Source organism: Ictidomys tridecemlineatus, chromosome 12 (assembly GCF_052094955.1).
Source record: "Ictidomys tridecemlineatus isolate mIctTri1 chromosome 12, mIctTri1.hap1, whole genome shotgun sequence".
NCBI lineage: Eukaryota > Metazoa > Chordata > Mammalia > Rodentia > Sciuridae > Ictidomys > Ictidomys tridecemlineatus.
This window is the reverse complement of record NC_135488.1, coordinates 58565663-58854020: the sequence shown is the minus strand read 5'-3', so window position 1 is coordinate 58854020 and position 288358 is coordinate 58565663. Positions and strand designations below refer to the sequence as shown.

The following is a 288358-nucleotide window of genomic DNA, read 5'->3' as shown; positions in this document are numbered from 1 at the left end:
AGCGACAGGTGTGTAATCCCCTAGCCATCCATCTCCACACAGTGGGGAAACCTTAAGGGCCCCTCTCAGCTCTCCCGTGAGCGCGATAGCCAGATGGAGGGAATCAGGAGTGGCGCAGGACTCGCAGTGCGGAACTCCCAGCTACCGCTCCCACCAGTGCTGACAACTGAGGTCTCTTGCACCAGCTACCAGGGGCGTGGCTACCAGAGGGCCAGCAAATTTGCTGGGAGTTCTCAGCCCCAAGCTCTACAAACTTAGGGTCTGAGGGAGGCAAACAGGGAGAGTGTGCCCAGGCGTTCATGAAAACAGGGCTCCCAGGGGCAGCAGACCTGGCGGGTAGCCAGTATTGTGGTGAGCGGCACCCATGAGAGGGGCCTGGCTTGAGGAAACACAAGAGAAGGCCCTAGACACTCAGGATTGGAGACCCGCCCAGTCTAGGAGGAAGAGCTGCTGCACAGTGATTGGTTCCCACCTATTGAGAGGAGAAGCTTGGCCCAGTGGGCACAGCTCCACCTACTGGAAGAGAAGTTAATCCAACTCTATGACTGCATTTATTATTATTATTATTATTTTTTAATTTGTTTTTTTTTCTTTCATTTTCATTTTTTTGTTGTTGTTCTTTAACTTTTTAAAATGTTTTTAATTTTTTTATTTTATTATTATTATTTTTAAATTTTAATTTTCATTTTTTATTATTATTTTTTAAATTTTTTCTTTCTTTCTTTCTTTTCTATTTTTTTTCTTTTGTCTTTTCATTTCTTTTCAATTTTCTTATTCCCCCTTCCTTGAATTCTACCTGCCTACTCTCATTCTCTTTAGTGACTTCTTCCCTTCCCTCTAATACCTTTCCTCCCAAGCATCAAATAAATTTATAGGAGTACACAGTAACTCAGCAGTCAAACAGAACAAGAATATGAGCAGCATAAAAAAGCAAGGAAGAAAAGGAGTACAAACAATGAAGACAGCCTAAATATTCAGGAGGACCTAGAGTCATCAGAAAAATGGTCATATAAAGAACTCAAGGAATACCTTAGACAGATGGAATGGAACCTTAAAGAGGATACGAGGCAGCAAATCCAAACAGTGAAAGAATACATTGAAAATGAATTACATAAACAGATAAAAGAAGAAGTTAAGCATCTTTATCAGGAGATAGAGATTATAAAAAAATCAAACAATAATTCTAGAAATGAAGGAAACAATAAACCAAATTAAGAGTATCACTAACAGAGTGGAGCAAGTAGAAGCCAGAACGTCAGATAATGAAGACAAAATATATCATCTTGAAAAGAGTCTAGCCAACTCAGAAAGGCTGGTAAAACATCATGAGAAAAACATTCTAGAGTTATGGGATAACATAAAAAAACCAAACTTACAAGTCATCGGGATAGAAGAAGGTACAGAGATTTAAATGAAGGGAATGAGTAACCTGCTGAATGAAATAATTACAGAAAACTTTCCAGAAATAAAAAAGAAAATGGATATACAAATTGTAGATGCATACAGGACACCGAGCACACAAAATTACAGTAGACCAACGCCAAGACACATGGTAATGAAGATAGCCAATATACAGAACAAAGAGAAAATATTAAAAGCTACAAGAGAAAGGAGGCAGATTACATTCAGGGGTAAACCAATAAGGTTAACAACGGATTTTTTATCACAGACGCTGAAAGCGAGAAGATCCTGGAACAACGTATTTCAAACACTGAAAGACAATGGATGCCAACCAAGAATTCTGTATCCAGCAAAATTAAGCTTCAGGTATGACAACGAAATAAAAATCTTTCATGATAAACAAAAGCTAAAAGATTTTGCAGCCAGAAAACCGGCATTGCAAAGCATCTTGAGCAAAACACTACATGAGGAAGAAATGAAAAACAACAACCAAAACCATCAGTGGGAAGTGCCTTGGTAATGACAGAGGGCGGGGGTAAAGCTAATCATGGAGAAACAAACTAAATTAAAAAAAAAAGATAAATAATCAAACATGGCTGGCAGTACAAACCATATATCAATAGTAACTCTAAACGTTAATGGCTTAAAGTCTCCAATAAAGCGACATAGGCTGGTAACATGGATTAAAAAAACAAATCCAACAATATGTTGCCTCCAGGAGACACATCTGATTGGAAAAGACATACACAGGCTGAAGGTGAAAGGTTGGGAAAAAATATACCATGCACGCGGTCCTCGTAAGCAAGCAGGGGTGGCCATCCTCATATCGAATAAAATCGACTTCAAGACTAAGTTAATCAAAAGGGATAGGGTACTGGTACCAAAACAGGTGGGTGGACCAATGGTACAGAATAGAGAACACAGAGACTAATCCACAAAGCTACAAGTATCTTATATTTGATAAAGGAGCTAAAAGCATGCAATGGAGGAAGGATAGCATCTTCAACGAATGGTGTTGGGAAAACTGGAAATCCATATGCAACAAAATGAAACTGAATCCCTTTCTCTCGCCATGCACAAAAGTTAACTCAAAGTGGATCAAGGAGCTAGATATCAAATCAGAGACACGGCGTCTGATAGAAGAAAAAGTTGGCTACGACCTACATACTGTGGGGTTGGGCTCCAAATTCCTTAATAGGACACCCATAGCACAAGAGTTAATAACTAGAATCAACAAATGGGACTCACTCAAACTAAAAAGATTTTTTTTTCAGCAAGAGAAACAATAAGAAAGGTAAATAGGGAGCTTACATCATGGGAACAAGTTTTTACTCCTCACACTTCAGATAGAGCCCTAATATCCAGAGTATACAAAGAACTCAAAAATTTAGACAATAAGATAACAAATAACCCAATCAACAAATGGGCCAAGGACCTGAACAGACACTTCTCAGAGGAGGACATACAATCAATCAACAAGTACATGAAAAAATGCTCACCATCTCTAGCAGTCAGAGAAGTGCAAATCAAAACCACCCTAAGATACCATCTCACTCCAGTAAGATTGGCAGCCATTCTGAAGTCAAACAACAACAAGTGCTGGCGAGGATGTGGAGAAAAGGGTACTCTTGTACATTGCTGGTGGGACTGCAAATTGGTGCAGCCAATTTGGAAAGCAGTATGGAGATTCCTGGGAAAGCTGGGAATGGAACCACCATTTGATCCAGCTATTGCCCTTCTCAGACTATTCCCTGAAGACCTTAAAAGAGCGTACTACAGGGATACTGCCACATCGATGTTCATAGCAGCACAATTCACAATTGCTAGACTGTGGAACCAACCCAGATGCCCTTCAATAGATGAATGGATAAAAAAAATGAGGCATTTATACACCATGGAGTATTATGCAGCACTAAAAAATGACAAAATCATGGAATTTGCAGGGAAATGGATGGCATTAGAGCAGATTATGTTTAGTGAAGCTAGCCAATCCCTAAAAAACAAATACCAAATGTCTTCTTTGATATAATGAGAGCAACTAAGAACAGAGCAGGGAGGAAGAGCAGGAAGAAAAGATTAACATTAAACAGAGACATGAGGTGGGAGGGAAAGGGAGAGAAAAGGGAAATTGCATGGAAATGGAGGGAGACCCTCATTGTTATACAAAATTACATATAAGAGGTTGTGAGGGGAATGGGATAATAAACAAGGAGGGAAATGAAATACAGCAGATGGGGTAGAGAGAGAAGATGGAAGGGGAGGGGAGGGGGGATAGTAGAGGATAGGAAAGGTAGCAGAATACAACAGTTACTAATAGGGCATTATGTAAACATGTGGATGTGTAACCGATGTGATTCTGCAATCTGTATTTGGGGTAAAAATGGGAGTTCATAACCCACTTGAATCTCATGTATGAAATATGATATGTCAAAAGCTTTGTAATGTTTTGAACAACCAATAAAAAAAAAGAAAAAAAAAGTCTGGCTTGTCCCCTCTCTCTGGGTTCCCATTGTGCCTTTCAGTCTCTCCTTAGAGGTACTCTCTCTCACCAGTGGATGCCATCCATTATGAAGCCCTCTCCAGAGCGGAACAGATGCTGGTCCCATGCCCTAGGACCTCCAGGACCATGGGCTAAATAAACTTCTCTTCTTTACACAGGTATTTTGTTTTGGGACTAAGCAACATATAAAACAGAAGCATCAAACAGAAGAATCTCTGAGGATAAAGCCACTTGTCCTAAGGTGCATGAGGTGATTTTCCAGGCATTTCTGGTTTTTATCTTGACTGCCATTAAGCAGAAATAATAGTTGGAATAATAACAATAATATGCGCAAAACAACCAGGCTGGCTGGGCAGATACAAAGAGATATATGGGTGAAATCATTTTTTGTTGAGAGCCACAGTTTAGTCAGAATGATGCCTGGCATTTTTGCCAGAGGGAATGGTTGAAAGGTGACCCTGCTCCAGGATTAGGGCGGATCCTGCTGAGATTAGGGCACCCGCTACTTTGGGTTCCTGGAGAATTGGCACAAGGCTCGGAGCCCGGTGGAGGGAGTGTGTTCCCGGGAAGTGTGTGTAGAGTGCTGGTGAGAGTTCTGGAATAAAGAGTTGCTGTTTGAACCTACAAGGCTTTGTGGCGGCTCGGTTATTTGTGCCCAGCCAGACTGCTGCAATTTTGCACAGTTAGAAATGTTATGCAGGATGTCATAGCCATCAAATTCTTATTTTTATAGTAGGAAGACCAACCATAAATGTTATTCATTTTATTCAGACCTTATTGCTTTTAATTTTCTTTCTTCTAGGATAAGTAAATGTAGCTGATCAAAACACTCTTTGGACTAAATAAACTTCCTTCTCATAGCTTCCCTGTTGTATTTTTTTTTTGTCTGAATCATATTTAGAAACAGTCAGCCTTCTCCTAGGAACTGAACAGACACTTCTCAGAAGATGATGTACAATTAATCAACATCTCTAGCAATTAGAGAAATGCAAATCAGAACTACTCTATGACTTCATCTCACTCAGTCAGAATGGCAGCTATTAAGAACACAAACAACAGTAAGTGTTAATGAGGATGTGGGGAAAAGACACACTCATACAATTGTTGGTGAGACTGCAAATTGGTGCAGCCAATATGGAAAGCAGTATGGAGATTCCTTGGAAATCTGGGAATGGAACCACTATTTGACCCAGCTATCCCACTCCTCAGTCTATACCCAAAGGACTAAAAATCAACATACTACAGGGACACAGCCACATCAATGTTTATAGCAGCACAATTCACAATAGGTAAACTGTGGAACCAACCTAGATGTCCTTCAGTGGATGAATGGATAAAAAAAGTGGCATATATACACAATGGAATTTTACTCAGCAATAAAAGAGAATAAAATCATGCCATTTGCAGGTAAATGGATGGAGTTGGAGAATATAATGCTAAATGAAGTGAGCCAATCCCAAAAAAACAAATGCTGAATGTTTTCTCTGATATAAGGAGGCTGATTCACAATGGGGTTGGAAGGAGGAGCATGGGAAGATTAGGTGAACTCTAGATAGGGTAAAGGGGTGGAAGGGAAAAGGAGGGGGCATGAGGGTAAAAAAAGATGGTAGAATGAGATGGATATCATTACCCTAAGTACATATATGAAGACATGAATGGTGTGAATATACTTTGTATATAACCAGAGTTATGAAAAATTGTGCTCTATATGTGTAATATGTATTGTAATGCATTTTGCTGTCATATATAACAAATTAGAATTAAAAAAAAATACAAACAGCAATAAGTGTTGGTGAGGATATGGGGAAGGGGCACACTCATACACTGCTGGTGGGACTGCAAATTGGTGCAACCAATGTGGAAAGCAGTATGGAGATTCCTTTGAAAACTTGGAATGGAACCACCATTTGACCCAGCTATCCATCTCCTTGGTTTATACCCAAAGGACTTAAAACCAGCATATTATAATAATGCAGCCATATCAATGTTCAGAACAGCACAATTCACAATAGCTAAATTGTGGAACCAACCTAGATGCCCTTCAATAGATGAATGAATAAAGAAACTGTGGTGTATATACACAACGGAATATTAGTCAGCATTAAAAGAGAATAAAATCATTGCATTTTCAGGTAAATAGACAGAGTTGGGAAATATTATGCTAAGTGAAGTAAGCCATTTCCCCCGAACCAAATGCTGAATCTTTTCTCTGATACGAGGATGATGATCCATAGTGGGGATGAGTGGCCCGGCCAGGTGGTATGGGAGGAATGGAGGAACTTTAGGTAGGATAAAGGGGATGGTGAGGAAGGGAGGAGGCATGGGAGTAAGAAAGACAGTGGAATGAGATGGACATCATTACCTGAAGTACATGTATGAAGACACAAATGGTGTGACTCTACTTTGTGTACAACTAGAGACGTGAAAAATCATGTTCTATGTGTGTACTAAGAACACATATAGAACATAATTGAATTGCATTTTGCTGTCATGTATAACAAATTAGAATAAGTAAGTAAGTAAATAAATAGAAATAATCAACCTTCTAACTGGTTTGAAGAAACCACCTCAAAATGGTAGAATAAAAAAATCAAGATTTTGAAAAGTCACAAAGCTTTGTGCACTCTGTTGGCTGTTTACTTAAGTAACCTCTGAGGGACAGTTATGAATCTGATGACAAGAATGGCTGCAGCAAACTGTCCATCCACCACAGTGATTAAGGACTTGGCGCCCTCAGGCTGATTTTAAACATCATTCAGGGCTCCAGCCAAGAAATTCTGGAAGGAGAATCTTATAGAGATTTTATACTGAACATCAGCAGGAATGCCCTTTAAAGTGCAGACAATTTTCTTTCTTCATATTTTGTAGCACAGAGCAAGAATTATTTTAGGCAAGTCAACACTGAGGGTGCAGAACATAAATACAGAGAATTTTCCAAAACCCATTCATTTTGGTGGACTTAGAAGTGCAGAGTGACAGTTAAAAATGAAAGCCCTTCTCGGCCTTTTATTTCCTGTGGTATGTTAAGTGAATATCTTTCTGGGAATATGTACACAACTACTACTATGGTTTAGATATTAGGTGTCTGCCAAAAGCTCATGTATGAGACAATGCAAGAGAGTTTAGAAGTGGAAGATTGGGTTAAGAGAGTCTTAACCTAATCAGTACATTAGGGATTAACTGGGTGGAATCTGGAGGCAGAGAGGTTGTGGCTAGAGGCTGTGGGTCCCCCAGGGCATTCCTTTCAGGTATATATTCTGTCCTTGTTGAGAGAGAGCTCTCTCTTTCCTTCCTGGAACCATGTCCAGGGCGGTATTCCTCTGCCACACCCTTCCACCATGATTTCCTGCCTCATCTTGGGCCCAGAACATTGGCATTGATCATCTATGTACTGAGCCCTCTAGAACTCAAGCCCCAAATAAACTTTTCTTCTAAAATTGTTCTTGTCAGCTCTTTTGGTCACAGGAATGAAAAAACTACATTAAGCCACAATAAAGTGGTCTTCCTCTTCAGATGTCGAAAACCCTCAAATGATTAAAATATTCTCAAAATGTAAATTGTATTGGAAAGTTTTATTTGAATAATTTTTCTCTATATTGTCATTCTCTATAAATTGGATCTTAAATGTCTCCCCCCAAAGGCCCATGTATTAAAGGTTTAGTCCTCAGCTTGGTGTTTTTGGGGTGGTGGTGGCACCTTTAAGAGCTGGGCCTGTTGGGAGGTTTTCTGGTCATTGAGGGCATGCCCTTGAAGGAGTTATTGGGATCCCCACCCCTATTCTTCAACTCTCTTTCTTTGTTTCCTACCCACCATGAGGTAAGCAGTGTGCTCCACCATGCAGTCCTGACAAGATGAACAGCCTTGCTGCAGGCCCCAAGGCCAAAGGTCAAGCAACCATGGACTGAGACCTTAAAAACTTATGACCCAAATAAACCTTTTCTTTTTTTAAAGCTGCTTAGCTCAAGAATTTGTTATAGTAATGGAAAGCTGATTGCCGCAACATTCAAGAGGACAGAGGTTGGGGTGAGAGGAAGGAAGAAATCTAGGTTAGGGTCCCAGAAGTCCATCATGACTGTGGTGGGGTCTTTGCTTTGTGTGCCATAAATTCAGAGGAGATAAACAAACAAACAAACAACAACACAAAACACAAAACAAACAAACAAACAAAAACCCCAAATTCATAGGAGATTGTGGATATAGATATTTCATATCCCTGCAGGAGGGGTACCTGGGCTATAGCCTATTCATGGTGAGTTGGGCCACAGAGATGAACAGTAGGTGCAGTCTGTTTCCTACTGCTGGGGTCCTTGGTTTACCCCCTCCTCTGCCTCCATTTATCCATGGCTTCCTCTGGCTAGTGGTTTGTGACTGGGTCATCTTGTATTTCATTTCAAGTTTCTGTAACCAGTGTCACCTAAGTTTCCCATCAGAATCTACCCTCAGCACCCCATGCCCATGACTCCAGATAAACATGCTGCCTAGAGGGAAATAGGGTTTCAGATTATATATGGCATATATACACAACGGAATATTACCCAGCAATAAAAGATAATAAAATCATGGCATTTGCAGGTAAATGGATAGTGTTGGAGAAGATGCTAAGTGAAGCTAGCCAATCCCAAAAACCCAAATGCTGAATGTCAAACCCAAATTTCAGATTCATAGTGGGGTAGGGAGGGAGAGCATGGGAGGAATAGATGAACTCTAGATAGGGCAGAGGGGTGGGAGGGGAAGGGAGGGGGCATGAAGTAATTAATGATGGTGGATGTGATGGACATTATTATCCAAAGTGCATGTATAAAGACACGAATTGGTGTGAGTATACTATGTATACAACCAGAGATATGAAAAATTGTGTTCTATATGTGTAATAAGAATTGTAATGCATTCTGCTGTCATATATAAATTAAAAAAATAATTAAAATATCATGTCTGGTAGGGAACTACAAAGAGATACTGCATGTGAAATTACTTGGAAAATTTAGAAATGCTAAGTAAAATTTCATAGCTATAAAATTCTTGTTTTTCTCTTGGAAAGACCAATAATGAATCTTATTCAAATTATCCATCTCACTTTTTATTTTCTCTTCTTTCTTATCTATAATCTACCTACCTACCTACTTACCTACCTATCAAGGTGATCCCCATTATGTCTAGTCTGCACGATTGATCCTGTGCTAGGCTTGAGTTGTAGCCAAGTGGATGATCCCTTCTGAGCTTGAGGATAAGACCCTTGCTAAATCATCTACATTCACTCTGGGAGGGGCCCATCAGGCTTTCCCTCTGTGCCAGCCAAGATGCCAACAAGATGTGGGAGCTTTATGATTAGTCAAAACCATCCAGTGATCCCCAGATGGGATTTGTGAAAACGCTGATGTTTGCTCCTCAATCTCCTGTCTTCTAGTCAACATTCTAGTCAACATTCAAAAAGAAAGTGGGTGGAGTGGGTTCTGAAGCTGCAGAATTATGGTAGTGAAGGTGGCTGAAAATATCATGTGGATCCTGATATTCTTACAGCTTTGGGAGCTATATTATCAGAAGGGATCTCAATTCTGGCAATCTGTGTTCTGCACTGAGAGCTGGTTCTGGTAGACGTCAACCATCTAGTTTGGGGATAGGAATTACTCACTAACAAGGCTATCTCAAGAGCACTGGCAGGCAAGGGGAGAGTCTTGCTGGATCTAGAAAACCATCTCAGGCCAGCCATTTGGGCCAGGATTTTTAGTTTCTTGAGTTCATTTTTCATTGTGTGTGTGTGTGTGTGTGTATATACACACACATATATATGTATGTGTATGTATACAAAACAGTGATATATTAATTTCAATGTTATATGGATAGATGATGAGTCACATGGGAGAATGCCAATAGTAACATGTTTATGATATCATTTAGAAGACAGGGATATATAATCTTAATTTTCTAATTTATTTATTCATTAATTTAGACCTAAGTACATAACACTGTGCTAAGAAGATGGAGCATGGGGCATAGGAAGGTTAAAAAAAGTGAAGACATATATCCTGTTTTCAAGAAGGTCAGAATCTTTGGGGAGAGATAGGCACATACCTTATCACATCTTATATCTGACGAAAATTAAATGTCAAGATAGAATATAAACTAGGAAATGTGGAACTTCTGAAGAGAAAAGGACCAATTTTGTCTATAGAATTAGGGACCAAATCCCCTAGAGAGGAAGTAACCTCTGAGGTGCCCTTGAGGGAGGAATACTTTCTTTTTTTTTTAATTTAATTTTCTGGTAGTTACAACAGTGGGGGAGGATGCAATAGTGGCTTCTAGAGGGTAGTGGCCACAGATGCTGGCAATGGGGCCCAAGATCCTATGATGCACAGAAGAGCTCTTGAGGGAGGAATACTTTCAACAGTTGTAAAAATAATTAGTCTTGACTATAACATTCATAATCACTTATGTTTGTTGCTGTTTTCTGGATGAATGAGTGGCCTCACTCTTTGTTTCTCTCCCTCTGTCTCTCTCTCTTTTTGGTTCTGGGGAGGAAACCCAGGGCCTTGAGCATGCTAGGCCTATGTTCTACCACTGAGCCACATCCCCAATCCACACACTGTATTCTACTTATTTGGAACAATAACAGCACAGTTATTATTATTATTATTAACATTATTATTATATTATTATGACTTTTTCAGGTAAAATTGATGCCTAGAGAATTTGATGATTGGAAGGTGACCTAGTAATTTGGTTAGTTGGGGGTTGGGGAGAGGGATATAGATGTAGATGTGAGACCAGTATTTTCTATCTCCAGATACTGTGAGAGCCCTTTCCTGTCTCTTTCTTTGAACAAGCTAACCAAAAGTACATTTAAGGAGTTTGCAAAAATAATTGGCTCAGTAAGCATCAGTGGTTTTCAAAATGTGCTGCCTAGACCAGCAGCATCAACATCACCTGGGAACTTGTTAGATACATAAATGCTCAAACCTGGTTCCAGATCTGCTAAGTCAGAAATGCTGCTGGAGGTATGGGTTGGGGAGCAGCCCCCCTCAACCCTTTTTTAATCAGACTGCAGGAATTCTGATGTAATTTTAAGTGTGAGAACCACTGGCGTTCATAATATAAATGACACAATTTTGGGATTTTTTAAAAAACTAAATAAATAATAAAAAAAATATGAATTGACTCTTTAAAAAACCCTCACCTGATCTTTACAGTGTCTGATGAATGATAATTATGCTTTTCTTTTCATTGTCTGAGGACTTTTATTGAACAAGCCAGCCTAGGGCTAGAGCAAATCTGATATGAAAGCTTCACATACTTTCTCGTGGAGAAAACACAAAAATCATCCAAAGTCACAGGGAACAGGGGACCCCGTGTGCCAAAGTCAAGTTCTTTTAGAACTGAAATGTGAATACCTGGCTTCAAAACACAAAACGATAAATTTCTGTGAAGGGTTATCCAAGAATGGGTCCAACCTCAAGAACTTCTGATCAACTCCTGAGAACATGCAGTTTCCAAAAAAAATTGAGTTTAAAATGGGAGAGATCCTAGTGCCACGGCACTTTATTCTTTTGACTAGTATGTGAGAAGAAACAAGAAGTATGAGGGTATTCTGTTACCATGACAACTTGGCCCTGGAAGGTTGAAGATACCTTGGAGCTGACAAAGCTTGGCATCCTAATTTCTAGATGAGAAAAAAATGGGGCTGTTGATTGGGTAGAAATAAGTATTCTCTTATTCTCTTACAGTTCTTCCATGCTGCCTCATTAAAAAAAAATAACCTATTAAATTAAATGCATGCACAGTGACTACTACCTACAGCACATCTATTCTAGGGCTTCCTCCACCTGGAAGGCACTCCCCCTTTCCAAGTCGAGTTTCTACTCATTCTTCTCTGGATAGCTCCAAACCTACTTCCTCAGGGAGCGAGCGCTCATTGACTGGCCCTGGGCAAACTGCAGCATTGTAAGGTTCAGGCCAAGCATTCTCTTCTACTTTGCAACCTTATGCACATACACTGTCTCCTTTGAGTGGAAAAAGTCAATAATTTTTATTTCCTTATGCTTTCAGGGTCTAAATAGAAAATCTGCCCATAATCTTCTTTTATCCTCTTTTAAAATAAAAACAGCTGATTTTTTAAATTGAGTACTTATTGTGTACTACACCAGTGCTTTTTAAAGGTGGAAGACCAGCAACATCAGCATCACCTGGGAACTTGTTACAAATGCAATATCTGGGACCTCACCCTTGATCTGCTCAATCAGAAACTCTACGTGGTGGGGCCTATGAATGTCTTTGTAACAAGTGTTAGGTGCAGGACAGGCTGAATGAAGTTTTCTGCAGGGCAGGCTGAATAAAGATTAGCTGCAGGATAACCCACGCAATCAAACCCTCCTCTGGTCCTTTACCACCTTTTGCGTCAAACTTGAACACTCAACCGCACTCAAGGCTGAACGCTCGATCCCCACCCGTCTTGTGAAATGGAAACCCCCATCGGATCCCTGCCCCATCTGCCTGAAGGCAGAAGATGACGCTACTGTATGATCCAATCACTGTACGCCAACAAGGCAGTTTGCAGACCCAGAGACCCCATTAGATTTGGGCTATAAAAACTCCCTCCTGCCGGGCCCCTCTCTCTTGCTCTTGCTCTCTCTCTCTTGCTCTTGCTTTCACTCTCTCTTGCTCTCTCTTTCTTCTCTCGCCCCCTCCTCTTTTTTCTCCTCTTTTGCACTGCTGCAATAAAGATCTCTTGGTCGTTCTGAGTGTTGTGGTCACTTCCCTTTCAACAAACCTTTCAGATGATCTTCACACAGCAGATTTGAGAATCTCTGTACTATACATATGTCAATGCTTCATGTTATTTTCTTATTTAATTTTCTTAACTACTTTTAATCTAAGAAGTATCGATCCCCTGAATAGAGGGGAAACTGAGGCACAGAGAGTGTGAGTAAAGTGCTCAAGGTCTCTGTGGTGTATTGTTTCCAAAGTGCTGGCAATAATTCTTTCTGATTTTCAATGTGACTGTCACGTCTATTAAATGAGATAGAGCTTATTTCTCTCCTTGAACTGAACTAGTCTGTCATCTGCTTTGACTAATAGAATACAAGGAAAGGGGATAGTTCAATTTCTGATGCCAGCTTTAAAGGGCCTTCCAGATTGGGTTTCCACTCTCTGAGTACCTTCACTCTGCATAGAGAAGTCCAGGCTCACCTTCTAGAGGTAGGCTGTGTTAATAGGGATCTCGGACAATGAGCAAGTGAGCCCCATGGAGAAAGAGGACATGAGGAAGGGGGAACTGAGATGTGCCAGTGACAACACCAAGACCTAGTTGTGTGATTGTTACTGCAAGCTCAGTCCTTGTCCCCGATGCCAATCCAATCAGGAGGACACAGTTTTGAGAAAAAAGGAAAAAGAAGTTTTATTGTTTTCCTTGAAAAGGAGAAACACAGGGTACTCTTGTCCCAGAGGCTGTGATTCTGCCTATCACTGGGAACAAGGACTTTTTTAAAAGAGGTGATTTAAAGGCTGTATTCCGGGCGTTTTCTGTCAGGAGTTGCAGTTCACTTATTTATTTGGGAGACAGCCACTTCTCAGATCTTCTGGTGCCTTCTCCAAGTCTGAATCACTTTGTTCCTGGGGTGGTCATGTGAGCAAGGATAGATAACTTAGAGATAAGACTTAGAGATAAGATAGAGATAAAACTGCCTAGGATGGGGAAGGAAGGTAATCCTTTTTCTGAGATGAGGGAGGGGGAGAGATTAGGGAGGAGGAAGGAGAGAAAGAAAAAGAAACACGTCCACTTAAAATCTAAGTCACAGCGGCAGAACAGGAGGACTATACTCAAAGCATGAAGTGTACCACTGTTACATTTTCTCCCTTTTGAAGTCTACATTCCATTTGTATGAAAAATGGATAATGACATCTCCAAGCTGCTTCCTGCTGAGAGAGGGCAAAGTTGGAAGAAGTAGCTCAAAGTCCTCGTTCTCTATCAGTTGGGAAATGAACAGTTAAGCATATTTAGCATCAGGACAGTCCAGAGGTCCATGGTGGCAGTTGGCAGATGACTAAACAAGGCAGGGATCATGCTAGGACAACAATATACAAGACAGCAAAGCATTGCTTTTTTTTTTTTGTAAACAATTAGCACAAAAGCAATTAGTATTTCAGCCAGTCTCTGAGAACCATAAAGACAATAATTCATTAAAACTTAAGATGGGATTCAATATGCCATTGATTTGTGGGTGGAGGCCATTTAAGACTTTAGTAGAGTTGTCAGGAACACACACAGCATTTAGTTTTTATAATGGCATTTGTGTCACCTTGATAAGTAGGTAAGATATCTAATGTCATCTGATTTTTGTGTGCCACATTGCATCTTTCAGACCAATATGAGGGATAAATATCAGGCTAGATAATCATACTAGTGACAGACAGAGTTTATCTATATAGGAGATTAGGATGATTTGTAGTCTATGATATCAGGCTCAAATTGACTCTGGACAAACTTATGACTCTAGAGTCCTTTGGGATAGTTATTATTAGGCACTCCCATACAATGACTCTTCTTTTATAGCCTCTAGCTTTACATACTTTTTGGTAGGGCTAACACAAGCATACATCTTAAGTTATAGTAAAAAAAAAAATTGTCTTTCCTTTTAAATATCCAGGTATGACTGCACTTTGTTTGGTTATACTTTCTTGCCAGGTGTTTAAGACCAAGTTGATCAAAATTGACCTTGTTCTTATCTACTATTAGGGTCAGCTGAGATTCTTCTCTTGGGAATGTGTGAGAAGCCTCTTGGCTTCTTTAGCTTTCCTCTATCAGTTGTGTCATCTGCCAGGATGGGTCAGAGTCTTGTTGACCATACGTGGCTTCCTTTTGAAGTATTAGGAATATTTCCCTTTCCAATGACTCTCCTCTTTGCAGAATGTGCATTGGTTGGCTTCCTGTTCTCTAGGGTCCTCTCTATCTCCGTAATTAGGAGATTGGGTAACTCACTGGAGCTGCAGGGCTCTAAGTGGGGGTCCTGCCATTCTCTGAGTCCTGGCTGACCTTAGAGGGTCAGGGCCAAAATGTTGACTGTTTTTTTTCTTTGGCTCTTTTACTTCCTTGACTTTACTCTCCAAGTTTTTGATTTTAAACACCCAGTAGTTCAGTTTCATCAGTGGGAGCAACAGGTTATAATTTGAGTATCCATAATTTCATAGTTACCCATTTCATTTAATTGGGGTCAGTATTTGCATTGGGAGTCAGCATTAGACCCTATCTGTCTTGTAGGTGATGACATTGTCTTAAATTACCTCATGTTGTTCTGTTGGAAGTCGTACTTCTGCAAAATGGGCAACAGTTACAAAGTTGTATAAGGAAAATACAAAATGCACATTAATGAATCTTCAGTATCTATTTAGCGCCTACAGAGGCCTATATATTTATCAACTCAACTACATATAAGTTTTACAATCTTTAAAAACATTTTTACAAACCCTAAGTACCTTTTACAATTTGTCCAAACCTTTACTTAAGTTTGATATTATATTCCCTGTTTATTTTGAAATCATAGTAATCTTTATGACAAAAAATAGATCTTTTGAACACAACTTTAAATAAGCTTGATTCTAGACAACTTTGGAGTCATCCTAACATGGAAAAGGATCATAGGCGGAGGCGAAACTCAAGTGAGGCTGGCCTCTTGACAAATCTGTTTTATTTCTGAAGCTGATCTTTGCCTTTCTTTTTTTTTCCTTTTATATATATATATATTTAAATCTTTTATTTTTATCCTAATTTGTTATATCTGACAGCAGAATGCATTACAATTCATATTACACATAGAGAGCACAATTTTTCATATCTCTAGTTGTATACAAAGTAGAGCCACACCATGTGTGTCTTCATACATGTTGTCTTTCCTACCCCCATGCACCCTCCCTATCGATCCCTCCCCTTTGCTCTCTCTAGGGTTCATCTAATCCGCTCATGCTCCCCTCGACAACCCCATTATGAATCAGCATCCTTATATCCTAGAAAACATTTGGCATTTGGTTTTTTGGGATTGGTTAACTTCACTTAGCATTATAGTCTCTAACTCCATCCAATTACCTGCAAATGTCCTGATTTTATTCTCTTTTAATGCTGAATCTGCTTTCTAAGTTAGGACGTTTGCTTTTGCACCTGGGCACACTTGTCTCCTTGCTTCCATAAGGACTTCAGAGAAGTTTTTTGGTGAGTGTTCAATGAGACATTATAAGGAAATTGATCAACAGCAGGGCTGGCCAGCGGTGGGCACGCAGCACCTGTAATTCCCCAAATCCCCTTTCCAGTCTCAGTCTTTTTTTTTTTATGCCCTATTAGTAACTGTTGTATTCTGCTACCTTTCCTATCCTCTACTATCCCCCCTCCCCTCCCCTCCCATCTTCTCTCTCTACCCCATCTACTGTAATTCATTTCTCTCCTTGTTTATTTTCCCATTCCCCTCACAACCTCTTATATGTAATTTTGTATAATAATGAGGGTCTCCCTCCATTTCTATGCAATTTCCCTTTTCTCTCCCTTTCCCTCCCACCTCATGTCTCTGTTTAATGTTAATCTTTTCTTCCTGCTCTTTCTCCCAGCTCTATTCTTAGTTGCTCTCATTATATCAAAGAAGACATTTGATATTTGTTTTTTAGGGATTGGCTAGCTTCACTAAGCATAATCTGCTCTAGTGCCATCCATTTCCCTGCAAATTCCATGATTTTGTCATTTTTTAGTGCTGCATAATACTCCATAGTGTATAAATGCCACATTTTTTTTTATCCATTCATCTATTGAAGGGCATCTGGGTTGATTCCACAGTCTAGCTATTGTGAATTGTGCTGCTATGAACATCGATGTGGCAGTGTCCCTGTAGTATGCTCTTTTAAGGTCTTCAGGGAATAGTCCAAGAAGGGCAATAGCTGGGTCAAATGGTGGTTCCATTCCCAGCTTTCCCAGGAATCTCCATACTGCTTTCCAAATTGGCTGCACCAATTGGCAGTCCCACCAGCAATGTACAAGAGTACCCTTTTCCCCACATCCTCGCCAGCACTTGTTGTTTGACTTCATAGTGGCTGCCAATCTTACTGGAGTGAGATGGTATCTTAGTGTGGTTTTGATTTGCATTTCTCTGACTGCTAGAGATGGTGAGCATTTTTTCATGTACTTGTTGATTGATTGTATGTCCTCCTCTGAGAAGTGTCTGTTCAGTTCCTTGGCCCATTTGTTGATTGGGTTATTTGTTATCTTATTGTCTAATTTTTTGAGTTCTTTGTATACTCTGGATATTAAGGCTCTATCTGAAGTGTGAGGAGTAAAAATTTGTTCCCATGATGTAGGCTCCCTATTTACCTCTCTTATTGTTTCTTTTGCTGAGAAAAAATTTTTTAGTTTGAGTAAGTCCCATTTGTTGATTCTAGTTATTAACTCTTGTGCTATGGGTGTCCTATTAAGGAATTTGGAGCCCAACCCCACAATATGTAGATCGGAGCTAACTTTTTCTTCTATCAGACGCATATTTATTTATTTATATTTTTTAATTAGTTACACATTACAGTACAATGATCTTGACATATCATACATTTGAATCAAATGGGGTATAATTACTCCTTTTTCTGAGTGTACAGGTTGCTGAATCACATTGGTTGTATAGTCACGTATATACATACAGCAATAATAGTGTCTATTTTATTCTGCTGTCCCTTTCTTAAGAATAATATTACAAGTATTGTTCTCATGTGTTGTTTTGAGTCTATATGAGTATCAGTTAACATGATACAAGATTACATCTGAAACATGATTCAAAGAGAAAAACTAAGACAGTTCTTCCTTTTTGTAAAAAAAGTGGCAAAATGTTTTCATGTTCTACATTGTCAGCCTTTGAATACTTCAGACTTTCATTATTATCTTTCAAGAATACATTTAATTTGGGATGGGGATGTGGTTTAAGCAGTAACGTGTTCGCCTGGCAAGCGCGGGGCGCTGGGTTTGATCCTCAACACCACATTAAAATAAAAAAAATAAAGATGTTGTATCCGCCGAAAACCAAAAAAAAAAAAAAAAAAAAAAAGAAATTAAAAAATTCTCTTTCTCTTCTTTTAAAAAAGAATACATTTAATTTACCATCCCAGTGTAAAGAGTAACATAAAAAATTACATATAACTTATTGACAACAGGTTACCTTTATCCCGTTACAAAAAATTGAATGACATAAATACCAACCGAATTTGTTATTTTCATGTAAATCTGAAGAAGACTTGCTACAGACGATTTTAGTTTGGAGAACACCAATTTGGTAAAGTGCTTTCTGAAGCCTTACATTTTAAAAGGCTTATATATGTAAGGAGCATGAATACATCTCATACACAAAGAAGCAAGTAATGATTAGCATCACAGTTACACAGTTTTCCTTATATTAACTAAGTTTAACTTTTAAAGTAAAATTTAGAATGCAGAGTGTATTGAAACAATAATCACAGGTCTGCATGGGTTAGCAGTACTAGAATAATCAAAGGATACCCTTAAATTTTTTATACATTTAGGAAACAGTATTAGTGATCAGAAATAAACTTAGTCAAGCAAACAAATATAAGCCAGGTCTTCAAATGGCAGTGTGGTTCTTCTATGTGAGATACATTGTATCTTATTGGTTACCTTGCCAGTAAACCTACATACATTTGTATTTATGCACTTTTACTTAACACTCAGAGAAAGCTCAGACCAAAATAGTTCTCAGTTACATACATATTTCTAGTCACATTTACTTAGGATGTCATCTATATTGTAATAATCTAAAATAACAGTTATTTAACCAGATATAAAGTAATGATTTAAAAGACTTAAAACAGTTACAAACACTAATTTCTTTAAGACTTAGTTTCCCTAAGTAATAAAACCGAACAGACACAAGAAAATTATCTTGATAGATAAGAGCGGATCCATGTTTCAGACTTTGCTTTATATTAATACATTAAAATTTGAATGACTTTGACTGTACTAATTACAGTCAATTTAACCATACACACAAACTTTTTGAGATTTACCTTCCATGAACCTTCTACAACTTACTTGGCCATTCTACAACTTGATTATGTCCTTAGTTTGTCATCTCTTTCTTCTTGGACTTTAGTAATAGAATATGACTTGACCATATAAAGTGCTTTCTCACCCAGAAATATTTCTTTTACCTTCTAATTTTCCATACTAAAATATTTTTCCATACCTAGAGCTTACTTACATTTCTTTTCTGGTTTCAAACCCTTTCTTAAATCCATATTCTGAAACAATCCTTATGAACATTATCTGTGCATTTAATTTACACAACAAATTTCATCTCAGGAAAAATATTGAACAGTCTGGCATATACAAAAACTGTGCCTTAATCTTTTTTTCTCCCAGGTTGCATTCAAAGGGTTGAAGCACAGGATATTTTTGATCCTGATCCATCTCCCTTATCATTGTCACTATGCCATCAAATGTGAGTTCCCCACTGTCAATTGTAACCAGACATATTTTTATTAAACGGAAGAGGCCGTTTACATCCTTTTCTTTAGGCTTCCTTGAAGATCCCTTTGCAGAGGCTTCCAACAAAACACGAATTGGTTTTAGTTTCTGTTTTTTTTTTCTTTTTCTGTATACAGTTGTTTATCCTGCCAGTCTCCTAATGTATTTAGTTTGATGGGATACTGTTATAGCAAGAATTTCTCTGCCCAGGTGATGGATATCCTCTGGCCAACTAGGGTGTCTTATCAGCTCTTAGGAGGGGAGAAGAGCTGGGTGTAGTGATGCATGTCTGTAATCCCAGTGGCTTGGGAGGCTGAGGCAGGAGAACCACAAGTTCAAAGCCAGCCTCTGCAACTTAGTGAGGCTCTAAGCCACTTAGTGAGTCTGTCTCAAAATAAAAAATAAAGTGGGTTGGGATGTGATTAAGCAATTCTGGGTCCTATCTCTGGTACCAATATAAAAGGGGTGGGAGTGGAGACCATTCTTGCCCCCAGGTCATGAACTAAATGCTGGAGACTGCTGCCACATCCCTTGTCACCAGCAGTCTCCATTGGACTAAGGGAGCTGGTAGGCAGGGCAGAGGCCAGGTCCTTTTGCCCATTTCCTTGGATTTTTTTTTCTTTTAGCCCAGGGCTGGTGTTTCTGACCCATATTGAGAAGATCTGCATCTGTCTGGGGCCAAGCTAACTACTGGGTGGGAGGGCTGGTTTTAAAGGCTTTAAATATCTTAAAAATCTTTCTTCTGGTGTCCTGCTATCCTTGCACACCAGGGGCAGTGTTGTTTTGCACCCTCAACTTAATTTCTGACTGTTTGGACTCCTTATCATGCAATTGCACAAATGCCTCTGCATATCGAATGTCTTCTGTTTACTTTGTCTCTGACAGTCCAACTTCAACTGCAAGATTGTATAATAATCCAGAAAACCATTCAAAGGCCGGATTGTGTTACAGTAAAACATCTTATCTTAGATAGGCTTACACCTATAGGTGTATTGGTCTATTGGCTCATGTCTTAAAGGACCAGTAACAGATACAAATAAAGAAACACAGAGACAGAAAACCAGAGAGAACCCACAAAACCATGGTTGACATATAAATAAACACACCTATGCATGCAGAATTTCTTCCACTGACTTTATCTCTGACAGACCAACTCCAACTATGAGATTGTACAATAATTCAGAAAGCCATTCGAAGGCCAGATCATTTCAGTAAAATATCATGTTTTTCTTAAAGAAGAGTTCTTTAAAGCAAAAAAACTCTTCTGTAGCTGCTGGGACAGTCCCTCAGTCCCTCCCTTTACTCACAGGGATAGCTCCTCCGATTCACCTGTCTCCTAACTCTCCAGTAGTTGGCTCTTGGCAAGTTCATCTTGCATCCTTAGGATAAAAGTAGGGTTGCTTGAGGGAGCCAGAACTTCCCAAGAAAACTGGAGTCAGGGCTCCTCTCAAGTCCCAACTGGGCCACCAACTTGTTACTGAACTCTTGGTCCTTGTCCCCAATACCAATCTAATAATAAAGACATGGTTTTGAGAAAAACATAAAAAGAAGTTTTATTGCTTTGCTAGCAAAGGAGAAACACAGGGGACTCTTTCCCATTATGTGTAAAAGGTTTTTTTTTTAGAGGCAATTCTCTGTCCAGAGTTGTAATTCACTTGTTAATTTGGGAGACAGTTATTTCTTAGATCTTCTGGTGCCATCACCAAGTCTGAATTACTTTGTTCCTATGGTGGTTATATGTACAAGGACAGATAACTCTGATGGGGAAGAAATAAAATCCTGTTTCTGAGATGAGGGAGGGGGAGGGATTAGAGAGGAGGAAGAAGGAAGGAAGAGGAAGAAACATGTCCATTTAAAAAGTAAGTCACAGTGGCAGAACAGGGAGGGCTACATTCAAAGTGTTAAGTGGACCAATGTTACATGATGAAGCCATCTTGGACCTTCAGCCCAGCTTGATCAAGAGCTGACTGCATCTCCATGAGTCTTGTTCACACCATATAAAGTGGAGACGCACTTGTTTAACATCAATTCTGAATGGAGCAGAATTCCCAAATCACAAAATTCAGTGCAATAAAACTGTCGTTTTAAGCCACTGAGTGTTGGGATAGTTTGTTATGAAGCACTAGAAGCTGAAACAGTCATGTATTTGTCTGTAGTGGATTCTAGAGTCCGACGCAAATAGTTCAGTTTGGAGCTTTCCATCATAACCATTGCTCTTTGCTTATTTTTATATCAAAACAAAACAACAACAATGAAACAAAAGAAAACAAACCAACCCTACTCTTCTCAAAAAGAAAGCTACAGATTAATATCATTCTGACCATATCCACAAAAGTCTTGGCAATTAGCTAATAAAAATCAAACTACATAGAGAAGGGTGTAACACATGCAAGAGAATTTAATCCTAGGAAGGCAAGTTCATTTAACATTACAAAAATCTATCACATTAACAGAATAAGAGAAAAAAATCAAATGAGAGTCTCAGAGGATGTAGAAAAGGATGTAGAAAAATGATTCAACAAAATTCAACACTGATTTGTGATAAAGTTTTTCATCAAACTAGAAATAGAATAAAACTTCTTTAACTTGTTGAAAGTCATCTTCAACAAACCAATTGTATGAAATCTCCTTACTCTTTGCTCACAGATATAGGGTACTAATACCAGTATCTAATAGCTATTGAATGTTTACTCTGTGCCAGACTAGAATCTAAATTCTATACAAGTGTCATTTCATTTGGTCCTTTTTATTTTATTTTTTTTTAGTTCTAGGGATTGAACCCAGGATCACTCAATCACTGAGTCACATCTACAGCTTGTCTGTCTGTCTATCTTTTTTAAAAATTTGAGACAGGGTCTCACTGAGTTTCTTAGGACCTTGCTAAGTTATTGTGGCTGACTTTGAACTTGAATCCTCCTGCCTCAGTCTCCCAAACTGCTGGGATTACAGTCATGGGCCACTGCTCCAGGCTTCATATAACCCTATAAGATATGTACCATGATTATTCCATTTGGAGGTAAGAAAAGATACACAAAGACATCAAATAATTTAAAATTAGCCTGCCAGTAAGGGGAGGAGCTAAGACAGTCTGACTCCAAGTCCCATACCTTAACCACTACTTCAGATGCTCATCTTTTCAATCTGAGGTTTGACTTTATGGCATAGCGCAAAAAGCAAAAGTCTAGCAGAGGTTGAACCCTGGCTTGTATTAGAAAAGCTTTAGAGTTTTCAAAAGTCACACATGTCTGCAGGGTCAAGCCACATGGTATCAGTTACAGCTGTGTGTAGTGGACCTATATTTTAGGTCCCCAACCTCTGGGATTTCATGTCATGCCCCTCCCTGCATGACTATTAATTCAGAAAACTGGCAAGGGGTGATGGAGGATTAGAAAAGACAAATAGACACATAGAGAGAAAGCTGAAAGGAGGTGGGATATTATTTTTTGGTGGAGAGTAATGATCCAGAGCTACTTGGCAAGTTTATTATACAGGTTTTAACTTCAAATGGATTTTTTGTGGGAAAGTTTCTTCAAAGCATACAGGATGACAGATGAAGTTCTGGGCAGCCCAATTATAATTATCAACTTGCACTTGTAATTCTTTACCCCCGGCAGCTGGTGTCTGAATTCAGGGTCAAGACTGATAGTGCAAAGCCATGCACAGAACCTCCTTTGAACAGGGTGTCACCATAGCAACTGTGCAGTTCCAACTTGCGCCTTTGCACGAGGAGTTCCCAGCGCAAGCGTGCTCCTGTCATTGGACAGAGACCATGTTCCAATAACCACTCTCGACAATGGCATGAAGGTGGGCCTGGGCATATGCATTGTTAAAAAGCTCCACAATTGAGAGGAGAACAACTAGAGCAAAGTTATTTGTGCTTGATCCTGGACTGGGCACCTTGACCTTCAAAAGCATTATTTCTGAACATACCTTTGTCAAAAGTATTGCTAAGTTAAATGCCTTGTTAGGCCTCAATTTCTCGTACACATGTTCCATGTTCAATGCATACCTAATGTTCCTGAGCAAGCTCAGACTGGAGAAGCAGATAGACGGTACCTGAGGTATTGATGCCACCATCGAATTAATGCATCAGCCTTCAACTTCCAACCTCTGGACTTCTAAGTATGTGAGAAAAATTAATTCCCATGGATTTATGTTGGGTTCTCTGTTATAGGCAGCCACAACACAACTTCCAATAGATTTGTTTTCAATAGACATTTATTGAGTACCTGACTGTCATGGCTTCCAGGGATTTAATAGTGCATAACTACAATATTTTCTCTAGAAATCTCACAGTGTGGTTGGGGAGGCAGGTGTATGAAAAATGAAAGTAAAACAGTATGACAACAGCTAAAGTAGAGTTAAGCACTGGTGGTCAGGGAAGATCAAATGAGTGGGCTGAGAAGACCACCAAGAAAGAGATGTTTGTAGCTGGAGTTTGCTAGGTGGATTTAGGGTGGAGTGGGTGAGAGGGAATTCCACAGAGATGGAAGATTATGTGTGAATGCAGAAGACAACAATGTATGCTTGGTCAGCTCAATATGGTCGACCTGTAGGCTGAAGGTAAGGGCAGTGTGCAAATCAGACTAAGATCAGCTCTACTAGTGATATGTATGTATGTATATATAAATATATGTTTTTTAATTAATTAATTAATTATTTTTTTATTCCTACCAGGTGCTTTGTGTTAGGAGTTAGAATTTTGTTTTTTAAGCATGGAAATGATTTGATAAGGTTTATGTTTTTTAAATTCACTCTGGCATCAGCATGGAAAATAATCTAGAAAATGATGCAGAAGAGAGATAGCTGGTAAAATTTGTTTTAGTATCCAGCAAGAGATGCTGAGAACCCATTAAGGCAGTGGCAGCAGCGCTGGGCAGGAAGGGATGGAGAGGAGGTGAAAGGTTTTGCTAGGTCTTTAAATCTCATAAAATGACCATTGTGTTCATTGGAATTATGTACTTCTTTGCATTAGCACTTTTAAAAGTTTTATTTAAATGTCCCCTTTTAGTTTATCTCACCTTCTTTTAAGTTTGTGCTATAGTAATGATTTTTTCCCCCCATGAGATGGTGGTTGGATGCCTTTTTATCACTGAGTTTTCTTCCTGAGTCCTATAAAAGGCATTCTCAGCACCTCTTGATCTTCCTGTCTGATCACAACCGAAGGCTAAGACTGATTTGATTTAGTGTGTAGTGGGCAAGGCACATGTCAGAATCTTTCTCCAGAGATAGATTATGTCCAGCACCAGCAGCAGCTCTTGAGAATTGCTGGGAAATAGTTGTTTCTATATTTCTCTAAGAAGACTTCTATAAAGTCATGCTCTCTACTCAGTACAGTTGATGATGAACAGTTCAGAGAGAACCTAAGTATAACTCCTCTGATTGTGTTTCAGAGAATACTTAGGAAACACTACAACTCTCTTTTATGTCTCTTTGGAGGGAAGAAGAAGAGAAATATAAAAATATTTCAGCAATTTATTTTATGTCACCTACCCTTAAAGTTTTAAGTGGTTGAGATTGGCCCTTGCCCTAAGTTCCCAGGTGAGATGCATCCTCTGGTTTTCTTCTGCAGGTACTTATAGGTGAGCACAGATGTGATGAATTCAAACTGGGACGCACCTGGTGTGACCTCACTTCCTATTGCTGCTGCAACAAATTACCACAAACATAATGGCTTAAAACAGCACTAACTTATTATCTTATGGTTCTGGAAGCCAGAAATCTGAAATGGGTTTTATAGGGTTGAAATAAAACCCGCTTCTTCAGAACCATATTCCTTCTAGAGGCTCTGGGGGAAAATTTGTTCCTAGTCTTTTCCAGCTTCTGGATGCTGCCCACTTTCTGTGGGTGCAGCTGTGTCACCCTGACCTCTGCTTCTATTACAACATCTCTGCCTCATTGACCCTCCTGCCTTCCTCTTACAGAGACTCTTATGATTACATTGGGCTCACCTGGATAATCAGCTCACTCAAAATACTGAATCACATCTGCAAAATCCATTTTGGAATGTGAAGTAACAGGTTCTAGAAACTAGGGAGTGGACATTTTTTTTTTTTGCAGAGGGAGGGGTAAGGGAAACAACATTATGCTGCCACACAATGAAAGCTGGGTTCATGGATGGAGGTTACCTAGCTGCTGCTATGGCTTGGATAATGTTTGAGTGTCCCTTAAAGTTTCTTGTGTTGGAAGCTAGGTCCCCATAGTAGTGGTACTAGAAGGTTCTGTGGAATCTCTAAGAGGTGGGGCCAGTGGGAGGTCCTCAGGGCAATTGGGGACATACCCTTGCAAGGGATTAAGGTATTTATCATGGGACTCCAGTTAGTTCTTATAGAGGTTTGTTACAAATGCCTGAGCCTGGCCTCAATCAACCTCTATCTGACTTCCTGTTAGGAGAAGTGACTACTGACTCCCATACAAGCTCCTCCCATTGACATATGACACAACACAGAGGCCCTTGCAAAAACTGGGCAAGTGCCATGCCTGTGAACTTCCAAAACTGTGAGTTATATAATTGTTTTAAATAAGTAGCCTGCCTTAAGTACTTCATTACAGAAAAAAAAAAAAAAAAGCTAACGCACTTACCTTCCAAATCTCAGCGAGGCTTTGTCTCATAAACCCTAGCTGTTCATTCATAGTGATCAATGCAATTTGAGATCATATACTTAGTGTCTAATTTGCTTGCTGTCTCATTTACAGAACGGTAAGATCCACAAGGACAGAGCTCATGTCTATCTTGCTCATCACTGTATCTCTTGTGCCTGGCTGAGGCAAACAATGGGGGTAGCCTCCCATTGATTATATCTACTTCTTCCTTAATGAATGAATCACATTTTTTTTTTTTGTTGTTGTTCCTACGGTATAGAACTCATCTCCAAAGCATGAACCATAACTGTCGAAGGAGGTAATCCTGTTCTCCTTTGCCAGTGATTGATATATAAATAGCCATGTGATCTAGCCCTGGGTTTTCTGGGTACCTTCAGTGAAAAGAGAAATCTGTATGAGGCAAAAAAACTCTTTTGTCTCAGATCTTTTCCTTCCTCCTTAGGAGGTAGTTGTTTCAGGTTCTGTGTCTTGGGGCTGTGGAAGTCATCCTGGAATCCATGAGGGCAGCAGAGGTGGGAGATGGCAAGATCCTGTGTTCCTGCTTGCACAGTTGAGCTGCTGCACCAATCCTGGTACTGCCTATATCCATATTCTAGTTCTACGGAATAATTAAAATGTCTTCGTTATCTAAGACATTTAGGCAGGGATTTTGTTACTTGCAGCCAAACACACTTTAACTGATGATATATTATCACAGTGTCTGGGACACAATGGGCATGTCAAAAGAATCATCCTTCAGTTGACAGAGAGACCATCAGCACAACCTCAAAATTTACTTAAAAAAAAAAAAAGGAGCTCTTTGAAACAACAACCACGCTAAGCCCCTACATTTCAGAAAGAAGCCCAAAGGACTGGGAATAGCTGAGAAAATTCTCTGTTGTTTTGACTTTCACCACAAGGAGGTGAATGACTGCATTATGGGTGACTTGAGTGTTTCAAAGAAAATTATCCTATTTAAACGCTAAGTGCTTCTTCCCAGTTGATTAGCTTTCTCTGTCCAATTCCCACTGGAGTGATCACCAGCTGGGAACCAGACACCATCTGCGAATTTCAGGCAGGATGAACCAACAGGCAGATGCTTTACCTAGGAAAGAGACAGTGGGTTAACTTATCTCTGGGAAATTGCTCAACCCTCAACTGAAGACCCTGGAGGATATCTAAGCACCGAAGAACCAACCAAGGAGGTTCCAGAATTCCCAGGAGCTTCAGGAAATACAGAATGCCCGCCTGAAGCATGAGTACAGACTCCATGTTATGGCCATCAAGGTTCAAGTCTATATGCTCAACTTGGGTCTCCACAAAAGGTCACTGAGTGGGATGACTCTTCTCTGACACTCTCAGGAGTTGCTTTCTTTGATTTCTGCCTCCAAGTTGAGATCAGGCCCAGACAATGCAGGGGATGGCTGTATTCATGAATCTTCCAGAACTCCCCAGGAACAATGAGTTTCCAAAACATGATTGTCATCCTTTTGTCTTCACACAGGTATATAGGCATGTGGCTCTACTCCTATCTTTTTGGGATGATGCCTCTGAAGAGATCTTACTAACTTTCACATGCTCACCCTAAAGGGAAAGTGACCACAACACTCAGAGTGGCCGAGAGATCTTTACTGCAGCAGTGCAAAAGAGAGAAAGAGAGGCAAGGGAAGAGAGAGGAAGGGGAGGGTAAGCGTCTCTCTAGCGGCGGAGTCTTAAAGGTGAGAGGACTAGGACTTTATGAGAGCTGCCAAGACGGTGAAGGTCTGGGTGGGGTGTGATGTTCAGTTCTCTGTCATGTGTTCCTGGAGGTTACACAGTCCTTTGAGGGAGACCTACAAAACCTATGCTGGTAAACTACCAGCTGAGAAGGGGAAGGGAAATAATCTTTTTTTTTTTTTTTTTTTTTTTTAGAGAGAGTGAGAGAGGAGAGAGAGAGAGAGAGAGAGAGAGAGAGAGAGAGAGAGAGAGAGAGAGAGAGAATTTTTTTAATATTTATTTTTTAGTTCTCGGCGGACACAACATCTTTGTTGGTATATGGTGCTGAGGATCGAACCCGGGCCGCACGCATGCCAGGCAAGCGCGTTACCGCTTGAGCCACATCCCCAGCCCGGGAAATAATCTTGAACCCAAGAGTCAAATCTGCCCGAGGAAGGAGTCCTTGAGGATCACTGTGGCCTTGAAGGCTATGGTGGGTGTTTTCCTCTCCGAAGGTGGGCAAAGAGGTTTGCCAGAAGATCAAGGATCAAATCCTCCTGACACCACCATTGGGTTTAGGACTCCAGGAAGGGGAAACTCACCGATTGAAGGCCGGTGGTGGTGGATGTATGTAGTTCTGGGATTAAGAAAATGAGTTCAGGTCGTCTGGTGAGTGGCACTTCTGAAGGAAGAAGGACCCCAAAGTGGGTTTTAACCCTCTTCCTGGGTTTCGGCACTAATGAAAGAAAAGCGACTACAACACTTGGAGCCACCAAGAGATCTTTATTGCAGCAGTGCAAAAAACGGGGGGGGGGGGGGGAGAGAGAGAGAGAGAGAGAAGAAAGAGAGAGCAAGGGAGAGCAAAAGCAGGAGAGGGAGACAGAGCAAGAGCAATACAACAATTACATAATAGGGCATTATGTAAAATTGTGGATGTGTAACTGACGTGATTCTGCAATCTGCATTTGGGGTAAAATTGGGAGTTCATAACCCACTTCAATCTAATGTATGAAATATGATATGTCAAGAGCTTTGTAATGTTGTGAATAACCAATAAAATAAAATAAAATAAAACTGAAAAAAAAAGAGAGAGAGGGGCCCGGCAGGAGGGAGTTTTTATAGCCCAAATCTAATGGGGTCTCTGGGTCTGCAAGCTGCCTTTTTGGCATACAGTGATTGGATCATACAGTAGTGTCATCTTCTGTCTTCAGGCAGACGGGGCAGGGGCTAGATGTGGGTTTCCATTGCACCAGACGGGTAGGGGTCGAGTGTTCAGCCTTGAGTGGGGTTGAGTGTTTAGACTTGACGCAAACAGATGGTAAAGGAGCAGACAGAGAGGGGCTTGAGTGCATGGTTTATCCTGCAGCTAATATTTGTTTAGCATGCCCTGCAGACAGCAGAGTTCAGCCTGCCCTGCACCTAACACACCCCATTCTACCCATCCACACCAGCTGCAGCTAGAGCTCTCTGGCCTCCATGTGTTCCCATGGTTTGAATTTTAATTGGGCTTTGATTCATACTCTGCACACCTGCACCCGCCTTTCACCTGCCTGTGAACTGAAGCCAGAGGAAGCACACAACTCAGGCACTAGAGGGAAGCTGCTACTGTTTCCAATTCCCCCTGCATCTTCAGCCTGAGTGTCCTTTTCACTGATTTTCCAATTCTACTACATTCCCCTGCACCCGGGTCAACACTCACCCAGCATGCCTGCCACCCATTGTGCAAACTCCTCACCTCTTCCCTCCCTTTCCCACATACTCATGTTCCTATTCCTCAGTATTTAGCTCTCTTGTTTTCTCCATCTTATTAACATATCCAATGAACAACTGCTACTTTCTCTCCTTATCTCCAGATGGAATGACCTAGTGATGAAATGTACCCCCTCCCTTGCTGAGATCCTCTGTGGAACATAATTTCTCAAGTTTGTGTATTATCTCCATGCTCTGATAATGAACCAGAGCCATCAGTTTGTCTAAATTTCATTTGGGCAAATTTATCCTTTTTTTTTTTTTTTTTTTTTTTTTTGGTATTCCGCTAGGATAGGAAATTAGGCAAAATGGATGGACTTTTGGGATCTACAAAGTTAAGAACCTTTTCCTGGATTCTGAGGACCCCCACAAAATTGACACTGTGTAAGGAGTCCTATCCACTTGCTCCCTTTGATGTCTTTCTTCTCCTGGAATTTAGCCCAGCAGAAATCAGCCTGTTTTATGAGTAACCTGAACATCCATAAAATTGAAGTAATGTCTGAAAGTTGTCATGTTCACATGATTAACAAAAGTCTGTGCCCCCATAGGATTAGAGTGCATGACTGACATGCAAAAGAAAGCTCTAGCATTAAAGAGAAGCAAAAGGGTGGTATATCTCTGGAGAATAAGGATTTTAAAGAAATGAAAGCATAGTTACATACTCACTCCCTTCAAATCAAGTGTCTGAGGGAGTTGGCCATTCTTGGTATAAATTCTTTAGATAACTAAAGACTCACAACTGGAGAATAACAAATATTCTCCACAAATTGTGTAAAGTGTTCTTTACTACACCCACTCCGGCATTACTAGTGGCAGTGGAGACTACTAGAAGTGCTTCAGGAGGTAACATGGTAGAACATATCAGTGAAAGGGTAAAGTTTCTAAGCTGCAAAGCCTGAATTAAAATGTAAAATACCGGGCATTGTAAAGTTTCTAAGCTGCAAAGCCTGAATTAAAAAGTGAAAGACCAGGTATCCTTAAGTTCCTCTGCTACACCCAGAACCTGAAATTCCTGAGATAGTTAAGACAACGCCCTACTGGCCATTTAGCCTAGGGCCCTGTGCAGTTTGTTACAGGGCCCGAACCAATCAGTTTGAATGTGTACCCCACTTAGGAGTGACCAATCACCCCTGCCCGACCTGTTCCCACCAATGAATGTGCTAATCATGTCTCAGAGTTGTTGTTCAATTTTCCCGCGCCTCATGATGATTTGTTCTGATGTATGCAAAGCCCCCACCCACCCCGCCCTCCCCAAAAAGTGTACTTAAGCTCTGCTTGACCTCTGCTCTGGGCTCTGGGCCGCTCTCCCTTCCTGAGTGAGCCTTGGGCCTCAGCGTGCTGAATTAGGATCCTATTCAATAAACTCTCTCCTGCTCATTGCATGAAGCTGGTCTCTTGTGGTCTCTTCCTCCGACGTTTCACCGGACCCTTACAATCAGAAGCTCTAAAAATATTTAGTTTTTGACACAGAGATTCCACCTCTGGGAATGAGTCAGAAGGAAATAATCCTAAATAAGGAAAAAAAAGTAATAAACACAAAAGTGTTCATTTCAACTCCTTTCTATAATAGGGAAACATTAGAACCAAATTAATTATTCAATAATAAGATGATGATTAATTAAATCCTACTACATTCCCTTGTTGAAATATTATATAGTCATGAGAATTTTAATTATGGAGATCATGGCAACATAGGAACAGAATGATATGAAATTTTATGCGCACTCTCGATTGCAGCGTCCTAAAACATATATACTTGTGTAATCAAAGAATGTAAGGAAATGCATAAAATGGGAAATAGCTGTGTTAAGGTGGTGGAATTACTGGTGATAGTTTTGGAAACTATCCAAAATAATGTTACTATACATTCTTTATAATACATAATATATAAAAATAAATACACAAAATGCAAATACTCTAAAAAATGGTCAAGAAATGGGGCAAGAACTACCGTTCATTAAGGAACTATTATGTTTCAGCTACAGGGCTAGATATGTTATCTAAAATAATTTTCATTTGTCTCCTAAGTGCTTTTAATTTTTATCATGTGGAAATGGAGGATGAGAGAGGCTCATTGAGAATGAACAGGAGGTGAACAGAGGACAGATAAACATTTAGTGTGATTCCAAATTTGTCAGGCAGTAAGACAACTAATAAGTCTCTGGAGTTAGACAGTCCATTCTGTTCCTTGGCTTTGAGATGACGAGGTGAGTTTCCTCTTCCGCTTACTTTCTCGTGCTGCTGTCCTGGTTGAGAATGGAAGGATGAGCTCCTGGTGGTATCCATGGACTCTAGATTAATGCACACCTCTGAGTATCCTATAGGCCTCCCTCAAGAGTGGGTGACATCTTTCTGGGTATCATCTCAACACCTGGGGGAGACAGGATGTGGCCATGATGTCCACCTGAGGGTTCTCAAACACCTGTTTCTTGGGGATGGTCTCATGGTAGTGATGCAATGGGGCTTTAAAAGGCTCCAGCTGTGGAGTTAGAGTTATGTGGTCTAGGATAAGAGGGGACAAAGAGTAAGACAGGTAGGGAGCTGAGGAGGTGATGATAGAGAGAAAAATGGAGGAACTCAGGGAAGTCAGAGGGCAGATACAGTGAGTGAGGGCATTGTCGAGCTTGAAGGACAGGAAGTCGTGGCTAGGGTTAAACTTTCCAGACAATGGTAAGTTCTAGGTTGCAGCTCTGTGGGTGTGTGCCTGTGATGAACTGAATTGTGTCTCCCCCAGCCCCACGGTCAAATTCTTACATTGAAGCCTTACAGCCAATGTGACTGCATTTGGAGACAGGGGCTTTAAGGAGTTAACTAAAGTTAAATGAGGCCATGAAGGAGGGTGTGGCCCTGACCAATAGGCCTCTCATAAGAGTTCTTAAAAGAAAAATATAGGTCAGGGCCAAGATGGCTATAGTTAGGGTCCCCCGCCAAAGCTTCTGGAGGGCTATGTTTTTAGCATGCAGCCAAGGTCATGAACACCCTGACTCAGGTATATATTCAAGGTCATACACATTTGCTGGTGAGCATGCTCCCTCTTATGTAACCTGCTGGCAGAATGTCTCCTTCGTCTGGTCTGCATATAAAAAAGTCCTGTGGAAATGGCTCAGGGGGCAAAATGAGGCTGATGCTGAAAACGGGGTGCTGGCTCTGGGCCACGGCTGCCTCAGAATAAAAATCTTCTACTGGCCTAGTGTGTCTTGCATCTTCCTTCAACTTCCAGAATTCTGAATCTGTTTCTTGGGTCTGAGCCTCCACCTGACGAGGAAGAAACACCAGAGAGCTCTCTCTTTCCACAAGTGCACAGGGAGTAGGCCCATGAGGGCCTGCTGAGATGGCAGCTGACCACAAGCAGGGAAGAGAGTGCTCACCAGAAGCCAAATTTTCTGGCACCTTTGTCATGGACTTCTAGCCTCCCAAACTTGAGAATGTGAGTGTCTATTGTTTAAGCTCCCCAGTCCAAGGTGTTATATGATAACAGCCTGATTACAGTGGGATGAAATATCAAAGTAACTAACATGGCCAACTGTGTAAGGCCAATATGTGATACGGTTCATCTCTAGGACAGTAAAAATTACCAGGAAGATAATCATAAACTCAATCATAGTGTTAACTAAACTTACTGGGCACTTATGGGCCAATGCATTAATCCACTTAATCCTTTATCAGTCCTAAGACATAAGTGATACAGTCTCATTGAACCTGTGAAAGTACTGAGGCACAGAGTGAAGTGCCATTTTTAATGTCACAGAGTTAGTTGAAGAGGTGGGGCTTTAACTATCTACTTGGGATGTAGGTCCCACACTCTTAGCTTCTGTTCTGTACTGGGGTATGGATAATGTTATGAGCCATGGTCCCAGAGAGGTGAAAGAAGAAAGTTTGTCAGATTGATCAGCCAGCCAAGCTGGGCAAACCAGGCAGTCAGTGGGTGACAGATGTGAGAAGATGGTCTCATGGCTTTTCATCTAGAGGCGAAGGGAGACCAACAGTGTGAATTTCAGGGGATTCAGAGTTTTTGATGAAGCATCATCCTCAGTTCCTCACTGGCTGTGGGGAGACTCAGATTCTTGCTATACAGACCTTTCCATAGACTTATTGACTATCCCCACAATATGGCTTCTCTAGAAGGAGCAGCCCAAGATACTGACCTAGATGGAAGCCACAATGTCTTTCATGGCTCAGAAATCATACATCATTACCATCTTATTGTGTTAGTTAGAAGTGAATCAGTAAATCTAGTCCACACCCAAGAGGAACAGAATTAAGCTTTACCTTATCAGAGGAATGCCCCCCCCAAAAAAAAAAATTGTGTAGACATATTTTGAAACCACTGTAGCAAAGAATTGTGAATTTTGCCATTGTTCAAGTCAGCATCATGGATGTTATCTGGTCTTGCATTGTCTACCTAGTGCAAGAAACTACTTCCAACAGGAGTTTCAGAGGCAAAATGCCACAGGTTATACTACCAGTTGTGAGAGGTAATGTAGGAAGGAAGAGATAGGTGAAACCAGACTTGTCTCATTAGGGTACCAAGTGCATGAATGCCCCTCAGGGCTCTCTGGAGAATTTGGATGTTGTCCCATGTTTGACATTTGTATACTTGCTACTCAGAGGGCTTCTCTGGCTATGGCTACCTATCTATATAGGTGGAAGAATGAAGACAGCCAATAGATAGACAGAGAACTCCAGCCATACCAGGATGCAGTTAAAGAATGGGAAGGAGCATGGTAGAAATCAGTGACGGGGAAAAAAGTGGATCCTCCAAAAAGTGGCTATAAAATATTGAAAGACATGGCTCCATGTATGTTTAAAATTTGTGTGGGTTCAAATATTTTGTGAATGAATTGAAAGGCAAATGACAAATTAGGGAAGCATTTACAACATATAGGTTAAAAAACAAATTAGTTTTCTTAATATTTTAATTTCTTAAGAAGCAAAAGGTGATTATTCTCAGGAAAGTGGAAAGGGATACGTTTAGGGATGTTTTAGAAGAGGGTACTCAAAATACAATTGGACTGACCCATAATCACTCAAATAAGTGATGGATGTTTATAGACAGTTCCCTTGACCAAGATTCTTTTATGTCTCTCTAGACAAGACTTTAGCAGCCCTTAATACCCTACATTTACTTATTTATGGAGGAAATAATGGCCTAGGATATTGAAAGGATAGAATTTAGCCTTTTTATTATTCCCCTATCATTCTGAATCCTAAATATTTTTATCATTATTCTCATCTCATTATCTTCTGAGGGTAGACATAGTGGAATTCACATGAATATCTTAGTGATATTTTGTGATACAAGTGTGAGAATCACACAGGCATAAAAATAGACACCTAGACCAATGGGGCAAGATAGAAATCCCAGAAATAAACCACATATTTAGGGTCAATTGATATTCAATAAAAGTGCCAAGAACCTTCGATGGAGAAAGGATAGTTTCTTTAATACATGGCATTGGGAAAACACGGAGAAGAATGAAATTGGACCCTTCTCTCATATCACACTTAAAATTCAACTCAAAATGGATTAAAGACTCAAAAACAAGATAGTAAACCATCAAACTATTGAAAGAAAACTTAAGGAAAAAAAGCTTCTTGACAATAGTCTTGGAAAAATTTTTTTTTTTAATATGACCCTGTGTTAGTTTTCTGTTGCTGAGACAAAATACTTGAGAAAATCAATTTTAAAAGAGGAAAGGTTTATTTTGGCTCATAAGTTTGGAAGTTTCAATCCATGATCATTTGGCCCTGTTGCCTTTGGGCCTGTTGCAGGGCCATACATGATTGCTAAGAGTTCATGGTGGAGGAAATGATCCATCTCATGGTGACTGGGAAGCAAAGACAGAGAGAGAGAATAAGGAAGGGCCTGACCCAATATTCCCTCCAAGGGCACACTCTCAATGGGCTAATTCCTTCTGCTAGACCCTACCTTCTAAAGGTTCCACCCCTAAGCACCACAAACTTGTGACCAAGCTTTCAACACATGGTCTTTGAGGGACATTCAAGAGCCAAACTCTTCATAGACTTCAAAAGTAAAAATAGGCAAATGGTATGGTCAAACTAAAAAGTGTCTGCATGGAAATAATACAATCCAAAGAACAAAGAGACAACATACAGAATGGGGAAATATTTGTAACCCATGCATCTGATAAGGGGTACATCCAAAATATGTAAGGATCACATACAACTCAATAGCAAAGAAAAAGCCCAATTTAAAAATGGGCAAAAGACTCAAATAGATCATCGTGAGTTATCACCAAAAGTGTTCAAGGGTTCCCTTTCCTTCACAACCTTACCAACACTTGTTTCATTTTTTCTTTTTTTTTTAGACATAATAAGTTTATCAAAGGTGCAAGAAAAGATTAACCTATAAAACCAATTGCATTTCTATATGCTTTGCAATGAGTGATGAAAAAGATCAACTAGCATCAAAAAGAATAATGTTTAGAATTAGTTTAACTCTTATTCACTTCTATTGAAGTGATCATCTTTTCTTAAAAAAAAAAATTGGGGTCTGGGGATATGGCTCAAGTGGTAGCACGTCCTCCTGGCATGCGTGAGGCACTAGGTTCGATCCTCAGCACCACATAAAAATAAAATAAAGATATTGTGTCTGCCTAAAGCTAAAAAATAAATATTAAAAAAATTTTCCAATGAGTTATACACAACAGTAGAATGTCTTTTGACACATTGTACACAAATGGAGCACAACTGCTCCTTCCTCTGACTGAACATGGTGCAGAGTCACACGGATTGTGTACAAATTAGACGTGTATCTAGGGTAATAATGTCTGTCTCATTCCACTGTTCTTCCCATCCTCATACTCCTTGCCCTCCCCTCACTCCCATCTTGTTTCCTCTTTTTTGATAACAGTCTTTCTAATGGGTTTGTGAAGCTTTGAGTTTCATTTCTCTGATGATTAGTGACATGGTCAATATTACATATTTTAGAAAATATACAAGAGTCTCCTAATAGTTCATGTGGCAGAAAAAAGGGAAAGAAGTTATCTTCAAGCTCCAACCCCCACTCTCTCCCCTTGGTCAAATCATCCCATGGGGTGTAACTCCTCTCTACTTCTGGCTGTGACACCTGGCCTTTCCAAACAGCAGGAAGGTTTGGAGGTGCAACAATCTTTCTTAGGCTGTCTTGTGCATGGGGCTTCTCAACATATGGCAGTAGAGATAGCAGCAATGACCAGTGACAATGACCTATGTTAATTTTTTTTAAAACAGATGAAAAGCATTTGATAGCATCTAGTTGGAGTTCCATACAGCAAAATAAAGGCCAGTACTAATGGTGACTATTGTACTGCGGATGTACTAAGTAGTTTATAAATTCCAGCAAATGAATGGAAGAGAATTACATTTATTAAAAGGGCATGCTACCAATGAGACCATATTTTAATTTTCAAATATCACCTTGGAGAGCAAATTCATCAGTGTAAAAAAGCAGACTGGAACCTAGATTTTATTATTCCCCACTCAATGGAAGTTGGCAATGAAAAATAGGGTCAAATCCCTTTTATTTATATTGCATTTCCACTGTGCTGTGGAGAACAGATTGCTGCACTAATTAAGCTGAGCAAGTTCTGGTGAGAACTGCTTACTTTTATTAGCAAGCCCTTATTAATCAAAAGGTTTTCTGTGTATTTAATCAGTTGTTACAAGCAGTCTCTGTATGAAGCACTTTTTATTTCCCCTCCCTATTCAGAGGTGAAGGAATTTACTCAAGGTCTTCTACACAGAACTAGGCATAGGAGAGATGTCATTTTTCTTCACTATGGTTTAGGATTTTATAACATGAGGAGCCGGTAAAAAGAGAAAATGATTATTAAGTCAATAAAATTGTCATAAAGATACAATTAGCCCCCTCTGTCTTTTTATTCCCTTGTCCATTCTCAACCCCCTGAAGTTTGAGTCCCTTTAGCAACAACCCCAGTGACCTCTGATGCTTTCTCTTTTTGAAGAGGGACCATCCCCACCCCTGGCTCCCACGCAGCTTTTACATCCCTGGAAGACATCCACGGACTCAATCTTGGCTTCTCTGCTGCATTTCCTGAGGATGCAACTCTGATCATAAAAATGGAGTAGGTCATAGGCTGACCCTATAAACACATCTCTTTTAAAGTTTTATGTCTCCCAGAAAGCAATTTCGCCCAGAAGTAACTCCAAGTAACTCTGGCCTGTGTGATACGCATAGGGCTGGTTGAAGGGCAGGAAATTTAATGTCCTTCTGGCCGCTGTCAGGGCACTTCCCAGCTCTCACCTTCCACTGCCATCTTATTCCCTCATCTTTATTACTTCCTGCGGGTTGGTCTGACTCGTGATTGCTAGCGCCAGCCTTTCCTAAAATGATCTTTTTCTGGCAAGCATCAGGCAAGAAGTACCCTGGAGGTCCGCAGCCCCCAACCAACTAGTAGGCGTGGCTGCACACATGGATGCTCCATCTCTGGGCCCTTGGGCGGGGCAGGCCTGACGTGGGGGCCAGCACTGGCACCCAAGTACCACAGCTGGGGTTGCTTGGAGCGGCATCTTTTTTTTTTTTTTTAAATTGATTTTATTTTTTTAAATACATGACAGTGGAATGCATTATAATTCTTATTACACATATAGAGCACTATTTTTTCATATCTCTGTTTGTATATAAACTATGTTCACACCAATTCTTGTCTTCATACATGTACTTTGGATAATGATGTCCATCATGTTCCACTATCCTTGCTAACCCTCTGTCCCCTGCCTTCTCCTCCCACCCCTCTGCCCTATCTAGAGTTTCCCTATTCCTCCCATGCTCCCCTTCCCTACCCCACTGTGAGTCAGTCACCTTATATCAGAGAAAACATTGGGCATTTGTTTTTTTGGGATTGGCTAACTTCACTTAGCATTGTCTTCTCCAACCCCATCCATGGATCTGCAAATGCACTGGAGTCCTCCCTTCCTCACCTCACTCCCCTCCCTCCTCATGGTTCTTCCTGGGATTGCCTCCCCAATAAACTCCATGCTTGTCATTTTTCACCTTAGGATTGGCTTCTGGAGGAACTTAAGACAGCCTCTAAAATTATAAAATAAAACTGAGGTGAACGTAAGGCCAACTTTCATTTTCAGAAGAGCCCAGGAAGAATGTTAGTTTTAGTTGAGCTCTTTCTATGCTGTCACATGACTTGATTTGCCCAGAGCTGAAGGGAATCTGCTGCTCACGTCCTTCTCACCTCATTAGTCTTCAAAGTCATTTCAAAAAGTTGGTGGTTCTCTATTCTTACATTAGTTCCTTTAGAGATACAGTTTAATTAATGTATTGGATTCTATAAGAGAAGCAATGAGCCTGAAATTTAATGAGTTAATCTTTCCCCGATTTCTTTTCTCTATTAGTAGGAGCATTTTAGCATTTGGCCAAACCCCATACATTTTGATATATAGTTGAAAATATGAAAATAGATGAACTAAGCATCTTGCTCTCCAAATGAGAAAATATGATGGCAAAGTAGACTCAAGAAAAGTGTGTGTGTGTGTGTGTGGGGGGGTATTAAAGCAGATTCATTGAAAGAAGACCCACAAAAATTATAGAATTGATAAATGAAAGAGAAACTCTTAATAATATAATAAATTATATAAATCTCTGGTAACTCTATTCAAGGGAAAAAAAAGAACACAAACATAGTTAACTATGACTATACATCATATGAACGTGCCGCAGTCTGGCTGGGCACATTTCACGAGCCACTTGTCAAGCAGAAACAAACTTTATTTTTAGAACACACACCCCGCACCACTTCAGGAATTCCCTCAGAGCCCAACTGCCACCACTGGCTTCCCAAGAGGCTCTCAACCCCCCATTCCTCCTGCTCTTGAGGCCGATTGGCTGGGTCTCGTGGGCGGAGCCAAAAGAGTCCCCCAATGAGCAGCTCTGTGGTCTGAAAGGGCGGGAAAACAGCCCAATGAGCATCACTGCAGAGGAGCCAATCAGCTGTCAGCTGGAAGTTTGTTGGTGTCCCTTTGGCTGTGGCTCTCAACACGAGTGGCTCACAGGGTGCCATTTATCACAAACATTTTTCAACATTGTCTTGGAAGTTGTCCAGAATTACTCAAACTTTGGTCCATGAACACAGGTTTTCTAAGCAGTGGTTGCTATTAAGAGAAAAATTTAAGAGGACATAAACTTGTTGGATAAGGTGTTTCAGATAGGCTTTCCATGGTTCTGAGATATAATAGTGGATGTTTTGCTGGGATTCTAAGATGCTAGGGATACAATGCTAAATAAGTTTAATAGGTTTATTTACTACCTGACTTTCAAAAACCCTCAACACTCATGTGTTAAGTTATTAACCTATGAGAGAAAGACAAAGTACCCAGAGTTTTCCAAATTCATGGGATAGGAGGCTTCTATGGGTCATGGACTCACCAACGCTGTTGTAGGGAATGCAGTAGGCAAGAATCAAAAAGCAACCCAAATGTGAGGTGCTGTATACATTGATTTATGAAGATGAAGCATTATTTTTGCTTAGTAAGGTATATGGTTGTTTCTCAAGAAAATTTAAGAAAATAAATTGAAAACATATGGGGAGACACTAAATAATTTTATGCCAATTAAGAGTAGCATAACATGTCATTGAAAACATACTAATAATAAAATAGGGAAAATCTCATATTTTAATTCCACTGAAATAGAAAATACTTAAGAATATAATTGATAAGAAATGTATTGGATTTACATAATGATAACCAATTAGTGTTTCTGAAGAACATAAAAGAGCAAATGAGGAACATTTTCTAGGTTTTGAAGATGTCAATTTTCCAAATTCATATGTGGATATAAAATAGACTTAATTAGAATATTAATATGAATTAAAAAGAAATTTAATACAATAATTGCAAAAGTTCACTAAAATTTTCTATGGTTTTATGTGTTCCACAAAGTTCATGTGCTGGAAACGTATTCTCTAATGCAACAGTGTTGGAGCGTGGAGCCTATGAAGGTTTTAGAACATGAGGGCTCTCACCTCACATTGCTTTCTCACCATGTGATGCCTTCCTCCATGTTATGATGCAGCAGGGAAGCCCTCACTAGATACAGCCTCTCCACTGTGGACTTTCCAACCTCCTGAACTGTAAAAAAATACATCTAAGACCTTTATAAATTATCCAGGCTGTGGCATTCTGTTATAGCCCCACAAAAGGAACCAAGCAAAATATATATTTTCACACATATTTGTTATTTGTTATTTTGAAATTATATATGAGCAGATATTAAATAAAATTATGCCAATTAAGAGTGGCATAACATGTCATTGAAAACATATTAAAAATAAAATAGGGAAAATCTCATATCATAGTTAGCCTTCAATACCTAATACAGTATCCCAGGAGGTTTTGGATCTTTCCCATTCCAAGAGACTGTATGCTATAAACACAAGGGCCTTGGTGGGCCATATTGTCTCTGTTGCAACTACTAAACTCTGCTATTGTGGAGTGAAAGCAGCCATAGATAAAGCATAAATGAATGCTCATAGCTGTGTTTCAATAAAACTTTATTTATAGAAATAGGTAGCTGGCACGATTTGGCTCAGGGAGCTGCTGGACCCCTGTTCTATCCCTTTGTTCTACTTTATTTTCCCTCACAGTACTTATTACTATAAGACATATCCAATATCGAAGCTCCTTAAGAAAATACATTTTCTGTCTTATTTCCTACTGTATCTCTTGCATAATAGAATAATGACTACCTTATAATAGACCTGTGATAAGTATTTGTTGAATTAATGATCATAAGATCTTGGTAAAATTGGATCATTAACCTACTGCTGCTGTAATTGTTATTTTTAGGATCGTTTTTCTGCAAAACAATGTGGCAGCACTTATCAAGAACCCTGATATATTCATTAATTTTGACTTTTACATTTCTAGCAAACATAAATGCGAAGATTTTATCACCTCATTATTTATAATAATGAAAATTAGAAAATAAATTATGTTAACAATTAAGCAAATCAGAGTACAACTCTCTAGATATAAATATTTTAAAAATATAAAATTCGTTACAGAGAATTTTTAATGACAATAGAAAAAATTGCTTTATTTATTGAAAAAGGGATAGGGCATGTTTTTTAAGTATATCTTTAAAAAAATGTAGTAACCTCTGAAAGTAAAAAATGGTGGCCCCTTATTTTGCCTCATTTGATTGAGTCTTCTCAGTGAGCCTGTTACCACCAAGGTAGTGGATAGCAACTTAGCATTTAGTTTTATCTGGCTTGTGAGGGTGCTGAATGGGGGTATTCCTTCCTCCTCTGGTTGAATCTTTGGAAAGATAAAATCAGAACATATCTCTCAATTTTTTACTTTTTCTTTCCCTTCCCATAATGTGTATGGCCTGGAGAAAGGCAGGTGCCTTCCTCCATCCTCATATGCAAAGTTACCTTATGGTCCAGTGAGTCAAGTCTAGACCCTGATCTACAAAAGAAGAAGATTAAGAATTGCAGACTACCCTTTCACAATAGCTTCCCAATGGACTCCTTTGGTTGCATAATCACATTTTATGTGTTGTAAATATTAACTCCTTTCTCTCCCTTTTAGCTCATACATATACCCAAATTGGAAAGACTAGTCTTGCACTCAGAAAGAGAAAAGAGAAAAAAACCTATTAATAATTTTGTAAACATTGCTTCTTTAATAAATACTTATGTTGGAAAAGGAACCTGAAAGAAAATACTCAGATGTGTCAGTAGGGTTATTGCTCAATGTTGAGATCACGGTGCTTTAAATTTTCTTCTTTATGTCTTTCATGTTTTTATTTTTATATAATGAACATGTATACTTTCATATTAAACAAATAAAATTATTTAAAGTATAGGTTAGAAAGTAATAAACTATTTGATATTTTCACTGCAGTAGTTTACAATTATTGTGGGTTCCTTTTGATTCTATAATCTCTTTATAGGTGTCCTAAACCTTTATAAAAGAAAATTCTCCTGCTTGAGTAAATGATTTTTATTCTTTTGAAATTCATAGACACTCCCTCTCTTATCATAAAAAAAAACCACAAAAAACAACAACGACAACAAAAAAAAACCTAAGAACTAACTCTTTGTAATCAACATTTGTTTTCTTCAAGGACACAGTTGAAAAAAACAAAAATAGCAATAAAACTCACCATTCCAAACTAACTGTTTATTTAAAAATAATAGAAAAGGCACCATGACCTTATAACAAGCAACAGTTTAAAAATTCAATGTTTAGGAAAAAACAGCTATACTTAAAAATATCTTGCTCATTTAATCTGTTAGGAGAGCTTGGTTAGGGGTCATGTTAGTCAGCATTCTATTGCTGTGACAAGATACTTGAGATAATCAACTGAAAAGCAAGAAAGGTTTATTTTGGGCTTTTTCTTTTTTCTTTTTTGATACTAGGTGTTGAACTCAGGGACACTTAACCACTGAGTCACATCCCTTGCCCCTTTTAAAAAAATTATTATTTTGAAATGGGATCTTGATAAGTTGCTGAGGCTGGCCTCAAAGTTGCAATCTTCCTGCCTCAGCCTCCTGAATCCCTGGGATTACAGATATGTGCTACCATGCCCGGCTGGTTTATGGTTGTTGAAGATTTGGTATGGTTGACCCATTTCTTTTGAGCTTGTGGCAAGTCAACACAGCATGGTGGAGGGGGGCTGCTTACCTTGTGGCGGCCAGGAAACCAAGATGGAGTGGGGAGGGCCAGGGTCTGAATGTCTCCTTCAAGGGCATTCCCCCATTGACCTACCTTCTTCCCACCAGGCCCCTCATCTCCTGAAGTTTCTACCACCTCTAAAGGCTTGGGGAATAAGCCTTCCATGCACAAGCCTTGGGGGGACATTTAAGCCTTTGGGGACCCAAATCTCAACAAGAGTAATGGTGGCATTTGGGAACCATGACTTTATAAGACAGCTGCAGGCAGAAGGGGTCAGGAGTGAAGGGAGCCAATATTTTGGTGTCCAGGGAAATGGACCTCCAAGTGACCACATACCTGGGGAGAGCAGGCACCACTGGGAAGACACATTTCTTTCTTTCTTTTAAATACCTTTTTTTGTTTATGTATTTTTATGTGGTGCTGAGGATCGAACCCAGGGCCTTGCACGTGCTAGGTGAGCGCTCTACCTCTGAGCCACAACACATTTCTGGTTTGTTCTTTTTGCTCCACAATTTATCTCTCTCTCTTTAACAATATGTTTGCAACTTTTCTTCTTTCTCTTTGTTCTTCTTACCTTATTGATATATGTTATGGTTTGAATGTGTCTTCCAAACTTCATGTATTGGAAATGTGGTCCCCAAGGCAGCAGCATTGAGAGCTGGGATGCCTGGGCAGGCTCTACCCTCATGAAGGGATTAGTTCATTCATGGATTGGTGGATTACTGGCTTGTCACAGGAGTGGTTTTGTTATAAAGGCAGCTGTCTGGCCATGTGCCATCTTCCACTGGATGTCAGGTAAATTTCAGTGTCATGCTCTTGGACTTCCTAGTCTCCAGAACTGTGAGCTAAATAACCCTCCTCCTTTTTTTTTAAATAAATTACCACATCTCAGGTGGTTGGTTATAGCAATAAGACATGGACAAAAACAATTTAACCTACATGTATGTCTGAACCTATACAAGAGCCGCACATCTTAGCATTCTCTCTGTAAAATAATACATTCACCAAAATTATGACCAATCAAAGGCATCTTTACTGAACTGAACACTTTGGTATAGGGATTTGGTCCTGAAGGGGATATCACAATTATTCTGCAAAACTTCAGTTTTTGTAGAGTGATAGTCTCAGGCAACAAGGACAAAATGACAACATTTGAAATAAGCAAAACAACATTGACAACAAAATTCTTTTTGCAATGATTTTATTATCTGTATTGCAGGCAGGATCATCCCAATGCTCATGTGGTTTGTGTCTGTTTATTTTGGAGACAGTGAATTTGACTTTCCTTGTCCTCTTTACACTGTTAAACACATCTCTCAGGCTATCAGAATTTTTATATTTTAGGTTCTGAAAGATCAGAGAATCTAGAGTTACAGAATCCCAGCTTTACTAATAAAATAAGACATTTATTTTAGCTGAGGACAATCTCCTTCAACTCAAGTCAACTAATTGTAGATATAGGTCACATCTACAAAATACTCTCATGGTGACACCTAGATTAGTGTTTGGCTGAATAATTGTAGCCTGTAGCATAGCCAAGCTGACACATAAAACTGACCATCATTGTCCAGTTTTTCCTCTAGAAAGTCAGGTGTAAGGTGTCTGAACAGGTGAGGAGCAGTGGAGCATGGGTCTGAGTAGATGGGAGTCAACTTATTCAAAACACCTGACAATAGCTTCTAACTAGTGTCAAGAGGTAAGTTAGAAGAAAGGTCTACTCGTTTTCCTAGTTAGAATCCCTTGGCTTCCTCCAGGAGAATAGCCTATGCCAATCTAGCTTTCAGGTCACACAGGTAGATCTGGAGATTTAAGGTCATAGTTTATAGCGATGTTGTGGGCACAAAGTAAAATAATCTTTGTATGAAAACACTAGCTATTTTACTAATACAGTGACTTTACCTTTTACCTTTTCTGTCTGTAAGGGGAAGAAATCTCCTATCACCATGACTACTGAATTCCTAGAAATTTACTTTGAATAAGAGGGGAGGATGTTTTCTTGATTCTTTTTATTTACAAAGATACTGACATATTGGAGGCTCTACCTGAGAGTTTACACTGGCACAGGTGAAAAATATTCTCTATATCCTGTAATTTTTAAGCTTCTTTCTACTGGTTCTTTGAGTAGGTAAGGGTGATGACCATGATGGAAGGCTTTTTTGTTAGGGGGACTAAAAAAAAAAAATCAATCCCATTTATTGATTCTTGGCTTTAATTATTGCACTATAGAGGTCTTATTAAGGAAGTTGGGACCTAATCCCACACGATGAAAATTAGGGCCTACTTTTTTTTCTTCTATTAGATGCAGTGTCTCTGGTTTAATTCCTAGGTCCTTGATCCACTTTGAGTTGAGTTTTGTGCATGGTGAGAGATAGGGATTTAATTTCTTCTTCTTTTTTTTTCATATGGATTTCCAGTTTTTACAGCACCATTTGTTGAAGATGTTATCTTTTCTTCAATGCATGTTTTTGGCACCTTTGTCTAATATAAGAAAATTGTAATCTTGTGAGTTAGTCAAACTAAAAAGTTTCTTCTCAGCAACAGAAACAATCTGTGAGGTGATTGTCAGGTCGGTGGCGGTGATTTAGGAACAAAGCACCAAGCAGCCTGCAGTGCATCAATCAGGCACCTATGGAACTGCCTGTCAATCAGCGGGATGTCTTGGCCAATCCTGGATTTCAGCCAGTTCCCCAGACCCACTCCAGGGGACAAGGGAGTCTAAAACATCCACCACCCCCACCCCACCCCCACCCTATCCTAAGCCCTTCCCTTCCATAAAATTTCAGTCAGGTGGAGCCCCCATGTGGTTTCTCCTCAGACCCTCTTCCTGCCCACCTGTCCGTCTGATAGAATTCTGCCCAGGAGTGATATCTCAATAAAGCTTTGTTCAAAAAGGTAAATCTAACTCCTTTTGGACGTCTTGCCTGACCTTACAGTTAACAGAGAGCCTACATCCTAGGAGCAAATTTTTACCCCTCACACATCAGATAGAGCACTTAATCTCTAGGGTATATAAAAAACTCAAAAAGCTAAGCACCAAAATAATAATAATAATAATAATAATAATAATAATAATAATAATAACCCAATCAACAAATGGGCCAAGAACCTGAACAGTCACTTCTTAGAAGAGGATATACAGTCAATCAACAAATATATGGAAAAATGTTTATTATCTCTAGCAATTAGAGAAATGCAAATCAAAACTACTCTAAGATTTCATCTCACTCCAGTCAGAATGGCAGTTATTATGAAGACAAACAACAATAAGAGTTGGTGAGGATGTGGGGAAAAAGGTACATTTATACATTCCTGGTAGGACTGCAAATTGGTGCAGCCAATATGGAAAGCAGTATGGAGATTCCTTGGAAATCTGGGAATGGAACCACCATTTGACCCAGCTATCCCTCTCCTTGGTCTATACCCCAAAGAATTTAAAAACAGCATACTACAAGGACACAGCCACATCAATGTTTATAGCAGCCCAATTCACAATAGCTAAACTGTGGAGCCAATCTAGATGCCCTTCAGTTGATAAATGGATAAAAAAAATGTGGCATATTACTTAGCAATAAAAGAGAATAAAATCATGGCATTTTCGGGTAAATGGATGGCATAGGAGAAGATAATGCTAAGTAATGTTAGCCAATCCCAAAAAAAACAAATGCTGAATGTTTTTTTCTGATATAAGGAGGCTGACTCCTAGTGGGGAAGGGAGGGGGAGCATGGGAGGAATAGATTGAATTCTAGATAGGACAGAGGGGTGGGAGGGGAAGGAAGGGGGCAGGGGGTTAGCAAGGATGGTGGAATGTGATGGACATCATTATCCAAAGTACATGTATGAAGACACAAATTGGTGTCAACATACTTTATATACAAACAGAGATATGAAAGTTGTGTTGTATATGTGTAATAAGAATAGTAATGCATTCTGCTGTCATTTATTTATATATTTATTTTTTAAAAATCAACATTTAAAGGGACCCCCTATAGACTAGGTGGGAAATATTTGGTTTCATAAACTTTGTATTTTAAATAATAATAATAATAATAATCACCTTTTATATCTAAGATCTTCTTTTAGTCCTCCCACATTCCTGTCCTTTGTTTCCCTCTGTCCTGCAGGTGGACTGGTGGGGCAGGGAGGAATAATCTATGCAGGAAGGGCCTGGGGTGGTTTGATTAGCACCTCCTTGTTTGCTGGGAGCTGCTTCATTAACAGTTCTTTAGGATGGGTTCTGGGCCTTGGGGACATTAACATTTCAATTTCTCCAGGTGTTTTTCTGGTTTCCTGGACTCCATTCTGGACAATGGTCTCCATTTTCTTTATCTTACTGGATATTAGACCTGATTTACCTAACTACACTAACCATCTATCTTTAAATCTGGCTTCAATTATATAGGCTAGTGCTCTGGTCATATTAATTTGATATTTCAGGAGGACATTGGACTTCACATTTGTTCATCTTGTTAGTGCTAGCTGCACTGTCCAGGGACAGGTGGTATTGTAAGGGTCCGGCGAAGCATTGGAGAAAGAGACCACACAAGAGACTGGCTTCATGCAATAAGCAGGAGGGAGTTTTATTGAACCAGCATGCTGGGGCTCTGTGCCCACTCAAGAAAGGAGAGCAGCCCAGAGCCCCGAGCAGAGGTCAAGCAGAGCTTAAGTACACTTTTTGGGGAGGGGGGGGGACTTTGCATACATCAGAACAAATCATCATGAGGCACGGGAAAATTGAACAACAACTCTGAGACATGATTAGTACATTCATTGGTGGGAACAGGCTGGACAGGGGTGATTGGTCACTTCTAAGCGGGGTACACATTCAAACTGATTGGTTTTGGGGCCTAAAGGACTACGTGACATACTACACAGAATCCCAGGTTATTAGACAACCAGTAGAAACAGTGGAAATATTTACTGGGCAGTTCCAGTATTGTCCTAACAGCTACAGGGATTACAGGTTTTGGGGGTAGTGATAAACCCAACCTGATCTTTTATTAAATTGGGAGCCATCTTGCCACAAAGCCATAAAAAGCTAATTTCGGCTTTACTATAAATTACTGCAAACTCTGAACCTGCTTGGAATGCCTGCCCGTGCCTTGAACTCACCCATGCCTGGCTCTCTGACCAGATAGCAGCCCTCTCTGAAACTTTAGTGACACCTCATAAATATTGGCCTTCCCTGGCCAGACAACGACCCTCTCTGAGGCTCTAATGGTCTTCATAAATTCTGATGTTGGGGCCAGCAAAAAAATGTAAACTACCATTAGTGTGATGCTTGTCAGAGTTCTGTTATCTGTAACCCCCCCCCCCTTTGTGTAACTTTCTGGGCTATAAAGCTGGGCTGTAGGAAAGGTGGGGCTGCTGTCTTGTTTCTACCGTTTTGGGAGGAAAAGGCAGTCCGGCCGGTCGAAATAATAAGCTTGCTTTAATTTGATTTTAATTGGAGTCAGTGGTCTTTTCTTGCATCCTGGTCTAACAGTAGCAGAGGAATTTTAACAATACTTGATCCTTTACTTTTTAACTCAGGTCCTGCAGCTTGGAAACTTTACAATGCCCGGTCTTTTACACTTTAACTCAGGCTTTGCAGTTTAGAATCAGCTTAGAAATTTTACCTTTACAGTATAGAATAGTACTTAGGCTCCAGGGCTTAGAACCAGAGCAACTGAACTCAGGGTCCAGCACCATTTATAGAACTTGAACAAATCTGACTCTCCTAAGTCTTAGGGGTCCCATCTGTAATATAGGGATGGAAAATAGTGCTTTCCCCAGACAGTTGTTGTGGGGGCTAATGCAATGACAGGGCATGCGTGGTGTGGGACCAGAAGCAGTGTAGGTGTTCAATAAGTGCCATCGGACTGCTAGTTTCTCTTTCTCTCCTCCTTTTCTACTTACGAGACCCTCCCCATTCTCTAGGATCCACTCATATGCTTGAGTTTTTCTTCTTTTTTGATTCTTCCTTTGTGATCTCACATAGTCCTTAGCTTTAAATGCCCCTTATAATCTGATGCTTTTCAAATTGGTACCTTCTTTATGCCCTCTCACTTGAACCTTCAGTTCCTATAACCAGCTGCCTACATGATGTTTCCACTTGGATGACTACTGGACATCTCGAATTTGATGTGCCTTTGATTCCTTGAACCATATATGCTCCTTCTGTACCTTCCTCCTCTCAGAGGATTATCTCTCTCTTTTTAACAATATGTTTGCTACTTTTCTTTCTTGCTTTATTCTCCAGTTACTCAGGCCAAAAACCTTGCACTTATTATTGTCTTCTTTCTCTCTTTCACTTGGACATCCAATCTACTGGCAAATCTACCTGGCTCTATATTTAAAATATTTATGGAAACATACACTTCTCCCACACTGGCCAAAGCCCCCATCACTCTGAGCAGGTTACTGCAGGGGCCTCCTTTATGCTCTTCCTGCTTCTACCATGGCGCCCCCTACCAGTTAGTCTCAATATTGCAGCAAGAAAGAGCATCTAGAAGCACAAATTGAAGTGTGTCACACTCTGCTCAAAAAATATACTGGCATACAGAATCTTAAAAAGAATATTTCATACAAGTTGAGAGTAGAATTCACACTAGAGAGTGAGGTTAATAGGGGAGATGAGGGATAGGAAGGGTTTGGTCAATGGGTAGCCTTCTGGTCCATGTACTATTTTGGCGGGCAGGGAGGTACCAGGGATTGAACTCAGGGGTGCTCAGACACTGAGCCACTTCCCCGGCCCTATTTTGAATTTTATTTTGAGACAGGGTCTCACTGAATTGCTTAGCACCCCACTTTTGCTGAGGCTGCTTCAAACTCGCAATCCTCTTGCTTCAGCCTCCTGAGCCACTGGGATTACAGGCGTGCACCACCAAACCCTGCTAGTTCATGTACTTTTCTGTATGTTTGTTCTGCTTCAAGAAAAAAACAAAGCTGGGCATGGTGGCACATGTCTGTAATTTCAGTGGCTGGGAAGCTGAGGCAGGAGGATGACAAGTTCAAAGCCAACCTTAGCAACTTAGTGAGACCCTGCCTCAAAATAAAAAACAAAAAGGGCTGGGGAAGTGGCTCAGTGGTCAAGTGTTCCTGAGTTCAATCCTTGGTACCAAAAAAACAGAAACAAAACAAACAAATAAACAAACAAAAACAAAACTTAAAATCACGCATTGGGTTTTGTAAATCACAGATAGAGTCCACTTTTCCTAAATTCTTAACCAGGGACACAAACCTGCCCAGGTGAGTTTTGTGCATCAGTCTGGAGGCCAGGATTGGTAACATATGTCATATGCCAACTCCAATCAGTTAGTGACTGCCTGTGGCACTGTGTTGAGGGAATTTTGGACAGTTTCTGGACTCTGCAGCTGCAGGATACTATGACTGAGAAGAGTTATCTCTCATGATGGAGGGAAAGAGAACTGGCTACACTGGGCCTAGTGCTAGTGGTGCTGTTGATGGTATGGTCATGTGCTGGTCGATTTCTTGTACCAACACAAGATTTCAGAAGTTACACTAGGAGCCATAGATGCTCCCTTGAACCTTTCTATGATTTCCTTAATGATCACTTTCTAAACCTGATCCATAGCCCCCTCAAGCTGCACCCCCATTCTGATGGCCATCTGGCCAGCTCATCATCCCTGTGAGAAACTAATGTGACTCCATTTTTAAAAATAAATAAATAACAGCAGCTTCTACCTTAAGGCCTGTCCTAAGGAAGGGGGCATGACCCTTGTCCTTGGAAAAACCCACAGAGCACTCCTAGGCACATACCCACCCTGCTGAGTTTTTGTCTGTAAATAACAGGAGAGGTCTGAGACGCCAGGTGTCCCTGACTCAGTTAGGCTAGGTGGGGACCCATAGCAACCCCCCTAGCAACCTCCAATCAGCATGAGACAGGGAAAATACCTGGAATGCCAGATGACCCCCAAGTAGTTTATGGTGGTTGATAACATGTTGGGAAACCATGTAGTTCAGCATGTACTCCCCTCATGGCCTAAACGAATCCCCCTCTTGTACTAGCCAATCACCCCTACCCAACTTGTTCCAGCAACTGAATGTGCTAATCAATGTTAAGAGTTGTTGTTTGATTTTCCCGTGGTATGGAATGATTTGCTGTATGATGTTGTGACGCATAGAGTATCCCCCCCAAACCTATAAAATCTCACTGAACAAAGGATCAAGACTTACTCCCTGGGAAGCTTCATTGGGAATGGTTGTGAGTCCAGGCTCGAGCTTGCAATAAAGACTCTTGTGTTGTTGCATTGGATTCGGCTCCTGGAGGTCTATTGGGGTCCCATGAATCTGGCATAACACCTGAATACAGCTGCCTCCACCTGCCACCCCAGCCCGGCACCAAGGAGGCTCTGACAGTGCCATCAGGGACAGTGGTAGTGGCCATGTGTTGGGCTCAGATAGCAGTGGGCTATCTACCCAGTGGCCTGATCTACCATAGTTGACCTCAAGCCCTTCTTCACCTGGAGTCAGGTGAAATGAGTGCCCACATTGTCCTTTCTTCTTTCAAATACAAGAAACTTGTTTCCCTCTGTGTTTTTACACTTGCTGCTGCCTTTACCCAGAACATTTTCCACTTGGCCATCTCCTTCTTCTCATTTATGTTTCAGCCTTAAAATTTTTTCCTCAGAGAGGCCTCTGATCACTCCTAGTCATTCATTGTCAAACATTTATTGAGCACCCACTTAATGTCACAGGCTGTCCTCAGTGCAATGGGATGGCCATGAACAGACAGAACCCCTGTTCTACTTGGAGCACACGTCTGACCGGGGAAAGTGAGATAATTCCTAAGTAAACAAAGAAATATAGGATGTATGATGTGGTAATGAATGCTATGAAGGAAATAAAGGCAGAATAAGGGGAGAGGAAATGAGAGCAGGAATGCTACCCGTGCCACTTTAGGTAGGGCATTTGGGGAGGTTGCTAAAAGGTGACAGTTGAATAGGAAGGTGAACACAGGGAACATGGAAGAAATGGTGTTATGGGCAGAAGGAACATGAGTGCAACAGCCCCCAGTAGGGAGCGCTCCTCTCCCTAGTACCTTGTATTCTATTGATCCTCATTGTTTATCTTGCACTTTTAGAAATTACTGATTTATTCATTGAATTACAGTTTATGTTATGTTGAGCAGGCTCCATGAAAGCAGAGATCTCACTGCTTCATCCCTTATACTTAGAATTGAGCCTGGTATAAAAGTGTGCCCTGTATCCAGCCATCCATGGACACTGTGTGTGAGCTTTGTGCATTTGAGCGAATGAGAGGACTGGCCTGATGTTACTGCCTGATTGGGCTGTGTGATATATGTGCCTTTCTCTCACTCGGCCTGTGATCCCACACAGCACCTGAGATGGGAGTGGCTTTTCAAGATGTCAATCAACCTGCTGACCCCAAAGATACCACCAAGCAAGACTCCACCCTTCAAAACCCAATCCCTTTAAGGGTGGAATATTATATGAATGGCTTTCCCCCAGTAAATAGAGGGGTTTCAGGTGGGCTCTCTCTCTTGCCTGCCTCTTTTGCTCCCCATATCCTCTTTGTAGTGTGGGAGCTAATCTTTGAGGTTGCAGAGCCATCTGACCCCCACAATTGAGAAAAAAGTATTTTCGTGTTTGTGTGTTTTTTTTATCGTTGCCAGCCCAATTCACCGGGAGTGGCCTTATTTCCAGTGCCCAGTAAATGAGAATCACTTGCTAACTTCCAGGGCCAATTAGGATCTCCTGGTGCAAGCCAAAGAAACTTATAAGGGAAACCAAACCAAATCAAACCAAAAAGGAATTTTTGGAAGGAAGTGATAACCCATAGAATCCTAGGCAAAGCTGGAGGGTGGAATCACCACACCTTGGAAAGAAACAGAACCCAGGGTGGTCCTGTGATGCACAGGTGACCCTGCAGAGATCTGCTGAGGACAGGGTTCAGCTTTCCTATTTCTCTCCCCGTGAGTCTTCTCCAAAAGTCAATTTCTAACTAGGACTGACTTCACAGGCATGCAAACACACTTCAAAGGGCTCCTGTGTGGTTTAAGGTGCCAATGTTGCCACCTTGAAATTCTTATTGTTAAAATAGGGTCCTTGAATTTTCATTTCTTATTGCAAATTGTGTCCTGGGGCCTGCTTGGGTCATGTTCCCATCTTCCTCCTGGGTCAAGGGAAGGCAGGACACTGTTCCCGGTGGTTACCCCAAGATTTCTCCAAAGGAAAATGGAGAAGAGCTAGCTGAATTGGGATTGGGACAGGCAAATACAGCAGTCATGCTAGAGTTCTAAGTACCTGGGTTTGTTAGGAAATGAAGGAAGTGGAATTGGCCCTGTATTTCTATCTTGGGAGGCAAATCCTATGTGTTTCTGCTCTCAACCATAAATTTTATGTTTCCTATGCCAGGGGAGTTAGGAAACTTGCTGCCTGTCCCTCAGGATCTATGAATGGTTTTCCCAGTTGTTCTATGTAAGTTGTCGTAAAGAAAGGGAGTATCTCTGCCTTCCTGAATGTCTACTTCTTATTTGTAAATTACACATAACACAAAACATAGTAGTTTTTCAATTAAATGCAGCACTTTCAGTTGCATGAAAATCAAACAGAACTCTATATACAAAGGAAAAAAGTAGTTTTCATTGTGTGCATAATTGTATGCTATTTTAACTCCTCCAGTGATTATAGTACCACTTCTCTATGGTGAACTTTCAGATTTCCAAAAGCACATTCCTGCAGTCCTCTTTGCACAGTGTCCCACTTACCAGGCATTTATTAGCCTTTTAAAAAGAGCACACTACTTTGTTCTGATTGTCCTTCACAGGCAACTTAGGGATAATTATGTGGTTTTGGTTCTATTGCTGTATCTGAATGGATTTTAAAAAAATATAACCAGCTGGGTCCTGAAGACTTTGAAAACCTTTGCCCTGTTTTGACAGGGTATCAGAAGCAGCATACATTTACAAAGGCATTCTAAATTACAAATATTGAGGGTTTTGAAAAGATAGAAAATAGATTTGGTGGAATGATGGAGAAACCAGCCCAGAGAAAACTGTGGATGGGTGGAGAGGAAAGGGCTGTCCTTCCAAAAGGCCTCTGGATGGCATCCCAGCTTAGAGGCTGAGATGTTCACTACATTAACCACAGAGGACAGATCATATGGGATATGCACAGCTTACAAAAGAAAGAATCAAAACACAAATATAGAAAGAACCCCTCCAGACAAAGTCAAAATGCCCTGTAGAAAATGGGCAATGGTTATTGACAGAAAATCAGAGAAAGACATAGGGTAAAGCAACATCAGCAACAACAACAACAACACACACACACACACACATACACACACAATTTTGAACTTCACCTCCCACACACAAACACACACACACACACACACACACACACACAAATTTTGAACTTCACCCATAATCAGAAAACTGCAAACTGAAACTAAGCCGAGAGACAATTTCTTACTGAATAATTGTATTAAGATTCTCCAGAAGGTTTGCTTGTGTGTATGTATGCATGTGTGTGTGTGTGTGTGTGTTTATTTAAGTATTTAAAATAATTGGTTCACATAGTTGGGTGTGCTGAGGGCCATTACCAAGTAGGAATGACGCATCGAAATTTCCTTGCCAAGCGTACCCCATGCTGCTTAGAGGACATTCGATGGGACATTGCATGCATGCTTTAATAAGGTGACCTTGCCCAAGGACCAAGGCGGATCCAGGTTTAGAGCTGATCAGGTTTGAGGAAGTAACCGGCTCCTTGAGTTTAAGGCGTTGCCAGTTTAAGATAGTGGGTTTTAGGGAAGTTGGAGGTTGAAGATTATTGCTGGGATTAGGGTGTTCCTGCTGCTTGTTCCTGTTGAGTTCTCGTGAGATTAAAATGGGATTTGGGGTAGGTGAATTGTGCGGGAGACGAGAGAACACGTTTGCCCCTGGACCTGTGTGGAGGCGGTGTGAGAGCTGGAATAAAGAATTGCTGTTTGAACCTACAAAGCTGTGAGTGCCTCCTGATTCTGTGCCCAGCCAAGACTGCGGCAGGGTGTATGTGGCTAATCCAAAATCTGCAGGTCAGGCTTGCTGTCTGGAAACCCAGGGAAGAGTTAATGCTACAGCTCAAATGTAAAGGCAGCTTGAAGGTGGGATTCCCTCTTTGGGAAGTCTTTTAAAGTCTTCAACTGATTATTATGTGCTTTATTCAAAGTCTACTGATTTAAATATTTGTCTCATTTTAAAAGCATCTTCTCAACAACATCTACAAAGACACTGTCATTTGACCAAATCTCTGAATATTGTGACCTACCCAAGTTAACAAACAAAACAAGTAACAGGCAAGTATTTTTAAAAGATTGATAATACACGTAGTTCATAAGACATGAGAGAAATAGCAACTTCTATATTCTTGGCAAGAGAATAAATAGAATAAACTTTTGAGAAGAAGAGCAAAGGCATTTTCTATAGAAGTTTAAATATATATAATTTTCAGACCAGCAATTCCACTGTTATATTTCTTAGATAATTAAACATACACATGCACAAAGAAATAGTTATATAGTTATTAATGGGGGAATTATTAAATAATTTATGGATCCTTACTGTTATGCAACAATTAAAAAGTGGTAGATAAATGTGTACTGATGAGCTTTCAGACATATTATTAAGTAGCAAAGGACAGAATTTTTATTTTGAAAAATTGTTATTTATTTGACAAATAACTTTTGAATAAATATAAAGAAATGACAATAACTTGTATATACACTCATTCAAAACATTTCTTTTTTTTTCCCCTTGGACAATTTTATTTTATTTTAAGAGAGAGAGAGAGAGAGAATTTTTTAATATTTATTTTTTAGTTTTCAGCGGACACAACATCTTTGTTTGTATGTGGTGCTGAGGATCGAACCCGGGCCGCACGCATGCCAGGCAAGCGCACTACCACTTGAGCCACATCCCCAGCCCCCATTCAAAACATTTTCACTAAGCACCAAGTAAAACAGTTTTCAATCTTCAAAAATATCTTTATCATTGAAAGACTGCCCCAAACTTAATTGATTTATTTAGGTTTTTAATCAAGAAACCCAAAGCTGCCAATCAAAGATTCTAACTAGTGTGAGATCACCAGGTTAAACCCTTATGATATAAGAAAAAATAACTGAAAAGATTTGACCTATCCATTCTAATGGAGGGGTTCTGCTGGCCTCAGACTGGTCATCACAGGTCACAGGTCCACAGCCAAATATCATCCACACAGCACACAAAGAAAACCAGTAAGAAATATCATATACCAAGTGAGTACCAAGCATCACCTCCAGCACTGATCAACACCTGTGTGTGTGTGTGTGTGTGTGTGTGTGTGTGTGTGTGTGTGTATAATACATATTCCTGTATATTCAAGGGGAGTCATGCCTCCTTCCTATGGACGTGCAATTGCACCAACGACACAAAAACAGATACTATTCACTAACCCACCCGGGAGAAGCTAGCAAGGACAGCAGAAGGAATAAAAAGACCTGTGCCCTGGAATGGAGTGGAGGCTTCATGGAGCAGATGGCATCCAGGCCAGACCAGGAACATGAGAGGATATCCAGGAGTGTGTGGGGAGGGATCTGCAGGGCTGGAGAGGACAAAATGAACCAAGACACTGAGCCACAGACCTACTGACTCTTCAGAAGACAATGGAATGCTTGTACTGGGTGAAGAGATGTAATCAAACAAGAGATGCATAAAACACAGGAAGGAAAAACCTCCTCCAACAAGACGGCAAAATACCTTTACCAATGGAGGCTCCCCCTGCTCTCTGTGGAGGTGAAGTAGCAGAGAATCACTCTGCAGGTCACCTGCACTACACCGTCTATTTACGTACAAAATTAAAAAAAAAATAAAACAAGCAAAAAACCAAGAAAGAACCTGCATCATCAGATTAATAGTCCAAATTTTACTGCAGACAAATCAAACAAATCAAACAAAAACCCCAAAACCCTTCACTTCATTTACCAGCCTGGTAAAAAAATACTTTTTGCATACATATTTTATAAAGTACTCAAGTAATTAACAGCTCATAAAGATTGGGGAAAAATTTTAGGTAGAAACAAGATGAACACCAACTCATTCTCTGGCAAATGATTCTTCTAAAATGCCATGTCCACACTGAAAGACGTTTGGCTACCTTGTGGGCCAGACCCCTCTCAGGTCTGCTTCAGAGGCACAGGGACATTGGCAGATGCCTGCTCCAGATAGGTCAGGGAGCCCTGAGGGACTTCGTGGGCTTTTGTGCTGCACCTCGATGTCCTCCAGCACCTACTGCCCATGCTTCAGCTCTGTTCGGTGCTTCTGCATCAGCGCATCTTTCCAGTAAAATTCATTCCTTAGTTCTGAGACGTCCTTTTTTAATCACTTGCTCTGGTCTCTGGACAGACAATTGAAATATTTTTTTTTTTGTAGGGGAAAAAAAATTCTGTCGCAGTATCCAGGAACTTTTGAAAACACTGATCAACACTAGTTTGAATTTCTTCCTGATCAATGCTATTGACATAATTCTGACTCATGAAAGAAGCAAAGCAAGCCTCAAATGATGACTCCAACTCATCCACCAAGGTGCTGTTAGAAGTTCTCAGAGTGCCAGGCACTGCTCGAAGAAGCAAGGCCTGGCCTGGGAATGATGGCTGGGGTGGTGGGGGCGCTGGAGGCTACTAGGAGAACATAGTGCCCAGCGTAGCCAACACGTCTGGAATCAGTCCATTTCCTTTTATGTAAAAAAAAATACTACTTATGTATAGAAGTAGGGGGAAATATGTATTGAAGTAATTTATGTATATATATCTATAGAGATATATGTGTGTATGTATAAAGTATGTGTTTATATTTAAATGTAGAAATAGGTAAGAAATAGTAAATACTTTTTGCATACATAGCTAATATGTGCATACATGCTCATTACATGTAACATATATGTACGACTTCAAAGTAGGGAGGTCAACACGGGACTATTAATGTTATACCTTACATGAGGATATTGGTGATGTGTGTGAAAGGTAGCATCTTATATATTCTCCTTTATTTAAATTTTCACAGGTACATGTTCAAGTATATGAAGACCTCAAGTACAGATCATGTTCAGCCTTTGGGGACAGTTGGCACAGATGGTCCTGCATCTTTGTGATATCCTAGGCATCTCAGCATCCTGCGCCCAAGCTCAAGTCTGAGTTGCACAAGTTTCACCTGCCTCCTCTGAAATGATTGGCATTTTATATTCAACCTGTGGTCAATTGATTATATATTATTGAGTTCTAGCCAAGTATTTTTCTAGCTTGGAGGATAACAGCAATAAAAATTCAGGTAAGAGACCTCTATATACACTGGAACTTTTTTCCTAGTGAAAGAGAACAGTCAGGGCAGGTGGGTCTTCTATTGTGTAGGGTCTGGAAAGCTGACAGGGCAGCTGAGAGGGACACAGCTGCCCACTAGTGGAGACCTGGACAAGAGCATCTGTGTGGTGGAAAGGTGGAGTTGGAGAATAGGGAGTGGGTGTCAGGTTTGACAGAGACAAGGATGGGTCAGCTTCTACAACACCTTGTGGATTGTAGGTTTTCAATTTTATCTTGAGCACAGTGGGAAACCCCTGAAGGCTTTCAAGCAGGACAATCATAGCCTCACTTGATTTATATTTGCTGGACTGTGATGAGAATGGATTACAGAGGTAGAAAGGAAACACTGAGACCCTGAGGAGCTACCAAAAGTTCATAGTGACATAGTGATGGCCCTCCTTCCATCCCTCCCTCCCTCCTTTCATTTTTCTTTTCTCCTTCTTCTTTTTTTAAATCTTAACGGGAGACTTCAGGATGGGGGGGGGGGTTGCTGTAAGCTCACGTGAAGTTGAAAGATATTCCAGGGGCTGATGTGGGTCTGAGCACACATCATGGCCTTCTTTCCTCCACACCAGCTCTTCTAGTGTTCCCAACAAATGACTCCGTGCAGACACCTAACTCAGAAATATGGTTTTCAGGTTCCTTCCTTTACCTTTTCTCTCTCCATCCTCTCATGGGTGCAGGGACCTGTATGGAAACAGACACCAAAGGGCTCCCTTGCTTTTCATCTTCTGAGAGAGGTTAGTCAATGGGGAGCACTGGAAAGAAAGGAGAGGAGGGAAGAGAGTGCAGACTCAGTGTCCTGTACCTCACCTGCTGGTTCACCTGGTGCACCATCTGGCTGTGTTTTAACCAGAGGTCCCTGCTCCTCTGATGGAAGCCCTTGTCATATAACCCTCTCCTTTGGGGTACAGTAACTGCTCTTTTCTCTGGGGCCATCAGGGATGGAGGTTGTTATCAGCAACCCCTCTGGGAATTTGCATAGTCCCTGGGGCTTCCCTACACCCAGCTCACACTTTTGTCAACAGTGCCTTCGTAAGTCCTCCTCTGGTTCTCCTAATATGAGTTTCCTCTTGGGACCCTGCCCACTATGCCTGACCAGCATTCCTGAGTCTTCCCTCACCATCTTTCTCTAACTACAGTCTATACTGTAGTATTCTAAAGTATAAATAAAATCCTCTACTCTTTTTATTTCAGCCCCAGAGATAGTATCCTAATTCAGTCTATTATCAGCTTTCACCCGGGGTTCTGCAAGTTTTCTAACTAATCTCCTTGCCTTCTAATCTTACCTTTCTCCAGAAATTGTCTCCTTTGTTGCTTAAGAATTTTCTTAAAATGAAAGCCCAATTATACCATGTTTCCCTGTTTAAAATCCTTGAGTGGTCCCATGGCTTTTGGGAGAGAATGCCAACTCCCAAGTGAAGACTTCTAGGTCATGCACTACCTGGTCTCTGCTTACTTCATGGCTTATTTCACACATTGTGACCCAGCGTCCTGAACTTCTTTCGGGTCTCAAATTTTCTATGCCATTTCTCATTTGTGGGCTTCATCTAACTTGTAGCCAGGAAGTGTGCAAAGCAAGGAGACAGCACAGAGGAAGAGGCTCTTGTCACCCGAGGAGGCTGTCTTGGTTTGAGTAACTCACCTTCCAAAATGAAACTGTCAGTTTGAGAGCAAAGGAGGCCCTCACCCTAAAGATAGTCATCTGAGTTGATCTCATGGTCTGACACATGCTTTTATAATATACAAGAGCTACCTGACAGAATTTCTTTGAGAAAATAGTGAGTCATTCTAACCCTGCACAATTCAATACAGCAGCTACAAGTGATATGTAGCTACAGAGGACTTGTAATTCTAGTTGAATTATTAGCGTAATTCAAGATGTGTTGTAAATTGTGTGTACCAGATTTCAAAGACTTAGAGTGAAAAAAGAATTTAAAATATCTCCTTAATAATTTCATATTGATTATATGTTGAAATGATACTATCTTAATGTGTTAAATAAAATATATCTTTAAAATATTTCCACCTGTTTCTTTTTAGTTTTTGTACCAGGGACTGAATTCAGGGGCACTGGGCCATTGAGCCACATCCCCAGCCATATTTTGTATTTTATTTAGAGGCAGGGTCTTACTGAGTTGCTTAACATCTCACTTTTGCTTCGAACTTGCAATCCTCCTGCCTCAGCCTCTTCAGCCCCTGTGATTATAGGTGTGCACCACTGCGCCTAGCTGTTTCTCTTTAGTTTTTAATGTGGCTACTAGACAATTTACAATTACATATGTGGTGAAGTGCTCTACATCTCTGAACTCTTCTCTCCTCCAGGTGTGGTCTGTGGACTGGCATCTTTAGCCTCACTGTGTGCTTTAGAAATGCAGCTCTCACGCCCCACCCCAGATCTACTGAATCAGATGATGCAGTTTAATAAGATGCCCAGGTGATTCACATATGCATTAATGTTGAGAAGTATTGTTGGGCTCTGTACACACATGTATTCCAGTGCCTCAAGAGACTAAGGCAGGTGGATCTCAAGTTCAAAGCCAACTTCAACAATTTACTAAGGCTCTAAGCAACTTACCAAGACCCTGTCTCAAAAAAAAAAAAAAAAAAAAGACAGACTGGGAGGTTTGGCTCAAGGGTTAAACACTCCAGGGTTCAATCCTTGAAACAAAATGAAAAAAAAAAAAAAAAAAAAAAAGAAAAAAAGAGAAGTACTGATCCAGGGAGCAAAGGTGTGATGAATAGAGACTTGGTAACTTTTTCTGGATGCAGACATTTACGGCATCTCTTCACTCAAAGATTGTAGGTGTGGTTTTTGCTGTAAGGGAAAGGAAAAAAAGAAAGGATAAAGAGAAAAGGTAGAGTATTTTGTTGTATAAGTAATTCTTTAAACCTGGTATACATTCTCAGACCCCAATTAAGCATTTTAAGCACAGAGGATTAAGAGGAAGTAAATTTAATTAACTGAGTGTTTAAAAAATATCGATTGCTGTATGTATACACATGGAAGTATAACCAATGTGATCCTGCAATCTGTACACGTGGAAAAATGACAATTCATACCCTATTTGAATCAGATGTATGATATGTCAAGATCATTATATTGTCTTGAACACCTAATAATAAAAAAAAGTATTCTCACACATACACACACAAATATCACAAATGTATAAATCAGCCAGATCATTTGAACTTTCAAGGAAAGAATCACAAATCTTTTGGAACTCTAGTAAAGCATGATATCCTGAGCCATCAAATCCAGATTGCAAGCACTATTACTGAAATTAGTTGTAGCCATTAAAGTGCTAACAGAATTGCCATCTCCCACAATTTTAGTAGGTCTGCACAGAAATATAGAATGAATGGCTGAGAAAACTCTCATGGGAGACCTAGAAAGAAGTGCAGCAGGTTTCTCTCTCTTCCTCTCTCATTACTTTGTGTTTTTAGCATTAAATAACAAATAGTAAGTGCTATTTGCTGTTAAACTTTAAGCCAAGGAATTCCCAAGGAATTTCGGGAGTTTCTATAGTCACCATAGCAGCTCGAGGGAAATAACCTGGCGTTTATAGACCCAACACTTGAAGTAAACTGACAATACCAAATTCCTTCTAAGTAAAAGGGTTGTGGTATATCTTGTTCATTCTGAATGTATTTCAATTTTCGTTTATTATATAATGACTTTTATAGGTAGCTGTACACAGTTGCCAAATGAAACAGTGGAATAGTTTTATAGTTCTTTGTCACCTTGACCCTTAGTAACATGTGCATGCCTAGGCTAAAATTATTTAGTAAGTAAAATATTTCCTTTAAATATTATATTCAAATTACAGAAAGAGGCACATAATAGAGATGCATTTTATAATTCCACTCCCTTCAAAGACCTTTGGTGCTCTGGCCCAAAGCTTTTTCATGGATTTCAAGGGTCTCCAACTCCATTCTCTTTAAAATAGATCAACAGCCACCATATCCTGGAAGCTGCAGGAACAGATAGTTTGTTTCCTGAATGGTTTCAAACTTGCTACAAGTGGTGGGGCTGTATTTTTACTCTCCTTCACCAATTGCTCAGGTATAGAGTTCCTAGGATAAACTCCGTGTGGTTTTTTTTTTTGTTGTTGTTGTTGTTTAATTAAATGTACTTCTACTTTTCCCCTTTCCAAAACATTCTGAAACAATCAGTAGCAAGGATAAATGCAATAGAACAAATAAAATGGACTTGGAAAGAACAAGAACAAATAAGTGGAAATTAGTGTACTGATGATGACACCAATCACATGTCAGATCCAAATTCCACTGTGCAATTCCTGGAATCCACAGATGAAAGGCAAGCAGGCAGCATTATGTAACTTAAAATCAGGAAAAAGGAAGTTTACCGCCTCCCCAAAGAATCAAACTTTTCCTGGCAGTAAACTGCAAAAGAAATTCTCATGCAGAGATTAATTAAGGAGTATAGTGAGGCTTTGCAGATAACCAGATGAATAATAATAGCACCTTCCTCCTTAGGGATATGTAAAGATCAAATAAGACAAACATGCTAAGAATTGTGATTGGCACACAATAAACTCAAACAAGTATTAACTACCACCACCATCATCATGATTATATAAAAACCACATACAAATTACATACTAATAGACAATGTAATATCTATAGTGACTGATTTATAGCAAACGTAGAAGTGGATTTCATTTGTTTCTTGAAAAAGCTCTAGCCAAGAGCATGGTGTTACACAAGTTACAGATACTGTGGTCCAATATGTGGCTGTTTGATGTCCTCATTGGATAAATTTATTAGTTAAATTTATTAGTGAACCTATGAAGTTGTTCTTCATTTTTGTTTCAGCTAAAACTCTTTGGAGAAACTTAAGAGGAACCAGTCAAGGTCACTGAGTCACTCCTGCTCATTCTTTTGGGCAACCTAGAGTAAACATGGTTCATAATAATACTGAACTGAGCATGCCCAGAGATGTTCATGTCCATTATCATTCCTTTTTTAAACATGTGCTTTATGACTTTGAACTGAATATGCCTAGAAATGTTTGCCATTTTTCCTTCTTGAACTATGACCTCAAATAGAGAATGCTTAAAAATGTACACTTTGAACAGTGCATGCTCAGAAAATGCTCACCCGGAATGAATATGCTTTCCTATATGAATATGTATAGGCTCCCTGAATAAAATCCTCAGGCTTCCTTTCTTCAGGGAGAGCATTGTTTTGGATGCAGTGTTTTCCTCACTTGTGCTAAGTAATAGGTAAAGACCATTCTTACCTCCTGTTTATGCTTTTTGGCTTTGCACTCACCAAGGTGCAAAACCATTGTATTCAGTTACAAAATGACAGGACAGAGTAGATCTAAAGGAATGTATGGATTGCACACCTGCTAGGCCACCAATCTCAGATATGGTTCTTGGTCATCCGGTAAATCATGAGGGTCCATCATATGAACAGTGAACTAATTAAAAAAAAATCTAAGTTATTTTCTTCTCTGTCTCTCTCTCTGTCTCTCTCTGTCTCTCTCTCTCTCACACACACACAGGATTAAATCTAGAGTGCTTAACCTCTGAGCCAAATCTGTAGCCCTTTTTATTTTTTGAGACAGGGTCTCACTAAGTTGCTTAGAACCTTGCTAAATTGCTGAGGCTGGCCTTGAACCTGCAGTTCTCCTTCCTTAGCCTCCTGGGTTGCTGGGATTACAGGCGTGTGCCACTGAGCCCAGCTAAATCTAAGTTCTTATAGAACTTAGAGTAAGTACATTTATTACTAGTAACCACTAAGTCAATTATTAAAGGTAACCTTGATATTCAAAAACTTCACATTAAGACTAATAGAATTTCCTAGGATCCTAATTCAGTCTTATATCATGAAGTCTGGCTACTCCACAGTGTTTGATAATGCTACAAAGATCAGAGTGTGGGATGCTGTGTTACTGGTCCATCATTACAACATTCCAAGTAAGTTTTTAGTGGCAACTGTTTTTTTTTTTTTTTAAAGTTTATTTATTAGGGATTGGAGTCAGGTGTGCTTTACCACTGAGCTACATCCACGGTCCTTTTTAAAATTTATTTTTAAAAATTTGAGATGGTCTTGCTAAGCTGTTGAGGCTAGTCTCAAAGCTGTGATCCTCTTTGCCTCAGCCTCCTGAGAAACTGGGATTACAGGTGTGTGCCACTACATCTGGCTATTCTTGATTTTTAAAGTATTAATTTTATTTTTCTTAAGGTTTGGTTAGTCCCTTAATAGGCTATGATGTATATTTGCACTAACAAACAGCATTGCTAAAGTTAATATGCGTATAATTCCTTCTGTTTTAGTCAGCTTTTTCATTGCTGTGACTAAAAGACCTGACAGGAGCAACTGTAGAGGAGAAAAGGTTTATTTGGGGGCTCACAGTTTCAGGGGTCTCAGTCCATAGACAGCAGGCTCTATTCCCTGGGGCTCAAGGTGAGGCAGGACATCATGGTGAAAGAGTATGGCAGAGGGAAGCAGCTCACGTGATGATCAGGAAGCAGAGAGAGCTCACTCCACTTGCAAAATACAAATATATACCCTAAAGCCATACTCCCAATTACCTACCTCTCTGGCCACACCTCACTTGCCTCCAGTTATCACTCAGTTCATTCCATCAGGGGATTAATTCACTGATTGGGTTGAGGCTCTCACAACCCAATCATTTCCCCCCTGAACCCTCTCACACTATCTCACAAGTGAGCTTTTGGGGGACACTTCACATACAAACCATAACACCTTTAAAACATACTTGTTTCAGTGTGTTATCCTCATGGAATCCTTAGTTTTCTGACACTGATAGTCCTAGTGTGTGACTTTATCTGTATCTCCAAGATTCAGAAGCTTCTGGAAGACTTCTCCAATGGACAAAAACAGAGTAGGAGCATCAACCCTGATGAAGCTGTTGCTTATGGTGCAGCTGTTCAGCCATTCCATCTGGAAAGAAATCTGAAAATGTGCAAGATGCTGCTCTGGGATGTCACTTTTCTCTTCCTTGGTACTGAAACTGCTGATAGAGTCATGATTGTCCTCCTCGGATGGAATACTTGCCATTCTTACCTAGTAGACACTGACGGTCATGCGGGGGCTCTGACCCAGGAAACAGATTCCGGGTTTGGCAGGTGGAAGAAGATGGGAGATGCAGTGAGGATTGAAGACATACTTTATTCAACTGTGGCCACAGCCATTAGCCAGTCCCCAGCTTCAGCTGCAGTCCTCAGCCAATTCTATTTTAGCCTCTTCTCCTTGCCCATTTCCTTGGGCCCTTTTTATATGCAGGCCAAACAAAGAAGGCACACTGCCAATAGGTTACATAAGGGGAGGTGCATGTTCACAAGTTAACGTGTATGGCCTTGAGCCTGTAGGTTGAGTCAGCATTTGTTTCTGGCCTTGACTAACCATAACAGTCAATTCCCAGCCCTGGATACACTAAAAACATAATATAGACCTCAGGAAGTCTCATCAAGGGAGCCTAACTACCATCATTTTTGGCTCTGTCCCAACACTGACCTTCCCTACCTACCCTACCTGATGGATGGGTCTGGTGTGCTCATTCTTGAAGGTGAATGTACCAAGACAAAGAGTAACAACCTGCTTGGCAAATTTGAACCCATGAGCAAACCTCCATGGTGTTTTTCAGATTGAAGTCCCTTTTGATATCCAAGTCAATGGCCTCCTCAATGTTCACTGCTGCAGGTAACAGTGCAGGAGAAGAGGACGAGATTACTAATGACAAGACAGGAAACTGAGGAGTACAGAGTGAAGTTGAGCAGCAAAGGGACAAGGTGTCATCCCAGAATATGTGGGAGTCTATGCCTCCAACATGAAAGCAACTGTTGAAGACAAGGAACTTCAAGGCAAGATCAATGATGAGGTAAAAGAGAAGATTCTTGGCAAGTGTAATGAAGTCATCAATGGGCTAGATATGAATCAGACTTCAGGGAAGGAAGGATTTTCACATCAGCAGAAAGCAGAAGAAAGTCAGCCGCTCCATCATTAGAAGCTGCAGCAGTGCAGGAGGCTTCCCAGGAGGACTAACTAGGGACTTCTGGTGTGGAAGCTCCTTCTTCTAGCAGTGCTTCCTCAGCCCACCACTGGAGAGGGGATTAAACCAACCCAAGTACAGGATGTAGCATCATCCATATAGTAACACATTTAAGGATCCAAATTTATAGCTAACTCTGTAGCAATATTTAAGTTGAGCTGCTCTAGTAAGTTCCTGGGCATTCTCAGTTCTTGAAAATGGAACATGTACAGAGGAAAGGAACTAACTACCCTTTATTAACGCAGCATTGTAAATGGAAAATGCAAGGTCTTCGATAAAACTGTAATTAAAACTAAAAAAAAAAAAAAAAAGATGTATTAAGTTTCCCTAAAGGTCAAGATTAGCTACTTCGGTCAAACAGCCCCCTGGGAGAGTGGGGCCATACAATCACATAATCCTCATGTGTACCAGTACAGTATTCTTGGAAACATTTATTTCTTCCATTTAAAAAAATTTTTTTTTTGTAGTTGTAGATGGAAATCATGCCTTTATTTTTTTATGCGGTGCTAAGGATTGAACCCAGTGCCTCACACATGCTAAGCAAGCACTCTGCCTCTGAGCTACAGCCCCAGCCCCTATTCTTTCCATTTTTTAAAAAAAAATTGTAAATGGACATGATACCTTTATTTATTTATTTTTATGTGGTGCTGAGGATCAAATCCAGGCTTCCCACATGCCAGGGGAGCGCTCTACCACTGAGCCACAACCCCGGCCCCTATTTCTTCCATTCTTGATGGTGGATTTCTTGGGGAAACAAAAGGAGACATGCCTTGAAACTGGCTAGTGCTTCCCACAGCCTGTTGTCTTTATCAGAATCAGCTACAGTGTTTGTTAAAATGTAGATTTGGAGGCATTGCTCCAGAATCACTAAGTCACGGTTTCTAGGGAATTGACGGTGATTATTTGGACTCTTCTCTGTGTTTATAGCTCTGTTCTATAACCTCCTGTCACATTCACAGTAGATGACCTTATTTTCTGCTTCTCAGAGGAAATTGAAACCATCAGCTAGGGGAATTTTTCTGCTACCCTGCTTTCAAATCCCCATCACCTACCTTCACCCTTTGTGCTCCATCTTCCAGCTGTGCTCAGCATACCAACATCCTGCTTTCTCGGAAATTGTTTGCTATCCATTCAGTCTTTTCCCTCCCGGATATTCAATTGCCCCTTCTCAAAAGGATCATTTCTGTAGGCAGGGAAATATGTTCAAGAATTTTCTACTAAGCAATAAATACAAGTCAAAAACACCTCCCTTTGTCCTGTGCTCCTATAGTTACCACCTTCTTTATTCTCTCCTAAATTAGGAGTCCTGATGCATTTTTATTTCTTCATTAGACATTCATTTCCCACTGTGATGTGCTTTCTATCTCACGGCTCCATTCAAACAGCTCTTGCTAAGCCTGCAATTGATCTTTTCATCACTAAGCCTACTGGGCATTTTCCATTTCCCTGCTTTCTCTACTACTTCTGAGAACTTGAAATCACAGGATTCTTCCCTTGAAACATTCTCTTTCATTGGCTTTCAAGATACCACCTTATCCTAATTTTCTTCTTATCTCTTTGGACACATCCTGACTCCCCTTCTACCCATCTATTAAAAGTTGTAGTTGATTCCCTAACACTATCCCACTTGGCAGACCATTCATGGCCAGAGCATCAATTGCCAGCTAGCATTGACTGGCAAATTGATTTCCTCAGACTTGTCCCTGAGCTGTGGATCTGCCTATTCAACTGCTTTCTGGGTATCTCCTTTGACATCTCAAAGTTATCTTACATTCAACATGTTTCAGATTAAACTCATGTTTCATCCTCTGTAGAGCTTGCTATCCAATGTTCCTTGTTTCAATAGATGGCATCATCATTCAACTAGCAACACAAGAAATGGCAGACCTCTCCACTACCCACAACCAGTGCAGTCCACCACCAAATAAATATTTCTCATGTAGTTTCCAAACACTTCTCATATCCATTCACTTCTTCCTCTATGTGTACCCACTAATTTAGTCAGGACCCCCATCTCTTTTTAATTAGGCAATAGTAACTGCTTCCTAGTTGGTCTCTATGCAGTTGGAGTGACTTTCAGAATCTTTTGGTGGTTTCCTTTATTTCAAGTCTAAAGACAATTTTTTTTTTAAAGACCAAAATTCTTATCATGGCCCACATGGGTCTCCACATTCTCTCCTTCTCTCTTTTCTAGCCTCACTTTCTCCCACTCCCTCCTGCCTCATCCATCCAGGCACATTGGTCATGTTTCTTCAGTATCTTGAAAACACTATTGATTTGTTTTAGTAAGTTTTTTTTAAAAATTTTTAATTTGGCCAAAAGACCTGAAAAGAACAATTTTAGAGGAGGAAAAGTTTATTTGGGAGTTCATGGTTTCAGAAGTCTCAGTCCATAGACAGCTGGCTCCATTCCTCCGGGCTCCAGGTGAAGCAGAACATCATAGGCAGGTCCCCCACGATCCACCTCCTCCAGCCACACCTTATCCACCTTCAGTGACCACTCAGTTAATCCCATTCTGGGAATAATTCAGTGACTGGGTTAGAACTCTCATAGCCCAATCATTTCACCTCTAAGCCTTCTTGCATTGTCTCACACATGAGCTTATGGGGGACACCTCACATCCGAACCATGACATGTTTCTCTCGTCACAGACCTTTCCCCACACCCTTCTCTATGCTTGGGCTCTCTTTCCCTCCTCTGGCAAACTCTCACTCTTCCTCACTCATCCTCAGGGTCTCAGTTTCTCAGAGCAGACTCCCCTGACCAAAACCTAGGTCTAGTACTTTTGTCGCAGACTCCGATGAAAGAGGCTTTCTTCCTCTAATAGTCCCCATCTCAGTTTTTAGTTCTACTCTCATTCACAGGATTATTTGATTAGCATTTGTTTCCATTATTCTGAAATCAGCTTGTCAGTGGGAACTGTGAGTGTTCTCGACCCTGTTCCATTCCCAATGTTCAGCACAGGTCCTGGGGCATTGGGGACCAAAGACTGAATGAAGAAAAAGGAGCCCTCTGACCTAAAGGCAACCCCACATTCCTTGTTACGGGACCATCAGAGATTATTTCTGTGGCATCATAGCACTGACATTGTCCTGTTCCCATGGAAATGAGTCATCACCTGTAAAAGAATATTTCTGGAGATTTGGTAAATGTTTATCTAAAGGGTGAGTTTCGGGAAATGTCACAATTAGCCCTGCTCTCATTGTATAGCCTAGAAAGAGCATCCAAAGATCCTGAACCCCATTTCTCAATCATACTCCAGATGCTGTGTCTGTCTTCATGATATCTCCTGGAACTCAGGACTGTTATCTAAAGAGGGATAAAATTGGGGACCGTTGTGGTTTATAGTTGTTCTTCTTTCTTTGTTGTAAAATTTTATATACCTTACTTCTAACTGCTTTTGTTTTATTGTTCAGCCTTCTTCCTCCCTTCTCTGTCTCTCTCCATGAACAGCATCCCTCTGGTATACAGAATTCTTTCCTTCCTTGGATACAAATCTAAGTTGAACATAAGGGGAAAGCTGTAAATAATTGAAATAGTCATAAAACTGGGTTGAGTATTAGGACTGTATAAAAATAAAGCACCTTCCCATAAATTGCTCTGGGAATGGTTTTTCCATTCAGGAAAAGCAATTTCATCCCAAGTTGGATGCAGCATAAGAAGGGGCCTCCCAGGAGTCAGCAGCTATGACATGTGTCTTAGAAGCTGGAAAGTGGAAATTTAACACTCCTATTCTGATTTTTGCAAACTTTTATGAAGAAAGACAAAAATTACAGCAGTGAGCAGGTTGGGGATAGCAAGCTTCCTTGTGTCAGAGGGTTAATGTTGAAATGTTGGGAGAAAACACTGGGAGTAGGGCCAGACAGAGCAAGGTGAAGGAGTGAACTGGGTCGTAACCCTACTTCCCTCCATCTCTTCCCATTGCTCCTCTTCCTCTTGTGGAGCTGAAGATGAGGTCTTGCTCCCAACCAAATTCTCATGCCCAGTCCTTTGGGGTTCTACCTTACTTAGTGAACCTGTGTGTTAGGTAACCCCTCTGTCTACCTGCTTATAATTCTTCCTGTCCTGGTGAAGCCCCTTGTCATCAACATTTCAATTTGTTTTCTGTTTTGGTTTTGCCTAGTTCAGCAGTCCTGTGGGCCATCTGTACTACAATCACTGGCATGCTGGTTAACATGCAGACTCCTTGGCCTAGGGTATTATCTACCAAATCAAGCTCTCTGGGGATGAGGCCAGGAATCCAGACCCTGGCAAACCTCCTAAATGAACTAAGCCCATTTGGATTTGAAAACCATTGACTTGGTTCCTCCAGTTTTCAACTTGTTAGTTCCTTTGCTTGGGTTCAGAGCTAACTTTCTTTTCTGTCTACCAAGCCTGTGGGCAACCTTTTGGGTAATGTTCTAGTCCATCTGGGCCCCAGGATACCGTCAGCTTGTGTATTTTCAGGGACAACTTACAGGTCCTCTCTTCCCTGCTCTCTATGCCCCTAGCACCTAGGTGAACCTGGCCTTGGGGGCAGGTCCTGGATCCCTAAGTTTCTAGTTGTAAAACTAAGCTCTTATCCTTCCAAGTGATGTTTTTCTTTCTAAAAGAAGGCTTTATTTTTCCAAAGAAATGCATATCTGGAGAATTTTATGTACCCAAGATTAAATGTGCCAAGATTAATTTCAGGGTGAAATCCTTGATGAGGCTTTTCAAATCAAAGTTAGGCTGTACATCCTGCCTAATTAGAAGAATTCCTACAAAGACTACGAGGACAATGCACCCTTTGAAATATTTTTGATGATATAACTGAGCTCTGAAAATGTGCTGCTTGGAAACAGCACCTCCTGAACTCCCTTCCTGGCGGGGTATTTGGGGAGATCACACTGGCCTGGGCTACCGTACCTTTAAGAGAAGGATAGAGGTCCAGGGTGGAAGAGTAAAGGAGACTGCAGAGGGTCTTGCTGAAGACCTTGGGTTTTGGAATTACCCAAGGAATCTCATCACTGAGGTTCCGTGCTGGCAATGGGATCTCAGACAAAATACTTCAATCATGCCCTGTTGTTCTCATATTGAATGAAGGACAGCAATAATGACTTCATGGCAGGTGAGGACTGGACTTGATAATGTACATGAAGTGCTTTGCACAGAGGATCTGGATCATAATACTTGTGATCATTATATGGTCCTAACATTCGAGGTGGGGAGAGGGAAGGAAGCCTTCTGTTTTTCTACTTTGGGGACTTCATACTTTCCTGGAGTGTACTAATGCGGCTCTGCTTTCTCTAACATGTGCTTTTCCTCCATTAAAGACCTTGGTGATGTCTTGCTCTCCGTCCTCTCTCCTACCCTATTTTGTATACAGATATAATGCAGGCAATAAGAACATAGAGGCCAAAGCCTGAGGGGAACATAGAGGACTATCTACCCAGAGTATAGCTGGGGTGGCTCTGAGTTCACTGCACGCTGTCAATCACCTCAGTGTCACCTTCTGCTCAGCTGCTTAAGTGCTGGGACTAAGGTAGGAGGAGCCCTGCTCTGAAAATCATCTCTATTTGGGAAAGTAAGTGAAAGTAGCACAGGGGATGAAGGGAAGGTGTGGGTGGGTACATGGGATGGGAGAGGAGGGATTTGGAGAGATGGGTAGAGGGAATTTGTGAATAGGGAGGAGTGAGTTCTCATTACCATACTCTTCTGGTCAGTTTGGCTGCTATAATAGACTGCCACAGATTGGGTGGATTAAACAACAGAAATGTATTTCTCATTAGTTCTGGAGGCTAGAAGTCCAAGATTAGGGAGCCAGCATGGCCAGTTTATGATCAGGGCCCTACTCCTGGTTTATAGGTAGTGGTCTGCTTACCTTGCAGAATGAGAAGCCAGCTCTCTTGGGTATCTTCTTGCAAGAACACTTATCCCACCAAAAGTTTCCTTTCTGATGGCCTAATTACCTCCCCAAAGCCCCATATCCTAACATCATTCTTTTGAGAGTTAGGATTCCGTCATGTGAAGTTGGTAGGTGGGAGACACCCATGCAGTCCTTAACACATGGTGGGGATAAAACCCAGAGGTTTCAGTGGGTAGAGTGTTAGGAGGACTTTACCCACTGAAGTTAGTGGCTTCTTGGGACAGGAGTAGTGTCCAGTTAAAGAGTGGGGAACAAACAGAAACTGGAGCAAAAAGAAGGAAGGAAGGAAGGTAGGAAAGAAAGGAGACAGGCACACAATGCAGAAAACAGGGGGTTAAATCTGAATGAAAACCTACGAAGCCAGCACAGCTAACATGCACGGGACAGTGATGGTCTGTTGACCCACGTCTTCATGTCATTGCTCAGGTCCTTCAGTCATTTTTATTTTATTTTTTTTTTAGTTTTGATATACCTTTATTTTTTAAAATTTATTTATATGTGGTGCTGAGAATCAAACCCAGTGCCTCACACATGCCAGGCAAGTGGGCTACCACTGAGCCCCAGCCCCAGCCCCAGCCCCAGTCACTTTTTTTTTAATTAGCAATCTTTTCCTTTTGCAAGCTTTCCTGCTTGAGAAAAGCCAGGACTAAAGGCTTTATATTTTCACCCTTTATGTTGAAATCAGAGCTTCTGAGAAATGCTGGCCTGTGGCCTCTTTCCCCTTCTCTGTTTACCCTCAACTGGGTAGAAATAAATGATGGTGTCCCAGAGCATCGACTGTGGAGTCAGAGAAGCAAGTTCTATAATCACATGCTTCCTTTGCCAGTGAAGATAAAGGTAAAGAACATTTCCTCTGTGCCCGCTCCTCACCCACCTCTGCTGGGGCCATAACTAAAATACTGCTTTCAAGCTCCAGAGCTGAGGACATCCATCTACTCACCTATGCTCGCTTTACAAAAGTGATCGGAGGCAAACAGGTGTGACTCCCAGGGCTGAGCACCTTCAGTTGTATGCAAGTCACGTGTGCCCAGGAATAAACGAAAACGGCTTTGCATTTGGACAGAATGTCTGTGCCCCATATCTTGTATTATTTGTCAATCTATAACTAGGGTGTAATCTTTCCTCAGCTAATAAGTACTTGTCTTTTCATGGAGTAGAGTGAGCATACTCCCTCATCATGAATTTGGTGTTTTTACTGCCACAGATGTCTTTGATGGTGTTCTACAGCTTTAACTCATCTGGGTGCATGCAATGAATTATGATTTTATTCCAAACTTGTTTCTCATTCCCTGGCTGTCTGTGGATCCTCCAAGGATTCATCTGCTTCTTACTGTGCTTGGAAGTTCTCTAGTTTATTTGCCCCTCTCTCTATAAACAATTTAATGTCTCTCCTTTTTGTTCTGAAGAATAGAGGGTTAATGATTTCTTCTGAGGAGATTCAGATTAATTTTAATCCTCATTAAACACATGCGTGCATGTGCACACCCGTACACACACAATGTTTTACATATGCTTTGAGGGGATCTTGACTGGGGCTTGTGCATTCCTCCAAACTTATCCAGGGACTTTGACTTAAGATGCCTTAATATAAATACAAGCACCTTTATTTATTTCCAGTACTATGTCGGATAGCTGTATCTATGTTTTGCTCCAAGCTACTCTCCCAAAGCCTTTATATTCTTTGTCACTGTGAGTCTGTTGTCATTTGTTCTCTGGATGGTGCCATCTGCAGGGTGAGGTGCTATAGGAGGAACAGGTGGCCGGGAATAGGAGGCAGTTTGCCAGGGCCCCCAGTGATCACTTCTGATGTTTCGAATTTGCCAGGGTTTCCTGATGTGTTTTCAAACACAGAGGACTGGACTGAAGCTGGGGTAGCATTGTGCAGCTACGTGGCACTGATCTGCCTTCAGGAGAGAGTGGGTGGCGGGGAGTGCTTTCAGCTGACTGCTTCCAGCCACAGGGCTTCAGATCCACCAGAGTGTTCAAGAGCAAACCACCCTACCCAGAGAGCTTCAGCCCCTGGCCGAGCCTGGCAGGGTGCTAGGCCTGGTTATTTCTGCCAGTGTGGGAGTTCTCTCTGGGTAGTCTCTGCACACTGTTGCCCAGCTGAGGAGCTGTCCCACAATCTGGAGGCTCCTCCTGCTGCTTTTTCTTAGGAGTTAGATCTGTGTATCGATCTGAAAGTATTTCCCTTGTCTGCTCCTGCTTCTTTTTGTTTTTATCCCTTATCTTCCCCTGAGCCCACCCCTCCCCAGCTAATCTCTTGCTCTTCCACTTCTGCCTTTGTGTCTGCTTCTTGGATTACCTGAACTGACTCAGCTCTATTCCCAGGTGACATTATTGATCACAAGTCATACTCCCACTTCACTTCCCAGATGTCAGCCTGGAGCAAAGTTCCCAGACCTTGCCAACCCATTTCGTCACAGAATCTGGAGTTTACTGGATGTTAATTCCACCTTTGTAGCTATGCAGGTTATTATCAGCATCATCTTGTTCAGCCTCTTGTAGGGTGTTTCTGTTGCTTAGAGAAGAGACGAAGGCACGAGATGATCAAAAACATACTTTATTTTTTATAGAGACTCTTTCCAGGATCCCAGGTAGGAAAACATGGAAACCTCAGGAATGACCCCTCTCCATTTACATACTTCTCCCCTAAAATCAGGCCAATGAGGTCAGCTCCTAAATCCCTTTTCCTGGGATCCCACTCAGTCCTATCTCTTAGCATTCTGGTGGGGGTTCAGGAACATAAAGATTCTTGTTATCTAGTTCCTCCCCAAAGGCCCCCCTCCCCACCACCAATTACTGTGAGTACATAATATACATCAGAGCTCCTCCCTGAGAGAGAACGGTGACAGGGAGGAGATTGGCACAACACAGATAACACATCCACAGCAACTGGTTTCCACATTTTGGAAGTCACAAAGACGGCCCTGTGATGTCTCCTATTCTATTACTACTGGACAGGTACATCAAGCAAACATACTTAGGAGGTAAACATTTGGAGATAAACACAGGGTGACATGTGTCTATAATAAGAACGAGACCCATGCACAGTGCAAATCATGGTGTTCCTCACACATGGGAACTGACAACATTTTTATAAGCTAAATGGATGTTGGAGAATGAGTTGATGGAAGGCTTGCTGGCACTTTGAGGGAATGTTTAACCTTACTGAAAGCTGCCCAAGTCTATCTCACACTTCCTTTTATGCACAGTGATGACTCCATTCAATCACATCCCTTTAGATCCCCTGGATGGACTAGTGGTTCTCTTTGCAGTGATCTCAGAGAACTCTCATTGCAAAGGCTCTCTGAAGGCCACAGCCTTTGGCTCAGTTACCCATGGTAAGTATGGTTTTTAAAAATCCTGTGAAGAGTCTGCTTCCCAGATACCTCCATCCATACTAGGCAGCCTGGACTCACTAGGACAGCTGAGCCAGGAATGGCAAGTCTGGGATAAGTCCCTTTAAGTGTGGAAGGAGCTGCATGTCTCCAGCTCAAGGCAAAATCCAGAGAAAGTGCTTAACAAATCATTGTTGAATTCAACTCCAACCTTCTCTCCTGTAGATGGGATGACCCCAAATCCTTGATACTTTTTTCTTAGGTACTTTCCAGAATCATGTTCATCCTTTACATCCACACAGGGCATGATTTTCCATTGGAAGCATGACTAGCTGCCTTTTGTTGCTCCTAAATCTTGCTTTCCATTCATGGATCTGCATTGAGTTGGCTTTACTTAGTTTATTTAAATCTTCCCATGCTGCTTCGCAGAATATGGTTCTCAGGTTTTTCTGGCTTCTGCTACTGATATACAACTAACTCTCCCCAGGCATGTCCATACTCTTGTAGAGTTAGAGCCAGCAGGGCTGGTGGAGGTTGTAAAACCTATGGGTGGTATTATTCTCCTCTTCATATCATGAATGCAGCCAACGCACATCCATTATTCAAACCACAAGGACATTCATGAATGTTACATGAAGTTTCTGCTTCCAGACACATCTGGGCAGGATACAGAAATGCTCACCTGCTGGAGACCCCAAAGCTGCATTAGAACATGAAGCATTCAGCTCATGGCTCTTGGCAGACTGACTTTCCTTTAGGGTTGGTGGGTCATTCTATCTCTTATAGAGAGGAGACTAGAAAAGCTATGGGGGAGGAAGGAAGATTCAGACAATGAGGAGAATGCAAGGTGCCCTCTTCCAGAAGCGCAGTTGCAGGTGCAACCTCCCTGCTCAATAGGCATCTGAGCGTGCACTTTATGCTAGCATAAAGTCACAAATTTGGGTTTGTGCCTCTGCCTCAGATACCAAAAGGCTAGACACGAAGCCCACTTGTTGTGTTGTTCTGAGCTGTGGAATTCAGCCCGCTAAAGCATGCTGGAAAGATACAGGCTTTGGCATGGACCCTTTTGCTCTGTCAAAGGCCAAAAACTTCCAGAAGGAACGTACTCAGGGTTTCAGGATACCTGGAGAATGTCTGAGATGGATATTTACATGTTTTAGCAGTTGCTGCCTCTCTAGGAGCTGGGTATTAGTGCTTCTACTCTTTTTGAGACTACTATTTTTTTTTTGGTAAAATATACAAAACACTTATACAATCATTGAACCATGGCACATTAAGATTCAAAGTGACACTTAGATTATTTAGTTCAGCCCCATTGCTTTGCCAATAAAGAAAGAGGCTCAGATAGATTAAGTCTGGCTGGGGTCTCTTGACCCTTGGTTGGTATAGACCTTAGATGGCATCAGCTGACATATTCTGCCCACCATGGACGCTCAGGATGGTCACTGGGGACACAGTGCAGAAGAAACTGAGGCTTTCGATCCTGTGATGTTCAAATGAACCTAAACATTGAGATGCCGATAGGGGCAGGCATAGGTCTTCTTTTCATGGGTGCTGAGAAGATGAGGTTAGATCTTTCATTATGTGGCGCCTTCTTTTGTTCATGCTGTGAAGTGAAGGCTAGAGTGATGTGAGCCACGAGCTGAGGGAGGCTAATCAGAGCTTGGCTGAGGACAACTTTGCTGGAGCATGACAGAGGCGCCAGGCAAACAGTCCTGTTGGATCTGTTATTGCACTGCAGAATTCATCCTGAAATGAGCACCCACATGCAGTTGAAGTTATCTCTAGAATCATGGAATAAACTGGAAGGTAAAATCTAGTGCAATATTTTCATTTTACAGGCTCAGAGAAATTCAGATTTGCTTTGGGTCACACTGATGGGGGATGGCAAAGATGGAAGAATCCAGATTGACTTTAGGATGAAATGTCTTCCCTAAACCATCTGATTCTTCCCCCAAAGCTCTGATGTTCAGGTGTTTCTGATGGTTTCCAGATCAAGGAAATACCCATGCATGAGAGAGGCAGAGCAAGGATGGTGGTGGCTGCCTTGCTAAGGGCCTGCCCTCTAGGACAGCATATTGGAGTAGAAGCTGAAGCTCTCTGTCATGGTCTTGGAGTTGCTGCGAGAGGAGCCATTGGAGGTCAGATCCAGGGATGAAGGCGTGGCCTTGGGGCCTTCCTCGGGCTCCTCCTCGTGGACTCCCACCACTGTGGAGACAGTGGTCTCCAAGCGGCTGACCTTATACACGCTGCCCTGGGTCTGGAGGTACCGGGTAGATTTCATTTCCAGCCCCTCATAGTCGCCAGCCCTGATGAAGGGGCAGCACCGGAAGGCGTGCTTGAAGCCCAGACGGAACCTGGAAGGATAGCACATAAGGAGGTGACCCCGTGGGGACAAACTGCTTTTCAAGGGGCCTCCCACCATTTCATCAGCTTCTCAACACAGGGCACTCCCAAGTGTGACTGTATCTGATTATTTTGCAGGTTAATGAACAGCTGGAGAGGCTGAGGCCCAAAAGATTTCAGGGTCAGCTAATCATGTTAAATCTAGGACCAGCACCCATGTTCATGTGCAATGTACGTCTTTATCCACGGTGGTCCTTGAGCTATGTATGCTCCCTCTTCTGGTGTGGGGTCAGAAGACTTTGGGCCAATCCAACATCAACCTAAAACCCATCAAGTATTTACTGGGTACACCATAGTAAGCTTACAGCAAAGCACAATGCAAGACTCAGTCCTTTCCCTCTAGTAGGCCACTGACTGCTAGAGTCATGATCCTTGGTCACGTCCCTTAGGTATGCCTCAGTTCCTCTGTTTGCTAAACAGAGAGAATCCACCTTTATTTAATACTATGCAGGGAGGTTTACTCTAAAAAATTTAGGCAGGTCATCAAGCTCTTAGGGGAAGGATGTTTCTGTGAGTAAGACTAACAGAACCATTTGGGCAACTTTAAGAGAATGTCTTTCCTGCTCTCTGTGACCTGAGTGTCTCACTCAGAGAAGGCTTTTCCCAGGCTGGTGACTGATGGAGAGAAGGCATTTTGTTCCTTCCCTTCCTGTCTGCTCCCTTCCCTACACAGAGGCTGGGGTGGTGCCCTGGATGAGGTCTAGCATCCTGACCCCATTGGGAAGCCCTCTACCGGACACAGTGCATTTCCTATTGCTGAGTGCCATTCCTGATGGGCTCTCCCTTCTCTTGCTTGTCTGAGGTTGGTTTCTGCTGTGAGGATGGCTCCTCCAGGCCTCGTCTGATCAAGTGAGGGCAGGAATCAGGTCTCTGAGGCCCTGACTTCTTTTTGCTTACCCTACCCTGCTGGAAATGCTGGATGAAACCGGGGAAAGCTGCCCGGGCTGTAAACTGGGAGAGGATCCAGCTTACAGGCTTTGTTCACTTACACCAGTCACCAAGGTTTCTAATCCTATGTTGCCCCTCTTCCCCAGCTCAGTTACCAGTTTTTAAAAATCAGAATATCTCACACACACAAATATAGATTTCTGGTTTCTCTTGAAAAAGAAAAGATAATCAGGCCATGCTGAGCTCACAGTCCTCTGCATGAGGGACTGTGTGATGGTCAGTTTGTTGCAGTCCATACCTCTCCCTCTTGTCTCTTTCTGTGCTCATTCAGCTGCTTGGTGGCTGGTGGCCCCTGGAGAGTGTGGGGAATGGGGTGCTCACCTGTCATTGAGGCAGCAGTAGATGATGGGGTTGTACATGGTGGAGCTCATGGCCAGCCACATGATGGCCAGGTAGACCTGCTGGATGAACTTCTTCAGGTAGAGATCTGGGTTGATGTAGGGCAGGAGGAAGAAGATGTGGAAGGGCAGCCAGCAGATGGCGAAGGTGCACACCACCACGATCATCATTTTGACCACCTGGGAAGAGGACCAGCAGGTGAGACGACATCCTCCTCCTTCTCTCATGGCTGCTTTCCTTCTCCTCCCTCTCCTCACCACAGATGGTGTGATATGGGGTGGGGGGTATTTAGAACATTGCCTTACAAGGAGGAGAAAGGATCTTTAATAACCAACTAAGGGACGTTGGTTATGTGGGCAGTTCTCAGAGGATGGCCCCAGGACTGTCATTATCACCTTCTCTGGGAACTTGTTAGACATACAAATTCCTGGTCCCACCTCAGACTTAGTGAACTGGAAACTCCCAGGCTGGGACCTGGCATTCTATGCTTGACAAACCCTTCAGAGGATCCTGATGTAATCTTGCATTTGGGGACAACTGTGTTATGTGACTCTTCTGGGCAATGGCTGAAGCCAAGGGAGGTCAATTAACAAGCAAAGGTGAAGGGGTGTGCTGGAGAGAGGGCCAGGAAGGGAGTAGCAAAAAGGTGGGCAAAGAGAGGAGCCATGGGCTTGGGCAGGCTGCTGGGTCTGGAGACTGCAGGAGAGGGAGGGGAAGGGCAGCCAGGGTGCATCTGATGTTTAAAGGGATTTAAAAGAAGGTCTTCTGAATTTTGTGTGCTGTGGTATAAATGTTGTGTCACCCCCAAATTCATGCGTTCATTCAGCCTCTAGGTGATGTAGTAGTAGGGGTGCCTTTGGAAGGTGATCAGGCCTGAAGGGCAGAGCCTTATGAATGGGATTAAAACCCTTACCAGAGAATCCAGAGAAACCCCCCACCCCTCCTCCATGGGAGGTCACCAGGTAAGGCACCTTCCACCCACCAACCAGGAGCTGCCCTCAGCAGATACCCCATCTGCCAGGGCCTTGATAGTGGACCTCACAGCCTGTAGAGCTGTGATAATCCATTTCTGTTGTTTGTAAGTTTGCAGTCAAAGGTATTTTGTTATAGTGTCTCAAATGCACTAAGAATCTGGATGACATAAACTTCTTTTTATCCCCAAGAAATCTTCAGTGAAGAACACTACAGCATCCATAATGAAATACCATGCAAAGAAGAACTGAAGGGAGAGAACAGAAAGAGGAAGCTCCTCATATACTGATTTTCAGATTCTTGTGAATTTTAAGTGAAAAATGTGACCACAATATATATTTACTATTTGCATAAAAAAGAGAAAATAGTATATCTTAATTTTATTTATAAATGCCAATATCTAGGAGGGTTAACAAGAAACAAACAATAGTGGTTACTATTGTGTGTATGTATGTTTATATGTGTATGAATGAGTCTATGTGTGTGTATGTGTATGAGTGTGTATGAGTGCATGTGAGTGTATGGATGAGTGTGTGCATGAGTCTATGAGTATGTATGTGTGTGTATGAGGGTGAGTATGAGTCTATGAGTGTGTATGAGTGTGTGTTTGAGTGTGTATGAGTGTATATGTACATATGGAGAAAGGTGGCTCTCTTCCTTCCCTGGTCTGTTACCCAGACCCAGGGCTGTCTTATGCCTGCTGCCTCTGGGTGGCTCTGCACACCAGCCTGTAGCCTGTGCCAGGATGGGTTAGGAGCTGTCTGCTCCTCACTCACCTTGCGCTTGGCAGAGACTTGCTCATGGTACCGGTCAGAGGAGTCCCCAGGGATCTCACTGGCCCACAGTGTGATCCCCACTACGGTGTATGCATAACCGATTACCAGCAGGGGGAGGAAGTAGATGAGCACAGTCACGCAGATGTGGTACCTGCAGTAAGATGGAGGAGAGAGGTCAGCCAGAGAAATAATTGGTGGTTAAGGCTCTGCAGCCACCTTTTCTAACCTTCACTATCAGTATGGCTGAGCTATCAGGCACACTGCGGAGAGGCACCTCAGAGTGAATGGGTATAAATCAGAGAAATCAAATCTCTTTGATTTATGCTTTTCTTGTGAAGATCTATAATGGAGATTCTTGTTCAGATTCAAAAGGGAAAAAAACATTGATAAGAGGGAACTGAATTCAGAGTATACTTATGACAGTTTTGGTTCATGCTAAGTTCATTTTTACTAGCCCCACCCCATCCCCCAAGAAATATAAGAATGCAAACTTATGCTTCATGAATAGAAGTTTATTATCTAGAATAAAGGAGGTAATCGTACCACTCAATTCATATCTGTTAGACTACACTTATGCTCAATTTTACTTGGGATTTAGACCAACTAGTATATTTAAATGAGATCTACCATAATGGTTCATGAGCTTCAATTCATTCTATGAGATATATGGATTCACAAATATCAGTATAATTAATTAGCTTGGGGAAGAGGATAAGATTAGTTCTAGTTCTAGAACTTGGATCCAGGAGGGAAAGCTACAAAGTGTAAGCCATTTCTAAGCCTGGCCTTCATCAATATATGTGCACAGGGAAGCTGGCTGGGTCTTTGAGTCACCACTTGGACGGCAAATATCAACTGACTCACATTTGATTGTGACCCAAGCAAGAACAACAACAACAACAACAACTACAACAACAAAAAACTCCAAACAAGTAAAAAAAAAAAAGCCCCCAAACCTTTCCAATGTTAAATTGCTGAGGTTGTGAGGTTTGTTATGGCAGCATAACTTAGCCTATTTTGTTTAAGGCAAGATTTCTTCTAAGTAGGAAACTCAGACAAGTTTTCTGGATGTTGAGGAAGAACATTTTTCTGAGGGGGTTCATTGGCTTGTGTATCTGGCTGCAGCCTGTTCCCAGATGTGAGTGTAATCGTGAGGCAGTAGCAGTGGTATTACTAATGAGAACAGCTCATGTCTTGGGAGACTCGCTCTAGGTCTGTGCTTTGGTTTGGATGTGGTTTGTTCTTCAAAGCTTGTCATTCTTTGAGCTTGGCCCTTGGTGTGGTGGTTTTATATTGAGATGCTAGAAACTTTAAGCAGCGGAGCTTAGAGATTCTTTGGCCATGAGTGCTCTCCCTTAAAAAATTAATTGATGCTATCTGAGACTAGGGCAGGTCTCCTGGGACTGGATTAGTTCCCTTGAGAAGGGTTGATAGAGGTCAGCCCAGTACCTGTCCCTAGTCCCTCTTCTATGCATGCTGCTTGCCACTCTCACATGCACCTCTGTCATTGTGATGGCATCTGCCATGAGGGCCTTGCCAGAGTTGACCAGATGCTGTTGCTGTGCCCCTGATCTTCCAGAGATACGAGCTAAATAGTGCTCTTTTTCTATAATGTATGCAGCGCTGGCATTTTGTTATAGCAACATAAAACAGACTAATGCAGTCACTGTGCTAATAATAAACTTAATGACAGCATTAGTAGCAGATGTGGTCGCTAGAGTTTGAGTGTTCATACATGGCACAATGCTAAGCATTTTATTTTCATTCTATTACTTAATCCTTAAAGCAAACAATTGGGTAGTTACTATCATAATTTTATTTTGTAGATGAAGAACAACATTTAGAATTTAATTAGTTTGTCCAAATCCACTACTGGTAATGGGATTGGCTGGGATCAGGATGCAGGTCTAAGACCCAAGAACCAGTTTCTTGTTACTGAGGAAAAGTTATCCACAAATTCTTTTCTTCCATTCTGGTTACAGTCTATGTTAATTCTCTGCAATGATTTTCTTCCTTAGGGAAAAATCCTCTTATTCACTCAATTTCTCCCTCTTCCATACTACATTTGCTTTCATTGGTTCTTTGTAAGGCTCACAGTTTTCCCACTTATTTAGTCTCCTGTGAATATTAAAATCTGCAGTTTGAAGATACTTGAGGAGTTCTTAAGTAATAAGTCATTGATTCAGAAAAGCAGAGTGTGAGCTCATCTGCTCTGTGCAGACACCTGCTTCCACCTCAGCAGGCTCTTGAGGTCCCCTGGGTTTTTACCTCCACCAGAACCAATGGGTTCTCCAGTTACCACTTCAGTGATTGCATATAGTATTTCCCACCTGATCTCAGTCACTCCTTCGGGATACAGTGCTGACTGTGCTTGCAAGCACAGCCTTGAGAGACTGTAGGGTCAGGGAGAACCTGAGAACCTCCTAGATGTCCTCAAGATACCTCCCTGTAAGAATGGCCCCGTGTCATGTAGACTTGATACTTGGTGGCAAAACACGCTAGCTGAGCTTCACCAGGCCACTGCCTTTAAGGTTTGAGTGTGATGAACAATTATCAGCTCAGGAGTGTGAAGGGAGGACATTGTAGTCAAGTTGGTGCTCCTCTCCCTACACCACAGGTCCTTACAATCAGGCAGGTCCTAGAACCTCCTGGAAGTTACTGTGGGGTGACTCAGCTACCGTGGGGTGGGCCTGAGAATCTTCATTTATAATACGTTCCCAGGACACATTGCTGCTGCTGTTTCTGGTTCAGACTCTGAAAAAGATTGTCCTGGACCAGTGTTTCTCAACCAAAAATGCACATGAAAACCACCCGAGGAGATTTTAAAATGATCAATGCCCAAAAGTACCAGTTAGAAAATTCCTAAGTTATTTTAACAGATGGTTAGCATGGAGAACCACTGTTTCAGACTCTGGATCTGCAACACCAATGAGTCTTTCTTTGGAACCTCCTTGTTGTTTGTGATTGAATGAGTTCATTAAGGTGTTCATTAGAAACATTCATTTTGTGATGTATCTGATGCTTTGCACTGGGGGCCTTGCTGATCAGGCAGGGACTGCCCGCTCCCAGGACTAGCTAATTCCTAGAGATAACAAATGACTCTCTTGGGAGTGTGCATTCCATATGCAAAATAACAATCTAAACCTTAAGCTTTATTAGGCTCTTACCTTGCAGAAAACTATTTGCCTGCCCTGATTATCCTGAAGCCAGATAACAGACAAGTAGGGTAGCTCCTCCACCCCAGAGCTGCTAAAATTATTCAAGCTGGTCAGTCTTAAACCTGCTCACTCTGCCTCACTAGTTCTTTCCTGAGAAGGCTCATGAAGTCTTTCTTTTTGTATGGGACTGTGCCCCTTCATCTTGGGTACTGCGAGTTATAAATCTTTTTTTGTGTGTGTGGTGCTGGGGATTGAACCCAGGGCCTTATGCATGCAAGGCAAGCACTCTACCAACTGAGGTATATCCCCAGCCCATAAAGTATCTTATTTTTTTTTTCTTAAAGATTTTTTTTAAGTTGTCAATGGACTTTTATTTATTTATATATGGTGCTGAGAATCAAACCCAGTGCATCACGCATGCCAGGTAAGTGCACTACCACTGAGCTACAACCACAGCCCTGTAGAGTATCTTCTTAATGGCAGTTGCATCCTGATACGTTGACCTCACCATACTTAAATATAAAATAAAATCTGCATTTTAAAACTATGAACACTATGAGAACTCATAAATCAGACCACAGGAAAATGCTAAGATGAATCAGTAAATATAACTTATCAACCTTTTAATAATTCTTCCTTTTTCAAAGAAAGAAAAGTCATTTTGTTATTTGGAATCAACAAAATATATGGATTTAATTTCAGCTAAAAAATGTTCTATTCAGGTAGAGCAAGGCTTTCCCATGCTCTAGTAGAGATAATTCAGAAGAGCATAAGAGTAGTATACAGCAATTTTAGTTCTAGGTATAGACACAAAAGAAAAGAAAGTCTTGACTCCAACAAATGCATGCAAACCATTACTTACAATAGCTAAAAGGTGGAAACAGTCCAAATGTCCACCAGTAGATGAATAATAAACTAAATGTGGTATATTCATACAATAGACTATTATTCAGCTTTATAAAAGAATGGAATTATTGCCTGTAATCCCAGCAACTTGGGAGGCTGAGGTAGGAAGATCGCAAGTTCAAAGCCAGTCTCAGCAACTTAGGGAGGCTCTAAGCAATTTAGGGAGATTCTGTCTTTAAATAAAATCTAAAAAGGGTTGGGGATGTGGCTCAGTAGCTAAGCACCCCTGGGTTCAATCTCTGTACAATGCTCCCTCTTGCCCTTGGCCCCGGCCAATACATAAAATAATAGAATTCTGACATATAGATAAATCTTGCAAACATCATGCTAAGTGAGTAGGCCAGACACAATCCGACAAATACTGTGGGAGTCCACTTATATGAAATATGTCATGGAGATGCAAAGTAGATCAGAGGCTACCAGGCGCTGGGGAGAGTAGATAGGAGCTACTATGTAATGGGTATAGATTTTCTGTTTGGGATGATAAAAAGTACGGGAAATGGTTAGTGGTGTTCATTGTACAACATTCTGAGTGTCCTTAATGCTTCTGAATTGTATGCTTTAATGTGGTTAAAGGTGTAGAGTTTATAATCTGTATTTTTATCACAATTAAAAAATTTCATAAAAATATTTCAGCCTACCCAGGATCCCAGATCTCCAAATTTGCAGGCTTTTCTACCCTTGGCTACTCCTCAACACAGCCCCTCACTCTGAAAAGGTAGACTTAATTCTTGGATGAGATTAAAATTTGAACACATGCTTCTAAATCTTTTAAAAAAACACATTAGTTTTTATTTTTTAACTTTAAAATTAAAAAAAGTTTATTGGTGCATTATAATCATTCATAATAGCAGGATTTGTTATATATATTTGTGCAGGTACATCCTCCTAAATCTTGCTCAGAAAACCCCCTATTACTTAGAAATTGCAAACACTCAATCCAGTGTTCAAATGATCAAAAATTCTGAATGAATGTAAGTCAAATGCATGAAGTTCTATCATTATAAAAAAGGAAATAAATACATTTCTTTTACCTTCATACCTTTCTGGAGGAATTTTACCGTATTCTGTATTTAATTGGAGTCAACTAAATACATTTCTCTCTCTCTCTTTCTAAAATCATTTTAGAGAGCAGGTCAGTGAAACAATGTAATCCTATTTTGTGCTGCTCCACTTGGGTTTTGAGTCTGATTTTTCCTAGGTTCCTGCCAGGCAGGATTTTATGAGCTCTTAGAATTAATATCTGCCTTGGGAGAAGGGATCCGGGGTCAGCAATGCACTAGAAGCAAGCCAGAGAAAGAACCAGGCATGAAAGCAAGAGGCAGTGACAGAAGGGAGTTCTTTGTGTGCTAAATGAGATGTGTGCTGGGGACCTAGCACGTTGATTTTGATCATTAAGTCTTGCTGATGTGCTCATCAGAACTTTCGGAAGGAAGGTGCCTGCAACAACTTCATGCTGTGGCTCCATCAAGTTCGCTTCTTTAAGCAGCAAATGGGGCTTGACATCTTTTATGGGATAAGCTTGTCGAATATAAACCATGTATCCTCAATCCCACAGATTCCCTTGTCCGTACTGCCCTGATACCTTACTGCTCACCGCTGGGCTTATTGGTCTCACTAAAACAGGACTTACCTCATTGTTCAAAGAATCACCAGTTTTGATTTCTGAAACAATCCTTTACATTTGAAATCGAGCTGGATAGCCTTATTAAACAGTATCTAGAGATCTTCATAACGTGCTTGGGGGAGACAGTAGGTGTCTTGGAGTTGGGGAAGAAGGAGGCCAAGAGAGCATGGCCCTGCATTCCCCATCTTCACTCTAACAAGGTGGCTCTGCCTTTTGTTTTTGCATTGACTTTAGGCAGATGATTTTGTTTGAAAGGTGGTGGGTAGAAGATTTCAATAGTTTCAGAAAAGTTGAAGAGCCCTGGTATGATCCCAGCTCCCACCCAAGGCATCAACCCTTTGCAATATACATACCACATAAGAATTAAACATCTTCTAGAATATTCCCTGTGACATTCTGCTCACTACCTCTAAAGCTGAGCTACATCAGTAACTAGGGATTTTGTTAGAGTTGCAGATTCTTAGGCCCCACCTTGGATGGGTCTGCATCAGTGACTGTAGGAAAGCTTGTTAGAGGTACAAACTCTCAGGCCCCACCACAGATGGGCCAAATCAGAATGTGCATTTTAAAGGCTTCCAGGTGATTTATGTGCAAGTTCAAGTTTGTAGCACAAAGCATTTTTTTTTCTCTTGTTTTCATGGGGGGAATCACCTGAGGAGTATTCAGAAATTCCAGTGCATGGATTGCATGCTAATTCTTCTGATTTAGTTGGTCTACAGTGTGTCCTGGGTGCAGCAGAGTTTTAGAAGCTCTTCAGGCAAATCTCTTGTGCAACCAGGGCTGAGCATAACTTCCAGACCCCTGATGATGATGGCTGGGACTGATGCTGTTACTTCTCAAATTGAGTGAAAGCCTATGGCCCTGTATCTCTCACTATCCATTCTATGTCACAAGCAACAAGTTGAACCCATCTAATGGGATGGCCCTGCAAACATGAGATGACCGTGAACTTGCCTTTCCCCAGAGCTCTTTTTGCATAGAGAGCTTTTAGGGATCATCTCTCCTTTTATATGTGCCAAGCAGCCTCATCTGCCTGCAATTCCTCAAATGACCCTCAGGCTCTCTCTCCTTATTAGAGGATGACACTAGATGCTTGACTGTTTACTTGCCTCACCTTTGTACTGATCTGCGGATCAGTGTGGTTTCTTTGTAGAGAAAGGAAGCAGCACCCAAGCATTTTTGTAGCTCAATTTTTTATTCAGCGGTCACAGCCAAATCCCATGTACTTTGAAGCTCTCTTGGAGGCTGGCAAAAATTGCAACCTATCAGTTGATAAATTCATCAAATATTTATTCAGTCCTTATTACATATCTGGTTCTGAGCTGGTTCTGGGTTGGGGACATTGAAAAGAGTCCTCCCATTCTTTGGTACTTTCTCCAAGGTCTCACGGACAACCACCAGAGAGGGTAACGTGGCAAGTGGAGAGTGGTTACCTTTTCAAGGAGAGTGGAGACATTGGAGGGATGTAAGTAACTTTTTGTAAATAGAGATATGATATAAAATACATTAATATTCAAAATTTAATAATAACCCTATGTGCAAGATATAGCTAAGTTATTAGCTAGTTACAGAAATACTTCTAAGTGCGTGGAGAGTGATGGGAATGCAGAACACTCTCTCCAGTTAATCAGGGAAGCTTCCCGGAGGAGGAGCTGTTTGGCTAGGCCCTGAAATAGAAGCAGTAGGTAGGCAGGCCAAGAATGATGAGGTGGTTATAGGTGGGGAAAACCCGCAAGTACTAAGGCATGAGGGTGGGGCAATCATGACATGATGTGGGTCCTAGGATATGAGTGGAACTGAATGGAAGCTGGCTGTGTACAGCAGTGTCAGGAGACATGGCTGCAAAGGAAGACAAAGGCCAAATCACGAAGGGCATTTTATGATGAGCTGGAGAGATCCTGATTTATTTTGAAGTTGATGTGAAACTATAAAATGGTTTTAAACAGGGGATTAACGTGGTCAGATACTTGTGCTCTGGTGGTGGATGGAGGTGGGCAAGGCTACAGGTGGCATCCTTAGGATGCTGAGTCTTGACCTGGAGGAAGTGAGGATGATCCATGTTAGGGTCATGATGGGTGGGTGTGAAGGGAGGGATTTGGGAGGCACTATAGTTGGGAGAAAGAGCTAGTGGACTTGGCTGCTGGAGGCATAATTATCCTGGCTTTCTGGGTTAGACTTGTGGAGAAGAGTGAGGCCAACCAGTGCCGGGGCCCCAGGGAGGAGGAGCAGAGCTGCAGGGGAGTTATCATTTGGACATACTGTCCTGGAGGGCAGGTGGGTATATTCATGGATCTGGAGCTGAGATAAAAGTCTGGGCTGGCATTAACCTTGGAAGCTCTCATGTTTAAAACCATGAGAAGGTGACAGGATGCAGATGGCCATGAAATGAAGAGAGAGGAGGCCATACGTGGAGAGAAAAGCCCAGGGAGAGAGTCTAAAGACAGACAGGAGGAAGGCTCCAGGGGCAGATGGAACCTGTCTGAGGGGAAGGACAACGAGGCTGGGAACTTGCTGCCTGGTTTCGTCAAGCTGGACCAGGCTGGTCAGTGATGGCTAGAATAGGTGGGCTGAGTCCAGGGAAGTGAGGAAGTGGAGGCAGTTGGTGGTGACTCCATTCTTAACAGGCATGGCCATGGAAGGGAGGGTTGAGGACCATAGCTAAATAAAGGGCAAGAGATGAAGGAAGGCATCTTTGTGTTTGGTTGAAAAGGCAGGGGATATGCAGACCTCTGTATCTCTCTGACAAACCACCCAGTCTGCCTTCAGAGTTTAGAAATGCTCTCACAAATGATATTCAAATACTAGGCTCCAGCAGAGAGAAACCCAGCTCCCCGCCCCCCATTCCTTCTCCCTCCTATCTGCTTAGGCGTAGGGTAGGGTGTGTGTGTGGGGGTGCAGAGTGGAGAAGCTGTGTCTACCTGTGGAGGAAGATGGCTAACAGTTCTGCCTGAAATCTTGATTGGGTTGATATGTAAAGGTAAAACAAACCCTCCATTAAAAGCTTCTGCAGATCATGTTGCAGAAAAAGAGGAAATTAGATGGCCCTTGGTTTGGCTGAAGACCTTATGGAGATTTGGGGTAGGAAAAAAAGGTCACCAGAAGCCTAATTCAGGATGAGGCAAAAAATATAGAATTGGTCTTTGTGGGGAAAAGTAAAAGCAATGGAAGCAGCTGTGGTGGTGGCAGACCTATGGTTGGAAGAAGAACTTGCAAAAGGGTACAGCTAGCAAGAAACTTTCTGTAGGCACTGCAAGCAACAGTGGTATCTGCAAGTAAATATCAAGAAAGTATAATCCTGTCCAATGCTGTGATTCCTGATTTTACTTCCCAACACTTTGTTAAATTAGGCCTTGTCCAAGAACTCTAGATTAGTGGGGCTTTGAGAAAATGAAGGAGGAGAAATTATTTCCAGAGTGGAGCTAAGTGGGCTAGTGATAGATGATGGGTGCAGCAGAGTTCCCAGGGGTACATTGTTTCTCATATTGGGTGGGGGAGGGGATCTGATGAAGGGGGAAACCTGCCTCAGAAAGAGCAAGACAGAGATCCCCGGAATATGTATTATGCTCCTTGGTCCATCTTTCCAATCTGCCAAATGATGCCCAATCCTTTGAGGATTCCTGAAATCCTTGAGGGATGTTCCACAAATCCCAACCAGCCAGAGCCCGGTTACCGAAAGCTGAGGTAGATAACTGCCACCAGGTGGCGCCAAACTGCAACCGGCACCTGGACCACTGAATACCTGTTTAGCTAACTGGCATTTCAGTAATGAAACCATAAAGCAATACACACACTGTATGTGCTTGAGTTCATTGTATGCTACCCACTACCCACCCTCATCTCCCACGTCCCTGACTAGGTCATTGTTCAGTTTTCCAATTTGTGACTTGTGTAGCAAGTGTTATACAAACCTTCTTGGAATATTCTAAACCCACTGCATTTTGTAAGTGACATGTTTGTTCTGAGTACCAGTGAGCACTGCTCATGGTTTTGCTGATATAACTCATCTACTCTCTTTTTCTCTCTCTTCTTTCTATTTGTGGTACTAGAGATTGAACCCCAGGGTATTCTAGCCCTTCTTATTATTTTTTTAGGTGGTGCTGGGGATTGAACCCAGGGCCTTGTGCATGCGAGGCAAGCACTCTACCATCTGAGCTATATTCCCAGCCCCTATAACTCATCTACTCTGACCCCTCTGGGTGGATCTGAACTGTATTGTTCGATGCCCTGCTTCCGGCTAGTCTATCACTGCAGTGTGTCCATGCTGGGTGAGTAACCAGTGACAGATCTGGGGGTGGGCTTCTGCCTTGGCTGCTGCAGCCTGTGATGAATGCTGAGCTGGGGAGGGCTGGGATGTGTGCAGAAGAACCGAAGCTTATACTTCTCCATTCTGCTGAACACATTGTTTTTGGTGGGGCTTTGTCTAAAATTACTTCAAACAACGGCAACTGATAAGACTAAACATTTCTCATATAGGTAAGCTACACCACAAATGTGGATGTTGGTTGGTATTTTACATTTCCTCCAGTTTCTGGATTGGAAAGACACTTAAAACAATTGAAAACAATCTTAGTCACAATAGTTTGTGACTCATCACTGGCCATGTCTCCAAGTCTGGACTAAGTGCCCAGTCTCATGTCCCATGCATCAAGTGCCCACCCTTCTTGTTGTGACTGGAAAATGTTTTGTCTCCACAGGACAAATCTTAACACACCACCAGAAAAACTTTTCTTCTGAAGAGATTTAGTACAAGTGTGATCCAATGTAAATAGCCACGGGCTTGTGGGCAACATAGAAATTTCACATTTTCCACGTGCAGTAGTTTCAGCATAAAGATATTTCTGCAAAGTGGATTTGATTTCATGTCATTACCTTCGGGACTTCAGGTAAGAGACAGATATTGCTAACCCTGTTTCAAATTGAAAAATTAAGGTACAAGGAAGGTAATTGCCTTGTTCAAGTCACTCAGGGTTGAAATGGAAATGGAAAAAAGATCTGTCCTTTTCTCATCCCAACCCTTTGCACTGTTTTCTCTTTCTGCTCAGATGCACTAAGAAGAATGGATAAATGCCACTCGGATCAGAGAAACCACAGTTTTTCAAGAATGAGTAAATATGTCAAGCACACAATTTATCTGCAGCATGTAATCATGGCAGATGATTTATTGAAAAATAGCACAGCTTACAAAAGCAGACCCAGAATTGGATTCCATCTAGATGGGTGACTTGGAAGGTGTCCAGCTGGATTCCTGTTTATGTCTGGACTCCTTCTCGTATTTCTTCAGCCTCTGCTTGTCTTGAACCCTGAACCCAGCGAGACTCTCAATTGACTGAAATATGTGAGAAAAACAAACACCCTACTTTCTGTTCCTCAGCCAGAAGTTTCTCAGCATAGACAATAGGCCATTATGCCATGAGCCACAAAAGGCTGCCGGGCTACAGTTTCCATTAACAAATTGAGCAGTACAATTTACATGTCTCCCAGAAATGATCAAGAAGGCTACATGAATCAATTTGAAGTCTGCTTGAGTTACATGTGAGAGGATGAACATTTTTAATGTGGGAGAGTGGACAGATTTTCCTACTTCCCCAAGTTGGCCAAAGAGAATCTAATAATTTCTGGATCATTCTTTTATGCAACCTTCTCATCTTACAAAAAGGGGGCTTTTATTGAAAAGCTAATCTGTGCAATAAAGGTGAAAAGTCCATACGGCTTGGATGTGGAAGAGGTTTGGGTGGGGGAGGGTATGAAGGGAGGAGTGACAGGATATGAAAGCGGGAGGTAAGCAGAGACAGGGAATTTTTGGTAGGTATACCATCAACAATTATTTAGGGTATTTACTAATGAAATTCTTATTCTCAGGCCTATTGAACTAGGCTTCATGAACTTGATTGTACATAGATACTGAACCATGCCTATTTAGGGTTTACGAAGGTGGCATGCATATTGTTAGAAAAGTCACCAATTCAAGTTTTGGGTCCTCCTTGTGTTGAGGTGGTGTCTTTAGTTACGGATGAGGAATGTGGAAGAAAAAGGCCATGTCATTTTTTTCTGGGCCCCGTTCATTCTGTCATCTAACTGCTGATGAAATCCCTACTTTGGGTTATGTGTGAGGATATAGTAATAATTAAAAAGGACCTGGACTCATCTTTGAGAAGCTTAAGCAGTAGAGGGAAGACAGATAGTAAAGAAATATAATAGTAAATAAATGTAAAATCATAAATGTGTTAAGTGAATAAAGGAACAAAACAGTGGGTAGTGGTGGGAAATTCCAGGGGTATTCACTCAAACAACTCTGATGAGGTGGTTCTTCACAGAACCCTGAAGGGCTGGGCAGCTCTGGGAAAGGCATGGGAAGGCATAGCAGGCAGAGGCAAGAGCAGGCCCTGAGGTTTGAATGAGCTGGTATATTAGAGCCAAGAGAAGCCCTCTGTGGCTAGATTCTAGGGGTAGGGGGATGAGGTCCAGGAGATATAAGCAGCAGCCACACCCTTGAGGGTTCTGTAGGCCATTCTCTTGTTAGCCAGGTCTTTTTTGGAAGTGCCTAAAAAAGTCACTGAAGGGGTCAAGCAGGGTGGGGCATGAACCAGCTTTGATTTGGGGGTAGTTAAACATGCAAGCCAGGGTCCGGATGAGACTTTGCACTTTTATTTGGGTAAGACAATGAGACGAGAAGGCTGTGTTGGTCAGGGTTCTCCAGAGAAACAGACTCAGTAGGAGAGCTCTCTCTCTCTTTCTGTGTCTCTGTGTCTCTCTCTCTCTCTCTCATCTATCCCTCCATGTATCTCTTAGATTAATTTATTTTAAAGAACTGGCCTACATAATTGTGGGAGCTGACAAGTCTGAAATCTGTAGGATAGGCTAAAAATTTAGCTAAGAGTTGGAGGCAGAATTCCTTCCTGTCCAGAAAAATCTCAGTCCTTAAGAAAAATTTTTTGCAGAAAATATTTTGCTCTTAAGGCCGTCAACCTATTGCATAAGTACTGCCCACATTATAGAGGGTAGCCTGCTTTATTTAAAGCAAACTCAAGGTAAATGTTAACCACACCTACAAAATACCTTCACAGCAACATCTGGCTAGTGTTGGCCTATTAGCTTAACCAGCATGGCACAAAATTAACTATCATATGGGTGCAGCTAGGATAGAGAGCTGCTAAAATTCAGGATATGATCTGGAGACATTTTATAACAACAATGACAACAATCATCACCACCACTGGCACCGTATTAATCACTGTCACTGATGGAGTGTGTGCCACAAGCCAGACTCTGCTCTTAATGCCTTTCATATATCTTCATTCACTTTCACCAACAACAATTTTTGTTTTACAGATGATAAAATTTAGTCACAAAGATTGCATCACCACACACAGCATAATTCCAGAGCACACTCACAACTGCTGTGTAAATAAAATTCCCTAGAGTTGTGCAAGGCAGTTGACCCTGGCAGAAAGTTTAAGTGACTAACCCAAGAATTATGTTTTAGAAATTAGCATTGGATTGGAAAATTATATGGGAAAGTACATTGAGTATGTGATATATATACTTTTATTATATGTGTATATATTTAATAGTATGCTGAGTTTAAAAATGGCAAAATTATTAAAATTTCAATAATTGCATAATTTGTTAAGGGATACATAATATAAAAAATGTAAATTGTGACATCGAAAATCCAAAAATATGTGAGGGAAATGGAGTCACAATATATAAAGAACTTAAACAAGTAACAGCAAAAGACAAAAAAATATAATTTAAAATAGGCAAAAGACCTGAATAGACATTTCTCTAAAGAAGATGTACAAATGGCCAATAGGTACAGGAGAAGGTGATTGACACCACTAGTCCTATGGGACACAAAAATTAAAACTGTAATGAGATTTCACCTCAAACCTTTTTGGCTATTGTCAAAAAGACAAAAGAGGTATCTGCTTATGTATTTATTGTAGCACTATTCATAACATATAAGATATGGAATCAACTTAAGTACCCATCAGTGGATAAATGAAGAAAATGTGATACACACACACACACACACACAATGGAATACTATTCATCCATCAGAGAGGAATTCCTGTCATTAGTGACAGGCATAAATCTGGAGGACATTATGTTAAATTAAATGAGCCAAATGCAAAAAGACTGCTACTGCATATATGGAATCTAAAAGAGTCCATCTCATATAAATTGAGAGTAGAATGGTGGTTACCAGAGGGTGGAGAACCTAGTGGGGAGGAGGAGATGGTCAGATTAGTCAACAAGTTCAAAATTAGAAGAAATAAATTCTGGTGTTTGCACAGAAGGGGGACTATAGTCAATAATGATGTGTTATCTATTTCAAAAAACTAGAAGAGAAGATTTTGAATGTTTCAACTGCAAAGAATGATCAGTGATTGAGGTGACTGGATATGCTAATTACCCTGATATGATCATTACATAATATAGGCATGTATTGAGATACACCATGTGCCCCATGAATTTCTATAATTATTATGTCATTAAAAACAAGAGACAAGAAAATTAAAAACTGACCATTTAGAATAGTTATAGATATACAGAAAAGTTAGGAAGACAACGCAGAGTAGCCATACACTACTAATACATAGTATAGATAGCTTCCCTTACTATGAACACGTTATTAGTGTGGTACATTGATCGCAATTATGAACCACTATCAATTCCTTAGTATTAAAGTTTATATTTTATTCAGATGTCATTAATTTTCTCCTCATGTCCTTTCTCTGTTCCGACACCCCACAATACATCTACTAGCTGTGCCTCCTTAGGCTCCTCTAGGTTTGATAGTTTCTCAGATTCCCTTGTTTTTGATGAACTTGACAGTTTTGAGTTGGACCAATCAGGTATTTTGAAAAGTGTCCCTTAGCTGGGATTTGCCTATTCTTTTTCACAGTTAGCATGGGGTTATGTGTTTTGGGGAGGATAACTACAGAGGAAGAGTGCCCTTCTCATCTTTTCATATCATGACCATCATGACTGAGCTCTGTTGCCAATGATCTCGGTCTCTAGACTGAGGTTGTATTGTCAGGTACTTCACGGTAAGGAATTCTTTCCTCTCTCTTTCCAAGATGTACTCTTTGGAAGGAAGTTACTACATGCAGCTCTGACTTAAGAAGTGGGGGGTTATGCTTTCCCACTTGAAGACAGACTATCTACATAAATTATTTGTAATTCTTTTTCATGGAAGATTTGTCTATTCCCATTTATTTTTTATTCAATCTTTTATATTAGTATGGACTCAATGGGCATTTATTATGTATTTTGGCTCATAATCTAATACTATTACTTTTATTTGTGGTTTTGCTCTCATTCCTATAACTTTGGACATTTAGAGTGTTTCACTTGCTTCTTGTGTTCCTCTAGCCCCCTGACATTGGGTGTATTCCCATGTGTGTATGCATATATGTGTGTTGAGCATGCATGTTGAGCATGTTCTTCCTTCTGGGAAATACAAGATGCTCCAGGCTCATGCTGCAAATCCACGGTTTTTGTCCTAGAATTGTTTCTCCAGGGAAACCTGTTCCTGAATTCTATGAGATATGGAACCTCATTAACCTTTCTAAGAGCAATCATGTTTATTATGCTCACCCCAATGCCTACCCTTCAGAATGAGGGAAATCATTCTTAATTTAAATAAGAGGGACATTAATGAACCAACTTCTAAAAGTCATGTAGCAAACCTTGCACTGGACCCTAGGTTTCATGGCAACAAGCCTTGAGTTTCTTCCAAATTCACTTTCATTTTCTATATTTTGTTGCTTCTCCAGGTCTTTGGTAAATTTCATGGGCTCAGGAATTCCTACTCATCTAATCCTCATAACAACCAGAAAAGGCAGATGTGGCTTCATCTTTACCTTCCCTTGCAGTGAGGATGCTGAGGCAGAGCAGTATGTAGGCTACACATATTGGTGCATCTGGTGAGTGGCTAACATCACATGTTTACCCAGGCCCTCCGACTCTGTGGGCTTTATGCCTCAACCCTCTACTGCAGGGCCCAGCAGTCTACAGCCCACAGGCCAAAGCAGTTCACCATCTGTTGTAATATGGTTCATGAATTCAGAATGATTTTTACATTTTTTAAATTGTCAGGAAACAAAGGATGAATATTATTTCATGGTGTGTGAAAATTGTATGAAATTCAAATATCAATGTCCATAAATAAAATTTCCTTGGAACACAGTCATTTCCATTCACTTCAGTATTATCTGTGGTTACTTTTGTGTTCCAGTAGCTGAATGGGGTAGTTGTGACAAAGAACATGGGGCTTGCAAGACCTAAAATATTTACTGCCTGGCCTCTTAGAGAAGAACTTGTCAACCCTTGCTTTAAGAGAGAAACTAATTTTCCAAGAAATCTCCATACTGCTTTCCATATTGGCTGAACCAATTTGCAGTCCCACCAGCAGTGTATGAGTGTATCTTTTCTCCCACATCCTCACCGACACTTATTGTTGTTTGTATGCATAATAGCTGCCATTCTGACTGGAGTGAGATGAAATCTTAGAGTGGTTTTGATTCGCAGTTCTCTAATTGCTAGCGATGATGAACCTTTTTTTCATATATTTGTTGATGGGTTATATATCTTCTTCTGAGATGTGTCTGTTCATGTCCTTGGCCCATTTATTGATTGGGCTATTTATTTTTTTGGTGTTTAACTTTTTGAGTTCTTTATATACCCTAGAGAGTAGGGCTCTATCTCATATGTGAGGGGTAAGGATTTGCTCCCAAGATGTAGGCTCTCTATTTACCTCACAGATTGTTTATTTTGCTGAGAAGAAATTTTTTTAGTTTGAGTCCACCCCATTTATTGATTCTTGATTTAATTTTTGCTCCAAAAGAGTCTTTTTAAGGAAGTTGGGGCCTAATCCCACATGATGGAGATTATGGCCTATTTTTTCTTCTATAAGATGCAAGGTCTCTGGTTTTATTCCTAAATCCTTGATCCATTTTGAGTTGAGTTTTGTGCATGGTGAGACATAGGGGTTTAATTTCATTTGTTGCATATGAATCCAGTTTTCCCAAAACCATTTGTTGAAGAGGCTATCTTTTCTCCAATGCATGTTTTTGGCACCTTTGTCTAATATAAGATAATTGTAATTTTATGGGTCATTCTCTGTATCCTCTATTCTGTACAATTGGTCTACCAGTCTATGGGTCTACCAGTTTTGGTGCCAATACCATGCTGTTTTTGTTACTATTGCTCTGTAGTATAGTTTAAGGTCTGATATAGAGATGCCACCTGCTTCACTCTTCCTGCTAAGGATTTCTTTAGCTACTCTGGGTCTCTTATTTTTCCAGATGAATTTCATGACTGCTTTTTCTATTTCTCTGGGGAACATCATTGGGATTTTGATTGGAATTGCATTAAATCTGTATAGTGCTTTTGGGAGTATGGTCTTTTTTTTTCAAGATTTTTTTTCTTTATCTTTATTTTTTTTAATGTGGTGCTGAGGATTGAACCTTGGAGGATTGAACCTAGTGCCTCACACATGCTAGGCAAGTGCTCTACCTCTGAGTCATGACCCCAGCCCAAGTATGGTCATTTTGACAATATTAAATCTGCCTATCCAAGAGTAAGGTAGATCTTTCCATCTTCTAAGGTCTTCTTTGACTTCTTTCTTTAGGGTTCTGTAATTTTCATTATATAAATCTTTCACCTCTTTCGTTAAGCTGATTCCCAAGTATTTTATTTTATTTTTTTGAGGCATTGTAAATGGGGTAGTTTTTCTCATTTCCCTTTCTGAGGATTTGTCACACATATACAAAAATGCCTTTGATTTATGGGTGCCAATATGGAAAGCAATATGGAGATTTCTTGGAAAATTGGGAATGGAACCACCATTTGACCCAGCTAACCCTCTCCTCGGTCTATACCCAAAGGACTTAAAAACAGCATACTACAGGGACACAGCCACATCAATGTTTATAGCAGCACAATTCACAATAGCTAAACTGTGGAGCCAACCTAGATGCCCTTCAATAGATAAGTGGATAAAAAATGTGGCATATATATATATATAATGGAATATTACTCAGCAATAAAAGAGAATAAACTCATGACATTTGCAGGTAAATAGATGGAGTCAGAGAAGATAATGCTAAGTGAAATTAGCCAGTCCCCCAAAACTAAATGTCAAATGTTATCTCTGATATAAGGAGGCTGATTCATAGTGGGGTAGGGAGAGGGAGCATGGGAGGAATAGATGAACTCTAGCTAGGGCAGAGGGGTGGGAGGGGAAGGGAAGGGCATGAGGTAGAAATGTTGGTGGAATGTGATGGACATTATTATCCAAATTACATGTATGAGGACATGAATAGGTGTGAATATACTTTGCATACAACCAGAGACATGAAAAATTGTTCTCTATATGTGTGATAAGAATTGTGATGCATTCCGCTGTCATATATAAATTAAAAAGTTAATTAAAAAAAGAGAACCTAAATTCACCATCTTAAAACTTCAAAGGGGCTGAGTTAAGGCCATACTGAGGAAAGCAGCAGGGGCTGGGCCCACCTTTTCCCAACTCTGAGCCTTCACTGGTTTCACCTTGGTCACTGAGATACTGTCCCTTCTTTGGCACCAACCCAAATCCTGTCCTTGTTCGGGGTCTGTGCTCTGCTTCTGGAATCTGCTCTGGGCTAGTCTGGTCTTCACCATCCCTCCCACTCCTCTGAACCCCCAGAGTATTTAGTATCTATTGAGCCTTTGATTAACTGGATGTCATGTGCAGCTCTTCATCTCATGCACATTTGCTTTATCTTCCAATCCATCTGCAAACTCCTTGGAGAGAGACCATGCGTTTCTTTCCTCTCCATTCCCTGCATTATCCCCCACAGACTCAGCTTTCCAAAGCCCAGCTCTGACAACTAGTACAAATCACCTCCCTGCTCAGGCTTCCAATTACCTACCAAATGAAGCACAAACTCTTTAGCATGGCATTTTAAGCTCTCCATAATATAATTTTCCACCTTAATTCTTACTATTTAACTAATGTCCAGATTAATGCTTGGAACAGGGTGGCTGCCAAATCCATGTTCCTTGCTGCCATCCCTCCCTTTGCTTTCTCCATGCTCTGACCATCCTGGAAGAGAGAGCAGAGAATCGACTGGCTTGATAATTACGAGGTTATTCATGAACAATTTCAGTGTTGGATAGAGACAAATGCCAGATGGTAGGAACTAGAAGGAAAAAAAAATACCAGCAAGTGGAGTGTCAATGTTTGTGCTGAGAAGGAGGGGGTGAAGTGGGAGCCAGGAGGCTAGTGTAGTCTTGGGGAAACATGGAGTGGATTTGTGGATACAAACAAGGTGTTAATGGCAATATGGGGAAGGGTTTAGCTGGAGACTGCTCAGGAGGAGTAGAAAGAGTGGTCAAGGGCAGAGGGGACAAGAGAAGGGAAAAGAGGAAAGAAATGGTCCAGTGTCTGTCTTCCAATGAGGTTGATATGAATCATCTTATGGGTCAAGAGATGGCAGGCCCAGATTAGAGATCAGAGACCACAGACCAGGGAGGCCACTGATGACATCGGAAAGAAGTGCTGAAAGATTGCCAAGTATCATAAAATAATATGGCCGCACTTTGCATGGCTTCCTGACTTCACTGGCATTCTTTGGAGATCCAGGAGCAACAAGGAAGAAAATATAAAGGAAATACAAGATAAGGAAGTTGAAGTTGGGGTTGGGCCCTGGAGCTGCCCTTGATTTAGCAACTGAAGTACACAAATACCATGTGTTACCTTTTTTTGAAAGCTCTTATGAATTATGCTATGTTGAGGTCTCATCACTTACAGTTCGCAATCAAATTTGAGGTACACAGAGGTTTCCTGATGAATATCATAGGGACAGTATGTGGTTTGAGCTGGGCTTTTAGTCAGGATCTTCATTTCTTTTTCCATTCTAACACTTTATACCATGAAAATGGTATTTCAGGAGGTCCCAGGGTACCCAGGGTCAGGGGAGTAAGTGAAACCTTAAAGGGCAAAGAGACTTACCAGTGCTCTCGATTTTATCAAATCACACATCCTTCCTCATTGTGACTATCCTTCCTTTAAACCCTCATGACTAAACACATGGGTGATAACATGTTCTGCTGAATTTGACTGTGTAGGGTCCCCAGTGTACCAGTTTCCATCTGGGAGAACACTGGGCAGAGGGATAGAGAGGGTGACTTCTTACTTTGTCCTCTCTTGTGTCCTGGAAAATTAGGAGTGGAACATGGACTAATGAGAGTCCACCTTTAAGACCCCTCTGTTCTTTCCAGAAGATCCTCACATGTTTGTGCTAAACCAATGTGCTAAAACCCTAACCCCAATGCAATGGTTTGGGAGATGGGATCTCAGGAGGAAATATGTCTTGAGGGTAGGATCCTGAGGATGGGATTAGTGCCCATGTTAAGAATGGACCTCAGAGAGCTTGCTTCCTCTGCTTCCTGCCAAGTAAGGACACAGCAAGAAGACATCAAGCCACGAAGAGGATCCTCACCAGGAACCCAATTGGGTGGTACTTTGGTCTTGGACTTCTCAGGCTTCTGAACGGTAACAAATAAATGTCTATTGTTCAAGCTTCCTCATCAATGGAATTTTGTTACAGAAGTCTCATCGCTGTACCAAATCTGACAACCCCACTTCATTCCAGACTCTCTCAGTATAGTCCTGGTGACAAACTCTATTGGTGCCATCTTGATAATAACAACAACAAAGAAAGGTTTTTAAAGATAAGAAAGAAGGCAATCTCTTGGGTCTGGAATAAGAAAGACATGGATTTCCCTACCAGATGTAAACCCGTCTGCTGTCTTCTGTCTTCATCGTGGTTGTTCTCAAACAGGTTATATGAAAAAAAATCACCATAGCATGTTTTTAAATGACCATTCCTGAGTCCTATTCCATTCTAAGGTGGAGCCTGGGAGCATAAAGTTTAACAAGTGCACAAGTGATTCTAAGGCAGGTGGCCCTCACCCACACGTAAACAAAACAGTGCTCTAAGAGGGAAGTTCAAAACCCTTTAAGTCCTGGTGGTGTCTGGTTTAGGGCAGTCATCCAAATTCCTCCATAGAGACAGATAAACTAGGGGCCTTTGTCACAGTTTGAAAGAAAACAGGTGTCTGTGACACTCATGGGTGCCTCCAGGGAAGGCTGGCTGGTTGGCTGATGAGGTTTTCCCAAAGGGGAAACTGTGAGAGTTCACTGTGAGAGTTTCTCTCCAGTTGAGGGCCTGCCGCCAGATTTTGATCCCAGAAGCCTCATTTGTCGTCATGTACAGTCTCTGAGCTACGGGGCCCTTAGCCATGCTCTCAAGAATATGACATGTAAAGCATTTCCAGGGAGAAATAGGGATGCTAAGCCAACAGGGCATGGGGGTTGGTCAGATCACCTGGCTGCAGGTGATCTGATCAAGTTGACAATTGACCAGTGTGATGCTTAGTCTTGGTTGTCAACTTGACTTCTATAACAAAATACTTGATGCAATTGTTTTCAGCCCATGGAGGTTGGTTGGTTGTTCCAGAGCTTCCTGGCTCCAGACTCTGGGAGCCCAAAAGGCAGATGTCCCCAACTCCACTGTGAAGAAATCAGGCACCATGTTGACATTGACCAGCGTGATGCTTAGTCTTGGTTGTCAACTTGACTGGTTTAAGAGACACCCAGAAAACTGGCAAAGCACACGTTTAGATGTGTCTGTGAAGGTGTTTCCAGAGATGATTTTCATGAGAACTCAACTCCTGAAACAGATAACAAGACTCTGAAGTCTGTAGTGCTCCCTGCCTCTCCCATTCTGTGCTCTGCCCAAACTAAAATATATGTGTTGGAACTATATGCTATCTACAGTAACTAAGATTAAACATACATACTAGAATTTATATTCCTAACCATTTTCTAATTTAATTTTTTGGCTACTTATTATATAATACTTTTGCCAAACAGAAAGGAATTAATAAAACATTTTTACAACCAGTGCATCTATACCCATGCAATCTTTCTGAATGCTCAAGAAGCACCAAGATTATTTGCAGGATGAGAAACCACCTACATATACATTGGCTGGTGCTGTCCTAACTTGTTTCGAAGGAGAGAGATGAGGGTTCCTGTCATCTTCTTTCCCTGAAACTCCAGCCTTTAGCAAGAGCCCAATTAAATCAGCTTTTAGACACAGGCATCATCCATCAGGAGTTCCTGGCTGTACCCAGGCCTTGTGGGGAGGCCAAGCTGAGACTTCATGTCTGCATGGCACAGAATGTGGCTGACTCTCACAGGCAGGCTAGCCTTGGAGTCTGTGCCATTTTTGAGATGTCATGTTGGGATGTCACACTTTTCCAACCTGGGGAAATAAGATTTTTTTTTTTTTTTGAAAACAGCTTTTTCTTTAGGAGTAAGAAATAAATATATTTAATTCATCTTGGTCATTAAGAGATGGCTTTTTGTTTTCTTTCTTTTTTTTTTTTGGTGAAAAGGTAGTTTATAGGGTACCATCTGCCATACATAGACATGTTTGGAAGTGTGTATGTGCAGGAAGATTAGGCTCCTTGTATGGAAGAAAACATTTAAGGACTTATAGCATTATAGAAAGCATCTATGTATACAGAATAGGTAATGGCTTATTAGTCTGATTTCTTAGGATTTTCCTTGTTCCAAAACTATAAATCTCTTTCCAGGAAACCTCTCAGTTTATAGGCAAACCAGAATGGTTGGTCACCATAGATGTGGAAATGCTGAGATTCTGCTTTTCTTTCTAGCATTCCTCTCATACTGGCCAGTAGCAGGGCTGATGATTCACTACTCAAGAATAATTCCTTTTCAAGGAATAGTCTTATTTTCAAGTTCGGATCCCTTGAGAAGCTGAGTCTGTTAAACCATTACAGCTGAGAAGCAGCAGTCTACACAGCTGAGCGTTTCCTTTTGCTTGAAACAATTGTCTCCTTTCTCAGGGAAACACACAAGTCAGGGCTACAACAAGATGAAGTGCATCTATACCCATGCAATCCTTCTGAATGCTCATTAGAGTAAAGATAGAGAAGTCTGACAGTGCCAAGTATTCGCAAGGACAGAATAATAGGAACTCTTATGGGAGGTGAGCATGTAAATTGGTACATCTACTTTGGAAAACAGTTATAGGCATTATCCTTTAAAGTTCAACCCGAGCCAACCCATGTTAACTTTCCTTGAAGATATAAGATATATTCCATCCTTATAATTATATCAAAATGCATTCTACCACCAAGTATAACTAAAAAAAAAACCCAATAAATAAATAACAACAAAAAAGATATATGCACTAGAGAAACTTGTATTTGGGTCTCGGGAACCATATAAAAAATGTTCATGGCAGCAAAAAATTGGAAACCACCCAAGTGACAATAAGCAAAATAGTGAAGTATTTTCATATAGAATAATACACAGCAGTTGAAATTAATGAACTACAGCTGCATAAAATAACACAAATTAATCTTAGAATCAAAATGTTGAGCAAAACATTCAAATAAATCATGGAAAATTATATACAGTATGACACCATTTCTATAAAGTTCAAAATCAAGAAAGTTGAAACTATTATTTAGGAGTACATACGAGACACCTATGGCAGAGAGGCAGAGCGTTCCTGTGGCTTACTAATGCTCTAGTTCACAGTAGGTGTTGGGCTCACAGTTTTCAATTATCATTATGCCCATTACTTACGTATATGTTACTTATTTTCATTTGTAAAAATTAAAAATATAATAACTATTTTGGGACAATGAGAAGGTGAAAATTAATCAAAATATGTCACTGGTTACAGTAAATGTAAAGAGACTAAATTAACTGGTTAAAAGGCAAAGCATGGATTATATTTAGACAACAATAACAACAACATTAAATGCTGTTTAGAGAGACACACAAAATGTTGTCATGACATAGAAAAAACTGAAAGCAAAAGAACAGAAGAAGATAATACAAGCTGGAGGTAACTATGTTATCATTGGACAAATAGACATTAAGGCAAAAATTAAAACTATCTAATATCCCAGTGTCCAACATGACAAGTCAAGTCTCTACAAAATCCCTATAAAGCTATAACTTACTTGAATCTATATAACATAGCTCTGCTGTATGAAGTAAAATTCAACAGAATCACTTGGAGAAATTGACAAATACATAATCACAATGGGAGATTTTAACACAGCAAGTGAGTGGTAGAGGCAGTTTGTGCATAGATCTGCCTTTATTATTCTGTCTCTCCTAATTTCCTGTGTGACCTTGAGCAGGTCTCTCCCTTTTGTTAGATATTGATTTCTCATGCCTGAAGAAAAAAGAACGCACCACACAGTTGAGGAATCAGCACACACCTCACACCCCCATGCCAGCCACTGTCTGGAAAGTAACTTGATGGATGAGCCCAGTGGCAGCTGGTGCTCTTTCCTCCGTCTGTCCCAGGAGAATTCATCACCTGTCGTTTTTCCTAACAATACTACGTCCCAAATGCCTCTTCCTATCCCACGCAGCTTTATACATGCAGAAGCTTATATACCTCTTTGTCAGCACTGACACAGTGAAAGAACAGTCCAGAGAACTAGTATTTTGGAACTGCTTGTCTCCTTTGCCTATTGAAGTGACTTAGGAGGCGACAGAGTAAGGAAGTCTGTTCAGGCTGATTCCACAGGGAGACTGGTATCCATACAGATGGTATCCATACCTCTGGAAACATGGGAGAGGCCACTTGTGGAAACTGGAAGTATGGCTTCCCTCAGTGGCAATTTCGCAGCAGGCAGAAAGGACTAAGTGCGTGGTGCTGGTTTGGTAGTGCTAACATAGGACAGGAGTCAGGAGCCTGAGGATGCTTTTCTGGCCTTGACAAATCACTGGGGCAAACTTGAGCAAGCTTCAGCTTGTCTCTGTATCTCTTCCTCGTCTCTGAAGTGATGGGACTGAGTTCTTACATGGGTGGTCTTCCCAGCTCTGGGAGAGACTGAGGACACTAGCTCCTTTGTCAATTGACTTTTTTAATTCAGTAGAAAGAGGGAAGTGAACTAACACTTACCAGGTGCCCCCTGGGTTTCACATGCTTTACAGGAGTAATTTCAGGGAATTCTCACAAGGCATCTATTACCATTTTAATTTTACTGCTTATAGAACAGAGAGTCAAAGTGGGAATACTTTGAATAGCAGTGTTGACAGTATTCAGACTCGAATCTTCGATGCCAGAGACTGTGCTTTTTCCATGACAGCCAACCTACCTAGGTGGCTAGAAGATATCTCCAATAAGAGATTAGGTGGATTTGCTGTGAATTTTTGTTCTAATAAGGTACAATGCTTCCAGAAGAAGCTAGAGGGAAGAAGTTCTTGATAAATGGTTGACACAGTCAGTAGAAAAATCCACAGATATTTGATGGCTGACATGGGAACAACACATACGCAGACATCCTGGCAAGGGGTGCTTAGTAGGCCATCCTGAGGCAGAACACTGAAGTCCACAGGTCAGGGTTTATGTTCATTCATTTCTATATCCATTGATCAAATATTTTCTTAGGATTTACTGATGGCTTGAGATTCTGGGGCTATGGTGATCAGCTTAAAGATAGTACCTCCTTGCTTGGAGCTCAGGTCTACCAAGATTTCAGAGGAGCCATTGGGAGCAAGGGGGCTAGGCCCCTCCTCAGATAAGAGTATCAGGGAAGACTCCCAGGAACACAACTCATTAATGATCTTTTCACCTGGTCTTTATCTTCCAGGATCCTCTTTTTACTGAGACCAACCTCTATGCTCACTTCTCTTTCTTCCTATAGTCAAACTAACTCAAGTTGGAAAGTTCACTCCCATATATTGTAGGACACCTTCTGGAGAATCTGGATTTTAATCTGACATTAAATAAACCACTTCTCTACCGAGGTAACTACTGTAGTTGGAGTCATGCCATATTCCAGAACAGGGGTGAAGGGGATCTCCTAAATCATCCAGGTTGGCCTCCAAACCACTGAGGAGGGCAGGACAGTGGCACAGAGATGATCTGAGAGAGATGTCAAATTATGATCATCTTAAATACAATATTCAACAACTGAATTATGAGCCCGATGCTACCAGTATCACTGTCCAGATTCTACTTGGGGTTTTCATTGTTGTGTCATTTGAGCCTAGAATAATAAATTTTGCATGATTTTTTCAAGTTGCATGACCCAGAATGGTTTTCACAACTCTCTGAAATTCAGCTTATGTGTCTGTAAAGTAGAGATTTTATTGTAACCCTCCTCATAGAAGGCTGTGGGAATCAAATGGGTCTATTCATTTGAAGTGTCTAGCACAGCACTCAGGCTCGTGGTAAGAGCTTGATATAAACATAAGCTATTCAAAATCACAAGAGTTAACTTCTGTTATTTTCCCCCTTTTCTGCTTTCTATCAAGACATTCTTTTTCTAGGCGAAAGGTTCAGTGGCGTCTTGGTTTGTTTTCCCAAATTCCAGCCCCGATGCTCTCCAGTCACATCATCCACCCTATTTCCGACATCATGGAGGTCCCATATGGTGCCATGAAACTGTGGTCCTGGCTGGGGTTAGTCACAGCAACTAACTATTTTCTTTGGGCATCAGAAAAATCAAACAGGAATTCCAAGTGTTTTTTCAAACGATAAATATTCTTGGTTTTATTCGTTCCTTTTCTGATGATCATGCTGTGTGCAAAGTGCTTATCACCATGACTTGCCTTTGCATGTTCTTGGGTAAGGAGAGCTCTTTGTCCCTTTAGTTTTCCTTCCTCTGCCCACCATCTATTTAGTCACTAATCTTGAAGATTCTCAGAAGCATAAGGGGAAAACATGACAAAATAATTTTAAAGTCTGTATAAAGTGAATATCGAGATTGAATCATGCACCCCCCTAGCTCTCTGGAAAATACATCAAAATATTAAAATCCTATCTGTGGCTGAGTCCCTACCAATATCAGGGAGTTTACCACTTCATAAACAACCTGAACCATTACTTCCCAGGAGGAATTAGTTCCTGAAGTTGTTTTTACATGGAAGCCACATGACACACCTTCATGTCACTTTTATCCATTTGTCCTGATTTTGTCCTCTGGAGCAACTCTCAGTCCCACACCTCTTTTGTGTGATAGCTTTTACTCCCTCCTTCATACACTTTCCTTTATGTCTCCATGCAGGGCCATTGCCATTGTACTATGATCATATTTGAATTGGTTACAGTAGGAAGACTCCTTAGCATATCTCTGTGTCTAGTCTCTCTCTTCCAACCCAGCTCCTCCATTCTTGCTAGACTTCTCTTTCCCAATTTGGGTTAACGTGTGCTGGTTAAAGTTCAAATGTTAAATCTGCCATTTGAATCAGTTTTATTACCCGTGATGTCCTTCCTGCTCTTCCTCTACTGGTCCTAACCTATCTTCCTGTCTTCCCTCTTAATGCACCCCAAACCAGTGGTCCCCAGCAGTATACCCAGTTACTGTGAACAACAACTTATTGCCAAGAATAGCTTGTGATTTTTCTGCCTTCTTGGTTTTACTTGCTCCATGTTTATTCTTTCTCTGGACTGTGTGCCCACCTTACCCGCTGTGTTCAAGTGTGATTCATTTACATTTCAGGAAAAGTCCAAAATGTGCTTCTAGACCTAATGCCTTTTTGTCTTCCCTTGGAGTGAGTAATTTCCATCCATTCTTTGCAAGATTATTCTTTCGGGGAGGGGGGTAACTCAGTAGTAGCATCCTTCTGGAAGACTGATAACCATGGAGGTATTTGATGTTATCTGGAGGAAAGAGAGACTGTGGGTGGAGAAGCCACACTTTCTAAGCAGTGTGTCACCAAAAGTAGACTGCTGCATCACAAAGCACAGAGAGGGTGGTCGGTAGATGACTTTGAAGTAATTAAGCTGCTCTGTCCACAGATCATAGCACTGGAGGAAGCAGTTACTCTCCAATCTTGTAAAACACTGTTATCTGCCTATTATACTTCAGGATATTAAGATTGGGGTGAAGCTAATTTTTACTGAAATTAGAAATCGAAATGCAATTAGAACCTTCTAATTAAGTTGGCATAAATATTTATAAGAGCATGATTTACATTTCACATGGCTGGAACACTGAATTTTTCTTTGAAATGTGTGGAGGAAGAAAATGTAGTTCTCAGTCATTCTGTCCGGTGAAAAACAATCCCCAAAAGGCTGTACACACACAGAGCCCATGAATGGAAACACACTCTCTTTCTCTCTCTCTCTCTCTCATACCCCCCACCGCCCACACATAGCTGACATCTTTTCCTTTGAACACCTAACCCCATTTGTATGCTCAGAAATAATTATTTTGTGTGCATGTATAAATATGTAGCAATGAATTCCACTATTAGGTAAAATTATAATGCACTAATAAAAATATTGGAAAAACTAATTACTCATTAAATATTCACACAACCACTAGTCCTTTGGGCAGTTATAGTTAGATTTTACAGACTCTCTAACTCAGAATTTTGGAAACATTGAACTGCCCATCATACAAAAGCCTTATTACCTACCACAGAAAGCTGATGTGGTATCTAGATCCAGCACTTAATTTAGAAGGTGCGACAGTAACTCTAGAGGACAGAAGACCAGAGCTTTAATTCTAGCTCTTCCGTACACCAATCCTGCGGGCCTGAGTAAGTGTTCCATCTTTTCATATTTCTGGACAGGGATAACAGATGCATTCCCTACTTTCTAAGGCTGTTATGAAGGTATATAGAAGGAAAAAAAGTGAAAGCACTTAGGAAAGATAAAAAGAATCATGCACCATGTGTTCTTGTTGTTAATGTAAGTATGACTTGATCATTACTCTATTAGCAGGTGGATTCGTGTACACAGAAGAAATACTTCCTTAATGGTAATGTTTGGGGTGAGGAAAGCTGGAAGGAAGAAAGTGATTGGCCAGGAAATAGGGGACATGGTGTAAGAATGGATAAATCTGTTAAGCAAGGATCATCTTCACAAAGTCAACCAGGAAATTGCAATAATTCCAGGCCATATGGCAGATTGCTTGAGAGGATAATGGGCATGTCAGTCAATGCATCACTCTCTCCATTCATCATATGACAAGTACTAGGTGAAATACAAAAAGAAAAGTTAGGCCTGACCTGGGGGTGGGATACAATTGTGTCATAAATGTGAGGTAAATCAGGAAATAGAATGCGACTATCTATTAATAGATACCACATTGTATAAAAAGAGCATATTAGTACTGCCAGCTTCATACTTATTATGTCAACAATAACACTTGTTCAGGCAAGAGGTGTTCCTTTCCTGGGTCCTGTGATATAGGAGACCCATATAGGCCCTTCTAAGACCAGGGCCATGCCCCAGATGGTGGGAAGTCTATGGGGTCTAGAAGACATGCCCATAGGTGATCCCTTCCTCTTCTCACACTGTTGTAACTGGGACCCTGGGATCCCCTAGAACTTGCCTAGGGCCTGCTTGAGCCTTTTCCATTGGGGTCAGCCTCCCCAAGGTTAGACAGTGCTGCCCATGTTGCCTGAGGGGGCACCATCAGGCATTTCCTTCTGGGGACCTGATGTGGGAAGAACTTGTATGCAGAGATTGGGAGGTCATTCCTGTGAGCCCTCTCTGGGTAGGAGACAGAGGTGAAGAGGGGAAGGAAGAACATGGCCAAGTTGAGAGCTAGGTCCTGGGAGGCCATCTTCCCACAAAGAACTCCAGGAGTCCAAGTGTTCAAACCTGGCCTTCTGGTCACTATTAAGGGGAATTATTCAAGGGCAGGAGAAAGATATTTTAATTAATGGTTGATTAGCTTTGATCTATGACTTTTTGTGTATTTGGAAATGCTTTTCATGCTGTACTCTTGTTTCTGATCTGCAAATGTTAGTGACAGGCCTGAATGCTACAATAATTTGGAGAAGGGAGAGATCAACCTTTCCGAAGCAGCCCCATCAGTAAAGGCAGGTGGAGGCATCTCAAGGTGCAGAGTAGGTTGTCGGGAGCTGGTTTTGAAGTCATTAAGTTGATATGCTCACGGATCATAGTACTAGAGGAAGTAGTTACTCTTCAATTATGCAAAAGGTTATGAAATGACTATTACTTACACTCCAGGATATTATGATGGGGCGGAAGTTAATTTTTGCTGAAATTAACTGCAAGCATCCAGGGAGACTTCCCCACAGGAGATGGAATTTGATTTTCTCCTTGAATTTCTGTTAAGGTTGGGAAAAATTTCCTAGGAATGTGAATGACTGGAAAAAATCTGGCAAGTAATGATAGTAATAATGGTGACCTGCCTGGAGCCAGGCAATGTTAATTCCTTCCAGCCCCAATCATTCTCTCTGCTCTCCACCATGGCTAAATTCCCACCGTTCTTCATATTTTATTGAAACTCCACTTCTTCTATAGAGTGTTAGATTTTTTTCCATTCCATAAACTCACCTCCCTTTTCTGATCACCTCTGGAATTCTTTCTCTGTACCTTCAGCATGCACAAGCAGTTTTGGGGAACCTAACTAGCCATTTAGAATTTAATTGTAAAACCAATAGTTTAAGGAGTGTCCCTTTGATCTCCTTAAATCTCCTTAAAAATGCAGATGAAGAACAGTTTAGATAAAAAAAATGATTACAAAGCTGGGCTGCAATAGGACCCTTAGGACAATTTTGTACTGTTTGGGTTGAGGAGAAAGAAAACAGAGGAGGGAGAGCAATTACTGGATTTCTTAGATTTTTTTTTTCCATCAAAGTTGCTTCTTACAGCAGAGGAATTGAGAATGCGGGTCTTCCAGGAATTTGAGAGCATAACCCCAAGCTATGCATGTCAAGTCTAGACAGTTGTGTGAAGTCTTTGTTTTATCTTAAAGCTTCATGCAGATTTTATATTCTACCTCTGAATACATTTTTGTGTCTGTTAAAATAAAGTTGTAAATTTTGTATTACTGAATAATCCAATATTCTTGGAAGATTTATCATGCTAGTTTTATAAATTCTGAATTATTCTCAAGTTCAAGCACAGCACTTGGCATATTGAGGATGCTCAATAAATATTAACCAAATGAATGAATTGCACTGGGGAATTTCATTCACCTAGTTCATTGCACCCTGTTCTCAGGAGGAAATGTACCTGAGAAATTCGAGATTAGGATGCTAATTCAAAGGGAAAGGGCTGGTCAGGCTGTTAGCAGTGTAGTGAATGTTGGGTGTAAGAGATACTTCAAAGAAAGAATAAAGATGACTAACGTGCTTTCTGCAGATGGAGCCAAAAACGGAGGATCATCAGAAATAGGGGCACTTCAAAAAGGGAGATGCTTTTTTTTCTTTTTTAAATTGTAGTTTGCATTGTATTTCTATGGGCAGCCCTGGTCTGGACTAAGGAATTAAGATCCTTAATTTAGGAAAAGCGATTGCAGCAGTGCTTCTCCAAGGACTACCAGGGACAAGACTTTGCAAACCCTCTGCAAAACAGTGTTTATCTCTATAGGGTATTTGGAAGGCACCATTAATAGATGGTTGCAAAGAACAATTATCATTCACCACATATATTTGACAGGACTTACTGTTGAGAAAAGCTGTAGAAGTGTAAACTCAAACGGAAACTAATTAAAGCCCTTGCCTAAGAAGCTCCATCAATCCCAAACAACTTCAAGGAGGAATCTGTGATTAAATTCCCATTTGTGCTAGTAATGCTTCCCCAGTTGTATCTTCAGGTTGTCACTGACTCCCCCCACTCCTTGCCATTTTAAACAGTAAATGATTGGACTTCTGTTCACTTCCTTAGGGTTCCTAATCACTTCTTGGCCTGCTTTAAACATAACCAGTTGAAGAAACATTTTTGATGCTCTTACTTAAACATGAAAAGTTTCCAACAGCTACTTATTCTAATTGCATAGTTGCTCTTTGTGGCTGTTCAGCAAAAGGCTACATAAAGTTCCACAGAGAACTACACACCAGAGGGGAACTCAGGTCCAGGGGCAGGCTTTCAGGGATTATGTTTGAAATCCTGCTAAGGGAAGCTCTTCTCAGTTCTGGGATGAACTCCCCTCATTTGTAGTCTGGCCATGTCTGGCTTCTTGTTTCTGCAGCTGACCTTGCGCCTTGCAGTTTGGTTCTGTAGCTGGAAGCTCTAACCTACATCTTTTCTGACAAGGATGGATAAACCCCCGAGCTCTCAATGTGGCCAGCCATGCTTTCCTGATCTGCCCTGCCCCTGGTCCTTTCTGCAGCCACATCTCAGAGCACATGCTTCTCTGCACCTTGCTTTTCTGGCCTTGGTGATTTTCCTCCACCGAGTCCTGCTGCCTCCAGCCTGATGGTCTTTCCTTACAGTGCTCTCTGCCTAGATGATGTGTAGGCCTTTCCTCCTTCTTCATGTGGCTCACTCCTCCTCAAAGCTTAGCTCCTCAAGGCATCTGCCCTAAGACCTCCAGTAAATACAAATTTGCTCTTATGGAGGCTTGGGCTTTTCTCAAGATACAGCTGATAATATATGGTTTCTGTGGTCATAAGATTATTAGAGACCTTCCTTTGCCACTTGATGTGGTGGGGATGAAGCTTGCTTTGTTCACTTTTATATCCCCAGGGCTAGGACTCAATAAATATTTAGTGAATGAGTGAATAAATGTGCTCATTCTGCTCTTTCTGCAGACTTCCAAACTGCACCAGAGGGAGTACTGTTTGCTCGGCAGAGGGGACACTCTCCTGTCCCCTCCTTTTTCCACAGGAGGAGACCCATGTGCTTGAGAGCATAGTTATCATGTGTGAGGCGAGGATGGTTTAGGTGGGTCAGCTGGAACCTGGAATCACTCCTTTTCCCCCTCCCTCCCTCATTCCCTTGGCCTGAGCTCTTCCTCCAGACTTTCTGAGATTTTCTTCTCCCTGGGTTTGCTGTTTCCACAGTTCATCGGCACCACCTGAACTAAAATAAGTGAACCAAATGTGGCATCTCATTGCCTATGGCTTCTGCCTATGGCTCTCTCTCCTTCCTTCCTGCATGCTGTCCCCACCCTCCTGCTAGTGTGGCAGTTTCCAGGGGGAGCATCAAGCTCTCCTGGGGCACACCGAGGCAACTTCCTGGTTTTAAAACATCCACATGGGATAGCACAGATTCAATCAGGGACCTCACAGCCTATGCCTCATCTGGCCTAGAACTCAGGGCTGTGTGCTGGGTACAGATGAGGCTGCTGGTTGGAATTCTCTTTGTCTCCTATAGATCAGAGACGTCGTGCTCTTACATGGTAGGTGCAGCATGGCTTGTCTTTTGCATAAATGCCAGTTTTTTTTTTTTTTTTAAATCAGGAGAATCTGCTAGCTTTCTCTTTAAACATGCATCAAGAATTGGGCTACTTCTCATACTTCCACAGGTAGCACCTAGCCTAATCCACTGCCAACTTTCTTTAGAATTATTGCTATAGTATATTTTCTTATGTTTTCACTTCCCAAGTTTGACACCTCATTCAGAGTGATCTTGTAGGAATGTAATGCGTTTCTTCTGCTTAGGAGCCTCCAAAGAATACTCAGAGTGAAGCGATGTCCATGCAACCATCAGCTCCAAACTGTCTCTCACTACACTCACTCTGCTCATTCCACTCCAGCAACACCGACTTCCTTCTGGTTCCTTCATTGTGCCAAGAATGCTCTGCTTCTGTATTGTGCACCTGCTGTCTCCTCTGCCAGGAATACCCTTCCTTCAGGTGAGCACGTGGCTCACCTTCCACTCCCTCAGGACTCTGCCCAAATGGGATCTCACAATGTGTGCACTCTGCATCTTTCTCATAATGTTTTATTTGGATTGTTTGGCTTTATTCTGAACACTGGAAAGTCATACCATTGAGATTATTATTAAATGTGGGCAGGTTAAGAGCCCTCTTTACAAAACTGTCATTCTTGAATAAGGGCTTCTGATGATGTAGAGACTAGTTTTTTTTTTTTAAACTAAAAGAAAAGAAAAAAATAGAGAGCTTTCATTAAATAAATTGTGTGTAGATTTTTTGCAAATTTTAGATAAATGAAATGCATGACCTTGTGGACACACTGCTGGGGCATATGGTGAGCTGGTGGCTGAGGCTGGTCACTGCTGTCAGTGACAGAGGAGGAAATGAGGCCAAGAGAGGTGAAGAACAGCCTCTTCCTTCTCCTCTTTCTCCTTCTCCTCCTCTTCCTCCTTCTCTTTCTCCTCCTCCTCCTCCTCTTCTTCTTCTTTTCTCCTCCTTCCTTGTACCAAGGATTGAACCTAGGGGTGTTAACCACTGAACTATATCCCCAGCCTTTTTATTTTTTATTTTGACACAGAGACTCACTAGATTGCTTAGGGCTTCACTGAGTTGCTTGGACTGGCCTTAGACTTGTGGTCCTCCTGTCTCAGTCCCCCAGGTCGCTGAGATTACAGGTATACACTACCACACCTGGCTAGAGAGGTGAACTTCATGTAGAGTTTTGTCAAAACCGCCATTACTCATCCATATTCAGTACCTGCCTTGAACTTTGGCACATTATAAGGGTTTTATAAATATTATAAGAAATCAATTTCTCAAAAGCATCACCTGAACTAAAATAAGCGAACCAAATGTGCAGCTCATTACCATTTTCATTAAAATCACTGTGGTGCCATTCATTGTCTCTTCATTGTTTTGTCCATGAGGCGGGTACAGGACTTATCATAAACATTTGCATAAACAAGTATCTCTCCACCTCCTTCAGGTCTGCCTCGTTTCTTTCTCGTTTCTCAGAGACATGACCACCTTGCTGGAAAGTTCTAACCCACTCCTTCCCCTCCCCTGACTGTTCATCCTCTTTCTATTCTGCTTTTTCTTTTTCAACCCCACACCATTTCTAACCTTCCAACACACAACCTAATTGACTTATTTATTGCTTATCTATTGTCTATTTTTTTGTCTCCTTTGGCTAAGATATAAACACAGTGTGGACAGAATCTTTGGTTTGTTAATTGAAGTTGCTCTGGAACAGTGCCAGGAAGAAAATAAGCCAGTGAACATCATTACATTTTCCTTATCTGCATTTAGTCAGCCAACTCTGTATTTCAGATCCAAACTCCAGCTGTTATCGAAGAATGGTCTAATTCCTCAATCCTCCCCTCACTTGTTGTTTAGATATTATAAATTCGGTAATGTCTTGTTTCTGTCCCCCCCCCATCTCTGTCTTAGATGCTTTCCTTTCCTGGTCCCTCAGCCTCTTTCACTTGTTTCTTCAATTTGGCTTCTTTTCTCATCTGCCTTCATCTCATTCACCTGCCACTCTGCCACCAGAATGAAATCTGGTTGAAATACACAAACCAGATGATGCCATTCCAGTGCTTAATTGCTTCATGTTGGGGTGTATGAATAGGGAAGGGCTAGGGTTTTGTGAGACAATAGTTAGATAATTTGGAGGCAATAAGTATTGCTAGGCAATAAATGAGGCAATAAGTATAGATACATCTTTGAAAATGGCTCATCTCTAATAGGATTAGACTGAGGCTCTAGGGCCAGATGTCAATATAAACTAGGCATGTGACGATGGGAAAATTGCTTAATCTCTCTTGTCTCAGATTCCTTCTGTGTAAATTACAGAAGACATTAATGCCTAGCTCTTGGCATTAATGTAAGGATTAAAAGATTTGATATAGGTGACTCATTTAGTTTCTCACACATGCTAATCAAGCAATAAATATTTACCTAGTAGTTGTTATCTCCAATCTCCTTTCTCTTAATCATTATTCTGACAGTTTTTGAGAATTAGGATAAAAATTTCCCACAGAAGAGTGGTGACCATTCCCCTCAAGAATGTGTCCTTCATGCTCCCAAGGTCATCTTCCTCTGCAAATGGAGTTTATGGTCCAGGTTCAAAAGTGTGGCCAAGCGACTTGTATTTACTCTAACTGGAATCTCTCTGACTGGTCACTCCTTAGACACACTGTTGAAATGAGGTTACCTAGTTAAGCCTCCAGCACTGCTCACCTTGTCTGGAAAAGTCTATCACTATCCCTCTTGCCCATTAGGAGTCTACTCTTCTCAATTTCCAATAAAGTCCTAATGTCTGTTTAGGGTCTGGTTTATGTCTATTCTGCCTGCTCCTGATTACTCATAGTGTAAACTGTTTGTTCTCACACGTTTTGGTGCTGGATAGCCATTTCTTACGTACTTGGGTGTAAAAAAAAAAAAAATTCTAACTAAACTTCCACTCCTTAACTCTTCCATAACTCATGGTAATTTTGGGAAATTGCTCAGTCTGGCTCTTATTCTCTTTATGTTACAGAAAAGGAGTTGAATTAGATGCTATTCAAGCCCTCCCCCTATTTCATATTCTAAGAGATCATACCTAATTTTATAGCATGGCCCATATGCAATAATAAAAATAATAGTTCCCATTCACCAGAGCCTGTCACACCCTTCAATTATGTCATTTCCAGTCTTCTTAATAATCCTGTAAAGGAGATACGCTTATGCTCTTTTTTCAGATAAGGAAACTAATGCTAAGAATTATGAAAAACAACCCACCCCCACAAAATTTGCTTAACTGACCCTTAGTGAGACAGCTGAGATTCTACCTTGAGTCTAACTTCAAAGTCTGTGTCCTTTATTCCATTTTGCTCTTCGATTTTTCTTTTATATCACTGTTGGCTGTGAATGACAGACCTAGGCAGAACAAATGATCTCAAGTGAACTTTGAATTGCATTCTAAAACTCAAGAAAATGATTTTTAGAAGTGTTTTTCTTAGTTCTGTGAAGAACGTCATTGGTATTTTGATGGAAGAACTGTCAAATGAAATGAACCAGATTATGCTATGTACATATATGACTCTGCCAAGGTGAATTTCACATTTATGTATCTATAAAGCACCATTTTTTTTTAAAAAAATAAACCCATAAATAGATAGAAAGAAGACTAGTAGAGGAAGGAAACAAAGGGGAGGGAGGAGGAGAGGAAAAGAGTAAGTACTAGGGTGTGGAGCAAATCCTATTCCACAACTGTCTGAGTAGGTTAAAATGAACCCCCAGGTTATGTATAACTATAATGCACTAATAAAAATATTTTAGAAATAGTCAAGGAAAGGGATCTGTTCACAATTGCTTGTTTGGCTCTGAGACTTGTCTGCGGTGTGGGCTGGGCCATATCCTCTGGGGACTCCTTAATGTTGACAGCTGGACAGAAGGCAGTCCACATGGGGAAGAAGAAGTAGTTCTTTTACTGACTGATGTGTGACTAGGGACAGGTTATGCAAATGTAATAAGCTTCACCTTACAAGTTATTTTAGCTCATTAAATAAGAATGATAACACCTACCTCCTAGGATTTCCAAGAGAAATTTAAATGAGGAAATGAATGTAACATTAGTGCATGGTGTTTGTTTTCTTTTTTTTCCCCAAATCAATCTGGATATATAATCTCAGAATACCTTATTGTTCTCTCAAAAGAATACACACACACACACACACACACACACACACACACACACACACACACGGGGACAGCAAAGGCCTCGCTGAAGACCTACCAGGAGACAGCAACTCAAAGTGTAGCAAACAACCCAATATCCACAGTCCAACTTGCCTTTTATTACATGGTGCTCAGCCTCTCTGTTACCCACCTCTTTCTTCTCCCGAGTCCTGTGACTTCAAATTCCTCCTCGGCTGATTGTGCAGAATATAATAACACTAGCTTTAATTTCTAAACTCATGTTTACAACTCACTGTGGGGCCCAGAAAATGGAGTTCCCACTAGTTAACAGGACCCACTGTCTTTGGGAAATTATTGGGTTATAAATATTAAGGGTTATTTTCCTTATATATTATCATAATCTTCTTTATCATTGAAACCTTCTTTGGTTAACTTAGAAGAATAATGTAGAGCTGGGCGTGGTGGTGCATGCCTGTAATCCCCAGCTTGGGAGGCTAAGGCAGGAGAATTGCAAGTTCAAAGCCAGTCTCAGCAATAGCAAGTGGTAAACAAATCATCGAGACCCTGTCTCTAAATAAAATACAAAATAGGGCTAGGAATGTGGCTCAGTGGAATCTCTGGTATACCCCTCCAAAAAACAAACAAACAAACAAACAAACAAAAAACAAAGAATAATGCAGAAACAGAAAGACACTAGAAAATGGGAGATGGGTCTTTTAAGTCTAATTTCTGAAAGAGTTATATAGATGGATCAGGAGAATCCAATGTTGGGTAAAGTAGCTCTAGAACTGAATAATGGAACCAATTATACTTCAGCTACCAAAGCTCATCTACTACTATACTTTGGTTAAGTGTAGTCTGGAGACCCAGAGCTCCACTGAATACTCACAGCTACTCCATCTGAGATAGCTTCTGAGATGGGGGTAAAAGGTCTTCAAAGATCAGTTAGAACTACTTGACCCAGAGGATCAGAATTCCACTCCCTGGACTGACATATGAGGTCTATAAACCTGGTTCATGAGATCAGCTTCACTGGTCAACATTCCCTATTGCAGACCATCTACATGAACATATCATGCAGTGTGATTATCTTTTTCTGGAAGACTCCATCCAGGGGTATGGAAGGAATCTGGAGTTGCAAATGGGTAGAGAAATGGAATTAAAGCTCTCAAAATAAGAAAATCCATAATTATGAGTCTTCAACTGCTTCTTATTATCTATAGGCAAAGTTATTTTATGTGAGATAAACCAAATTCATTTCCAATTTCTTAGTGAGTTATCAATCATTAACGGATGATGGTAGGCACACAGCAGGAAACCGACTGTGTATCGCTGAGAGTGGGGCCCTTTAAGAGCAAAAAGGAAGAGACAGAAGGGGAGTAAAGATGTGTTGCAGTCTTAGTTTTTACTATTCCCAACATCCTAGGGACCTCTAATTCTGATTTTCTTCTTCTGCATGAATTGATCCTCCAGTTAGACTTTCCAGAAAGCAGAGAAAGGATTTACCTAAACTCTTTAAGATTTTAGTTTTCCATATTTGGAAGAGCTCCAAATCTCAGGAATTAGGAGATTAGGCAGTGACACGAACAGGGGGGCTTGTCAGTGACAGCTCGATTTTCTCCATCAGTAAACTTGGATAAGAATGCATCTGATCTGCTGTTAATCCCCCAGCGGAATTCTCCACCAACTTAAGACTGCGCTAGTTAGGGACAGTGGTGTAGAGTTCAGGGTGGACCCTGGGGGCCCAAGGCACCTGTGAAATCAAGTCAGGAGTCTTCAGCCCCTGCCATTCATCCACATGTGGTATCCTGCAGAACCAAGCTCTGCCTTGCATTTGGTTGTGAGGTAATTCTGTCTTTGGGAGTAAGATTGATACTTACTGTTTTATTTGTAACCCCTAAGTAACCAACAATATAGGCTACTTGGCAAATAGCAATTTATTTTAAAAAAGAATATGTTTGCATTATTATTATGAAGTATAATTTTTTGGGGTCATTTCTATTGGATGCCCCTTTTGGTACCTGGATTTACCTGTGGGATAGCAAGACAAGAGCTTAGAATTTTTGCTTTAGAATCCTGGGGTATTAAAAGGGATCTCTTTCAAGAAGCTCTTTCTTTCCATATACGAGAAAATAGACCCACAGGTAGAGCTATGATTATACAGCTTGTTAGAGGCAAACTGAGGACTAGAACCCAGGTATTCTGTCACTAAGCCATAGTGCTTTCTCCTAATATGTTTTTGCTGCTATTTAAAAATATATTTATTATAAAATACTTAACATAACATAAAATATTTAAAAAATATTCCATATGCAGATAGCACCACATGCAAATAGCTCTTACAAATTTGTGATTGATGATGACAATACTATTTGTGCTGATTTAATTAATGGATGCCGTGGGGGTTGGGGGTGGAAGTCCCTACAGTTTTCTAAATGGGAGAGATACAGTTGAATGAATAAAAGAGTTGAAACATCGTTCCAGGTCCAAATTAAGTTTTTTGTATATCTCTTTGAAGTTAAAATAAATAAATGTAGGAATTTAGTTGAATACAATATTCAGAAAATTGAACAGAGCTTCATTTCCTCAAATTTTTCTTTTAGGTAAAATATTTCCCATAACCAGGAGTAGAATTTGCTTCAGTCCAGGGATTGCAGTGGTTCTGAAGTCTCTCAGGTTGGGCAAGTAATCAACATTTTTAGTAGGTCAAGACTATGTAGGTTTTGACTTTCAAGCTGTTCTGCAGTGATGCTTCTCTGAGTTAGTGAGCTGTGGTGCTGGTACTTAGGGGTGAAGATAGGAGTTGGTAGTGATGCTGGTAGTGGTAGAGGTGGAAATAATAATGGTGGTGGCGATGATAATGATGGCTGTGTAGTGGTCATTGTGATGGTCATAGAGGCAGTGGTGGGAAAGAAGTGGTAATGGTGGTAGTCATGGTGATAGTGATGGTTGTGATAGTTGAAAAAGTGGTGATGGGCAGTAGTTGTGACAGATGTGCCTTTTCCCTCAGATTTCAAGGGCAAGCAAAAATTTCAGTAGTCAGAGTTTGTGGGAATGGAAATTCCAAGCTGAGGAAGCAGCTTCCAGGAGGGTATGTTTCCCTGACTCCTTGGAACATGGGGAGATTGGTGTTTTTTACAAGTATAAAAGACAACCCCAGAAAGTGCACCTGGTGAAAATTTAGATTCTAGGACAGAAATTTTGATTAGGTTTTTACCCAGAATTAAAAAATAAAAGAACAGCTAGATCATGACTAGAATTATTCAAACAAACAGAATCTGATGAGTATCTCACCCATAGCACAAACCCTTAGGAGACAGGAGAGTAGGTATGAGAGGCATTTGTGGATCAGCAGAACTTGACAACTGACTGGGAGTGGGCCCTGAGGGGGAGCATGCTCTGTGCAGTTCATGGTCGGCCCCAGGAGGGGAAAGGTGATATAAAATGTTCTTTGGTTTTTCTAAGGGATCTGGCGCTGTGCTTAGTACACCATGTACACTCTGAAAATGTCTGGGGTCCCATTTAATTGCTCTGAGTAACCCTGGTCGAGGGGCTGAACATGTGTCTGACTTTTCCCCTTAACCTGTCCCTTCAGTTTCCCTGTGTGCTCATGTTCAGACAGCAGCACACCTGCATAGATCCCCATTCCATGTCTGTGCCCAGTCCAAGTGCAGCTTCAAAGAATCCCCCAGGCATGATAGTCCTGGGTAGTCTTCCCTTCCTTCAGCCCATTGGAGGAGGTAATTCACTGAAGGACAGGAAGTCTGGGATAGTCTCATGCAAGAGGTGATTTCTAAGCTGAATCTTGAAGGAGGATAGGAGTTGGATCAGCAGGAAGGGAGTGTGTTTTGGTGGGGGGAAGAAAGCTGGGGCTGAGGTTCAGGCATTGACATGAGTGGATCGGTTTTGCAGAAGTGGAGCCATGTGGGGGCTGTTGGATGACTCATTCTGGGCACACTGGAGAAGGCCTTGAATTCTCACTAAGATAAAGGAGTTGGGCTAACCATCAGGACAGGGACTTCTGAAACAGGACAGTTATGCTCACCTAATATCCACAAACTCCCCTTCATGATTGTCCTTTATTGTGGTGAACTGGGGCCCCATGAGTGAGCAGGAATATGAGCAAAAGTGAAGCATCCCTTCCTGCCAGGTGCTCTCAGGACATCTTGTCTACCCTTTGCTGCCCCTTCCGTGGTGCCCCTGAAAGTGCTTTGGGTGATATAGTTACAAAACAATGGAGCCTCCATGATCTGACTTCCTGATTGTGAGGAGAAGATCTTTGCTGATCTGGGTGGAATTTGTTCTGTGAATGAAAAATGAAATTTTCTAGTGATAAGGACCTGGGGTTTCCAGTTATTTTGTTAGAACAATATCCTGACAGCTTCTACAGTTTGGTGTCAACAAGAGGGAAGAGATATGAATGAGGTCAAGTCTGCTTCATCTGAGAAGCCTCCTCTCAGGTGCAACCAGATAGCACAGTGATCTTCTGGGCATTGAGGAAAACAGGTGGCTGTAAAATCCATGAATCCCCTCTCCTTTTCCCTGAGTGCCATTCCTTTGCCTGTGCTGCCTTTTGCAATGCTGCAGCAGCTGGGTTGACATGCTTAAAAGGAAGGGCAATACTGTAGTAAAAGCAGGGAGTGAGGAGGCAGGTCCCTGAACATCAGCCAGCCCACAGTGGAGGCTCCTCAGAACTCCCAAAGCAACTCAAAATCCAGTTTGAAAATGCCCTGCTAGCGTGACAGGGCACAGGATTTGGATTGGGAAGACCAGGTTTGAATTCTGCCTGCCCCCCACTTACCAGTAGTGTGAATTTGAATATATTTCTTAATCTCTCTGGGCTACAGTCTTCAGTTATGATTGGATATGGTAATTTCACTGCCTATTGCACAGGGATATTGTGAAAATAGAGACAAAATGTGTGCTGTGGCTTTGTGCACTATCGAGGAATCTTCAAATACGTGGAGTTACTATATTATCGTGTGTATATAGCTGCAAAATGGTTTCAGTGGGAGCATCACGGCTCCCTCTCACGTTGCCTGTGGTATTCATTCCAGAACATTCATACATCTTTCTGTGGATGACTTTGCCTTTTTTTTCCCACTGAGAATAGCAAGTGTTTCCAACATGGGTATCTCACCTTCTGTTCCTTTGTAATAACTCTCATTCTTCTCTCCTTCAGAGGAAGGTGAGACACCCAGTCCAACCCTCATCCTGGGCTCACAACACTTCCAGGTCTTTGCTCCATCAATCAAACCCTGTCTCTTTTGCATCTTCCAGTACACCCAGGCTCTCAGTCAGATAATGTGTTCAAGTCTCTTATATTCCAAAAAATGACACTTTAGCAAATTGCCTCATGAGGTTAAGTGTTATTTTTCGCCTTCTCTTTACCACCTATATCTCTGAAAGAATAACTTAAATTTTTCATTTCCACTTCCTTGCTCATTTGGATGAGAAGAATGGAAGTAGGTGTCTTCTAACTGCAACTAAAAATCGTTATGGGTGGGATGAATATGGGAAAATAAAGAGAAAGTGTCTTTTTTCCCCCTGAGATTTTTGTTCTGAGTAGGTGCACAGTGCTATTTATTTATTTTACAACTAAGAAACTAGATAAAATGACTCAGTAACATTTTCTTTGATTCTTTTCTACTCTCGGTTTTCATCAATGCTGTTGCTTCATTGATCTTCTATTTCCTACCGTAGGTGATGAAGTTATTTCTGTTCTGTGAAGTATGTGAATATTTGGGACTTGACCTAAACATTCTCTCATCTAACAAATAGCACATTCAGGATTAGAGCCACCCAGGGTCTTTTAAAATAAATGATGAAAACAATGGAGCTCAACATGTCAAAAGTAATGACGGAGACAAATCATCACACATAAATCAGGATTGTTGGGGGCTAAGTCAGTCTCAGCTAACCTTCTTACTCTCATTCTTGGGGTGGGCATTTGTGCACTGTCCAGATGTCCCCTAATTGAGGCAACAATTATTTATTTTCTAAATCTAAAAGGTGGGTTTTATTTTCTTTCCACTGCTCAGCTGGGACATGAACAAGTTGTTTCTCTCCTCTCTAGGTGTATTGGTCTTTTCCTGATGGTGTTACACAGCCAGTGATGTGCTCCTAACATCTGGCTCCCAGAAAAGGAGAATCCCTATGTAGCATGCTATATTGAAAATTCTGCCATGGTCAATTTCAGTTTCAATCTACAGCAGGATGCCACTGGACTTGGAGTTGGGAAGAGATGTGCACAACGGGCTCTGGTGATTGGTGCTGGGCATGATGCAGAATGTGCTGTACATTCTGTTAAAAAATAATGCACATGCTTCGGAAAGTCATAGAAGTGTGGGGCAGAGAGTAGACAGGAAAAAAGTGACTGGAACTTCACCACCCAACAACAACAACAAAAACAAACAACAAAATAAAATGAAATAATTTGATATATTTCATTTTCAGAAAAGAAAGACAATCCTAAGCCTAGATTGTGTTTCCTGTTTAGTTCTTACATAGTTGTCATTATTACACTAGGGTTATTATGGTTTGGATGTCAGGTGTCCCCCAAAAGCTCACATGGGAGACAATGCAAGAAGGTTCAGAGAAGATTGGGGTTGTAAGAGACTTAACCCTATCAGTGAATTAATCCCATGATGGGGATTAACTGGGTGGTAACTGAAGTGGTTGGGTGTGGTTAGAGGAGATGGGAATTGAGGCATGGCTTTGGGGTATATATTTCTATCTGGCTAGTGGAGTCTCTCTTTCTCTGCTTTCTGACCATCATATGAGCTGCTTCCCTCCATCATACTCTTCTGCCATGATGTTCTGCCTCACGTTGAGCTCCAAGGAATGGAGCCAGCATCCTTCTGTGGACTGAGACCTCTGAAACTGCAAGACCTCAAATAAAACTTTCTTCCTCCACAATTGTTCCGGTCTTTTAGTAACAGCAGCGAAACAGCTGACTAAAACAATAGTTCAACTTTCTTTTTTTTTTTTTTCCTGCTCTAACACATCATAACCATTTTCCCATGTTAGTACAAATTTGTTGCAAACATTTTAGCAGTTGTATAACTTTCTAGCACATAATCAATCTAGACCATATCATAGCACATTGAGCTTGTTTCCAACTTTTGATAAAAAATGATCTTGTTTACCTTAATAAATAAATCTCCCAGAAATATTTTTTGAGATAGACTATGAGAGCAGTTGTGCCATGAGGAAGATGAAGGGAACCCTCTGGGAAGAGCTGCCTCAATATTTGGCCCATCCTTGGTGACTACAGCTCCCTGAACTGAGTGACTCCCAGCTGGTAAGATACTTACAGGCCTCCGAGTCTGGAACCCATATCCCCAACAACTTTGCTCACCAACAAGCTGGTAGGGGGTGGGGGCTCAGAGTTGGTTCTTATGCTCCTACTTCTAGGTTTGCTCCATTAGTTAACCCACTTTCCTTTTAAACTCCCACCTTTGTCTTTTAGTTTCTGCTCTGGAGCAAGTAAATTCCTGCCTATACTCAAAGTTTTGGAAAGGTTTTAGTTCTAGTCTTTAGAGAGCTCCTGAGAATGTATAAGCTTTTTTTTTTTTTTCTGGTAAATTAAGGCTTTTTGCCCTCCCCTCTTACTCTCACATTTTTTCCTCCCAGAACTAGCAGGTGAAGCCAGGGTTCTCCTGTTCCTCCTCCCTGCAGCTTCCAGACCACTTCCACCTTCTGTCCTAATATCATCCCTTTAAAGAGCACATATTAGGCCACTTCTTTCTCTTACTGCTGTCACACTCCAACTTCTTGGGCACTCACTCTTCCCACTGAGGACCTTGGCTCTTGCTCAAAGCCTCCTCCTCTGTCCTGGACTCTGCCTCGTCCCAATGACCTCATCGTCTCCAAGGAAGACTGCCCAGAAGCTTAGCATCTCAGGACTTAGACCCCTCGTCTCCATCTCTTCCTTCCCTCAGTTTTGTGCTCCCCGGAGTATGCACCACTATTGAGATGCAGATTTCAAACATCCCCTCTGCTATGGTTTGGATATGATTACTGTGTCCCCTGAAGGGCTCATGTGTTGGAAACTTGGCCTTCGGTGTGGTGATGTTGGAAGGAAGTAAAACTTTAATTAAGAGATGAATCCTTGGGTGAGGTCCTTAGGTCATTAGGGGTGCTGTACTCAGAAGTCATTAAGACAGTTTTTATGAGAATAGGTTGCTATAAGAGTGAGTCTAACCACTGAATTTCTCTCTGGCTTCCTATCTGGCACTATGATGTCTTTCTTCCATATGTACTTCTGCTATTGCAGTGCTACCTACCATCTGGTGATATGGCCAAGGGGCCATCATCAAAGCTGGTGCTCTATTATTTAGACATTGATCTTCTAAAAGTATGAGCTAAATAAACCTCTTCTCTTTATAAGCATCCAGCCTCAGGTATTTTATTATAATAACAAAAATCAGACTAATATGCCTTCCATAAATACCATGTCCATCATCCCAACTCACTTGCCCAATTCCACTGTCACAATTCTGTCTTTGTGAGAACTCACATCAATTGAACCCGCCATTTTCTTTCTATTTTTCAGCCCCTTCAAGTTTTTCAGGTTGAGCCCCTAATCGAAAAAATCTGAAATCTATTTTTTGAGCATCAACATGATTTCAAAGAGGAAATCCCATAGCATGAAATTTTGTTTCATGCACAAAATTATTAAAATATATTGCATAAAATTACCTTTGGGCTACATGTGTAAGGTGTATATGAAACATGATATGTACTCTAGCATTTCTATCTCCAAGATATCTCATTATCTATATGAAAATATTCCCAAATAAAAGCTGAAACACTGCCTAGTCTCAAGCATTTTTAAAAAAATGATACTCAGCCTGTACTCACTACTATGCAGATAACTCTGGTAAATTCCCTTACACTTTCCCTCCTCGATCATGCTCACCTGATAAAAATCTCAGCTCAGGACAAATTCAACCACCCACATTCTTTTTACTTTCAATTTTCAAATTTGTTATTTTTAGTTTTACATGACAGTAGAGTGTGTTTAGACATATAATACGTACATGGAGTATAACTTCCCATTCTTGTGGTTACACAAGATGTGGAGTTATACTGGTTGAGTATTCATATATCAACATAGGAAAGTTATATCTGATTATTCTACTGTCTTTCCCATTCCCATCCTCCCTCTCTTTATCCCCATCCACCCATCCAATCCAGTGAACTTTCACTCCTACCCCCTACTGGAAGTCAGGATCTGCATATCAGAGAGAACATTCAGCTTTTGTTTTTTTAAGGATTGGCTTATTTCACTTAGTATAATAGTCTCCAGTTCCATCCAAATGCCATAATTTCACTTTTCATTGTGGCTGATTAATATTCCATTGTGTATATGTACCATATTTTCTTTATCTATTCCTCTATTAAAGGGCACCTGGGTTGGTTCCATAGCTCAGCTATTGGGAATTGAACTGCTAAGAACATTGTTGTGGTTACGTCACTAGATGCTGATTTTAAGTCCTTTGGGTATATACGGAGGAGTGAGATACCTGGGTCAAAGGTGCCAACCATCTACCTACATTCTTGTCTGCTGCTGCTTTAGATGCTTCAGGTGCACACTGGGAGAGATTTGCACAGCTAACCTGACTGATGTGACTGTAGATACCTGGGCCCCTTTCCTTCTGTGCTGCTGTGACACCACACCTCAGCTTCCCTCCTAACCTGCAGACCACTGATTCACAGACCCTTTCTTGAATCCTATTGTTCTACTGACTTTCTTAGGACTTTGTTCGAACTTTCTTTACCTAGCCCTCTCCAGGTGATTCTTCTGTCTCCAAGGTTGTAAATCCACCTATGAGCATATGACTCAATAGTGCTTTATCTCTTCCTCAGTCCTGACTCATGAGCTGGACTCATATGGCCATTGGGATGTTTCATGATGATGCTTTTGTTTGGTGCTCTCCTGTTCCAGAATGTACTCTCCACTGTTGTCAGGGTCAAGCTGAAACTCAATGGGCCTCCAATACTCTTTATGGTCTTCAGCCTGGTATGTCTCCCCTCATTCCCATCCTGCCTTTCACATCTCCCCACCCCTCACCCAGCCCTACACAACCATACTTAGTTTCTCTAGAGATGCAGGTGATGTAGTAGCTAACGAATTGAGCTCCAAAACTAGACATCCTTGATCCAAATTCTGGTTTCGGCACTGGGGAATCTCGGACAATATACCTACCTCATTGAGCACCTGAGAAGGTTAAAAAGAAATGATGCCTGGAGTTTCATAGGTGCTTAATGAACATTAGCTATTGTCACTTTTAAATTTAATTTTTAAAGCACAATCTCCTACTCTCTTTCAGGCCTTGTGCCTGTAGTTGCCTCTACCTACAATTCTTTCCTCCTCGGAGTCTTGCCTACTTCTTGGCTTCTCTCCACCCAGGTGCTGTCTGATTCCTTCGTGCCTTGCCTCCAGGTCTCAGCTGGCTACTTCCTTGGTGTGTGGCAAGGAACACCCCTTCTTTATGCTTTTGGTCTCTGTGGGTTTATTCTCATTTAGCGCCTACTGTGTTTACATGTGTGTTTTCCATCTCTGGTTGTTTTGGGCGTGAAGATTGCATCTTGCCCATTGTTTCGTCTCCAGTATAGAAGTTGCTAGGAAATAAGGGTTCATAATATTTGCTAACTAAATATATGAACTGACAAATCATACTGAATAACTGTGGTACTCCCTTTTTAAGAATAATTTTGGGGAAAAAATGATCATGGGAACTATGGAGAAATTTTGTGGTTCAGAAGACTGTCATTCCCAATTCACTAAACATTCTTGGTGATAAGCATCCCTAAAATAGATTGTTACAAGACAAAAAAGAATATTATTGAAGTATCTAATTTATGTACTTAGAAATGCTCAATAATATTATGTCTTTTTAAGAAAAAAGAAGAAAACTTAAATTATAGAAGTTCAAGCATCTATGCCTAGTCAACCACGGTGATGAGTGTAGTTTCTAAATTTGAAAAAGGAGCAGTGATAACATGTTGGACAAGGTGAAAATTGGATTAGTTAGGCAAAGGATAACTTGATTATTCTCTGAGAGTATTTTAGAAAAGCAAGATAAAAATGAAGGTAAGAAATATCATATAGAAGTGAAATTTTCAAGAGATCCTACCTACTAACCAAAAGATTTTCTGAAAGATATCAGAACGATAGTGATGAAGTCATAAACAGATTTTTCCATATCATTCTTATAAGCTCTCCTAGTAATAATACTGCAAGATCATCTTTATTAGCAATAATAATAATAATAATTGGCAAACCAAATTAAAATTAGATGGATGATTACTGTGTACCAGATACTGAGTTAAAGGCTACACATATAATATTTCATTTAATCCTCATAATAACACATGGTCTAGGTATGATAAGTGTTGCCAGTTTTCAGACGAGGAAACTGAGGCTCAGAGGGGTAGTAACATGACTTGCCCATAGTCACAGCTGGTGAGTGGTGACCTTACTATAGAATACTTTGGGAGTGACTTCTTGACCTAACTTGGGAAATTCATCAGCATAATTCTGGAATCTTACCTGAGGAATGAATGCCAGGCTCTCTTTGGCAAATGAAAATTAAAAATGTACATATTTTCTGCCATATGTGTGTTTAGCAAATGCCATGCTAGCATTTGAAAACTAAGCAGAGGCTTAGAAAGTATCAGTGCAATGGGGTGTGTTTTCTCTTACTACTTTGGAATCCAGCCAAGTGAAGGAGACTGAACTCCCCTACTGGATATTGGCATGGTCTGTCACCCCTCTCACACTGGTTGACAATCTTCTAAGTGCTATATATGTAACCTAGCAGCCAGATGACTCACAGCTGATTTCAGACACAAAATTCAGCTGAGCTGGCACAAACCAGACCAGTCAGCCAACCCACACAACCATGACCTAAATGAACAGTTGTTATTTTAAATCATTGTTTTTTTGAGGGGGGGTTAGAGGGGGTATATACCAAGAATTGAACTCAGGGGCACTAGACCACTGAGCCACACCCCCAGCCCTAGTTTTTGTATTTTATTTAGAGACAGGGTCTCACTGAGTTTCTTGGTTTTGCTGAGGTTGGCTTTGAACTAGTGATCTTCTTGCCTCCACCTCCCAAGTGGTTTATTACTCAGCAGAACTAACTGCTACACCATCCAGTTTCATCTTCTATTACTTGCAGCAAAAGTCCTAACTATAACTGAGTATAAAAAAAAGTTTTTAAAGTTTATATATCTTGTCCTGAAAATTGACAGTGAGTATTTGATTGTGGGCTGACTTCATTCAATCTTGTTTGTATTTCTAAGCTTACCATATGATTCTACTCATATTTGGGGGATATATTTCAGGTTTATGTATAAAACAAGAAATCATTTTGGCTTCAAACAGTATATGAGTCATCTCTGCAGAGCTTAAAGGGAAACATTTGCAAGTATATAGAAGAGAAAGATATTCTCGAATATGCAAGAAAGTACTTTTTTTTTTTTTTGTAAAGAAACTACCAAAGGCATGCTTTAGGATAGTGAAAGATGAATGGAAACTGAGAATTCAAAATAAAGAGGCCATAGGGCTAGCAAACAGGCAATGACTGGGGAAACAGAAGTATATAGAGACGACAGCAAACCATTGTTTTGAGCCATAATTATAAAATGGAATAGGAAAAAACTTTTAAGAGAGCACATCTATATCATTTGCTCTTAACCTACTTGGTCTCAGGATCTCTTTTCACTAATAAACTTCATTGAGGATCCTAGGTGCTTTTGTTTATGTGGGTGATACCTACCAATACTTACCACTTTAAAAAAGAAACCCGAGAACATTTAAAGTGTTAAATCATAAAAATAACAATACTACGCCAAGAGCTTGGATCTTGGTTTCTAATACTATTCTAAAAGAAAGAAGAAAAAGAAAAAGAAATGGAAATTAGGGTACCTTAGAGAAATGACTGATGGTTGGAACGGGACAAAGAAATCTACAGGATTAACCTAGAACATCTTGTGGTACCACAACATGAGAAAGTGCTCAAAACACATTATAACAGAACAAAATAAAAACAAAAACAAAACACAATAAACTAAACCCCCATACCACAACAATGCACTGGCTACGTCATAATAGGATGTGTCAAGGGGATATAGGAGCCATTTAAAAGAGATTCCAATGGTCAATGCTGCAACAATTAGAGCAACACAATAAATAACCCAAAGGGATTATAGCCTTAGTACAAAATAAATGACTATGAATCCATTCTAATATAAATAAATGACTAAATAAATAAGAAAATGGTGAAGAAGAGACAAATTATTGGTAGGAATTCCAAATAATTAACTTTGAAGGGTGAACCTAATGCTTCACTTCTAAAGCATGGGCTGCAAACTGTAACTCTTCCAAAGAAAACAACATAGGAGAGGGGGATGAAAAGAATAACTTTATAGTAGAGTAACACTACCAACACTACTGTTTTAGTCAGCTTTTTTGTTGCTGTGACTAAAGAACCTGAATAGAGCAATTGTAGAGGAGGAAAAGTTTATTTGTGGGCTCACGGTTTCAGAGGTCTTAGTCCACAGGAGGCAGGCTCCATTCCTCAGGGCTCAAGGTGAGGCAGAATATCATGGTAGAAGAGTGTGGCAGAGGGAAGTAGTTCATATGATGATCAGAAAGGAGAGAGGGATGGAGGAAAGGAAGGAGGGAGGAGGGAATGGGAGAGAGAGAGAGAGAATGAGAAGAGGAGAGGGGAGAGGGGAGAGTGGAGAGGGGAGAAGGAGAGGGAGAGGGAGAGGAGATATTCCATGCTCCAGATACAAAATATAAACCCCATAGCTATGTTCCCAATTAACCACTTCTTCTAGCCACACCCCACCTGCCTCCAGTTAACACTCAGTTAATCCCATCAGGGATTAATTCACTGACGAGGTTAATGCTATGACCCAATCAGTTTTCCTCCAAACTTTCTTGCATTGTCTCACACATGAGCTTGTTGGGGGACACCACATCCAAACTACAGCAATGATCTCAAGTTGGGTAATCAAGATTAACACTGAGGGAGTGAGAGCAGCAAGAGAATAAAGAGGAAGATAAAAGCTGAAGTTGTTATCAGCTTAAAATAGACTATTATGACAATAACATATTTTATGTAAGCTTTGTGGTAAGCACCAAGTGAAAACATATAGTAAATACACAAAGAGAAAGAAAATGAGAATCAAAGCCACACCATTATAGAAAGCAATAAAATCACAAAGAAGACAGTAAGAGAGGAAGAAAGGAACAAAATATCTACAAAACAACCAGAAAACAATGGACTAAATGGCTGTAAGTCCTTACTCATTCATAACTACCTTGAATATATATGGATTCTCCAATCAAGGACATACAGTAACTAATGGTTAAAAAAAATAAGAGTGTATTATATGCCATTTGCAAAGGACTCATATCAACTTTAGAAATACATAAAATTAATAATGAAGGGGTTGAAAAAAGATGTTCCATGTAACCAAACCAAATGAGCAAGGGAGCTTATACTTGTATCAGACGAAATAGACCGTGAGTTAAAAACTATAAAAAGAGACAGAGAAGGCCATTGTTATATTGATAAAGCCATCAATTCAACAAGAGGACTCAACAATTATAAATATATAAGCACCCAATATTAGAGCACCCAACTATATATGACAAATATTAATAAATCTGAAGGGAGAAAATCATAAGAATACAATGACAGCTGGGGACTTCCTCTTTCAACAATGGATAGGTCATTGAGACAGAAAATCGATGAGAAAACATTGGACTTGTACCATACTTTAGACCAAATGAACCTAATAGACATTTGTAAAACATTTCTTTTACTAGAAGAATACAAACATTCTTTTCAATTCCACGCCAAACTCTCTCCAGGATAGATCAAATGTTAGGCCACAAAATAAGACTTAACAAATTAAAGAAGACAGAAATCATATCTTTTTGGACCACAGTAGAATGAAATTAAAAATCAATAATAGGAGGAAAAATTCTCAAAAGAAGACACATAAATAGCCAATAAACATTTTTTTAAGCCTGACAGCACTAATCATCAGGAAAATATAAATTGAAACCACAATGAGCTATCACCTCACATCTGTTAGAATGACCTTCATCAAAAAGACAGGAGAGAAGAAGTATGGGTGAGGATGTGGAGAAATGGGAACCTTCTTATGATGTTGATGGGAATGTAAGGTGATACACCCATTACAGAAAATAGTATGGAGGTCCCACAAAAACTAAAAATAGAATTACCATATGATCTAGTAATTTTATTTCAGGATAAATATCTAAAAGAAATGACATTAATATGTCAAAGAGATATCTGCACTCCCATGTTCATTGCAGCATTGTTTGCGATAGTCAAGATTTAGAATCAACCTAAGTGTGTCCATCAAGATAATGTGGTATAGGTACACAATGGAGTAGCACTCAGTCGGAAAAAGAAGGGAATCATCATTTGTGATAACGTGGAATCGAAAAGGAGATCATTGTGTTAAGTGAAATAATCTGGGCACAAAAAGACAAATCCTGTGTGATTTCGTTAAAAAAAAAGTTAAACTCATGAAAACAGAGAAGAAAATGGTGGTTGCTAGGTGCTAGAGATGGAGGGGAATAGGAAGATGTTGGTTAAAGGGTACAAAGTTTCGGATAGACAGAATTAAGTTCTAGAGATTTATTTGCAATATGGTGATTATAGTTAATGCATCATATGCTGGGGAGTGATATTGGCTAAATTATATTACTATATTCAGTGTCTATATGAACATGTAGCAACAAAAGTAGCATCTCTTGGGTTTTGTTCACAGTTTGAGCAAACAATTAATGTTCATAGGAAAACAATATTAATAATTATGCATTGTATATTTAAAAATTGCAAAAAGAGTAGATCTTAAGTGTTCTCAACACAAAAGAAGTACATGAAGTGATGGATACGTTTATTAGCTTAGCTTAATCATTGCATAATGTATCAACACATTATATTTATGTAATAAATATTTGTAATTTTTATTTTTCAATTATATTAGAATAAAGCTGAAAAAATAGCAATAAGTAATATTGATTTCAGATCCCCTTAGTATGACATGAGGAGAATGATATTGTACCTGGTTGACTTGTTTTTCTCCCTTGATCCCTGAAACATATAACTCTAGTGTAATAATGAGAAAAATGTAAAGCAAATTCCAATTGAGGGAGCTTTTATAAAATACCTCATCAGCATTCCTCAAAATTGTCAGTTTTCAAAAACAAGGAAAGCCTAAGAAATGACCACAACTAACAGGAGCCTAAAGAGATATGATAACTGAATTAATGTGGTATCTTGGATAGGACATTAGGGCAAAACTGAGAAAATCTGAACCAAGTATAGACTTGAGTTAGTAATACTGTATCAATATTAAGTGAATTAACTGTGATAAATGTACCATCCTACGATATTAGCTATAAAGGAAACTGGGTGTGGGGTATTTGGGAACTCTTTCTACTATCTTTTATATGAATAAAAACAGTTCTAAAATATAAGAATTGAAAATAGCAACAACAAACTCATTCAATGTAAGTTACTATAAATAATTATATTTATGAAAATAACAATTTCCAAAAAATTTATTACAGGTGGCATTGTTTTCTATTATAACAAAGGCTTTTGATCTCTGAGTGAATAAAAGACGTTTGTATTCCCATAGCTACTTCTATATTCAGTCTTTTGTGATATCACATATCATGGAGCCTTTAGGACATTTCACTGTACATTCACAAGAGAAAGAAGGTGAAAAAGGCAAATAATATCTAAAATGGTTTAAAACTTTAATGTCCTTGAGAAGCTCATGTGTTTGGCAATGCCACAATGTTCAGAGGTGAGATGATTAGATTATAAGAGCTGTAACCTTATCAGTGGATTGATAACTTGATAACTGTAGGCAGGTGGAATTTGGCTAGAGGAAGCAGGTCACTGGAGAAGTAGCCTGAACTATATCTTCTTCCTGTCTCTCCTATCTTCCTACCCTCCTCTGTCTGCTTTCTGGCTGCCCTGAGCTGATAGCTTTCTTCTGGCATGCCATTCTACCATGATGTTTTGCTTCATCTTAGGTCCAGAGCCATGTAGTTGGCTGACCGTGGACTAAATCTCTGAAACCGTGAACCCAAATAAATTTTTTTCTTTTCTAAATTGTTCTTGTCAGATATTTTGGTCACAGAGATTGAAAGCTGACTAACACAATGTCTTCATATAAAAAATTTTGATCCCACCGATCACTGGAAAGTGTCTTTGGAGTCCTCTGATCACACTTGGAGAATGGCTGAAACACATTGTTAAAAGCACAGGTTATAAATCCCAGTTTATTAGCTGAAAAAGTGGCATGGGAATATCAGGATATCCAGTGATAAATTTCTTATTATAAATGGAAGCAAAGAATGAATTCTGCTGTCATCGTTAGGTTGATATAATCTCAATTGACATTATAAATATTATAAGTGTCAATAGCTAAAAGTAAGGAAGAGCCTTTGAAACCTTTAAGATAACTGTTTAGAATAAAAATATTTCTCTGTAAATTATCAAAGATAATAGTCAACAAAACCATCTGTAAAGCAAAGAGAATGAAGAGAAAATAATAAAAACTGAAACTGTAAAACCAAATGACAAAGCAAGATTAAATACAAGATATGTGAATAAATGACAGTATAGAAATGTAAAGACAAATTAAATAAATGGAAAAACTAAAACTAAATAAGATAGAAAACAAACCAACTAAACCAAACAGTGGTGTCACTATTGATGCTACAGAAAGTAGCATTGATGACAAAAACTGCTAAATAGAGAAAGGAAGACATTTTTTATTGCTTAAAGGACAGAAATAAAAACACAATGGATTCAACATATGTAGAACAAAAACTTTTTGAGATATAAGGAAAATTTAGCAGAAATATAATTATAGTGAAAGATTTTAAGGCATGACTGTTACTTTGTGATTGGATAAGTTATCAAAATCCACGAGAACAACACCTTAAAGAAAACAGTAAATGGATTCACTATCAGACTTTGTGTTCCATATGAACAGATTGTATTATCTTTTCATGTGTCTTTATTTTGAGCCATAAAGGAATTTTAGCAAGTTTTAAGAGGTACTATTTTGATACATGCCTTAGTATCTGTTCTTTATGAGAAAGGAAGGGGAAAGGAAAGAAGGAAGAAAGGAAGGAAGGAAGGAAGCGAAGGACAGACTTCAGATGTTTTGGACTTTAAAAAAATAAAACTTTTCTCACTGCCTGCTGAGTCAAAAAGATATATAGCAGTAAGTTATTTAAAAAGCAAAGAAATTGAAAGCACACACTAACAGTGCTATGGAATGGAGACAAAGCAGATTTTATTAGTAGATGTTTCAGTGTTTGAAAGACAAAAACAATGAACTAAGTGCTAAACTCAGAAATCCAGAAAATGTGCATTTAAACAAATTTAAGAAAAGCAAGAAAGGAAAGAATAAACATAAAAGACATGTTTGTGAATTAAAAGCAGTAGAATGTATAAACTCTTGGCAAGCATTCTGGAATAAAAACGAAGGAAGTAGAAATAAAATATTTTAAAAGTCATGTATAATTGCATTTTTAAATTAAAAAACCAGTGTGGGGGCTGGGGCTGGGGCTCAGTGGTAGGGTGCCCGCCTTGCACGTGTGAGGCTCTGGGTTCGATCCTCAGTACCACATAAAAATAAATAGAGATATTGTGTCCATCTACAATTAAAAAAAATGTTTTAAAAAAACCCAATGTGAAATATATGCTTTTTTTCTTGGAAGTGTAAGTTAGTAAATTGAAAAGGCAGAAATACTCAGAGTAGCTGTGATGTGTAAAAGGTATTATAGAGTTCCTCCTATCAAGGGCTCTCAGGCCAGCTGGTTTTATGGGTGAGTTCCTTTGCTAATTCCAATGCTATTTCAGTAAATAAGAACAGTTTTTAAAAAGCATCCCTAAACTTGATTCTAAAAAGAGCACAGAAAACCACCAAATATTACTTTTTAATATCGGTATAAATATTTTATTTAATGCAACTAACCAGCTAGTATATTAAACACATAGTGCACCATGACCTGATTTATCCAAGAGAAAAAGGGATAGAATTACAGTGATCTGCAGTGGTGGAGTACAATAGAAAATACTTTCCTCAACAAATGCAGATAATATTTTTTTTGTTAAGGATGCTCTTTTATATAATAAAATATATGAATATTGAGAATCAATGTTCTCAGTAAAGTTTTCAACTTCGAACTTAATTGGTAAACCAGTAACCAAAATTCAATTCAGTGGCCTGACAGTCCCAGAAAAGCAATTAAAGTAAGACAGCTAACAAAGTCAATATTATTTAATTCCATGAGAATTTTGGTTGTTATAATATGACATGAGGTAGAAATAAGAGGTATAATATAATATAATATAATAAGTGTTTATACCCACTTGAAGGTTGGAGATGAAATCTTTATAGATGATAAGATTGTAATCCTCAGGGGAAAAAGAGTTGAAACATTATTAGAATTAATAAACTGGCTAGATGAAAGAAAAGCTCATAAAATTAATTACTTTGCTGTTATCAGTTGGAAATATGAAAAGAATCACTTCAATATTTGTATTTAATGTTCCAGTTTAAGTCCCATAGAGATAATTCCTTTTCTCTTGGAAATAGTACCTGAAAATATCAAAGGATTGTCAAAATCCATTTTAGCTGTGGAAATGAGTGCAGGGTTTCACTTATGGACAGGGAGAATTTCTTCAGATGGTGTGAGGCTGGGATCCAATGGAGGGAGAGTCCAGCCAGCTGGAGAAAAAAAAACCCACTTGTGAAAACGCGTGAAAGGAACCCATTTCAATAGAAAAGGCTGTGGGTGGAGTTGAGTAAGAACTTGAGGAAATGAAAAAAAACAAACAACAGCTTTTGAATGTGCAGTAGGCATCAGGGTATAGAACTGTCAGCTTGGGCTAGGGATGTGGTTCGGCCTTCGGATGGAGAGCAGAAACCAAAAACCAAACAAACAACAAACAAACCCCACAAAACTGACAGCTCAGTTTTCCATTGGCTGGGACAGATGGACACCTGAACTAGATAAAGATCAAAGAAGGGGCAAGGCTTCCAATATCTCTGGGCTGCCCCCTACCATTGGAGGCACTTACTAAGAGTGAAATTCTTCTCTGAGTGAGATTAGAGTACTCTTCAAGTCCATTTTAACTCCCCACACAGGACTACACTTTATAAAGAGGGGCAAAAAAAAATGAAGGGATGTTTGCCAGGACCAACGCGGAATCAATCTGGGGGAAAGTAAATGTCTCCTTGTGAAAGATCTTATTTCAAGAAACAGGTGGATATTTAAAGTAATCCCTTATTTGTTTTGAAAACAAGATTTGAAAGGCTGTGTCACCCACAAAAAGGGCAGGAAATGCTACTTTCAAGTGAAAACATAGAATTAAAACCAAAAAGGGAGCAGGGAGAAGCAGACAATCTCTTCTTGATCTTACAATTTCATTAGAAATGCTTGAGAATTCCGCCAGAAACCAGAAAAAGAGATGAAATAAATGATTGAGATGAGTAAAATAGGAAGAGGCAGACTGGAGGGACACAATTTATGTGGAGCACTAACTATGAAAAGGAGAGTAGAATATAACTCTGGCAATCAATGAAAATTTGTTTTTAGAAGGAAAATTTCCCTGAACTAGATATCTGACTTTAGATTGGAAGTTCCTCAACAATGACAGAAAATATAACAAAAAATCCTAACTGCATGCAGACAGGAACTGCAAATAATCTAAGGTGGAAAAGGTCAGAAGGCATCTGATTTCTTCACAAGACTCAGTGTCAGAGACCGAGGAACAATATCTGAAGAATTTAGAAAGAAAATAATTGTGATCTATTTTTCTGGAGTTAATATACTCATTTTATTTCAACTTTTTATTCTCTAATGACTTTTTAAAGTGATAGTCTTTTGATTCCAGAAGGAGATGACTTTTATGCTACTAAATTAAAAATGCCATGGAAGCCGGGTGCCGTGGGGCACACCTGTAATCTCAGAGGCTTGGGAGGCTGAGGCAGGAGGATCATGAGTTCAAAGCCAGGCTCAGCAAAAGCAAGGTGCTAAGAAACTCAGTGAGACCTCATCTCTAAATAAAAAACAAAATAGGGCTGGGAATGTGGCTCAGTGGTCGAGCATCCCTGAGTTCAATCCATAGTACTCCCCCCAAAACGAATGCCATAGAGACAAAACTTATAATTAGTAGGAAGAAACTTAAATTGCAGATAAACAAAAACATTTGTTTTCATGACCTATAATCCCACATTCCAAACAAAAACATTGAGTATTAAGCTTTCCTGCACATCTTTCCACACTTTTCACCTAGAATCAGTTAAGTACATGTGTAAACTTTATGAAACTCACAGACGGTACTAACTACACATATTACTTACTTTGAAGCTATATACTTTCAGAATATCATGAAAGTATCTTCATGTTAACATATGTGTTCAATGCCATTTTTAACAATTGCACAGGATTTCTTTGTATAGATGATACATCATTTTTGAAATCAGTCATCTATGGGCATTTATTTCTAATTTTACAAGCTAATAAACCATACTGACATCAATATCTTACATGCACATTATTATACTTCATACTTTGTAAGAGTGCAATTGCTGATTTAAATTGAGTGTACATTTAGAAACCTTGATAGAAATTGTTACATTATCTTTTGGTAAACAACACCTACCTCCCTCATAACCATATTAACACTTAGCATTTTCATTATGTTAAATGTGGGGTAGTCAAAGAAAAGAAAAATTGTATCCATTATTGCAGTGTAATTTTTCATATTCATTCATGAGGTGTTAATTCTTGAATCTTGCCTTGTTATTGATTAGAGCTCTTCTATGCTAATGATATTGTTAGTTTGTCTCATATATTGTACTCTTTTCCTATTTGTGACTTGCCCAGATGTTCATAAGTTTTCAGATATGCAATTTAATAAAAACTATATCTATATGCATCTGTATTTATATCTAAAATTGTATATATATCTGCATTTGATCAGCAATACCTTTCTTTCTCTCTCTCTCCCACCCCCCACATCTCTTTCTTTTTTGTACTGAAGATCGAACCCAGAGATGTTGTAACACTGAACTGCATCCAAGCTGTTTTTATTTTTAATTTTGAGACAGGGTGTCACTAAGTTGCTGAGGCTGGCCTCGAATTTACGATCTTCCTACTTTAGTCTCCCGAGTTGCTGGGATTACAGGCATGCGCCATTATGCCCACTTTCAGCAATCTATTTCATTTTGACTTTTGTCTTCAGTGTTATGCTTTTGAAGCCTTTATTCCATTTCAACTTATTTGGACTATGTATTGGTTTTAATATGTGAGAAAGAAATCCAGCTTTATGGTTAATCCAGAATTTCTCCAAAATGTTTTCTTTTTCTTTTAAATTTGTTTTAATTAGTTACACATGACAGTACAATGACCTTGACATATCATACATTTGAATCAGATGAGATATAATTTCTCATTTTTCTGAGTATACAGGTTGCAGAATCACATTGTTCATTCGGTCACGTATACACACAGTAATAATAATGTCTGTTTCATTCTACTATCCTTCCTATCTCCCCAACCCCTCCTCTCCCCTTCCATCACTTCTCTCTACCCAATCTAGGGTAATGCTATTCTTTCTTTTTTTCTCACATCTTCACACATGTAGAAGTATAACATTTGTATAACAATGAGGGTCTCCTTCCACCATCCATGCAATTCCCTTTCTCCCTCCCTTTCCCTTCCATCCCTCTATGTGGAGGTAGTCTTCTTCCCATGCTCTTCCTCTCTTCCCCATTTTGAGCCCCCCCCCCCCATGTTAGAGAAGACATTTGTTTCTTTGGGATTGACTAGCTTCACTTAGCATAATCTGCTCTAATGCCATCCATTTCCCTGCAAATGCCATGATCTTATTATTTCTTATGCTGAGTAATATTCCATTGTGTATATATGCCACATTTTTTTTTATCCATTCATCCATTAAAGGGCATCTAGGTTGGCTCCCCAGTCTAGCTATTGTGAATTGTGCTGCTATAAACATTGAAGTGGCTGTGTCCTTGTAGTATGCTGTTTTTAGGTTCTTTGGGTATAATCCGAGAAGAGGAATAGCTAGGACAAATGATGGTTCCATTCCCAGCTTTCCCAGGAATCTCCACCAGAATGTTTTATAAATAAATTCTGTGGGATGTTAGCAGAGTTAATCAAAAGATTCTGTGATCAAATAATTTTAGAAGACACAAGGTTTAAGCAAAACTATCAGATTTCTTTACTGTAAAAACATCTCAGTGGAGATTATTCAATGCTATATAGTTTCAACTGACAAAACACTAGGAGCAATCCAGATATAAATTAATATTGCATTGGATAAGTACATTATGGCTTTCCCATATAAAAGCATACTATACAGCTGGAAAGAAAAAAATGAGAAGGCTGCTATATATTGATGGGAAAGAACATCTGAGATAAACTCACAGATAAAAGCAAGAATGAGGTGTATTTTTTTAAGAAAGGAGAAAATGAGAATATAGTTGTACTTTCTTAGCATAAAGAAGGGTTGGAAGGCTTACAAGGAATTGAAGCGTAGGAGCAGGAGGGGGGCAAAATGAATGGGAGAAATCATTCCTGTCTGCCCTTTTAGACTTCCTGGTGTATAAGCCATGAGCATATTACCTAGAAAGATAAACTAGAAAAAATGTAAAGAGTTTCCATATGCTCAGGGGCTTCAATAAAGTAATATATACATTGCAGTTCTCCAAGCTGGGAGTGATGGTTGACTAGGCTAGGTTTATTTTTTACAAACTCATTTGAGTGTAGGATCCTACAGCAGTTTGGGGCTACCTAGGTTTCAAAAAAGTATGGAACGATCCTTATTAACTAAACATAAAATTTTATTCTTGGGATCCTCTTCCCTGCCCCTGTCTGTGTGTGTGAGTTGTGTGTGTGTGTGTGTGTGTGTGTGTGTGTGTGTGTGTGTGTGTAGTATGTGATTTCTGGTCCCTTTCTTCTATCCCCCAGCACTGGGTATTTTGATATCTGGAAGATCACTCTTAGGATTTTGTTTCATTTTGCTGATCATCAAGATTACTTCTCATTCAATATTTTCTTGAACTGTTTTAATCCACTTATTCTTTTCAAATGATCCACTTTATCAAACACCTACACATACTCTTGGGAATAGTTTGAGAAGAACTGGTATCTTTGCAGAATTATATAAAGATAAAAGGGAGACTTTGAGTTTCAAATCTCATAAAATGTATTTCTCAACATTTTCTTAAGTCTAAAACAACAAGATAGTTTTCATTATTTTCAAGTAAAATCTCACTATTTCTAAATTGTTCTGTGTTCTTTTGTTTCAGTTGGAAAGGAGATCTCTTATTTACTTTATTTTGGCAAGGATTATTATGTCTACAAGCTACTTTTTTTTCTTTAAGAGATATTACACTTTAACAAATATATTTTTGGCATTATTGAGAGGAATATATGCTTCCCTTTGACCAAGTAATTTGATGAAAATAATAATAGACTTCCTGATAATTTACAAATCTTACTTATTGAAAAAAGTCATCTTTAAAAGCAAAACATTGTTCTTTTAATATAACTTTGAATTTTTTGGTGGATATTTTAACTGGGATGTTCATGTGCATATTTGTATACGGACTTTGCCTGAAACTTTGGTTTTGGAGCTTTCTTTGTTAGTTGTTTAAATCTGGCTTAGGCTAATTCTATATAATACATGAACAAGATTTCCGTATTGTTCTGTACTCATGCAGAACTTAGGGCATTTGAAAGAATTTCCTTGAATAAATTTTGATTCCAGTTGCTTTGTAAATGTCATTCTTGATCAATATTTTCATCCTCGTCCCTTACTTTCTGAACTGTATAAATTTGTTATTTATGGTTTTACAGAAAATCATTCATTTTAGCTTATTGTCAGTCATGCTCACTGGCCTGGATGGGCTTTATCTTTCTTAATCTGAGGCAGTTGCTCCAGAAGTTGTTTGCAGCTGTCTAAAGGAATCCCAAATGGGCCTTCAGATGGTGGTCCCATCTGAAGGCTTCTAGGCTTACTCTCTGACCTCCTATCTAGAGGCTGCATATGTGCCTCAGCCACAGTAGCCCAGGAGGTTGCCCCCCATTGGGTTCTATCTGCACAACATCTACCAGAACCATAGTGAAATTCCTGCCATTTGTATAGTAACCTTCCTGGTTTCTGCATTAATGTGTGCTTTCCTTTCTTTCTTCCTTTAAACAACAACAACAACAACAACAAAACAACTTTGGTCACTCCAGTTTCTTTCTGGGAGTCAAGGTTCAGGATTTCTTTTTATGCCACCATCTTTCCCTGTAGTGTCAATGCACTCTTCATTCTTGGTTTAACTGCTTCTCATCAACAATGGTGACAACACTAGGGACCCGGGGCTATGTTTATAAATGTAGTGGGTGTTGGGGGAGAAGATGAATCACAGCAGCTAGCATAAACAATCGGTTCTGGAAACACAAATATGCTGACATCCTTGGCCAAGGCCTGCAGCAGCTTGGCAGAGGGTCTACTCTTCCTTTGTTTCTTTCTCTTTTTTTAATTTGTCAAATGATCAAGAAGTTGGAAAATTTGAGAAGTAATACTGCAGGTGTATTTACTAATATTTTCTTTTTACTTTCATTCCTTGGCAGTGAATTGGTTTTCAATTATTATTATTAATTAATAAATATAAACACACAATTTTAACTGATTTCTGATAATGGATGATAACATATAAAAGGGAAACTGCTGTGAACATTGGTGATGGCATACTTTTAGAGTCTTCTGTTACAAATCTGAACTTACAGAGAATAAGATTAGAGTTAGTATGTCTCCACAAAAATCTCCTGGTAAAGAGTCATGAGTGACACTTCTTTCTAACATCACCTCCTTTCTCAGACTATTGGGAGTCTTTGAAATTCAGAAGAGGCATTTACTTCTTGCTAAAGCTCTACCACAAAGTTATGGACATAGAAGTTTAACAGAAAATGACATAGGACCAAAATTAATAAATAATTTGGGAAGTTGAAATTCCCCAAGCTGTTTAAATCTCACTCTTTTGGATGTCTTTCTCACTTTTTTTTCCTCATTAAAGACTTCTTCTTGGCTTTGGTAGTGGGCACTCTGATGAAGAAGGGTTGACTCTTTCATCTCCTTTGTTCTCAAGGGCATTATTTTGGTTCCTCCAAGGCTACTGTCACTGTATGGCTTGTACAGCACCCACAAGAATGGCCTTGGCTCTGATTAACTTCGAAAGCTATTGCATAGTCCTCATAGATTTCAAAGAAGTAGGGAAGGGAAAAATGCATTTTTCAAAGCCAAACTTTTCTTCTTTATTCCCTTATCTTCCTTCCTCTGTGCTTTCTTCTTCCACTGGGAAGAGGCACATTTGGTCACATATGAAATTGTCCTTCATCACCTGTCAATCAAATTCACCTTTATAAGACTTCTGGGGTAGTGTTGCTGTTTTGCTAGAACAACCTTGGTTAGGCTGCCAGGTTGCAAATTATGTGGCAGACTCAATTACAAATTATGATAATGTGGTATTAATGATGAGCCAAGGATCTCATTTTTATGATTTTTATAAGATTTGCATAATTTTCTATCACTGCATTGTAAACAGAAATAGAGGATGGCAGAGGAAACTGAGCCAATTCCCCCAGGGACCTAGGGATTTAGCTAGAAGCAGCCTACTTTGAAGTTTGGGGTTTTATCTGACTAGCCAGTTAAGAGAAACCACTGGTTTAATCAATTTTCAAAGGAGGGGATTCACTAATAACATGTGTGTGTGTGTGTGTGTGTGTGTGTGTGTGTGTGTGTGTTGTAGAAACATGTTCAATGATATAGGACATTACTGGTGACATGGTAAATGAAATAAGCAGATTATAAAATGTATGTGAAATGGCTCATGAATTATGAAAAGAATGTTCAACCCAACTTAAATAAGGGACATGTAAATAAATATTAGCTGTAGTGAGATATCATTTTCCCCCCATCAGATAGTCTAAAATCTAAAGGTTTGACAATACATTTTGTTGGCGAGGCCACGGAAAAGCAGGACCTTTCACACATTGTTGGTGGGAATGCAAATTTGTACAATCTTACCTAGAGAAAAAAAAAGTCAAAATTAAAATGGCACATTTCTCTATTGATATTTTAGGCTATAGATATCCTTGAGTGATAGATGTAAGTTATTCATGACAACACTCTGTAATAGCAAAAGGTTGGAAACAATCCAAAGTCCACCAATAAATGACTGCTTGAATAGTATTATACATTCAAAAAGTAGAATACTGTGTAGCTGAAAAAAGATAGAGAAGATCTTTATGAACTCATGCAGAAAGATCTCCAAGACATATTGCTAAGTTAATAAAGGGAGTATAGAATAGTTTGCATAATAAGCTGTTTTGTATTTCAAAGAGGGAGACGATCCACATTTGTGTTGACTGGGATATCTATTTTGCTTCAAAAGAAACTAAGAACAGTATTTACCTGGACAAATAGTCATCAGAATGTTAGGAAATAGTGGAAATATATTAATTAAATAAGTCATGGGGATTTTATTATTCACCATAACATATCATATTTTTAAATGCAAAACAGAGTGTAAATGAAGTGTAAATGACTTCGTAGGAAAAATGACCAACTGCATCTGCAGAATTTTATGGTCCAGAAGCCCTTGCCCTTGAACATAGCAGCAGCAAGGGATGCAAGCCCTGATTAGATGGGCCTTGTTCTCAGATTTTACATTTGCCACTTCTCTCCAGAGACAAACATTTGGTTTTTCTTCCCTTAAGTTGGGAAAATTCAGGGAGCTGGCACATAGGAGTGAGCAAGATAAAATGCAGTTCACGCAAACATCAGGATGGGTGGGGCTAGACACATGTTGAGCATTCAGAGGTAAGTTGCTGCGGAAAAATGTCATCCTAGACAAAGCCCCACACCTCAGAAAATAATTTCTTCTGGAGAATTTTTGGGTTATCTCAATGAAATTAGTTTCTTAAGGTTTGTGAAAAAAGAAAAGAAAGGAAACTTTGCTGAGTTTTTAATTTTAAGTTAAAAAAAATGAAATATATATTCCAGAAAATGGGTATGTCAAATTATCTGGTATTATTTGTACTTTTAAATCAAACATTCATGCTGAAGCCCCTGAGCTGAATATATATAACAATGTCATCCCCTCAGAAACACTTGTCACACAACAGTCTTTATTTTCATGATGTCCACTTCCTTGCTTACTATAAAAGTAGTTTTGCCACTTAAATATTTCAAAAAATGTCATTTTGTTTTGCTTGTTCTAGAACTATTTTTGGTAAGAGCTTTCAATGTAATGTGAAGCTACATTTTGTTCATTTCATTAGCAATATAATATTCCTTTACATGCTTGTACCACAATTGTTTATCCATTCTACTGATGATAGACATTTAAAATATCTCCAGTGGAAGGCGTTTAATACTGAGAGCCAGCATGGTGGCACATGCCTGTAATCCCAGAGACTCAAGAGTCTGAGGAAGCAGGATCCAAGTTCAAGGCCAGCCTAAGCAACTTAGCAGGGCCCTAAGCAACTTAGTGAGACCCTGTATTAAATTAAAAAATAAAGAAGAGTGAGGATATGGGATGCTGCTTAGTGGTTAAGCACCCCTGGGTTCAATCCCCTGTGCCCCCTCCCAAAAAAAGAACAATGCCAATGAACACTGTTAGGTGTACTAGGGTGCATATGTGCATGAATTTCTCTAGCACCTCTTAGTGAAGTTTTGAGTTTTTGGGATATGTACACCTTCTTTTCTTAGATACATGAAAGTATCTTCCAGCATAATTTTATCAAGTTATACTTCTAGCAATCACCAAAATACTCATTGCCTCATATCCTTTAAAAGTTTGAAATAGTTTTTTTCATACTTATTAACATTTGCTATTTTGATAATGTGTAATAATATCTCATTATAGTTTTAATTTGCATTTTGCTGGTGAGGAATGAAGTCATGTGCCTCTTCACTATTTAACAGATATTTGGATTTTTTTTTTTTGCGTGTGAAGTGTTATGTTTCAAAACTTTTGTCCATTTTTTAAATTAGATTACCTGCTTTCACAATGCTTCATTTAATCAATATATTAATAAAGAGTCCAAATGATGAATGATTAGGCTTGAAGGTATATGATGTAGCCAGAATGCATTTGTGGCCATCTATAATTTTTTTTTTCATAAAATGCTTTTATGTAATTATTGGCACAAATTATCTGAGAGACAAATTGGGCTTAAGCATCTGCTCAGCACACTACCCACTGCTGGTCATCTGCCAGTGGACCCTGATCAGTGAATGATACAAATGTCGGTAGTTAACATTCAGTAGCCCTTAACCTTACACAGGGCCCTGAGCTAAGCACTTCGTGTGGGTCCTTTTATTTGCTTCTCTGAAAACCTCTATGTGGAATGTACTGTTAGGCTTAGGGGCTTAAATGAGTGGACTGTTTATGTCTCAATAAGAGAGTGATGGGCCTAGGAGGTGACCCCTCATCTAACTCCAGAGCCCACACCCTTACTCTAATAATAATAATTTCTAGTTATTTTACTGCCTCAAAATAAAGTTTCCATCTGGTTTCAAATTTGGGATTATTCTGGGGGAAATGATCATCGTTAGTTCTAAAAGAAGAGAATATAATTAAATACTTAGTTTAGACATGGTAAAATATAAATTCCCTAAAAATATAGCACGATATACATAGAGACACTGACAAAAAAGAAAATAAGCTTGCATAAAGCTTTGCTATGAACTTGACTTAATGTTTGTACCACAATGAATATACAAATGGGGAGTATAGACACTTCAGGCTTGCTATTGTATCATTCAATGTGTTCAATCCATAAAATCAGATGCTTGTAAGTTAAACTTCAAATTTGTTGTAAGATAAAAGAACCGTCAGTATTTTGAAACAAAAATTGTAGAAAGCTGATCAGGCTTTGAAAAAAAAATGATGAGAACTAAAAAGAAAGCCATGGTCTGGGGTGGAGGTTTCTGGAGCAGTTTAAGGAGGTCCCCCCACCCCCACACACTTTTGAATAAATCTTTTGGCTTGATCACATTAACGGGTGCTGCACAGCTTGCAAAGCTATGTTCTTTATTCCGGTGAGACCTTGCTCAGGCTTGTAGTTCCATTTGGAAGAATAATTTTCAATGTCTCCTTCTAGGCTGAGCATTAATCCCCCCACTGCTTGATCGATTAAATCCCACTGTCTGTGCCTGGAAGGCGATGTCTGAGCTTTATGTATTGTTTCCTGGCAAGTCCTATTGCCATGCTCTGTGGAACAGATGTGGCAGTGTAACCATGTGCAACAGGCTCTCCAGCCTTCAAATCTTGGGGGCATGACAGGTATAGTGTCTCATTTTAACATTTAATAAATTTACAGGCCTCGTGAATAAACTGGTTCATGAATTGGTTCATAACTTTTGTATGGCGTTTAATAGCTTACAAGGTGAGAATACATTATTTCATTTGATCTTTATAACAGTTGTTTATGGGAAACAGAGCTTTATTATCCTCCATTTTTTGGAAGGAGGAGAGGCTATGCACCTTGCATGGGTTCGCAAGGCTAGGGGCCATCTTACAATTAAAACCCAGAACTTCTGGATTTTAACACCAAGGTTGTTCTGTGATTCGCATAATAAAAACAAGATGGGAGAATTATAGAGGACTTTCCAAAGGACCTACTTTACCCATGTGCTGTGAGTACAGAAAACAAAATGACAACATAAATGTCACATCGCTGCTAGCTTGAGCAGAACAAAACAAAGAAATAAACCATTTCAGTGTGGCCTCCAGGATAAGAAGTATTAGAGAAAATTGCCAAGATACTTTCAAAAACTCTAACTGTGACCAGCCCTCCTCCTGGAAGATAAGCAGGCCTTCCCTGTTAGGGCTCTGTTAACTCCTCAGTTCTCAATGCCCTGGTCTACGTTCTCAGTATTTCATATGTGCTCTCTTCTCACAGGGCAAAACCCAGGAAGGTAGAATCTGAGATGAATGATTCAAGAGCAAGCATCTTATTTAGGAGAAGGAAAACAAACAAACAAAACAAAACACCCTCTGGCCCAGGTTCAGGAAAAGAATGGTGGGTCATGAAATGCATATTGTAAAACCAGGTACCTTCTGGGCAATTGGAGCTTCTTCTCAGGATTCAAACCCAGAGACATCCCTCCCAGGGGGAGGGAGCAGAGTGTGCATAGGCCAACTCCCCTGTCAGTCATTGTTGAGAGCTGCCAGGAGGGGCAGGAACTTCCCCACCCACCAATGCGTGTTGCAGGAGGGCAGAGGGGCAGCCTGTAGCTTAGGAAAAAGTTCCCTGGCAAAGAAATGGGGATTTTGGGAGGACACTAGCTCTCATAAAATGCCTGAGGGACATGGTGGGATACCCATGAGTCTGATATAACAGGATCAAGTTCTCACCATTTTTTTTTAAATGTTTTTTCAAAATCCAGAATAGTATTTGGGGGTATTTTAATTTGCTCATAATTGTGAACATAGCCTGATGTCAGGGTGGATTTGAGAAATGTTTATAGATACACATTAAATTTTAACTGACGAGGAATATGGAAAGAAAGCAGGAACAATAGAGCCCTGAATCACAGCAGCTTCCCAGAGGGACAAGTCTCTACTCACACTTTCTCATAAATCTTGTCAGGGTGCTCTGGCCATTCGATCATGCACACAACTCTGCTGGGCATGGTCTCCGTGGTTGAGTAGTAGCCCTGGGGGAAGGCCAGCAGGAGAGCCAGGACCCAGATGACGCAGATGACCACTTTGGTGGCTGTGGCTGAGAGCCGGGGCTGGAGGGGATGGATGATGGCCATGTATCTGGAACAGAGAAGAATGGACAACGTTCTGATTTGATCATCAAAATCTACCAACAAAAATGTTCCAGAAACACTTTGATTCCTGATGACGTTTTCCCAACCTGTTTCCATATTTTATCCTTAAGTTTTATGGCTTCTGACTCACAATGCTAAAATCCATACAAAAAATCACCAACAGTTCATGTGCTACATAACAACACTTTGGCCAAAGACAGACCACATACATTGAGGTGGTGCCATAAGATTGACCAACAACATAGTAGTTGTCCTCGTTTGTGTGAGTACACTGCATGGCGTTCGCACAACAATGACATTGGTTGATGAATTTTGCAGAATGTGTCCCCTTTCATTAAGCTGCATATGATTGTGGCAGTTTTTAAAGCCCTAGTGGGGCATGATAAAGGTTATCAATCCTGCATCAGAAAACAGGGGCTGGAAGGCAACAAACTAAATGGTGAACTAAATGGTATCATTTGAATGAATACATCCACATGTTTGAATTTGTGCACAGCCTCCAAGATGCTGCAGAGATGTGAGGAAAAAAATAAATACTACAATCAGCATTTTATATCAGTTATAAACACATCGATTCTGCCTCTTTCATTGAAAAGCCATCTCCCTATGTGTATTTTTCTTACAATGTTTATGGATTTATCTCTTAAAATATGCATCTGTTTAAAAAAGTTGCAGCTATGTTTTTTTATACATCATTTGGGGTTTAAATATTATTTGACTAAAACCTCAGAATCACACACTTGATTCTCTGGCATGCAGGTATTTCTGGTCTCCATGGGACAGAATAGTCCATGAAGACTTCAGAAACGCACAGACAAATAGCAGCACATCTGTCAGCTGGCTTCGTGTAATTCCACATAATCCTTTCATTGTGTTTTCTGAACTCCTACAACCTTTGGGCAAGAAGTGGGCCAGGGTAATAAGGAAAGCAATTTCATTCAGCATGCATTTTACAATTTTCACTGGGCACCTGCTGCCTGCAGAACACACCCTTTCCTTCTGGGCATTGAGGATCTAATTACTCCAGGGTAACAAGGAACATCAATAAGCAACCACAAAACCCAAAGGTAGGAAAAATGACCTCAAGCGGTAATCTGATCAGTATCTTAGAGCCTTAGGGAATCTGCAGAAGTAATCAAGTCTTGGAATAGTGGGTGATTTCTTGGAGGGGCTTCAAGAGGTACGCTCAGCTGGGTTGGGGGTGAACCTGTTGAGTATCCTGCTCCAAGGGCAGGAAGTGTTTGGAGCCCTCCCTCCTCTGGGGGGATAGGATTGGATCTGACTTTCTGAAAAGGGTTGATAGCTTTGTTTTGTAGATTTCTTCCCTGAGCATCTTTTTTATCATTTCTCTGCTTTTTTTTTTTTTTTTTTTGTGTGTGTGTGTGTGTGTGCTAGAGACCTGATCTTCCCTTTTCTGGTTGGCAAGAACAGCTACACTGAAGGTGTTCAGTATAGGGAGGCTGCATTTGGGGAATGCTTCGGGTCAGCCCTTGTATACACAGTCAGAAGTCACGATAACTTCCGGGAAGGAATACCCAGAAACTTCCTTCTGCCCCTTTCAAAAAGTAAGTAGGTGGTCTTGAAATCAGGAGAGAGTAGAGTTAGAAAAAGACTTGGAGTAGATGTTATGGTGGGGGTGAGTAGCAAAATAAAAATCTTTGGGGATGCTTCCCTGGCTAGTTGGTAGCAATGAAATATTTTACTCAAATACTGTCTGAAAGGGCAAAGAGAGTTCTCAAGACGCTGTGAATCAAGCATCACCTGTGTTCTTTACATTATCCCAGAGGGCCACAGTTACCATTAAGGGAGTCTTTCGTACCATAGACTTAAATAATCTTCCCCTCTGGATTAATCTCCTAAAAAGTACCCTGAGAAGTCTTGATTCCTGTCCCCAACCTCAGACCTGTGACATCCTTGTTGCCTGACAGGATAGAACCTGCGTTTCCTCTATAGACATGGGATAATAGTGGATGGGAGGAACCCCTGAGTCAGAGCCAGTGGAGGTAGGCCTGTTCAACCATCAATCATGTTTACCTTCTTTCCAGTTTGGTCAAGGATGGACCTGGATCGTCAGGAACCAGAATCATGACCAGAATCTCTTTGTGTGTTTGCATTATAATTGTAGGAGCACTTACTGGATCGTTTCCCAAAAGCAAGATTTCCACAAACCTGGACAGGGAGCATGAAGATGCCTTATTTTACCTCCAGCCCAATGCAGGCTGCTTCTCCCCGCACCGGCAGCTGTGCATTCTTAGGCTTCAAACCAGATCCAGGAAGATGCACAGGGGAGAGTGTGGTAATTACATTGCCCTCTTTTAATATTATCTCAAATGTAAGATTTTAATTTGTTTCTAACTCAGGATAAATACTCAGTCTTAAATAAATGAATCCTAATACCCATCCCCGTGCCCAAATTGGTGATACACCATTTAGAATCTAATGTGACTGTGCTTAAGGGGGATTGCATCAGAATATTAGCACTACAGCTTCAAATGGGTGGCAGAAAGCCATATTTTATCTTTACTGCAAAAATTGCAATTTGGGAGCCCATTTCAGTTAACTCGCTGCCTTTCTTTGAGTGTAGAAGCCATTTCAATGACAGATGAGAGTATTCCCCATACAAAGCCAGAGAGAATAAAAAAAGATTGGCTTTAAAAAATGTATATATTTTCATTTGTTCAAAATAGAGCCATTTATAAATCTTCTTCCCTCCTTCCCTTTCTTCTTTCTTTCTTTCTCTCTATTGCTATCTTTACTTCTGAGGCTTGTATAATTTGCTTATTTCTTATTTATTCAAATACTTTTGCCATTCGGATAACTTGTACTTGGATGAATATTTTCTTTCTTACTCCCCATTCCTAGTTTGGATTTCATGAATATACATTTATATATTTATTTGGAACCACCCTGAACAATTCTTTCTTATTTGATTATAGGAGATCACTGAGAAATTGCTGCAAGAAATACATTCAATAAGTATTTATTGACTGCACTGAGCTCATGAGACTGCAAGGCAGTCAATAAAACATCTTTCTGGTTTATGCATTAATCATCAGGCTGCCAGAGACAGGGGTCCGGAAGCTGTGTGGGATGTGGATTGTGTTCTCCACTTCAGGTTGTTTCATTCCCATGGAGGGCCATCAAACCTGATTAGAAATGTATATGGCCTGAAAAAACCAAAGGTATAGTCTTCTTTCTGTGTGACTGTGCATTATAAAAAGATCTCTCATTATGCATTCCTTAAATCTGGCAAAATAGAATGTTGCATATTTTTTAAATAGAGTGAAACAATTTTATTGTGAATAAGAATTCATTTTCTGACAAACAGCAGTGCCTTGTAACTTCCTCTTACCCCAGCCCTAAATCAATGGGCAGAGAGAATGTCTTTTCTCCCTCAGAACATTTGTCTTACTGGGCTCTTCATCCATACTCTTCCATCTAATTCTGCTCCCTCCTTTTCTGATCTCCACGAACTCCTCCCTCATATGGTGTGAGGTTCCCATAAGGGACCACATCTTCCTGAGTTCAAATGACCAAGGGTGAGGTCTGCTGAGAGTGTAGCTCTAGATCAAGGGCTGGCAAACTTTTTCTGTAAAGGACAGGTAGCAGATATTTTAAGCTTTGAGGCACATGTACTCTCTGTCACAACTACTCGACTCTGCCTTTGTAGTTACGTAAAAGCAGCCATGGACAGGAAAGAATGGTTGGGCATGACCATAAGCCAATATAACTTCATTTGCAAAAACAGATGGTGGGCTGGATTTGAGTGCTGGACCATAGTTTGCTGGCTTCTGGTAGAGTTTATGGGAGATGAGGAACAGGAGGAATTAGAGCCACGGGACAACACAGTGTAAACTTCAGAAACACTCATCACCTTTGACAGACTGAGGATGCTGAGACTGAAGTCCACTGGGTAGATGTCAGTACAGTGGCTACTGGTTTAGATGTGAGGTGTTCCCCAAAAGGTCATGTGCAAGACAAGGCAAGAAGGTTCCGAGGAGATGATTGGGTTCTAAGAGTCTTAACCTAATCAGTGAATTAATCCCCTGATAGGGATTAACTGAGTGGTAACTGAAGTGGTAGGGTGTGGCTGGAGGAGGTGGGAATGGGGTGTGGCTATGGGATATATATTCTTTATCTCCAGTGTGGAGTCTCTCTCTCTTTGCTTCCTGACCAACACGTGAGCAGTTTCTCTCCACCATACTTGTTGGCCATGATGTTCAGCCTCACCTTGAGCCCTGAGGAATGGAGCTGACCCTTTGAAACCGTGAGCCCTCAAAAAAACTCTTCCTCCCCTACGATTATTCTGGTGAGTCCTTTAATCACAGCAGTGAAGAAGCTGAGACTATGATGTGAGAATAATCACTGCTTGAAATATTGTCTGTATACAGTCATCCAGGATCGTCCTGTGGGAGTGATCTCATGGCCCCTGGTCTTTAGAATTTCTTCTCTCTTGAGATTAAGCCCTTAAGTAAACTTCCAATTAATTCTTTGTTGACTACCTAACTTCAACACTGACCGTATGCTGGGAACTTTGCAGCATTCAGTCTTTCTACACAGTGTACCCTCCAGCTCTTCGTCTAAATAAGTTCTGTCATCTTTTCGTCTACTTCCATGTCAGAGAGGACTCAGTCTTTTTACTGAGGTCACTAACATTTCTTCATCAGTTGGGATTTTGTTCCGGGACCTGACTTTTATCTTTTATCCAGATCACTTTACCAACAGCCTCATCTATGCCACCAAGCTCCAGTTCTCACAGCTATAACCAAAGAGGCCTTTGAACCACCTCCAGAGATGGCACAGAGTTTACACACCACTGAGCATTTCACTAGCGCCAGCCTCCCCCACATCCTCACTGCTGTGATGTTTGTAATTCCAAAAGGGGTGTACGTGGTTTTGATCTCCCGGCCGATGCAGATCTTAGCACTGTCAAGAGACTCACTTCAAAATGTGCCGTCTGACAGTAAGGGCACCATCAACAAGACCCTAAGAACTGAAAGCCCATGAGAGTTTAGAGTGAGGTGAAAGAGGGGACACAGCTGACACAGCTGTCAGAGCAGTTCTACCCGAGGGCTCACGTGGTTCAAAGAAGATTCAGGTATGGAGTCCCCAGCCTATTAGGGAGCATAATCCTTTCTGTATGGGCTAATGAGAAGAGGTGATTTCAGACCATGAAAGCACACCTTGCTTCTCCAGATCCTACTTCCTATCTCACCACCATCTGTAGAAATTTTCCCCATCCTCTAAGGTGGATCGAACCCCATCTCCTTTAAGAAAACTTATTTGGGACCAGGTGGAATCCCACCAGCCAAGCCCGCACTGACCCCCCGGGCTGAGTACGGGAGTTTAGACAGGGAAGGAAGCGGTACAGTCCCATCCCCCGCAGCGGACACTCCACCAAGGGAATCAGCAGTCAGCATCTTGAGCAGCTGATATATCCACCCATTCTCCGACAGATCTCAACAACAAAACAGGTGTGTGGCACTCAGCCCATCCCCCATACATCGGGAACTCGCATAAATTCTCTCCTAGGCTTGCCGGGGGAGGGAGAATCAGAGTGAGCCTGCATAAAGACTAGGGGGTAACTAGAGGCACCTGACCTGCAACCCCCCCTACCCATCTGCAGCCAAAAGGAAACCTGTCTGGCTAGAGCTGGGGGTGGGGCAAGCAGGAAAATCCAAAGGACAGAGTGCCTGGGATCCCAATTGCCAACTGTGGGACCCCGGAGATTCAGGCCCACTGATTCCTGCGGCCTGCCCTGCGGCTACAGAAGGCGTGGCGCCCCAGGGAAGCCATTAATTAGCAAGCAGGGAGAGGCTCGGCTGCGACCAGGTGGAATCCCACCAGCCAAGCCCGCACTGACCCCCCAGGCTGAGTAAGGGAGTTTAGACGGGGAAGGAAGGGGTACAGTCCCATCCCCCGCATCGGACACTCCACCAAGGGAATCAGCAGTCAGCATCTTGAGCAGCTGATATATCCACCCATTCTCCGACAGATCTCAACAACAAAACAGGTGTGTGGCACTCAGCCCATCCCCCATACATCGGGAACTCGCATAAACTCTCTCCTAGGCTTGCCGGGGGAGGGAGAATCAGAGTGAGCCTGCATAAAGACTAGGGGGGAACTAGAGGCACCTGACCTGCAACCCCCCCACCCATCTGCAGCCAAAAGGAAACCTGTCTGGCTAGAGCTGGGGGTGGGGCAAGCAGGAAAATCCAAAGGACAGAGTGCCTGGGATCCCAATTGCCAACTGTGGGACCCCGGAGATCCAGGCCCACTGATTCCTGCGGCCTGCCCTGCGGCTACAGAAGGCGTGGCGCCCCAGGGAAGCCATTAATTAGCAAGCAGGGAGAGGCTCGGCTGCGACCAGGTGGAATCCCACCAGCCAAGCCCGCACTGACCCCCCGGGCTGAGTACGGGAGTTTAGACGGGGAAGGAATCGGTACAGTCCCATCCCCCGCAGCGGACACTCCACCAAGGGAATCAGCAGTCAGCATCTTGAGCAGCTGATATATCCACCCATTCTCCGACAGATCTCAACAACAAAACAGGTGAGTGGCACTCAGCCCATCCCCCATACATCAGGAACTCGCATAAACTCTCTCCTAGGCTTGCTGGGGGAGGGAGAATCAGAGTGAGCCTGCATAAAGACTAGGGGGGAACTAGAGGCACCTGACCTGCAACCCCCCCTACCCATCTGCAGCCAAAAGGAAACCTGTCTGGCTAGAGCTGGGGGTGGGGCAAGCAGGAAAATCCAAAGAACAGAGTGCCTGGGATCCCAATTGCCAACTGTGGGACCCCGGAGATCCAGGCCCACTGATTCCTGCGGCCTGCCCTGCGGCTACAGAAGGCGTGGCGCCCCAGGGAAGCCATTAATTAGCAAGCAGGGAGAGGCTCGGCTGCGACCAGGTGGAATCCCACCAGCCAAGCCCGCACTGACCCCCCGGGCTGAGTACGGGAGTTTAGACAGGGAAGGAAGCGGTACAGTCCCATCCCCCGCAGCGGACACTCCACCAAGGGAATCAGCAGTCAGCATCTTGAGCAGCTGATATATCCACCCATTCTCCGACAGATCTCAACAACAAAACAGGTGTGTGGCACTCAGCCCATCCCCCATACATCGGGAACTCGCATAAATTCTCTCCTAGGCTTGCCGGGGGAGGGAGAATCAGAGTGAGCCTGCATAAAGACTAGGGGGTAACTAGAGGCACCTGACCTGCAACCCCCCCTACCCATCTGCAGCCAAAAGGAAACCTGTCTGGCTAGAGCTGGGGGTGGGGCAAGCAGGAAAATCCAAAGGACAGAGTGCCTGGGATCCCAATTGCCAACTGTGGGACCCCGGAGATTCAGGCCCACTGATTCCTGCGGCCTGCCCTGCGGCTACAGAAGGCGTGGCGCCCCAGGGAAGCCATTAATTAGCAAGCAGGGAGAGGCTCGGCTGCGACCAGGTGGAATCCCACCAGCCAAGCCCGCACTGACCCCCCAGGCTGAGTAAGGGAGTTTAGACGGGGAAGGAAGGGGTACAGTCCCATCCCCCGCATCGGACACTCCACCAAGGGAATCAGCAGTCAGCATCTTGAGCAGCTGATATATCCACCCATTCTCCGACAGATCTCAACAACAAAACAGGTGTGTGGCACTCAGCCCATCCCCCATACATCAGGAACTCGCATAAACTCTCTCCTAGGCTTGCCGGGGGAGGGAGAATCAGAGTGAGCCTGCATAAAGACTAGGGGGGAACTAGAGGCACCTGACCTGCAACCCCCCCACCCATCTGCAGCCAAAAGGAAACCTGTCTGGCTAGAGCTGGGGGTGGGGCAAGCAGGAAAATCCAAAGGACAGAGTGCCTGGGATCCCAATTGCCAACTGTGGGACCCCGGAGATCCAGGCCCACTGATTCATGCGGCCTGCCCTGCGGCTACAGAAGGCTAGCAGGAGAAACCAGGAAGCTAGAGGCAAGGCCCTCAAGACTGGGCAGCTGGAAATTGCAGGCCCGCCGGCGACAGTTCACCCACTGCCCGCATAGCTGGGTGGTAGGAGAACACCCGGCCACAGGTGACCGATCACCCGCCCGCGGCCTGTGATACTGGGCGGCTAGAGACCGCCTGCCTGCCGCGACTGGGAGCTGAAATCAAACAGAGACAGTGCAGTCACACCACCTCATCAGGACACCCAGGCAAGGAACTGGGGCCAGTCATAGCAAAGTAGTGTCGTCACTGGAGCTGGGACGTCGGATCTTCCTTCACAGTGGAATCCACGTCAGCAGGCATAGTTTAACAACACTAAGGAGAGGCATCAGAGTAAAACAGAACCAAAACAAATCTATAGAAGAGAACAGAAACACGACAATCAAATAGAGCTGGAAAGCAACGGGGACAACATGAGAAAACAAGGGAAAAAAGGAGTACAAACAATGCAAGACAACTTAATTCTACAAGAGGACATAGAAACATCAGAAGCAGGGATAGGGAAAGAACTCAAGGCATTCCTAACTCAAATGGAAAGGAATATTAGAGAAGACATGAGACAGCAACTCCAAGCAATAAAAATATATTTTGAAAATGAATTAAACAAACAAATTCAAATGGCAAAGAACGAGCTCTACCAGGAGATAGAGATCTTAAAAAAGAATCAAACTATAATCCTAGAATTGCAGGAAACTATAAACCAAATTAAAAACTCAAACGAGAATATTACAAATAGACTTGATCAAGTAGAAGTCAGAACATCAGATAATGAAGACAAGGTTTATCAACTTGAAAAGAGTATAGTCAACACAGAAAAGATGCTTAAATCCCATGAGCAATCTATTCAAGAGATATGGGATGTCATTAAAAAACCAAATTTGAGAGTCATCGGGATAGAAGAAGGCACAGAGATTCAAACCAAAGGAATGGACAGCATATTAAATGAAATAATTGTAGAAAACTTCCCAGAGATGAAAGATGGAATGGATTGCCAAATCCTGGAAGCCTACAGGACCCCAAACATTCAAAACTATAATAGACCAACTCCAAGACACATAATTATGAAGATAGCCAACATACAGGACAAGGAGAGAATATTAAAAGCTACCAGAGAAAAGAGACAGATTACATTCAGGGGTAAACCAATTAGGTTAACGACTGATTTCTCAGCACAGACTTTGAAAGCGAGAAGATCCTGGAACAATGTATTTCAAACGCTGAAAAATAATGGATTTCAACCAAGAATACTGTATCCAGCAAAATTGAGCTTCAGATTTGACAACGAAATTAAAATCTTTCACGATAAACAAAAGCTAAAAGAATTTGCAGCAAGAAAACCAGCACTGCAAAGCATTCTGAGCAATACACTACAAGAAGAGGAATTGAAAAATAGTGCCCAAAACTAACAACAAGAGGTATCCCAGTAAAGGAGGAGGAAAATAACCAAAAAAAGTAAAACTAGCCAAACTAAAATAAATAAATAAAGAAGCATGACTGGAAGTACAAATCATATCTCAATTGTGACTTTAAATGTTAATGGCCTAAACTCACCAATCAAGAGACATAGGCTAGCAACCTGGATCAAAAAAACAAATCCAACAATATGCTGCCTTCAGGAGACTCATATGATAGGAAAAGACATACACAGGCTGAAGGTAAAAGGTTGGGAAAAATCATACCACTCACATGGCCCTCGGAAGCAAGCAGGAGTGGCCATACTCATATCAAATAAAATCAACTTCAAACCTAAGTTAATTAAGAAGGATAAAGAAGGACACTATATACTGTTAAAAGGGACCATCCACCAACAAGACATAACAATTATCAATTTGTATGCACCAAACAATGGAGCTGCAATCTACATAAAACAAACGCTCCTCAAGTTCAAGAGTCAAATAGACCATAACACAATAATTACGGGTGACTTCAACACACCGCTCTCGCCATTAGACAGATCCTCTAGACAAAAACTGAATAAAGAAACTATAGAACTCAACAGCACAATCAATAACCTAGACCTAACTGACATATATAGAATATACCAATCATCATCAAGTGGATACACGTTCTTCTCAGCAGCACATGGATCCTACTCAAAAATAGACCATATATTATGCCATAAGGCAAATCTTAGTAAATATAAAAGTGTGGAGATAATACCATGCACCATATCTGACCATAATGGAATGAAATTGGAAATCAATGATAAAAAAAGGAAGGAGAAATCCTACACCACATGGAAAATGAACAATATGTTATTGAATGATCAATGGGTTACAGAAGACATAAAGGAAGAGATAAAAAAATTCTTAGAGTCAAATGATAATACAGACACAACATACCGGAATCTATGGGACACAATGAAAGCAGTTTTAAGAGGGAAATTCATATCCTGGAGTTCTTTCATCAAAAAAAGAAAAAACCAACAAATAAATGAACTCACACTACACCTCAAAAACCTAGAAAAGGAAGAACAAAACAACAGCAATTGTAGTAGAAGACAAGAAATAATTAAAATTAGAGCAGAAATAAACGAAATTGAAACAAAAAAAACCATTGAAAAAATTGATAAAACTAAAAGTTGGTTCTTTGAAAAAATAAATAAGATAGACAAGCCCTTAGCTATGCTAACAAAAAGAAGAAGAGAGAGAACTCAAATTACTAATATACGGGACGAAAAAGGCAATATCACAACCGACACTACAGAAATACAGAAGATAATTAGAAAGTATTTTGAAACCCTATATTCTAATAAAATAGAAGATAGCGAGGATATCGATAAATTTCTTAAGGCATATGATTTGCCCAGATTGAGACAGGAAGACACACACAGTTTAAACAGACCAATAACAAAGGAAGAAATAGAAGAAGCCATCAAAAGACTACCAACCAAGAAAAGCCCTGGACCTGATGGGTATACAGCGGAGTTCTACAAAACCTTCAAAGAAGAACTAATACCAATACTTTTCAAACTATTTCAAGAAATAGAAAAAGAAGGAGCTCTTCCAAATTCATTCTATGAGGCCAACATCACCCTGATCCCAAAACCAGACAAAGACACTTCAAAGAAAGAAAACTACAGACCAATATCTCTAATGAACTTGGATGCAAAAATTCTCAATAAAATTCTGGCGAATCGAATACAAAAACATATCAGAAAACTTGTGCACCATGATCAAGTAGGATTCATCCCTGGGATGCAAGGCTGGTTCAATATACGGAAATCAATACATGCTATTCACCACATCAATAGGCTTAAAGACAAGAACCATATGATCATCTCGATAGATGCAGAAAAAGCATTTGACAAAATACAACATCCCTTTATGTTCAAAACATTAGAAAAACTAGGGATATCAGGAACTTACCTCAACATTGTAAAAGCTATATATGCTAAACCTCAGGCTAGCATCATCCTAAACGGAGAAAAACTGAAGGCATTCCCTCTAAAATCTGGAACAAGACAGGGATGTCCTCTATCACCACTTCTATTCAATTTAGTTCTCGAAGTACTAGCCAGAGCAATTAGACAGACAAAAGAAATTAAAGGCATAAAAATAGGAAAAGAAGAAATTAAATTATCGCTATTTGCAGATGACATGATAATCTACTTAACAGACCCAAAAGGATCTACAAAGAAGCTACTAGAGTTAATAAATGAATTCAGCAAAGTGGCAGGATATAAAATCAACACGCACAAATCAAAGGCATTCCTGTATATCAGCAACAAAACCTCTGAAATGGAAATAAGGAAAACCACTCCATTCACAATATCCTCAAAGAAAATAAGATACTTGGGAATCAACCTAACAAAAGAGGTGAAAGATTTATACAATGAAAACTACAGAACCTTAAAGAGAGAGATAGAAGAAGATCTCAGAAGATGGAAAAATGTACCCTGTTCATGGATAGGCAGAACTAACATCATCAAAATGGCGATATTACCCAAAGTTCTCTACAGGTTTAATGCGATGCCAATCAGAATCCCAAAGACATTTCTTGTAGAAATAGATAAAGCAATCATGAAATTCATATGGAAAAACAAAAGACCCAGAATAGCAAAAGCAATTCTAAGCAGGAAGTGTGAATCTGGAGGTATAGCGATACCAGAGCTCAAACTGTACTACAAAGCAATAGTAACAAAAACAGCATGGTACTGGTACCAAAACAGGCAGGTGGACCAATGGTACAGAATAGAGGACACAGAGACTAATCCACAAAGTTACAACTATCTTATATTTGATAAAGGGGCTAAAAACATGCAATGGAGGAAGGATAGCATCTTCAACAAATGGTGCTGGGAAAATTGGAAATCCATATGCAACAAAATGAAATTGAATCCCTTTCTCTCGCCAGCCACAAAAGTTAACTCAAAATGGATCAAGGAGCTAGATATAAAAACAGAGACACTGCGTCTGATAGAAGGAAAAGTTGGCTACGATCTACATATTGTGGGGTCGGGCTCCAAATTCCTTAATAGAACGCCCGTAGCCCAAGAGTTAATGACAAGAATAAATAAATGGGACCTACTTAAACTAAAAAGTTTTTTCTCAGCAAGAGAAACAGTAAAAGAGGTAAATAGAGAGCCTACATCCTGGGAACAAATTTTTACCCCTCACACCTCAGATAGAGCCCTAATATCCAGAATGTACAAAGAACTCAAAAAATTAAACAATAAGATAACAAATAATCCAATCAACAAATGGGCCAAGGACCTGAACAGACACTTCTCAGAGGAGGACATACAATCAATCCACAAGCACATGAGAAAATGCTCACCATCTCTAGCAATCAGAGAAATGCAAATCAAAACCACCCTAAGATACCATTTCACTCCTGTAAGATTGGCAGCCATTATGAAGTCAAACAACAATAAGTGTTGGCGAGGATGTGGGGAAAAGGGCACACTTGTTCACTGCTGGTGGGACTGCAAAATGGTGAGGCCAATCTGGAAAGCAGTATGGAGATTCCTGGGAAAGCTGGGAATGGATCCACCATTTGACCCAGCTATTGCCCTTCTTGGACTATTCCCTGAGGACCTTAAAAGAGCACACTATACGGATACGGCCACATCAATGATTATAGCAGCACAATTCACAATAGCTAGACTGTGGAACCAACCTAGATGCCCTTCAATAGATGAGTGGATAAAAAAATTGTGGCAGCTATACACAATGGAGTATTATGCAGCACTAAGAAACGACAAAATCATAGAATTTGCAGGGAAATGGATGGCATTAGAGCAGATTATGCTAAGTGAAGCTAGCCAAGCCCTAAAAAACAAATGTCAAATGTCTTCTTTGATATAAAGAGAGCCACTAAGAATAGAACAGGAAGGAAGAGCATGAGGAAAAGACTAACAGTAAACTAAGACGAATGGGGGGAGAGAAAGCAAGAGAGAAGGGAAAACATATGGAAATGGTAGGAGACCTTCAGTGATACACAAAATTATAAGAGGTTATGAGGGGCAAGGGGGTGGGGGGAAAAAAAAAAAGGGGAAAGAATTGAACAACAGCAGAGGAGGTAGAGAGGGAAGATGGGAGGGGAGGGGAGGGGAGGGGGGATAGTAGGGGATAGGAAAGGTAGCAGAATACAACAGTCACTAATAAGCCATTATGTAAAAATGTGAGTATGTAACAGAAGTGAGTCTGTATTATGTATTTGGGGAGTACAAAACCCAATTGAGTCAAATGTATGAAAGATGATATGTCTTGAGCTCTGTAATGTTTTGAACAATCAATAAAAAAAAAAAAAAAAAAAAAAAAAAAAAAAAAAAAAAAAAAAAAAAAAAAAAGAAAACTTATTTGGTTGTTTAAAAGCTCCGTGGAGATCATCTGCCTCACATTCTCTTGAAAACCCTCTTATGTTCCTGCTAGCTGCGTTTCCCTATGCTGCCCGCACATTCCGTCTCATTAGAGGGCAGTATGTGGTCCTTCCCACCCTGTCACTGCCTGAGAGGGCAGGGACAGTGCTCACCTGTCTTTTAATCTTTGGGGGGAACTTAACGGAGAGCCTTCCATGATTGGTAGACATGTGCCTGGAAGTGCCAGTGGAATTTTGCCCAAAGAACTCCTTCTTCATTCAGAAGTTACATTTAGTAGCCCTACTCAGAGCATTCTGACCAGTCTCAAAGGGACAGATTATAAAGGGATGGGTGAGTGAATTCTGGAGTATTCTTTCCAGAACTCCTTAAAGCTAGTTTGGAAAGTAAGACACAAAGTCGGGATTAATAAAGTGCTCTTGATTGGGCTTATTTAAGAAGTGACCCTTCAGCAGTCTAGATTACCCTCTTTTTTTTTTTTTTTTTTTTAGCTCCCAGAGGCAGAGCTTTCATAAAAGTATCCATGACTAAAGCCTGATGTGAACTATGGGAGAAAGGCAGTAAAATTCCAGACTAATCATTTCTGCCAGCACAGAGGCAGGCCAGACCATTATAATTGGAGAGACTTCAGGAGCGACAGGCAGCTAATCACTGGGATTCACAATTCCTGATGGAAATCCGCCCTATCAGTGGCTGAATTGGAGATGGGATGGGCTGGGGTGGAAAAAGAAGACAGAGCTTGTCATTTTTTTTTTCTACCTTAAAAGAGAAATGACAGGGGGTTTGAAAAGTGATGGAAGGTAAGGAAAGTAATCCATCATTTCACCCTCAATTTGAAGGCTGTTGTCATGAGCATGCGGGCTCCTTACACTTCTAATGACTGCCCTCTACCTATAGAGCATCTTCACGCTTGCATCTGGGACTCCACCCTGAGCGTGCTAGTGTGTGTGCGACAAGCATGCAGCAGTAACTGTCCCCCGAGGTCCCAGGATGATGCTCGGAGATAAACTCCAGTCCTTGGTGACATTCACAGTTTGGGATTTGGAATTGAAAGCTGGGTGGGAGGGGTATAGAGACCATGAGAAACTGGGGTATGTAGAAATATGATTTGGGAAATGCTGATGGGCCCACATCAGCTCTGGTGGCAGAGGGGAAAAAAAAGAGAGAAGAAAGAAGTTTGGAAAGTGATTTCTTTGAGATTTTCATTACTATGAGGGAAAGGGCTTTTGAGGTGATTGAAGGTCATGGTTTTAGGACAAACTTGATGATGGGAAGAAGTTCACCTTTATGGCATCTTTAACATTGCTGGCCATGCTTTTTATCCTTATCGTCACTGGGGTACTGAGTAACCCTCTCAGGTCAGCTAGGTAGGAAAATGTAATTGGCCATCATCTGATAGAGCATTGAATTTTCATCTTATGCACTATGGCCGTGATATTCATTTAGGTAATGTTCTCTTCCAATCAGTTTTGAAGTTTTCGTGAACAACACCAAGGGTGCATTTCTTGTAGGCTGAAATATTCATTTCATTGGTCCTGGCAGGCTATATGGAAACTGCTGCTGTCACACAAATTTATATTTAGAGTGTCCCCAATTCTCTGCCATCCCCTCCCTCTGAGTGATAGGCATGTGTTTTTGGACAATCTGAAACTTGATTTTTAATTTTGGCAGCAGAAAACCTGAAGCAGAGGCAGGTGGACAAAAGGGGAGAGGAGGTAGCAGAAGGTTCTGGAGAAACGCATGTTCCTGTTTCCTCCTTGCTTAGGGTGGTCCTCTTCACCCACAAATCTCCTTTATTGGGCCCATAAGGGCAGAATCTGTGGGTTGGAATTAGGGTAAGACCAGTGAGCCATTCACAGTCAAGGGTGTGCAAATGCAGAACTGGATCGTCTCTTTTATTGAAATTTTGATGTTTTACTCATTAGTTTTTGTATTCATTTTGAGATTTTAATTTATCTTATTAAAACATGATTTGCTTTGATTGCTGGTTTTTGTGTGTGTGTGTGCGTGTGTGTGTGTGTGTGTGTGTGTGTGTGTGTGTGTGTGTGTGCTCTCTTAAATTTACCCCCAAGGGCTCACTTGCCCCACTTTAATTCCAGGCCTGATGGCATCTCCCACTCGGGGCTACCAGGTGGGACAATCACTGATCAAATGTCGTGAACTTGGACTTGGGCAGTGGTGGGACTTATTATGTGCTGTTGCTGTGCTCTGGGCCTTGCAGCCTTAAAATGCCCCAGGTCCCCAAATAAGGAGGCAGCACGGTCAATGCAAAGTTTGGAAAATCACCAGTAGTGGAGGGAGTTGGAGAGATGCTGAGTGATCCTGCTGTAGAGAGTGTAGTTATCTGTGCCCCTTGTGACAGTGATTTTGTTTTTTATTATATAGTGTAAGTATATAACTATTGATTGATTGATTGATTGATGGTACTTTTTGAGTTAAATAATCCTTTGATAGCAGTAAATTACAGGTGAGCAAAACCACATGCTTGCCAGGTATGGTAATGCACGCATGTAATCCTAGAAGCTTGGAAGGCTGAGGCAGGAGGATCATGAGTTCAAAGTCAACCTCAGCAAAAGTGAGGCGCTAAGCAACTCAGTGAAACTCTGTCTCTAAATAAAATAAAAAGTAGGGCTGGGGATGTAGCTCAGTGGTTGAGTGCCCTTGAGTTTAATCCCTGGTCTCTTTCTCTCTCTCTTCTCTCTCTCTCTCTCTCTCTCTCTCTCTCTCTCTCTCTCTCTCTCTCTCTCTCTCTCTCACACACACACACACACACACACACACAAAAGAACATACTTGATGAAATAATTAAGTACTGGATTTCTGCTCTCCATGAAAGTTGCTGATGAATATGTAACTTGCACAAAGTGGTTTTAGACATTTACCTTCTCTGGGGCCAAAATGCTATCACTGAACATGTGAAAACCAAGAGATTCTGATCTGCTGAAAAAGCATTACAATGATATAAAAAAGTTAGTAGTTATTTTAACACAACTGTGACCAACGACATTGATAGATGTGGGGAAAAGGAAACATTTGCCCATCTTATCTGGGAAGCATGGCTTTTCATTTAGATTAAATAATTAATTTTAGTAATTTTCAGTTCCAATTTTTCTTGTGCATATACAAAAGGTCAAGTGATAGCTATTAATATGTTGGCTCGGTTAGCAGAACAGAAGAACTTGGCAAACAGCTAAATGATTCTAATTTTACATCAATGTCATCAGATTTTTCAAATAGTTCATTTCAATAATGGCTCAATTCTTTTTTAATCCTGTTAATTCACAGATTCAAAGTTTTTGGAAGGTGAAACAGCTGACATTGTATCATAAATTTGTTTCAAACTTCAGTGATGAAGATAAATTGTTTTGCTACTCATACAAACACAATGTGATAAAAACAATATTTTTACTAAATTAAGAAACCCATGAAACAGAAATTACTTGGAATAGAATGATACACATAATTTTGACTGTGTCCAAACAAGCTGTTATATTTTATCAACTGAAATAGAAACAATAGTCATTGAAATTTATAACATTTTATAAGTGTAGGATAACTAATTTATTTTTTGGTGATCTATTCTTATTTGATGAATATAAAAGTCTGCTTTAGTAAGATTTTAGAAGTGTTTGAAACCTTGACAAACTGTTTTGTTAATTAACTCTAGTAATAGTACTGCTGTTCCCCCCTCCTCCAATAAATAAATTCTCTGCTTTGGTTGCATTTTGTTTAAAAATTAGTTGAAAATATTTAGTTAAAATATTTTTAATAAAGTACCCCCAAATTTTGACTTCTGAGGCTCTTAACAAATTGCAAGTTTTGGATATAAATATGGCAAACAAAAAAGCATTAGTATTTAATTTTGAAGGGTTTTTTTTTTTTTTTTTTTTTTTTGGTGGTAGCGGGGTGGATACTGGGGATTTAATCCAGAGGTACTCAACACTGAGCCACATCCCCAGACCTTTTTATTTTTTATCTTGAGACAGGATCTTTCTAAGTTGCTTAGGGTCTTGCTAAATTGTTGAGGCTGGTTTGAACTTGCAATCCTCCTGCTTCAGCCTCCTAAGCTGCTGAGATTACAGGCACAAGTTTGAAGTTCTTAACTTGATTTTAGGAATATTTTGATTAGTGAGAAGAATCTTTCAAAGGATCTCATTTTTTGGAAAATTATTTATGTTCTGTTACAGAATAGAGTGGCATGAAATTGAGAAAACCCCACAATTTTGCAGTATTTAAATGTGGTAAAATATTAAAAAAGAAACACAGAGACAACCTATCTACTAAGACAACTTAGTTTTGTACCCTGAGTTTTGTCTTATAGATCTAACCTTTTGTATCTCTGCATTCTGGATAATTTTTTTTGGATTAATTTTCCAGTTCACAGATTCTTTCTTTGGCACATCTGACATGCTGTTGGAGTGAGTTTTCCATTTCAACTGTCATTATCTTTTATTTTTATAATTTTGATTTGTTTGTTTTCCAACACATTTGGCCTATGTGCTCATACAAGGATCCCTTTTCCATTACAAACTCTAAGGAGAGTATTCCTATCAACTTAGCACCAAGTTTAGAGATGGATAATTTTTCTTGTTGTCCTTGGCAAGACAGACATTTATTTCTAATTCTTTCTTAGACTGAGGGTACAGCCCTTTAGTGACCAACAACCCACCTTGGAAAGTCCTAGGCTTTGTCCCTTGTCCCCACACTCTATGCAAGATCAGATTAAAGCTCTCAAGAGAAAAAAAATAGCTTCGCTGTTCTGTCCAAAACTTAGAATTCCTGCCTTCATTTAAAATCTGATCTTAGTGTTTCCTACTATTTTTAGCTAGTTTTTCATCACTGTGGCACAAACATCTGATAATAGCAACTTAAAGGAGGGTAGTTTATTTAGGCTTGTAGCTTCAGAGGTTTCAGTCCATGGTTGACTGGCTCCAAGGCAGAAGCATCGTGGTGGAAGGGCATGGGAGATGTGAGCTTCTCAGCTCAGGGTAGACTGGAGGCAGAAAAAGGGAGGAACAGGCGATAAGCTACACACCCTGAGGACAAGCTCTCAGTGACCCACTTCCTCCAGCCAGGCCTCATTTACTTACAGCTTCCACCACTTCTGGTAGTCCATTCAAATTATTAATCCATCAAATGGATGATCCATTAATGAGATTAGAGCCCTCATGATCCAATTACTTTCTAAAAGCCCCACCTCTGAACTTTGCTCCCTTAGAGATTACACCTTCAATACATGAGACTTTGGGGGACATTTCAGATCCAAAATATAACTTCTACTTATTCACAAGATAATGAACGCATTGAAGAAGGTTCTTGTGTGTGTGTGCGCGTGTGCGTGCATGTGTGGTATCTTACTCAGCGATTTTTTGTTGTTTGTTTTTTGTTTTTGCTAATTTCAAGAGCATCAATCAGAAAGTAGAGTCTGGCTGATCAGGAGTTGGAACTGCATCTCAAATCCTCAGAATCTCCATGACACCCAACTAGGCACAAGATAGCTCCCAGGAACTGCCAGTCGTTTGACTTTATGACCCTTTCCTTCTAGGAAGCATGCAGTAGGCAGAGAGGTCAGCTTCTGAGTTTGCCTCCTGCAAATGATGAGGAAGAAACAAGGATAGAGGGCAGGTGAGGAAGGACAAGGCCCTGTGGGTCTCTGCTGGTGAAGTGCTCAGGGAGGATGCTTATTTTCAAAGCAGCATATGAGAGGTGCTGGGACCAGGGCTGCCAAACGCAGAGTGAGAGCCCCAAAGAAGGAAGCACACTTTGGAGAAAGTACACATTCCTCAGACCTGTGTTTACAGACCACCCTGTGACCTGTCCTGCTGGTGATATAGGGCTTCCTTAGGCTGGATCCCCAGGCAGTGGAGATGCCGCCTAAGTTATAACATCCTTCCTCTCCTGGGGCTCCCAGAACAGGTCATTTTTCTTTCTCCCTATTGCTCTTATGTACTGCTTTCCAGCTACTTAATTTCTCTTCAAGTGATAGCTCAGAATCTCAGTTTTCTCCTTCTGAAATGAGGCTTGATAATATTTACTGGGCACTGATGGTTGAATGAGATAATACCCATCAAGGGAACAGATGATGTCTGGTGCATAATGGGTGCACAACACACGTTCATCTTCCCTTTGTCTCTTTGTAGCTCATATGTCCAGGGCCATGTGGTCTCTTCCCTGAGACTCAGTGCTTAGTTTAAACCCAGGCTACGCAAGGCACCAGACGCTTAAAACATCAGTGCGACTGATGGGATCCAGGGCCAGGCGCCCAAAGATACTCAAAACAGCCAAAGGCCAGTGAGCAGTGGCGTCAGCTTAATAACTACTGTCAAAGATGGAAGTACCCGATTTACAACTTAAATAGTATTTCATGGGGAAAAAAATAGGTTAAAGAGATGTTATTCATCTCCAGTCCCCATCTGCTCATTCCAGTGAGACATTGACGCACGATAATTGCTTGAAACCTGGTGTTGAAGCTAGTAAAGGGGGCACCCACACCCGCCAGCTACACACTGGAGTGAGTCCTCTCCTTGCAGGGGGACCCCAAGGTACAGCTTCCCTGTGGAGGAGCCAGATTCCCCTCTCCTGCTCCCTACCCCTTCTATCTTCTAGGGCAGCTTCTGCCAGAGGATGAAGCACCCAGACTATGAGTGTGGGGATCACCCAGGGGGAGTAAAGCACCTGTCCCATCAAGAAGACAGAGCGGACATAGAGGGGAGGAAATGGTCTGAAACTTCTTCTCACTAGTTGTGGCCACCTGAACCTTCTTGGGTAAAGGAGGAAGAGTGCAACTCCTCCTGGGTCCATTCAGCCATGAGCCCTCCCTCTGGACTAGGCCACCAGTAGTGGCTCTGCAGGGGTCCCATGGAAACAGGAGGGGCAGAGTTGGGTCCTTCTGTGAGCACTCATTTCAGAGGAATGCTGGCAGCTCCGTATCATGCCCAGATTTAGGTGATCAGGAAAGTAATCTGTGGCCACACACTCATTAGCACCAACTTCTCTTACCACAAGAAGCAATATGGAAGACCAATGAAATGCACCGAGATGGGATTTTTACTGATAAGCATCAGTGCACACAGAAAAAATGGTGTTGTATAACCGGCTTTATAATGCCTTCGGAGGGGTGTTCATGAAAGGACTCTCTCTCCCACTGTGTTTGGAAGGGCTCTGACCTTCCGCAGCTCTTTTTCCGTGTCTTAGCGACAGGTGTCACAAACAGATTAAAGGCATTTGTTTGAACAGCTTCAGTGGCTGTGTTTCTGTTTCATGGCTACCCGGCCAGCTTTGAGGCCTCTCTTCTCAATATTTTTTCTCTCTCTTTTTTCCCTTTTGACTGTTTACTCTGAGCGGTTGCAGAGGTGGCCTGAGCCACTTCAGGAGCTATTGTCTTCAAAGGGGCCAGGTGGTTCACATTCCAAATGGCTCCTGGAATCTCGCTGGGGCCCTGCCACCCAGGAGGTGCCCCCGCTGGGATTGAAGCAGGATGGTTCCACTTAACTGATTTGATAAGGCTTTTCTTTCAACGTGGCAGGGTCAGCAGGAAGCAATCTTTTTCAGATATCAATTAATGAGCAGAAAATTGTTTCTCCATTGTAAGCCTTTTCCTTTGTTTTACCCCTACTTCTCCTAACAGGTTCCATGGGTATGGGAGGGCTGGGAATGATGTGAAATGAGAGATGGGATGGGCCCCAGGAAGGGATGGAGGAGTCCAGTAACACACCTGGAATAGCGATGGTGTGACGTCTCACCTGCCTTCAGGTGCCTTTCCTGTCAAATCTCATCCACATGTAATTGTCTACTCCCAAGTACCTAATAGGCTAAGCCACCATCTGCCTCTGCTCTGGGAAAGCAATGCCTCCCTCAGATTCTCTGATTGTGGTGATTTCATAAATCATCACAATTGTGTATTACCCTTAGTTCCTAATCATTATCTGGAGCACAGTCAGCTGGTAGTCTACTCAAGATCTTCATTCTTCCCTTCTTTCTCAGTAACAAACCCTAATTGGAGTCATGTAACTTCTGGCTCAAGAGACATAAATGAAAGATTGTGTAAGTTTCAGGAGAAGCAACTTTCTTAACTTTCTTTCTTCTCCCTTCTTCTGTTTTGCTGCCAACAATACGGGTGCGATGACTTAAACCTCTGCAGTCATTTTGTACCATGAAGTGGCTTGAGAATAGAAGCCGTATGTGGGGTGAGGGTGGGGGAAGAAAGTTCCAAGGAGCTATTTTAGTCAGCTTTTTTTTTTTTTTTTTGCCACTATGATCAAAAGACCTGACGAGAACAATTTTAGAGGAGGAAAAGTTTATTTGGCTCATCGTTTCAGCCCATAGATGGCTGACTCCATTCGCTCTGCACCTGAGGTGAGGCAGAACATCAAGGCAGAAGGGTGTGGTAGAGGAAAGCAATTCAGAACATGACACCAGGAAGCAGAGAGAGACTCCTCTCACCATGGACAAATATATACCACAAAGGCATGCTCCCAATGACCCACCTCCTCCAGCCACACCCTCCCTGCCTACAGTTACCATCCGGTTAATTCATTCAAGTGGATTAATGCACTGATTAGGCTAAAGCCCTCATAGCCCAAACATTTCACCTTTAAACTTTCTTGCATTGTATCTCACAGGAGCTTTCGGGGCGGGGTAGGGGTACACCTCATTTCTAAACCATAACAGCAACCCATGTTTCTGGTAGTTTCATAGAGATACCATACCTGTCTTTCAGATAAGCCTAGCAATTCATGTCTCTGGCATACTTAGAGTGCCAGCTGACCTTTCTCACACTGGGATTATTTATGTGATGGACTACTCTCAGCTAATCCGAATCCTAAGTAACAACAAAATTTGGCACTTGTAAGTGGATATGTTAAGGAAAAGAGCCATAAACTATGGCCTTAGCTTATTGGGAGAAAGAGGAGACAGATGCTAAGGATTCAGCTTTTGCAGGTTGGCAACTTGTGAACCTTTCTTAGGAAGTCAAAACATGGCCCACTATACCTTGGAAGCCAGAACTCAAGCTGCTTAAGCCTGAAGCATTATAACTAAGGTACACGTGGGCTCATTTGTTGTTTTTGTAAGGTCCTATGAGAATGATGAACTCAGGCTAGATCCAGAGAGGCTGCACCGAGAGTCAGGAAGGAATACAGCTCTGTTGTGAGAGACAGTGATTTGAAGCATGAATGAGTTGAAAAGGTGAACTTGTACCAAATGTGTGATTTTAAGTGGTAGCTGGACACCTGCACCCAGAGGAGGAGGTAAGCCTGCTATCCTGCACCCAGGTGGTGAGCTTGGATACCAATTCCCTTATACCACCCTCAGTATTTGGAGGGACACCAGTTCCCTCTGTGGCCACTGGCTTTCGAGCAAAACCAGCATCTGCATGTCTTTGACAATCTTAGGATTTCAAATACCACGTCTCAGGTCTCTAAAGAGCTTCATGGAAAGCCCGATTTTTCTAATAACAGCTTATTTTAGTCCACTCCTATAAGTTATTTAAAATTCCTGTGTTTTTAGTAGAATTTCTATAAACAAAATCCTCATCATTTAGGTCAAGCTGATACATGGTGCCCCCTTCAATTCCCTTCCTCTTCTAGGTCCAAGAGAGAAACATGCCTTAGCGATTCATTGGTGTGCAGAGATGCCTAAGGCTCTAGGATCCTTCAGTGCTTGAGATGTTCAAAGCCTCTTCATCTTCCTCATACCCATTCACTTTCATCACACTCCTAGACCTTAACTGCCTTTCTTCGTAATGGGAATTTTGGCATAGGGCTGAATTCAATATGGTGGGAAAGCAGCAGCACTATTCAGGATGCATTTATATCTAAGATAATGTAAGAACTTCGTTGAATAAGATGATGCTGACCCTGCACACCTGAGCAAGGTATATTAGCAAAGATGAACATATTTACCATCTCATATCCCTGGTCCACATGTGAGAAAACCCGAATGGGCTCACGAATACAGTAATTAAATAGTAGAGATGGGGCCACCTCTCTGTTCTGTCCAATTCCAAATTCACTGCTTTGGAAGAGGAGTGCAAAATTCTTTATGGTTCAGAGCCCCAGTGAAAAGACAGAGGACGGAAAATGACTTGGCCAACAGATTTTTACATTGTTCCTAACACTTATTTATTTTAACCACCTCCTACGTGCTGGCACTATATGCTGTGATACCACCACTTCAGGAGCATTAGGAATTGAGAAAAAAAAAAAAAACTCACTGAAATTTTTGCCTTCTAACCCTGACTGAAGTTACCTAACTTGACTCCAAGCAAGATGTGGCTACTTGAGTAGAAATAGACCACAGTTTTGAAATGGTCCCTTGCCCATAAGAGGAATTCTGCTTTCTTTTTTTTTAATATTTATTTTTTTAGTTATAGTTGGACACAATACCTTTATTTTATTTATGTGGTGCTGAGGAACGAACCCAGAGTCTTGCACATGCTAGGCAAGCGCTCTACCGCTGAGCCACAACCCCAGCCCCAAATTCTGCTTTCTTGACTCAAAATTGAGGGATTATTTGAATGGGTCCATCCCAGACCAGTGGGGAGTCACCCAGGTGAATAGCTGTGCTCTCATGGATCCATGAGCTGCTCTAATTTCTTCATCCCATGATAAACCGACGTCTGCTGGGCTCTAATCATGTCAAAAAGTTGAAGACCTGCCTGTTTTGGGATGGTGTCCTCACGGGTCACTTTTGTGGTCCTGACTCATCCTGAATGGTTGAGTCATCTAACCCAGGCATGCCTTTGAATATTTACTGAGTGCTAAGAGTCCAGCACTGTGACACAGGCCGTGGCTACAGAGGAAGAGATCATAAATACCAGCCCTCCTGTCAGGAAGCTCTTTTCTTCTGAGGTTGATGGATGAATCTCAGCTAAACCTACAAATACATGTCCAATCGCAGATGCTGTAAGTGCTATGAAGAAGAAGGGCCATAAGAGCATGTAACAACGTGACCTGGTCAATGGAGGTGGGGAGGAAGAGGTGGTCAGGGAAAGATTCTGAGAGGTAACATTTGAGCTGAAACCTCCAAGGTGAGTGGGATCTGATAGGTAAAAAGTAACCTGGGGGGCCGAGTGATTCCAGAGAAGAGTGGGACCAGCATATTCACAGGCCCCGTGGTGGGAGAAAGCCCAGCACACTTAAGGAACTTGAACACAGGAAGTGAGAGAGAAGAGAGTTTGTGATAATGACCACAGTACCTCTGCCAGGTATTATTTAAAGAGCTTTATGTATGTGAACCCATTTAATCCTCTCGGCAATCTGAAGAGATAGATGCTATGATGACCCACATTTCACAGTTGAGGAAGCTGCGCCACAAAGAGATTAAGTAATGCACCCAAGGTCTGTTGGCTGTTAAACAGTACAGCTCCCCAGGCAGCCTGTCACCAGGGTAGCCAGCAGGTAGAATGGAATGGGAATGGCCATTGGCATGGGTTTCAAACAGGAGAAAGGGGATAGATTGGCATGCTGAAGAGTCTATTCTGGTTCTCTGAATTCTGATGGGTGCGTGAGGGCTTTAGGGCTTCCTTAAACCCTCTGCATCCAGTCTTCATGACCTCTGGGGCTCGAGTGGCTAAAGGCAAGCAAGAATGTTATTCAGTTATCAACCATAGTCCCTGGTATCCTGTGTCCTTAAAGTTCTCAGGGTTCTTAGAGCTCAGGGACTCAAGAAGGACAGTGGGAAGGACAAGGTTGCTAAGGGTCCAGAGGAAACCTCTGCATACATCACTGTGCACCTACCAAGTTTCCCTGCTCCTATGGGAGGGACCAGCAGGGGGAAGGCTGGGGGTGTCCTCTATGCCACTGTGACTCCCTCTGGTCCAGGGCCCACAGTGTCTCTGCACTTGATGACCAACTTCTCCTGAAATGTGTTTGGGGAGGATCTGACCACCACCTCCAGGCTGGTCATTGAAGTCATCTAAGAAACTAAATCAAGGTAGATGCCATTGCCCTTCTCCAGGCCTCCCCAGTTAGAATTTCTGGGGTGAGGTTCAGAAATCAGTATTTTTTTTTAGGTGCTCCCAGACTTCAGCAGATCATGTCTAAGATTTTTTTTTCCTTACAAAAAAATAATGATTTTTGGTTTTCTTTTCAGATTTCCATTAGGGAAGGGGTAGGAGTGCTAGAATCCTTTATATATTTTCTATTGCTTAATACTCAACCCCGCCCTTTGAGCCTGGTAAGATTATTCTCATTTTACAGGTGAGGAAACTCAAGCTCAGAAAGTTCACTTAGTTTGTTCAATGCCTCACACTTAGTAAGTACTGGAGCAAGGATTAAAATCCACTTCTCTAAAACCCAGCCACCTTCTGCTAACCCAGGGATGAGCAAACTTTCTCTTAAGGGCCAGTGAATATTTTTTTATATATATTTTATTTATTTATTTTTTTAGTTTTAGTTGGGCACAATACCTTTATTTTATTTTTTTATTTTTATGTGGTGCTGAGGATTGAACCTAGGGCCTTGCATGTGCTAGGTGAGTCTCTACTTTTGAGCCACAACCCCAGCCCCAGTGAATTTTTTTTTTTTTTAATTTCATGGACCATATGGTATTTATTGCACCCATTTCATTGTGCCGATAGAGCAGAAGCAGCCACAAGCAGTGTGCAAATGCACAAACGTTCAATAACACTTTATTTATAAAACACGTGGCTGTACAGATTTGGCTCATTAGCCACAGTTTATAGTTTACTGATCCCTGCATGAAATGTCAAGGCATTAAATTAGTCTTCTAAAGGAAAGGAAGACAAAAATCAAAAAATTTTAAGCATTCCATGTGGAATGCTTAACAAATAGAGTTGTCTACGTATCTTTATGTCTTGTATCTCCTATAAATCACTCCATCACCTGGTTACTATCATTCATATTTTACCCCAGAGGAATGTGAGACCACAAAGCAAATTAAGTCATTTGCTCTGGGTCACACTGCTAGTGTGGAATTAGAGCATAAGAAGTATCTGAACAAGTCTATGAGGCGGGGGCCAGGGATCCCATAGGATTGCAGCCCAGGCTGTCTGACATTAGCATCTGTAATTTTTCTACTATAAGAAGAGCATCAAAAGAGCATCCACGTGGTTGATTTCCCTGCGTGCATCATATGCACCTAGTAGCTTAGTCTGATCTGTGGGTTTAGGTGTCCTTTCCTCCCCACTCAGGGTAAGGCAGTGTTTTTCTCTATGCGCTTAAGCCACGCTGGGCCCCTCCACAGAGCATCAGGAACTGTTGTATGGGAACTGGAATACTTCAGAGCTTTCCTTTCTCTACATATAAACAAGTAAATCATCAGTGTTCAATATTCTGGTAACAAAGTAATCTCCTTCCTGTTGAGCAGAAGATAAGGGATTTGAGAAGCTCCATTGGGGGAGAGATAAAAAAACCTCAATTGTAATTTTACTTGAGACATGGCAAGATACTAACTAACATCTCATTCAGCTGGGGGAAAACAGAGTGAGAGAGAGAGGTAAGCACTGGAGAGATCAGGCTTCAGTCAATGCCAGTAGCCTGGCCAATCCCAATCAGCAAAGCAGAAGCACAAATATAGTGCATTAATTCTAGATGCACACCCAGGTTATTAATGGGGAGAGAAGACATGTAGTTCAGAAATCTGCTTTTGTTCTTTGAAATCAATATGTTTCCATTAAAATGAATATCAAAGTCTCATCATAGGGTGCAGTCCATTTTCTGGGTACAGTCTATTTCCAGGTCACAATGAAAATGGAAATGCTCAGATCCACCCATTAGCCTTTGGAAGTTACAACTTTTAATTTTTCAAGTAGTATTGTGTGCAAACACTCTATTTTTAGGGGTAGGGAGCTGTGTGGATGGCATGTATCTCCCTTTCTCCTACTCAGGTGAATTCAGAAAAGCAAAGGGCAAATGGAAATGAGGGTAGGATGCTAGAAGTCACAGAAAATGGTCTTTTTTTGTTGTTGTTTGCTTGTTTTGGGGAAAAAAGCAAAGTCAGGGAAATGCCTATATCCACTTGGAAAAATGACTTTAAAAGTTATTCTAAGAAATAAGGGAGTCAAATTTACCTGCAAATCTTACAGGTAGATTATGGGAGGCAGGTATTTTAAATGAGTGTGGCTGGGGCTGCTTTTCTCTTGGATGGTTGTGGGCTGGTTTGTTTTAGGAGATTCCCACAGGGAGCTCTGGAAGGCTGTTCCTGAGTTCTGCCAGACCAAATCCTGTCAATGTCTTTTTAAGATGCAATTCAGGGTGGCCCTTAAGAAGCCCTCCTCAAGGCCTCTCTCTAATCATCTTCACCACTGTGTACTGTAATTCAAATGCAGTCAGAAGGCACACTGTCCTGTGGTTTAACATCCGGTACAATAAGACTGTCAGCTCCCTGAGAACAAGGACCAGGTTGTAGTTAGTCATGCATTCCTTCTGATGTCTAGAAGATGACAAGTTCAGAGAACTTAAACAGAACTTGCTGCCTCTCCATCAGGAATCCCTCTCTATTTTTTTTTTTTTTTTTTTAAAGAGAGAGTGAGAGGCGGGGGGGGGGGAGAGAATATTTTTAATGTTTATTTTTTAGTTTTTGGCAGACACAACATCTTTGTATGTGGTGCTGAGGATCGAACCCGGGCCGCACGCATGCCAGGCGAGCGCGCTACCGCTCGAGCCACATCCCCAGCCCGAATCCCTCTCTATTAAAGGCTCTTTGTAACACTTTGTCCTTGGACTTGATCTAAGGACAGAAAAAATCACAGTTGGTATTCGGGTATTTCGAGTACTCCCTCTTCATTTGGTCCAGATTCATTTGGCTCAAATTCTCAGTTTTATAGTCTCAGTAGAGTCCAAAGTAAGAAGGTGGAATTTACTAGAGATCTCAGGAAGGTCTCACTGGGCACCTCCCATCATCTTGTTGGCTCTCTCTTCCTCTCCCATTTCTCTCTGGGAGCATCTGCAGCATCTCCAGTATGAAATCTCCCTACAAAGCCCTTTGCAATACTTAAGACTTCATTGGTTGCCATGTTGGGGGAGCACATGGTCTCTGGAAGCCTTGAGGAACTGCATGCAAGTTTAGCTCCGTCTGGAATGTCCTGACCATAAAAGCATGAAGACAGGGGCATGCACCACATGTTTGACTCTCAGTAAGCGTCAATTTACTTCCATCATGCACAGAAGAAAAACACTCACATACACACACACACACAAACACACACACACACACACACACACAAACACACACACAGCCTGAAATTTGTCTGGAGGATGAAAATAGGAAAGAACTAAGGAGAGGTGGCATCAAGCTGTACCTTTGTCCACACACTTTTGAATTTATAAATATTTCTTAATCCTTTATCAGGTCCTTTATTTAATGCATGGAATACACAGATGAATATTTTCTCAAAAAGTGCTTATAGTTGCTGAAAATGTATTATAACATCTCCTACTACGGCAGTCCCCTGAGGACCCTGGGATATGCTAAGAAGGTGGCCTGCTTGCTCTATCTCAATGCTGTTTTTCATATTATCTGGAATTGTGGTCTGCCTGCTCAGGCGAATGCATTCTGGTTTCTTTAAGCTGCATAGCCCAGGTCTGTCCATCCTACCATGAGAGTCCATGCCTGGATCTCAGTTCTGTTGCAATTTTCCAGGCCACACACTTGAATACAGAGGAAAGAGATAACATTTCTTGCACTATACTTCATGGCTTTACATGCACTTTTCTATCTAATTCTTTTAACAACCAGTGATAATCCATTTTTTAGGGATCAGAGTGGGTAATGACTTGCCTGAAGTGACCAGCCAGTGAAGGACACTGGGGACGAGGAGAGGCTCAGTCTCAGTATCTCCAGCCTCTGCTTCCAAGTTCTGCCTGCTTCACCACTAAGTCTATTTAAGGTATTGGCTTCCAAGTGCTCAAACTTCTCATTCCCTTATGCGAATCCTTATGCCAAACTTGAAGTTGCCAAATATTTAAGTCTTAGGAGAAGGCTGTTACACAATAACCTCTCTGATCCCTTGGGCTCTCTTCTCCAGAAGGCAAAAGGAAAGAAAAAAAGAAAGGAGACAGAAGGTTCATAATAAGTTTGGCAAACAAATTTGGTGCGTATTGCCAAAGTAGAAACAATGGTCCCTCTCTCTCTTACAAATTCCTCAATTAAGTGTCTGAAAAATCAAATGGGGTGAGCAAAAGCAATGAACAGGAAAGAATAAAAATCCCTAATAGAAGGAGGGAAGAGGTGATATGGTTGTTTATTTGTTTACGCAGCACAGTTTTGAGTGCCAGGAGCTATGTACATGCTGGGGTCATAAGACAGATAAGACTTGGTGCCTGCCCTAAAGGAGTTTATGGCTTATTAGGGAGGAGGCTGCACTAACCAGTAAGTGGGGGTAGTAAACCCAAGGAAGAGCACACTAACCAAGTAGAGGTCAGGCTAACTAGAGAGGAAGGCATGTTAATTAGCCAATTCTCCAAATCACCTCAGTTGTTTTAAAATATCTGGATTCCTGCTCTGACCTTAGAATCTTCTGGAGCCATCACCTGTACTTCTAATAATCAACTTCCCAGTTGATTCTGATCTCGTGGCAAATGGGGATAAAGCCTCACAGGCACCTCACAGAGAACCTTGGGCTAAGTGCAGTTGGTTCTAAGGAGAGGTCACATAGTGCGTTTCTGGGCATCATACAGGAGACAATATCTGAAGTGGGTCTTCGGAAGGGTAGACAAGTGAGTCAGTTGCATGGGATGCTGAGAAGGGAGGGGAAGTGGTGGGTCCCAAATGAGCAAGGCCCTGTGATGAACCTGGGAGGTTTGGCTGGGCTGCAGCCTTGGCTACAAAAAGAAGGACCAGGTTAGAGAAAAGGCTAGAAGGTGGTCTGCATTCCCAGTGGCCTTGTTAATCCCACCAGCGAATTTGCATTTTTCCTATTTGGATGTGGATGGCCATCCAGAAGTTTAAATCCATAGTATGAAATGATCAGCTTTTGTTTCAGAAACATTAGAACTTCTGGAACAAGATGGAAATATAAACTTACTCATGAACTCTTGGCAAAAGTCCATTGAAATAGCCAAAGAATATTTTTAAAAAGAGTAAAATCAGGGAAGGGCACCTCCTCAAAGCAGAAGTGTTGCCCCCTTTTTTTTGTACTTAAAATTGATTGAGCATTATTGGGGTCGGCATTGTCCAGTGCTTAGAATTGTTCGTTGATTGAGTTTTCATGGCCCTCCTCGAGGGAGGTGTCATCCTTATCCTCCTGAGGGGCTGTTACAGTCCTATTAAGAGGGGAGGGGAGGGGAGGGGAGGCGGGATAGTAGAGGAGAGGAAAGGCAGCAGAATACAACAGACATGAGTATGTCAATATGTAAATCAATGGAAGTGTAACTGATGTGATTCTGCAAGCTGTATATGGGGTAAAAATGGGAGTTCATAACCCACTTGAATCAAAGTGTGAAATATGATATATCAAGAACTATGTAATGTTTTGAACAACCAACAATAAAAAAAAAAAGAAGAAACCAAAGAGCAGGGTGCAGTGGGGAAGGTAACTAAATCCAATAGTCCCACAGTGTTATGGGGCATGAGGGTGCTCTGGATTTGGAATGTCCCCTAAATGCTCATGTGTTGAAGACTCTGTCCTCAATGCATCAGTGTCCAGGAACAAAGCTTTTGGGAAGTGATTCAGTCGTGAGGGTTTTAACATCATCAGTTAATTCATGAAATGGATTAATGATCTGAATCAATTACTGGGAATAGATGGAAACGGTAGGCAGGTGGGGCATGGTTGGAAGTCACTGGAGCCATGCCCTTGGAGACTACATCTTGTCCCTGGGCTCTTCCCCTCTCTATTTCCTGGCTGCCATGAGATGAGCTCTGTCATGCCCTTGTGCCATGACATTCTTTCTGCCTCACCTCAGGTCCCGAGCTATGGAACAGGCTGACCATGGAGTGAAACCTCTGAAACCATGAACCTAAAAAACCCCTTTCCTCCTTTTAGTTGTTCTTGTTAGTTAGGTATGTGGCTCACAGTGATGAAAAGTTGACGAGCACACACAGCTAGCGGTAGAGTTAGTATTTGAACTCAAAGAGACTGGCTCCAAAAATAGGGTAGTTTCGTGCAGCATTACACTGTCTAATACAGGTGAAAATTTGATGCTGCTGGTCTGGATTGACTGATGGACCCTGTTCCCAATTTTGTGCAGGGGTGGGAAGAGTTGATCCAGGCTGTGGGCAGATGGGATACAACACAGCAATCCCCTTAAGTTCCAAACTTGGAGGTTTTTCTAATAGAAGAGACCAAGGGTGGGGTATGGAGGAGAGTTCTGAATCCAGTACAAGAGGAGTGAGTCCCCATCTGCCTGGTAGTGAAACCGTGTGCCATCACACTGTCTTCAGTAGAAATTACTTTCCTGCTTTCCACATTCACAGGGAATCCCATCTTGGCACAAACATTCCTGAATTTGAGCAGTAGGTCAGGGCTCCATGGGGTCACTATTCAGAAATGTAATGAGCTGAAAGATGGAACCCCCTGAGCCTGGAGAGGTGTGGTTGTTAAAATGAAGGAGGTTCTGAGATGACTGTGGACTTCACCCTGGACTGTGGAATTCTTCAGCACAATACCAGATTCTCGTTGGTACACATGACTCTGGCTGAAGCTCCTCACAGCCAGCACTACCTTACACACTCAAGCTTCAGACTTTGCCATTTTTCATTTTCTTGGATGTAAGATTGTAATAAGCAATTCTACAACCTCCGATAGAAACCAGAGTAACTTATGACTGTGAACAAACAGGGCTCTCTCAGGAAAGATGGGTAAACACAGGCAAACTACCAGATCTATGGAATAATTCAGCATTTTGAAACAACTCACCTGAAGAAGCAAAGCCATCGTTTTCATCTGATAGGAGCTCACATCAAAAAGGGAGACATAGCCAAAAACACAAAACAAAAAACAAAACAAAACACCCAGAATAGACTCATATTTTCAATGAGACTTAAGATTTGAGCACCTACCTCCATCCAAAAGCAAAAATCAGACTTCATAAAACATTACCCTTAAACACTTTAAATTTAAGTATAAATTTATCTTATCAATTTGTAAATTCAAATTTTAAATTTCAAAATTTTATGTGCAACTAGTAGAAGTGAATAACAGGTTGGATAGTATAGAAAATTATATCAATGATTCAAAAGTTCAGTTTGAGAAAACCTCCAAAATCCCAGAAGCAAAAGACTGAAATGAATATAATATGTGAAAATATAAGAGACACTAAGGGTATTTTTAGGAGACAAAATACAGTGTCATATAAGAAATCTAGAAGGCAATGCAAAAATGAATACATTTGGAGTATAGGCCTGAGTTGAATAAGATTTTAAGTTCTTAAGCTAAATAGGCCTTTTCTGGGAAAAAACAAAGATGACTCAATATTAGGAACTCTATTAATATAATTTATCATATGACTAGATCAAAGGGCAAACAATTTATAATCATTTCTTTGGATGACTAAAAGACATTTAATAAAAACTTAACATCATTAACTAATATAAGACAGAAATAGAATGCTATATCATTAATAAAATAAAGTACACATATATTTAATTTACTAGTGAAAGTATTTTAAGTATAATGATAAAAAACAGAAATTGTCTATTCTTATTGAAGTCAAGAACTATGGAAGTAGTTATTATTTTCAGTAGTATCATTGTTCTGAACATGATAGCTAATGCACTTAAGAGAAGAAGAAGAAAGAAATATGGATCATATAAAGTAGGAAAAAACTATCATCATTCATAGATGAGAACTTGTCTATAAAACCAAAGATAATCAACTGAAAACTAATTAGAAACTAAGTAAACCTAATTAGATTTTAGAAAATAGTTGGTTTTGAAGCCAATTCATAGCTTTCAGAATAGCCATTTACAAAATATTATGAAAATAATATGATATCACAATGGTTGGGAGCATATAAAAGCCTCAACACATATAAGCACAGATTCAAATATGTGGGACCTAAATATTCATTTACTTAAAGAAAAAATAGAAACCTGAAAAAGCAAAGAAACATTATATGCTACTGAATGGGCACACCTAATATTGCTATATTAGTTATTAATATATCATAATAGGTTTAATTTATATGCTATACTATAATATGATTAATATATTGCTATATTATTAAATAATAATATAATTTATTAGAATAATGGAACATTCCATTGTTCTAAATAATATTATTCTAAATAATATTAAAACAATGGAATCAATTCCATTTTAGGTATGTGGAATTTGAGGTTCTTACTGTACACCCAGGTGGAGATGTGCAGAAAGCAGGTATATTTTGAATTTAGGAGAGAAATCTGGGTTGGCTGTAGAGATTTGGGCATTACCACTGTAGAGTGAATGATTGAAGTCATGAATATGGATGAGACCCCCTATGAGGCTATATGTAAAATGAATGCAAAAAAGAAAGGTACCAAAGACCAAATTCTGAAAAACACCAATATTCTGCAGGACAGAGGGGCCAGTAAATGAGATGAAGATGGGATGATACGAAAACTGGGAGAGTAGCATCTTAGAAACCAAAGAAGAAAGTCCAGCAAGTGGGGAGGGGGTCTACATGTCTACATGATTATTTGTTGCAGATATGTCAGGCAAGATAAAGATGGAAAATAGTCCATTCTATCTGGCCTTTAGGAGACTACTGGTCACAATGGCAAGAATAGTTTCAGTGGAATTGTGGAGATGCTAAAATTCAGTCGAATTTCTTGTGATGCTAATTAGGATGAAGGAGTCAGGACACGTGAAATCTACTATTCTGTGAAGTCACTAAATCCTAATGAGTCTCAATTCACTCATCTATAAAGTAGGGTTGCAGTTGCTGAAGAAAGTTTGTTAAACTGTGACATGTTTTTAAAACTATAAACCACTATATAAACAGATGGTATTATTTTGGGTTCTGGTGATCTTCCAGGCAACATTTTAATGTGAAATGTGCTAAAGAGGATGTTACTGAGATACTGGTCCTGAGAAATGTCCCCATCACCTCCTCCATGGTGCCAGTTTCTCATCCTAAGATGCGTTCTGTTACCTTGTTAACACAGAAACACAATCTGCTGTGTGCTTTTGCACTGACGCAAACTAAGCTGCCAGGGATGCCAACTGATGTGAGATGTTTTGCAATGCAGTATTGTTTCAGCCTTCGAACGGTGAGCAGAATTCCACTTCCAGTCAAGGGAGGTGGCAGAATGCTTTCCTGTTTGTCTAAATAGATGCCAGCACTTAAATACACACCATGTTCCTTCCCAGAACTTAGCTGGAAAATACCCCCATCAGACAGAACCCTGAGATGCTTGGCACATGGCCAGACCTGCTGACATTCCAATTGTCTTTTCTGTCTACTGTGAGGATCTCAAATGGCCACGGGGCTGATGTTTCTCCAGACTCTTAGTGGGAAATGTTCCAGGGACAACTATCAAGTGGCCACAATGTAATGGATTTAGCCCTCATCCCTCCCTCCCTCCCTCCCTCAGCCATCCCTACAAAGTGTATTTGTTAAGCATCTATGAAATGCCAGGCACTTTGCCAGCAATAAGGTTTTGCAAAGATGAATGACATTGTGTTGCCCTTGAATAGCTCAGAGTTTAGTGAAAAAAAACCATATTGGTATTTAATTACAATAGGGTGAGATAAGAACTTTAATAAACGTATGCTCAAAACTCTTTGGGAACTGAGAAAAGGGACATCTCATTCACCAGTTCATCCAAAAGGCTGAATGTTAGACGTCTGACTCTTCCTAACTCTGAAAACATCAAGCTTAGTCGTAGGTGCATAGGAATTCAACAAATGTTTAATAAATGAGTGATAAATATCACTAAACAGGCCTGCGGATCACAGCTCACCTAATCATCCCAACTATATTCCCATTAGGGAAATTTCCTCCTAAGGGGATCTCCTTGGGAAAATGGATCATGCTCTGTGCCATCATCTGTAGGTAGATTGATGATTATTAATCCCTAAGAAAGATGTGGCCAAAACCTCTTCTGAAATTTGATTTAGGCAAAAGCTCAACAGAAAAGCAGTCCAGAAATGGCATCATGGTCACAATCATCTGATTGAATCTAACGAGATGCTATGGCATGAAAACAGAAACCATCAAGTGTCTTTTCGGAAGTCATCCATGCCTCAGTGCGACAATATGGAAGACTGTTGCTGAGAAGATAATCCCGACAGTAAAATGTGGTCACTGAGGCAGGACAAGCCACTTGCCTCTCTGAGGGTCAATGACCTCATTTATGAAATGCCAGGGCTGCACTCTGAGGTCTCCTTCAGGTCTAATGATCTGGGGCTCATTTTCAGAATCAAGGGGAAAAAAAAAAGGATGAAAGCAAATCTCTTAACTCTTATAGTAGTCATGAAATTTTGTACCCCTGGGATTGAAGCTACAACAAAATTTCTAGATCTACCAGGCACATTTCCTATTTCCTACCACGTGGCTGCCGACCACTTGCTGGGACAGAGGACCCAAGTAGGAGGAGGAAGAGAGGAAAGGAAAGCAAGACGGAGGATGTGACTTTAACTCCTCTGTGCAGGAATCTACCTCCTCTAATGTCCTCTCTTTCTATTCCAGCTAATTCCAGGTCATCAGTATACTTTTTAGACTCTCATCAGACTCACTAATGTTTTGCTGGAGTCACTGATTATAAGCATGATTGGGCTTTTTATTCAGGGTGCTGTATAAAGAAAAGGGCTGGGTGGTCCCTGCTGCAGGAGAACACAGGCTTTGGTAAAGGGACTGACCTTGCCGCAGGGTTTCGGTACAGGCCGAGCCTGCTGGCTAACTGACTAAATGAAGGACAGGGGTGGAGGCTAACTGTGCAGAGCACCAGCTCCCCTGGGTGCCCCCTCCTGGTGCCCAAAGAAACCTGTGGCCCACAGGATCCTGGTGCCGCCTTCCTCCACGCTCCTGGCTTCCCTCCATCTAAAGGATTAGGGTCGTGCTATTGCTGCTGAAGTTTGAACGTTCTGTTCCTGAAAATTCCAAACAACACCACCCCGGAGGGACCTACGGGGAGTAGATGCCCCAGACTGAGAATGTCCTGAGGGAGGATAATTGGAAGCCAAGAAAATAAATAAATTAGAGAAAAAAGAAAAATAAATAAACAAAAAACGCTGGGCGTTCAGAGACAAACCCAGCACAAACCGAGGGAGAAATGTGTGTCGGGAGCCCATGGGGACCCTCTGAGGAGGGTTTCCTGGCTCTCCCTACTCTTCCATCCTCACTGAGGACAGAGCATCTTGCTCTGGGTTGGTGGCTCCTCATTGACCTGTGTTCTCCTCTGGTCTTCTTGCCCCAGATGTCCCCTGTCCATCCACCCTGCATCCCTGCAGCCGTGTGGAGTCCCCCTAGGCCCTCTCTGCGGTGCACTGCTCAGCCCTTGCTCCTCTGATCCTCTGGGTCTCCAGGGCTCTAGTCCCTAAGGCAGGCTTCCCAGGTCACATGCCACTGCGCCCTCCCTCTGTCATGACAGCCCTCTGCCCTGCAAGTCTCTGTTCTCTCCAATCCTTTAGTCACCTGAATCCTCACAGAGCAGAGCCATCTCTGACCCCACCTTTCACTGCAAAGGAAAGAGCTGGGTAACTCCGACTTTGTCTATTTCGGAAAGTTGTCCCTTGACCTCCATTTTGACAACAAGACAAACCACAAAATCCAGGAACTGTCCCTAAGCCCAGTGCCTTTGCCTGTTCTGCTCTCAAGCTTTCAGGGATCCTTTTCCTGGGCTTGGAATGGTGGCTTCTAACATGTCTTTGCTTTCTTCTTAAGATGTCTCTGACTGTCCTCTCTCCTGGGGTAGCCTGCCAGCCTCAAGCTCACTCAGAATCCTCTGAGTTTCCTACCTGGCCACTCACAACCTCAGTTCATCTCTCTGCCTCTTCCTTCTCCTCTCCCCTTTCCCTCTCTCTCCTTCTCTGTGCTCACCTTCTCTTCCTCCCCCTTTCTCTCTGTTTCTATCTTTCTCTCAAATGTGCATTAGCTCCTCACAACTGCCCTCATTTCTCAGCCCTGTGTCATCAGCTCTTCTGCTCCTTCCAGAGACGTGACTCTATCCTGATCTCAGGATCGCACAGTTCAGATACACGGAGACAAGGTCAAGACCATCACCCTCCTCCCTTGGAAACCACCAGTTACCCTTCCTTGTCATATTTCTTATGAAGCCACATTTACCTTTTATTACATCTACGTGGCTGAAGGGAGAGTTTCAAAAAGGAGAGTGGTTACCATGTGAGTCAAAAGACACAGGGACAGGGCTGGGATTGTGGCTCAGTGGTAGAGCCCTTGCCTCCCACGTAGGAGGTACCGGGTTCGGCCCTCAGCACCACATAAAAATAAATAAAGAGATTGTGTCCATCCACAACTAAAAAAATATTTTTTTTTAAAAAAGACACAGGGACATTTAGGATAATGAAGACAGAGAACAGACAGTTGAATTTATTAGGTTATTGGAGACCTTAAAAAAAAATCAAGATGATTTAGAATATATTCTGTTATTCTCATGCAGGATTGTCAAATTAGGACCCATGGGCTGAATCTGGCCTCGGCCTGTTTTTTTTTTTTTTTTTTTTTTTTTTTTTTTTACATGGCCTGTAGAAGAATAGTCTGTATTTTTTTTTTTAAATGGCTGGAAAAAAATAACAAGAAGAATATTTTATAATGTGAAATTCTATGAAATTCAAATTTCCGTGTCCATAATTTAAGTCTTCCTTGAACACAGCCAGGCTCATTTGTTTACTTATTATCTGCAGCTGCTTTTGTGCTACAGTAGCAAGTTGAACAGTTGTGACAGAGACCATATGGCCTATAAAGCCTAAAATGTTTACCATCTGACTCCAACGTGTTGAATGGTGAACCCACAGAGGACATATCCATGCCCCAGTGCCCGGAGCCTTTGAATGTTTCCGTATTTGGAAAAAGGGTGTCTGCAGGCTTAATAAAGGATCTCGAGGGGACAGCATCCTGAATTATCTGGGTGGGCCCTAAATCCAATGACGAGTGCTCTTCTAGGACACAAAGGAGGAGAAGATAGGTGAGGGGCATGTGACAGTAGAGACCGAGACTGGACTTAGGGAGTCACAGCCAAGGGACCCCTGGAATAACTAGAAGCTGGAAGAGGCAGGGAAGGACTTTCCCTGTGAGCCCTGGAGGAAGCACAGCCCTACCCATGCTTTGATTCCTGGATTTCTGCCCTCTATAACTGTAAGAAAGTAATTTTCTGTTGTTTTAAGCCACTCAGTTTGTGGTAATTTGTTACTGAAGCTCTAGGAAATGAAGATACTGGCATTTTGTCAACAGTTTGCCAATCTTTTTTTCCAATCTGACTTTCTACATGGTACTTTGTTAGGTTTGTCGAGAAGCAGTTTTCTCCTAAGTGGGTAAAATCGTAGTGAAATGGAAGGATAGATTGGGTTTCTACTTATGAAAGAGAAAATGAGAAGACCTGGGGCACACTGTGGAGTGACGCCTACCCTGACCCGGGGTGGGTGGGAGCAGGGGCTGGTGCGCCATCCTTTTCTCCAAAGGAAATCGTGTCTCTACCACATTCCAGCTGCTGACCTGGATCCATGGTCAGGAAAAAAACAAAGGGAGAATTTGTTTCTTCAGCTTTTACTCAGTTTTGTAGCAGTGGTGGGCAAGTGTTGGGGATTTATCAGGAGAAGAGTGAGGGAGGAAAGGGTGGTACAGGGGAGCAAACTGATAACTGAGACTTGCAGGAAGGCTGGGATCTCTCCACCAAGTCTGGATAAACCACCTTTTTTCTTTCATCTTCCTTTCCACTGTCTGCCTATTCTAGTCCTCCCCCACTAGCCATGGAAACAAGGGCCACCTGGTGACTTAGGTAGCCACCCACACTTCCCTTTCTTACGGTCCCAAAGAAAGAACTCAGGTCTCATCAAATAAGCCCTTTCAAGGTGTGGTAAGGAAGGACCTACAAAGACAAGGGTTTGATTTAGTGGCATCCGAGACGGTACTGGTAAGAGTTAAAAAAGGAGCATTGTACCCATCTGGTTCCCCGACCTGTTCAAGTACAATGTTCCAAGAAAGAGGTAGGTAAGTGGCCCAGGCCTAGGGCCTAGGGCAAGGACTATGACAAGTGTGTGTGTGTGTGGGGGGGGGGGAACCTGACTCCCTTACAAAAAAGGAAACTGATAAATAGATTTATGTTATTCAGGAAGAGGTAAATCTTAAGCAATTTAAGTATTTCATTCTGTTCTTTTGAGCTCTGGCTATTGGCCATTATCAGAAAGATGTGGGAAGGAGTCTGAAAGAAAATCTGCTGATGATGGAGAGGGAAGTGACATTGGAAAGCACTTGATAGCATTCCTTCCTAGAGACAAGGCGAGAGCACCTGTGTCCAAGAGCCCATGGAAATGAACCGTCGAGCTTGTTTCTCAAAGAACTTGCACATGCACACGTCAACCTGTGCTATTCTCATTACAGCCTCATGAGTTCGGTCTAAGCCTCATTTTAACCATAAAAAAAAGGAAGCTTAGCTATGTAAAGAGTTTAGGTAGGATTACAGAGATAGTTGAGGGTTCCCACAGTCCTCACTACCTTTACGTCATTTCTGGTAAAAATCTCGGAGGTCTTCATGTGGGTGAAGGCTTGGGCAGCTATGGAGAAAGCATTCTTCTAAGTAACTACATAATTGGTATAATTTCAAGTAGACCAAGTGTGCATCAAGAGATTTCTTAGGCTTTCTAGCTCTTCTTTGCTCTCTCTTTCCTGAGAGGAATATGCATATCATGTACGGCCAGGGCCTGACTTCATTAGAGGAATTACTATAAAAGGCAGCAATGGGGCAGCTATTTTCTAAAATATATATATATTTAATTAGATAAATAGCAAAAATGGAAATGGTCCTAAGAGGGAATTTCTATCCCAGGCCTTGGTTAAAGTTCTAACTTTAGACTTAGCAGCAGGGTTAAAAGCTGTTTTTATCAGCTTTGGGTGATTGCCAGATATTTTCATCAATTAATTTTTATTCAAATGCCTGCTGAGCGTGTGGTGTAGCCCAGGGAGACAGCTGAATGTTTGCAATATAATCTAATTTGGCAGCTGGGCCATGAAAGCTTAGTATGCCTCAGATTGACATGCCTAGGGTAGCAGAGGAAGTGGAGCTGACAAGAGAGGAAGCTGTGATCAGGTGAGATGCTTGCTATGTGGCAATTTAGTTAGAGTTGACTCTCTGGTCCAAACACCCATGTCCTAGCCCAGGCTTTGCCACAAATCAGCTGTGCAGCTTCCAGAAAGTTATCTCAAATCTCTGAGCATCTGTAAACAGTGTTGGTAATCACACCAACCACAGAAGATTGTTGTACTAAATGCTTGAGATGTATTACCTTATTTAATCCTTACAATACTCACTCATAAAAACAAATTTTTTTAAATTGGTACTTTCTTGGGGGGAAGGATGAGTAGCTAATTTTGTAGGAAAGGCCAAGGAATAGAGCTGATGTGTAGTCCAACTTGGCTATAAACTAATTCTAGACCGGGAAATGTGTGCCAAACATGTTTCCTCATGCCTCAAAGCATTCCTCAGCAATATGCCAGGAAACGGAAAGAATTTTCACTTGCCAAAGTTCTGAGGAGGCTTTGAAGAAAGGAAAAAGATTACATCTCTTTCATTTGATCAATCTACATTCACTACAAAATGCTTTCCTAAGAAAGATAGAGTCTTCCCACCAGAGAAAGGGAAGCTAGCTTATATCTAACTTCTGGAATAATCACAGCTATTTTCACATCTTCCCTGACACTAATTACTATTTTCTCACATTGGTTCTGGGACTGCAGCTACCCATAATGCCATAGGACTAGGAGTGCTTACATCTGGGAAGATCTGTTGGCAGCTGGGATGAGCTGATTCTGAGGGGTTTGTGGTGCATTCTGGGAGTTATGCTGAATAGTGGAAACCGTTTACTGAGCACTTGTTATGTGTTAAGCAAACCTACCATTCACTGGGTCAGGCACAGGCATGATAAAGAATTGGACAGAATGTCTGACTATGCAGGAATCAACACCACTCATGAAAAGATAAACAGGCCGCGGGATTAGATGTCTCCTTCTGGCAATGTATTCACCCTACATAAAAGGATTCAAAACAGTGAAAAAAATGAGCTGGAAAGTATGAATATCAAACAACACTTGATCTTAAGATCTTGGTTGAGAATTCTATCAGCAATTATGTGGGTAATGAGGGGAACAAAGTTAAAAACAAAACCACATTAGATGTTTACAGTAAAATCTAGCCTAGGCAGACCTCTCCACTGGAAAAAAAAAAATATATATATATACATAAAAAAATTTGAACTTGGTAACAATGAATTATGAGTTTGTATTATAAAAGCAGGAGCCAACACTCAAAAAGCAGAGGAACAACACAATTTTGAAGGATAAGTAAGAGCAAGTTTCTGAAATAAATTGTACAAAAATATACTTAAATTAGAATTTGATTTAATTAGTCTTTAAATTTAATTTGATTAAAAATTTAATTAAATAAACTAGAAAGCTTTGGGCTTTAAAAGCTCTTCAGGATAACAGACTATAGAACAGTTCTAATTAAAAATAAAAGGAATAAAGGCTGAAATAAAGAGAAATTAGCAGGGGGTAGGGATAACTACATGATAGATATGAGAACAATTCTGAAGGAGTTAAAACTTATGGTGACAGAATTAAATAAAATCAGCATTAGAAAAAGTAACTTGCAGAAAAGGAAATTAGCAATGCAAGTTGTTCAAGAATGAAAATGAAAAAGACACTAAGGTAAAAATAATGAGGACTTTGGGATTCCTGAACAGAACTAAATGATTTAAACAGAAACAGTGATTGAAGACATAGTAGAAGAAAAACGTTCCTGAAATGAATAAAATCTGGGCCTGTCTATGCTAAGCAAATCAATAAGTACAAGGAGAGGGAATACATACTTTGAGATATTCTGATATATTTTTCTTATTTTTTTCAAAAGTAAACAAAGAATTCTCGTGGTGCATGCCTGTAATCCCGTGGCTCTGGAGGGTGAGGCAGGAGGATCATGAGTTCAAAGCCAGCCTCAGCAACTTAGCAAGGCCCTAACCAACTCAGAGAGACCCTGTCTCTAAATAAAATACAACAAAGGATGGGGATGTGGCTCAGTAATCAAGTGCCACTGGGTTCAATCCTCAGTACCAAAACAAAGAATTCTACTAGCTAACCAAAAAATAAACATTTCATATATAAGGGGAAAATGTTGGGTCAGTTTCAATTCTTTCCTACCATAATGCCAGGAAATGGAAACATATTTATAAAATTATGACAGGAGAAATTTTATAGATTGAGACTTTTCTACCCAAGTTTTTACTCAGGTGTTAAGGTAGTAGGAAGAACTTCTTAGAAATGGCAGAGCTCAGAAAGTATACTAGCAATACCATCCTTGGAAAAAATAAGCAATAACAACAAATCCCTCAAAACAAAATACTACTCAAAGACATTATTCAATTAGAGAGAAACAGCTCAGAATAGGATCAGAAAAGGAATACTGTTGACTAAAAGGATTATGCCAAACATTACAAACATTCAAACAGAAAATTAAGTCTTCACAATAGTTGTTATGTTATAAGGCTTTCTACTAATGTTAAAATAGCCCTTGAAATAGAAAATATACAGCATAAAAGTTAATAGTAAAAATATGAATTAAAATTTTTATCATTAAAAACTGGGTAAGAAGGGCTGGGGCTGGGGCTCAGTGGTAGAGCGCTCGCCTAGCATGTGTGCGGCGCTGGATTTGATCCTCAGTACCACATAAAAATAAATAAAATAAAGGTGTTGTGTCCAACTACAACTAAAAAAAATTAAAAAAAAACTGGGTGAGAGAAACAAAAAATGTTAATTTTCATAGAGATAGCCAAGAAGTACAGTTTTATTCTTTGTGTTGACAGGAAGAAAAGAATAGCTTCAAGTTTTTTTTTTTTTTTAATGTGAAACTGACCATTTGGAAAGCAACAATAGAAAACACCACTGTACTAGAGGAAACAAAATCAAAGAAAATATAATCCATGTAATAAAAGAGGTAAAGAGACAATGATAAATCAAGAAATGCTCATCACAAGAAACAGTAATGGCAAAAACACTCCTACTGAAAGATAAAAGATCAGAAACATGTAAAAAAAAACTAAATAGAATAGAAAAGAAAGAAATCATTATTCAGGAAAAGTCACACATGGAAAAATGGATAACCTGTGTTCAAATATGACTAATGGAAGTGAATCCTATCTCTCCTATCTCCTCATGGGCAGTGTTGGGAAGGGAACAAACAGGCAAATCAGATAATCACTTATCCAGAGTGAACATCGAATGGAGTTGTCAAAACTGAGGGACAGAAGCCCAACAAAGAATTTATCAAGTACTCAATACTCAAGTACTGATGACCATCCAAAAAAGTGGGGGAGGGGGCACCTTCTCATTATTATTATCACTTGGAAGCATATTGGAAATATATTTGCAAAATATAAGCCAAAGAATGTTCTAAGAATGCATTTTAGAATAAAATGCTATTGCTTTGTGACATCTACAGATTCAAAAAAAAAAGACAGTCATGCAATAAAAGTTTCACATAATCAGATTTATAAAGGTTAAAGGCATCCTAAAGTATGCTGTCATGATCCCATCTAAATATTTCTTCAAGAAAAATGACAAAATCCGAAAAACACATAGCAGAGACATACACTGTAGCATACATATAGCATGCATACTAATTCAGTGGCCAATGGTTCTGATCTCCAAATCACACTGGAAGAGAGCCAGAGCCTTCACATCAAAGTCTAGTTATTTTATGTTAGCAAAGAAAACAATGGGACTAGGCCAGTGGAAATCGAAAAGCCTCAGGTAGGTGTAAAAATATATCAAAAGGGAACAGGTTTAGTTGGGGTCCGCTTCATCTTAGACATATTTAATTATATTCACAACTTTCTTGATTAGGGATACATTTCTTTGTAATTGGAAGTCAGTATGATTATATATTTTAGCATTTTTGTGTGCTATTAATGCCTGGGAGACAATTAAGGTGCCGACGTTTTTTTCACCTAAAACGTTTTTGCACATTAATTATATGTTGCCATTTCACTTGAAGATGGATGATTCAGAGAAATTTTGTTGATGTTTCAAGGTTGTTAAAAATTCTATGCCAGAATTACAATCTACTGAGTATGAAGCATTCTGCATTTATCACTTGTGGAAGAGGCTACTGGTGCTTTCACATATTCAATTATTTTCTACATCCTGATGCTATGACAGATGACACCTTCCAGCTCTCTTGCAAATAAGAAAGGTTATGTTAATAAATCTAGCCAATGAAATGTAAATGGAAGTGAGATCACTTCCAGGCTGAGACAGTTAAGAGCTGACATGCCACGTCTACTTCCGTCTTACTAAGTCATGGCAACTTTGGAAGTCATGTGTGGAAATGGCAGTGTCAGGAGATAGAGGCAGACTTGATGCCTGAGTCATCAGATGGAGGAGAGGAACTTCTGACTCACATCAGACTTTGGGAGAGGAAGCAGTCAATGGTTGTGCTGATATACTGGGAACTCAGGGTTTGTCTGTTGCAAGTGGTATTGATCACCTAACTTTTTTTTTTTGTGTGTGTGTGTGTGTGTGTGTGCTTTCTTTTTGAGGTCAACTTGAGGACTTATGACTATTTATTTGCTTTTAATGAAAATGTGAATCAAATATACAGTCCTTGAAACATTAGCCAGAGCAATTGGGCAAAAGAAAGAAATTAAAGGGATATGAATAGGAATGGAAGAGCTGAAACTATCCCTGTTTGCCTATGACATGATTCTATATTTAGACGACCCAAAATACTCCACCAGAAAATGTCTGGAACTCATAAATGAATTCAGCAAAGTAGCAGGATATAAAATTAACACCCATAAATCAATTGCATTCCTATACATCAATGATGACTCAGCTGAAAGAGTAATTAGGAAAACTATCCCATTCACAATAGCCTCAAAAACAAAACAAAACTTAGGAATCAATCTTACAAAAAAAAGGTGAAAGACAATGAAAACTACAGAACACTAAAGAAAGAAATTGAAGAAGACCATAGAATTAGGGAAGATCTCCAATGTTCTTGAATAAGCAGAATTAATATTGTCAAAATGGCCATACTGAAGAGGCTGAACACCTGAAGAATTTTCAGGAAGTAGGTTTATTGACTACAGGGTGCACATGGGCTATTGCTATTAAAAATAATGCTCCCTTGGACAAAAATTTTTGAAATTCATTGAACTTTATACCCAGAGGGAGGAGGAGGCTAGGAGGTTCACATGACAAGTGCTTTTCATTCCATCTTTTAGATAGAGGTTTCACTGTTTTTCTCCTGCAAACCTGACATTTACAAAAAGAGTAAACTACCAACCACAATGCCCTTCTGCAGAAGCTTTTGCTGATAAAAAGCTTTTCTGATAGGCTAAAAGGAACTACATGCTACAAATATGGTGGGAGTTTCTGCTTAATTATGGTAAGGGTCTTCTGGGAGGGGGTTCTCTGGCCTCCTTCAATACTACCAAAAGCACTATACAGTTTTAATGCAATTACTATTAAAATTCCAATGATGTTCTTATAGAAACAGAAAAACCAATCATGAAATTCATTTGGAAAAATAAGAGGCCCAGAATAGCCAAAGCAATCCTTAGCAAGAAAAATGAAGCAGGAGGCATTATAATATTAGACCTTAAATTATATTCCAGAGCTATAGTAAGAAAAATGGCATGGTATTGGTACCAAAACAGACATAAAGACCGGTAGGAACAGAATAAAAGACACAGAGACAAATCCACATAAATACAATTGTCTCATACTAGACAGAGACAGCATAAACATACATTGGAGAAAAGATAGCCTCTTCAAAATACGGTGCTGGGAAAACTGGAAATCCCTATGTAGTGCAATGAAATCGAGCCCCTATCTCTCACCCAGCACAAAACTCAACTCAAAGTGGTCAGGGACCTAGGCATTAGACCAGAGACCCTGCACCTCATAGAAGAAAATATAGAATCAACTCTTCATCATGTCAGCTTTGGGACTGAATTCCTCGTCAAGACCCCTAAAGCACAAAGAGTAAAATCAAGAATCAATAAACGGGATGGTGCAAACTAGAAAGCTTCTTCACGGCAAAGGAAACAATCAAAAGCATGAAGACAGAGCCTACAGAATGGGAGAAAATCTTTGCCACCTGTACCTCAGATACAGCATTAATCTCCAGGATATATAAAGAATTCAAAAAATGTAACACACACACATACACACACAAAAAACCCCCCCACCAAATAATCTAATCAATAAATGGCCAAAGGAACTGATACAATCGATCAACAAACATGTGAAAAATGTTCCATATCTCTAGCAATAGAGAAATTCAAATTAAAACCTCACTGAAATTCCATCTCATTCTAGTCAGAATGGCAATTATCAAGAATACAATAATAATAAATGTTGGTGAGGATGTGGGAAAAAAGGTACATTCATACATTGCTAGTGTGACTGCAAATTGGTGCAACCACTTCTGGAAAGTAGTATGGAGATTTCTCAGGTAACTTGGAATGCAACCACCACCATTTGACCAGTTATCCCACTCCTTGGCATATATTTTCCATGGACTTAAAATCAGCATACTACAGTAACACTGACACATCAATAGCAGCTTTCTTATTTTTATTTATTTTTTATTTATTTTTTAAAAAATTTTCTTATTTTTCCAAATGAATTTATAGCAGCTCAATTCACAATAGCCAAGCTATGAAACCAACCTAGTTGCCCTTTGACAGATGAATGGATAAAGAAAATGTGGTATATATACACACAATGGAATATTACTCAGCCTTAAAGAAGAACAAAATCATGGTATTTGTCAGTAAATGGATGGAACTGGAGATTATCATGCTAAGTGAAATAAGCCAATCCCCAAACAACCAAAGGCTGAATGTTCTCTTTAATATACAGATGCTAACACACAATAAGGAGCCGGGAGAGAAAAATAGAATTCATTGGATCAGATAAAGGGGAATGAAGGGAAGGGAGGGGTGTGGGAATAGGAAAGACACTGGAATTAATTGGACATAATTTTCCTGTGTTCATATATGAATGCATGAACATTATCATGTGTATAAATCCACATCATGTTCAATGACAAAAATGGGATCCTAATTAGAATAAGTTATACTCAATGTATGTACACTCTACTGTCATGTAGGAAAAGAACAAACAAAAAATTAATTAATTGATTGAAAAATCTGAGTTTGGGAAAAAAGAAAATGTGAATCAGTTCACAGCAGCTAAAATGTACACCTTCTAAAATAAAAACATTTATATAAGACTTTGAACACATAAATAAATTAAAATAAACAAATAAAAGAAATGATTTATGCATCTGAAGAAAAAATCTTAAGAAATTTTTAACCTCTTAACAGAATTTGTAAATGTGGCAATTTTTACTGTACATTATCAGTCAATAGGAACGACAGCAGATTATGGAAGTGAATTCTACAGAGTGGTATGACAATTAGTGTTATATATCTTAGCAATCTTAGAATAAATATGAGTCTTGGAAAAAAAAAGGAAAAACTAGTTTAGTATTACATAGTCATAAGTTCTATTAAATACAATTCTGCATTGATTGTATTAATACAAAGGCAAATGTTGCCAGATTTATTATTTTTTAAATTAAATCTTTAGCAGATAATTGGGGAAACAACTTGAGGTAAGAGCAATGAACTCTGAACTTCCTTTCTAGCTAGTGACTTATTCTGGAAAGTTCACGAACAGTTGCATTAAAAAATTAAAAAGTGCAAAGTTTGCATTCAACTCTGTTTACACTGAAAACATTTTATAATTTATTTTGAAGAAGATACTCTAGTCAATATTAAAATGTAGATGTGTTAAAACAAAGTAAAGGCAGGGTAGGTAAACCCACACATACATACACACACAGAGTGGGGTGAGTATTGAGACTGATTCTTATTCCAATATTGCATTATTCTTCTTTATGTATTTATTCATTTTACTTAGTGAAACTTAAAATAAATCATTTAAGTTTTACATGTAGATTAACTGTTGATATTTTGCACAAAAGGATTGTTCTGTTTCTCAGAATGTTTTAGGAAGTGGTATAAACAATGTCACTCTTGTCTTAAAATAAAAACACATTCCCTAAAAAAGCAAATACAATCAGGCACATGCAAACTAAAGCAAGCAGGATTAACAACATTTACACTCTACAAAATAAAAATAACAGAAAAATTATGACAATGAATCGTTTTGTAGGTTGAAGGCAATATCTAAAGTATACAAAAAATCATGAAAATTGAATGCAGTAAATGAAATAGACAATTTTCTAGGAAAATACAAATTATCCAAACCAATGGAAGCATAATATGGCAATCTAAAAAGAACACTAATCATGGAAGACAATGAAAAGATCATCTATTGAATGACTTTGGGCCCAGGCAGTCTAAAAGGAGAGAAAGAGAGAGGGAGGGAGGGAGAAAAGGAGGGAGAGGGGAAGGGGACAGGAGAGTGGGGAGAGATGTTATATAATTTCTATGACATATAAACTAATCCTTTACAAAGAAAACAGATAAAACTCCTAATTAATTTCATGAAGTACAAACTCAAAGAATCAGTCACCAGTCTGTCCTCATGGGTCTCCCCTCCACCTTGAAACACTAAACAAAATATTCATGAGAACCTGGCAGGGAATACATCATAGTTTAAGTGGAATTATCCAGGACTGTAGGTAATCTGGCTCCTAGGATTGCAAGAAGGCCCCTTCAGGCACCTTCTAATGGGTCTAGGTCAAACTTCAACTTGGCCTCTACATCGGCTCTGACAAGGAGAGTCCCGATCTCCATCAACATTTTATGAAACTATCTTGGTATAAATTGGCCACAGCTCCCTTTTATGCTCTTAAGCCCCTTTTGAGGGAAAGATCTTAAAATAGTGAGAGCAGAAAGATCTATTTGCTGACTTTGAACTCCTTATAGAGGGTTCAGGAATCATGCCCACTGAGAATGGTGTCCAACTTCCAGATTCTCCAGGTTATAATACTGGATCACTGGAGTAACCTGGGAGGGGCCTTAGACTTTTCTGCACCCAAGAGTGAGTTCTCATAAAACACCATGCATTCAAGCTTACTCTGCTACTCATCATGGCAAATCCTGTAACTTAGGGCTCTCATCCTTTTGTCCTCCACTTTAAATATAACAAATGACCAGCCGTGGAGACAGGAAGATAGCCCACATCCCCTCTGGGATGTGGCTCCCCAGTTCATTTTTTCTCTAACCTTCCATTACATATTCTATCCCCACCAAGCTCAGAACATTTGGAATGAGTTTTTAACAAGAAGGAAAAGCTCCATACTTTAATGAGCCAATTCAAACAATTAATATCCATTAAAGAGGCACACAAATATCCTGTAAGTCTTTAATCTTTAATTAAAAAGTCATACAAATGAACACTCCCTAAGGAAATTCTTTTTCCCTTACTGTGAGTAGAGAGGAATGAGACTAAGACAATTGAAAACATGCCATCATACAGACACACCACTCTATTCAAACAAGACGGACTGGATATTACATCACTCATTAATAATCAAAAGTCACATCATTAGGTTATAGGAGAAAAACATGTGGCCCTCTGGATAGAGACCATAAATGAATTCAATAAAACTCAACATCCATTCTCATGAAATCTTGCCACAAGGGCACGTTCTTTCATTTTTGGTAAAAAGCATCACAAATCAACAAGCAACATATGGAATGATAAAACTATAAAAGCATTCCCATTCTATTTAGGATGTCCACTATTATTATTATTGCTATGTTTTAATAGCAATATTAAATATTTAATAGCTGCTTTAAGTCATTCTGTACATTAACATGATCATCTAACTTGCAAATTCCAGAGGATTGTGATGAACCCTTACCTAGTTGTTTACCAAACAATCAGCATCTTTGCCCTCTTACTTTGCCCCTCCCCCATACATATTTATTGGCCTTTACCCTCGGGGCTATGACTGACTGTTCCAGAGATAGAAACTTTCATCAGTCTGGCCAGGAGTCTCTTCCCAAGACAATTTGGAAGACAGAGAACAAGAGTGAAAGAATAAGAGCACAGTGTGTGGGCTGGAGGTTGTGGGTGGCTGGAGTTGCAAAATGTAAAATGTGGATGCCTTCAGAGGTTACATCCTTTTTTATTTAGTCCAAATTATCTGAGGATGCCTCTTTGCTGGAAAAGAGAGAGGGATGCCTGATCTAGTTCATTCAGTGATACAGCTGTTATCCTGCTTTAGGGTTTTAGATGCCTTAGTGTTCTCATAATAAAATGTGCATTCTGCTCATTGTAGCTATTTACATAATAGATATGAAACAGTAGAGCTTCACATACTATCAACAATAATAAAAATGACGGTACATGATCATGGAAATATTTTTTCATGATGGCAACAAGATAAACTATAGGAATAATCAAACTAAAATGTGAAGGACATTTGTATGATGAATACATTCAGTGTTTGTCAGGGGTAGAACAGACAACTTAAAAATGGAAGACTTGTAATGGGAAGGATATCAATGATCTCTCAATCTTTTTATATTTTAGTGTAATTCCAATAAAAAGTACAGTAAGGTTTTTCTTAGGACAATGATTTAATGATTCTAAAGCTCACCTGGAAAAACAGACTGGCAAAAGAGTCCAAAAATATCAGAAACAGCATTGAAGTTCTAATATAAAAGCATAAGGATGCAAGATGGACCAAAGCAACATAAAGATTGAAAAATGGATCAAATAACTGTAATAAAGTACCTACAAGGAGGCCTTGTCACACACTAGAACTCAGTATAAACTACCCACTGCATTATATATTTATGGAAGAAGGAAAGATCTGTCAAGAAATCCTGCTGGTAACAATTGGTGAACTATTTGGAAAAATAGTGTATTTCACCCCATACAAAATTCAGAAGGAAATAGAGGTAAACATTGGGGTTATCAGAAATTAGTAGTGAAAAAGTAAATGTGTAATAGATTATGTGAAACTCTGAATTCAAAAATATCTCAGAAAATTTCAGAAGCAAATAAACCTGAAATATATTTGTATCTTATACTAAAAATAATTAATCTTTTAAGACGTTTAAAACATTGACAATAGTAATTGTACACATTAAAGGCTACAGTGACATTTCCATACACGTATACAACACGTCATGATTAAATCAGGATAATCACCTCAGACATTTATCATCTCTGTGCTAGGAACACTCAAATTCCTCTCTACAAGCTATTTTGAAGTACATAATTAATTGCTGTCAACTGTAGTTATCTGACTGTGCTTTGGAAGATTGGGTGTTAGTCCTCCTACTTGCACACCTGTACCTATTAACCACAGCCTTCATCCCTCTCCTCTACACCCTTCCCAGGCTCTGGAAAACAATATTTACATTCTACTTCTGTGAGATCAACTTTTTTAGTTTCCATGAGGACTTGTATTTGTCTTTCTGTGTCTAAGCCGTTTCACTTAAGGTAATGTCCCTCATTTCTAGGCAGGAGCTAATAGTGTTAAAAACGGAGATCATTCTTAGAAATCAATTCATGATAATTCTTATTTGTACACCAATAAGAAAATGTACAAAGGAATTAAAATAATTTAAAAACATAAGATTGACATATGATCAGTAAAGATACAGAAAACCACATCTACCATGAGAAGGAAGATCATTTTGGAAAATGCCCACATCATTCTCATGAGATGCATGGTTCCTGTGAATGGCCCCAGAGGAACCCTGAGGAGAGACTTCCACCACATCAACACAGAACTCAGTCTCCTCAGAAGGGGAAAAAAGAGAAGCTCTGGTTGACAAATCATCTGGTAGTATACCCTTCACAGAAGTGCATGATCAAAGATGTTACACTGGGTTTCCGTTAGGAGATGAGGCCCGGGGCACACTCATTTCCTCGTCGAAGTCATTATTCAGGAGAATGGGTCTCTTGTTGAAATCTGGAATTTCTTGGGTGAACAATGAGGGTTAGAATCAGGTCAGTTGTTGGTTTCTCAGTATCTCAAGCCCAGAAAGATGAGTTAATCCTTAAAGAAGTGGCATTGAACTTATTTCAAACTCAGCTGCTCTGATTCAGCAAGCCCCGAAAGTTAAAAACCAGGTATCTGACAATTTTTGAATGTTTTTGGTATTTCTGAAGAAAGATCAGTTCAGCAGGCTGATGAATAAGATATGAGTTATCCAGTTACAGATTATAAAGTCAATTTATGTCATTTTAATATTGTAATAAAAAACCTTTATGGGCTTGGGACCTTATAAAAATAGGAAAAAAAAATTTTAAGTTCATTAGTTATCAAAGAAATGTAGCTGGCACAACAATGTGTGCCATTTTTTTTTTTTTTACTCATCCAATTGTTAAATATTAAAAAGTAGATATATGGTCTCTGGTTGCTAAGGTAGAAAATCAGGAATTTCATATGCTACTGGAGAAAAATGAGTGTAGATCTTTCGGAAAGTAAACTTAACAACATGTCAAGTATTTTGACATTTAAAAGCAATAGTCTTTGACTTAGAATTCCAATTTTAGAAATTTGCCCTGTGGGAAAATGTTTGCACACACTTTTGCAGGATAATATTGTTATTTATTATTTAAAAAATATGGAAACAAATGCCAAATGAAGGGATTACTTAGATGAATTATGGCTGTACAGTATTTTGGTGGGCAGAATAATGATCTTCTGGCTCCTAAGAGGTCCAATTCCTAATCCTAGGATCTGAATATGCTACTTTACATAGAACAAAGGGCTTTGCAGATGTGATTATGAATCCCAAGATGGAGAGATTATCCAGGTGTATCAAGTCTGCCTAATTGAATCAGTTGGGTCCTCAAAGTCAGAGAATCTTTCTCAGCTGTGATCTTAGGGAGGCAGAGGTGGGGGAGCTGAAGAACGTGGGAGAGTCAGGGTGTTACTGGCTTTGAAGAGGGAGAAAGAAGGTTTGAGCCAAGGGATGCAGGAGGTCTCAAGAAACTAGGAACAGCAAGGGGAGAAACCTACTCCTGAGTGCCCCCAAAGAATAAACATACTTCTCCAGAACTGTAAGCTAACAAAACTGTGTTATTTCAAGCCATTAACCTTGTGGTAATTTGTTACAGCAGCAATAGAAAACTAATACAAATGGGATCATTTGCTATCAGACACTAAAAGTCATACTGGTTAAGAATCTATTCATTTTTTTTTTAATACTTATTTTTTAGTTCTCGGCGGACACAACATCTTTGTTGGTATGTGGTGCTGAGGAATCGAACCAGGGCCGCACACATTCCAGGCGAGCGCGCTACCGCTTGAGCCACATCATAACCCACTTGAATCAAACTGTGAAAGATGATGTATTAAGAACTGTGTAATGTTTTGAACGACCAACAATAAAAAAAAAAATTAGAGATAGGAAAGTTGTACAGGGAAAGAAAATAATGCTTGTCAAAAACAGGCTAATTTGGGAGCTGGGGTTGTGTCTCAGTAGTAGAGCGCTTGCCTAGCACGTGAGAGGCCCTGGGTTCAATCCTCAGCACCACATAAGAATAAAAAAAAAAAAAAAAAAAAAGAATCTATTCAGTCACATGTAAAAAGCAGATTACCGAACTACACACTTGGCTGCCTAGTTCCAAGGACAAAAGGTAAATGTAGTAGCAATGATTATTTCTAGGTGTTGTAATTACAAGAGGGTTTTTTCTGCCTTGATTTTTTGTTCTTCAAAACAAACATGTCTCTCCTTTGTAATCAGGAAAAAAATGCACATAATTGTTAGGTAAAATATGCTTTAACCTACATTTCTGAAATTAATAAATCAAAAATAATTTACAATGGCTTTTCTACCTTCATAACTCTACCTAAATATTAATCTAAAAATTATTATTGTCTTATTTCTTTTAATAAAACATAAATCTCTTTCAAGAATTTTTTTTTTAAATTTTAACTTTTGCTTTCAATTGAATTACCATATAGCAATTGGGTAGAAACCATGTTTGATAGATTATAATTCTCATTATCACTTATTCTGTATCAGTTCTTCCTTCTTTAAGTACTCAATTTTAGTTAATTTCTTCATTGGTTGTATTATGTCTTTGCTTTTTTTTTCTTCAGGAAAAGCATGTGATTATTCTGTTTTATATGTCCTTGCAGATCTGAGAACATCTTTCATACATGAACAACAATGTAAAAACATAAGGTCACAATCTTTCCTGCTTAAAAATACTATATAAATTTAGCTCAATTTCTCTCTAACATTTAAGAGAACTGAAGCTAGAATCATTTTTGTTTTCTTTTAAGTATCTTTGATGGTTTTCCTGCTGAGATATAGGAAGAAATTTTAAAATTTAAACTCAGAATTCAAAAATTTACCCAAAGCAAAAGGAATATTAATAGGTGTGAAACTTTTCCCCATTTATATTAGCCCATTCTGTGTTGATTCTGGAATATAAATTCTGCTCTGGAATGTTTTATTCTATTGCAAATTTATGATAACTGTTAAACTTAGGCTGCGTTCTTTTTCAGGAATACTTGGTATGTGAAATTACATTTCTATCTTGTCTTTTTCACAACTAATAACTTCTCTCTTAAATTTTCATTTTTCTTCCTCTTTCTTCTGTTTTAGAAAAACTTAGTTTTGTTCTATATGACAAATATGATTTCTGTGTGCATTACTATATGGTCTTCTCTTTTATCATTCAGATCCTCCTGATTTTCTTCTTATCTGAATAAGGGCAAAGGTTGTATATTCAATGAACCTAATGTGGATATTTTCTGATTTATTTCTTGTGCCAAAATATTAAAAGAATGTCTTTTCTTTCATTCTTTAGAAGAACACTTTTCCCATCTTGTGCTGTAGAATAATTTTTATAACTCCCCAGTGAGTTTCTTGCTTGGAAAGTCAACCAGATCTGAGTTTGAGCCAAGCAGGGGGCCACTGGGCATTTGGGACCTGGTCAAATTCCTTCTAGGATCTGTAACTGGAAGGCGCAACGAACAACCCTAATAGAGCTGTTAATAGAGATTGTTGTAATTAGAAATCACATTTGAGTAATTTTGCTGCACTGAGGTGGAAAAATCTCTACTACCAAATGCCTATTTTTCTATAAAAAGAAATAGTCACGTATCCTTTGATCTGAGAAGGGACAATGGCTCTTGTTTGGGGGTTTTCTCCCATCCTAGCAGCTCTCCTCCATGTGCTCTCTATGGGGCCTAGACATACATCTCAGATGCCAATACCTGTCCCTTCCCTGTCTTCTACTTGTCTTGCTACAGCCTAGAAGTTGCAGCCTCTGAGATTAAGAGATATCATTCAGGGAAGAAGAAAAAGTGAAGACATTCTTCTGGATACATTGGAAAACAATGACTTTCTCAGAGGCTTCCTTATGTTAGCAGTAGAAAGTACCAGGAATGGTTTGCTAGGGCTGCTGTAACAAGTATCACAAACTGGATGGTTTGCAGAACAAAAATTTACAGTTCTGAAGATTAGAAGTCTGAGATCCACATGTGGGCAGTGTTGGTTGCTTCAGAGGGCTAGGAGTGAAGAACCCACTATAGACTTCTTTCCTTGGCTTGTAGATGACTACTTTCTCCCTGCCTTTCTTCACACTGTCTGCCCTCTATGGGTCTATGTGTCCACATATATATAGACATGCATAGGCACACGTGCACGCGTGTACACACACACACACACACACACATACACACGCGCACGCGGGGGATAATGAACAGAGCTTTATTAAAATGACTGCATGACAAGCTTTAAAGCAAAATGGTAATGATTTGAAGAGATGGGGTCTTGTTGCTATGTCTCTGAAACCTAACCCTGGACTCTCAGGCTCAAGTAATCCTCCTGCCTCAGTCTCCTAAGTTTCTGGAACTCTCAGACAGGTGCCATGCCTGGTTTTGTAATTTAACATGTGAATTGAGGTGGTTATGTGCAAAATTCAGCTCACAACAGTGCTGGTGGATGAATTCTGCATCTTCTATGCTAGACATGGTGCACTCTGGTTCAGGGGGCACAGGATGAGTAAGCCTTGGTAAGCATTTTGCAATCCAGTGAAAATTGTCACACACTCTGGGTTTTCATAAATTTGTCTACTTTACTGCATATTATTCTTCAAGCCACAGCCCAGAGAGCCTTTGTCAGGGATTAGCAACTGACTGCCAGATTAACCTTGAAGTTTCCAATCATCAAATATTTCTTAAAAAATGAGTTATTTCAGAGTCCTTGGCATGGAACTTCTACCATACCTGATCATTGTCAACTGTGTTAATGCCCTCTTTGGGTTACTGAATCGTGAATAATACACAGAGGTCATTTTCTACCTAGGAAACTGGCTTTTGATCTACTCGACAAACGAATCTGGTTAAACTAAAGGTGGTGTGCAGGAGTGATGGGGACATCTGGAGGAACTTAGCGGCTATCTTCTCCTAACAAAACAGTCAAAAAAGTAAAATAGCTCATTCCCCAGCCTTCACCTAGGGGCGCACCTGCAGTAAACCCTAAGGTGAAATTTTTGTCTAATTATACAATTATCTACTCTCTTAACTTGAAAGACTATTTATCATACTTTCTCCTCACTCAAAAAGAACATCCTCTGCTTTGGTAATGATCAAACTACATTCTTAAGTAGAGAGCAGTGCAGAAATTAGAGCTTCCTGTTCTTCTGCAAGGAACAGTTCAGTAATGAGCTGTCTTACCCTGCTCCATTTTCCTGAGCCATGCAGCCTTCCCTGAGGACAGACAGCCTGATGTGCTAAACAATGCGCTGGTGCCTAATTTCCCTGGTGAGGGCTAATTACAACACTGCAGCTAAGTAACGAAACATTCATTCTCTTGCCTTCCGTCCACACCCACTCCTGTGCTTTGCTCCCAAACAGAAGGATTTGCCTGTCTTGGCTCCCAAAGTGCCTTGCCCTCTTTGAATCCTGCAGCCCTTTCTCTGGGTGTTACACCCAGAATCCCCTAGTGGAGTCTAAAGTGGCTTCAGTGTTAGGGCATCCACTGTATTGTTTTCTGACATTTCTCTTCCAAGAGCAGTCGCTAAGTATGCTCCACCTTTGCAGATAATAACAAATGACTGCAGAGCGAGGAGATGTTATGTAAAAGGTTATTTTTTTTATTCCCTGTTATCTATAGCAATGAAGAATGAAAGGGGAATCACCTCTTTCTCCATTTTAATTGCACTAATTCTCCCCAATTGTGAATATTTATAATGGTTGGGGATTTCATTAAGATGTCTCCCTGAGAAACTAGATGACTATGGATCAATCACGATGGCTTCTATTTTCAGATACAGATCTGTTCTCATTCCCACTATCAGGGTAGGTGATGAGGAGAGGCAAAATATAAGCTTTGATGAAATCAATTTGGGAGTCTTTATTGATCGATCAGAGTACTGATAGGTTATTGATCTTGACTCTGAAATTGGATCTGCTTTCAGGCTACTGAATGCCAAGTAGCTAAAGGTCCTTGAAAGTATCTTTGAAATTGGTTTTCTGATTCAGAGAAGTGTTCAGATATGACTGTACCCTAATCTCCTTGCTTCTAGATGGTATTTTCTTTTGAAAATTAGATATTTGTGGTATGTGTTTGGTTGTCACAAATCAGGGTCTCTGGATACTTTCAGATGAGTGCTACAATCCTGCACAAGGAAATATTGTCTTACTTCCCAGGTGATTTTTTAATATCCCGCCAGGTCTTCATGGAGGAGAAAAGCCAGTTTATAATTTACCCAAGCTTAGAAACTATCTCTGAGTTTTTTTGGAACTGGGGCTCGAACCCGAGGATACTTAATCACTGAGACACATCTGCAGCCCCTTTTAATTTTTATTTTATTACAGGGTCTTGCTAAGTTGCTTAGGGCTTCCCTAAATTGTCTAGGCTGGCCTTGAACTTGCTATCCTCCTGCCTTAGACTCCCTTACAGGCATGCACCACCATGCCCAGCTCTATCTCTGATTTTTATATAAATCAAGTGAACATTTCCTGTTGCTGCTTAAAACAACATAAATTTATTATTTCACAGGTCTAGAGTCTAAAAGTCTGAAATGGATTTTGCCAGGCTAAAATTAAGATGTTGGCAGGGCTTCCGTTCTTCTGGAGACTTGAGGGGAATATCTGTTCTCCCCCGCCTTATTTTTTTTCTTCCAGATTCTAGAGGCTGCTCCTGTTCTTTGGTTCATGGCCCTTTTCTTCATTTTCAAAACTGGCAGCATGGCACCTTCTCTTACCTCACGAGGTATTCACTCGCAAGGACTCCTGTGACTTCATTAGGCCTACACAGATACCCAGCCCCATCTCCCCATCACAAGAGCCTTGACTTAGTCACACCTGCAAAGTCCCTCATGCCATGTAAAGTCACACAGAATAGTTTCTCCTTATCCTCGAGGAATAAATTCCATACCTTCAGGGAATGCCTGAAACCTTGGATAGTATGGAACCCTCTATAAACTATGTTTTTTTTCCCCCTACAGATGCCTTTGACAAATTTAATATACAGATTAGGCATAGGAAGAGATTAACAATAACCAATAATAAAATAGAATAATTATAACCATATATGTATTAAAATTGCTAGCATCACTACTCCAGTGTTTTGGGGCTGTTAACAAAAATAAGGGTTATTTAAACACATGTACTATGACACTATGACTATTGATCTGATAAATGAGATAGCTGCTGAGTGACTAATGGATAGGTAGTATATACAGTGTGGACACACTGGATAAAGGAACAATTCATGTCCTGGACAGGATGGCATAAAATTTCATCACACTACTTAGAACAGTGCAATTTAGAATGTAAATTCTTTGAAAAAAGAATTTTTCTTTTAGCTTTTTCATACCATAGTTGACTGTGGGCAACTAAAATTATGGGTAACTAAATTAAAACCAAGGGTGAGGAGGGACTATCATATTCGTCAGTACCAGCAATCAGGATGAGAACATCTTTGGGAGGTCTTTATCCTTCCAATGACATAAGAAGTATTTTGAATGATTTTTAATATGAATTGGATTTTCTAGGAACATAATATATAAAGAAGAAATGATTTTGATTTTTTTGTTCATAATCAAGAATTAATCCCCATTTCAGAACATCATGCTATAGATAGCAGCATGGCTTATTTTATTTTGAGTTGCCAAAAACAAAAACAAAAATAAAGAAAAAAAGGCAAAAGAAACTGTTCCTATGTCTGCTGTCATATCTTCTTTATTCTATCCAAATGTCGTGTATCCGAGCATTTCCATATTGAAATTCATATTTAAATATAAATTATTTTCTCTTATTTCTCCTTGAAATTATACTAATTTTCCCTTGGAAATGTATGTATTGGTAGATTATAAAATATGTAAATTTTATTTCACTACATGGAAGCATTATAAAATATTTGTTATAAAAAGTAGAACTTACAGTCTGCCATATGCATCTCAGATTCCTGCTGTCTCTCTCAGTTGAAGAGGGTCTATTATCTATGCATTGGATTTAATTCCCTTTAGTCTCCTTCAAAATACCACTAAACCTAATTTTGCAAGGGGCATCAAATAATTCCCTGACTATATATTCCATAATTCTGGTAAGCTCTCGACTCCTAAAGTCATGAACTTTACTAGAAAAATCTCTGGAGGAGTCTTCTAGATTTCCAAGGGCCTTTGGCAAGACTGGTCTTCCTATACTCCCAAGACCTCTACCTTGTCCCTGTGGCACCCACCATGCATCTTACCACTACAAGATGCCTTAGTGTCTAATCCCAAGAAGGAAGTCCTAATTAGGAGATTACATACCTTCTCCTAGAAACCCCAGGACCAATTCTGTTTTTCCTTTCTTCTCTGATCTCCACCAGAGATTGACTTCTCGTTTCTAATTACTACCTGGCTCTTCTCTCCAATATGGCTCCAAACATTTTCCTAGTGTGATGTGCCTTCCCACCCTCTTCAACTCCCATGATGCACAGTCTGTATTGAGCAAACTCTTCTTCAAAGGTTCCCTTCACCTTGGCTGTTAGCGGAAGTCACTTCTACCACTGTAGCCATCTTGGGCTGTTGCTATTCTTCCCCCACAGTCCACCCACCTCAGAGCTTGGACCAGGGGCTGATGTACTCACTACTCTTCATTGTCACCTCCAGACCATCATTCCTTCTTTCTCTTAGAAATCATAGCTCCTTTGACACTGCTTCTACATGGTTGCTGCCATTCCCTGACCCATTGGGTGCCCATTCCCTCTCATCCATTGGACATTCTATCCCCTGGATCACTGTCTTCCTTCTCACCCCTGTCCCTGCCTTCACTTTTTGTGACTGTGATATCCACCTTCATGATCAACCCAACTCCCTGTCTCATTTCCATAGCTTCTTCATCTTCAATTCTGTTTTCTGCCACTTGCTCCAGGCTTCCATTGTCACAGTGTACAGTGACCTGGACTTTGTCATCATCCATAACTATATCCTTTCCCAAATTTCTATTTCAAGCCTCTGGGTCTCTGACCATCCTTCCTATCTTTTTAGTTCATGTCCAACAATTCTGAACATTCTTCAGGATCTCTAGCCTGTTGATTCCACCACATTTCACTGTCTATCCCCCATCCTGCCCTTGTTTCTGTGTTGACCCAGCTTAGATTTCATGGACCATCCCTAAAATCACTCCATGCACATACCCTTGATTCCCTTTTATTCTTTTGGCAAAATCCCAATGCTAATGATTTTCTGCCTGTGCTATCCTTATATTGTAGAAAAGAGTACATTGTGTTAAATCATCTCTAAATTCTCTCATCAATTTATAAATCTCCAGTGGCCCATTGCTTGACAGTCCTAAAATATTTCTCTAGTCATTTGACCTTTCGACTCCACAACGTGACTTTACAACTTTTTTTCTCAACCTCTAATACCCCCTTCCACTTCACCTTCAGCTGATGATTTGACTTTTTACTTCCCTGGGGAAACAGAAATAATAAAAATTTACTATGTCACCATCAATTCTGTTAGCCCATCGTGTTAGTCAGCTTTTCTGCTGCTCGGACCAAAAGACCTGATAAGAACAATTTTAGAGGAGGAAAAGTGGTTTTGGAGACTCATAGTTTTAGAGGTCTCAGTCCATAGACAGGAAGCTCCATTCCTTAGAGCTCCAGAAGAGTAGGTGGAGGAAAGTGGCCTAAAATATCACACTAGAAACAAAGAGAGTAAAGCTCCAAAAATATACCCCCCAAAGCATGACCCCAATGACCCACCTCCTCCAGCCACATCCTACCTGCCTTCAGTTGCCCCTTAGTTAATTCCTATCAGAGGATTAACACACGGATTGAGTGAAGGCTGTCGTAACTCAATCATTTCACCTCTGAACTTTCATGTATTGTCTCGCACATGAGCTTTTGAGGGATACCTCATATCTAAGCCATAACACAGACCTTCACTTCTACCTTTTTATCCACTTCCTTTTAGCTAAAGTGGATCACTACTCATTTCTTTAGAGGACAACCCTGAACCCATCCCTCTTTGGTCACCTGGAAGTTTTCCTCTTAAATCCCTCTCTCCCTAAGCTTCACCAATCTTGTCTCTATACAAAAATATTGTAATACCTTCCCCTTAAAAAACAAACAAACAAACAAACACCCCTTCCTATAACTAATTGCCCTTCTACCTATTATACTTTCCCTTTCTACCATTTAAAACTCCACCTCTCTCTGCACATTCTTCTGATAACCCACCCTAGTCACTCCCTACCACATTACTGAACCCATCATTTTGGTCAATAATGCTCTGATCTTGTCAAATCCCAATGACCCAGCCTTGGTCCTCATCTTACTTCTCAGCAGCTTAAGACACAGTGGAGTAGGTTCTTCCTCCTTCTTGAAATGCTTCCTTATTCAGCTCCCAGGATATCTCACCTGTTAGTTCTCTGAACTCACTGGCTTTTCATTCTTGGTTATCTTTGCTACTTCTCTTTTCTCATCTTTATTTCCTAAATTTGGAATTCTCCAAGGCTCGGTCAGGGCAACCTTCTCCATCTCACTCTTCCCTAAGTGGTTGTACATAGTTCAGTGGTTTTAGTTGTATGTTAATAACACCAACATTTGTATCTCAGTCTTTATTGCTTTCCTGAACTCCAGATTTAAAAATCAAGTACTTGCAAACTAAAAAGCTTCTCAGCAAAAGAAACAATCATGAGGTGAATAGAGAGCCTACAGAATGGGAGCAAATTTTTACCCCTCACACATCAGATAGAGTATTAATCTCTAGGATATATAAAGAACTCAAAAATCTTAACACACACACACACACACAAAAAAAAAAAAACAACCAAATAATCCAATCAACAAATGGGCCAAGGAACTGAACAGACAATTCTCAAAAGATGGTACACAACTAATCAACAAATATATGAAAAAAGTTTAACATCTCTATCAATTAGAGAAATGCAAATAAAACTATTCTAAGATTTCAACTCACTCCAGTCAGAATGGCAGCTATTAAGAATGCAAACAACAATAAGTGTTGGCGAGGATGTGGGGGAAAAGGCACACTACTCATACATTGCTGGTGGGACAAAAACATTGGTGCAGCCAATATGAAAAGCAGTATGCAGATTCCTTGGAAAACTGAATTTCAGCATTAAAAAAGAACAAAATCATGGCATTTGCAGGTAAATGGATGGCATTGGAGAAGATGATGCTAAATGAAGTTAGCCAATCCCCAAAAAACAAATGCCAAACATTTTCTCTGATAAAAGGGGGGTGACTCATAGTGGGGTAGGGAGAGAGAGAGCATGGGAGGATTAGATTAATTCTAGACAGGGAAGAGGGGTGGGAGAGAAAGTGAGGGGGCAGGGGATTAGCAAGGATGGTGGAATGTGTTAGACATCATTATACAAAGTACATGTATAAAGACTTGAATTGGGTGTCAACATACTTTATATACAAACAGAGATATGAAAAATTGTGGTATATATGTATATTAAGAATTGTAATGCAACCCCTCCCAAAACAAAGTACATGTATAAATGCATAAATTGGCATGAACATACTTTATATACAGATATGAACAATTGTGCTCTATATGTGTAATAAAAATTGTAATGCATTCCACTGTTGTGTATTTAAAAAAATAATAAAATCAATAAAAAAAAGAAATAAAATTGGGAATGGAACCACCATTTGACCCAGCTATCCCACTCCTTGGTCTATACCCAAAGGACTTAAAAACAGCATACTACAGGGACACAGCCAGATCAATGTTTGTAGCAGCACAATTCACAATAGCTAAATTATGGAACCAACCTTCGGGAGATGAATGGATAAAGAAAATGTGGCATATATACACAATGGAATATTAGTCAGCAATAAAAGAGAATAAAATCATGGCATTTGCAGGTAAATGGATGAAGTTGGAGAATATAATGCCAAGTGAAGTAAGCCAATCCCCCCAAACCAAATGACAAATGTCTTCTCTGATATAAGGACACTGAGTCATCATGGGGATATTGGGGAGCATGGAAGGAATAGACAAAATTTAGATAGGCAAGGGGGAGGAAAGGAAGGGATGGGGAGGAGGGTAGGAAAGATGGTGGAATGAGATGGACATCCAAAGTACATGAATGAAAACACAAATGGTGTGACTCTACTTTGTGTATAACCAGAGACATGGAAAAACTGTGCTTTATAAGTGTAATATGAGTTGAATTGCATTCTGCTGTCATGTATAACAAGTCAGAATAAATTTTAAAAGAAGATTACTTTTAAATAATCTCAGAATAAACAGGAGATATATAACTAAATGTTTAAGATTATAAAAATCATTTTTCTTGGTTCATAGCTATTATACAAATTGATTGTTTTTGCTCTGTTAATTTCATTTTGTATTTTCCTTGTAAACTTTGTAACTGCCTGTTTATAGTTTTTTGTTAGTGTTTTGCAGAGATACTACTTCTAATAAAACAATTTGAGTTAATGAAAAAAAAAAATCAACCACTGTTCACTCAATATCTCTCCTTCTCTGTCTGCTATTTATCTCAAACTTACCAGGGCCCAAATCACTCCTGATATGCCTTCTCCAGGCTTCCCCATCTCAGCAAGTGGAAACACCAGTTACTTAGCACCAAACCTCAGTCATTCTTTTCCTCTTCTATCCTCTATCTATTCCATCAGCAAATCCTTTGGCTATACTTTCAAGACACATCCTAAATCTAATCACTCCTCACCATCTCCACCTTGCATCCAGGATTAAGGCACCACAAAATCTCTCTTCTGAGGTCACCATAGGAGAGCTCCTCAATGGTCTTCCTGTTTCCTTTTTGGCCTCCTGTTGTCTATTCTCCACAAAACAGTAGGGGACAACTTCAAAATGTAATTAAGTTCATGTCCCCTTGCTGCTCATGATCCTCTAATTGCTTCTCATCACTTACAATAAAACCTCAATTTATCTAGCTAAGACTTTTTTTAAAAAAATATTTATTTAGTTATAGATGAACACACAGTATCTTTATTTATTTTTATGTGGTGCTGAGGATCAAACCTAGTGCCTCCCACATGTGAGGTACGTACTTTATCACTGAGCTACAGCCCCAGCCCCAGCCCCAAGACTTTTAAGGTTCACAAAATATTCATATGCTGTCCCACATTTTCCAGAGGAATTGTAATAGACTAGGCCTTGGGACTAGTTCTTGCTAATGCATTATTAGGAGAGACGACGTGTATCACCTGTGGACAGGTTAAAGCTCAAGTATGATTCTCAGTTCTTTCCTCCTCTAATGTGGCAATCAAGTAGCTCAAGGTGGGATGGTTGAGCTGCAAGATGGAAATGGTCTGTAACTAAGCACTATTTTCAGGATCTTCTCTGGAGAGAAGTTGGACTTGTGGTGACTTAGAGTGAGTGATAGATGAACTGTGCATTAAGCCATTGAGATTTGGGGGTTTGTCCATTACTCAGAATGTCACACAGCCCACTCTGACTAAATCATATGATCTACTTGGACTTCTATTCTAATCTCACTAGTCTCCTCCAAATGACTCATCCAGGCTTTATTGCCAAATCCATTTTTTGCCTCAGGGTCTTTGATTATACTCATCTTTTCTACCTGGAAAATCCCTCCCCAAATTTATCACACAACAGTCTCCATCACATTATTCGAGTGTTTATTCAAACACCATCTTCTTAGAAAGGCCTTTTCTGATCTCCATATTCAAAATAGCTTCCTTTTATCTCATACCACCACTTTCTAGCCTCCTACCTTTTCATTACAGCACTTGCCAGTACTCAAAATTAAATATTTTTTTGGCCGGTGTGGTGGTGCATGCCTGTAATCCCAGTGTCTCAGGAGGCTAAGGCAGAAGGATTGAAAGTTTGAGGCCAGCCTCAGCAAATTAGCAAAGCCCCAAGCAACTTAGCAAAACCCTGTATCAAAATAAAATAAAAAGGGCTGGAAATGTAACTCAGTGGCAAAGCACCCCTGGGGTTCAATTCCCAGTAACAAAAAAATGTTAAATCTTTTTTCTTTATTGATTGTCCATATCTTTAAAGGGAGAATGTTTTTTTGAGGGATTGTTGTTCTCTGCTGCAGCACACAGTCAGTCCTAATTCTTTAATTCTTTATCTGTTATGAATTAGATCTTGAATGTTCCCCCCAAAGCTCATGTTTCAGGCAATGCAGCAATGTTCAGAGGTGAAATGATTAGATTGTGTGGGCTTTGTAACCTCATCACTGGATTAATCCATTTGATGGATTAATAATTCTAATAGACTATTGAGTGGTAATTATAGGCAGGTGGGTCAAGGCTGGAGGAAGTTCACATTGGGCATGTGAACTGGGCACAATATCTTGTCTCTGGCTCCTTCATCTCTCTCTCTCTCTCTCTCTCTCTCCCTCTGCTTTCAAGCTGCCATATCCTGCCTCACCTCAGGCCTAGAGTAATGGAGTCAGCCAACCATGGACTGAGACCTCTGAAAACAAACTTTTCTTCCTCTAAGTTGTTCTTATCAGGTACTTTGGTCACAGTGGTGAAAAGCTGATTAACATAGTATCCTTGTCCCTTTCTATAGGTATTTGAAGTTCTTGCCACTAAAGAAGTAGAATGTAGTTCCCCAATCTCAAATCTGGTCTAGTTTTAGAACTTGCTTTGGCCAGTGGGGTACTCGTATAGGAGACAAGAGCATAGACTTCAAAAAGTTGGCCTTTACACCCTCTCACTGCCATGAGAACATACCGTGGCTATTGAAGGATGAAAGACATGTGGAATGGAGCTGAGTGGCCCTTCATCTTCACTGTGGCCGCCAGATTAGATGTTCTGGTAGCTAGTTGGCCCCAGACCTGTGAGTGAGCCCTGTCACGAATCAGACAAGCCCAGCCCAAGTCAGCTGGATGATGGTGTCTAATGTACTCAACAATTGTTTATTGTTGTATACCACCGCGATCTCATCCCTACTTGTTCCACAGCATTATTGTGGCAATAGATAACTGACAGAATTGGGGCTCAATAAATAGCTAATGAATACCTGCAGGGGATATATAGATAATTTATAGTGAGTATGCAGGTGTTCTTTCATAACCTGCTCTGCCTCCTCTTTTCCTGATTTGACTATCTATCCATTAAGTTTCCCGAGTTAGTTTATTGGGAGAAGTCTTAATTCCTTCCTCTTCATCATTTCTAGTCCTACTCCCTTCCACACATCTAATGACTCCCTAAATCATCTACTTCCACTCCCAATCACTGGAATCTGTCTTATCCAGTCCAGATTCCTATAATATTTTGTCTCAATATTATAATCACTTCCTAACTGGAATCCCTATCCACAATTTATTCCCCAGTCTGGAACGTACTCTACTTCATTAATTAAATCCTCATTTTTCATTAATTTTATTAACTTCAAAAATAGGCAATTTATTTAGATCAAAGATTGGAAAGTCACTTTGAAAAAACTTCTTCCCAAAATTCCTTTGAAAATTATTTACTTAGAAAATAATTTTTATTAAAGAAGGAAATATAACCTGAGCAAGTTCAATAAGGGAGTAAAAAAACCCAAATAAGTAAAGAAAACATACTCCAGACCATTGGTCTTTAACAGTCTGATGTTAAAATTAATTTAGCATTCCTCATGTCAAATGTTAGCAGCATGAAAAAATGAATTAAAGTGGGTTTATCATTATCTCTATGATCATGTCATTCTCATTCTTTTGCTCTCCTAAATATGAAATAATAGTTGGGATTCATAGTGACAGTTCCAATAACTCTCAGCCTATCCTGTCTCCCTCCAGTCTACAGAGAGTTTCCATTACTGAAATAGTTGCAATGGTAATAAATAACCATAGTATTCATGCGTTATGATTTTATGTTTCTTCCATTTTCATGGAAATGTTTTTAACATAAGAGGTGGAAAGTATAAATTGAAAGTGTTTGTTTCTCCAGTGCATCATGATTCCTCCTGCCCAGGGTTTTCATAAATGCAGTTAACTTGTCTAGGACTCTTTCTTCCCCACATGAGTTCACTCCTTTTAGTTAGGAATATATTTGGTTGCACATAACACTCTGTCAACTAAAAGGGCTTAAAGAAACAGAAGTTGCACTGCTTGTCATAACAAGAAGCCCAGAGCTAGGCAATGTAGTCCTGGTATGTGGATCAATGGTGTGCTCAAGGGAATTTTGGCTCTTTCTAACCCCCTGATAGACAATCCTCAGTGGTTAGGAGCTGTTCTCATAGACAAATGTGCTGCTGCCTTCTAAGCCTATCACCTGTGTTTCAAAAAAAATAAGTGGAAAAAACAAAAGGTTAAAAACAAAACATAAAATAACAACAAAACCACATTTATCCTTGTAGTATCCTCTTTATTCGGCATGAGAAGCTTTACCTAGAAACTTCCTCCTGGAACACACTCCACAAAACTCTGTCATATGGCCTGCTAGGAAAGCTGGGATATGGACAGCATCATTAGTAGGAGATGGCACAGAAGAAGGGGACTGGAAATGACTTGCATAGCCAAAATACACTATCTGCCACAATGCCCATACCTATAACCCCATCCCTAATTCCTACTCTTCCTTTAGACCTTATCTCCCTAACCATTCAAATAATGTGCATATTTATATACTCTCATAACATTAATATTCTTTAGCAGTCCTTAAGACAGTTTGCAATCATACATTTATTTGAACAATCATTGGATTAATATATTATTAATATCCATTTCTCCCACTTGGCCATAAGCTCCTTGAAGGAAGAAATCGTGCTTGTTTTTTACTGACTGTTGAATCCTTGGAGCCAGGAAATGCAGGGGGGTAGGCTTTCTAAAATATTTAGATAGTCACTTACATAGCAGGAGGGTGTTAGGTGTTGGTAGAACATAGTTACTAGTTCAAAAGCAAAGTGGTAAAGAAAATAAAACATGCCAAATTTGATCTGTATTAATAACATGTTAGAAATCAATAACTTATATGTAATGATGATTTTTTTTTAAAGCCACAAAGTAAGGTTTATTTATATTTTCTCTACTTGATTGCTCTATTCATATTATTTATAGGAAAGGAAAAATAAAACTCAATGTGTTAAAAGTAAAGTTTAATTTTAAAAACTTGCAGTGTTTATTTTTCCTACAAAATGTTAATTATTGAGATTTTAAATAAGCAGTTATATTAATCATAGGCTCTCATAGAGCTCTTAGGAAATGCACACTAAAGCTGCTATACTTTGCTCTCTGTTACATATCACTGGGCTTTGTCAAAATCTATGTCTGTTCACAAGGATGTGGATGCCTTGGGACACTGTGTATTGTGGTAGGAAAAAGATGGAGCATGGAGTTCTGAGGAGTGACTGTTCACTGGAACTGCTACTCGACTCTTTTCCCACCTCTGGCCTGAAGCTGGCTTCTGCAGTGATCATGCTGGACTATGAAAGTGTGGCTTCCTTGTATTTGTGTCATCTGGTGCTTCACCTGAAAGGCTTTGGAAAATCCCTGTACTATGATGTGATGGATAAACAGAGAAAAATAGGGAAGTAATATTTTTAGTAAATTGATTAGAAGGAAAGAGTTTTTGTTTGTTTGTTTTGTACTGGGGATTGAACCCAGAGGTACTTAACCACTGAGCCATATTCCTAATCATTTTATTTTTTATATTTTGAGACATGGTCTTGCTAAGTTGCTTAGGGCCATGCTAAATTGCTGAGGCTTGCTTTAAACTTTCGATCCTCCGAGAGCTGGGATGATAGGCCTGTATTTCCATGCCCAGAAAAGGAAAAATTCTTTATGAAGTTTGCTTTTATCACTCCATAGAACAAACCTTAGAGAATTCACTTATTCATAGCCCTGAAACCTATATTTGAAAATAGAACATTAAAAAGCTTATATTAATTGTACTTTACAGCAAAGATGCAAAAATGTAAATAAAATATTTGCAAGTAATGCTAACAATGTGCTAAAAGAACAAAGCATAAGATAAAATAGTATCTGTTCTAGAACTTCTAAAACAGTTGAAGCCCAGGAAATTAGGCAACAACAACAACAAAAAAGTATTGATACCAAAAGACACTTGGTAAGTAAATTATCTAGATCTGATCAAATCTCTTTGTAAACTAGGAATTGAATATTGTAATTTTAAAGTCTGCCTTAAGACAACAGGTGGCAGTGATTTTAAGAGAAACATTCTGGTTGGAGTTATGGATTAAAAAAATGTGTACAATTACCAATTTTGATTAACATTGCTCTGAAAGACCTAGTAAAAATAAATGAAGTACATAGACACTACATATACAATAAAACAGTATAATGACTTATAGACATTATAGATAGGAAAGTCTGGGAAAAATATTAGAACCTCAGCTAAAGTATAGGACTCATTAAAATAGCTGGTTTCAAAATAACTATTAAAATTATACCAGTAGCTTCCTAATGCACCAATAATACTCCATTAAAAAGCATGCAGAAATGATTGCATTTTTATTAGCAACCAAAGCTGTTAAATTTGTATATATAATATTTATAATTTACATATGACATAAACAATAATATAATATATAAAGCTTTTAAAGAAGTGTGCACTTTCTATGTAATTAAAAATAGAAAAAGTTACATTAAGAAAACACATTAAGGTCTTAAGTATATAGAAGATGCACCATGTTCATTGGAAAACCTTGATACACTAACAGTTTCTCCCCAAAGGTAATTTCTAAATGTAATGCACTAACATATTTCATTTTCAATATAGGTATTTCAAATAATGAATCCAGAGTTTATTGGGAAGGATAAATATAATGTTGATACTATTAAAGAAATCACTATATCACATGTTCTTTCTCATATGTGGAAACTAAAAAGTAAAAAAGGTGACCTGAAAGTAGAATGGGGATAAATAGGAATTTTGAAGGCTGCTGGGGCAGAGGGAGGGAACATGGTGGCAGGGTGGAAACAAGATGGTTGGATTTGATAAATATACACTGAATATATGCATGGAAATGTCACACAGAACTCCACTAATATATGCAATTATATATGTTAGTAAAAAATAGAGATCACACAATAAAAAAGAGTCAGCCTAATTGTTAATTAAATTAAGTGGAGGACAATCAATGAAAAGTTTGAGAACTTCTAAACCATAAAAAATAAAAATAAAATTACTTGTGCATATTTAATTATGGGTTGAGGAGGGCCTTCTAAGAAAAATGCCAACAAGAGAAATGATATTAGAAAAATGTGGATGGATGCAGTTATAAAGATAATCACTGAAGAGGAAATTTAAAGTTTTAACAAACAACATTAAATATGTTTGCATTATATGCCAGATGAAATCCAATGACCTTAATAAAGCACTTCTGCAATCTAGATGTAACTTAAAAACTAAGATTAAAATGTTAAAATATGCTAATTCACAAAAAATATAATATACAGGAATAATAAATGGACAAAAATATGCTCACTAATAAGAAATGCAAACATCAATAACATTTTAAATTGGAAATGTTTTCCCAAAATTGTTAGGAATATGGATGAAGCAATTCTTCTTTATGTTGGGTCTGTATATTCTGATTTATGCTGCTAAGTTGCTTAAGTTTTCTGAAGACTGATTTAACAGAATGAAGCAAAAGCCTGAAAATATTTAATGCCCATAACAGACAGCTTTTCTTCTGTCTAAGAATGTATCCTAATAGTTGTACATGTGTACAGCATGCATATATAAAACATTAATTACAAATAGCATACTGTAGCAAAAACTAGAAACAACTATTAAATCTAAGGATAAGGGACTATTTGTGTTATGATACTTCATAACCATTCAGCATGCTTTTATAGAAGAAAATTTATCATAGCAATATTTCTCACTTTATTATGTTAAAATAAAATTCTATATGCTAAGTGACTGTTTGGATCTTGAATGTCCCCCATAGACCCATTCATTAGAGGTTTTGTCACCAGCCTGTGGCACTATTGAGAGAGGGTAGAACCTTTTAGAGATAGAACCTAGTGCCCTTAAAGGGGATATTGGGCCCCAGCCCACTCTTCCCCCTGCCCTTCTCTCTTACCCAACTGCTAGAAAGTGAACAGGACTATTCCACATTGTACTCCTCTATGACATACTATGTCACCATAGGCCCAAGTGACCATGGACTGAAACCTCTGAAATCACGAATCTAAATAAATTCTTCTTTATTAAATTTATTGTCTCAAGTATTTTGTCACAATAATGGAAAGTAGACTAAGACAAGGACTATAATTATGAAAAAGATCTTATGCATAGAAAAAAAATGTCCTGGAATAAAAAAATCATAAGAATTGATGAAAGTGGCATTCAGGAAGTCAAGTGTTGATTTTGTTTTTGGTTTTCTTCATACTAATTTTTTTTTAGGAATTTCCTGATTCACTTTAGTAAATATATGATATTTTATATTTTAAAAATAAGTACATTAAATATGATCAGAAGGGAATTTGGAGTTGTACAGATAAAGTTCAAGAGTAAGCTATTTTTTTTTCTTAGAAAAAGTAACTGAAGTTCATCACTAAATACTGAACAGCTTCCAAGAATCCTTTCAGGATCCTTCTGAACTCATTTGCTTAATCTGAACACTAGTAATTTGATTTTTTAATTTTGCTAGGTAAATATTTTGTACAGAACAGATTTTTTTTTTCTGTTCCATCTCTATTTTCCAGCCATTTACATTGATTGAATCTGTGCTATTTTCAAAATGCTCAGGAAATGCAGCAAGAAACTTTTTATCCAGGTGTAGAGAGAAAAGGAGAAAAAAGAAAAGACACAGACAAGAAAAAAAAATAAGGATGAAAGTTTCCAGATGAAGCATGGGTCCAGACGGACTCTGGCAGGAAGCCCAGGTCTTGGAAAACTGGCCTTTATCCCAGGATTGATGAATAGCACAAATCCATTGACAAAGATGCAGGCGAAGTGAAGAATCAGCTTTGACCTTCTCAACAGGACCACATTGCTTCCCTTAACCCCCACCTCCTTGACCCTTAGGACTAACTGGAACTGTGCTCCAAAGTCTCTGTGTGATGGTCACATTGCTCCAAGTTATAAAAACATTACATGCTTACCAAGACAACTAGTGACTTGCAAAGAAGTATGAGCAAGAACAGAAGCAAATTCAACCTAGTTTCATTACCCAAACACAACTGCAGAGTTCACTGGCACCTCGGGGCAGAGACAAGAACGTAGTTTAGCAGCAATCTGGGCTCAGGACAACAACCACTCCCACCCCAGGATTCTCCATTTCTCCTTGATAGACACATGGAGCTGTTTGGTGAAAGCAGGACTTCAGAAACATGCATATTACCTAAAAATTAGGGTTCCTTACATCTTATAGCAACTGGCCCAGTCCCTAGTGCTGTTTGTCTCAATTCTCTACAATCTTTCCTGCTCAAAGAGGAGGTAACTAGAATGAACACATTCCCATTTTAAAGTCCAAATGAGTCCTTGGAGGTACAAAGAAGTCATAGGGACTACTTTTACCCCCACCTTAGTGTGATTTTAATCAGCTATGCTTCTCTTGGTTCGATTCAATTTGCTAAACTGGATTGTGCTGTGAGGTTAACGGAGCAGTAATTTGGGATCATGCATTTATGGCGCAGGACTAGCATGTGCGTCAAAGTAGATTTCAGCCAGTTAAAGCATTACTGGAGGGAAATCTCCAGAAAGAAGGGAGCAATATCTCTCTCCCTTCTTCTGTTCCTTCTGACATTTGTAGGATGTCAGATCCTTCACTGGGCCACTGAATACCTGTGATGGCTCACCGATATTCTAGCCGAATCTTGGACACACTCACTTTCAGACCTTTTTCTTCCAACTGGGAAGAGAAAAACCTTTAGGAACAGATTTAAAGGACAGTTCCAGTGAGGATTTGGACACACGGTCTTCTGTGTTACCCTCTGACTCCTCTCTGGCCAGCTGTCAAGCTGACTGTGTTTCCCACTCAGGGTTGCTTCTATTTCAGTTCCCATCATGAATTCTAGGACATTTTTAAGTCCTCCTCTGACTCCCTGGGACTATTTAGGAGAGTATTTCAGCTGTTCATAGAGTTCTCTTTTGTTTAACCAATTTCAGAGTCAGACAAATCCTCTTATGAAAACATTAATTATTCAAGAGGACGTTCCTCCACAGTAAAATAAAATTAATAAATCGTACAAGGTGGGTATTTAAGCCTGTGCTCCTAATCTCCTCACATACTATGGAATGTGCACATGAGGCTTTAAAAAATTAGTGTCTCATTATATTCTATGAAACAGAGAGCAGCGGGTGGCTGGCCTGCTGTTCAGCAGCCTCCCTGCGTGCACTCAGGCAACCACGGAATGGCTAAGGTGACCGCTCATCAGTCCATTTGTGACTTCGGGTACTGGGCTGAGGTGCAAGAGCAGCATAATTTTAGATTATTTTTTGTTACCCAAATTTGATGACAGTGGGGATGAAGGGAGGGGGGAAAGAACCCAGCACTTCCAGAGCCGTGAAAAAACCATAAGACTCTGGCTCAGAAGGGAAACCCAATCCATCCCAACAAAGAGCATCCTGTGATCCAGTTGGAGGACTCCAGGGTGCTGGGTGCTTTCCAGGCTCCAGGAAGCAAGACCCTGCCACTACAGACTTTGTGCCATGACCAAAGGGAGCTACTGTATATATCTGTATCGGAAGCACTCTATGTCTCTAGAGCATAGGCCTGAACCATGCTGAGAGCCCAGTTTGTCAACTGCCCCATTTTTGATGATTTGTGTGGAGACATAGTATATACACCCAGAAAAATTCTCGCATGCACTTTTCATGACCCGAAAGTCTCAGAAAAGAAACTGGGGTGGGGGATCACTTTTTCCACATGCAATGGTCTGGATACAGTTTGAGGGCACCCCCAACACTCTATGTGTTGAATATTAGTCTCCATTGTGAGGATGAAGGGGGGTGGAAGCTTCATCTTACTATGGTGTTTCCAGGTGAGGCCTTTGGGAGGTGATCAGGATTCGATAAGGTCATGAGGGTAGAGCCTCCATGACTGAATCAGACCAGAAGAGACTCACAGACACACATATTCCCTGTCTCTTGATGGGCTCTGCCAGCAAGAAGTCCATCACCAGATGCAATTCCTCCACTTGCACCTCCAGATTTGTGAGTCAAAATAAATTTCTTTTATTTTTATTAATTTACAGTCCATAACTTTTTTTTTTTTTTGCAACAGAAAATGGACTAAAACACATGTCAAGGAACAATTCTGAAATGAGGTTGATAAGGTAAGCTATGAGAGGGTACAGGATGCAGTGAACTCTAATCAGATGAAAAAAAAGGTGAATGCAAACTAGGGGCAGGGGGGTGCTTTGTATGATTCCATCTTTGTGAATCAGATAATCAAATGTTAAGATAGTCATTGGGTAAAGGTGAAACTTGAAGGAAGCCAAGGAGATTCAGGACACACACAGCAGGGATTCAAAACCTGATTCCAGAGGCAAAGTGTGGGTGGACCCTATAGGCTCCCTTGAGAGTAAGGGCTCAGTGCTGGGCTGTAGCTCTGGGCAGACCCCCTGAGGCACCTCTAGATTCAGACCTTTGACTTGGCCCCTCACTCCAGGACTTCAGTGGCCCTTTACAGAGAAGGCATTCCTGCCACCTTTGCTTGAATAACTTTGTAATGCTGAAAAGGTAATTTTTAAAAATTAAATAAACAATGGGAAATGGTACTTCTATGAAAGCAATGTGTGTATAGTAGTGAGTCTTGTGATTGGTGTGTTATCTTGTGTGTGATTTGCTTTTACTATGTTAAAAATGAGAGTCTGATAATTAGAGAATTGGACTTATCAGATTTGTGATTTTATTGCAACAATTAGGAGGATTTGTTGAGTTAATTTCTAGTCAATGTTTAGATGTTCATGAGAACTTCTTTCACTGAACTTATAAATTTAATTCTTTGGAAGTTTAAATGCTTTAAGAGAATTTGATATGCTAGATCTAAAGGTTTTGATTGACTAGACTGACAAGAGCTATATAAATCCTGAGAGGGATCTTGTTTATCCGATTTGTAAGTCATCTTATTAGGGATTTTAAGTTTTTAAGAAAACCATAGGTATTAAATTTGTGATCACAGTTTGAGATGCTTAAAGGAATTTAATTCATCAAGGAATTTAATTCATACATGCTATTTACATTTTTAAAATTATTTGACTTGTTAAGTTTAGGAAAATTTGGGACAAATTTAAAATATGTTAATTAGTCTGGAAATGGAGTTGAATATTAGGGGAAAGGACTGCAGCTCATGTTTACATGTTAACTGAACTTTAGTCAAAGCTCAAGAGGCAGTGCATGTTTAACACTTCAACACACACAAACTAGATTTAGAAAAATGGTTCCTGATTTACAAGATGTGTTTAAAGGCTAAGTACACACTACAACTGGAATAAGTTGAATATCAATTAAAAATCATGCAGCTATAAGAACTTTTGGCAATGAACAAGTTTTCCCTGACATTCAACATGCAAATCATGCTCTCCATGTGAGGTGGTGACTTTGGGAAATAAAAGATTGGAGAAGTGAAAATGAGTTTTGGGGGATAATAAAAGAAGAATTTTCCAAGCAGCCCTGGACCTAATCCCACCACTTTTTTTTTTTTTAAATCCTTCTTTCTTTAACCTACTTTCTAATTCAGTCTTATCACTATGTCTAAAATTTGGGACTCCCCTAGGAGTGCCTTTCCTGTTCTTCCTAGGGTAGTGCCTTTTAATAATCTTGACTCTAGCTTTCGACAGGAGAAAGACCTCTAGGAAAAAGCACAGGTGATGGGTCCCTGCACTGGTTCTGCTGTGGGCTAGCTGGGCTGGAGCAGGACCTACAGTATCTAAATGATGGAGTGAGTGTGCATCCCCACAAAAAGATGGCAAGAATGCTGAAAAGCATTTAGCAAGGGATTTGCTGGGTCAATCAGGAGTATTTTAAACTACAATTTAGTGGGTAAGGATCTATAAATGCTTCACCCTATAGTAAGAATCTATAAAGGATCTATAATGGCACCCTATTGCTATTATACTTGATGTAGAAGGAATCCAGGAGGAGATTAAGACAGGGATGAGATTGTCTAATCAATACAGTGGTGTGTCAGGGTTTATGAGTGAACATAATGCTCATTCCTATTAATTTATTTCTTATTGGGGGTCAGTCAATAAACTGGAGGTTTTGAAATACTTTTCTCTCTTTCCTTGACAACAATATTCTACAAGGTAAGTTTTATTGTATTCATTTTATCAGATGAGGAAATTGAAGTCCAGAAAGGTCAAGTACCTTGCCTATGTTTGCCCTGCTAGCATATGGTAGAACTAGTGCTGGAACCCATGCTGAGGTTCAGGCTCAGGGACATGACGGAAGTACCTCTTCATCCCTGGGGTTCCTTTTCCACAGTGCCTCCTGTTTCCCCTTGCACTGAGGTGGGACACAGTTGCTCTAGGGGGTTTGAATTTGGGGCAGTATAAGCCAGTGCCTAATCTGTCCCCCACTCTGTGACTTTCTTGGGCCACTTTAGGCTGGAATTTTCCTGGGTCAATAGAAAGGCATTCAGACAACTATTGTGGACAGAGGACTTGAAAGGCTGGTTGGAGTGGAGTTTTCTATTTGTCTTACCTCAAGGCCAAGTAAAGAAGAGAGTGTACATCTTGTTTTTAGTGGGAAGAATTGGAGAAAAAGTCAGGGGGTTAGGACCAGGGAAAGTTCCATAAATTGTCTAGACATTCCTAGTATGTGCGGAGAAATTAGCAGAATGGTAAAAATGAACAACACCTCCTCCAACACCTCCTCTTAATCAAAAGTGTCCTATGTTGTTGTATAACTCTATAGTAACCAATATTTGCCCATATTTTTCTTTTGCTTGAACACAAAACTTTATAGATGGGTTTAGGATCTGTTCCATGTGTTGGGTCTAGTGTTCAGATTTTGCTGTGTGCAAGAGGGAGGCTTAGTCAGTTCGTCCAGTCAGTTTACACATTTAAAAAGTTCTCACTTCGTGCCAGGCACTTGTGTAGATGCTGTGAACAGGAAACCAGATAAAGCACCTTGGTTTTCATGCAGCTTAGTCTAGTGGGCAGAGAGGTGTGCTAGACTAGCACATTATAGACCATTACCACACCATTGGATAAAGGCTAAGAGAATAGATAAAAAGGAACCTTGTTTAGACTTATAGGTCAAGACAAGCTTCTTAATGGAGGTGGCTCCTGAGCCAAGCCTCAGAGGACAACAAGGCTACCAAGGAGGATTCCCGTCCTGCAGCAGGTGGTGCTGGGCAGGGTCATGGTGATAAGGTAAGGCTGCATTCTAGTCACTTGTTCTTCAGAGGACCATTAACAAGTGGGGATAACTTATACAGACCAGTGAGGATGGAAAGATGAAGAAACCGAGGACTGCTAACCAGGGATGGGGGAGATTTGGGATGGATGTTTTGGAGTGGCTGTCACATGGAAGAGAGAGTAGATGTAGAAACAGGCTAAAACCAGAGAGGCAAATTTCAGCTCAACAAAAGGAAGAAATTTATAATGCTATACAATTGATTGAATTAATGTGTGGGGCAAATTGAGTGAAATATTCAAGCAGAATTTGAAACTCTTTACCATGACTCTATTTGGAAGGTTGTGGGGTTGAATTTATATTTGGGTAAAAAAATTGTCAAAAAAGGTCTCTTATGTCCTATCTGGTATAGTCAGATCCTTCCATCACTTTTATGCTTTCAGCGACAGCTTTCATTAGATACAATATGATTCAAAAGCCTCCATGAACAGGATTATGTAGGGAGGTATATAAGGCACATAAAAGCAAATTGCCTGTGTCTTCAAGCTGTGAGGGGGTGGAGAGTTGGAGGACAATGATAAAAGAAATTGTTTCTAATAGTCTTTCCAAGAGAGAAAAAGAATCCCCCTTGGCATCATGAGGATTAGATGAGACAATGGGTTGGAAAGCATACAAATAGAAGATATCATTATCAATTTTATTAATATGAAATCTCCATTCTACTTTTCAAGTGACATATTAATAAATCATTATGAGCATTCCCAATCCAGTGTTCTTAAGTTAATTAAAAAATAACACTCCACACTCTTTTCTCTGTATCTTGCTGCTCCTTCTCCCCCTCCTCCTCTTCTTTCCCAACTCCGTCTCTTTCCTCTTGCTCTACTTCGTCTTTCCCAACTCCGTCTCTTTCCTCTTGCTCTACTTCGTCTTCCCCTCCCCTCCCCTCCTTATCCTACTTTTACCAGTAAGTCTTTCCTGTCTTCCCAAGGATATTCTTTACTCTGTTTCCAAGCTCCCTCAGCAAGGCATTGATTCTACTGGGTTATTTTATATTTGTGTCTTTGTCAATCCCCCAGGGGAAATACAGTGTCTTCCTGCCTCAGCATCTGGCACATAGTAGGTGGTCAATGATGATTTGATAAATGAGAAAGAGGCCCTTCCCCTTGTTGCCATCCAAGTTTATTCCCTTGACCATACCCTGCAGACACTGTCTCTTACAGGTCACCAATGTTCTCTAATTGACAAATCAAACATCCTCACTGTCCTGGGGTTCAATGACACAAATGAACAGAGTCAGTCACAAGCTGAGTCTCTTAACCTTTGTCACTCCACTGATTCTAATTTCTCTACTCCCTCTCTGCTTCTTCTTTTTTTCCATGCTAGTTTCTGGTAGGATGTTCCTGTGAATCTTGAGACTGTTCTATGGAGGCATGTATATAGACAGAAGAGGTAGCTCATCTGGAAAACTCCTAAATCTACATTTTGATTCATAACTTCTTATTCTCTAACCCCACCTCTCAAGTTGCTTTTTGGGCATTTCCAAAGAATCATTATATTTTCTCATCAGATCCAATAACTGTAATCATTTTCTTCCCACCAAACCCTCCATTCATCCCCTGACTCACATGTGAGTTAATTTAGATGAATCAGTCTGTCATTCTCCCCCAAACACCTTGCAACATTTGACCTCCATGCTTTTGTCATACACTGTCTTGTACTTGGAATGTCACTTTTTCAAAAAAAATCATTCCCTTGTGGGGAATGGTGGTACACACTTGTAATCCCAGTGACTCAGGAGGCTGAGGCAGAGGATTGTAGGTTCAAAGTCAGCTTCAGCAACTTTGCAAGGCTCTAAACAACTTAGCAAGACCCTGATTCAAAATAAAAAATAAAAAGGGCAGGGGATGTGGCTCAGTGATTAAGCGCACCCAAGTTCAGCCCCTGGTACAAAAAAAATCATCCTCTCTAAAATTCATATCTATACATCAAGACTCAACTCAATTGCCACTTTTTGCAGTTATCTTTGATCTTTCACCATTGCTGACCATGAACTCTCTTCTCTCCTGTAGAATTATTTGTGCAACTGGTATTAGACACATCACTTGGTGTCTTTTCTAGTGGTTACCTCTAAATCACTCTTATTTTATTTAATATATAGCATGAGCCCTTTGAGGGATGACACAAAGCCCCGAGTTTGGAAACATCACCTAATCTTGGTGGCATCATCCCTCAATGGATTCAACATCTTTCCTAAGTTTGAGTGTTTCTCCCTCATGATCTTCTACCATTTTCTAATTCAGCGACACTAATAGTAACAAATGTATATACTTTTATTTATTTTTCCCCAGTATAACCTATATTTCTGCCAGATTAAAAGCAAAAACAAAACATATACCAGCAACAAGAAGAAGAAGAAAAAGAAGAAAAAAAACCCCAAACACAACAAAACAGTATTGATTGTTCAGGACAGTGGAGACTCTCATGAGTCAGGAAAGGATGCACAAGTGTGGAGAGGCAGCTGCAGTAGAGCACTGAGCGTCTCAAGGAGAGGTCTGGAAACCTAAATATCCACTGGAGATGTAACAGACTCAAGTTTGATTCACATCAACAATAATATTTGCAGTTCCTGATTTGAAAAAAATAGGACCAGTTGTGATTGTTGAGCTTCTAATTAATGGCTATTCTCAGCATCCCAGAGATTCTTGGCCCTGGGTTTCCAGGTCCATTTAAATTATTGCAAAGGATCCTGGAATCTAAGTCCTGCTTCTGGGAGAAGTGGGAAGGCCTGAAGGACTGCCTGCCCTTAGATAGACAGTAGCTTCCACATCCAACCATTAAGGTAAGATTTGAAGACAGACTGCAGGTCTCGTAGAGACCAGGGAAGATGGGCGTAAGATGGACACCAGAAATCAGTGGGCAGAGTTTCTGGTGTGTGTGTGTGTGTGTGTGTGTGTGTGTGTGTGTGTGTGTGTGTTTGCGTGCGCGAGCACGCGCATGTGCGTGTGCTAGGTTCCTCTTTTACTCTTTCAGAGAGCTCATTAGCTCTTTTATTTTCAATAGACATCCCTACCTGGGTAACTATACTTCTGGTTCTGATCATATCTCATATTATCCAGAGACCATTCCCATTGGGATTTTTCCTTTCACTCAAATACAACATATCTAGAACCAGTTTGAGTAGTGAACAACTGTGGTGCTTCATCTCTCTGAGATCATACCTGCCCCTGACATGTAATAGGAGCTGTGACACTAGGCCACTGCTGTTTGGTGTCCTCTGTTACTGCATGTGTATTCCTAGTTAGGTTCCCGGTCTGTTGCCTTTTCATCTGCTCCTACAGGGCTTAGGAATAGGTTCTCCTGGTCCCTCCTCAGAGTCTGCTCTTCCTATAGAACAGGACATCATCACCAGCCCCTGTATAATGGGGGCATGACCTCTCAATATCCCCCATCTTCAAATTTCATGAAGCACCATACATACCTTTTAGTTTTCATAGTAGAAAAGAATTTTCAAATTCTAAGCGTGAGGAATTGCAACATTTCACATGAAAAACTTCCTGGTGTTTGCTAGAGTTTAACTTATTCAGCTACATTTATCTCTGAAAGACTTATTTTATTCTAGGTAATCAATGACTTCAAAAAATAAGTATACCTCCTTAACCAGATCTCCCCTTATCCTTCCCCCAGTCTCTGTCCCATTCAGGAAAGACTTCAAGGAACATTTAAGTTAGCACTGCAATCTGCAACTGAATTTTGTCACATCTGGGTTCTAGAAGGAAACACGGCAAATTCTGATAGGACAGTTGTTCTGAACAATTCTACTTCAAGGAGTTTATTCCAAGGAAAGAAACAGAGACTCTCTCAAAGGCTTATGTTCAGGATATTCATTTCAGTTACTTGTAATAATGAAAAAGTAAAAAAAATCTACAGGGATAGTTAAATAAATGATTTTAGTCATGTAATATAATGCATCCATTAAATATCCCATTTTAAAAACATTTTTTATGACATGGAAAACTCCTGTGCTTTAATATCAAGGAAAAACAATAACAACCACAAAAGCCCCCTGGCCATAAAAAGCCCCCTCATCAGCTATTGAAATTGTTTTCATTATGATCTAAAATTTACTCTTAAAAATATGAATGACTGTCAATGCCAGAAACAACACAGATAAAAAGTAATTATAAGGCAGTAATCCAGAATTTTAACTGGTTAACTATCACCAGTGGGATTTTAAAGTGATTTCTATATTTTGGTTACAATATAACTTGTTTCTCAAATGTTCTAGAAATGTGTAATTTATTCATTCATTAATATATTCAATAAACATTCAAGTGACTGTTAGGTGTCAAGCATTCTGCTTTGTGCCAAAGAGATTCAAATGTACAAGAAAGAACAGATGTTTTCTTTGCTCTGCCCAGAGTTTATAGTCCTGTAAAAATAGGAGGAGTAGTTTTCTTTTTTGTAAAAAAAAATATTTCATTTGATCCAGTAATTCCACTTCTGGGACTCTATCATAAGGAAATTGTCAAGACAGCAAATCAATCAGGAGGGTGATATAGAAGGATCACAAGTTTATGACCAGGTTTAGAGAAACCCTGTCTCAAAATATAAACTAAAAAGAACTGGGGATTTAGCTCAGTGGTAGAACACTCCTGGTTTCAATCCCCATTACTGGGATAAAAAAGCACAGCAAAATTTTCATATGGATGTATCCATTACAGCATTAGTCATAATAGAAAAAAATTAGAAATCACCTAAATACAGTAGGGGAATGGCAAAATCAATAATAGTTCATTCATATAATGAAGCAATACTAAGTTGTTATTATTATGTTTCTAAAGATTGTAATAACATGGGCAAAGTTACCAATGTTTTCCACCAATATCTATGGGAAAACGTAAGCTACAAAATTATATAGACTCTGACCTCAATTATGTAGTGTAATATTTATAAAAGAGAAAAATCAAATGTTAACAGGTGTTATTTTTTGGATGGTGTGGTAATGGCTGATTTGAATTTCTGTGTCCATGCTCTCCATAATTCCTGAGTGTTTTGCAATAAAAAAGGTTTCATTTCACCATCAGAAAAAACATGCTGTTATTTTTAAAGATTTGATTCCAAGGTTGCCCATTGAAAATTCAAAGAACACACAAAAAGGTAATTTAACATTTCTTGCAAGTCTGCATTTCCATGTTGGAAAAAGGAGAGAGAATCCATAGAGAGCTTAAGGCCCCTTTCCAATTCTACAACTTTTTCCGGGGGAGAATGGATGCCCATGCATGCAAGAGACACATTTACCAGGGGGCCTCAGGGGATGAATTCACTGTGTGCTCATGAAGCTGAGCAAGAAAAACTAGAAGGAGCACTTGAGGTACATGAAGACAGAGAGCTGAACCCCCAAACCTAACTCTAATTTGAACTCTAACCCTGAGTCATGGCTGCACATTAGAAACACAGGACATTTCTTGCTGCTGTCATTTCCCATAACTCTGGTATCTGAGACCCTTTGATCACATAGAGCAGGTGTCATAGAGGGTCAAGGTCCTGCCATGGTTTTCCTAGAGAAAAACAATTGTGAAAATATGTCTCCTTGTCCAATTCACTGTGAGGGTCCTGGTCCTCATATCTCCCCTAATCTTCTAAATCCCAGAGGAAAGAGTAGGGCTGTGAAGTATGTTCCCGTGTTAGCCAAAGGGAGAGAGCTGTCTGCTGTGCTCCATCAGCTGCGGAATGCCCCAGCTCACATTGACTGACAGGTCTGCAGGGCTTAGGCAAGGCCCCAGCACAGAAAACAACAACAACAAACAAAACACTACCTTACCTTCTAATTTAGGAATCAAGAAAGTGTATGTAAGGCAAAATGACATAATGTTTCATTGCACTGATAAATGGTTCTGTATCATGCACTGAATTTTTTTTTTAAGTTTATAAAAGCTACTGTAAAGGAGCTAGTCAATACAGAAGGACTTACAGGTGTATCTCACTTCCAGCAAAATGAATATATGAAAACCAGAATAGCATAAAAGAGTACCACTACCACTTTAAAAAGAATTGATTTACCTTCTACCTTTAAAATATAAATGGATTCACTACAACTTGCTTAATGCACGCACAACATATAAGGCACAATAAGAGTTGCACAAAGGGAAGTGTATATGGAATTCACAAGTTAACATTTGGATACCACCTTAAAGGATAAAAATCCAGATTTTTCTCATTAAAAATGAAAGAGACTTTAAATCAACTGCAAATCATAAGCAATCTTTCTGTAAAAGGGATTAATAGTTTGAGTTTTTAAAAAGTTTTCTTGTAGCTCTTTCTCTGGATTTTTTACATTCATTTATCTCAGCAGGTACACCAAAAGAATCCATTTTAAAATCACAGTGCAGGTGTTTTAAACATGCTTCCACATCCAGGGAAGCATTTGACACCTGTGTCCATGCACACACACACACACACACACATTAGAGACCTGGGACACCTACAAAAAAGTCAATACCAATAAAGCTGTGCCCTAACAGTTACTTATCCATCATGGCCCCTCAAGAGCCATTCATTCTAGAACACCAGCCTGTCTTTGAAAATGCCAATGTTTTCACTTTCCATCAGCTTCCGAAACCCTAATTTGTTAATTATAGGGAATGAAGGGCTCTCACTTGTTTGGCCAAGCATACTTTTCTGTGGATGCAGACAGGCTAAAAACATTGACTTTCCATAGCAAGAGGAATTTAGGAATTGTCTGGGTAAGCTTCCTGATCCTTAGGAACTGTACTGCTCTCATTCTTGAATGAGAACTCCTCGCAGCACAGAGGAAGCTGAATTAGAATCTGGAGTGTTTTATGATTTGGATGAAATGCTCTTCACATTCAAATAATAACTGGAGAGTTGAGATGGGAACTGAAAGTCCCTGAATCATCTGGAAAAAGTGAAAAATGAGAAAATTTGCCGAGGTGTGCTTAAAACACAACACAACATGAAGCTGCTTAACAGAAGAGCAGGCCTGGAGAATCTACAAAGCTCCCTTCAGGGGTTAGCTCTTTGGCCAAGCCCTGGGAATGCCCCTCAGGCTTTAAGGAGAGAAGGAATATATGGGAAAAACAAAAACAAAACAGGAGTGGAAATGAAAGTGTCAGGGAGATGAATGAATGAAGTAAGGAAAGTTATATTAAGAAAATGGGAGTGTGTGTTGAAAGCAAGGGAGACTGGTAATGGGTGATAAAAAAAAAAAGGTGAGGTAGGGGGAGAAAGATGAAATAGAAAAATAAGATAAAGGTCTCTATCCACCATTGACCCAACTGACAGCCAGTAAAAGCCCCAGGGCATGGGTGGCTCATCTTCCCCTTGGACCATATATGACCCAGCCCCCAAACTCCAGAGCAATGCAGTGGTCCACTCTGGACACTTTCTCACTTCCGCAAAGGGCAAGCTCACCTATCAAAAGCCACAGCCGTCATGGAATAGATACTGGCGAAGACAGCAGCGATGGGGAAGAAGTTGTGGAACTTGCAGTAAAACAAGCCGTAGTACCACTCGTTGTGGACAGCGTAGGTGAAATTCACCACTGTATTGAACGCAGCCATGGAGGCCTCCGCGAAGGCCAGGTTCACCAAGAAATAGTTAGTAACTGTCCTCATTCTCTTGTGGGCCAAGATGATCCACATCACTACCACATTGCCCACCACGGAGGTCACCACGATGACCGTGTAGGCAGCTGCCCAAAGGACAATCTGCCAAGCCGGCTGCACAAACTGGTTGGGTTCCGAGGTGTTGGTGGAGATGTTTGGGAAGAGGTCTGAGTCCACAGGGAGGACATTATCCATTATGCAGCTAGGCAGCAAAGACCTCCCTTCTGTACACTGTGGCTCCCTTTTCAGCGAAGGTCCTGTGGCAGGCTCCTGAGGCTCAGGGCCCTGCTTAAGTCAGGCAGGAGGGAGGAAGTCTCTTTCTGGGCAGAACTCTCCTTATAAGCAGGAGACTTGGCGCTCAGAGAATAAATGCTAGCTTTACCTTCTGCCTGCCCCTTGTGGCTCTGAATTCCTCCACTTTCAAGCTTCAGGAAGCATTTGAGTTCCGAATCTGAAGTCAGCGTCTCTTCTGCGTCAAACTGAAGGGGGAAAAGCAATTCCACTGGTTACCGTTCTAGGAAAGAAGAGAACCCCGCCTTTTTTGCACCTGCTGCTATTTGCAACTCCTATCTCCCTTTTCTGCGGCGGGAAAGGCAAAGCCCTGTGTTGCGTGAGGACTTGGGAGGAGGGAAAGAGGGCCTGTCACAGCGCTGTCTGTAAAAGTTCTGATTCTATGGCCAGAATTCTGGGTCCTCGTGTCCAGCTGAAGATTTTTTTTTTTTCTTCTTCTGCGCTTTAGCTGAAGCCGCCGCTGCCTGCAGCTTTGCAGGCGTCTCTTGGCTTGGGTTCTGCTCAGCTCGGGAGTTAACAGAACCTCGGCAGGCTGCGCACGAGGCTTTTATAACACGCTGCAGACACGTCACTGGGAAGGGGGCAGTACCTGGGCTGCTTACTCGCCAGTCCCTTTGCGCAGCGCTGCGCCAGCTGTTGGCAACTGTCTCACTCCACCGCCGCGGCAACCCTGCCTTTTGCTGCTTGCTACCTGCTGTGGGCGTCTGTAAGCCGGTCGCCGCAGCAATCCACCAGAGGGCGGTAGGTGGTCTGGGAGTAACTGAGCCAGATGGGTCCACAGCTGGAACCACAGTTGCACCAGGGAGGCTGGGGGAAAAGGAAAGATTTGGGAAACAGTTGAAGTGAAGGACAGTCAACGTTCAAGGAGGCAGCGTAGAGCCCTGCTGCAACTCTGCAGAGGGGCCTGCTTATTAAGGCTGTGGTAGTTGGGCAAGTGGGAGGGCAAGGTGCCAGCGCTCCAGCCTAAGGGCACCGTAGGCTTGAACTGCTTGAAAACAACCGGTTTCGGGTGTCTGGAAAACTTTCGTAGCCACCCCATCCACTCCCCCACCCCAAACAAAACAAAACAAATAACAAAATTAGCTCCTTTCCCTGGCAAGCTGATTCTCCTGGAAAGCACCTGGAAAGGTTCTAAGCCTTCGTGCACCTTCTCCAGCCACCCTGATGACTTGGCTCCTCACTCTAGGAGAAGCTTCTGCTAAGCCTTCCATCTGAGCTCTCAGGACGAGCCTCCCCGCAAGCACTGGGGACTAGACTGGGCTCCTTGCGAAGCTTGGTGAGTGCAGAAGCCACCCTTAGCGAGCGAGCGTGTGGCCCAAACGCGGTTCTGGGCTTTCTGCCAACACTCGCTGCGGATTCTCATTCGCTTCCGGGGAACTGGAAGCCTCCTTCTCCGCACCTCCCTGGCCCGCGGACCAGCTGGGACCAGAATGACTTGGGGGCTCCTTACCCTTGCCCCTCTTCCAGGTTTATATAGGAACTGAAGGCTACGTCTGTCCTGCCTTCTCTTCCTATTCCCGCCCCGCCCCTGGTGGACTTTGAGGCCCCCAGTCTCCCAGTTAGAGGCAATTTCAAAAGGTACAGCTGGGGATTGGGCACTGGGAGAAGGTAGGGGAAAGGCAGGCCAGAGAGAATCATTTTGGAGAAGCTGAGATGCTTCCTGAGATGAGCTCAGGAGTGTGTTGTGGGTGAACTACGGTGCGCAAGGGACCCTTGGAGTCTTTCCTGGGGCGCCATCTACCCCTCTGCCATCCTTTTTCACTGCGGGGGACTTGGAACTGCTAGACGCAGTCGGGGTAGCATCAGCATGCGTAGGCTGGGCTGGCGCACAGGCTCACCCTCCCGAGATACAGCGGTGTGCGCGCACTAGTTTGGCAAGCGCGTAGTCTCTCACGCCAAATACTTTAAGGCTGGAAATTTTATTGTACTGATTTGTGGCAGGATAAAATCGGATCCCTCCCCTGGGCAGGGAATCTGCTAGTTCACTCTGGTTTTGCTTTCTGCACATATATAGGAACCACCTTTCTCTCTGCTCCGTTCTTTCAGGCATCCTTAAAGTTTCTAAGCCCTGCAGAGAAAACTCAAGGGATGCCTTAGATAGTGCCCCCCCCACCCCGATGGAGACTAGCGGTACAATATAAATATCCTCTTTTGCACGGCTTCGTCACTTCATTTTGGATCTTTCATTCCTGCTTTCACCAGCTGGAGGAGCTCTGAAGAGAGGATGAGGGGCCCTGAGGAGCAGGAGACTTAAGTCTAGAGAAGGAAAAAGAGGCAACTAGCTATACTAGAAAGGTATACTAGAAAGGTATTAAGCACTGAGTGAAAGAGAAGAAGTCCACCTCACCTAGACAACCAAGGGAATCTGGGTAGAGTGTAGAAAATCCTACCCATCAAGAATCCTGAAGGATGAGTTAGGATGGGAAGAGGCTGAGATAAGAGAGAGGAGAATATCCCAGACAGAGTTTTTTTTTAAGTCAAGTTAAGTCAGTCTGCTTGAAGTTCCATGAAGACTGTCCAGTTAACTTAGCATAACACCTATAGTCCTGGGCTGGGCCTCCAAGGCTGGGCATTCTCCAACCTGATGCACCTATGACGAGTGCCTTGGGTTCTTCATGGCTTGTAGTCATATACCAGGGGGTATATGGCTTGCTAAAGTTAATTTCTTTCCAGAGAAAAAACAAAGCATACTCAGGAGGGGGTTCACAATTAATAGAAACCCAAAATGCCATAGTTATACTGCAGCAGAAGGTGAACACACTCTGAGCAGGAACACTCTCTATCATTGCCCCTTTTGAAAGTAATGACTTTCTTTCCCATTTAGGAATAAATTTGCACAAATATATGGGTAAGATTCCATGCATTCTATTTTCCTCCAAGAATGGATATATTTTTTTCTTATCCTTGGGTTTCTTAGCTTCCCTTTCTACGGACCTCCCTCCTTGACACACAAAACAGAGTCACCCATCTTGAAGGAAATCCTGTTGACAAAGTCCAGGCTGTCTTTATCTAGACAGGAATGCAAACACACATAATACCCATACCTGAAAATCAAATAAGGGACTTTCATTGTTGTCTACATTTTGTTTTTCTCACTCAAAACTTTGTCCAAATGCTCTGAGTCAACGAGTATAGATGAACTTATTCTTTATAATGGCTAAATATTATTATTATGGTATAGATGATGCACTATCATTCATACACTCATTTTTTATTCTTAAAATTTCAATTTTGTTTCAGTTTTTGCCACTAACAACATTGAGCAATAAATATTCTTTACCTCTGTATCCAAAGCCTGATATTTTTAATGCTTTCATTCTTTCTTGTGCACTCTCTCTCTCTCTCTCTCTCTCTCTCTCTCTCTCTGTGTGTGTGTGTGTGTGTGTGTGTATGTGTGTGTGTGTGTGTGTGTGTGTGTGTGTGTGTGTGTGTGTGTGTGCTGGGCCACTGAGCTACATCTGAAGCATCCGATGTTTTCTTTTGATGGGACAGATTCCAAGTGGAGTTGGTGGGTAATTTGTAATACCCATAAATTGATGTTATTATATTATTTATACTCGTGTGCAGATATGTAGATGTGCTGTTTCTATTTGTACTTTAATATTGCCAGATTGCCTTCCAAAGAGAATGACATACTGTTATATTTCACTAGCAATTAGATTACTCCTTTCCCCACACATACTCTAGGAATAAGTGTTAAAAGCCTTTTTATCTTTTTTCAGACTGGTCTAGTAGCTCTAAAGTATTATAATATTGTTACTATAGAATTTTATAGTAATTTCCCAATTACTAGAGAATTTGATTTCTTTTAGAAATTTTCTTTTTGGCTGTTTGAATTTTCCCTTCTATAAATTCTCTAGACACATGTCTTGTCCTTTTTTATGCTGTAGTGCTTTCTAGTTTTTTTTCTAAATGTTCTTGGTATTATAGATACAAACACTTTGCCTGTCAAAAGTATTTCAAATATTTTTCTAATACTATTATTTGTCTCCTGAATTTATATATTCCAAAAAAAACTGAAGCAATTTTATGCAGTCATATTTACTTCAAAAGCATGTGGGTTTCCTGTCTTGATTTTAAACAATCCTAGTTTTTTTCCAACTTCCTAGATAACTTTGGAAGTTTTATTAAATTTTATTTTTTACCTTAAGGCCATTAATTCAGCTACAGTTTATTATTTTATATTTTTAAATATAAATAAAATACATTTACTTTTTCTTTCATATAGTCAGTTTTGACAGTTCATTTATTATATGTCATTGTAAATTAAATTTTTAAATATTTGTGATTTAATATTTCTATTCTCCAGAGTCTACTGATCCATTTGTCTATTCCAATCAATGGCAATGTGTGTGTGTGTGTGTGTGTGTGTGTGTGTGTGTGTGTGTTTCATAGGATGCCCTACTTTTCCTAGCCACCTCCCCCATTTGTAGCTAGGCAGAGTCAAGTGATTATTCAGGCCAATAGATTGTGAATGAAAACAATTTGTGTCACTTCTAGTTTGGGGCATAGTCTTCTCCATGTATTGTATCCCCTCTGCCAATTGCCATGTTCCAAATGTTTCAGTTACAAGGTGACTTTCTTGTAATTGAAGACTCTGTCTCTATCATCTCTAGTTCCCAAGTGACTATGTAACATAGACCCTTGTCAAAGCATTATGGGCATGTAGCATAAGCAAGAAATAAACTAAATATTGCTATATGAAGGCAGGATTTGGGGTGAATTCATTGCTCATCAGGTGATTGCTCATCCTGAGTAATATAGGAATATGAATTCTGATATCTTTAGGACAAGTTCCCCTGAGGGCTCATTTCATGCTTTTCTTACTTATTTCAGGATATCACAATTAAGCTTAAATAGTTTTTATTCCACTTTTAAAACTCCAAACAACAACAAGAAACTTCATTAGTATTCCAATTAATATTCTGATGGGAAATGATTAACATTTGTTTTGTTAATATTGATAAAATTGAGTTTTGATATTGGGGATATTTGTTCAAGAACATGGTCTGTTGGGCTGGGAATGTGGCTCAGCGCCTGGCATGCGTGAGGCCCTGGTTCGATCCTCAGCACCACATACCAACAAAGATGTTGTGTCTGCCGAGAACTAAGAAATAAATATTAAAATTTCTCTCTCTCTCTCTCTCCTCTCTCATTCTCTCTTTAAAAAAAAAAAAAGAACATGGTCTGTCTATTTCTTCAGGTCTTGTTTTCTGTCTTTTAAAAATATCTTATAGTTAAGGTTAAAATAGATCCAGTCTTTGAATTAAATTTATTTCAATCAATTTTTATACTTTTTTGATATTGTAAATGAGATGATAATAATAATTTAATAATAACACTATTAAAATAATATTGATGCTAGGTCAAAGAAAAACTATTGATTCTGTGTATGCATACATGTATGTATATGCATATGTATTTCCTAGCTAGGTTACTAATTTTTTATTTTATTCTAATGTTATTTTAGCTAAACTTGCTAAGGAATCTTTTATGCTTAAGTACTTTTTTCTGCTTTATTACTTTGAAGTATTAATAGGAATATCTTGTCATTTATTTTGAATTGCCTTTTTTTCAGCATCTATTGATTGTATGATCTTTCTCACTAGTTTATTGACACAATGGATTAAGTGAATAGACTTTCTAATTCTGACTCAAATACTGACTCACCCTTGTATTCCTGGCATGTATTCTTCTTGGCCAGAAACGATCTTATTCCTGTGATATATCACTAAATTCGACTTGCTAATGTATTTAAGATTTTGCACTGATTTTCTTAATAACTATGTACTTTTTTCTTTTTCTCTCGGGTTTTGATATTAGTGTTACACATAAAAAAAAAAAAAAAAGATCTCATCTTTACCAATAGCCAGAAATGATTTTAGTCTTGATCCTTGAAACAGTAGCAGACATCACCAGGAGCTAGTCGTAAATAGAATTTTTTGGACAGATCTAGGCACAGATCTACTCAACCCAGATCTGCATTTTAATAAAACTTTAACTTGTACATACATTAAAATTTATGTACACATTTAAAATAGATCCTATGTTTTCCAAATTTCTCAGAAGATAAAAATCCCTTGAGGTACATGTTAAAAAAATACATGTTATCATGTTCCCCTAAAATTCTAATTTACTAGTTTGGTCTAGGGCTCAGAAATCTGTGTTTTTAACAAGTACCCTGGATCAGTCTTATCTTCAAGCAAATTTTAGAAATATGTGAGTATGCTGTTTTAAATCCATCATGAGACTACGTGAGTCCTTTCATCATCTCAAGGTAATTTTCTCCTACTATTTTTTGAAATTTTCACCTCCATCAGCCCTTTTCTTTCTTTTTAAGATTTTCATTTCAGCCATGTGAGGTCTCCTGGGTCCACCCTCTAAGTATTTTAAAAAATATTCCTGACCTGTTGGTGGTGCCTAGCGTATTACAAATTAAAATAGCACAACCCTCTGGTGGACAGAGTTTCAATGTAAAAAGGATTTATTCCTCCTCCTCCTCTTCCTCCTTCCCCACTTCTTCTTACCATCAGTTGCAGTTGAAATACTGTAAAAGCAATCCTTCAAGTTTCTCTAATTTTTTTTCTTATAGTTTCCATCTTTTTTTTGTATTTTTGCTTTATGCTGAGAAATATTTCTTGTACTTGAACTTCTAGGCTATTCCTTTGGGTCTTTTAATATAACTACTGAATATTTTAGCCATTATATTTTTGTTTTGCTTTTTTGTTTGGCTTCTGGAGTTCATGTTTTTCTGTGTTTGAGTCTCCTTAAGGACACTTATTATTGTTATGTTTCATTCAAGCATTCATCTGTTTCAGCCGCTGTCTGACCTGAGCACATTTACAGTGGTTGAGCTTCAGATTCCTTGACTCTGAGGCACCTTTGCTTGGGTTGCTATTTTCTTTACTTCTTTTCATTTCATTTGTATATTATGAATGTTTGTGAAGCACAAACAAAGTGTTAAACATTGTGAAATGATTAAATCAAGCTAATTACTATGTTTAGCACCTCCTATAATAATCATTTTTCATAGTGAGAATGTTTAAGATTCACTCTTAGCAGTTTTCAAGTATGCAGCACATTATTATAGTACAATAGATCTCCAGAATTTTTAAATTTCATCTAACTGAAACTTTGTACCCTTTGATCAACATCCCTATCCTACTCCCTGGTAACCACCATTTGACTCCTCAGAGGTTGATTTTTTGGGGATTTATATGTAAGTGAGATAATGCAGTATTTGTTTTGCTGTGCCCAGCTTATTTCACTTACCATAATATTCTCCCAATTTGCCCACGTTGTGGCAAATAACAGGTTTTTCTTCTTCTTTAAGGTTGAACAGTGTTCCATGGTATAAATATATCTCATTTACTTTTTCCATTTCATCTGTTGATGGACATATAGGTTGATTTCATATTTTACTAATAGTGAATAAGAGAGAACATTTATGTGTAGTTGGTGGGAATGTAAATTATTAGCCATTATGGAAAATAGAGTCAGGAAGTTTTCTCAGAGAATTTAAAACAGAACTATCAGATGAACCAGCAATTCCATTACAAAGTATACAAAGAAAATAAAATTACCTATGTCAAAAAGATATTTGCATTTCTAGGTTCACTGCCAAATTATTCACAGTTACTTAGATAAGGTTTTTGTTTTCCTTTTTGGGTTCCCAGGACTCATTTCTAGTGGTCGGGTTACTATTTGAGTGGGTTTCCTATTGTCAGTAACACAGTACCACAGATTGGGTAAGTTATTTTTAAAAGAAAAAGAGATATATTTTGTCTCATAGTTCTTGGCCAAGATGGAGGAATTGTTTTTGCTGATGCCCTTCTTGCTGGCAAAATCCTAAAACAGGACATCACATGGTAAGAGACAAGAGATAGCTCGCCAAACTAGTTTTTATAGCAGAAACATTCGAATAACCGGTTAACTCATTAATTCATGAACTGCATGAATGGATGAATCCATTCATAAGGGCAGACCCCTAATCTACTCTTATTTATGAATATCTCATAAGGGGGATTAAATTTAAATGTGAGTTTCAGAATGGACAAACCATAATCAATGTCCTAAATAATGATCTTTGAGTCTTTCTAGTTTGTGAAAGAAGGTCAGGATTAGGGTTGGTTCCTTTTCCTCCTACCCACATACCTAGATCACAGAAGCTATGGAGCTGAGTTCTTTTGTGATAACACTGGGTATCCTCCCTGCCTTCCATTTCCTTGCCCTAGGAACAGAGAGACCTCACTCACCCTTTCTGCTTCCTCCAGGGCTGTTGGGCACTAAGGAGTTTTCCAGGCCTTGCCCACAAAGGGCCACTCTGATTCTCCGATCTCTGAGTCTACATTCTATCCATATTCCTCTGCCTTAGGCCTCCCTCTGGGTCCCCAGGCTGCCCTCCCAGCAATGCCCAGCCTGCTGAGAGAATCCTTGCCCGGTTCTTTTGTTTGCTTAGTTCAACTTTCCAACAGGACTACAGCTCACCCATGTCTGGCTGCCCTTAAATTCTGAAGCCACTTGAATGAGGAGAGAATCTACTGGAGTTGGCAGGGAAAGGGAAGAAGGCTTGGCTTAGGGCCCCATAAACCTGGATCCCCTCAAACCACCAGAGTGGCGGTATCCTCTTCCTTCTCCACTGAGTTACCTTTAGTCACTGGCTCCCTTCCTTAGCCATCCTTTCTTAAGGCAAACTGTCGTGTGTGCATTATGTGTCTTTCAAATTAAGTAGTTCCCAGAGGGGAAAAAACATATTAGTCAACCATTCATTTCCTTCACCCCGTCCATACTGGAGGATCAATGCAAATGTATTAAACTGGGTCAAAGTGCATGAAAATGACTGGTTTTAGGCAGGTGATGTGAGGGGAGGAGGCAGCAATAACACAGAAATCATCAAACTGTGTGCCTTCCTGTCACAAAAGAATAACAATTAATAATAAGAAGAAGAAGCAGAAGGAGGAAGAGGAGGGTGGGAGGCCCTGAAATAGTGTTTACTGCATGCCAGGCTGCCAGGCCCTGTTCTATCGGCTCTATTTGACTTTCAACAGCACTTCCAATTTACAGCATGAGTATTGTGATCACAGCTTTATGGGGATGGCATTTCTCTGTCACTTGTCTGGGAGAGAGCAATATTTTTTCACTCCAGCCATTTTTCCACACAGGCCCTTTTCTGACACATTTTGGCTATGAGCCCCCTGTGAACTGGAAGCTATGGATGGGAGTGTGGTCTGCTCAGCCAGAGTAGGGACAGAGGCCCTGGTGGTCTGTGTGAGACTTTTTTTCTTAAGGGAGGGAGACATCAGCATACCCTTTAGGAAGTTGCTATATAGGTTTTCCAAGTTGGTTTAGAGGAAGAAGTTGGCCCCTAAAAAGCCTTAAAGAAATTATTGTATTTTGACTGAAGTAATTAAGTCACCTAATGACAGTTGCAAAAAAAAAAGAAGAAGCTGCATTGGGTGAAGGACGGGGGAGTTGGGGGCGGCAGCGGAGGAGGAGAGACAGAGAGCAGGGCGAGCAACACGCTGGAGCTCTAGGTCGACCCACTGATGTTTGTGGGACAGAATATTCAGGACTGGGTTGTGGATGTTGTGAACTCCTGAGATGGAGACCAATATCAACGTGGGTGGGGGCCAATGTTATTTTATTCTGTCTATCTGGGAGATTCTTTAAAGGAGGGTATATATATATATGAAGAGCTGAAGAAGATGTAGGAGAGTCTGAATGTCTCTTTGCAAAATGAAAGAGAAAGGAAGAATAAAATAACAAGTAGATATCTCTCTCTAATGGCTAAAATTCCAGTTAACACATACAGGATAGATGGAAAAATTAATACGTGTTAATTGTGATTCTGCCTTCACCTCTGTTTCTCAGGATTTATGGCTTCAAAGTGATGACATCCTAGATCAGAAACGCATACACACAAATACAAAGGGGTCTGTGTCTCAGCCATATTACATTTAATAGAAAAAAAATTGAAGCTTAATCACCATTTCATGTGCTATATCTTCTATGAAAACAGAGGGTAGTAAATAAATGGGTATAATTAGAAAGGGTATTTTTTTTAGAATTAAAATCTATTAACTCAATAACTATTAAATAAAATTCAACTCAATAATTATTATGCCTTTCTGAAAAAAAGAATTTTTAAAAATTTACAACAAAGATGGTTCTGTTTTAAAATATAATTGAATATGCAAGTAAATACATCTGATTGAAACTTTAAAAAGCAAAAACTATATGAAGAAAATTATATAAAGTAACAAACATAAAGATGTTAAAAATGAGAGCAAACTGCATAAATATAACTTTAAAAGATGAATTTTAAACACATGATTGTTGTTTTTGTTTCCTTGTATCTGATCCCCTGATAAAATGAGATCAAAAGATCTTCAATTGCTAACGCAGTCCTCTATGGCCTCCCACATTGATAAGGGACTGATGTATATTAGGGTCCCTTGGCAAATGAACATTCTTTATCTCCAGGGCTGTGGCATTAAATTCTTATGAGTAGAGGTATAAATTGATGCATACATCCTCTGGAGGACAATTGGATATTATGTCTTAAAAGCCTTAAAATAATACTTATCCCTTTGATCCAGTGACTTTGCTTCTAGATTTATATTCTGGAGAAAAATTCAGAGATGTACATAGGGATTTTTGTTTAGGAGGCTCCACAGCAACTTATGAAAGGAGCATAAATGTTCAAGGATAGAATCTGGGAGTTAGATATAGAATCTTTATAGAATCTGTGGTCATCTATATAATGGAATATGATCCAGTCATTAAAAGTCATATTTTCAACATTACTTTGATGTGGAAAAGGGCTTATAACAGATGTTTTAATGGCAGGAAACCAAACAGCATCCATAATTTGATCCCAGTTCTTTAAAAATTAATATGTATAACCCATATGAGAGAAAATAACTGGAAAGAGACTTACCAAAATTTAGCAGTGGGAACAGTTGTGGATTTGTTTAAGGTTTTCCTTCTCCACTTCTCAACACTTTCTGGATCTTCTGTGATTAATTTGATTTTCTTTAATACAAAGAAAAAAATGAAAAATTAAAAGTAAATTTCTCTAAAATGAGAAAATCAAGGATACCACCTAGAAATCTGTTCTATGACAACTATGTGGCTGAAATGATTCCCTTAGCTCGAGAAAACTAATTTCTCCTGGAAAATTATTATGTTGCAAAACCTATATGTACAAAATTTGCTTTTTTCAAGGTAATTGGCTGCTTGTTTAGGCTCCCCGATGTGGCATGCCAGCCAGCCTGAGCCTTGTGGCCTTCCTCCCTTCTGAGGTCTCGTGGGTGGATTGAATTTTAGGCAGGTAGTGGTTCAGGGAACTGGATAACCTCATTACCTGGAGCCATCTCAGCCTTTGCCAGCCAGGGTGCCAGCTCAGATCCTGGATATTACAGAGATTCTTCAGGTTAGCTAGATGTTTTTGGGCTTTGCCACTTTCTTGAGGTCTGTAAATGCAGCTATTTATAGGGCACTGCTTCAAAACTCATTCATTTCTCAGCATGAGAGACTCCATGCTAGGGTTTGGGAAGACACTGAAACTGGTTAGACAGCATCAGTTTTCACTCAGGAACAACTGCAAAAAGGCTCTGCTTTAACCCATCTAGTCATTCTGTGCACCAGCACTTGACCTGAAGAATGATAATTAGGTCCACCTGGTCCAGAGATGGTTCCATCACCTGACCTGAAAGGATATTTGATTTTTCAATGTTGTCCATTTATTTTATTGTCAAAATAGTTGGAAAATGTTTTACATTGTAAATATGGAAAAAAGAGATTAGTGGGAAAAACAATCACTTTACCAACAGCACTGCCTCTGAATGGCTCTCCAGCCATTTGCTAGCTGAGGGCTTTCCTTTCACTCTGTCGCACACAAGTCCTCTATTCTAAGGGGGGGGGGGTGGATATCTGATGCAGTCCATGCAAATTATGAAGGATCCCCTGCCCCAGACTCATGATTCAAAACCTGGGAGTTCAGAAGAGAAGGTGTGGGTATTGCAGAAGGGCAAAATTTGTCTTTAACAAACCTTGCAGGAGATGGTGAGGTATTCTTAAATCCTAAGGTCAGACAGTTTCTTACACAATTAAAAAATTGCTTGTCACATTCAAGCAATTTAACTGATGCAAGATTCTTTATTTATTATCTAGTATATGGTATACATTCGATTCAGTTTTCCCCACTCACTCTAAAACAAAATATTTATTTTTCAACATTTTTTTTTTCTGATCCAGATCCAATCAAGGATCATGCACTGCATTTGATTGCTATGTCACTGAATCTGGACTTGCCTGCTATCAGGATTTCTACTCCCCTTTTCTTTTTGTTTGCATTCACTTGATACAGCTGTGCCTGTTCCCTTAGTTAAATTACAGCTTTCTGAACAGATTTGTTTCACGTGTTCTTCCAGTAGGTAGCATAGAATTGGGTTTCTGCTTATAAGCCTGCATGAAAATCATTTTCTTTTAAGGTGAGTTCAACCCGTTCATATTTAATGATATGATGGATATGTGAGCTCTGAAGTCTGTCATGTTATTTTATGGTATATTCCTCAGTGTGCTTTTTTGCATTTAGGTATAAATACATATGAGTTATGTTTGCCATCTGTTTGCTTTAAAATTACTTTATTTTTACTTAGAAAGATTTGTGGTTTCTTCAGAGTGGCTACTTATATACTAGTGCCGTTTATAATGTTCTCAGTGTCTTTTTATTCATATAGGCTTCTATTATTTGTATTATCATCTTTAAATGATATTCTGAGGCTCCCATCAATTAGCTTTTCCTATTAAGATGAACCATACTGAATGTTGCTTTGTAGATAAAATGGCTGATTAAGTTCAGATGGTTCAAAATATTTCCCCTTTTCTCCTTCTTATTTTCAAAGTTACATCATGTCTGCTGGGCACGGTGGTGCATACCTGTAATCCCAGTGTCTTGGGAGGCTGAGGCAGTAGGATCACAAGTTCAAAGCCAGCCTCAGCAACTTAGCAAGGCCATAAGTAACTTAGTGAGGCCAGTCTCAAAATTAAAGGGGCTGGGGATGTGGCTCAGTGGTAAAGTTTACCCGTGGGTTCAATTCCTGATACAAACAAACAAACAAACAAAAAACAACCAAAGTTGCATTATTTCTAATTTATCAGAATATTTAATATTTCTTTCTGACTCTTTCATACTTGTTTCCACCTTTGTTTTGTCCTAGACTTGTAATGAAATCTATTCAGTGCTCACCAGCTGTCTTTCTGTTGGTTTCTGCACAGGTCTTTTGGAAAGCTTATTTTGTAGTAGATTCTTTAAGAAGTGCCTGTGAATAGAGTCATGAATTTTAAGACTCTTTTCTGTAGCCTTTACACTAGAAGTTCAACTTGGGCAAATATTTATATATTCCTGTATTTCAAGAATAAATGCGGAGAGGAAAGATGGCGGCGAAGGGAGTGCATCACCCCAGTGCGCTGCATCACTGAGCCAGTGAAAGAAGATATGAAACGGCTGAAGGATATCTTGTTGGGAATTTCCAGTGAAATTGAGGCGCTACAGAATCTAATAGACAGGTTTCCATTGTGCGAGGTTCGGCAGTGGGAGCTCCATTTCTCCGCACGGAGGGTCGCATAGCCTGATAGCTCCGCGGTGGGTTGTCTGCGGCGCGCGCTGGGAATCGGCAGGGAGCCGGAGCGGGAGAACAGCGAGGAGAGGGAGAACAGCGATACGGATTCGGAGGGCTCCTGCCAGCGATACATCGGCAGCGCTTGGTGCGGAGTTCCGGCTTGAGACAGAGGAGAGAAGCGGCGGTTCCAGTCACCGGTCTGACCACGGAGGACGGCGGCCTCCATCTTGGAGAGATGATGTAATCATCCCATTGTTCTGCTGATCTCAGCTCATTCAGCTACGGAACAGGTGAATTCAGGCTGGTATTTGCCTTCGTCTAGCAGACAGATTTCTTGCTCAGGATGGGGACTAGGGATCCTGTGGAGAATACTCTTGAAGGCTCGTGCCTGGCAAGGCGTGCTCCGGGCACTGAGCAGCGGGACTTGGGTTCCCGGGACTTGGGTTCCCAGGGCTAACCGGGCCCAGGTCTGAGGAATCTGCGGAGACTGCCTGTGAAGGCGAGCTCCGAGTGGAGCGTGCGCTGAGCTTGGGGCAACTGGGTTCTGACTCCCGAGACAGTTTTGGCCTGGGGCTGGGGAACCCCGGGGGTCACTCGCTGGGGCCAGCTCCCAGCGGAGAGAGTGTATCCGGATAGGAAAGGCGGGGTTCTTGCTACCTAAGCTGCTTTGGCCCAAGGCTAGGGAACCGGCGGTGACTGCTTCTCGGCCAGGGTCCTGCTGGGTGCTGTGGGGGCAGAGTGGAGCTTCCACCTGCGCCCAGAGCAGGCCAAGTGACCCGCCGGCGTGGTACCATGAAACCCCAAATGCAGCTGGTGCTGAAGAGAGAAGCCACCCACGCTTAGAATAGGACCAGCGACCCACTGGCAAGACAGGTCAGGTAGCTTGCCAACGTGGTGGACACGTAACACTGAGGCAGTCGCGTCACACTGGTTGGAGTGGGGGTGGAGCAGGGTCGCCGCCTGGGTCCGGAGGGGGCTCAGCGACCCGTTGGAGAGGTAGTCAGGTACCCCCATTGGGAGTGGGGGCTGTGCAGAACTGCGACCCACCGGCCTAGAGGTCTGCCAGCGTGGTAGACACGTCACACCAATTGGAGTGGGGGCACAGCAGAGCCGCCACCCACATCCAGATCAGGACCAACGACCCCAGGGTGTGGTAGTTACGTTACCACAATTGGAGTGGGGTCAGAGCAGAACAGCCACCAGTGCCTGCAGTGGGGGCAGACCTGCGACCAATTAGCGTGGTAGACAGACCACCCTAATTAGGGGAGGAGCACAGCCACTACCCGCCCTGCAAGGGAGACTTCCCAACTATACAAGAGCAATATAAATAAATAGGAGGTAAATTTCAAAAACACAACAGTTGCACCAAGCAGGAAGAAACGCGAGCAGTATGAAAAGACAAGGAAAGAAAGGTCCACAAGCAATGCAGGTCAACTCAACTTTAGAAGAGGTAATAGCTGCAACAGACGGAATGTCAGATAAAGAGTACAGGATATATATGCTGCAGATGATCTGGAGTCTCAAGGAAGACATGAGACAGCAAAATAAGACAATGAAAGATCACATTGACAAACAAATCCAGGAAGTAAAAGATCAATTTCACAGGGAGATAGAGGTAATAAAAAACAAACAAATTGAAATCCTGGAAATGCAGGAATCATTAAACCAACTTAAAAACTCAATTGAGAATACTAACAGCAGATTAGATCACTTAGAAGAGAGAACATCAGACAATGAAGACAAAGTATTTCAACTGGAAAAGAACATAGACAGCTCAGCAAGTCTGCTAAGAAACCATGAGCAGAACATCCAAGAATTATGGGACAATATCAAAAGACCAAATTTAAGAGTCATTGGGATACAGGAAGGCACAGAGCTCCAAACTAAAGGAATAAGCAGACTATTCAGTGAGATTATACAAGAAAACTTCCCAGACTTGAAGAATGAGACAGAATCACAAATCCTAGAAGCCTACAGGACTCCGAATGTGCAAAATCATAAGAGATCCACACCTAGACACATTATAATGAAGATGTCCAACATACAGAATAAGGAGAGAATTTTAAAAGCTGCAAGAGAAAGAAAGCAGATTACATTTAGGGGCAAACCAATCAGGATAACAGCTGATCTCTCAACACAGACCCTGAAAGCTAGAAGATCCTGGAATAACATATTTCAAACACTGAAAGAAAATGGGTTCCAACCAAGAATCGTGTATCCGGCGAAATTAAGCTTCAGGATAGAAGATGAAATTAAAACCTTCCATGATAAACAAAAGTTAAAAGAATTCGCAGCTAGAAAACCATCTCTTCAAAAAATCCTTGGCAAAACATTACAGGAAGAGGAAATGGAAAATAACACTGAAAACCAACAATGGGAGATAGGACAGTAAAGGGGGAAAAATAGTCAAAGAGGATAACAAATCAGGTTTAGAAACATCAATAAACAAATATGGCTAGAAGAACAAATCATATCTCAATAATAACCCTAAATGTTAATGGCTTAAATTCACCAATTAAGAGACACAGGCTAGTAGAATGGATCACAAAAGAAGACCCAACAATATGCTGCCTACAGGAGACGCATCTGATAGAAAAAGATATTCATAGACTGAAGGTGAAAGGTTGGGAAAAATCATACCACTCATATGGAATGCGGAAACAAGCAGGAGTGTCCATACTCATATCTAATAAAATAGATTTCAAACCAAAGTTAATCAAAAGGGATAAAGAAGGACACTTCATACTGCTCAAGGGAACCATACACCAACAAGACATAACAATCATAAATATATATGCCCCAAATAATGGTGCGGCTGTGTTTATCAAGCAAACTCTCCTCAAGTTCAAGAGTCTAATAGACCACCATACAATAATCATGGGAGACTTCAACACACCTCTCTCACCACTGGACAGATCTTACAAACAAAAGTTAAATAAAGAAACTATAGAACTCAATAACACAATTAACAACCTAGACTTAATTGACATATATAGACTATACCACCCCAAATCAAGTAGTTACACTTTTTTCTCAGCAGCACATGGAACCTTCTCAAAAATAGACCATATATTATGTCACAGGGCAACTCTTAGACAATATAAAGGGGTAGAGATAATACCATGCATCTTATCTGATCATAATGGAATAAAACTGAAAATCAACGATAAAAGAATGAAGGAAAAATCAAGCATCACTTGGAGAATGAACAATAGGTTGCTGAATGATCAATGGGTTTTAGAAGACATCAAGGAGGAAATTAAAAAATTCCTAGAGTCAAATGAAAACACAGACACAACATATCGGAATCTATGGGACACATTGAAAGCAGTTCTAAGAGGAAAATTCATTGCTTGGAGTTCATTCCTCAAAAAAAGAAAAAACCAACAAATAAATGATCTCATACTTCATCTCAAAATCCTAGAAAAAGAAGAGCAAAACAACAGCAAAAGAAGTAGAAGGCAAGAAATAATTAAAATCAGAGCTGAAATAAATGAAATTGAAACAAAAGAAACAATTGAAAAAATTGACAGGACCAAAAGTTGGTTCTTTGAAAAAATAAATAAAATTGACAGACCCTTAGCCATGCTAACGAAGAGAAGAAGAGAGAGAACTCAAATTACTAACATACGGGATGAAAAAGGTAATATCACAACAGACACTTCAGAAATACAGAAGATAATCAGAAATTATTTTGAATCCTTATACTCCAATAAAATAGAAGATAGTGAAGGCATAGATAAATTCCTTAAGTCTTATGACCTGCCCAGATTGAGTCAGGAGGATATAGACAACCTAAACAGACCAATAACAATAGAGGAAATAGAAGAAACCATCAAAAGATTACCAACTAAGAAAAGCCCAGGACCGGATGGGTATACAGCAGAGTTTTACAAAACCTTTAAAGAGGAACTAACACCAATACTTTTCAAGCTATTTCAGGAAATAGAAAAAGAGGGAGAACTTCCAAATTCATTCTACGAGGCCAACATCACCCTGATTCCGAAACCAGACAAAGACACTTCAAAGAAAGAAAACTACAGACCAATATCTCTAATGAACCTTGACGCAAAAATCCTCAATAAAATTCTGGCGAATCGGATTCAAATACATATCAAAAAAATTATACATCATGATCAAGTAGGATTCATCCCTGGGATGCAAGGCTGGTTCAATATACGGAAATCAATAAATGTTATTCACCACATCAATAGACTTAAAAATAAGAACCATATGATCATCTCGATAGATGCAGAAAAAGCATTCGACAAAGTACAGCATCCCTTTATGTTCAAAACTCTAGAAAAATTAGGGATAACTGGAACATACCTCAACATTGTAAAAGCAATCTACGATAAGCCACAGGCCAGCATCATTCTGAATGGAGAAAAATTGAAGGCATTCCCTCTAAGATCTGGTACAAGACAGGGATGCCCTCTCTCACCACTTCTGTTCAACATAGTCCTCGAAACACTGGCCAGAGCAATTAGACAGACAAAAGAAATTAAAGGCATAAAAATAGGAAAAGAAGAACTTAAATTATCACTATTTGCAGATGATATGATCCTATACCTAGCAGACCCAAAAGGGTCTACAAAGAAGCTATTAGAGCTAATAAATGAATTCAGCAAAGTGGCAGGATATAAGATCAACACGCATAAATCAAAGGCATTCCTGTATATCAGTGACAAATCCTCTGAAACGGAAATGAGGACAACTACTCCATTCACAATATCCCCCCAAAAAATAAAATACTTGGGAATCAACCTAACAAAAGAGGTGAAAGATTTATATAATGAAAATTATAGAACTCTAAAGAAAGATATAGAAGAAGACCTTAGAAGATGGAAAAATATACCCTGCTCATGGATAGGTAGAACTAACATCATCAAAATGGCGATATTACCAAAAGTCCTCTATAAGTTCAATGCAATGCCAATCAAAATCCCAATGGAACTTCTTGTAGAAATAGATAAAAGAATCATGAAATTCATATGGAATAATAAAAGACCCAGAATAGCAAAAACAATGCTAAGCAGGAAGAGTGAATCAGGCGGTATAGCGATACCAGACTTCAAACTATACTACAGAGCAATAGTAACAAAAACAGCATGGTACTGGTACCAAAACAGGCGGGTGGACCAATGGTACAGAATAGAGGACACAGAAACCAATCCACAAAACTACAACTATCTTATATTTGATAAAGGGGCTAAAAGCATGCAATGGAGGAAGGATAGCATCTTCAACAAATGGTGCTGGGAAAACTGGAAATCCACTTGCATCAAAATGAATCTGAACCCCTATCTCTCGCCATGCACAAAAGTTAACTCAAAATGGATTAAGGAGCTTGATATTAAATCAGAGACATGGCATCTGATAGAAGAAAAAGTTGGTTATGATCTACATACTGTGGGATCGGGCCCCCAATTCCTCAATAGGACACCCATAGCGCAAGAGTTAATAACTAGAATCAACAAATGGGACTTACTCAAACTAAAAAGTTTTTTCTCAGCAAAAGAAACAATAAGAGAGATAAACAGGGAGCCTACATCCTGGGAACAAATCTTTAATCCACACACTTCAGATAGAGCCCTAATAACCAGAATATACAAAGAACTCAAAAAATTAGACAATAAGATAACAAATAACCCAATCAATAAATGGGCCAAGGACCTGAACAGACAGTTCTCAGAGGAGGACATACAATCAATCAATAAGTACATGAAAAAATGCTCACCATCGCTAGCAGTTAGAGAAATGCAAATCAAAACTACCCTAAGATACCACCTCACTCCAGTAAGATTGGCAGCCATTAGGAAGTCAAACAACAATAAGTGCTGGAGAGGATGCGGGGAAAAGGGCACTCTTGTTCATTGCTGGTGGGACTGCAAATTGGTGCAGCCAATTTGGAAAGCAGTATGGAGATTTCTTGGAAAGCTGGGAATGGAACCACCATTTGACCCAGCTATTCCCCTTCTCGGTCTATTCCCTAAAGACCTAATAAGAGCATGTTACAGAGACACTGCTACAACGATGTTCATAGCAGCACAATTCACTATAGCAAGATTATGGAATCAGCCTAGATGCCCTTCAATAGATGAATGGATAAAAAAAATGTGGCATTTATACACAATGGAGTATTACTCTGCATTAAGGAACGACAAAATCATAGAATTTGGAGGGAAATGGATGGCATTAGAGCAGATTATGCTAAGTGAAGCTAGTCAATCGTTAAAAAACAAATACCAAATGACCCCTTTGATATAAGGGGAGTAAACAAGGACAGGGTAAGGACGAAGAGCTTGAGAAGAAGATTTACATTAAACAGGGATGAGAAAAGGGGAGGGGAGGGGAGGGGAGGGGAGGGGGGATAGTAGAGAATAGGACAGACAGCAGAATACATCAGACACTAGAAAGGCAATATGTCAATCAATGGAAGGGTAACTGATGTGAAACAGCAATCTGTATACGGGGTAAAGTTGGGAGTTCATAACCCACGTGAATCAAACTGTGAAAGATGATGTATTAAGAACTGTGTAATGTTTTGAAGGACCAACAATAAAAAAAAAAAAAAAAGAAAAAAAAAAAAAAAAAAAAGGAAAAAAAAAAAAAAAAAAGAATAAATGCTAGAAAAATTGCATAACTATTTGGCATTTTTACAACTTCTGTGATTTTACCGACATAACATTTCTGTGGGGCTTTGCATATCTTTTGTTGACTTCAAAAAAAAAAACCTATTTTTTTTATCACCTGGAAATATTTTCAGACCATTTTAACCTTTTTAGCAAGTGATTCAGTTCTATTAGTGGAGAATATTTTACAGGGTATGTTAGTGACATCTCTAATGGATGTGTTTGAAATGAAAATATGTATCTACCTCAATTTCTTAAATAAGAATTTCCTTTAATTAAAACGTACTCACAGAAATAGCATATATCATATGTGTAGAAGCTAATGGGTGAAGGAAAGTAAATATACTTTTGTAAATACAACCCAGGTTAAGCAAAAATGAAGTATTACCAGAATTTTAGGAATTTCCTGTACTTCCTGGACCCTATCACCTCCAAAGTTAACCACTATCTTGGCTCCTAAAACTAAGATTCAATTAGCATGTTTTTAAACTTAAAAATCATGGGAGAGGCAGAGCAAAGAAATCCAGGTGAGAAATAACACTGTTGGGTTTTAGTATACTAAAAAGACATATTGAAAAAGAATGAATTGCCTGCATCACTGTCTCTGCCCCTACTCTAAGCAATGCAGTGTAGACGAAGATGCTTCCTACTTTGGGAGAAGGAGAAGAAATTAAGTTCAAGTCTTAGACTTGAAACCCAGTTAGATCCACCATGGTGAAACCCAGGGCCAGGTGGAGTTCTGTTCCCAGGCTACTGCCCTCAGACTGAGCTGTTAGAACTTCATTAGCTTGGTGGACAAGGGACAGATATGACCACCTCTCCTGGAACTTGGGGCGTCTCAACCTCAACTGAGGGAGAAAACTGTCCCCCACCCAACTACCCACCCCAGTCACTGCTGGGAGCAGATCAAGAAAGCTTTCATAATAGTTTCCTTTGTCTGGAGTTCAGTGCCTGGTCCAACTCAGTTTGATTCAGTACCAGGCAAAAACCGAGGGCCCCTATTGCCAGGCCAGAGCTCAAATACGGAGCCTCTAGAACTGATCTGGCAACAGGTGGGGGATGCATCCTGGTTGGATGGACACATGTTTCAAACCTGCACCACGGCCAGCCTTGGAGTGGGCATTGGGCACCAGCCCCTACCCCAGACTATTCAGGCCCCAGTGGTTGTGAGACTCTGGTACAATCCAGCTTTTAGCCAGCATTATCCAGATATCAAAACTAAACAAGGCAACAACAACACAAGAGAGAAAACTGATATCCTTGATAAACGTAGATGCAAAAACTCCTTAAGAAAATATTACCAAGTGAATTCAACAGCATATTAAAAAGATTGTTCACCAAGAGGGGGTTCAGACTAAGGATGCAGGAAGATTGAATGTAAGTCAATAAACATGCATCATATCAACCAATGAAGGACAAAAATTGTGATCATCTGAATAAGTGCAGAAAACATATTTGATAAAATTTAGCATCTCTTTATGGTAAAAACTCTGAAAAAAATGGGCATAGAAGGAATATACCTCAATATAAAAAGGTCATATATGATAAGACAATTGTGACATCATATCAGATGGGGAAGATATGGAAAAAGGCAAGGTTGTCCACTTTTACCACTTTATTCAATAGTACTAGAAGTGCTACCCAGAGCAATCAGGCAGACAAAAGAAATAAAGGGAAGACAAAACGAAAAAGAGAAAGTCAAATTGTTAGTTTGCAAATGACAAGATCTTATACAAAGAAAAGCCTGAAGACTCCACCAAAAAACTATTAGAACTTGGCTGGGCACGGTGGTGCATGCCTGTAATCCCAGTGGCTCAAGAGGTTCAGGCGGAAGGATTACAAGTTTGAAGCCAGCCTCAGCAATTTAGTGAGGTCCTATGAAACTCAATGAGACCCTGTCTCAAAAAATAAAATATTAAAATAAAAAAAGGGCTGGGGATGTTGGTTCAGTGGTTAAACACCTCTGGGTTCAATTCCTGGTGCCAAAACCAAACCAAACAAACAAACAGACAAAGAAAACTATTAGACCTAATAAATGAGTCCAGCACAGTTGCAGGGTACAAAATCAACAAACAGAAATCAGGAATGTTGCTATCTGAAAAAGAAATCAAGAAAACTATACCATTCACAGTGCCTTCAATAATAACCATGAATAAATTTAACCAAAGTAGTGGAAGATTGTTACAGTTTCTACAACTAAGAAGACATGATAAAACAAAGACATCCTGTGTTCGTGAATTAAAAGTCAATATCATTAAAATGTACATAGTAGCCCAAACCATTTGCAGATGCAATGAGATCCCTATCAAAATACCAATGACATTTTCTACAGAATTAGAAAAAAATTCTAAAATTCATTAAAAAAACAAATAAATGAACAAAAACAACTGAATAGTCACAGCAATCTTAACGAAAACAAAGCAGATGGCATTATACTACCTGACTTCAAAATACATTACAAGTCTGCAGTAACTAAAACAGCATGATATTGACAAAATAGACACATAGAACAAAGGAAAAATTCTCAACAGAGAGAGAATGTTAAGTTTATATCCTGAAACTTTGATGGGCTTTTTTATTACTACTAATAGTTTTCTTTTCTTTTCTTTTTTTTTTTTTTTTTTGGTGTAGTCTTCAGGCTTTTCTATACAAAAATCTTGTCCTTTGCAATAGAGAAGAGAATCCATGCAACTGATTTTTGACAAAGGTGCTAAGAACATTGGATAATACAAGATACTCAGGAGGTTGAGGCAGGAGGATCACAATTGAAGGCCAGCCCCAGCACCCAGATGAGACTGTCTCAAATAATCGTAGTAGTAGCAGTAGTAAATGTAACAGCTGCAGATGTAACTCAGCTCAGGGATAGAGCATTCTGCTGCATATTGGAAAAAACAGTCTTTTCAGTAAATGGGAAAATTGGATATTCACATTCGGAAAAATGAAACTAGACCCTTATCTCTCATCAGTTACAAAAATCAACTTAACATGGATTAAAGATTTAAATGTAAGACCTAAAACTCTGGAACTACAAGGAGAAAACAAAACATAGGGCAAATGATTTCAGCACATTGGAACAGACAAGGATTTTTTTTTTACATGATCCCAAAGGTACAAAGGCACAAAAATATGCAATGGAATTACATCAAACTAAAACTACTAAAGTTGAGCACATGAAAACTAAAAGACACATTGAAGAGATAACATACATGATGGGAGAGTGCCCTTTCTTAGCATCTTCTAAGAAGAAAGGGGCAGGAATTAACCCAGGGATGCTCTGGAAATGACACCTGTATGTCCCAGTGACATTTACACTCCCATGTTTATTGTAGCATGAAAGCCAAGAAACAGAAAAAACCTACATGCGTGAATGGATGAAGGTCTGTAGACACAGGATACCACTGAGTCATAAAATGACCGAAATCCTGTCCTTTGTGGCATGGATGGAACTGCAAATTATTATGTTAAGTGAAATAAGCCAAGCACAGAAAGGCTAATACTATATAATCTGTCTCACAAATGGAATATAAAAAAAGTTGATCTCATAGAAGTTGAGAGTTGAAAGGTGGTTAACAGGCACAGGAGAGAGAGAGAGAGAGAGGGATGGGGAAATGTTCATCAACGGGTACTAAGTTGTAGTTAGACAAGAGAAAGAAGTTCTGGTGTACTACTTCACAGAAGGGAAACTACAGATAATGACACTTAATATATATTTCAAAAGTCTAAAAGAAAGGACTTTGAATGTTTTCACCCTAAAAAACACAATGAATTTTTGAAATATATATATATGTATATATATATTAACATATATATTAACATATATATACCAAAATATCATGATACTTCACATATATGTACAATTTTTATGTTTCTATGTGTCAGGTTTTTTATTTTTAATTTTTTATTTGTTATACATGACAGTAAGATGCACTGTGATACACCAAACATAAATGGAGTATAATTTCTCATTCTTCTGGTTGCACATGATGTAGAATCCCATTGGTCTTGTGGTCATACATGTGTGTAAATTAATAATGTCTGGTTCATTCTATTATCCTTTATATCCCCACACCTCCCTCCCTTTCTCCCTCTACTCCCCTCTACATAATCTAAAGTAGCTCTGTTCTTCCCCCAAGCTCCACTTCACCACTTATTGTGGGTTAGCATCTGCATAGCAAAGAAAACATGTGGCCTTTGGTTTTTGGGGATTGGCCTATTTCGCTTAGCTTGATATTCTTCAGCTCCACCCATTTACCAGCAAATGCCATAATTTCATTCTTCTTTAAGGCTGCATAATATTCCATTGTGTATGTATACCACATTATACATTGCTGGTGGGAATACAAATTGGTTCCACCATTATGGAAAGTGGTATGAAGATTCCTCAGAAAACAGAATGAAACCACCATTTGACCCAGAAAGTTTGACCCTGCTCAGTTTATACCCAGAGAACTTAAAATAAGCATATTACAGTGATGCAGCCACATCAATGTTTACAGCAGCTCAACTCACAATAGCTAAATTATGAAAACAACATATGTACCAGTTTTAAAGTAAACTTAAATTTAAAAAATGAATGGAATTACATCTGCACGGCCTTTGTCACCCTGCATCACCATTGAGATAGTAATTTATGTTGTTTTTAATAACAGTTGAGTTGTTTTCATCACCACATAGTGTTCCATCATTCAAAAATTCATTTGCTCGTTGTTTTTGATGGTATCAAGTTCCCAATTTTAATGTATCCCAAATTATTATTTCTTTTCCTTTCTGAACGAAGATTTTTGTGCTTTGAGAAATCATTACTTGCTCCAAGTCATGAAGATGTTCTCATGTTATCTTCCATTAACTTTATGGCTTTGAATTATCTACGTAGATTATCATCTCCTTGGAGTTGAATAACATGAGTAGTATGAAGTAGGAGAATGGCTTCAAGTCCATCTTTGTCCTTGTGGGTATTCAATTGTCTTCGAACAATTTACTTGAAAGAATGCTCCACCTGTCTGTCTTCAGTGCCATACCTGCCATTGATCAATTATCTCTGTTTATGAAGGCCTATTTTTAAATTCTCCATCCTCTTCCATTGGCTATTTGTGTATATTGCTCCAACACCACTATAGCACTAGAATGATCTGTATTATAATCTAGCAGCATGGAACCTTTAATTTTTTTCCCCTTCACATTTGCCTTGGTTATTTTTAGCCTTAACATTTGCACACAAACTTTAGAATTAAAATAATCAATTTTATTAAAAATGCACAACTCCAAATTGCTACAAGAAAATTGCTACAATTTAAGTTAAGATGTTTTTAATCCTATAAATTAATTTTGAAAGGATTGATATCTTTACAGTACTGAAAATCTGATCCCCCAATATGGTACATCTTTCCTTATTTAGAGCCTAATGCTTCTTAGTTAAATTTTGTAATTTTTTATATGGAGGGTTTTTGCAAATCTTTTTTTAAAACACATATTGATAAGTGTTTAATAATTTTGATGGTGTTGGAAGTGATTTTGCAAATTGCAATTTAAAATTTTTATTGTAAGTAGATTTATAATCGCTCTTTGTATTTTGACTTTTCATTTGTGACTTGGGGAAATTAAATATTAATTCTCAGGACTTATTTTTGATTCCTCTGGAATTTCTATGTATAAAATTATTAGAAGGAATAAGAACCATTATTTATTTATTTATTCATATTATTTATTTATTCACATTATTTATTTATTTATTCCTATTATTTATTTATTTATTTATTTCTAATTTTAGTTCTGTCAGATTTTGTCTTATATATTTTGACATAGGCCTGTTCCTGGGTTCATAAGATGGGTACATAAGACGGTATGTACATATTTCCTGCCTTTAGGTCTACTTTGTCTGTTACTAGTATCGGTTCTCTACCTTTCTTTTGGTTAGTATTTGCAAAGCATATTTTATGCTTTTGATTTCAGAATCTTCACTTGTTTTTATATAGGTTCCAGTTCTTTGCTGACATTTTTCATCTTTTTAAAAATTTCTTGTTAATTACAGTTTCTTTAATGTCCAGGTTGGCTAATTCCCATAGCTGAACATCATGTGGGTTTGTTTCTACTGTCTCAATTTCTCTTGATGTTAAGTCAGTCCTTGTCTTTTTGTATGTTCATTCTCACTGCATGATAGAAACGGGGTCTTACAGCAATTGTGGGAGGTGCCGGCTAATGCTATGTTCCCCCAGAGGGGAGGGAGTTCCTTCTGCTTTTGGCATGTGGTCAGAATGACTTTAATCCAATCAGGACTTGAGCTGATTAGAGTTGACAGCTTGCTGTGTGTGAGGCTTGGTCTATTTTCAGTTCACCATTAATCCTAGGGTAATGTTCTTGGAAGTCTCAAGTGACTCTGGACGTTTGTAAGGATCATTCCTTCTTCATGATGGCTGACTTCCATTTTTTTTTGTCTTGTCAGCCCCATGGAACTACTGAGACCTCTCCTTGGCTCCTCAGCTTTTCATCACTGCAGAAGAGAAGGCAAAAGCCTGGAGGGGAGAGCGGACAGTGTGACCGGCCAGAGTGGTGGGGGGCAGCTGTTGGGCAATGGGTCACACCTACTTACAAGCAAATATGGAAATATTTCAATATTTTTTAAATCAATGGACTATTGTTTGGAATAGTTTTAGGCTTATAGAAAAAAAATTAGCAGGAAATACAGAAAGTTCCTACATATCCCCACCCACTTACACAGTTTCCCTATTATGACTACCTTAATAATGCCTCCCAGCTGAACAACTGCTTTGATTTGCTACCAGCCTCCACAACTCATGGAAGATGAGCCTAGAGAGGTTAAAAAGTTTAATGATCCTGACCTGTCTCTTCCCTGATTATTTCGGCTTCTGCTTGGCTCTTTGAGGTGACAAACATTACTAAGCACATATAGGTAAGGGAGAGTTTGTCAGCAAATATCGATGAAGATAATTGATGACCAGTGTCAGAGTCAAAATTTCTGTCCTTATAAATAAAATGTTGAGTCATGCTGACGGACACCTGCTGGCAAAGCCATGGTCTTTTTGTTACTTTTATCCTCCTAATATAGTTTCATTAGCAGTCGTAAAATGTGCACCTATTTTCACTCATGTCTGAGCCAAGCAGGCCAACAAAGCATTGAAAACTCTCTCTTCCCACACCACTGAACTCCAGAAGGCAATACATTTCTGACTTCACTTTGTGACCATTGCCCCTGCTTAGGCCTAATACCCCAGTGTCAGTTTGTGGTATTGAAATATTGTTCATGAATTTTCTTAGGGTAAAAATTCCACCAAGTTCTTGAATTCTTAACTAGAACTTCACATGGTTCTCTGTTTCCCAGTGGTTATTGTGTCATGGCCAGAATAATAGCAGAAATCTTTCCAAGACCAGTGCTCATTTTCACGTGGAATACTATGTACCTAACATGTTTTACAAAGTCTAGATGAGCCTAGCATTAGCTAAGGATAATTTCTAAGAAATTTCAACCAACTGAGTTAAGACTTTCGCCTCTCTACTATGTATGTGTGTGAGCATTTTCAAGTAATTTTTTTCAATCTTTTTCTCCATTAAGCATTAAAATTAAGAGAGGTTTTGAAAATATTTTTGAGGCACCTTCAGAAATGAATAAAACTTCCTAGGCAAATAAAGACTGTTTTTTTTTCTTCCTAATCTGAAAGAGCCATATGTATCTGGTATATCTACTCTGAAATAGCAACACAGTGAATCGCTGGCTCCCTATCAAATAACCCAATACATCTTGTCCATGGGGTGCCATGTAATCATCAATATTAATCATATAATTAGGAATATGGTACACCACACATTCAAATGTTTCTAGACTTTTTTTTCTCACAACCACAATTGGGAAAGCATATGGTCTGTGGGGTTTGGTAATGATCCAGTTAAGCATCAGTTCTTTAATAGGATTCCTCAGATCATTAATTGTCAGATCTTTCCTTGGACGCTGTTGAGTCATTTAGCTTTCTGGTGTGTAGGTTGTCTTGAACCTACCCCATATCATATTCTTGTGGAGAAAATTTTCTTGCTCCAGCCCCAAGCACTTTGTTTCAATCTCTCCTTCACATCTCAAAAACAGGAAGGTCATCAAAATTATATCTTTCTGAACTCAGCTAATGGAATTTTCTAGAACAGTGCTTGTGACTGAAGAGATTTATTTCCCACTGTTTTCCATGCTCCAGTACGAAGACTCCTGTGATTAACAGAGAATGTAATTAAGTATGTGTCATCAGCTATCACCTTCAACGGGGTTAGCGTTTTCTCCCAATCAAGACATTTCCTTCCTGCTGTTTCCATGAAATATAAATATTCACAATAACTGGCTCTACCTCTCTATTATCTTTCAGTGATTTCCAACTTCACCCACCTAAGACCATTCATCTGCTCAACAAACATTTGAGAGCTAGACTTTGCTATGCAGTGTGGAACAAAAGTATGATCCCCGTCTCCAACAAAAGAGATACAGGAAGAGGCAAAACATGATATAGCATGACAATGCCATGTTAGGTGCACATATAATGGGGTCTGGACCAAAGAGGGGGAGTCAGGGTAGACTTCACACTTGGAGTGACATCTGAGCTGATGGGAACAACATTAGGGCAAACAGCCCCAATATCCCATTGGTTTAATCAATAAAAATTCATTTCTTGCTTCTGTAAGAAGCATTTTAAATCACATTTCCTTGGTCAAAACAGTCTCATGGTTCCACTGAGCCACAAGAAGCCTGGGAAGGTGATAGCCATGTGCCCCAGAATAAGGAATGTGATACAGAAATTTTGAATGCATATAACATTTGAGACGACACCACCTTCAGCCACATCCCTCCTTCTGGTTACCAGATATCCATTTCCTTCTTTCTTCTACATATAGAATATATTTCTGCATGTGAGGCAATTCAGTATCCCAGCCAGTTATAGCATCAAACTCCAAGCTCAAGCTCTCTGGAGAAATAAAATATGAATGTGCATTCCTGTGATCTGGAGACATGAACTGAATAGACAAGTTTCTGTGCTTTCAATGTGTCATTATAAAACAGAACAAGAGATATCACCATGCATATTCTCCTCTGGAACACAGAAGAACAGGAAACACACAATAGTCACTAGTCATAGAAATTCTGAAGTCTTGCCGGGCACACCTTCTGGAATTCCCTTAGCTTAGGAACAGTAGTTCTCAATCAGGGGTAGTTTTACCTCCTAGGAGACATTTGCTAATGTCTGGAGACATTCTTGGTTGTCACAACTGGGAAAGAGATGCTCTTGGCATATGGTGGGTGGAAGTCAGGGATGCTGCTAAAGGTTTTAAAATGTACAGAATCACCTCCACTGCAACAAAACTTAAGAGGTCAAAATGTCAATAGCGCTGATGTTGAGAAACCCTGACCTGGAAATGAGGAGGATTCTTTGATAAAGCCTTGGAATTGCTCCCTCATTCCCTGTGCTCTGTGGCTCTTGGTTCCTACCTTTTTGGAGCTTACCCCTTTTCCAGTTTCCTTTATGGCTATATCTGAATTAAGCATTGAGGAATATGCCCCTTTGAGGGTAAACATCACAAACATCACTCAGGAAGAGACACAGGAAGAAGCAAACATGATATAGCATGACGATGCCATGTTAGGTGCACATATAATGGGGTCTGGACCAAAGAGGGGGGAGTCAGGGTAGACTAAGGGGTAAGACAAGGGAACCTAAGTATTGTTTAAAGTCTTGAATGGTTAAGGTTTGATCTGGATTTTTTTAAACACTTCAACTCTTTCCAAAACATATGTATTGGATTCTGACCAGCTCCCATGTCAGCACCGTGGCCACAGTTCTCTATAGACATGGTTCTCATGTCTGCTCTTTTTCTTTGCTTTATCATCTTCCAAACTCTCTTAATGGAGAGGGTTCTGGAGTTGAAGAAGGGCTGTTGATCATTTGTGGAAAAGCTTCACACCTAAACTTGTCTCTGACACAGGACTGAATTTTAATGGGCCTTGGTGTCCCTCAAAGACTTTCTTAACATAATCTATTTATGTTTGGGGTATAAAAGAAATTGACTTTTCCAATCCTTCAAGGCGAATAATCCGTTTTTTTTTAAATCTAGCTTGTCTCTTTCTGCTTAATTATTTTCTGATTTCACCTCCTCTAGCAAGTCCTTGCCAATTAAGCCAAATATCAAGTGACACATTTTAACCAAGTTTCTTCTTTCCGATGTTTTCTATTAGGGCTCAACACCTTCCCTAGGCATATTGTTTCTGTCATCACAGAAAAAGTTTATGAAATATTTTACCATTTTCCACCATGTGCTGTTAATGCCACATATATAAGTTATTACGGTGTTAATATCCACCGCCTGACAGTTTTCTCTATTAGAAGACACTAGGACATGCTGTGGTAATGAATATTTAAAAAAAACTCAAGTGAGTCAATAAAATACCTCCTGTGTTTTGCTCTCACGAAGGCTGACACAGACTTGGAGGACTTCCTTTTCCGCAGTCACTCAGAGATCCTGCTTCTTCAGTCTTAGGGCTCTGCCTTCTCACAGGTGGCTGCTGAGTTTGCCAGAGCAGTAGAACCAGGACACGTGAGAATTTTCCAGAAGCTTCCACTTAACATGTGTGAAGGCCTAGAGACTCTACAGAATGTGGCTGGTTGGAGGAATTGACAGAAGTGTTCTGTGGTTGGAAGGCTGTGAGGACAAGAAGCAGAAAGGAGAAGGCAGTAAAGAAAAGTCAGTTTCTGTAACACGGAGCCTGGGAAGTCAGATTAAGGAGCAAGGACCTCATTGCATGTCCAAGTGAGGGTTTTAAGCAGGGGAGTGATAATTTCTTAGCTATATTTTTTCTAATCACCGGGCTTCTCAGAACCCAGAATGGATTGGGTGGGCAAGACTGGAGGCAGGGATCCAATTAAGAGCTTTTTCTTGCAGTTGTCTGAGCAAGGAATTGCCTGAACTCATCAAGTTTTGGAGAGGATAGAGTAGGAGGCAGAGTCTATGGGAATTGATGGCTAATTAGCTGTAAATAGGTGGTAAAGTCAGGGATAAAATCCGGTGCCGCAGTCTGGCTGGGCACAAATCACGAGCCACTCAAGCAGGAACAAACTTTATTTCCAAACTCCACCAGCACACTCCCCGGGAACTCTCCCTAACGCCACCCACGCGGCTCGTCCAGGAACACACCACACACCAACCGGAACTCCCACCACCGGAACTCCACCAACCACGCGAACTCTTCAGGAATCCCCGAGAGAGCTCAACCGGAACTCAACGGGAACTCCATGAGAACTCAAAAGTCATCATCTTAATGGCTCGCTGGTGTCACCTCTCAACCACTACTTCTGGCAAAAATGCCATGCGTCATCCTGACTCGGCTGTGGCCCTCAACAATCCAGGCTTGTGATGAGGCCACTTTGTGGACGGTGACCTCACTCACCTACAGGAAACATAGGTAGAAGTTCCAGCACCCAGATATAGGTGCCCTCCCCTCATACATCCCACCAGGTTTTGTAGTAAAAAGCTGGGCTGCTCTCAACTGCAGAAAGACTTGGCAATTATCTCAGCTCCTGAGCATCAGGAGGCAAGGCTTTCTTCATTCTAGTTTCATTTCTCTGAAGGTATTGGAAGGCTATACTTTCAAGAGAAAAAAAAGGGGGGCTGCTTATCGGTATAAATGGTATCCTAAGGAGAAGCTAAAGATCTCTACCTATAATAACCCTGTGTTATACAGTCATTCTGGCAAAAATACTATTACCTACAAAAATGGAGCATTTACTTACTGTGATGGTTAATTTTACATCTCATTTCAGCTGGACCACTGTGTCCAAATAAACGGTCAAATATTATTCTGGATACTTCTCTGAGGATGTTTTTGGATGAGATTAACATTTAAATCAGAGAATTTATAGCTGATAGTTTTGGAACTTGAATAGCAACATTGACTCCTTCCTCTATAGCCAGCTGCCGGCACACCCTGCAGGTTCTGAACTAACCAGATTCCATTATCATGTAAATCAATTTCTTAAAAATAATTGTCTTTATAATTATAAACACATACAACAACCTATTGGTTCTTTTTTTTCTGAATAACACTTATTAATACACATATCAACCACACAACCTAGTCACTTCTCCCCTAATTATATACCACAGGGAAGGCTGAGCAGGTGAGGACCAGATATACATACAGGAATGTTAGTGGGCTGGGGATATAGCCCAGTTGGTAGAGTGCTTGCCTAGTACGCACAAAAGTTCTGGGTTCAATCCCCAGCACCATAGGGGAAAAAAAAGAAATGTTAATAGCAATATTCTTCATAGTCATCCCGAACTATAACAGCACAAACACCCATCCATAGTAGAAGATAGAGAAAAATTTTGCTCTGGTCATACAATAGAATGATATACAGCAATGGAAAGTTTTACACAAACACATGAATGAATCTAATGAACATGACACTGATATCTAATACATTTCCTTTATATAAATTAAAATAAGAAAAAGTAAATTTTAAGGATGCATACTTACGTGGTAACACTATTAAGGAAAAAAAATGCAGCAATTACCAAAAAAATTCTGGCAGCAGTGATTTTTAGGGGATATAAAAATGAACATACAGGAGATTTCTGAAAGCTGCAATATTCTGTTTCCTGTCCTGGGTGAGGGTTATGTGAGTCTTCACTTATATTTATTCAATATATTATTCATTGGTGTTAAGGACTTCAAATGTTTTCTTTTACAATGTAAGAAAAATTTTAAAGAAACAAACTTTTGTTGCTTTTCTAAAATCCCCTCAATATGTTTTCAATCAGAGAGTGTTTTATTCTGACCATTGGAGCTGATAAATTCTGCTTACCCCTCATCCTCTTCCCTATAGGAAGGATAGTGTGTGTGTGTGTGTGTGTGTGTGTGTGTGTGTGTGTGTGTGTGTGTATGTGTGTTGGGAGCTAAGGGGTTCTCTGCCACTAGGGATCTGACCTTGTGGTTTCTACTCCCTAAAAAGATTAAAGACCTCAACACAATCTGAAATTGCCAGGCCACGGTCACTTTAACTTCTACTAGGAAAGCCTGAGGCAGGTCTCCCCTGGGGTGGGTTTCTTCTGTTCTTTTGCTCCTCCTGATTAACAGTGACAGTGAGGAGCCAAAGAGGCCCGAGGCTTTAATGCAATTTGAGCCGTCCACAGTAGCATTTCATTGCTGGTGTTTTCTGTTGTCACAGGTTCCAAATAGGGCCATTTTAACCAATCTCCAAATCATGGTGGTTTCGGATTCAGACTTTCAACAAGAGACCTGATTAGGGAGTGGTTTTGCCTGCACTTTGGAAACATCTTTGTTTAGAGTCAGTCACAATAAAGGCTCCAGTAACCTTGAGCTTTGGTAGAATTTCTAATGCAGGAAACACTGACTTTCTGTGATTTTTGTTATCTTCCCTGCCTGAGGGACCGGGCACTAAGGCACACTCATAGTCCACTCAGGCTTTGAAATGGAATACTATGGAATGAACATCCCACAACAGAAATTTCTCTCTCCCAGCTCTGGAGGCTGAGGAGTCCGAGATCAGATTCTGTGTCTGGCAAGCACCCCTCCGCTGGTCATAGGTGGCCCCCTCTCCCTGCATCCTCACATGGTGGGAAGGATAAGACAGCTCTGTTTTTAAGAGCATTTCCTACTTCTGAGGGCTTCACCCTCATGACCTAATCTCTTCCCAATGGCTCCACCTTCTAATACCAGTGGTGTTTAGATTTCAAAATGTATTTCGAGGGAACTTATTTATTCAGACCACAGTAGGCATCATCTTGGTATGCATTAGAATATAATTTCAAAACCTTTCTCTGAATGAACAGAGAGTTAGAGTCCCCAAACAAGCTCATTTGGTGGGCCATTTGCTTCTCCCTCTGACTCGACTGCTTTCCTTCTTGCCTCCCACAAAGGGATTCTACCCAGAGAGATGGAATAGGGAAAGGAATTTGGATTAATACAAAATTACTTGCTAGTATCATAGGTCTTCTTTTCTAGCTCCAAGAAAGACCCCATATAAAAAACACGATTTAACAAATTTGATTCATATCAATACTGATTTCTAAGACTTCTTAATTTGTTCTTAATTTTGTACCTAAGGATGTTCAAATCTGTGAAGATCTCACTCCACGGCCACCATATCAAGCCCAGTCAATATCTGCTACTAGAAGTTAACTAATGTGCTTCAATAGTTTTTTTCTCCCTTGGGTGGGAATTGGCTTCTATTCTGAGGCTTGGCTCTGCCAGTGGTTGAGAAATCATGATGCAGATGCTCTTCTGGCTCTAGTCCATGAATAATGATTATTATTTGATGATGTGAGTGGGCACCATGTCAGAATTATCAATAACCTTGGACCAGATCCTCCAAACTATCACCTCTGTTCCCAGAGGCCATGCTTAATTGTAGGGTCTTATTAACTCTAATAAGCCTTACTAGCCAGGTTCTGGGCCCCATTGATTACTAAAAGGTCCTCTGGGTACTGAAATTTTTTAGACATGTTTCTAAAAATTTTCAGACTTTCTCATGAGTTCTTATTAACAAATCCTGTCAACCACAATCTAGAGATGGCCGTTGTCTACTCCTGCTCCAGCCTTCCATAGTGATGCCTGTCATCACTATGCAATTATATTCTCATGCATACCAAGATGATCCATCTATCTGGCTGCCCACTGACCAGCAGCATTCAAGAATATCTAGCTCCAACACACCATAACTAACCGCAAGACTATGCAAAATCGAGGGCACGGTCTATCTTCTTCCTTGGTGTGACCCCCTTTGCACCCCAATGCCTCACAGGGTTTCAATGAAAATAGCTCCTTCCATTCTGTTTGCAGCTGCTCTCTCCTCAGAGCTCGCACGAGCCTCCGCAGAAGCAATTTCCGTTCTCCCTTACAGCTTTTTGTTTCCGTCATTCCCCAAACACCCTGAGTTCTCAAGTCAGCTCTTTTGATGTGAGACTTGTTTTTAGCTTTAAAGTTGTTTTTTTCCTACCATAAGATGCCTTTTCACAAGTAGAGGAAATTAAAAGACTATGACAATAATAATAAAAAAGAAGTAGGGAAAGCTCCAGGATCTAAGCAGTCCTCCTCCCCAAAGAAATGCGTTAATCTTGCCTGGCCATTTGAAAGTTTTGAGTTCTGGCTTGAGAATGATTCTTGGTGAATAATTTAAGAAAATTACTTAACAAGGGCTTAATGATCCATTTTATCTTTAGACATATAATTTTCCTGACATAGAGTTGTATTCTGGAGGATAATGGGCAGTAAGTCCTGGTGACCACAGGTGGGCACAGAAAGTGAGTTTCTGGAGAAAGAGAAAATTAATATAAGAATTACTTTTTTTTTTTAAAAAAAGATGGTACTTCCAGTGATAATAATTGAATCGCCAATGTGGAGTGGGATTTCAGAAAAAAAAATACATGAGAAGATAATGCTGTAGGGCTTTCTGGGAAGTGAGAAGTAAAGAAATTGAAGCCTGGTCAGTGAAGGAGGTGCCTGTGGAGTGAGACCCTGTGGATCTCCAGGTTCACCGCGGCCAGAGCAGGACCTGAGCACACAGGGGACTTGCTCTCTCTGGGACAGGACCTGTGGGCGTGTCCTACCACTTGTGGCCAGAGTGAGTAGGGTGAATGAAATGAAACTAGAGCATCCTTGGTTTCTCCTGAGATGCCAGAAGGCTCTGCTAGCCCGCTGTGGGTTGGCAGAGGTCCTCCTGTGAAGAGGCATCTTCTCCAGGACTCATGGAGAATGCGAGGGGCCATTAGTGTTCCCTCTCTCTTCAGCATCACTCCCGAGTGACCCTTTCTTTTTATCCATTTTTTTTTTTTTGCCTCACAATGTTCCTGGTTTAAGCCAAAACATGACCGAATGTGTGTTTGCTTCAACAATGACTGATATTTTGATTTCTAGAGCAGTTTCCAAAAGTAGCAATCATCATTTAATGCCGTTGGTTGCTATAGAAATATAGGGGTTTATGTGCTTGTCAGAAGTTTAGAACCTAAAGGTATCTTTTTCTAATTGATTCTTTTTTAGTTATACATGACAGTAAAATCCATTTTGGTAAAATTATACATGCACATTTTATCTTATTCTTTTTAGGACCCCATTCTTGTGGATGTACACAATGGTGGGATTCGCTTAGGGTTTTTCATATATGTACACAGGATAATTATGTCAAATTCATCCCACTGTCTTTCCTATTCCCATCCATTCTCCTTTCCCTTTATTCATCTTTGCCTGATACAATGAACTTCTCTTCTTTTTTTTTAATTTTTTTTTATTGATTGTTCAAAACATTACAGAGCTCTTGATAAATCATCTTTCATACATTTGACTCAATTGGGTTTTGAACTCCCATTTTTACCCCAACTACAAATTGCAGAATCACATCTGTTACATACTCACAATTTTACATAATGGCATATTAGTGACTATTGTATTCTGCTACCTTTCCTATCCCCTACTATCCCCCCTCCCCTCCCCTCCCCTCCCCTCCCATCTTCCCTCTCTACCTCTTCTGCTGTTGTTCAATTCTCTCCATTTTCCCCCTCCCCCTTGCCCCTCATAACCTCTTATAATTTTGTGTATCATTGAATGTCTCCTACCATTTCCATATGCTTTCCCTTCTCTCTCCCTTTCTCTCCCCCCATTCGTCTTTGTTTACTGTTAGTCTTTTCCTCATGCTCTTCCTTCCTGTTCTATTCTTAGTGGCTCTCTTTATATCAAAGAAGACATTTGGCATTTGTTTTTTAGGGCTTGGCTAGCTTCACTTAGCATAATCTGCTCTAATGCCATCCATTTCCCTGCAAATTCTATGATTTTTGTCATTTCTTAGTGCTGCATAATACTCCATTGTGTATAGCTGCCACATTTTTTTTATCCACTCGTCTATTGAAGGGCATCTAGGTTGATTCCACAGTCTAGCTATTGTGAATTGTGCTGCTATAATCATTGATGTGGCCGTATCCCTATAGTGCGCTCTTTTCAGGTCCTCAGTGAATAGTCCGAGAAGGGCGATAGCTGGGTCAAATGGTGAATCCATTCCCAGGTTTCCCAGGAATCTCCATACTGCTTTCCAAATTGGCCTCACCATTTTGCAGTCCCACCAGTAGTGTACAAGTGTACCCTTTTCCCCACATCCTTGCCAACACTTATTGTTGTTTGACTTCATAATGGCTGCCAATCTTACTGGAGTGAGATGGTATCTTAGGGTGGTTTTGATTTGCATTTCTCTGATTGCTAGAGATGGTGAGCATTTTCTCATGTACTTGTTGATTCATTGTATGTCCTCCTCTGAGAAGTGTCTGTTCAGGTCCTTGGCCCATTTGTTGATTGGATTATTTGTTATCTTATTGTTTAATTTTTTGAGTTATTTGTACATTCTGGATATTAGGGCTCTATCTGAGATGTGAGGGGTAAAAATTTGTTCCCAGGATGTAGGCTCTCTATTTACCTCTTTTATTGTTTCTCTTGCTGAGAAAAAAACTTTTTAGTTTAAGTAAGTCCCATTTATTTAATCTTGTTATTAACTCTTGGGCTATGGGTGTCCTATTAAGGAATTTGGAGCCCGACCCCACAATATGTAGATCGTAGCCAACTTTTTCTTCTATCATACGCAGTGTCTCTGATTTGATATCTAGCTCCTTGATCCATTTTGAGTTAACTTTTGTGGCTGGCGAGAGAAAGGGAGTCAATTTCATTTTGTTGCATATGGATTTCCAATTTTCCCAGCACCATTTGTTGAAGATGCTATCCTTCCTCCATTGCATGTTTTTAGCCCCTTTATCAAATATAAGATAGTTGTAACTTTGTGGATTAGTCTCTCTGTCCTTTATTCTGTACCATTGGTCCACCTGCCTATTTTGGTACCAGTACCATGCTGTTTTTGTTACTATTGCTTTGTAGTACAGTTTGAGCTCTGGTATCGCTATACCTCCAGATTCACACTTCCTGCTTAGAATTGCTTTTGCTATTCTGGGTTTTTTGTTTTTCCATATGAATTTCATGATTGCTTTATCTATTTCTACAAGAAATGCTGTTGGGATTTTGATTGGCATCGCATGAAACCTGTAGAGAACTTTTGTAATATCGCCATTTTGATGATGTTAGTTCTGCCTATCCATGAACAGGGTACATTTTTCCATCTTCTGAGATCTTCTTCTATCTCTCTCTTTAGGGTTCTGTAGTTTTCATTGTATAAATCTTTCACCTCTTTTGTTAGGTTGATTCCCAAGTATCTTATTTTCTTTGAGGATATTGTGGAATGGAGTGGTTTTCCTTATTTCCATTTCAGAGGTTTTGTTGCTGATATACAGGAATGCCTTTGATTTATGCATGTTGATTTTATAACCTGCCACTTTGCTGAATTCATTTATTAACTCTAGCAGCTTCTTTGTAGACCCTTTTGGGTCTGTTAAGTATATTATCATGTCATCCGCAAATATCGATATTTAATTTCTTCTTTTCCTATTTTTATGCCTTTAATTTCTTTTGTATGTCTAATTGCTCTGGCTAGTACTTCGAGAACTAAATTGAATAGAAGTGATGATAGAGGGCATCCCTGTCTTGTTCCAGATTTTAGAGGGAATGCCTTAAGTTTTTCTCCATTTAGGATGATGCTAGCCTGAGGTTTAGCATATATAGCTTTTACAATGTTGAGGTAAGTTCCTGTTATCCCTAGTTTTTCTAGTGTTTTGAACATAAAGGGATGCTGTACTTTGTCAAATGCTTTTTCTGCATCTATCGAGATGATCATATGGTTCTTGTTTTTAAGTCTATTGATGTGGTGAATAGCATTTATTGATTTCCGTATATTGAACCAGCCTTGCATACCAGGGATGAATCCTACTTGATCATGGTGCACAAGTTTTCTGATATGTTTTTGTATTCGATTCGCCAGAATTTTATTGAGAATTTTTGCATCCAAGTTCATTAGAGATATTGGTCTGTAGTTTTCATTCTTTGAAGTGTCTTTGTCTGGTTTTGGAATCAGAGTGATGTTGGCCTCATAGAATGAATTTGGAAGAGCTCCTTCTTTTTCTATTTCTTGAAATAGCTTGAAAAGTATTGGTATTAATTCTTCTTTGAAAGTTTTGTAGAACTCCGCTGTATACCCATCCGGTCCAGAGCTTTTCTTGGTTGGTAGTCTTTTGATGGCTTCTTCTATTTCTTCCTTTGTTATTGGTCTGTTTAAATTGTGTGTGTCTTCCTGTCTCAATCTGGGCAAATCATATGCCTTAAGAAATTTATCGATATCTTCACTATCTTCTATTTTATTGGAATATAGGGTTTCAAAATACTTTCTAATTATCTTCTGTATTTCTGTAGTGTCTGTTGTGATATTGCCTTTTTCATCCCGTATGTTAGTAATTTGAGTTCTCTCTCTTCTTCTCTTTGTTAGCATGGCTAAGGGCTTGTCTATCTTATTTATTTTTTCAAAGAACCAACTTTTAGTTTTATCAATTTTTTCAATGTTTTTTTTTGTTTCAATTTTATTGATTTCTGCTCTAATTTTAATTATTTCTTGTCTTCTACTACATTTGCTGTTGTTTTGCTCTTCCTTTTCTAGGTTTTTGAGGTGTAGTGTGAGTTCATTTATTTGTTGGTTTTTTCTTTTTTTGAGGAAAGAACTCCAGGAAATGAATTTCCCTCTTAAAACTGCTTTCATTGTGTCCCATAGATTCCGGTATGTTGTGTCTGAATTATCATTTGACTCTAAGAATTTTTTTATCTCTTCCTTTATGTCTTCTGTAACCCATTGATCATTCAATAACATATTGTTCATTTTCCATGTGGTGTAGGATTTTTCCTTCCTTTTTTATCATTTATTTCCAATTTCATTCCATTATGGTCAGATATGGTGCATGGTATTATCTCCACTCCTTTATATTTACTAAGAGTTGCCTTATGGCATAATATATGGTCTATCTTTGAGTAGGATCTATGTGCTGCTGAGAAAAACATGTATCCACTTGATGATGGTTGATATATTCTATATATGTTGGTTAAGTCTAGGTTACTGATTGTGCTGTTGAGTTCTATAGTTTCTTTATTCAGTTTTTGTCTAGAGGATCTGTCTAATGGCGAGAGCGGTGTGTTGAAATCACCCATAATTATTGTGTTATGGTCTATTTGACTCTTGAACTTGAGGAGCGTTTGTTTTATGAACGTTGCAGCTCCATTGTTTGGTGCATACAAATTGATAATTGTTATGTCTTGTTGGTGGATGGTTTCTTTTAACAGTATATAGTCTCCTTCTTTATCCTTCTTGATTAACTTAGGTTTGAAGTTGACTTTATTCGATATGAGTATGGCCACTCCTGCTTGCTTCTGAGGGCCATGTGATTGGTATGATTTTTCCCAACCTTTTACCTTCAGCCTGTGTATGTCTTTTCCTATCATATGAGTCTCCTGAAGGCAGCATATTGTTGGATTTGTTTTTTTGATCCAGGTTACTAGCCTGTGTCTCTTGATTGGTGAGTTTAGGCCATTAACATTTAAGGTTACAATTGAGATATGATTTGCACTTCCAGTCATGCTTCTTTATTTATTTATTTTAGTTTGGCTAGTTTTACTTTTTGGTTATTTTCCTCCTCCTTTACTGAGATACCTCTTGCTGTTAGTTTTGGGCGCTATTTTTTAATTCCTCTTCTTGTAGTATTTTGCTCAAAATGCTTTGTAGTGCTGGTTTTCTTGCTGCGAATTCTTTTAGCTTTTGTTTATCGTGAAAGACTTTAATTTCGTTGTCAAATCTGAAGCTCAGTTTTGCTGGATACAGTTTTCTTGGTTGGAATCCATTATTTTTCAGCGTTTGAAATACATTGTTCCAGGATCTTCTCGCTTTCAAAGTCTGTGATGAGAAATCAGTCGTTAACCTAATTGGTTTACCCCTGAATGTAATCTGCCTCTTTTCTCTCGTAGCTTTTAATATTCTCTCCTTGTCCTGTATGTTGGCTATCTTCATAATTATGTGTCTTGGAGTTGGTCTATTATGGTTTTGAATGTTTGGGGTCCTGTAGGCTTCCAGGATTTGGCAATCCATTCCGTCTTTCATCTCTGGGAAGTTTTCTACAATTATTTCATTTAATATGCTGTCCATTCCTTTGGTTTGAATCTCTGTGCCTTCTTCTATCCCGATGACTCTCAAATTTGGCTTTTTTATGACATCCCATATCTCTTGAATAGATTGCTCATGGGATTTAAGCATCTTTTCTGTGTTGACTGTACTCTTTTCAAGTTGATAAACCTTGTCTTCATTATCTGATGTTCTGACTTCTACTTGATCAAGTCTATTTGTAATATTCTCGTTTGAGTTTTTAATTTGGTTTATAGTTTCCTGCAATTCCAGGATTATTGTTTGATTTTTTTTTAAGATCTCTCCTGGTAGAGCTCGTTCTTTGCCATTTGAATTTGTTTGTTTAATTCATTTTCAAAATATACTTTTATTGCTTGGACTTGCTGTCTCATGTCTTCTCTAATATTCCTTTCCATTCGAGTTAGGTATGCCTTGAGTTCTTTCCCTATCCCTGCTTCTGATGGTTCTATGTCCTCTTGTAGAATTAAGTTGTCTTGCATTGTTTGTACTCCTTTTTTCCCTTGTTTTCTCATGTTGTCCCTGTTACTTTCCAGCTCTATTTGATTGTCGTGTTTCTGCTCTCTTCTATAGATTTGTTTTGGTTCTGTATTACTCTGATGTCTCTCCTTTGTGTTGTTAAACTATGCCTGCTAACGTGGATTCCGCTGTGAAGGAATTCCGAGGTCCGAGCTCCAGTGACGACACTACTCTGCTATGACAGGTGCCAGGTTCCTTGCCGGGGTGTCCTAATGAGGGGGTGTGACTGGTCTGTCTCTGTTTGGTTTCAGCTCCCAGTCACGGAAGGCGGGCGGTCTCCATCTGCCCAGTATCACAGGCCGCGGGCGGGTGATCGGTCACCTGCGGGCGGGCGTTCTCCTACCGCCTAGTTACGCGGGCAGTGGGTGAACTGATGCCGGCGGGCCTGCGGTTTCCAGCCGCCTAGTCGCGAGGGCCTTGCCTCTAGTCTCCTGGTTTCTCGTGCTAGACCACATTTCCCCTGAGGGATGGTTCTCGACAATTCAAACTGTACTCTGGGCCTGCCGTTTGTTGGGAGTGGAGTGTGACTATTGGGAACCCCGGTACTCTATTGTTTTGTTTCCGTTGTGGCGGATAGAACTGTACCGCTTCCTTCCTTTATGCAGGCTCACTCTGATACTCCCTCCCCCGGAAAGCCTAGGAGAGATTTTATGCGAATTCCCCGACGTATGGGAGATGAGCTGAGTGCCACACACCTGTTTTGTTGTTGCAATCTGTCGGAGAGTGGTGGCCGCTGATTGCCTTGGTGAACTGTCTGCTGTGGGGGATGGGACTGTACCGCTTCCTTCCCCGTCTGAAATCCCGTACTCAGCCCAGGGGTCAGTTCGGGCTTGGCTGGCGGGTTTCCACCTAATCTCAGCCACGTATCTCCCTGCTTGCTAATTAATTGCTTCCCTGCAGAGCCACGCCTTCTGTAGCCGAGGGGCAGGCCGCACGAATCAGCCTGCCCGGATCTCCGGGGTCCCACAGTTGGCTATTGGGATCCCAGGCACTCTATCCTTTTGATTTTTCCTGCTTGCCCCTCCCCCAGCACTGGCTAGACAGGTTTCATTTTGGCTGCAGATGGGAGGGGGGTTGAAGATCAGGTGTCTCTAGTTTTCCCCTAGTCTTTATGCAGGCTCACTCTGATACTCCCTCCCCCGGAAAGCCTAGGAGAGGTTTTATGCGAATTCCCGATGTATGGGGGATGGGCTGAGTGCCACACACCTGCTTTGTTGTTGCAATCTGTTGGAGAGTGGCAGTGGATACTTCAGTTGTCCAAGATGGTGGCCGCTGAATGCCTTGGTGGAGTGTCCGCTGTGGGGGATGGGACTGTACTGCTTCCTTCCCCGTCTGAAATCCCGTACTGGGCGGGGGGGGGGGGGGGTCAGTGCGGGCTTGGCTGGCGGGTTTCCACCTACTCACAGCCATGTATCTCCCTGTTTGCTAATTAATCGCTTCCCTGCGGTGCCACGCCTTCTGTAGCCGCGGGGCAGGCCACGCAAATCAGCCTGCCTGGATCTCCGGGGTCCCACAGTTGGCTATTGAACTTCTCTTCTTTACCTGCTCCTTTATTGTGGCTTAGCTTTCATGTATCATCAAAAACATTTAATCTTTGATTTTTGGGGGGTTGGGCTTATTTCACTTTGCATGATAGTCTCTACATCCATCCATTTACTAGTAAATATCATAAAATCATTCTTCTCCATGGCTGAGCAATATTCTATTGTGTATATATATTACAATTTCTTTATCTATCCATGTACTGAAGGGCACCTAGGTTGTTTTCATAGTTTAGCTATTGTGAGTTGAGCTACTGTAAACATTGATTTGGCTCTATCACTGTAGCATGCTGATTTTAAATCCTTTGGATATATGCTAAGAAGTGGAATAACTTGGTCAAATAGTGGTTCCATTCCTAGTTTTTTGAGGACTCTCCATAATGTTTTTCAGAGTGCTTGAACCAATCTGTAGTCCCATCAACAATTTATGAACTTATCCTTTCCCCCACATCCTTGCCAACATTTATTATTGCTTGTATTATTGATAGTTGCCATTGGCCGGAGTCAGATGAAATCTCTGTAGTTTTGATTTGCATTTCTCTGTTGCTGGAGATGTGGAACATTTTTTCATATATTTGTTCACCATTTGTATTTCTTCTTTTAAGAAGGGTCTATTCAGTTCCTTTGTCCAGTTATTGATTGGGTTATTTGCTTTCTCAGTGTTAAGTTTCTTGAGTTCTTTGTATATCCTGTAAATTAGTGTTCTTCTGAGACGCAAGGGGCAAAGATTTTCTCCCATCATGTAGCCTCTCTCTTCATGCTCTTGTTTCCTTTGCTGTGAAGAAGCTTTTTAGCGTGATGTCATCCCATTTGTTGATTATCAATTTTGTTTCTTGCACTTTAGGAGTCTTGTTAAGGAAGTCAGTTTCTGAGTCAATACTTTGAAGTGTTAGGCCTGCTTTTTCTTCTAATTCCTAGGGTTGTTTTTTTTTTTTTTAGGGGGGGGCACTAGGTATTGAGCCTGGTGGCACTTAACCACTGAGCCATATCACCGCACTTCTTCCTTTTATAGTCTTTTTAGAGACAGGATCTTGCTTAGTTGCTTAGGGCCTCACTAAGTTGCTGAGGCTGGTTTTGATCTTGCAATATTCCTGCCTCAGCCTCCTAACACTACAGGCATACACCACCATGCCTGGCTAATTCCTAGGTCTTTGATCCACTTTGATTTGAGTTTTGTACAGGGTGAGAGATAGGGGTTCAATTTCCTTCTAGCACATATGATTTCCAGTTTTCCCAGCGCCATTTATTGAAGAAGCTATCTTTTCTCCAGTGTTTTTTTTTTAAAAGAGAAAGAGAGAGAAGAGAGAGAGAATTTTTAAATATTTATTTTTCAGTTTTCGGTGGACACAAAATCTTTTATTTATTTTTTATGTGGTGCTGAGGATCAAACCCAGCGCCCCACGCATGCCAGGCGAGCGCGTTACTGCTTGAGCCACATCCCCAGCCCCAGTGTGTGTTTTTGATGGCTTTGTCTAGATGAGATGGCTGAATTTATGGGTCTTCTACTCTGTTCTATTGGTCTTCTTGCCTGTTTTGGTGCCCAAACCATGCTGTTTTTTTTTTTTTTTACTATAATTTAAATTCTGGTATTGTGATGCCTCTTGTTTTGTTTTTCTCGCTGAAGGCTGCTTTAAACCTAAAGGTATCTTATTGATCATGTTCTTCAGTTTGACCCCTGAAGCTCATAATCATATTACTGCACACAGATCTTCCACTGTGTTAGATACAAAGGTGAACAAGACCAAATTGATTCTTCCACTAATGGGATTTATAGACAAGTGGATTTAGGCTGTATGGGATGCTATAGGATCTTATCAGAATTGCCCCTAACCTTGCTTTGGAGGATCAGGGAAGGTTCCTCAGGGCCAATGACATGTGGGCTCAGACCTGGAGGATGAGAAGTAATCAAGCCAAAAGAAGGCAGGCAAATTTGGACATAGAAATTAAGTAGCTTTGTAAGGGGAGAGCCAGGACTCTTATCAAACCCTCAAACTCCTAGTTCTTTGTTTCATGTAAGTTTCTGGGTGTATCCTAAACAGTAGAATTACAGTGAAGATACCACATCACATCCCTTCAATAATGTCATGGTCTAACAGATCAGTGCAAAGTTAATTAGAACACAATGGTGCCAAGATAGCACCTAACATGGAGAGTGACTTGATGCATATAAAGGTAACTTGTTCAGGCTAGAGTAGGAAAGGTTTCCTGAGGAGGTGATTCTGAACCTGTATCTTTAACGAAGAGTAGGTAGGAAAGGTCTGAGAAGAGCAGTTCTGGTGTAACCTGGTTGGGAAGCCTAAAGACACCCAATCCTACAGTGCATTTGAGGAATTATAAATCATTCAGTACCACTGGAGCACACGTGGGAAAGAGAATGGAATCAAGGAACAAAACTGCAGAGGTAGGAGCCACATTCTGGAGGGAAGTACAGTGGATTGTGTCTAAAAGCTAGAAATTGTTATTGAGACAAGAAGAGCCAGTGGATGACTTAGATTGAGAAGAGCAGAACTACATTCCTAAGAGTTCAGTTTATCAGTAACACGGAGAATGGAGGGGAAATGGTAAGATTACAGCCAAAAAGAGATTAGAGCAAGGGCCACTGAATGAATTCTGGTTTGAGATTATGGTTGTCTGAAGAGGAAGGAAGTGGGGATAAAGAAGATATTAAGGAAGTTAAGATAACAAGCTTGTCCAGGTTTTCTGGACCTTTCTGGTTTTTTCACAAGGTCCCAAATCACAGGAACTACTCAATACAGGGAAAGTTGGTGTGATTAGTCATCCTCAGTGAATGAACCAAAGCCTTAAAGGAGAAGAAGAGGTAGAAGAAGTAAAACATTATTTGCTTCCAGGATCTTAAATTGTGTATCTTGACCTATGGTGGCACCATTTATTAAGAATGAATATGAAGAACATGAACAGAGAGTTGTAGGTTTGGAATATGGGAAATATAAAAAAAGTAATTTTGGTCATGGTGGTGACTGCTGATTCCATGTGGAGATTTGTAGGCAGTGGGACATGTTTGTAGAGCTCAGTTGTCAGATCTGGGATGGGAATACAGATTTGGGAATCATTCCAAGATAATGGTATATGAAAAGACTTCTGGTCAATGTAACAGAATAGCAAACATAGAAAACCAGAAGAAGACCTGTGTGTGTGTGTGTGTGTGTGTGTGTGTGTGTGTGTGTACATGCTAGATTATTTGTACAGAGTGTATTATAAACACTTGGTAATGTTTTAAATCAAGAAAGGGAAAGCTTTCTAGATTAGTAATGATGAGAAAGCCCAAAACTATGATGCTAAGCTAGTATTTAAGTGAAGGGTTATTATCAAGAGAGTAATAGGAAGTCCTACAAATGTTGATTTTGAATGTCAAGGTTCCAGGTTGTCAGGGAAGCTTCTGTATAAGTTGTTCTGCATAATGAAGGGGCTGCTGTATCTCTAAAGACCATGGTGCAGGACTCCTTTTCTGAACCACAACTGGGAAAAGAGTAACTCCTGAGAAATCAAAACCTCAAACTAATATTGTCTGGGATTTCTTTGTGACGGATTTCCTGTGGAAAACATTACTGCAGGGAGAAGTTAACTGAAAAAGCAATGTGTAAGAAGCAGCCTTAGGAAGGTAGGCAACTCCTCCCATGAGAGGGAGTCACAAGACACAGAATTAAAGAATTCACAGATAGGAAAACACTGTGATGGGGACCTCAAAATAAATTGGTTCAGAAATTGAAAATAAGTGTGGAATAAAATACTTAAGGTGAGGTCAGTGTGTAAAAGATTGTGAATAAGGGACAAGTAGATAAATGAACATGAGTAATTTGAAAAGTTGATTTTTTTAAAAATCATTTTAATTTGTTCTAATAAGTTATACATGACGGTAGAATGTATTTGGACACATCATGCATAAATGGAGTATAACTTCTCATCCATCTGGTTGTATATGATGTAGAATCACACCAGTTGGGTAGTAATACATGCATATAGGGTCATAATGTTCAATTTGTTCTGTTATCATTCCTACCCTACTGCCCTCTCCTCTCCCTTAATTTTAACAATATGGAACAAATAGGTCAAACATAGCTCTAGGTCATTAGAGAGAGAATTAATAAACTGAAATATCTGAAATTACCCAGAAGGCAGCACAGAGAGTAGAGGACATAGGAACTATGAACTATGATGCTTATAATGAGAAGCCTAAAAGGAGTTGAAGAAGAGAATAAAAAAGTTGAAGGGGAAAAATGCTGAAATGAATAATGCTGAATATTTTTTCAATATTAAAAATTTGTTGTGGGTCTGTGGAGAGAAATGATGCACCAAATCATCCTCAGCAGGATAAGTAAAAAAAAATGCATGGGAAATTTTGTAATAACATTGCAGACATTGTGGATATTGAGAAAACCTTCAGATTTCAGGTAATCTTCTTTCCACCACCTCACAAAAACTTGCAATCAGCAGTCTTTTTGACACCCCCAAGAAAATGTTCAGTCTTTTTCCGAAATGCAGAATCTCTTGTAGCACTTCTCTACTTCTTAACCAACAAAACTGTGTTCCCATTTTCCCTTTTGTTGATATGCTACTGGTGAATGTTTTTAGTATTGTGCTCCAAAATCCATTTTCTTGTTGTTGTTGTTTATAAACTCTGTAATTTTTACTGCCCAACCTTGCGCATTTTGGTAATTTCTTTTAGGGACACATACATCATGTTTTAGCAGAACTTACTATATTTTAAATCATGGAGGTATTTAGAAAATTAACTACTACAGTATAATCACACATGCAAAACATTAATATTAAAGACATGGGCTTTTACAAGCAAAAATAAACCAAAAGAAAGCTGATGTAGCAATCCTAATATTAGACAAGGAAGAATCTAAGGTGCAAAGCAATAATAAAGAGGCCTGGGTTACAGAAAAAAATTGAGAGATCCATCTTGGATGGGAAGAACGTCTTATCCACTGAAACTGAAGAGAGAAGTTGGGGTGAGTCTGAATATTAATAAATATATCCCTGAGGAAGTGGGAATAGATATTAGGGCATCCTCTGCCTGATGCCTATACTCTGCCTGTGAAATAAGAGAAATGTCAGTGAGGTAGGCTGAACAAAGCCCTTCCCCAAAGGTGTTCATACCCAAGTCCCTGGAATCTGTGAAAATATTACTTATACAGCCAGAAGGACTTTGCTGAGGTGATGAAGTTAAAGAAATTATCCTGGATTTTCTGGGTGGATCCAATCCAAACCCTTATACAAGGGGCCCTTGTATAAGAGGAAGGAGGTACGAACAAAGTCAGAGCAGGAGATGAGGTGACAGAATCACAGCTTGAGGTGGTGTTTAGAAAGGGGCCAAGGCCCAGGGAATGCAGGTGGCCTCCAGAAGCTATAGAAGACAAAGGAGAAGTTCTTTCTTGAAGGCTCCAGAAGGAATGAAGACCCATCAACACTTTGATTTTTAGATTTCTGACCTCCTGGATTACAAGAGAATAAATATGTTTTGTTTTAAGGCATTAAATTCATGATAATTTGTTCCAGAAGCAAGAAAATGACCTCAGTGGGTTTCTGGACATAAGATGAAAGCTGGTAGGAGAAAAAGACATGAGGAAAACAAAATGCTCACTGTGCACAGATGGAGAGGGGGCCAGCAGGGCACACCAGAAGGATTTCCAAGCAAGGCTGACAGCGGGCAGATAATGGCAGCTTTGAGTGTGTCATGGGACCAATCAGTGTGGTCTACTATGTGCAAAAAAAGGGAAGGCAGAAAACAGCCATCATCCAGATTTGGACTTTCTCCAGATAAATTTGGAAGAGGAATTAATATGCAATTATATTAATTATAAACCTTAATGATAAGGTTTCTGTTAGCTATAGGACTTATCTGAAAACTTGAAATAATATGAGGGATCAGTAGATTAAAAGCCTTCTTTTTGTTCACAAATGAAGTTAGTGCATGGAATGAGAAGGACATGTGTACAGGAGGTTGTTGTTGCACATTTCACAGTGGACAGGTTTGGGGGATGGCAGTGTCTAGGGTATGACATGTGGAAGAAACTGTTAGCAGTAGTAGCCCAGGTCACATTGTCTCCTTTCTTGCTTAGCAGTAGAATTTTCAGCTTGATTCACTGTCACCCCAAATAAAGAATGTATTTCCAGCCTTCCTTACAGCTTCATGTGGCCATATGACAAAGTTCCAGTAACTAGTAAACAAGAAGTGATATATGCAATCTTGGTTGCCCCTTGCAAGAAGAGGCATGCTCTCTCCTGACATTTTTGCCACTAGTGCTCACTGGCATGTAGACAGAAGTGAGCCACGGTGGTCCAGGCAGACAAGAACGGTAATTTACAGATGGCAGAACAACAAGGTAGAAATCTAGGCCTTCTAAACTCAAGGATTATAGCCCAAACGCCAGCTTCACAGAACACAAAGCTTTCATGGAACTTAGCTAACGTTCCAGCTTGAACTTGTACAAGACAGAGAAGAAAATCTGTATCTTGTCCAAACCACTGTCATTCTACAAAGTCTATTCGTGCAACTGAACCTAAGTCTAAAGTAGCCACTGTAGGTGCATTTACATGTAGTGGAATAGAAGTGAAGTTTTACAACATTGACTGGATCAAGAAACTTCTAGGGCTGGGTGCAGTGGCACACACCCATAATCCCTGGGGCTCAGGAGGCTGAGGCAGGAGGATCATGAGTTCAAAGTCAGCCTCAGCAAAAGCGAGACACTAAGCAATTCAGCGAGACCCGAGACCCTGTCTTTAAATAGAATATAAAATAGGGCTGCGGATGTGGCTCAGTGGTTGAGTGCCCCTGAGTCAATTCCTGGTTAAAAAAAAAAAAAAAAGAAAGAAAGAAAGAAAAAGAAACTTCACATTCCCCAGGATAATGACAGGGGAGAATGACTTTGATCTAAATGGCAATATCCTCAAAGGATGAAGAGGGAGGTAAATGACAGTAAGAAAAGAATAGCTTGCACATTTCTGTGCTCTGCATCTCAAAATAGAAATGAATTTTATATGAGGATGGTACATTAGCCGTGGGGAGCATTGATAATTTGGAACCTGCCTTCATACCTACAGTATGTGGCTATGGGGCCATGAGGCATTTCCTAGAAGAAGACTACAGGGGAAGAAGTGCCCCGAGGGGAGATGTAATTTTCGGTTAAGGCAGGGGGGGAAGTATACTCTGTGACGAGTGTGAAGACAGACAGCAGCTTGTAACCATTGAGTGATTCTCTGGAATGAACAGCCGAGAGGGTCCGGAGTGAAGTAAATGGTGCATAATGTAAGGTATAGGGCCTTGAGCAGGATTGAAGGTGAAGAAAAGGGAAGACAACCAATATATCAGTATGGGTCAGGGCCCTGGGAGGGAACTGAATTTCATCCATAGATCAATCAATGGAAGAGACTTAAGTGAAGAGAGTATTCAGTGAGACGTGACATCCAGAAACCATCCAAAGATACAGCCACTGCATCTCTAGTCATAAGGAGTGTGATGAGTTGGTACCCTGAGGGTGGGGGAGGGGTGCCTAACAGGCAGCTGCTGCTAGAGATGCACCTCAAGGGAGGGAGCTAGTGGGAAAGAAACACCTTGATCCTTCCCACTTCTTTTCTCCAGTGTCTTTCCAGTGTCTCCCAGCAGCCAAACTGAATTGAAAGCCACCTGGCAGAGGAGACCAGTTGATAGGGCTATAGAGTTCAGATAGGGCGATCTGTTAGCAGAGCAGGGAATAGGAGATGATAGATTTGCAAAAAGAGAATAACGAATGTTAAAGAGACAGGAAGATGAGCTGATAGAATTATGAGCTCAAGATTCAAATAGAATTGGGGGTAATTTTTCTTTCAACACGAGCACAGGCTGAGGCCCAAGGATGCCAGCAGTCTTGGTCATGCTGTCTTAAGACATCCTTATCCAGGTGCACAGGTGATGGGATGAGGTCATTTTCAGGACCCTCCACTTACAGTGAAGTAGGTTTCATTGCCAGAGATATGGGAGGGGTCAAGCCTTTCTTGAGGGAAAAGCAATGACCTATAGAATTGATGGTGCTTAAAAAAAAAAAACAACACCCAAATCTACATAGAAAACATCCCCTGGTGGGTAGGAGGAACAGGGACCCTGAGAAGAAACTGCCAAAACCTAGTTGGCACTGAAGAAACCTCATGCGTGTCACCTTATTTTGTTGAAATAGTGCTCCTTCCACAGTACCACCCTTCCCACTCTTAGAGGGCCTGCAGTGTCACTGTCACACCCTCATCTCATGTCCCAGATGGTCAAGAAGGAGACCAATGGCCACTGATGGTCAATTATAAGTTTGTTGGCAAAAGTCATGTGAAGCCATAGGGACAAGGTTAGACCTTCTGGTTTAC

General features: G+C 40.1%; 1 protein-coding gene and 2 pseudogenes across 1 annotated transcript; 1 reads left to right on the top strand and 2 right to left on the bottom strand.

The window, feature by feature from the left end:
• Positions 1 to 56993: 56993 nt before the first annotated feature.
• On the bottom strand, positions 56994 to 58682 carry LOC101955101 (mediator of RNA polymerase II transcription subunit 28 pseudogene; annotated as a pseudogene).
• Positions 58683 to 74882: 16200 nt separating this feature from the next.
• Tacr1 (tachykinin receptor 1) lies at positions 74883 to 237599 on the bottom strand. The gene is made up of 5 exons (XM_005329393.4): positions 236101 to 237599; positions 149893 to 150087; positions 81118 to 81268; positions 79352 to 79548; positions 74883 to 78033 (listed from the first exon to the last, which is right to left on the bottom strand). The coding sequence occupies exons 1-5, from the start codon at positions 236487 to 236489 to the stop codon at positions 77742 to 77744; spliced, it is 1224 nt and encodes a 407-aa protein (XP_005329450.1). The 5' UTR covers positions 236490 to 237599; the 3' UTR covers positions 74883 to 77741.
• On the top strand, positions 202494 to 203148 carry LOC144369333 (large ribosomal subunit protein uL6 pseudogene; annotated as a pseudogene).
• Positions 237600 to 288358: the final 50759 nt, after the last annotated feature.

Coding starts and splice junctions, on each gene's coding strand:
- Tacr1 (XM_005329393.4), bottom strand. CDS start 236,489: ATGGATAATGTCCTCCCTGTGGACTCAGACCTCTTCCCAAACATCTCC. Junction 150,088..236,100: donor ACGGCTGTGGCTTTTGATAG/GTGAGCTTGCCC, acceptor TCTCTGTTCCAG/ATACATGGCCATCATCCATC. Junction 78,034..79,351: donor TACTGCTGCCTCAATGACAG/GTGAGCACCCCA, acceptor CTATCCTTCCAG/GTTCCGTCTGGGCTTCAAGC.